General features: G+C 38.6%; 8 protein-coding genes and 1 long non-coding RNA gene across 13 annotated transcripts in view; 7 read left to right on the top strand and 2 right to left on the bottom strand.

Annotated features, from left to right (window-relative positions):
- LOC148367163 (aminopeptidase N-like) overlaps positions 1–18,804 on the bottom strand; it is a 33,536-nt gene extending 14,732 nt beyond the window's left edge. Inside the window, exons 1-4 of the mRNA XM_088333982.1 lie at positions 18,679–18,804; positions 4,061–4,720; positions 1,822–1,964; positions 1,605–1,744 (exon numbers count right to left, since the gene is read on the bottom strand). Coding sequence (XP_088190108.1) covers positions 1,605–1,744; positions 1,822–1,964; positions 4,061–4,659 — 882 coding nt within the window. The 5' untranslated portion in view covers positions 4,660–4,720; positions 18,679–18,804. The remainder of the gene's footprint in view (positions 1–1,604; positions 1,745–1,821; positions 1,965–4,060; positions 4,721–18,678) is intronic.
- Positions 18,805–18,943: 139 nt separating this feature from the next.
- Positions 18,944–28,490, bottom strand: ap3s2 (adaptor related protein complex 3 subunit sigma 2). Of its 2 annotated transcripts, XR_015850277.1 has the most exons (7): positions 28,320–28,490; positions 28,096–28,187; positions 25,498–25,609; positions 25,282–25,353; positions 22,956–23,063; positions 22,550–22,769; positions 18,944–20,161 (listed from the first exon to the last, which is right to left on the bottom strand). XR_015850277.1 is itself a non-coding variant. In XM_088333983.1 (6 exons), the coding sequence occupies exons 1-6, from the start codon at positions 28,386–28,388 to the stop codon at positions 22,644–22,646; spliced, it is 579 nt and encodes a 192-aa protein (XP_088190109.1). In that variant the 5' UTR covers positions 28,389–28,490; the 3' UTR covers positions 21,957–22,643. The 2 variants fall into 2 exon arrangements, 1 of the variants encoding a protein (XP_088190109.1); XM_088333983.1 differs by lacking the exon at positions 18,944–20,161 and having other exon boundaries at positions 21,957–22,769.
- Positions 28,491–39,713: 11,223 nt separating this feature from the next.
- Positions 39,714–95,846, top strand: igf1rb (insulin-like growth factor 1b receptor). 2 transcript variants are annotated; one of them, XM_088333979.1, is made up of 21 exons: positions 39,714–40,653; positions 52,288–52,845; positions 72,630–72,933; positions 74,907–75,043; positions 75,494–75,638; positions 78,302–78,510; positions 78,841–78,967; positions 79,074–79,309; positions 80,697–80,864; positions 81,224–81,431; positions 82,016–82,323; positions 84,528–84,661; positions 84,758–84,917; positions 84,991–85,090; positions 85,297–85,367; positions 85,641–85,870; positions 85,938–86,045; positions 87,446–87,605; positions 87,728–87,857; positions 87,957–88,091; positions 91,646–95,846. In XM_088333979.1, exons 1-21 carry the CDS (start codon positions 40,563–40,565, stop codon positions 92,136–92,138), a joined length of 4,212 nt encoding a protein of 1,403 aa, XP_088190105.1. In that variant the 5' UTR covers positions 39,714–40,562; the 3' UTR covers positions 92,139–95,846. The 2 variants fall into 2 exon arrangements, with proteins under 2 accessions (XP_088190105.1, XP_088190104.1); XM_088333978.1 differs by having other exon boundaries at positions 87,443–87,605.
- Positions 95,847–98,384: 2,538 nt separating this feature from the next.
- lrrc28 (leucine rich repeat containing 28) lies at positions 98,385–112,095 on the top strand. 2 transcript variants are annotated; one of them, XM_088333981.1, is made up of 11 exons: positions 98,385–98,775; positions 100,864–101,101; positions 101,190–101,230; positions 101,386–101,423; positions 101,513–101,650; positions 104,286–104,492; positions 104,562–104,664; positions 105,571–105,758; positions 106,180–106,330; positions 111,077–111,178; positions 111,297–112,095. In XM_088333981.1, the coding sequence occupies exons 2-10, from the start codon at positions 100,934–100,936 to the stop codon at positions 111,144–111,146; spliced, it is 1,104 nt and encodes a 367-aa protein (XP_088190107.1). In that variant the 5' UTR covers positions 98,385–98,775; positions 100,864–100,933; the 3' UTR covers positions 111,147–111,178; positions 111,297–112,095. The 2 variants fall into 2 exon arrangements, with proteins under 2 accessions (XP_088190107.1, XP_088190106.1); XM_088333980.1 differs by having other exon boundaries at positions 98,386–98,775; positions 111,280–112,095.
- A 3,859-nt stretch (positions 112,096–115,954) lies between these two features.
- On the top strand, positions 115,955–116,389 carry LOC148367159 (uncharacterized). Its single transcript, XR_015850193.1, has 2 exons — positions 115,955–116,099; positions 116,170–116,389. It is a non-coding gene; the product is annotated as an uncharacterized LOC148367159 (long non-coding RNA).
- A 2,581-nt stretch (positions 116,390–118,970) lies between these two features.
- On the top strand, positions 118,971–177,883 carry LOC148367158 (synaptosomal-associated protein 25-A-like). 2 transcript variants are annotated; one of them, XM_088333976.1, is made up of 8 exons: positions 118,971–119,096; positions 145,145–145,252; positions 147,476–147,517; positions 155,894–155,942; positions 162,300–162,417; positions 171,567–171,686; positions 172,898–173,042; positions 177,158–177,883. In XM_088333976.1, exons 2-8 carry the CDS (start codon positions 145,181–145,183, stop codon positions 177,224–177,226), a joined length of 615 nt encoding a protein of 204 aa, XP_088190102.1. In that variant the 5' UTR covers positions 118,971–119,096; positions 145,145–145,180; the 3' UTR covers positions 177,227–177,883. The 2 variants fall into 2 exon arrangements, with proteins under 2 accessions (XP_088190102.1, XP_088190103.1); XM_088333977.1 differs by lacking the exon at positions 162,300–162,417 and adding an exon at positions 161,962–162,079.
- A 4,621-nt stretch (positions 177,884–182,504) lies between these two features.
- LOC148367157 (cytochrome c oxidase subunit 5A, mitochondrial-like) lies at positions 182,505–187,031 on the top strand. Its single transcript, XM_088333208.1, has 5 exons — positions 182,505–182,672; positions 184,974–185,090; positions 185,211–185,332; positions 186,719–186,839; positions 186,910–187,031. Exons 1-4 carry the CDS (start codon positions 182,597–182,599, stop codon positions 186,830–186,832), a joined length of 429 nt encoding a protein of 142 aa, XP_088189334.1. The 5' UTR covers positions 182,505–182,596; the 3' UTR covers positions 186,833–186,839; positions 186,910–187,031.
- A 2,086-nt stretch (positions 187,032–189,117) lies between these two features.
- fam219b (family with sequence similarity 219 member B) lies at positions 189,118–208,590 on the top strand. The gene is made up of 6 exons (XM_088333975.1): positions 189,118–189,423; positions 192,049–192,157; positions 199,009–199,102; positions 199,166–199,243; positions 199,327–199,378; positions 201,998–208,590. Exons 1-6 carry the CDS (start codon positions 189,358–189,360, stop codon positions 202,145–202,147), a joined length of 549 nt encoding a protein of 182 aa, XP_088190101.1. The 5' UTR covers positions 189,118–189,357; the 3' UTR covers positions 202,148–208,590.
- Positions 208,591–211,432: 2,842 nt separating this feature from the next.
- Positions 211,433–266,446, top strand: LOC148367155 (AT-rich interactive domain-containing protein 3B-like). Its single transcript, XM_088333343.1, has 4 exons — positions 211,433–211,506; positions 216,089–216,733; positions 264,626–264,700; positions 266,339–266,446. The coding sequence occupies exons 1-4, from the start codon at positions 211,471–211,473 to the stop codon at positions 266,444–266,446; spliced, it is 864 nt and encodes a 287-aa protein (XP_088189469.1). The 5' UTR covers positions 211,433–211,470.
- Positions 266,447–288,358: the final 21,912 nt, after the last annotated feature.

Here is a 288,358-nt window from a genome sequence, read left to right as displayed (position 1 = left end):
TCAACAGGTGATTACCCAACTCAGAAATGTTAAGAACAGCCATAAAGAAGGAATTGAAAAGAGCCAAGAATGGGTAGCTCAGGAGTTAGAGCGCTCGTCTTGGGATCAAGGGATCCCAGTTCGAATCCCGGTCGAAGTGTCCTTGGGTAAGACACTGAACCCCTAATACCCTCAATAGGCAGGTTAGCGTCTTACATGGCTGCAATACAAGGCTGCTATTGGGAAATGTGGAGCACATTGTAAAGCGCTTTGGAAAGTCATTGACTTCAAAAGCGCTATATAAAAGCAGATCATTTCAACAGTAAATGAGGCCCTTGTTGACCTCTGCTATCAACTTCCACTAGGAGGAAGAAGACCACCATATGTGTGGCTTGAGTTTCCAACAAGAAGTGTGCCATTTTGAAGTACCTAAACAAAAAGGCAAAAATGTCTACATTAACAAAAATCTCATCAAAATGAACGTGAAATCGCCCGGAAGGCGTGTAAATCTTTTTTAAAGATGGACTGATAGACAAGTCGGCAAGTTGTAAAGTTTGTAAAGTAAACAAAAGGAAGTCTCCTAGATCAAGAGGATTGATTACGTGGACAAACTCGTGAACAACGGTTGGAATATCTTTTTTATTTATTTTTCAAGGATGTGACTTATAATATTAATTGTCTAAAGTTCCCGAGTTCCCAAAAATATGCCTATTTGTCTCAGGTTTCACACATTATATTCTTGTTAGAAAGTCAGGAGGAGAAGGATGTGAATGAAAAACTTCTCAGAAACCGTTGAGTACTGTATATATCATGATTCGATAATGTGATAATATTATAATGGATTAACAAATAATTGATATAATGATGTAAGATATGATCATTTTTTTATGATTGATTGAAAAAGCATCCAAAGTTATTTTTGGGACGGTTCATCCCTTTTTTTCTTTTAAGTTTTTCGTTCATTATGTGAGGTGAGGTTTGTTGCAACATGACTGAACAGAAACAATGCAAATGGTCTGCATTTATATAGCGCTTTTCAAGTCAATGAAGACCTCCCAAAGCGCTTTACAATGTGCTTCACACTTTTCCCTTTTACACACTAACCAACCAATAGCAGTGTCAGCCATGCAAGCCAACTACCTGCTATCAAGGGCATTAGGGATTCAGTGTCTTGCCCAAGGACACTTCGACAAATAACACGGAGGAGCCGGGAAACGAACCCGTGATCTCTTGATCCCAAGACGAGCGCTGAACCTCCTGAGAGTAGTTTATGTATGTACAAAATCTTTTTTCATTTTTACGAGTCAGGAAAAGAAAACAATTCTTATCGGACTGTTATTGTGATGCAATTCTTATAAAATTACCTTGTAAATAATGCCCATTCTAATGTTTTTTCATGTCTTATTTGTTGGTTTTATTTTTTCAATTACATGTTTATCCTGGAATGCAACATCTAATCTCGTTCTGAATAATGTTCACAATGGTGTTATCTATGCATTAAAAATGTATCTTTATGATTTATTTTAAGTGATCTTAAATAATAGCAATTCAGTTTGACTCAGTATCTTAACATTGACAAAAACGCTGCGTAAATGATTTTGTTTATCGAGTGGATATTTTTGTACCTGCAGGTTATTCTTTTGCTTGGACTCAACAAAAGAGAAGTCGCTAACGATAAAAGCCAGCAGGTAAGTGGACATCTTCGCCGTGGGCTGAAACCTCGTAACCCGGACCGCCATGTCATTCATGACCGCGTCCATAACATCTGCAAGGAGAGTCAAATAATGAAATTCTTGGGAATTGACTGGGAAACGCAGTTATTGTATTTAATAATGTTCAAACCTAATTGTCGAGCATTGGAGAGAGCCACTTTGTCTCGGTCGTGGATGATGGTGACGTTAAAGATGGCTTTCATGGCAGGTTCATCGAAGCATGGGAAGGCTTTTCGGGCATACGTGGCTTGCATTTGAGAGGTGGCTACCACTCTGAAAATATAAATTCAGTCTAGAATTATTTAGACAAATAACTCAGGATGCACAATAACAGATGTTTTCTTCCGATAGGACATCCCATTATAATGAACTGCTTCTCTAGACATCATAAACAGTGTGTAAGTGTGTGTGTATGTTAGACACACCATTCAGTAAAAACATATTCTTATCTTATTGGCATAATATGTGTCTTATCTTAAATATATTTTTCCTATTTTAGCAAATTTATCTAAATGTTCTAGTAAAATTATTTTACTGTAGTAGACGAACTAAGAATATAATCATTGAAATCAGCAGAATTGTGTGCAAAATTTGTACTTTATTTGACATATTATTGTTATTTTTTTCGGCGCAATCTTCAGCTTCATCAAACAAAGTAGTATGTCAAATATGTCACTGTACTACCTCATTAGCAGATAATATATAAAAAGAAAATAATACTTAAAATAAGAAAATATATGTGCTATACTCTAAACTGTTTTGTAACAAAATAAATTATTAAATATACTGTGCTAACTCACGAGCAGATAAGTAGTTTATGTATATATATATATATATATATATATATATATATATACGCAAAAATACTGAATAATGGCATTGTTTTTTGTTGTATTGCAAAGATAAAATTGGGCAATTTCCTGTAGCACATTAGACAAGGTCTCACAACTACTGTGCCTCAGCACACTGGTTGAAAAACACTGTACTAGTCAGTGTTTTTCAACCTTTTTTGAGCCAGGGCACGTTTTTTTACATTGGAAAAATTTCGTGGCACACCACTAACCAAAAATGTTATAAAATGACACTAAACAGTATGTTTAATTACAATATAATTGATAATACCCCCATTTTTTTACAGCACAGACACTTGACAATGATATCATATTTGAAGAAAATGATTCATAAATGTAAAATATTAATTTTTAAAAAGTGACATTGGATAATTTCTCACGGCACACCTGACGATCTCTCACGGCATACTAGTGGCACAGTGGTTTAAAATCACTGTACTAGATAAACACATTCAAAATAATTTAAGGTAAAACAGACTTAAATTTACACTAATAGTCTGTCCCCCTAGCAAAACAGTAGCTGACCATTTGAGACACCTTGTGATTAAGGGCTATACAAACACAAATCTGCCATGACGGATAATTTTGCTCATATTCCCGTTTTACTAGAAATAAGTTAGTAATATACTTAATAGAATTGAAATGATACTTATAATGGGCAAGCTATTACCACAGTGGACTCAAAATTAGTTTGTGGTGCTAAGAAATACACACCAATAATCAAAATATTATTATCATTATTATTATTATTATTATTATGAACCCAAAGAATCATTAACAAAATTAAACAAAATATATTATTTTAATTTAATCAAATTTTTCAAAAGTCATTGTTATGATCAGACAAATTACTGCTGTCCGCTAAACCACTTTGCTCATTATAGGTATTATTTTCTTATTTTACTATGAACGTTGTAAACACTTCTACTAAATCAAGAAAATTATATTTCAATTGGGAAGTAAAAAACACATAATATTAATTACATTTTAAGTGTGTTTTTGAAATGAAATGAAATGATCTGCATTTATATAGCGCTTTTCAAGTCAATGACTTCCCAAAGCGCTTCACATTGTGCTTCACATTTCCCAATAGCGGCCGTGATCTGTGCAGCCATGTAAGGCGCTAACCTGCTTATTGGGGGTAATTGGGGGTTCAATGTCTTACCCAAGGACACTTCGACATGTAACACGGACAAGCCGGGATTCGAACTGGGATCCCTTAATCCTAAAACGATCGCTCTACCTCCTGAGCTACTGCATGACCCACTAGGTCACCACTAGGGTAATATTTTGCTCATTTTAAGTATTATTTTCTTATTTTACTATAAATGTAGAGGAAAAGCTACTAGTGATCACAAGTTAATATTTTGCTCATCTCTCATTGCTCTTAGTAAAATAAGGGTCCAATTATAGTGTACGTACACTTTTTTTTGACCGATAAACATGTTTTTTTGCCATAGGATGTCCAATTTTTACCATGCAAGCTTTCAAATCACAAACAGTATCTGCAAAACGTACTTCTTTATGCCATCTTCCAAATATTCACTCCTGTAGAAACCCTCAAGGTCATCCGCTAATTCTCCCTGGAACTCGGTATGCAAGACATAGGATGCACCCTTGGTGAGGAGGGCGCTGAGCTCCAGGACCATATACTCAGTCTCAGCCACCAGCCAAGATTTCTTAATGGAAGGCGTCCTGGCTCCTGACAGTCCGCTCAGCAAGGCATGATGCCCGTTGAAGGTGGTGAAGTTGAGCTTGTTGGCATGGATGAGGATCAGGTCCGTGGCCTGAAGACAAGCAAAAACCACATCCGAGAGTCCGGTAAAGATGAAAATCCCGTCCTCGTCAGGCTTCAGGCGAGGCCACAGCGTCACATTGTAAGAAATTGGGACCAGCGCAGAAGGAAGTCTGTACTGGTCCCATGGTTCTTTTGAGACTACGAGGGTCGGATCAGGGACGTGGCTGTTGACTTTCGCCTGGTCTCCGGGTCGGTTTCGATTCTTGCGCCTTTCTTTGTCGTATGCGACAGACAGAGCTAGAATGGTCACCAGAGCAGTCACGGCAAACAAGAGTAGGCCAAGTCCCACGTTCTTACTGATGTGGTAGACCTTCCCCATGACCGGGAAGGGGGTCGGTGAATATCAGAGGTCAGCTCAGTTTACGGCTCGATCATAATACCTGTGGGGATAATAAGAAGACTTTTCAATAGTAAGATCTAATAAAAACTGCTCACAAACTCTAAGACATATTTGGAAAAACTAAATGGACGTTTTTAATCTTCAATGGCTGTGAGTTCAAATATATGTTCAATTTTCTCTTGGGAAAATGTTGACTTCTGATGGATCATGTGGTAAAGTATATTGGAAACATTCAAATTACAGCCAGGATCCGACCAACAGGTTGAAAATCCATGACGATGACGTCATGTGCTGCTGAGACGGTATCTAATAACTGAGTGTGGTGGATCGCTCTGCCGGCTGGCAGCCAAACTTGTACGTGTTGCCTGGCGGATATTCAATTTAAAAAATGAACTTTAGCTGGGGAAAAAAATAGCTTCTGAATGGAAAAAAATGAGCATCAGTTGGTTGTGGTCAGAAACATAGGTAGACAAAAGTCAAACAGATCATTAGTAAGAGGTTTTCCATGATGTATTATCTATCTCAGATGCCATATGGAAATTTATACAGGAGCACAATCTTTTTACGTTTAAACAACATGGGTTTAGGTCCGGACATTCTACCATGACTAACTTAATAGCTCATTTGAATAATATTACCAGTATGTTTTTTGTTCACAATATGGCTGGTCATGTTGTTTACTTAGACTTTTGCAAGGCTTTTGATAAAGTGTCTCATAACAAGCTTTTACAAAAACTGAAATGCTATGGTATTAGGGGAAAACTGCTTGAATGGATAACAGCATATTTGTCAAATCGTAAACAATGCGTAAAAAATGATGATGTTCTTTCAGCGTGGTCGGAAGTTTGTAGTGGGGTACCGCAGGGCTCAGTACTAGGACCATTATTATTTCTGTTTTTTGTGAACGACCTACCTGAGGCCATTCAAAGTAGTGACATCTCAATTTTTGCCGATGATGCTAAACTGTCGGCTTTCTTACCAAAAACCCAGGTGACAGGAACAATTGATTCTCTCCAAAATGACATTAAATCAGTTTTTCTTTGGTCCGAAAAGTGGCAACTGCAATTGTCATCTCATTAATGCTTAGGACAGTCGTTTTTACATGGTTCTGTTCCGCTGTATAACATTAATGATCATGATTTGCATGTTGTTACTGAACATAAGGATCTGGGTGTCACTCTTACTTCAAACTTAACGTTTATCACGCATATCGCCCAAATTACCAACAAAGCCAATAACATAGCATCAAACATTTACAGAAACTTTTACAACAAGAACCCAGCATTCTTAGTTCGAATGTTTTGCGTTTATGTTAGACCCGGGTTAGAATATAACAGCGTTGTGTGGAACCCTTACTTACTCAAGGACATTAACCTACCGGAAGGAGTTCAACGACGGTATACGAAGCGGATACCTGGGATGCACAGCTTGTCATATCCGGAAAGACTACAAAGACTGAACTTGGACTTTTTGGAGCTCCGTAGAATTCGATTTGATTTAATTTTTGTGTTCAAAGTACTGCATGGAATGATCGATGTGGCTTTTGATCAATTTTTTGAGTTCTGTCGTGTTGATGGTTTACGTGGTCACAGATATAAGTTACGGGTGCCTAGACCTACAAGCAACTTGCACGGAAACTTTATTTCTTTCAGGATACCAAAAATTTGGAATTTTTTGCCTGACCAGGTTATTAGTGCAAATACGGTGCAAACCTTTTAGCAAACAGATCTGTCAAATTTCCTTAGGGGAGGGGGCGTAAGGTGACCATATTTGGCCATGCTCACTCTCAGCATTAGTTTTTCTTTTTGTGTCATGTTTTGATTAATGTATCCAACAATACCTTCAATAAACATTTCATTTCATTTCATATTACCACAGTTTCGAGAAAAACATTCAGAAACTAAATTGCATGGCGGATTAGTGTTAAGCGCATCCGCGGTACAGTTTTGAAGTCACAGGATCAAATTCAGCTACCAGTGAGGAGCTTGCATGTTCTCCCCATGCTTGCATGGGTTTCCTCCAGGCACTCCGGTTTCCTCCCAGGCTCTAACAACATGCATGTTAGTTAAATTGGCTGGCCCAAATTGTCCCTAGGTGTGAATTGTCTGTCTCTGTGTGCCCTACGACTGGCTGGCAACCAGTTCAGGGTGTCCCCTGCCCATTGCCCGAAGATAGATTGAATGGGCTCCATCACTCCCATGACCCTACTGTGGATAAGCGATGCAGATAATGGATGCATGGATATTATACATGAATGCAAATAGCTACTAGCAGGAGCTGGAAGAGTGTCCTAATGCCTTTTTTTTTGATGTTCTGTCCGCCAAAAAGTTTCAAAGCTATTAAGGTTTCAAAGTAGGGTAGTAGATTCAATAGAATTAAAATAAAGTAAGGGTTTCAAAGGTAGGCTTGGGTCATAAATAATTACAGTTGTAAAATAAAGTGTGACCTCAACCTTTGAAGCAGTTATGGTTTCAACTTGGGTAGGGTCAAAATAAAGCAAGATGGGGGCTTCCACTGTTGATTTTAAGACACAATTACTTGCAGTTGTAACAAAATAAAGATGAAAAAATTCCTGTGTCAAATGTGAGACCTTAAGTTATAGATCAGTTCAGGTTTCAAAGTAGAGTGATGCTTTTAGAGTCATGTCTTAAATTAAGGTAGAGAAGTGTTCTGGTTACATTGTATTACAGTGCTGTAGTTATAAAATACAGGTGAAAAAATATCTATCGCCACAATGTCTGAACCCAAGTAATTAAGATTTTAAACAGGGTTTTATAAGGAAAAAAAGCACAATTTCAAAATTGTCATGGTGTGGTGGCTGGAGCCTCTCTTCTTCAATGGATGGCAGCTTCAACCCATTATCCAATCCCCCTCACATTTACTCTCCCTAGATGTTTTCAAATCGACAATCAGCCTCATCTACTATAAATAGCCTGGGCTTCTACCTCACTTTGCCTAACCGTTTTGATTCCTGAAGACTTTCAATCGTCAAACGACAAGCTTCGCCTCCTACAACCTTCTTGTTCGATTTCGTCCATGCTCAGTTTTACCACTCCAAGACTTGCCACACCAAAATCCTCCTCCGGTTCCCTCTTCGTCCCCTGAACATCCACCATAGCCGTCTTCCTTAAAGGAAGTCCTAAATCTTTTACTCTCTAGTTTCCCTTCGCAAGCCTCACTCTCAAAATCCTCTTTTATGCAGTCCCGATCTTACACCCCCTTCTCACCAGTAAAGTCTTTTGTTGTTGCTGTTTGAATAAACTCCCAACCTAGTGGGGTATGACCACCTCTCTTGTGTCCCGCATGTGGGTCTTTCAGATACCTTGTCACAGAAATAGTGTTTAAAAGGGATTAAGGTTACAATCATGAGTCAAAAAGGATATCAGCGCTTATCATTTCAAAAGAAAATTACTTCAAAAAAATGTCACCTCTACTTTAAAGGAATCATGGTTTTGAATTACTATTTAGGACTGTGTCAAGGTTTGTATGATTTTTTGATGGATGTTTAAGGTTTGAAGGCCCATGCATTCTTATATAAAGAAACAAATCTAAGTTGGTATATATCCCCTCTAGCCATATTTCAGTAGTTCACTATCCAATTACGCAAATGTTGCTCAACATTTGTCACACTGTGCGTATTTCACATCTGCTTGCCCCATAGGTAAGCATAGCGTGTTTACAGATGTTTCCCAGGAAACATCCAGCTTGATGTCATTTTCACCCCAGTGCACCAGTAAGCAGAAAGTAAAAAGCATAGTTCCCATGGGCCGACTGCATGCACGTTAACAAACAAGCTATCGTTGGGAACATATTTGTATTATTCGCTGGCATGCACAAATTTTATGATCTTTTTCAGTCACAAAACAACATATTAACATCATTGCGCTGACGCAGATTTAGGAGTCCACAAGTCAGTTTCCAACGGATGACTCTGCAACATTCGCCACCGCAGACCTGGCGGAAAATCGCTACAAGCTGCCGTGACATAAACCCTAGATCCTCGTGATCTCAGCTAAACCTTCCTGTTTCTATTTATCATCATTAAACATATGTTTTGTTTTGTTTTTTTGCTTGCTTGGATTCAGTGATGAGTGCACAAGCCGACATGTTCATTTACTTTTGTCAAAACTGGGAACTGTTTGAAAGTTGCACATGTTATGTGGGAACAAAAGAGTTTGGATACACTATCTTTTGGTATATGCAGGAAAAACCGCACTAGTTGAATGTATTCAAATAAAAGTATTAATTTCTGTTCTTGAGTGCATTCTTATTCATCTGTTCTTGACTTGAGTAAATTTATGAAATAATGTTTTTACTTTTACTTTACTATATCTGAGAGTACTTATCTGTATCCATTACTGTTGGTTGGTTGGATCCCTTAGCCACGCGGGTCGTAGAGGCACCATTCCTGTGGTGTTTTTTGGGCAAGTACAGCCTAGTGGCACCCATCCCTCTCCAGACCAACATGTGTTCCTCAAATGGGGACCATGTACAATATTTTAATCAAATGTGTTTACATTAAAAAATGTCATGTTGTCTACTTTTTTAAGCTAATGATAAACAATATGATAAAATCTGTATCAATTAATTTAAACTAACTATTTTACATCTACTTGAGAAATTATTTTCAACCTATACTTGTTGCTAAAAATAAAAATCTAACAACAGTTTCTCGAGCATTATAAAAAAAAAGATGGTGCTATGCTGTCTTTCAGCAAAAGAATATTCCTAAAAATTAGCGAAATTATCTGATGTGGTAGATGACGTTTTAATTTTGCATGTTTTAATATCCCAAACTAAAATAAAAATCCTAGAATGTATAATGAATATAAATGTAAAAATAATAGAAATCTACGGGAAATAGAAAAGTCATTTGAATTACTACTATCTATCATAATATAGATACATATAATTACTTAGACGTGTATTTCAAAAAACTACTCCAAATTTGAGATCCAGAAAATATGCTTAATTATTTTCATTAATAATTTTTTTACTAGAATAAAAAAAAATGTTATTTTCTAAGATAGAAAAATAAATTAGTAAATATACAAACCCAAACAGAAAACTAGTTAAAAAAGTGATATGTATGACATGTATCAAATGAGCTAAATAATCTCAATTGTAACATTTCCAAAAAGAATAAGAAAAAAAACACAATTAGAAAAAGTACATGTCAGTGCCGTTAATATACCTTTTTGTTGCATTTTTGAAATAAGAAAAATAATGAATGAGAAAATTTTTCCATCAAATGGACAAGCTTTTGGGAAGTATACTATGCAAAAGATCCTCAATAAAACCCGATCTTTAAGAAAAACTGCCTTAAAGAAAACAATATGCGTAGTGCCTTGAGTTCAATTCATCTTGACATTTATTTTGGCCTTTCTTTTCACAAACACCCCTTTGCAGAGGATATCAAAGACACATACGAGCACTTCGTCATGAAATATTGACTCTACGTCCTCAAAGCTACTTGCAACATCTGGAATCCGTGAAACAAAGCCCCCCAAAAACGTCGTCGAATTAAGATTCATTTAATTTTATTTACATATCTGCCGTTACTGCACTTCCACTTATAATGCCTGTAGTTAAAGTCAAAATGAAACTTGCTAGGTAGAAATATCCCAGTTTATAAAAAAACGTTAATTTTAAAAAAAAAAAATTTAAAGAGTGCAGATGTCTTTCAGGCATGACCTCTTAACTGTCCTTCGCGGGACCACTCATGGTAGGCATACCAACAAAGTTTCATGTTTCATTAGGTGCTCTCCCCAAAAATTTACGACTTCAGTTTAGGAGCATCCTAGGGAAAGGCCACTATAAATGAGTTGCTTCCAATCGAAATGGAAACATAATATCTCGTTGTTTTTCAAGGAACGGGTCATCTGCACATTTTTGTACTTTTACCCTCAAAACACCCTTTGAACAACAAGTATGAGCCATTGAAAAAAAATATTTCAGATTACAAATTAGTCATGCTTTAGTCTCGTAAACTACGCTGGCTGGCCTCCCATCTAACAGCCTGAAATGCTATTATTGATGTAAATTAACTCTTAAAAATATGTAGCATATAAGCACTGTATATACAATCGAAATGGTGACTAAGGAAGCAATTGTTGAATTCATGGCAGAATCAGTCTCTTACTCTGGCCTTAATATCGTCAAACGAATAACTTGTACATGTTGGAGAACCTTGAAGAGACTACAATTTGTACTTAGATGCTCAGTTAAATATGTGGCAAAAAGAAAATGTAAAACTATGAAATGCAAAAGAATGCTTATGTCAAAAATTCACATAAATAAAATAAAAACATCAACATAAGGTTCAAACTAAAAGAAATACATTAATAATTTGTAGTTAAAAGAATATATGCGCAAAGTCCTTAATGTCATCGCCAGAAAGTTTGTTTTTCAACAGCAATATGAAAGCAACTAGTGATGCAATGTCTACAGTACGATGTGAATGTTAACAAGAGGTTTACTCAAAATTTTGTGACAAAGGAGTTTTTCCCCAGTGATTTAGGATCTGGTATCTTTCAAGAGCAGGATGACGCTTATACTAACAACAACGGTAACCAGATGATGAAGCTGCTATATCTGAGTCAGATCAGGCATCTCCTGCTACTGGAAACCAGTAATATCTGTTTCATGTCGGGGAGCACGCCCTATACCCCCAAACATAGTAGCCTGGAGAGGAAAGGGAACGACCAGGCTGTACTTTCCGAGACACAACACAAGGGTGTGGTGCCCTTAGGACCCAGGTGGTTAAGGGATTGCAGAACTGTAAGCTCAAGAGATTACAAAATTCAACTTATTTTGTGAAATTATTTTTTGGATCGGAATACGATCAGAGAAGAAGAGGCATAACACTCTTTTTTTCGTGGTCTTCGTCATCGAGAGTGACCATGTTTCTGATAGTTCAAAACAGGGTCAAATAACAGTTCCAGGTTTTTTGGATTAGTTTACGTAAAAGAGTTTTGCCATCAAACGCACTTCATAACTTTCCTGGCTATGCTATGCTCTTCCCACATATAAAGCACAGTACATTCATCCAATTTCTGAACCACTTGTCAAAAAAGTGACCTGGAGCTCGTCCTAGTTTTGTGGCGAGAGGAGAACCTGAAATGGAACAGCCAATCATAGGCCTTATTGTCAGAAAAATATTTATTTTCTTTTACTCTTCCATGGACAGAACATACTGTACATCTCTTCGAGAAAAAAAACTATAAATCTGACCAAATGAAAACAAGGAAGTAAGATCTAAAAAGCAAACTCCACACAGGAATGGTTAGGCTCTGAAGTAAGGAAGAGAAGGAGATGGTCCATCCATCCATCCATTGTCTTCCGCTTATCCGAGGTCGGGTCGCGGGGGCAGCAGCGTTAAAAGGGAAGCCCAGACGTCCCTATCCCCAGCCACTTCCTCCAGCTCATCCGACGGGACCCCGAGGCGTTCCCAAGCCAGCCGAGAGACATAGTCTCTCCAACGTGTCCTGGGCCGCCCCCGGGGCCTCCTGCCGGTGGGACATGCCCGGAACACCTCCGGAGGGAGGCGTCCAGGAGGCATCCTTATTAGATGCCCGAGCCACCTCAACTGGCTCCTCTCAACGCGGAGGAGCAGTGGCTCTACTCCGAGTCCCTCCCGGATGACTGAGCTTCTCACCCTATCTCTAAGGGAGAACCCAGCCACCCTGCGGAGGAAACTCATTTCGGCCGCTTGTATCCGGGATCGAGTTCTTTCGGTCATGACCCAAAGTTCATGACCATAGGTGAGGGTAGGAACGTAGATGGACTGGTAGATCGAGAGCTTTGCCTTTCGGCTCAGCTCCCTCTTCACCACGACAGACCGGTACAGGGTCCGAATGACGGCAGACGCTGCACCGACCCGTCTGTCGATCTCCCGTTCCATCCTACCCTCACTCGTGAACAAGACCCCAAGATACTTGAACTCCTCCACTTGGGGCAAGACCTCCTCCCCGACACGGAGGGAGCATACCACCCTTTTCCGACTGAGAACCATGGCCTCGGACTTGGAAGTGCTGATCCCCATCCCGGCCGCTTCACACTCGGTTGCGAATCGCTCCAGCGAGAGCTGAAGATCACGGGCTGAGGAAGCCAACAGCACCACGTCATCTGCAAAAAGCAGTGACGCAATACTGAGGCCCCCAAACCGGACTCCATCCCCGCCAAGGCTGCGCCTAGAAATTCTGTCCATAAAAGTTATGAACAGAATCGGTGACAAAGGGCAGCCCTGGCGGAGCCCAACCCTCACCGGGAACGAATCCGACTTATTGCCGGCAATGCGGACCAGACTCTGGCACCGGGCATACAGGGACCGCACAGCCCGGATAAGACTGTGCGGTACCCCATACTCCCGAAGCACCCCCCACAGGGCCTCCCGAGGAACACGGTCGAATGCCTTCTCCAAGTCCACAAAACACATGTAGACCGGACAGGCAAATTCCCATGCACCCTCAAAGACCCTGAAGAGTGTATAGAGCTGGTCCAGTGTTCCACGGCCAGGACGAAAACCACACTGTTCCTCCTGAATCCGAGATTCGACTTCCTGGCGGACCCTCCTCTCCAGTACCCCTGAATAGACCTTACCAGGGAGGCTGAGAAGTGTGATTCCCCTGTAGTTGGAACACACTCTCCGGTCCCCCTTCTTAAAGACGGGAACCACCACCCCAGTCTGCCAGTCCAGAGGCACTGTCCCCGATGTCCACGCGATGTTGCAGAGGCGCGTCAACCATGACACGCCCACAACATCCAGAGCCTTAATGAAGTCTGGGCGGATCTCATCGACCCCCGGGGCCCTGCCACCGAGGAGTTTTTTGACAACCTCGGTGACTTCAACCCCAGTGATACGAGAGCCCAACCCAGAGTCCTCAGGCTCTGCTTCCCCAGAGGAAGACGTGCCGGTGGAATTGAGGAGGTCTTCGAAGTACTCCGCCCACCGATTCACAACGTCCCGGGTCGAGGTCAGCAGCGCCCCATCGGCACTATACACAGTGTCGATGGCACACCGCTTCCTCCCCCTAAGACGTCGGATGGTGGACCAGAATTTCCTCGAAGCCGTTCGGAAGTCGGCTTCCATGGCCTCGCCAAACTCCTCCCATGCCCGAGTTTTTGCCTCGGCAACCGCCAAAGCCGCATTCCGCTTGGCCAGCCGATACCTGCCAGCTGCTTCCAGAGTCCCACAGGCCAGGAAGGCCCGATAAGACTCCTTCTTCAGCTTGACGGCATCCCTCACCGCCGGTGACCACCAACGGGTCTGAGGGTTGCCACCGCGGCAGGCACCGACTACCTTGCGGCCACAGCTCCGATCAGCCGCCTCGACAATGGAGGCGCGGAACATGGTCCACTCGGACTCAATGTCCCCCGCCTCCCTCGGGACATGGGCGAAGTTCTGCCGGAGGTGTGAATTGAAACTTCTTCTGACAGGAGATTCTGCCAGCCGTTCCCAACAGACCCTCACAACACGCTTGGGTCTGCCGGGTCGGGCCGGCATCTTCCCCCACCATCGAAGCCAACTCACCACCAGGTGGTGATCAGTTGACAGCTCCGCCCCTCTCTTCACCCGAGTGTCCAGAACATGCGGCCGCAGGTCCGACGAAACGATGACAAAGTCGATCATCGAACTACGGCCTAGGGTGTCCTGGTGCCAAGTGCACATATGGACACCCTTATGTCTGAAAATGGTGTTCATTATGGACAGACCATGACGAGCACAGAAGTCCAATAACGAAACACCACTCGGGTTCAGGTCAGGGGGGCCGTTCTTCCCAATCACGCCCTTCCAGGTCTCACTGTCATTGCCCACGTGAGCGTTGAAGTCTCCCAGCAGTATGAGGGAGTCCCCAGGGGGCGCGCTCTCAAGCACACCCTCTAAGGACCCCAAGAAGGTTGGGTACTCCGAACTGCTATTTGGTGCATAAGCACAAACAACAGTCAGGACCCGTCCCCCCACCCGAAGGCGGAGGGAGGCTACCCTCTCGTCTACCGGGGTGAACCCCAACGTACAGGTGCCGAGCCGTGGAGCAATTAATATGCCCACACCGGCTCTGCGCCTCTCACCACGGGCAACTCCAGAGTGGAAGAGAGTCCAACCCCTCTCGAGAGGACTGGTACCAGAGCCCAAGCCGTGCGTAGAGGTGAGTCCGACTATATCTAGTCGGAATTTCTCAACCTCACGCACCAACTCGGGCTCCTTCCCTGCCAGAGAGGTAACGTTCCATGTCCCAAAAGCCAGTTTCTGTAGCCGGGGATCGTCGCGCCAAGGACCCCTCCCTTGGCTGCTACCCAGCTCTCTGCGCACCCGACCCCTTTGGCCCCTCCTACAGGTGGTGAGCCCATGGGAAGAGGGTCCCACGTCGTCCCTTCGGGCTGTGCCCGGCCGGCCCCCGTGGGTAATGGTCCGGCCACCAGGCGCTCGCCAGCGGACCCCACCTCCAGGCCTGGCTCCAGAAGGGGGCCCCGGTAACCCGCGTCCGGGCGAGGGAAATCGAGGACCAAAGTTTTCTCTCATCATTAGGGGTCTTCTGATCTGCGTTTTGTCTGGCCACTCACCTAGGACCTGTTTGCCATGGGTGACCCTACCAGGGGCTTAAAGCCCCCGACAACATAGCTCCTAGGATCATTGGGACACACAAACTCCTCCACCACGATAAGGTAGCAGATCAAGGAGGAGAGAAGGAGATGGTAAGAAGTAAAAAAAAAAAAAAAAAGAAGTAAAAAAGAGTAGCTAAAAAGGCGGAATCGGAAATCTTGATATTCAGACCAGGAAATTTGAGAAATATAGATCAAATAAGATTAGAATAAACTATTAATTTTCGGGATGTTACTTAAAATGCTTCTAAGTATATAATATCCTCTGCAGAGGGTTGTTTGTAAACAGTTGCGACAAAATATTCTGGGAACAAAATAGGGTGGACAAATCTGGAGAATGTGGAGAAAAAATACATTAAGAGTTAGAGCAGAGGTTGAAAACAAAAAAAAACATGTTTAAAGCAGTTAAAAATTAAAAGCTTTGTATTTGCCTTATAAGGAAGGAAACACATACTGCATATAATTTTATATATATATATATATATATATATATATATATATATATATATATACAGGACTGTCTCAGAAAATTAGAATATTGTGATAAAGTTATTTATTTTCTGTAATGCAATTAAAAAAACAAAAATGTCATACATTCTGGATTCATTACACATCAACTGAACTATTTCAAGCCTTTTATTATTTTAATATTGCTGAATTTGGCTTACAGCTTAAGAAAACTCAAAAATCCTATCTCAAAATATTAGAATATCATGAAAAAGTATACAAGTAGGCTATTCAACTAATCACCTGAATCATCTAATTAACTCGAAACACCTTGCGAGGGTTTCCTGAGCCTTAAAAACACTCAGCTTGGTTCAGTAAACTAAATTACAAGTATGGGGAAGACTGCTGATCTGACTGCTGTCCAGAGGACCATCATTGATACCCTCCATCAGGAGGGTAAGACACAAAAAGAAATTTCTCAAAGAGCAGGCTGTTCACAGAGTGCAGTTTCAAAGCATATCCACAAAAAGTCTGTTGGAAGGGAAAAATGTGGCCGGAAACGCTGCACAACCAAGAGAGATGACCGCAGCCTTAACAAAATTGTGAAGAAGAGCCGCTTCCAGAATTTGGTGGAGCTTCAAAGACAGTGGGCTGAAGCTGGAGTCCAGGTATCAAAAGCCACAGTTCACAGACGTGTCCGGGAAATGGGCTACAATAGCCGTATTCCCATGGTCAAGCCACTTCTGAACTCAAGACAACGGAAGACGCGTCTGACTTGGGGCTATGGAGAAGAAGCACTGGACAGTTGCAGAGTGGTCCAAAGTCCTCTTTTCAGACGAAAGCAAGTTTTGCATTTCATTTGGAAGTCAAGGCGCCAGAGTCTGGAGAAAGGCTGGAGAGGAGCAAAATCCAAGTTGCTTGAAATCCAGTGTGAAGTTCCCACAGTCAGCAATGGTTTGGGGAGCCATGTCAGCTGCTGGTGTTGGTCCACTGTGTTTCATCAAGTCCAGAGTAAATGCAACTGTGTACCAAGAGATTTTAGAGCACTACATGCTTCCATCTGCTGAAAAGCTCTATGGAGATGAGGATTTCATTTTCCAGCATGATCTGGCACCTGCCCACAGTGCCAAAACCACCAGTAACTGGTGCACTGACCATGGCATCACTGTCCTTGATTGGCCTGCTAATTCCCCTGACCTGAACCCCATCGAGAATTCGTGGGGTATAGTTAAGAAGAAGATGAAAGACACCAGACCTACAAATGCAAATGAGCTGAAGGCCGCTATCGAAGCATCCTGGGCATCAATAACACCTCAGCAATGCCACAGGCTGATTGCCTCCATGCCACGCCGGATTGATGCAGTAATCCGTGCAAAAGGATTCCCAACCAAGTACTGAGTGCATCAATGGACATTTTCAAATGTTTGATTTAGTTTTGCTGTTATAAAATTATTTTTTTACTTGGTCTGAGGAAGTATTGAGTATTCTAATATTTTGAGATAGGATTTTTGAGTTTTTTTCAGCTGTAAGCCAAAATCAGCAATATTCAAATAATAAAAATGTTGAAATAGTTCAGTTGATGTGTAATGAATCCAGAATGTATGACATTTTTGTTTTTTTAATTGCATTACAGAAAATAAAGAACTTTATCACAATATTCTAATTTTCTGAGACAGTCCTGTATATATATGCATATCCATCTATCCATTATCTGCGCAGCTTATGCTCAGTAGGGGCGCGGGGGTTCTAGTTTTTGGAATGTGGGAAAAAATCTACGCAAGCATGGGGAGAACATGAAAACTCCATACAGGAAGGTTCGATTTCATGACCTATGAACTGTGCCGCCGTGCTTATATATAATAATAATAATAATAATTTCCTTTGTATTGTCATTCTTTGTATGTATATATACCTATATTCATGGCACAAAGTTAAGAATATTTGTGTCATGTTTGTCCAATAAAAAAAAACATAAAATGTTCCATTATCAAGCATTGTTTAAAGAGCGCCAGGAAGCCACTAGGGGGTGCTTAAAAGCCGCATGCGGCTCCATAGCCACTTGTTGCTGACCCAGAGTTAGAGGCATTCAAAATACATACCGCAAGAAATTCAAATGTGTCAATTAAATGTCTAATCACTTATAATGAAGGCCAGATACAAATGTAAATTATTATTTTTAATTATTTGTATTGTACTGGGCAGCCAAAGTATTCCCACGATGGAAAAAGTCTAGTTAGAAAATTGAAGTCAAATAATCTTTTTTAAAGTAATTTTTTCTTGTTATATTTTTCAGATAAATTTGCCAATTTGAATTATTTTTTATCACTTAATGATTCATTTTAACAAGCTTTTTTAATAAGACATTTTTACTTAAAGTGAACAAAATTATCAGCCATTTGCAAGATCAGACCGATGCTCATTTTAACTCTTGGATGCACGACCTAATAGTACATACAGTCTTCCATGAGTAGGGTCCAAAATTAGTGAGGAAGAAAATAAAGAGTACTAATGGAATCACAATATAAATATGTTAAACCTGGAATATGACAATAGGACAACTTTATTTTTTTAAATTTTGAAGAATAGCAACCCATGGAGTATTTGAAGACCCCACTTTTGCATCCACTTCTTCATTCCAGGCACTCTCAAAGGCTTTGAGGCAAGATTTTGAAATAAACTCAAAAAAGTAACAGCTATGAGGCAGCTCCAATGAACTGAATTTTATTTGTCACACCGGATTAACTTTTCAGATGTCTGATGCTGCCTAGGGGAAAAATAAATTCCGGTATGTTGTAAAAACGACAAAGCTTTTTTCAAACTTGACCACACAACATTAAAACAATTTCAACATTCTGTTCAAGAAAAATGCAACATTACAGGCAACAAGGCACCCAAGAAAATCAATCACAATATAGATACATATAATATTTTGCAGTAGGTTGTACATACCAGCTATGACAAGTATGTCCACTGCTTGCCCGCATAATCTGGAATGAGCCACGCTTGGTGGGAAAGTCTGTAAGGGTGGAGTTGACGAGAGCTACCGCAGGTTTTCCTAGAAGGATTGAGTCCTCATGTTTGGGGGGAGTAAAAATATTATAGAGGAAAGAGAGAGAGCTCATTGAAAGAATGCGGCTGTAACTTAGTTGTGGTGCCACAGCTTTGAGAGAATTCCTAGAAGGTAGCCCCCTTTCGCAAGAACGACTCCTGGGGGTTTGTGGCTGACAGCAGGTTTTATTCATGTACAGGAAAACATCAATACAATTCCACCATTAAATTCAGTCAAGAAGACACAATCACACTCATTTGCAATACAAACAATGGGGGCGAGAAGCCTAGGAACACTGCACCCCTGACAACAATGTCAGTTTAACTGGGAAAAAAAACATCTATTTTGGTTTAAAGCATTTGGAGAAATTACAGTGGACACTGGAGAGTCTATCAAAATCTATTGAATGTCCCAGGAGATACTTGACTTTAGAAACTGCTAGACATTTGGCAGGGATGTCATTCAAAACCACAACCATGAGAAGACGGGAAGTGTGTCATTTTGTTCAGAAAAATGCCAGACTCCATTTAGCCCTGCAGGAATCAAGACTCTTGGGGTACTTATTTTGAACAAAGCGCAATAAATCTGGAGTTAGTCTACTTTGCTGTGTGACATTTGGTGTGCAAGTCATGAGAAAAGACATCAAAACGAACAAAACCTAAAGTTTGAAAAAAAAAAAAAAAAGAAAACAGATGTGCGTCATTTTGGTTTCAAAAATAGCACACTTTACACGTTTTTATTAGAAATGAAGTCTTGGGACAACTTGTGTCAGTCAATGGGGTAGAGCCTTAGTTCCGCTCTCAAAAACCATTAGGGGTGTGTTACAAACCCCTACAATAATCTTTGTTGGTGTAAAGATTAGACCTGCTAATATAATTACATGGAATTAAGGTGCAACTGGCCAGTGAGCTGAAAAAAGTGAAAAACCCAAAAACAAAAACAAGTGCAAAAATGGAAAATGGCAGGCTTCCTCTGGATTTTATGACATGCCTTTTTAAACCTTTGCAGTCAATCACATCTCAATATAAATGTCTCAGGAATTGGATTGTAGTGTGTCATTTTGTTCAGAAAAATGCCAGACTTTCACTCCTGCAAGAAACAAGACTCTCAAGGGTTCTCATTTGGACCAAAGTTCAGTCAATCTGGAGTTAGTCTAACTTACCATGTGACTTTTGCTGTGCATGTCTGTTATGAGAAAAATCAGAAAAATGTCCAAAACCTCAAGTTTGACAAAGGCTGGAAGTGTGTCATTTCAGTTTGGAAAAATACCAGTCTTTACATGTTCTTATTGAAATCAAACTCTTGGGCAAACCTGCTTTCAGTCAAGGGGCTAAATCTGTGGTCCGCATACTACGGTCCGCCTCCACATTTGGTCCATCTCCCCTGAAAAATCCCAGAAAGCATTTTGACATCCATTTTACCAAAATAAGAACTAATAGTCATGATATAAATTTTGGTTGTTAACAGCTTCGAAACCGGGTCGTTGCAGTGTGAGCGCAAGACTCTTTCCACTGGACTACCAGTGAAATATATGACATACGAAAAGGCATCGGGTTTTCTCTTATTATCACACAATCTTTAGTGATGGTACCATAGTCCAATATTAATACCATTGTGCATTTCACATATTACAATGAAAATAAATTTGTAACTTACAATGCTTATAAAATAATACAATTATTTGTTATTGAAAAATGTTAAAGGCACAACAAAATTAACATTTGTCTGGGTAAAACTAGTGTGATAATGAGAAAAAATCTATTGCCTTTTCGCAAGTCATCTATGGCACTGGTGGTCCAATGCTTTGTCAACCAAGCTGATCTTGGACTTGTTAAGATTGTACATGGCACAACAGAAATTTTATGTGCCATGGAATTTTCTACTTGAACAACTCAAGGAGTGTTATTTGGTTCTTTTTTTATTCCATATATAGTGTAATTATTTATTTCCTGCATTTTTCTGTAATGAATCTAGAGAGGGTTATCTGGTTATTATTTTTTAATTCATATCATTATTATTTATTTTCTGACTTTTGTTCAGTGAAGAATCCAAAACTGTTGTTTGATTGTGGCTTTCAGGAAATAAATACATTTTTACTGTAGCAATCCTAACACTTTCTGTTACAAACCGACCTCGGCCCACCAGAGAGGGGAAAAGTTGCGCTGGCAGGAAAATATTTGAGGAACACTGGGCTAAGGCCGAGTTCCCTTTCCCCAAAACTTTTTGGGGTTTACATTTAACCTCTAAATTCATTCTTGTCGATAAAAGATTAGAGGTAGTGATATAATTCCATTAAGTTATAACTGGCTACTGAGCTGAAAAAAGGTCAAATAAAACTGAAGAAAAACAAGTGCCGCCACGTATATATTAAACCAAAACAGCAGACTTCCTCTGTATTTTATGACCTGACTTTTTAAACTTTTGTTGTCGATCAGATCTTAATAAAAATGTCTGAGGAATTTGACATTGTAACGGCTTTAGGAAAGTATTGTTGAAAAAAATTCTGTGCCAAGCTGGTATGTGCGCATGTAGTTTTTGGAGCGTGGAAGCAGAGAGATAATCGTTTAAAAAAACATCTGTGTGCGAGTTTGTGTATTTAGTCTTTGCACAGCCGCTAAGAACTTTACAAACACTAAAATGGTCCCTTGAAAAAAGAAAATATACTTAGTGGAGTGTGTTTTTTCTTTCTTTACGACTATGGAGGACTCTCTACTTGACCAGTTTTGACGCCAAACTGTATTCAGAAGCAAGGGTGGAGATAGAGGGGGAAACATGTCAGTGAGATTAATACACAGGCAAAGGAGCGAGTGTAATGGATTTTGATGACATGCAGACGTTTTGACGACCGGGTAGAAGAAGGCTCATTCCAGGTTGTACGGGAGCCAAAAGGATCGTGTTACAGTGCGGGGTGGGGGTTTAAGTCAGTTTGGGGAAATCTCAAAATCTAGGCCATAGATTCGTGTTGAGGAAGAAAAATATGCTCTTGAGCAAAGTTGTAAAAATTAAACGTGGATAAATATTCACTTTCACCTGAGGCTTTATAGCAACTGTTTTTCTACTAGATTCTGCATTAATTTGTGGAAAACAACAGCGCAGACCCCTAAAATATTCCAGTGACCCCTCTGGGAGTCTTTGACAAAAAACTTTCACAACATCAGTTTTATCGAACAATATTAAATTGGGTATAATTTTGTTTTTAATTTAATGCACAAAACTCCAGAATACATTGTTGAAACACAAAAGGACGTCTGCTTTTAAGGTTGAATCAGTCAATTAGAATCAAATTCCAGGGTTTAGTTTCTCAAAAAAAAAAAAAAAAAAAATCACTATCGTCATAATAAACACCACTCATATTTATGAGTTCAAGATTTTCCATAACATCCAAGGACGTATTTGAAGCTTCGGTTGCATAGGCAACAGTAGTTATTACACAGCAATGTGCATACACTGGAACGTGTCCACTATGTTTTGTTCGAAGCACTTATTTAGTTTGGATTTTTCTCAATGTACTCCAAAGAAAAAGTCTTGTTAACTGTTGTTGTCTGGTTGTTATAAAATTGTAACTGTCAAAATAGAGAAACATATTTTGCCATTTGAAAAGTCAACAAAACGCTAAAATAGATTAGGTCAGATGTTTAGAATTTCAACTGAAGCAAATTCAGTTCGCCAGCTGTAAATGATCTACCACTGCATCACACATGTTTATCATGTTGTGCAAATTGAACAAGAACATAAAGTCGGAAAATAAACAATAACATCCTAACGACTCACAGCTTCTCCAGAACACACGCAAGCGGCCGGAATGAACATCAGTAAAGATGAGGAGTTTCCAGTTAACACCGCCCGCTCCCCTATTGAGCTCTACTTAGAAAGGGGAGAGGTTGGGCACTTTGATGTTGAGGTCTCCGATGTTGATGTTGCGCGGAATCTCCGGCAGGTTCATATTCTTCACGGCGGAGACGGCACGAGCAGGCGCAGCAGATAGACCACCCTGCATGGAAAAAGACATGTTCACATATATTTTAAGATTTTAGGGGACGTCATTGTCCTTTTTAGTATGATACTTTGCACTCTGACGCTGTATGTATGTGCAATTACCTTTACCCCTCTATCTACTTCTCTCTCTGTTAAGAGTTCTTTAATAAAAACAACTTCAAATATAAGTTGGAAGTCTAACCTCTGACTTTTCCATGCGGTTCTGCAGCTCCACCTGAGCCACGATCTCATTCATGTTTGTCTCCAGCACCATGCCTCCCATTACCACCTCCTGCAGGATGTAGTGGACCTACAATGTACATTAAACACACACAAAAAAGGATTTCATGGTTGATGAAAGTTTAAAAAAAACAACTCAAAATTTGGGCTTTTGTTTACAAAATAACTAAAAACAAAAACCTCAAAAAAAGAAATATTAAAGGAAACATTGTATGTTTGTAAAGGTGACTAAATTTAATGAGGTAAACCAAATGCTTTGTTTCAATTCGTGTTGAATAATATTATACATTACCTATTTGTGTTATTTTAAATTCATTTAATGCAGAAGTGCTTAAACTCAAAGTTCACAACAACTGACTTTTTTTCAAATACTGCACTTGAAAAACAAATATTACACAAAAACTAAAATATTACTAAAACAAATTTTCCTTACAAATGAAAAAAAGAATGTTTTATTCTGAAAGACGCCTCCCACAACACATTACAGACACTGCCCAACTAACAAGCTTGTCTGGTCCGTCCGTCTGTCTATATGTCTATCCATCTATACATTTATACACCGTCTGTCCCTGCATAAGCTTTAATTATAACATTATAACTTTCATCCCAAACCGTGCCTGTGAAGGGTAGCAAAACGTTACTAGCAACACGCTCGCAACACAGCAAACGGGTCTGTTAAAAAAAAACATACCGTACTTGTAGAAACCACGGTAAACCGTCCTCATCTTCCTCCTTATAACTGACGTCATCAAAGTCGTCTTCCCCAGTATGGGAAAGAGACCTTGTCATATAGACGTCGTCCCACGCTCCCTTATTCAAAAACACGCTAGCAACACGCTCGCAAAGTGAAGTTTACGTGCAGTAGCTGTTTCCTTCTTTATCGGACTGCTCCTTTGCTTTTAGCTTGAAAGCTACGTCATGTGCCTTTCTTTTTGCAATTTGCATATCGAGGATATGTCTACGCTAATTTAATCTGTGCACAAGCTAAGAAGTTGCAGTCTTCCTCGGCGCATATATTCCACCGGTCTAAATCTTACCTTTTGTACTCGAGCGTCGCTGGCGGCTGTTAGAAAAATTACATAAATTGGCCGCATCACTCAATAAGCCGCAGGGTTGAAGGTTTGGGAAAAAAGTAGCGGCTTATAGTCCGGAATTTACGGTAAGTACAGGTACATACTGATGGCAGATGGAAAAAAGTGATGTCATATACTTGCAAAGTAGATTTATAATAAACTTAATTTTCATGTGTTGTTGTGTTATATATTCCGATTATGGCTGGGTGTCCGGTAACTTTTTGTTTCAGACACTGCTATCAGTATTTAAACAAGAATACGATGGTAGAAAGTTCCATAAGGAAACAAACAAAATGAAAAAAAGTATATCATAATAAGCCTTTTTTTTTTGCATTGCACTTCCGTTATCAGAACTTGGTATCTGATTTAGGGACTTCAGACGCTGCCCTACTTACGAACTGGATGTTCGTGAGTTGAATTTGTTCGTAAGTTGCTTCAGTGCTATATTGTGAATCGAATGTATGTTTAAGGTTTTTATAAGTATGTTTAAGGCTTGTATAAGTAACCTGTTTTGTTTTGTACTAAAAAATAAACATTTCATAAAATAATATGCTCTATAAAGATAAAGTTTAGTGTAACTTACTTTGGGAAAATGAGCTTCAAGAGGTCCTCCTCTGAGAGTGGCTGAAAAAAGCAATCTAACCATTTTCTCAACCGCATCAAGCTTTCTTATTCCACTGTTGTTTCAAAAGAAACAGCTCGCCCTCTTCTTTACAATTTACATCAACCATATTGAATGGATGCACGAGATATTAGACAAAATGTCAAAGTCAACTTGACTGAGGGTTGTCTGCAAAAAAATAACCTGTGGGAATATTTTCTTTCCCTGAAAAATCCCCATAGCCCATGCAGAGACAATAACAGCTTTAGCATCATCTGGTAAAATATCGATAAAGAGGACTGTTTGAATTGAATTATGTTAACCTCCTTGTGTTAATTTGTCAATTAAAAGTGAATTTACATATTGTAAAGTTTGTCAGTTATTTGCATATTGTAGTTATTAGCATCAAGAGTTATTTTTGGTATTTACAGGCTGTGCTTTAAATCAGCATTCATTAAGGTACCTGCAGGAATTAAACAAACAACAAACACTGAAAATTGCTCAAAAACTCAAATATTTGCTGTTTAATCATGTGTAGATTTTGGCCATGATAATATAAAATGTATAAATTGTACCTTCTTGTTTTTGTGAATGTGTCCTAGTTTCTTGCTTACCTTGTCCATGTGGAATATAAGGTCCAGTTCACATACATTTTCAAAGCATTTATCCAGTGTTTCCACAAAAACCTGCACAAAAAATGTCACACCAAAATTCTCAACCAACACAAAACACAATAATTTAATGTTGTTCAACTAATGGCTAGCATGTTATTGATTAATCACTAAATCCACGGGCATGCCTAAAGAACAGATGAATTTATATAGGCTAACCTGAATGAGGTCCAAAATGCCAAGCTCACTCTCAGATGAATCCACACAGAAGACAAAGTAGAGTGTAGCATAGTGTCGGTAGATAAGCTTGTAGTCAGAGCCACCGATGAGACTGAAAGACCACCAAATAGGGTGTTTTACAACAGAATACTATGCACTTTTAAACTCATACTTTCCAGACATGGCAGTTCTTCATCTGCTTTCATTTCCTTACAGATTTTTTTGTTCTTTTCAGGGATGTTTAACTAAATATCACATCACATAATTAACAAATCTTCTGAAAAGAAAAAAAAAGGATCATGGGTTGAATAACTGGACACTTCTTCCACCAATTATTTCAACTCATTGTCATGTTTTACAATTTATGTCATTATAACAGTTTAGTCATTTTCGAATTGAAGACACAGACTGAATCACAATATATATATAACAGTCCATGATTTTCTTTTCTTCTCATTCTTTTTCTCCTTACTTTCTAAAGGAAGGCTGGGCAATTATTTGGAGTCGTGGGGGACTTTAGGTTAAAAAAATGTGGCCAAGGGCCTGGTCCTGGCCTTTTTTCTTTCATCTATGAATAAATATATTCATTGTCAAATTTGTTTATAAATACATTAGTTACATCAAAATGGTTTTGAAAGACTCACGATTAAAGCTAAATAATATTAAAGGTCCCCGTTTAAATCAATCCATTTCATATTTAGTTTTATAGCATTAATGTATTTGTATTGTTTTGTATTTTAGTAGTTTTTCTGAAAGCCACACCATATACTTTAGGACAGAATTGAACAAAACTGGCAAACCCACTCTGCAGACAAAAGCTAATTCTTCAGCGCATTTTATTTCACTGTGTGACGTTTGATGATTGGATTAAATTTATTAAATAATAATGATGCCAGAGCCTGTGTCCCATATCAATATAAATATACCACTTAAAAAATATTTTCCTCCCAAAGATACTGGAGTTATGGGGCTCATTTTGACTGTCATTTTTGTCTTAAAAAAATGGTTTAATTATCGCAAACGAGGATACCCTCATTCAGTATTTACCTTCGGCGCAGACGGCGGTGGGCGAGAAACGGAAGGGAGTGTGCATAGCTCCCCTCATCCCCATCGCTCAACCAATCAAATTGCTCTGTGTGCTGTGCTGGCATTTTTGAGTCTTTATCGTTTGTTCTGTGGGTTTTCATCACTAAGTGTCTCAACAGTATAAATACCAGGGATCCCACAGCTTAAGGAAAGATCATTTCAAAACTTTTTAATGCCTTTGAAATCAAATTAAAGATCAAGTTGACGAAAACAAAAAAAATGAAAAAAACAAAATAGAAAACATAAATATATCTTGCACTCAATACCTTGTGCCTCATACACATTACCTGGCAGAGCTGTTGGACAGTGGACAGTCACTTCTCAATAAATTTACACTTTTCCGAGTTTCAAAGTAAACGTCTGTGTCCAAAGTTGCTATGTGTAGTGTAGAGAGACCTAAGACATGTGTCCGACTGAAACCAAATCACCGTTTTGATAGTTCTATAATTGTGGTCATGCAATGTGAAATATTAAAAAGACAATTGATAAATGACATTAAATATTTAAACAAACATTTTGATGACTTCCGGAAATTGGATTGAAGACATTTTAATACCAATTAAGGCCCTAATTGTAGAATATTGAATTCAATGATCCGCAGGAACCCTGACATACATTGTTTAGTGAGCTTCCATTTAAAAGATTCCTAAGCGACGTACAGCCAAAACGATGTCTGGTAATGTGACACCTGGACTGTAATTTGGCGAAAAACGGTGCCCTATATATACTGGACAGAGCCATTTGAGTTTATAAACTTGTTTTGGCTAATCGTGTAATCCAAACGGTAAAAATTACCATGACGTCAATTTTGTTTTGAGGCAGATGTACTGATGAAAAGAGCCATATCTTGCTTGCGAGCCATAGGTTCCTGATCGCTGGCTTAAACTATCAGAGGCATACCTGTCAACCTGTACATTTTTGCAGCACAAAGTACATTTATTATGCATTTTAAGACGTGTACGACGTACAAAAAAATCTCTACGGAAAAACGCAAATTTGTCAATTATGGGTACCATCCGGTAAACACCGACTATCACGAAACGGCAAATCAATCAAGTCTAACGAGTTCACCGCGGTAGCCTCTATCTCGGTATCGTTTTGTTTCGTTGCAAACGAAGCGAGCGGTTTGATGCTACTGTGCGCATGCGTCTGCCACCTGGGGATTTCCCATCATGGATCATTCCGAGAAGAAAAAATATGGTGTAAGATTATTTTGTATTTTGTAAGGGAAAATACGACAGTTTGTACGGGGATGGAGCCGTGGAGGTTGACAGGTATGCAGAGGTGCTGTATGGCTCACATTTATAAAATTCACATTTGGCTCAGTAGTGTAATATTTCCATCCTCAATGACAACACACCCATCGCAGGCCATTGCACAAGCATTCTTATGAGGTGTACACAGAAGCACCATAATGTAACCCCTCGCAAAAATAATCCCAGTCCACAGTTTGTTAGCATTGTAGCTGGCTCCATCTGGAGGTTTTATTGTGAAGCCGTATTGAATACTTGCCTTCCCCCTTCCAAGAAGTTACAGACGTTGTCATCCCGCTTGGACACCAAGTGAAATGTCTCCCGAATAATTTGCTGCTGCATGTCCTCTGCCTATTATATGCAAGATTGTTATTTTTACGTGTAGAGAATAATCATCAGTAAATTAAAGACGTGGCATCATTGCCAACAATAAGATTAACAATAAAAATAACAATAAAACAGTATATTTTTAGTAATACTCACAAAATATTGATAGAACCTGATAAGCCGTGGCTTTCCATGGTTGTTAAATATTAAGATAGCTTTAATCATTTTGACTTGTGCGCTAAATGAAGTAGTTTTATACAACAGAAACCGTAAAAGAGTTAGGGATTAGCTCGGGGTATAAACAGGAAGTTTTTTATGGCTACTTCCGGTAGAGTGTCCCCCCTATTTAATTGTCTTCAAGAAACAGAAGACCACAGAAATACAGTCATTTGTTTCCCACGTGTGCGTGTTTGGTCGCAGTGATCGAAAGGGCGGATAAAAAACAAAATAAAATCCTCGACACTTTAATAGTTGTTTGCAGAATGACTGATACATCTACTACAGAACAATGCTGACAAATATTACACATAAACGTCAACCGCAATGTTTGGAGAGATTTTTTTCGTTAGCTGCTTGCTAAATGTAATGATGTATTACTGTTTATATTTTCTATATTGTTTACTTGTTTATAATTCACTAAAAAAATCCACACCTAATTCAGAAGATTAATGACGTAACACGACGTATGCTCTTTCCGGAATTGTTTTGTTTTTGTGATTTGCCAAATGACCAATAGAAGGCGCCCACAACCTACGTTTCAATGCGACTGATTGCTGCTACGGCAAATGGCATTACAGTACTATAATTTGAAATTATAGTGTAGTGTAGTAATTTAGGAAAGATATAAGGGAAAAATGAATCCGCAGATGGTGAAAGGAAGTATGGAAGGAAGGAAGCAGGAGAGGGTGAAGGGAAGGAAGAGAAGGGGCAAGGAAGGACGGAAGAAAGGAAAGGAAGGAAGGAAGCGGGAGAGGGTGAAAGGAAGGAGGACAGGGGTGGAAGAAGGAAGGATGGAAGAGAGCAAGAGAGGGTGAAAGGAAGGAAGAGAGGAATCAGGAGAGGGTGAAAGGAAGTAGGAGAGGGGGAAGGAAGGATGAGAGGGAAGAAGGAAGATAGGAAGGAAAGTGGGAAAAAGGGGTGTTTTGTGGTGGAGGGCCAAAAAAGAAAAACAACTAACAATAATTTATAGTCAGCAAAAAGTTTTTTAGTTTCAGTTGAAGGGACGGGACCAAGATATATCCATCCATTATCTGCACCGCTTATCCTCAGCAGCCGTCTTCGGGCAGTGGGGAGGGGACACCCTGAACTAGTTGACAGCCAGTCGTAAGGCACATGGAGACAGACAACTCACTCGCTCATTCACAATTTGGACCGGTCAATTAACCTGACATGCATGTTTTTGGAATTTGGGAGGAAACCGGAGTGCCCGGAAGAAACCCATGCGGGCACATGTTTATTGGTTTGGCCCTTCTTCACAAAATGTTTCAAAGGACTGCATATTCGCGACCAAAATTTATTTTATGCTCAAAATGAATTAAGCTTTTTTTTTTAAAGATACTAAATACTACTAAATTAAAATAGTATTTATTTTTCACTGCCCAGTGAAATATTGAGTCATTTCAAATTCGAACTTTTATACCAAACAACTTTAAAGTCAAGCAACTGGATCATGAGATGGTGTCATTGTGACTTGTGCAGTCCCTTGAGAAATGGGACTTGTAAAGCAAACAATGGGACCCCCCCAAAATCGTTCTTTTTTTTCTTTTTTTTTTCTTGCTTGTTTTTTTCTTTTTTAGTTTAGGAGATAGAGCGCCCGTCTTGGGATCAAGAGATCGCAGGTTAAATTCCCGGCTGTGTTATATGTCGAAGTGTCCTTTGGCAAGACACTGGATCCCTAGTGCCCCCAATAAGCAGATCGGCGCCTTGCATGGCTGCATGGCCGCTATTGTTGTGTAAGTGTGTGAATAGGTAAGTGTGAAGCACATTGTAAAACGCTTTGGGAGGTCTTCATTGACTTGAAAAGCGCTATAGAAATGCAGACCATTTACCATTTACATGTAGTGCAAGCAAACTCTGCACAGAAAGGCTTGTAGCTGGATTTGAACCCATGACCTTAGAACTGTGCCACGGACGCACTAACCGTATTGGTTTTCAAGGTGACCAGTAGCAGGAGAACCCACCTGATCTGACTCAGATACAGTAACTTCATCATCTGGTCACCGTTGTCGGTACAGTCTTTCAGGGATGAGCTGAACTTCAGCATTGACCAGCTGCAGCTTGTTTTTGGGTGGGTCTCTCTGTTTGTCCCTGTACGAAAAGGTGTGTGGACCTAATAGTTGAGGGTCACTGCTAAGGTCCAACTGGGCCTGTCTCCTCTTACACAAGCACACCTGAGCTTTTAAGCCAGGAAAGTATCTCTGTGAAATCTGAGGCGGCCTCCGCCAAACCACCTGGGTTGTTGTATACCTATCACCTCGACCCCACCAGAAAAATTCCCTTCCTCTCTCTTGATCGCGGTAGAAAACAAACAGACGCTCATTAGCATGTGCGAGCCCTTGGTGGTAAACAGGCTTATTTCCACATGAGTGAAACACGAAAATGGATTCCAGGCTGTACGGTTCGACGTAGGTGGGCCCGCCGGCGGCCTTCATCGGGACTTTTATCGAGGGGGGCTTAACAAATGCAAGTCGACAGGCCTTTCCATTCCACGCAAAACCGGGTCATGTTGGTACAGTGAGCACTTGTTAGAGAACGCCTCACTGTACTTGGACACTTGGGTGGGCCGCCATATATTTTTGTAGCTCCCCTCTCCTATCAGTGGTAATTGTTGCGTTTCTGCCAGAGTTGGGGTAATGTACGGCGTTCAAACAAAGCTTTTGTGAAATGAAGAAAGACGACTGTAATTACAGTGACAATCGCAGCGGTCAGGGGGGACGGGCAGGGGTTTGGGATTTCGCTCTGCATGGTTGTGTTTACTGTCTGCTCAAAGCATCACGTGCTTGCCCTACCCACTGTAAAATGTCTTAACAGCTCCTAAAACCCTGCCTGGGCCTCAGACATCAATGGACTACTTTCAATGACGAATGAATGAAAACAGTCCCGAGCAAAAGATGCTCAGAATCCCCGCTAGGTGGCAGTACATTGATTAAAAATTCCAGATAACTCATAAGGAAGGCAGAAATGCACTTTTACTTAGGTTTTCCGTTGGAACTACCTGGATTTCAAAACATGATGCTAACCACTCTACTGAGACAGCTCTGATCAAGGTAACAAATGATCTCCTACTGGCAATTCTGGCGCTTCATCACTTTTGCTGCTGCTGGATCTTAGTGCTGCTTTTGACACAGTGCACCACAATTTCCTACTAGAACGGTTGGAAAAATGGATTGGTCTCTCAGGAACCGTCCTCTCGTGGTTCAGATCCTACCTCTCAGATAGGACGCACTGTGTTAAATATGGCGAAATGACATCTGAGCCCTTTAATGTTACCTGTGGTGTTCCTCAGGGTTCAGTGCTTGGCCCAATTCTTTTCAGCATTTACATGCTTCCATTAGGTGATATTATTCGCAAGTACAATATCAGCTTCCACTGCTACGCAGACGACACTCAACTGTATCTTCCGTTGGAGGAATCTCCCACACTAAACTGTGGAAATTTGGAGGCCTGCCTCATTGAGATAAAAGAGTGGATGTCACTCAATTTCTTGCGTCTTAACTCTGAAAAGACCAAAATGTTAGTCATTGGTCCATCTAAATGCCGTGACTTATTCTCAAAAACTGCTGTGAACATTGACAAATGTCACATCACACAGAGTGACTCAGTTAAAAATGTAGGTGTCATATTTGACCCTGATCTATCCTTTGAAACGCATGTAGTAAAGAAAATTACTAGAACCGCTTTCTTCCATCTCTGTAACATTGCTAAAATCCGTCCTATACTTTCTCAGTCGGATGCGGAAATCATAATTCACGCGTTTGTTACCTCCCGTCTCGATTACTGTAATGCACTGCTTTCCGGTCTTCCGATGACCAGACTCAAGAGTCTTCAGCTGGTACAAAATGCTGCAGCGAGGCTTTTAACTAGGACAAAAAAGTACGATCACATCACCCCAATTTTGGCTAACCTGCATTGCCTAAGATGCGATTTTAAGGTTCTCCTACTACTATACAAAATCATACATGGACTTTCCCCCTCATATCTTTCAGATCTGATCTCCCCCTATGTCCCGGCCCGAAGACTTCGTTCCGAGAGCGCCGGTCTCCTGGTGATCCCAAGAGCCAAGAAGTGTTCCGCTGGTTCGAGAGCGTTCTCCATCCGGGCACCCGTGTTGTGGAATGCCCTTCCCCCTGAGATCCGATCTGCAACCTCAGTGGAAATGTTTAAATCTAAGCTTAAAACTCACTTCTACTCCATAGCATATGAATAACCTACTCTTCTCGTCGGCTGAAAGATAATCTGTGTAATATAGTGTAATCATCTGTGAAGCCCTTTGAGACTCTTCGTGATTTAGGGCTATACAAATAAAAATGACTTGACTTGACTTGACTATTGTGAATGATCTTACATCACCGTCTGGTAATATTTTATCAAAATATATTACACTTTAAGGACGTGACTTCGGATGTTTTACTTTGCACTGATTTATGACGGCAATAATATTTGTATTTAAATTAACTGTAGGGAAATTGGAACTTATTTAATCGCTGCTGCCATCTCCTGGGTGGGTTCATCATTGCAGCCTCTCTCAGCTCTTTCATGATGCCAGGAAAATAAGAGTATTTCTTAGACGCTCTTTTCATTTTTCATTGGCGTTTGGACTGTACCTGAAACAGGCCTTATCTTTCTTTCATCATTTTTATGCTATATATATATATATAAACCAAGAAGTATTTAATTGCTGTTAAAAGTGTCTATAAAAACTCATATTGTTGGGATATGATATAATGAAATTGTGTGTTTAATTGCTGTTAAAAATGTCGAAAAAATTGTTAAAACGTCATATTGTCAGATATAACTAAATTGTGAATAACGGAACTGTGAATATGCTTAATTGCTGTTAAAATTGTCGAGAAAAATTGTTCAAACCTCACATTGTTTATATATATATATATATATATATATATATATATATATATATATATATATATATATATATATATATATATATATATATATATATATATATATATATATATATATATATATATATATATATATATATATATATAGGGGGCAGCACGGTGGCGCAGTGGTTAGCGCTTGTGCGGCACAGTTCATGTCATGGGAACCTCCTGCGTGGGTTCAAATCCAGCTCCAGACTTCCTGTGCGGAGTTTGTATGTTCTCCCCGTGCTTGCGTGGGTTTCCTCCGGGCACTCCGGTTTCCTCCCACATTCCAAAAACATGCATTTCAGGTGAATTGGCCGGTCCAAATTGTCCCTAGGTGTGAATGAGCGAGTGAGTTGTCTGTCCCCATGTGCCCTGCGATTGGCTGGCAACCAATTCAGGGTGTCCCCTGCCCACTGCCCGATGATTGCTGGGATGGGCTCCAGCACCCCGCGACCCTACTGAGGATAAGCGGTGTAGCTAATGAGATGAGATGAGATATATATATATATATATATATATACACTGTTATTTTATCTCCTTATTCTTATCATGGACAACGTTGAAGGAAATATCATTTCACTGTTTTCATTCATTCATCCACCCATTATCTGCACCAGTTATCTTCAGTAAGGTTGCTGGGGTGATGGAGCAGGGAGAACATGCAAACTCCCCATGGGGAGGCTGCAGTAGCTGGACTTGAATCCCGAACCTCTGCACCAACCACCCAGCTGCTGTGCCTGCATTATTTTCATAGCGGGGTTGTAGGAGGTAACTTGAAATGAAAATGTAACGCTACTCAATAACTGCCCAAAAAAAAACTTTTTTATTTCATTTTTCTTTACTCAATTCGATTTGGTTCAGTTCACAGTCCAGTTCCCTATTCTATTCTATTCTCCATCCATTATCTTCACCGCTTATCCTCAGTAGGGTCGCGGGGGTGCTGGAGCCCATCCCAGCTGTCTTCGGGCAGTGAGCAGGGGACACCCTGAACTGGTTGCCAGCCAGTCGCAGGGCACACAGGGACATACAATTTGCTCGCTTATTCACACCGAGGGACAATTTGAACCGGCCAATTAACCTGACATGCATGTTTTTGCAATGTGGGAGGAAACTGGAGTGCCTGGAGGAAACCCACTCAAGCACAGGGAGAACATGGAAACTCCATACAGGAGGTTCGATCTCATGACCTTAGAACTGTGTCGCACACGCGCTAACCACTGTGTATTCTATTCTATTCTATTCTATTCTATTATTATTAGTTTACTTAAGCCCAACTTCATTCCTCATCGCAAATATAGTGTCGTTTTACAACAGAAATGGATCACTCAAGAATCATGCAGCAAGCTTGTTGTTGACATGTAAATGCACGCGCACGAGGCAACCCTTCCAAGATTCCCACACTGAAAAAAAAATCGTATTTGTTGTTGCGGTTTACGTAACCCGCATTTACGACTTGTAATGCCTCTAATTTGACTGGCGGCTTGCGCGCGCGCACGCGCGTGTGTGTGCGTGTGCAAGGGAGTGAGCTGCAAAAACAAGCCTGCTCCTTCTGGATCGGCGCCCCGGATTTCCATCGTACCGCTCTGTCGAGCGAAGGGTAAAAAGAATATGGCTTACTCGCCTTTTATTTTCTTTGATGACGATCTGCAAGGTGACTTGATTTTTATGATTTACAAGAAATAAAACATTTTTTTTAGTCATTTATATCAAGGATATTTCAAAACATCGATAGGACAAAATATTTAGAGAGGAAAGTTAGACGCAGGCATTCGCGCTGTGATATGTCTTTCTTTAAAATACGATCTTTGTAAACGGTGCTCGTTGGGGATCGGTATTCCGGCTCTTTTTCGAGAACCGTCTCTTTCAGCTCGACTCACAAAGAAGATTCAGCCTTTTCTGCTCCCAAGCGGCTCGTCGCATTTTTCTCGTGGCTTTAATCCAAAGATTTTCAATTATTATGTATGAGTATGTACGAAAGGACTTTCAAAAAGGGAAAACCTGAAGCAAAAAAGAAAAAAGACACAAATCTGAGAGAAAAAAAAGAAAGAAAAAACTAAAAGAAATAAAAAGCAAAGATGCATGTAAAAAAAAGGAAGTAAAAAGGAAAAAAGCGGGGAAGTGATAACAAAATAGAAACAACCCCAATAAAAAAAACAAGTATAAAGGCCAGGGAAAAAAGACACAAGTAAGAAAAAAAGAAAAGATAAAAAGAAAAAAGGAAAAAAGAAGAAGAAAAAAGCAACAAGAAAAAGGAAATAAAAGAATAGAAAAAATAAACAAAGAACAAAATAAAAGTGAAGAGGGAAAAGTGAGAAAAAGAAGAAAAAAAGCAAGAAATTATTTGCTTGGAAGAAAGAAAAGCAGAAAAAACATGAGAAAAAAGGGAAAAAAAAAAAGAAAAAAAAAGTAAAAAGCTAGAAAAAAATGCTCCCTTTAATGGGCATATTACCAATAATAATAGAACATTGTGCACAAAAAACTAATAATTACAAAAAATATACTATTATACTAAGATATATTTGTGGTTTTTTTTTCACTCTACAGTGAACTTTTAATTTGTTTAAACCTTTTTATACAAAGCACTTAAGAACCACTGAAAAACAAATGGCACCTCGAATTAAATTGAAGAAAATATATTGACTTGTCAGTGCAACAACAAAAAAAAGGTATGAAATACAACAACAAACTTTACTTACCCGATTAAATTGTTAAACATTATTCCTGAACACTCATACCGCGTCACAGTGTGGTATGCTGGGAGCATGGAACTGGACAGGAAAACACATACAGAGACTAATCAACACAATCCAGAAAATCATTGGCTGGTCTCTGCCAAGTTTGGTTTGCGGTACCGCAGCACAGCCATCAACATTGCGCATTATAAAAGACTCTTTTCACCCTGCCCCCCACCTCTTTGACCTGTTGCCGTTTGGCAACAGGTCAAAGGGGAAACAGGTTCAGAGACAGTTTCTTTCCCTGGGCCATCATCACCATATACCAGTGTGAAAAACTGTAAAATAGATATCTAGCGTTTTTGTTTCTACTAAATGTTATTGCAATTCATTCATTCATCATTGCAAGCAGAATATAGAATAATGTTGAAAAGTTAGTATACAAGTTACACATCTACGTGTTTATATATTTATGTATTTATTTTTAAAGGGACTATTTTATCATTTATTCATGTATTTTTACGGCGGCGCAGTAGTTAGCGTGTGTGCGGCACAGTTCTGAGGTCATGTGATCGAACCTCCTGTGTGGAGTTTGCATGTTCTCCCCGTGCTTGCGTGGGTTTCCTCCAGGCACTCTGGTTTCCTCCCACATTCCAGAAACATGTATGTCAGATTAATTGGCTGGTCCAAATTGTCCCTAGGCGTGAATGAGCGGGTGAGTTGTCTGTCTCTGTGTGCCCTGCGACTGGCTGGATGGATCATGTATTTTTAATGGAACCATTCTATTAAGTTATGTATTTAAATTTGTATTCATGTAACTTATTTTAGATCATTTTTTTAAGGAATTATTTCATGTTTTTATTCATCTAGTTACTTCCATCCATTATCTGCACCGCTTCTCCTCAATAGGGTCGCAGGGGTGCTGGACCCCATCCCAGCTATCTTCGGGCAGTGGGCAGGGGACACCCTGAACTGGTTGCTAGCGAATCACAGGGCACACAGGGACAGACAATTTGCTCGCTCCTTCACACCTAGGGACAATTTGGACCGGCCAATTAACCTGACATGCATGTTTTTGGAATGTGCGAGGACACCGGAGTGCCCCGAGGAAACCCACACAAGCACGGGGAGAACGTGCAAATCCCACACAGGAGGTTCGATCTCATGACCTCAGGACTGTTCCGCACACGCACTAACCACTGTTCCGCCGTGCTGCCCATCTAGTTACTTATACATTTAAATACATAAATATTCTGAATATTGACACAAAAACGAAACGCCAAGTCCTGTATCAGGAAAAAGAGCCTTGAAGCTTAAAAGATGTCACGAAAGCAAATGATGTAACATCATTGCCACAGAGTTTGTTTTTGAACAAAAATAGGAAAGCCACAAGTGATGCAATGCATGTTGTACGATACGATATTCAAAAGTTTGGAACAAAATCATTTTTCTCCAGGGATTTTAGATCTAGTATCAGTATCGTCCACTGCCTGTCAATGGCAGTCCAGCTCCTCTCTGAAGAGCGGGAAGACACTTAGCACCGAAAAGCAACGACGACCAGATAATGAAGATGCTGTAGCTGATTCAGATCGGGAGGATTCCTCTGATACTGGTAACCGTGGAAACCAGTACTGTTTCATGTCGGGGACCAAACCCCAACTCAAAAACGTCCGGGTGAGGGATGGGCGCCACCAGGTTGTACTTGCCCAAGACACACCACAAAAAGTGATGCCCCGAAAAGCCATGCGGCCTAGGGAGCTGGGGTTTTTTTGCACTACTTTTCATAGCACTATTGTTGTGATGCCCTATTCTTTCATTTCACTATTATTATATTGTGGGCCAGTCTCTAAGCACTACTTTGTAAATATTTTTGCCCATTTATCCTGACAATATTTTCTCTCAATTCATTTTAGTCCTCATTACATGTTTACCCTGGAGTGCCACGTCTAATATTGTTGCATAGCATACAATGTTTCACAATGTTGATATAAATGAAAATACGATTTATATTCTATATTGTAATATAATTTATTTTATTTCACTCTCCAGTGTACTTTTAATTAATTTAAACTTGTTTTGTACTTAGCAACATTAATGTCAAGCAACTCATAATTTCTGAAAACAACATGATGGAGCAAAATGTCAATTAAAGATATTGACTTTTCAGTGCAGTAACAAATACATAGTGAAATACAAGAATGAACTTTACATAAAAAATCTAATAGTGAAACACGTTATCCCTGAAAAAACACAGAGCGTAGTGAAAACAGCACAGTGCATCACTGTCTGCCCTCTCCCCTCCCTGATGGAAATATTCTCCCCTTTGTGCCTCAGTAGAGCCCAAAACATCTTTAAGGACAGGTTACATCCAGATCCTCAGCTCTTAGACCTGCTGCCTTCGAGCAGGCGCTACAGGTGCCTCAGAGCAAAAATTAAGAATGAAAACAGCTTCTTCCAAAGAGCTATTACGACCATAAACTCCCATCTACAGTGTTTACAAAAACAATACACATCTGCCACTAAGAATATGCACATAAATATTATACATCACTGATTGGCACATTTGCCTGACACGGAAAAGGTCCCCCGGTTCGAGAATGGGCAGAAACCCATATTGGCCTTGGAGAGGAATGGGCACCACCAGGCTGTACTTGCCCAAGATAAACTCTAGGAAATGGTGCCCCTACGACTATAGTGGGTAAGGGATCAGACCGACCATATATTATTTCACAATTTTTTTTATCCTTTTGCACATTTTTACCTTTTGAAATAGTTTTACTTGCATTAAAGAGGCAACCTCCAGTTATGTTATACTTGTGGGACAATAAAGGCCATTCATAAATTCATTCATTCAAATTTAAAGTCCACAACACAGAATCCATGGAAAATACATACCTGTCAACCTGTACGGTTTTGCCGTACAAAGTACGTTTATTATGCATTTTAAGACGTGTACGACGTACGAGAAAATCTGTACGAGAAAACGCAAATTTGTCAATTATGGGTATACACCGACTATCACGAAACGGCAAATCAATCAAGTAAATCGAGTTCGCTGCGGAAGCCTCTATCTCGGTATTGTTTTTTTTTCGTTGCAAACGAAGCGAGCGGTTTGATGTAGTGAAAGGAAGTCCGTCTCTTTTTAGAGAACCGTCTTTTTTGGCTCATCTCATCATGAGTATGTTGTATAAAGAATTTAAGCATAAAATAAAAAGTATAAAATGAGAAAATGAAAAAAGACAGGTTTGTGGTTATCCCTTTAATCAGTATATTACCACCAATAATCTAATGCAGAAAATGAATTCATAATTTGAATTAAAAAATGTATTATTCTACTTAATTATATTTGCATGTATTTTTTCCTTCTACAGTGAACGTCCAAGCTACTTAATTTTTGAACTTTTTTTTATGATAAACCTCATTCATGTCGAGCAACTCAGGATCTCACAACAAAATGTTAATTAACAATATAAATGCAGACCATTTACCATTTATGATATAACGAAACACATGTACAATATAACAAGTTAAACTCCATAAACAAACACGTTTAAAAAAATAGTGTAAGATTACCTTGTAAGGGAAAATACGACAGTTTGTAAGGGCATGGAGTCGTGGAGGTTGACAGATATGAAAATATGCATTTTGAGCATTAACAGGAGAAAAAAAAAGCATCAGGAAAGTAACCGGATCCTTATTGGTGAAGAGTCGGCTCATAGCCCCATTACGTTCGCGAATGACACCCCACTAGCGCTTGTGTTTACAGGCAAAAGACTGCAGACCAAAGCGAGGCAACGAGACACTCGGTGTACCTGCGCCGTGTTAATCTCGTCTGGAGACATTTTTTTATTAACCCTTCGGCTAACCACGAAATTCCAATACCAATGCTCGAAGTGGAGCAATTTAAGGACATCCAAACGCACATAAAACTCGAGGCCTGGCGTCGTAGTAGCACGAGAGGATGAATCGCAACCACAACAACAACGCGGTGAGTCCGTGCATAATGAGCGGCTGAAGAAGGAGGAGGGAAGAGAGGGAGACTGCGGTCTGTTAAAAAGAAGCACGCCAACGCTACCCTGCTTTTATTTTCCCTGATAATCTCAACCCCTTCACACTAGAAGACTATTTTTTTCCACTATCAAATATTTCAAGGGATTTTTTTCCCGGATGAAACCGCCTCCACCACCAGCGGGACGTTATGCAGTCGCCTTCCACAACAGCACGACGGGAGCGTGAAGATGCGGCTTACACAGGAATCCCCGTCGCTCCCCGTTTAGCCGTTCCGCCGCCCTTATCTACGCGCTCTGCGCTTTCGTACCCATTATCGTACGGATTTAAACCAGGTTGCGTTGTTTGAACCCAGATTTTTTTTTCTCCTCAACGTGCGAGCGCTGGCTAGCTCGTGCATGCTAGCTCCATTAGCTCCATTAGCCGGCTAACGGCTAAAACGCTCTGGCTGAAGATTTAAAAGGCTTCGTTTGCCCTCCTCACACGTCATCCATAAATAACCCTGACTGTATTTCACACGGACGGACAGAACCCCCTCCCCTCTTTTTTTACTCCCTTACTCGACGGGCGTTTTATTTACAGGTTTTCGGAGGAGGATTTACGTCTCCGGCATGAGGGCTCGAATGGAAAGGAGCCACTTGACCTTGTTTTGGGGTCTGATGCTGACCGTGTCGTCCTCACTCTGGCACGCCGCGACCGAGAGTAAGTTAAAATTCTTATTAATTTGAAATCTTCCTTTTTTTGCTTTACAACACGAGAAGACGTCTCATATTTTAATATAAATATCAAATGGAAGGTTAGAGAACAATGTCGCTCGTTGCGATTTTATCCCAGTCACGTTTTCTGTTTTTAATTTCTAATAGTGATATTATATCATATATAGAATATAGTTGAATTCACCGGTCTTTATTGTCATTGACTTGAAACTTGACGTGGATTGTTTACAAGATGTTTTGCTTGTTTTCCTTTATATCAAATGGATGATCAAAGCCCAAGTTCACCACAAACTTTTCATATCAAATGACCTCCTACAACCCCAGTTTTGATGCAAAACATTTAGAATATACTGTTCTAGAAGTTGAGTGTTTTGTTGTCCTTGATCACAACGTGGTTTAAATTGTTTACAACAAGACGTTTTAAGTCAAGTCATGTTTATTTGTATAGCCCTTATTCACAAAGAGTCTTAAACGGCTGCACAGACCACAAATTATTGCAAACCCCAGACTATTATGACATCATCCCCATGATCTAAAACTTATATGAGGGCAAATAATACACAGATATTGTCAACATAAAATATAGGTTATTCGTATGCTATAGAATAGAAGTGTGTTTTAAGCTTTGATTTAAACATTTCCACTGAGGTTTCAGATAGAATCTCAGGGGGAAGAGTATTCCACATTATCGAGGCCCGAATGGAGAACTCTCTCGCGGATCTCTTCTTGGCTCTTGGGATCACTTGTAGACCAGCGTATCAGAGCGAAGGCTCCGGACCGGAACATATGGGGAAATTAAATCTGAGAGATACGAGGGAGCAAGTCCATGCATGATTTTGTATATTACAGAACCTTATTTTCTTTGTGTTTCATAAGAAATTAATGCCCGAAGCCGAAGTTCACCACAACGTTTTCATTTCAAATTACCGCCTACAACCCCTGTTTGGATGCAAAACAATTCAAATAGAGTAGAGTACAATTTAACATTTTTTTTTGTCGTTGTTAACAACGCAATGTAGATTTGTTAACAACAGGATTAGATGTGGCACACCAGGATAATCATGCAGTAAAATACATAAAAATATTAATAAAATAAGAATATTAGGATAGAGAAACAACATTTTGAAAGGGACAGCGTGTAATAGTAAGTGCCTCCGAGAGGTACAAACTTTTTCACTAAGAAAAAACATTGATTAAAAACGATCATTGATTTGAATACTTGGCAAAAATACATTACCTATTACACCAATGTTATTTTTTATTAGAAAAAAAATCATTAGTTGAGAAATTTGTACGTCTTTTACAATGTGGAATCCCTACTTAGTGGTCCCCGGCATGTTTGTCTGGGATCTTGCTGCTACGCTGTGTTTTGTGACACTGGTTGTGGTTCGCAACAGTGCCATTTACACAATGGGGCCTTAAATACTATATGCAAGGTTGGAGAACTGACCGCTTTTGCGGTTTGATCCCACGTTTTTCAATTTTTAAACGTGGTTTAATTTCACGACTCTTACATGGTTACCTGTGATTTGTGAAGAAATGTTTTGCTTATTTTCTTTTAAAACGAACAAATGATCAATGCTCAAGTTGACTACACATTTTTCATTTTCAGTGACCTGCTCTAACACCTTTTTGGATGCAAAACATTTAGAATAGAATTGAGCAGAATTTCATTGCCTTTATTGTCAATGTAGTGTAGATTTTTTTTTAACAAGGTTATTTTTTCCAGGATAAACATGTAATAAAGACTTAAAGAAGGTAATAATACATTGTAAAGCGCTTTGGGAAGTCATTGACTTGAAAAGCGCTATATAAATGCAGATCATTTCATTTCATAATAAAATCAGAACATTTGGGAAGAGGAAGTATCATACAGTTTCAAGAATCTTATGTGATTAATATGATTTGTGAGGAAAAGTCAGTAATTTTTATTTTCTTTGTCTTTTATTTCAAAATAAGGATCACCGCAAGGTTTTCATTTCATGTTACCTCCTACAACTGCGGTTGCATACAAAACGTTTAGAATAAAACAGAGAGGAATGTAAATATCTTTATTGTCATAGATTACAACGTCATGTAGATTACAACAATTTACAACGAGATTAGACGTGGCACAGCAGGATAGACTAGTAATGAAAGACTTGATGAAAGAAAAGGAATATAAAGAAAGAGAAGAAATATTTGCAAGGTAGTGCTTGTAGATTGTTGGTGCATCAGAAAATAGTGCAGTGGAAAAATAGTGCAATGACGTGTCAAGTCATTCATTTGTAATTTTATATGTGCAGCAACATTGTAAAAAAATAAGAATAAAGAAATTAAATATGAATATACATTTTTCTATCACCTTATCCTGTGGTGTGTCTTGGGCAAGTACAGCCTGGCTGCACCCGTCCCCCTCCATGCGGTTTTTTGGGTAGAGTTTTGCTCCCCCACATAAAACAGAGTTCTGGTTCCTATAGTTACCAGTAGCGGGAGAAGCCTCCTGATCGGATTTAGATTCAGCACCTTTGTCATCTGTTTTTTTTTTTTTGTAAAGCGTCATCCCGCTCTTGAGAGATGAGCCGGACCTCAGCTAAGACGGTCAGCGGTGTGTGACAATACTGATACAAGGTCCTAAATCACTGGGGAAAAACAATGTTGTTCTAAAGTTTTGAGCATCACATAATACAGTATGCATTGCATCACTCGTGGCTTTCATTTTTGGTGAAAAACAAACTGTGGCGATACAATACATCCTTTGCTCCTATGACATATTAAAGCCCCAAGGGCTTTTGTCCGTAAAGGACTCTCCTTTTTGTATATCTATTCAAATTCTTATGTCTTTAAAAGTACAAATATCTAAATATTTAAAATAACAATGTAAAGTTGGGGGGAAAAAACCTAAAGAAGTAATCTAAACAAGTTCAGTGACAGGAATACAAAAAAAAAATAGGTAAATTTTTTGGCTTTTACTGCAGATTAATATCGGCTTCAAGTATCTGTTATCGGACTCCTCCTTATACCAAGTAAACCTGGCTTAGATTTTGTCGTAAAATCACACATTTATTATATGGAAACAAGTTAAAACCTGTCTGGTCAAAAGTCAGGTGTTGAATACATCTTTTAATATGGGGTACATTTAGTACTTAGTGTAAAGAAAGTGTCACTCAGTGGACCACCAGGCTCTTGTTGGGAAGAGCAGGGTCTGCTTTTATGCTCTTTGACATTTTAACAACCGCACTTTGATCTGCATTTTTATGCATGAAAAGTGCTGTATAAACAAAGGTTGTTTCTATAGAAATAGACTTGTGACACCAACGGAAATGATGATAAATCAAGAGATTCTGTGACGACGCATATACATGTGCCGTGCAAGTTTGAAGTTAGCCGACAGGCCAGTGACTCAATGGAGAAAGTCAGTCAGGCTGTGGATAAAAACCACTGTGTTGATTCTGACTCACTGTATGGTAAAGCGGCATCCGCAAAAACGTGAAAGGTATCCATAAGTGCAATACCGCGGAAGGCTGAACCCCTCCTTGAAAAAAGAGTGCTCAGAAATAAGCAGGAAGAAAACCTTGGTCTTGAAACTTGGTGTTGCTATTACGTGCATAGGCATTCCATAACAACACCCAATCACAAACCAAAGCTCATTTTTTAATATTGTTAGAACAAGAATTTTATAAGAAAACAAATACATGACTTCATAAGGCAAGTCAATAAAGTGTATAAAATCACCAATTAAACCAAAGCTCATTTTTAAATATTATTAGAACAAGAATTTTATAAGAAAACAAAAACATAACTTCATAAGGCAATTCAATAAAGTGTATAAAATTACAAATTAAACCGAAGCTCATTTTTTTCATATTATTAGAGCAAGAATTTTATAAGAAAACAAATTCATAACTTCATCAGGCAATTCAATAAAGTGTATAAAATCACCAATTAAGGCAGGATCTAAGCTGCAGGCGAAGTGTGGTTGCCTTTTGTGAAAAAAAAAATGCACCAGTATAAACAAATAATACATCAAGTCACTCAAATATGTTAACATTCTAGTCATCCATCTTTCCATGTACACAACCTTTGTTTTAAACTTTGTTTCGGAGTTAGAGTCTACATAAAGATATTGAGATTTAAGTATTGTAAAATAGCAATTGGTAGACAGGCATTCATGGTTCTTGTCTAAGACACTAGTTATGACCTTTTGCTGTCCAACGTAATTTTCTGCTAAATCATCCACTTATGCCATGATTTCATGCTATACCTTCTGTTGGAGTTACAATATCCTGCTACCAACCCTTTTTATGGTCATAACTTTCTCTATACTCCATTTAAGGTCACTACAGGAACACTAACCATACGCGGATATTTTGGGGATGCTTTCAACCTTTTTTCCAATAGTCCTGTTGTGGATTCCACTTCATGGTATTCACACTATTCCACAACCTTTCTCTATTGTTCTTGTTGCCGTTGCAGCTTCTCGATATGCCACCGTTTTGCCTCTGTAACAGCAAGTCCAATTCTAACCCCCATTATTGCTGTTTTGACATGGTTCAGCCCTAACTTTGACACAAGTTAGGGCTGATTGCCAGACAGTGGAAAGAACCAATCAATTGCAAATGGCTTGTTTTGACACTGAAGGAAAATATGCATGTGTTAGACGTTACCATCTATAATATGAAGCGGGGCCTCATCACGCTCTCCATGGTAGGTTGTGGAGGGGCGGGCTGGCAGGGTTGAAGTTGGGTATGGGGGGGTTTTAAAATAGAACAAGCCAAAGTACATTCACACACAAAACAGACTGAGTTCTGTTGATCGGAAAGAGTGAGCAGCCTGTGAAAGGGTACGTTGCGGCCTTTTGCCACTAGCCTCCGCTGTCACGGGACAAACATGACTCCTCTCCGCTGGTAGCCCCCTATCTTGCATTTTATTCACCTCACCACTGAGTGTAAATCTCTGGTTAAAGCTTCTTTGTGTGGTTATAAAATCTTAAACAGTTCCACTGAAGCATGAACCTTAGGATCAGTGGAATCTCAAACCAATGTGTCATTGTTAAAACATGTATAACTTTAACAGGCACTATTTAACTATTTTAAACTTATCTTTATATTACAATTATGAAGCAGAAAAGTGTTCTTTGGACAGTTATGCAAAATAAACCAAATGGATTACAAACTGCAAAAGGTGTGACTGAAGGTGCATCAAGTCTACGGAATGGTAACATAAACATAAAGGAAACACAAACATACATGAATGATAAGCAACATTTGATCAATTGCTATTATCAGTGATTTCAAACCGTCTCAACACTGATTTGTCGACTGAATGGCCGTCTTTTTAAATTACAGAACTTATTTGCTTTAAATTGATTCATTAACTGCAATGGCTGTATACAATATTTGAAAAACAAATATAAAGCCAGCAGGATGGCTGTCCTGTTTATGTTTACATTTGAACTGTTAAACTAGATTTTTAATTTTCTTGAATTCTTTACATTAATAATACAACATTTAAACAGGGATACAATTTATATTAGTCATTTTATAATAAATATTTTGCAAAAGCTTAATTCCTAACTCGGTCTTCTGAGACATTTAGTTTCAAGAGATTTGTGTTTCATTCATAGCCCTGAATATTTAGCATGGTTCAGGAAGTAGAGCGCTCGCCTTGGGACCGGGAGTTTCAGGTTTGAATCCCGGCTCCTCTGAGCTAAATGTCAATGTGTACTTGGGCAAAACACTGAACCCCGAACGCCCTTTATATGGAGACAGGCGCTTTGCATGGCTGCCTCTTGCCATCGGTGTGTGAGTGTGCATGTGAATGGGTATGTGTGAAGCACATTGTAAAGAACTTTGGGAGGTCTTCAGTGACTTAAAAAGTATTATATAAATGCAGACCATTTACCATTATCTATAATATAAATAAATACCTGAATAAACATCTATCTATAAGACGCTATGAAATGTTATTTCCCTTTTTCTTCTATCAAATTTAGGCATTGTAAGTGACAAACGTTGTTGAATATGTGCAGCCATGATTAAAATATTTATAGAGAACTATAAACCCAATACATAAATTAAATTTACAATGTCTTCATTTAATATCCTTCAATGTCCAAATTATAGTCGGATAAACCAAAAATTTGTTTCCCTCGTTGTGTTTTTTTGCGTTTATTTATCTTTCAGTACGACTTTGTTTTTCTTCATTCTCTTAATATTTGTCTCCGGTACTGTGAATAGAAATGATGGTATTATAAGATAATAGCAAAGGCCATTCATATGTCATATATATATATATATATATATATATATATATATATATATATATATATATATATATATAAAATGATGGTATAGTGGCATCTAATATTTTGCAATTGGGGTCAGGAATATTTTTACGACTGATCAATCATTGCACACACATGGTAATATACTATTGTAAAACCTTGTGTATAACGCACACCCAAACTTTGAAGTCTCCTTCAGGGAAAACACGTATTATATACAGTATGGTAAATATCGGAGTTCAAATGGCCGACTTTAATCCATTGCAAATGGATTAATGATCAATGATAACACGGGTGTGAGTAATGTCACGTAACTCCCAAGATTGGGACTAAAATTAACCAGAAGAATTGTTAGTTAATGCAACATATACATAAGCTCTTGGGACTCGGTCCGAACTGCCTCGAAATTTGGTTTGGACTTAAAATGTCAATCATTAAGCTGGGCCGGGTCGTGCTTCTCCCTCGCTGTTTTTTTCTTTCGTTTTACTCAAGTAATTATTTAGATGACTTCTTTTTACTTCTACTTGAGTAATCGTTTTCCAAAGTAGCAATACTTTACTTGAGTAACACACTTCGCCGCTGATGTTCGGCGCTGAAATGTGCACTTTGGCGCCAAAGTTATATTATTCAGATAATTATCGGTCTACCTCCAAATCACAGAATTTTAAGACATTTTCTTCCTCAGTGTAAATCTTCGGGTTTACTTGCTTGGTTAATTAGTCAGGTTTGGCTAGGTCCGAGCTTATATACCCACGCGCCGGGTCGAGCATGATTTTTTTTCGGCCCGATCTTACCTATAATGCAACACTAGACACAAAAAAGAAAAACACTGTATTTGTATTAAATTTGACCACATTTATCAAATAATTCCTCCAATGCCACAACATCGGGCCCTAGAAGGACTTTAAGGAACTTTTCTCAAGTGGGATTGCAGGATTGGCTTTAAGGTTGTTATCACTAAACAGTCACTGATTTGTCATTCAAGTGCTTCCTTAGTGGATTTCCTCTCGATTGCCTGTTGACAATTCGGCTGGAAAAAAGGTTATCTGGAGTAAATATGAAGCCTGACCAGATAAGCATGTGTACTCAGCTGGAAGGGACCAGAGAGCTGCTATCAGGCTGAAATATCTGCCTTCTGCCAAAAACCCTTCAGTGTTTTCACCCTCATCTAACGCGTCTGGAAGCAGTTCCCATGAAAGATCGACAGCGGTGTTACGTAGCTTACCACTGTTTGACGGAAAGGAGTTTCTGCAAACCCGTTTTGTCATTAATATCAGTATTTTATTTCTCCAAACTTAACAGATTAAACCCTGTTTAAAGCCACCTAAAAGTAACATGTAGTGATGATACCCTTAACAGTATGCAACTGTCTTTTATCTCAATAAAGGGTGAGATTACAGGTGCTTCACTTTACTTTGTTTGCAGATTCGTATTATTTCTGTCATAATGAATTGCAAAGAAAGACAGTATCTAAGATGTAGACAATTTTTTGAAACCATATGTAGTGCAGGTAGAGCTTAAAGTAGGGGCAATGTTCTGGCAGTTCAATGATCCCTAAGCTCAAAAACATTTATACTGGTTCCATGAATAAAAATCAAGAGTATTTCTTTTTCATCAGAAGACCGTAGACCACCACAAAAGGAGATGCGATTGGAAGAAAGGATAATTTGATTATAAAAGCGATTGACTGATGACTGAGCCCTAAAATTTTAAAAATTGGTGCCAGTTAATCAACACAGCCATAAAACCACTTTAACTCTTCAAAAAGTACATAAACATTTTAGCTTAAGCAAGTTTAAGGCCTAATCGCACAATTTAAAGATTTGAAGCCTTTGATATCACTGATGGCAACCAATTATATATATATATATATATATATATATATATATATATATATATATATATATATATATGCCTTACTTAGCATGCATTATGATGATATGACTCCCAGATCGTGTTTCCTCTTTTTGGTTTGTTAGAAAATCTGCAAAGTCAACTGTTGTTATGGTCCTTCCTGACTTCAACTAACATTTTCTAGTTTAATTTAAATTTAATTGTGAGCAGTTCTTCTGAAGGATGGACAACAGAGAAATAAATGGCCCATTTCTTTGCCACATGTACGTGTTTCAACACGTATACGAGCTGTTAATAATGTGCACTGACAAGTAGATTATAGACAAAGACATAGCGGCCATACCAACATCACTCATGTACACATAGAAGTATACACACACAAGCATATATATATATATATATATATATATATATATATATATATATATATATATATATTATGGTATACAATACCACAATTAGAAAACCCAAACCGTGAACAACTTTCTGTTAAAGTGGAAATGAAAGCTCTTCACCTTGGTTGCCTGTGTGAAACCAGTTGGTCCCAATTAAAGAGCAAACGCAAACAAAGAGCATACACATTAAACACATTTTGAGCAGGGCACTCTGCCCCACTGTGAGTCACCAGGCCTGGCGTCGGTTAGCTTCTTTTTTAAAATTGAAGTTACTTTGCTCCTTAGGGTTTGAAACAGGTCAGTTAGTCTGTGTGGTGTTGCGACAAACAGTGCTTTTGTGCGTCAACAGCGGTAGAATCTTCTGAATGGGAAGAGACTCCCAGAAACTGCATGGAAGTTAATAGATTACAGTTGTATAAGAAATGCTGTTTCATTTTATCATTGTGGAAACATTGTGTAAAATGGCAACATACATGGTGGGATACGAGCTTGGATAGTGCATTCTTGTTTTAAGAATCTATTTTGGTTTAGATGTCTGGTTAATATTTTGCGTGAATGGTAAATGGTCTGCATTTATATAGCCCTTTTTAAGTCAAAGACCTCCCAAAGCGCTTTACAATGTGCTTTACACTTAACCATTCACTAACACACTCACACACCAATAGCGGCCATGCAAGGCACCGACCTACTTTTGAGCAGATTTTGTTAAACTTATTTCTTGAGGGGAAAAAGCAAGAAATTCACATGTCATGATTTGATGTAGGCAAGACTCTGTTGTTAATGACAGATCATTTCGACATCCATTTATGGGATATTTTGTAAATTGTGACTATCATTAACATTTGGTCGGGCTGTTAATGATTATCTAACTGCCCATGGAGTTTTTCCACTATGAAAATTTGCAAGTCCATATTGAGGAGGATGGCAGCACTTATGTTCAATGTGTCCTTTTTAAAAGTAAACATGAAGATGACTCAAGTGGGAACGTTTTGTGTCTTTTTGGACACTCCAGCATTTCAAAAGTACAAAATAATTTTCTTTTTTGATCTGGGTTCATCTTGCAATATGTGTCATATTCTCCCTCAACCGTAGCTCTTTTATATTTTCTTGTTTGTGCGCTTCAGGAAGAAAAAGTTTGATTTTATCACCATGTTTACTCTTATATTATATTATGAAGAGGAATTCGCAGAAGCAGAGTGCCTATATGACTACCCGCCCTTATGTTATGAATGCAAAATTCACTTTGTAGACGCCGTATTTTCGTAGACCTTAGTTCCTTTTACCAATACATGCTGGTGTGAGTTAAAAAGCTCCATTCATTATCACATGCATCAAGGAAAATCCTAAAGGCATCAGTTTTGTTTTCTTTTTTTAAAAGAGCCCCCCTTTCTGTCCCGATAAAATCATGATTCAAAAGAGGGTAAAAAACAAATGTCTGCTCTTGTGATGTTTGAATTAAGTCCCTAATTTGTCTTTGTCCCTGTACACATGCCTTTTGCTACTATTCCAATTATAAGGGTAAAGCGGAAGCAATGCCATTACACTAATACAAGTTTCCACATTCAACTTGTGACATTAAATAAAGGACGACTTTAGGGCTGCAACTAACGATTGTTTTAATAATCAATTCATCGGTCGATTGATTTCTTTTTGATTAATTGACGAACTGATTATTTACACATTTTTAATATTCTCTTTATTCAAATATTGAGGTTTTGGACGATTAGAAAAATAGCGCATAAAACAAGGGAATACTCTATGCTCTATACAGCCCTTTGAGACTTTTTGTGAATAAGGGTTATACAAATAAATAGGACTGGACTTTAAAAGATTCTGTGTTTGTCAAAATATCTTAAAGGGACAGTGTGTAATATTTTGCCTCCTAGCTGTATAAAAAACTTTCAGTAAAAAATTACCAAACATTTTTCAGCGCCATTTTTGTCCGGCGTCCTGCTGCTACACTCCACCATGTATCACTGGCTCTTGCTCTTATCAGACAACACAGTGCCATCAAGTGGTCAAATATTACACATTGGGGCTTGAACAATAAAGAGAACTGCGCACAAATGTATACTTTACACTTGCAACTATGTGCGATACTTTTTTTACAAAGTGCAAAAAAAATAAAGGCAACAGCAGGGGGGATGCGAATACTTGATCTATACATTCTGATACATCCATCCATCATGACCTATACATTTCTAGATCTATACATTCCCGTTGCGTAAATTACCTTTGCAAAATTCTGATTCTGTTTTTGTTTTTGCTTTTGGTTCTCTAGCTGGTTTGATCTTTTAATGTGGTGCCTTGTTGACATCTCAACAAGCCAGCTCAGTAAATCAACAGAACAGCGCGATTGTTGCTGGACGCTAACGGGAAACAATAAGCCCAAGGCAGCGCCGCGCATTTCATGCCGGCGCTCCAATTGAACCTGACCGTAGTATTTATTTTGTCACGCCTAGCAAACATGTTCTGTCAACAAGTCCACGGGCCGAGTGTACTGTCAATATTTGGGAAATGTATTGGCTAAGACTAGCATTTTAAATACAACTTCGGTTCAGGAATTTACTTCATTGTTTTTATTGGGTTACATTAAGTCATTTATACTGGATTGACAAAGAGAAGCTTGGGAAGTGTTTACCAATCCAATAAAACCAAGCTTAATGGAAGAAAGTATTTACTTGAAACCTTAAAAACATGTTATTGAAGAAACAATGAGGGATTTTCCATTGTTTAAACTGTCCTACCACTTGCTCACTTCTGAGAAAATGCACTTCAAAAAAAGTCCTGTTTTTCTGGGTCACCCTTTACTTTGAGGAATATAAATGAATTGACGACAGACAGCATGTAATATTAAACCTATCTGGAATGTGTGTTATTTGGAATAGTTGGTTTGCTTAATTGTTTTAATAGTTTATTTCCTATTTCTGCATATGTTGGTTTACATTTAGGTCAAGAAGGCCTTTAACTAACGAGTATCAAAAAAAACTGCGTTTTGAAAGTGTCCATAACTTGCGTCTGAAAGGGAACTTTATTTGAATTCAAACCATCAATTAATAGTTTTATTTGGATTTTTTATTTCTGATTTAAATTTCTCCCACTGCAGTTTGCGGCCCAAGCATCGACATCGGCAATGACATCAGCGAATTCCGGCGTCTGGAGAACTGCACAGTAGTGGAGGGCTACTTGCAGATACTTCTTATTGGCGACAAGAACAACAACCAAGAGGACTTCCGCTCACTCAGTTTCCCTAAGCTGACGGTGATCACAGACTACCTGTTGTTGTTTCGGGTTTCCGGCCTGGACAGCTTGAGCACACTGTTTCCCAACCTGGCCGTGATCCGCGGCCGCAACCTCTTTTACAACTACGCTCTGGTCATTTTCGAGATGACCAGCTTGAAGGACATCGGCCTGTATAACTTGCGAAATATCACCCGAGGCGCCATCCGAATTGAGAAGAACCCAGAGCTGTGCTACCTGGAATCGGTGGATTGGTCGCTCATCATGGATGCTGAATTCAACAATTTTATTGCTGGAAACAAGAAGTCAGAAGAGTGCAGTGACGTGTGCCCGGGCATAATGGAGAATAACCCACAGTGCCGCAAGACCATGTTTAACAATAACTACAACTACCGTTGCTGGAACTCCAACTACTGCCAAAAAGGTAAGACAAAAAAAAAAGAATATCTGTCATCTTTTTTTAAAAATCGCATTGCGTCATTGTTCTCAGCTGATTAACACAATCAGCACAAAAAACAAAAAAATGCAATCATTGTTTTGACTAGAGTTAGGCAAAAATCATTGTGTTTATTATTTTAAAAATCGTTGGTTTGCTTAATCCTAAAATTGAAAAAAATTCAAGTTTATTTTTTTAAACTTATTGCCCAGCATTACCAGTTGATTTCAATAAAGCATTGCTGTATTTTGCAAGTAAGTAATTCAATTGAGATACAGTATTTAAATACTACAGTATCTATTCCGTGTATGACGCAAAATTACAAAGTTTGGGTGCACATTATTTGTGAGGACTTGCGTTAGTATGTTACCGTACTGTGTTTTCCCATCGAATTTTGTGAGACCCTGGTGAGTGGACAGTCTAGGGGTGCCCGTGGGCGTGCCCTGGAGGCGGGTGCGGGATATGAACAGAAGCGTGCCCACTTTTATTTGGTAATTTAGTGAATTACAGTTTTAAATATCAGTACTGTACCTTTGTGATTGCTGCTAGGACCAGATGCCGGTTCGGTTTTTGATGGTTTACAGGAGGTTATGTCATACCTGTCAACCACACCCAATTTCTCCCCTTATTACTGATTGTAATTCCCTTGTAAGGGATAATAAACCTTTCAAACACTAGGCGGCACTTGTTTATTCACAGCAAGACAGACTATGTAGAACAAAACTTTTTTTTTTCCCAGATACAAAGACTCTTTTACAGCATACACGATTTGAAATGATCCAAGAACGTATAAAATATGGGGAAAACATAGATGTTGACAGGTATGTTATTATAACGCGCAACTTATTAGTGATGGGGATCACGGTTCTCTCAGCTCAGCTCCCAAACGACTCTTCAGATTTTTGTTGTTGCTTTAACCGATACACTACCAATAATAATGTAACAATATTTATTATATGATTGAATTAATAATTATTATGTACTAAATTATGCTAGTCTTTAGTGTTTTCACTGTACAGTGAACTTAACTATTTCTAACTTACACAGTGTTCATTTTACCTCTGAAAAGTGATGGGTCCCGGGGACTCGCATGCTCAAAAATCTATGGGTCCCAACAGAGATCTATGGGTCCCCAAAATTTAGTGTAATCGGGGTTGAAATTGTAAATCAGCGACAAATATATAATATAAATCCATATTTTCATTCAGTTTTAATCATCACAGTTAATTGGTAATACAAAGCAGTTATCACTTCTGATTTTGCAGTTCATATATTCTTTGTGGTTTGCTGTCCTGCCACAGTTGTAATGCCTTCTCAAGGTCCAATCCATTATCATCCTCCTCATAGTGTCACCAGGAATCTAATTTAGTCCATTTTGGCAGAAAAAATCCTTTTCTTGCTAGGAGTATTCTTTTGTTTATTTTCTTTCGTCGAATCGTTCACTTCAACACACGTGTTTTCCTGCCTTCGCGATCTTCCGAAGAATTTCTACGCAGTTTTTTCAAGCCGGAATTATTGCCGTTGTTATCACTTTCTGCATTATGTTTCGACTTATTACTGACACTGAAAAAATTACCAATTTTGTGTTGATTTTCACCTTCCCTCGACAACAAGCACCACAACAATGACATCATCTCGAAGCAACGAGATCTCGTTTGCCGAGATCGGCGTGCAGACAAAAACTCGAACCGCGAGACCAAAACAACAATAGCGAACCTGCCTGACAAAAAGTTTGGAGTGCGGTAAATCTTTGTTTAAAAAAAAAAAGGAATCAGGTAATAATGACAATTTTGTGTCAAAAGGGTTGCGTCCCGGGGACGCAAGGTAATTTGAGACTATGCGTCCCCAGCAAAAATGATGCGTCTAGGACGCAGGGATGTGGGCAAACGAGAACACTGCTTATACTAATCAACTTTAAAGTCGGACAACACAGAATCCCTGAAAAACAGTTTACACAACAAAATAAAAATATGAACTCTTCAGTGTTATAAAAAGACTTCAATGCTAGAACTTTTAACTATTTACAATTAAACTTCTAACCAATGTAAACTGAAATAATACACAAACTCTGAATAGCATACAAAATTATTTATAAAATAGTGAAGAACAAAAACATAATTAGTCTTTACTAAGCATTTGGCATCTGGGATCACAAAGTGCCTGAGCTCTGAGCGACTGATTCCAATTCTTCTTTCAGTGATAGCCAATGCACAAGGTTTTGGAGCCATTGATATAATTAAAATGAGTCCAAAAAGGGTTTTGACTATTTTGACTCATTTTTTAAAATTTTCTTTCCTTTTTGTCCTTCGTATTGCAATTTATTTTGCACCGTTCCTGGGCTCAAGTGCTGCTGCTGTACAATGATTGATGATTTGAAAAATACAACTGACCACAATCACAAAACATTGGATGCAATGGAAATAGAATCTGTGTCACAGCTGTGAGAGCACCAAATCCTGACCACTAGACCACCAGTGATATAGACGACAAATGAAAACAAATTAGTTTCTGTTCCATTGTCACACTATTTTTTTCGCAGTACCAGAGACGAACTTTAGAAAATGGATAAAACAGAAAGTTGTCCTAAAAGATTTAAATAAATGCAAAAAAGAACGATAAGGGAATCAACTCTTGGGTGTAGCTGATGATTAATCGGGCTTTAAAGGACTTCAAGGAAAGGTAGATTGTAGATTGTTTCCCATTATTTTGATTGGCCTCTCACCTTTCCATGTTTGTCCATTATTGGTGTCACCTTCACATGATCATCCTGTGTTCCATTCTTATGACTCTGGCATTCGCATTGACTCACATTGGTATTAATTAACACTAATGTCTACGCACTCACAGGTGTTTTAAATGTTACCGTAGTGACCAATACCCTGCTTGCGAACTCAGATTGTTGATGTATCGGTCACGTGACAATGCAGGAGCCGCAGAGCATGCTCGGGTTTGCACACAGTGGGATGCAAATGTGTCACACACGAGGTCTGGCATTAAATGGGTGATTTAAGCTAAACAACTCTGGAGGACTATTTTGTGTTTGGATTTTTGTTTTCCACATAGGGATTATTTTTCTCTCTTTCCAATAGGAATTGTGACTTGGATATCAGAATTTGAATTGGAAGAAAAACCTGCTTGTGTTACAAACAAACTCATTTTTTTAATAATGTAATTATTTTATTAAATGTGTGAGCTTCATGCCATAACAATATATCACACGTTTTACCAGTCAAATATAGTAATTGTGCATTTGTTTAAAAATTACATATTTGGATGAGAATCTTCCTAATGAAACATTTGTTCAAACAAAATCAATACATTGTAAGATGTGGGTCAATGCAAAAAAAATGAGTTATACCAACTTTTGTTTTTCCTGTTGTTCATGATTGGACAACTTAATTAAAACGGCCTTGTCGCGCTATTGTTGTGTTAACCGACTTCTGGCACACCTGGAATTATCATTTAGGTGGTGAAAAAGTCAGTTAATTTACAAATGAGCATCAGATAAATTAACATATTACAACTTCTGTAGAATTAAAATAATTTGAAGATTATGATCGTTGATACAATCCTAACTCATCGACTAACCTTGACTGTTATCCACATTGTCTTCTAGTTGGTCGTTTTAACAGGAATGCGCCTGATAAATGCATGTTTTTGCTAATAAATTCCGCACAGAATTGTCTTTCATGGAAGTATTGACCGTTCCTCTCATTTTGGACACTAAAAAATCCATTATTAAAGAAAATCATCGAGATACTGTGGACTCTTTTCTTTTTTAATTGCAGGAGTCATGTTTCAAAAAGAACCAGTGAAATGCAAAATCCATGAAGAAGTAACCTTTATTTTTACAATGATTATACTATTGACCATGTGACGTCACGTTGCTTTCTCTGGCAGAATAAGAGCTATGACGGATGGGAAGACGCACGGCAGTTGAATAGCGCGTGTGAGTTCAATAGGAAGTTGGGTTGAAACGAATACCGATAACCTCGACAGAAGAAAGAAAAAAAAAGTGCTTGAAATTGGCCATTTAAAAAGATGTACGGACCCTGAATAAATAGAAGTAGAATAGAATGGCGTTATTGGCATTACACAGAGTGTCAATGAAATTCAGAGCTGCCCCACATAGTGCACATATACACATAGAATTTAAAGACACAGAGGATTTAAAAATAACATTGAATTTAAAAAGTAACTTAGATTTTAAAAGTAGTGCAATCACCAAAATGATGTATATTTGTGTGTGTATAATATATATATATATATATATATAATTAGATCTAAAGTCACACATCACAAGACAGAACACAATATAAAAACCCAGTAGGCAGCAACTGAGATAGCAGCGATCAATGATACATATTCATTATTCAATGATTATTAGTTTTATTGTGCAAATACTGATTACATCATATGAATAATAGCAATGCATTGTTTGCGGAAGTATTCATGGATCCTAACGCCCTAACGTATCTACCAATTTGAAATTTATTGTTATCGTCATGGTGCTTTTTTTTTTTTTTTAAGAAATGATGTCTTATTCCCACCCGGATTTGGACTACAGTGGTGCAGATATTTCCAGGGTTTACATTGAAAATAATGGATTGTTGATGCTTGGGCTAACTTGTCTGCCAGGACTGTTGCTTGAGCCTTTCGGAAATGACTCTGAAAGTGACTCTAAGAGTGAAGACAGTGAACCTTTTAATAAGATTTAGCAAAGCTGGTACAAGGATTTTGACATTTTTGTTTGACATGGATTACTGGTTAAAAAAAATGTGAGCACAAAACTCTGTTTTGCATCAGCTCTTTCTTTCAAATTTTGTTGTATCTGTGTATTTCACTTTGTAACTGATACCTAAATAAATCGCAACAAAACCGCGGGTGTTATTTTGTCATCAATACTTAGATAAATCACAACGAAACTTTCTGTTGTATTTTAAATACGCACATGTTAATGCTTGTCTCTATTGTTGTAACATCTCTGCAACAGAGCACACCTGCGACCTATCAATTGGTGCTTCCGGTGTAGTGTTAAATACAGAAATAAATTACTTATGGAGACTGCGCCTTTTAACACAGCGCGTCCTGTGGTCATGAAACTGTTGTAATCTGTGATATTAACACATTTTCCCTGGTATATAACTTCACATGTTATTTTCAAACTAAACAGCAAAGGGCGCCGAGGCCTGTGTTATTAATTTCAACCATGCCACGTTTTCGCCCTTACCAAACGGGACACGAACGTTAATAATACGACCCCCCCATTTCAACCCTTAATGCCGAGCGCCAATCAGGGAGGCAATGGTATCAAGTCTTCGGTATGACTCGACCGAGGCTCGTAACTGTGACTCCGCCCCCAGTCTCGTTTAGTACTCATGGATGCTAATGGCGGAGTCTATCTAGCAATTTTAAAGTTTTTGTGCTACCAGAGCCTGTTCCCCCTCAAATGTTATTAAATCCAAAACCTCGCTTTTCCTTCCGTTGACTGTATTTTTGTTGCCATGGTTGTGGATTGCTTCGCTTCTTCCTGCCTCGATAAACCCAGAATAATGAGGTCGGTCACTTATCGACGACGTACAGGTTGCATTAATGCGTCTCGCCTGTTCACACAGTAGTCGTATTCCAAAAGATCAGATATGTACCGGATTTAGGACCATATATGAAAGTGGCCTGGGTCCAGTGTGATTAAAAACGGATATGTGCCGTTCAGAAGGACTGTAACAGATCGGATACGGGTCACGGTTTTGCAAAAAAATCGATTTTCTTGCAGTGTGAACCTAGCCGTAGTGACACCATGAAAGGTGAACTGGGCTGTAGCGAGGGTTCAATGTACCGTATATGATTGTCAGGCATTTTGGTATCCTTCGCCAGGAAAGTGTTTATCTGGACAAAAACACTCCTTTTGTTAGTGTCTAACTAGTCAGACGTCAACTTCTAGACAACTGACATCTTTCTCTGTGGTCTTTCATCAAAAGCCGAATGTACATTCACAGATGAGTTACTGGCAGCCGCTAGGGCATTTTTGCTTGCTTGCAGTCGACTGCGAAGTGGGCTATACATAGGGGGAAGTGGAGCAGTAGCCTGTGAAGACACTGTCTGCTGGGCTCCAGAGGGAGTCTGTTAGCATGGCAAATGGGCCAGCACTAAAGAAGAAGACAAACGAGGCAAAAAAACAACTTTAATTTGGTGCTTACCGGTGGGCTGTGAAGTCTGTGGTTGTTTGGTGGCTGGCTACCTCTGTGCTATGTCTAATTGGACACTATGAAATCCTCCATATTTTTCAAACTTTATCAGCCGGGGGATCAATTGAACTGTGTGACGATGATTAGGGTGATTATCTGTTCAAATTGTTTTGTTTAAGGCAGTGCATGTCATTCTGTATGTACGCCTGTTTGAGGACTGTTTGTTTATTTGTCAATTTGCTTTTTCCTCTCTTACTCAACTTGCCTGTTTTTTTAACATGCTTTTTGGGACTTGGTCTGTGGTGAGTTGTTTCTCAAAGAGTTTCCCACTAGTTAAATACCAATTTTTCCTTTTTTAGTAGGTTTACTTTTGTTTGATCCAATACTACATTGTCGGTCCTAAGTTATCTCTTTCTATGTAAATGTATAGAATTATGTTAGTTGTCAATACTTGGATTAATAATATTTTTCATATGATTGTCTACATTTGATTTACAAGTATCATGTTTGCGGTTAGTTTACCCAGTGGTTCATGATCAAATTTGTCAGTGCATTGGAATTTATACACATTTTGACAAGCTTTTGGGTAGTTCGTACACTATTGTTTTACCAGCTTACTTTTTATTAGTCTAATTGCACATTTGTTTATTTGATACTCTCGTCAGTGTTAGTTCATTACTCATGTTTGTTTATTAGCCTATTTGCATATTTGTTTGTCAGATTTTCTGTTTTTTTTTAATAAATTCCAATATTTATTTGGATTCTTTAATGCAATTAGAATAAACAGAAATTTTATACACTCTGGATTCATGTCAAATCCACTGAAATGTTTTATTTTGATATTGCCATATATGGCTTTCAGCCTACAATTATGTTTTTTTTCATTATATTCTTATATTTTGGAATGGGATTTTTAAGTTTTTCCCATAATCAGCAATATTAAAACCAAAAGAGTTGCAATATTTCTATTGATTTGTAATACATTCCGAATGTGTTGTTTTTTAAATTGCATTACGGAAAATAAAGAACTTAGGCACAATAAACCTAATTTCGGAGGCGGTCCTGCAGCCCAACAATTGATTGTATTTCATGTATTTTTTTTAACACTAATTTTGAAATGTTTTTTAGAAATATAAATGCAGAGATTATTTTCATTTTTAGAATTACTTGGTAAATATGTTTACAGGATGAAAAGCTATGATAGCTCTGACTTGAAAAGTCGTAAAAAATAAATGGTACTATTTATATAGACCGCCAGAGGGTATAAACTAGAATGCTGTCATGCAGAAGGGGAGCTGACGTGATATTTTATCACTCTGTTTACTTTCCTCACTCAATGCACTGTGCTGCAGCCTGTTGCCCGTCGCCCTGCCGCCTTTGTCCTTACTTCATGACTGCGGCTGGCTCAGCTGAATTCCAGCAGTTTGTTGCACAGTAGGCAACTGGGTTAAAAAAAACAGGACTTGAATCAGCCATTTGTGAAAAAATATTTTAAAGGATGGGTGTTTAATATCTGTACTATGTATGGAGTAAGCATTGATTCTCATAGTAATGTGTCCCTATCTGATGGTCTCTTAGGACACCCATTTGTTGCCCAATTTTTTTAATCTAAGCTCTTTTGTCCAATTTTTACCTCTGTCATTTCTAGAGTAAGTTACCCATTCATCATGTGCATAAAAAGCAAAAGTGTTGTTTTCTTTGCTTTTGACTCATTCATAAAAGTATGTCAATTATAAGATGTAAACGGTCCATGCTCTTTGGGAAAAGTTTTTCCTCTTTCTGTTTTGTGGTGAGGGCAACATTCTTTTCTGTTTACGTCCCCTATTTGTCTCGGTGTCTTTTCTCATGTTACAGATGTTTCGGGCAGGTTCCCATCTCACGACTTGCGTCCCATGTCTGTGCATGCGGGGCAAACACCTCCCAAAAAGTAGGAGAGGTGTTTTTTTCCGGTGCTTTGTATCACAGGAGGAGATGAAAGCACATCATTAAAGTACAAAGGAAGTCCTCTGGGATTTACGGGAACGGGATTTTTTTGCCCCTCCTTTATTTTCAAACTCGGCCCACGGGGAATACACATAAAAACAGATCGGCTTGTTGCTCAGCCTGCGATTAGCTTCATTTATCACAGTTTGAATGTCAGCGTTGCTCTTTTTGTACTTGTTGTTTTGCACTGTCCTTATTTGTTATTTGTAATACTAGTAGGGCTGTAATACTATGCTGAGAAATACCTGTTGAGTGTGTACCTTGGTTTTAAGGTCATGGCTTGGTTTGCATTGTATGTGGTAATAGAATAATGTGGCTCTGTAAAGACATCCGTCCTGGTAACAAATTCAGAGTGGGTTTACACATGCCGTAAAAAATGGTGTGTTGGGAATTCCCTCCACTCTCCACAAAACTTCTTAATTCCAACAAAGGTTATATAGATATATAATGAAGGTTAAAGTTACTGCAAATATTAAAAGAGGGTGGTGAATATTCACTGTGATTGACAGACGTAAGGGTACTTCAATCTGTTCTCAGACATTTATGGGGCCTTGCATTATAAACGGCTCGCCATAAATGCAGGCACTTGGCAAAAGATGGACATCCGTTCATTCTCGTCATTGTCTAGTGTTTCCTTGATCGATCATAAAAGAGACGTGAGGGAGGACTGCAGTTCTTTAGATGTTGTCCAAGGTTCCTTAGTGACCTACTGGATGACTCATAGACACTGAGAAGGGTTACCCCTGTTTACTGTGGCTTTTGGACTTTTATACAGTGTCAATTTACCCCTCATCTGTTGCTGAATTTCTATTGAATATGGGATTTTCTTAAAGGTTTTTAAGGGTTGTGTCTTGAATGAAATCATGCTCAAATTGAGAATTCTGTGATTTATCAGTTCTGAAAGTGTTCAGGTTTGGCTGTTGTCAGTAAAAAAAAATGTGAGATGACCACTGAGCCACACTGCCTTAAACGTTTTTAGGTAATAAATGTGGAATTTTCTTTAATCTTTACTATGAGTATACAGTTTATCTGTGCCTAAAAACATAACCATCATTAAAAACTATTTTCTCTCTCAAATGAAAGGAAAATTCATCCATCCATCCATTATCTGCACCGCTTATCTTCATAGCCTAATATTTCTTTAAAATAGTGGAATCCCTACATAGAAGCCACCTCTATGCTTGTTTGGCATCTTGTTGCATTTTGCACTGGTTTTCGATCGTGGTGGACAATACAGTGCCATCGAGTGGTCAAATATTTCCCCCTACGACTTTAAGGCACCATTTTACTTTGCAGCTTTTTTTCAGTTTTTAGTTTTTAATTAACGGTGCATAAAATAAAAATCACAACATGTCTTTTATTCACTGCTTTGGTCTGTGGTGTACTGTAAAAATTGTAAAAATGCTTGTCATTATTTTCCACAGTAAAAGCATTATTTGTTTTATTAGCACAAAAAGCAAGCATTTAGTAGGGGGTGGCAGTGTCTGGCGGCATTGGCAAGGTTTTATATGGTTTTAGAATTCTTTGTCATTCATTACAACATAATGTGCATTATTCAGAATCCGATTTGACGTGACATTGCAGAATACAAATTTAATAAAACACTTTTTTACAAGGCCGTGCTTGAGAACCGGCCGAGGTTGAAAGTCTTGAAATATTCGTGGAGGTGGGACAGACTTGGTCGTCATTGGGGCAGTAGAGTTTGGTAAATGCCTTTAGTTTGAGTTGACTTTTATTCGGATTGTCTTTCTTTTATTTTAAAGTAAGTTGTGTGATTAAACAGTACGTGGTAGGAGCATGAGTTGAGTAAAATAGGGACAAGATCAGTTTGAGCTTGAATGTCTGCTTGCTGTTTTTTCTTCACCTATTTAATTTAAATGCCCGTTGTAAAAAGCACCATAAAGAGATATTTAATGTCTAGCGTTGCGCGTTTGCATCACCGTTTTAGGCAAATTGTTGTATCACCACAAAAAATGACTACTGCTTTTGAATGATACGGCTGTTTTTAATTTTCTTTTGTTTTTTAGTTTCGATCTGCAATTTGTTCGTTAATATTTTGCATTACCAGCTACACTCTGAGGTTGTCTTGCAATTCTAGAGTGAATGCTTTTGGAACTTTGCAACAACAACAGGCGACGTAGTGGCACGTGACGCGGTTTTTGAGTTAAGGGTGCCAAACTGGCTCAATGAAAGTATGGCTGAATCCACTTCTTGTTGACTTAATGAGTTATTCCAAACCAATGTGGTGGTTGAGTAGCGGGCATTGGACGGGGTACTCATTAAAACTGCTGCTGTAAACGCTGGGTACATAGTATATTGTGATTGATTTAATCCACTCGTTGTCGTCACTACAGCAAAATGCCATTTTTATGGTTTCTTCTTTTTCCATAGTTGTTTTAAAATTAAATCCGTCTGTATTGTCATAGTATTTTAAGTCCAAATCCCCACGACCTGTTCACAGAGGCTGATTGGGATGGTAATGACAGGGTCGGTTCTGTAGAGCGGAGACATTCATGGCTACTTTAATTGAACAGTCACACCCATCTGTGAAATGCCAGAAAGAGAACATTACTGGTTTGCTTGTGGCGACCGGGGCACTGTAATTATGCGGCCTTTGATTGGAATCCACGAAACACCGTCTGATTGTGATGAGCTCTGACTTGCTTAGCTATCTTGTCAGATGTCCGATATGTTTTAATTTGCTAACAGGATGCAAACCTCCTGTTTGATATCAAAACAAAAATGTAGCTTCAATTCCATGTAATTTTAACTGTTGGCTCCATTTGAAGTGCACATAAATTGTTTTTGGATTGAAGCGCAATATCAGAATAAGACTGTGTCTGTTTGTGTATTAGAGCCAACAAGATTGACTGGATGGGCTCCAAGCAGGCCTTGAAGTCTAGTCGCGATAAGTCGCACATGAGCATGACTTTTAAGGTTGCCAGAGAGGTCTGCTGTGGCTTTACTGGAATCTTATATGCCAGCTCAGCTGTCCTTCCCATTAAATTCCAAAGATTTTTTCAGTCTGCTCTAGCATGTCAACACTAAAAAGTGCAAGTGTGTCTACGTTTGTGAATTTAATCACAAAAGTCAAATGCATTCTCTGCATTAACATCAATTCCAGTAAGCTTCGGTCGTTGTGTACAATGTAACTAAAATCAGAAAAGGATTTTCAAATCATTTTTAGTTGAGGACTTTTAAAAAAGAGCAGGGCAGGGATAAGTTGGATTTTTTTTCCTCACTCATCTTACACGCCATAGTCCGTATTTAGAGAATCTGGAGGAATCTACACAAAAGTGGAAACCCAACATTGATTGCCTTTGATTTTCATTGCCTCAGATTTATTTAAACCAAGGTTTTGCAGAGGTTGCGTTCCAACTAGTGGTTTTCTTTTTGTTAAAGGAGTAGTGGACCAAATCAAAGTTCTTCGGGGTGGGGGGTCACTTGTCCAGTCCACATTTGTTTTGCAGGCTTGGAGAAAGTGTTTGACTGTCAGCCTATTAATACACTGAATACTGAATACAAGATACATTTGGTGGACGTCTGACCAGTCTGAAAGTTTGGTCCAGATTGCTGCCAAAAGTCAGATTATTTTTGCATGAAAGTTTGACTTTTTTGTCATTAAACGGTGCATTTACGTTTAGGTTTTCTGCTAAAACGAAACAACATTTTAAAAAATTTGATTAAGAATAATTTACACGTGTACATGTTTCTATTAAAAAGTGATTCATTTTTCATTATTTCAGTTTTTTCCTGTGTTTATTTCAGGGTTCCTATGTGTGTTTGAAATTCTTAAAAATGCTGAAATTTTAAGGTCAGGAAAATGCTTGAATTTTAGGTAAAATGCTTGAAATTGTTGCCCATGCCATGTTTCTTGGGAGTCTGACTGGAAAACCACGCATTAAATGAAAAAAAAAAGTGCGTAAAAATGTCGCCAACACTCCTGCTCTGGTGGCTTCAAGCCGTAGTTTGACATGACCCAAACACGGCTCCACGGATTTTTATTGTTATTTTTTATTATAAATTATCAATAATAATAAAAAAAAAACGCACTAAATTATTTCGTAACTAGTAATTTCATGTTTTGAAGGGAATTCCTGCAAAACAGATAAATTATACATTAAAATATTCACACATCTACAAAAAAATTTTGTAAAATACAGTACAAAACAAGTTAAACTTTTTACACACTGAATAGATTGAAAGTTGAACAACAACACAAAATCCCTGTAATCAAAACAATACAATATAAATAAAAAATATTAACTTCTCAGTGCTATAAAGAAATGTTAAAATTCCAAAAAACTAACTATTTATAATTCTTTTTTTTTTTTTTTTTGTAAGCGAGTGTGACGTTGCCAAGCTGCACGTGCATTGTTAAAGCAAAATAGCAGAATTCATGTCAGCTTATACCAGCCAATTGACACAAAAATATTGTGGATCATATATAGGATCAGCTCAAAATATCAAAAAGTATGTGTTAGCAGCAAGTTAGCGCCTTTTTTTTTTTTTTAGCCACTGTAGTCGACCAAAAACCCGTTCCTTTTATCACTGCTGGATTTCTTCCTTTGGAAGTACTGGAAAAATTGTCCTTGAGAGTACTTAAAATGTGCTTGAATTTGGCCATGAGAAGGGTCTACAAACCCTGTTATTTATTTTCGTTTGCAAATTTTTACATTGTATGTGTTATTATCCTACCCAGGGTAAACCAAGTATTCCACAAAATATCACTGCTTGTTTTGACTTAAGACACATGACAAATAACGGCTCAAAATGTGAAATGTTTTTTTATGCTTTGGTGAAAAAATTGAAGTTAATGGATGATTCATAATTGCCTGGACATAATTTGACTGCATGTCCAAATGTTTTTAAAGTGTTCAGTTTGTTCACTACAGAGTAGCATTTCTACTTTCGATACAGTGGTGTAATGCATACAGGTACAGTTGTATGAAGACGTTTGGGCTCATGTATTGTAATGCCTTAGACCGTTATCTTCAGCCTGTCACACTTGAATATCAGAGTGTCCGTCTCCATCATAAAACTACAAGGTCTATCGGAATGGCACGAATACTCCTTGAAAAACTCACACACCCTCTTTTTCATTGTCTGCCCTTTGTCAGCACAGCTGAGAACAACAACACTTTTTGTCATGTCTCTTCCAGGGCAGTCAGTTAGGGGATGCCAGGAATGTCTTTTGTCTCTTGGTTATCCAGTGGTGTCAGCTGATCTGACAAATGTGTTTTCCAAACAAGTTCCGCAAGGTGAACGTCTGGCTCTGTTTGGACGAGCAGAGCAGAATAGCTTCCCTTTGCTTTGGCTAAAAGGAATTACAAGGAAAAATTGATCCCTCGAGCAGTATGGCATCAGCAAAGAATGTCAAGGAAATACTAGGGAATGTCAGAGAATTTAGTGTGTCTAAGGGTTTTTGATAAAGAATGTTTTATCCGTCAGGCAACGCGTCTTTAAATGTCCTTCAAGAGGAACCATCCTCCAATCAATGCCATCCAGCAATCATTTAGTCAAATTCCATCATGAAATGGAATTTTGAGTCCTGGAGCACTTCACATCTGTTTCTCTTTTGACCGTAATTATCTGGAAGAAGCCATAGACAACAGGATCCCCTGTGGAAGACTACAGAAATGGAAGCATGAAGGGGAAATCCAACTGTGGTCACATTTTGATTTTCTCAACAACAATAAACAAACTTTAATAGTTGTGTGATATAATTCCCAATGCAGGTGCTTGGTTTGCAAACTCAAACACTTACCATACTTTTAAGTCAAAACGTTTGGGTGAAAAACGCATATGTTTATGCGATGCAGCCCATTTGGGCAAATTTCTGCACTCAGTATCTTGTTTTGATCATCTCTAATGAATAAGATTGTCCTAATGAGCCACATTCTGGAGCACCGCTCCCACACAGAACGCCAGCGTGACGTCAAGATGTTTTTGTTGACTCAGTCTGACGTGGACAGATTTGTACATTACCATGCCAATGAATACGTTTACACACAGCCTCTGACTAAATACCTGACATACATGCTGTTTGCAAATATTACGATTTTAAGGGCAGAGTGGAGGTGACCCCGTTACGCAAATATTCCAATTTCTGCTTGTATTGTTCCTCGCTCCAAATGTGTGTTCCAATACTGCATTCCGTCTGTTTACAAGATCTGCTCTTACGTGGCTTTCCAGAAGCCTGGACTTTCACTATATATGAATGGATAGAACTATGGCATCCACTATATGAAGATGGATAGACCTTTGGCATTTCTGTTTTGGGGGGAGCAAATAAAATCTGCCAATACACATGAGGATTTTTATTACGGCTGAGTGCTTTGCAGCAAAAAGTCCAGAATGCTTTGCAGCAAAAATAACTCATGGAAAAACTATGCTTGCACACTAGAAAACGCATTACTCGAAAGTTTATACATGCATAAGTCATCTGTTAATGAAAGAACTACACAAACCAATTCAATTGAAATATTCAGTCGGACTAAGACCTTAATTGGATTTCAGTGCTTGTTTACATGACTTTGAATAATTGGAACACAGGGATAGTTAAATTTCTATCAGACTATTGCCTCTATGTTAATGTAGTCAATGATTCTTAGTTAACCTTATGAAAGGCCAATGTTCAATGCACAAGTCAGTGTCATTCCATACATCTTGAGATTTTACCTGCAGAGGTGTTAACTCCATTGAATAGTGGGGAGAACAAAGACCAAGTAACCTAATGAGGCTTACTCAAATCCCAAATCTTGAAAGGTCTTCCAAGGACATCGCCACCCACCCCCCTTGCTTCCCTGTGCGTTCCAGTAATCAAGCAAATTTGGGGAAAATAAACGGGACCAGCAGAGTCTCCATAAACACTGCAATAGGTCGGTGATGGACAGAAAACACAATGTCCCTACATAATACTGTTTCCAGTCCCACACAAAGCCGGCACTGTTTGCCCCAGATAGTTTTTCAGTGTTAAAGGCAGCTCAGTGTTTTGCGCCAGCGGCAGCGTGTCTGCTAACTGCAGAGGCCAATGAGAAACATAAGGATGGGCATCTCCGTTTGAAGTGAATTTGGAGCTCACGACACGACCGATTGACAGCATGACATCTGGATGTTTGCCGGAGCTGGTCACATCAATGAGACGGTGGTGCCAAAGTGCTCTGAGCAATAAAGATGACAGAAACGATGCAGCACCCTTCAAGTGAAATGTGTGTTTGTTTTTGCCTTGCCTGTAGTCATCAAACATTAAGATACAGAGATAAAAAAAGCATTACTGCGGAGAGGATTAACAGATGCTGTTCAAGTTTTCAATAAAGTATTTACTCGAGACCAATTTGCCCAAGACAATGGAGCGTATTGGTGGAAGTGTTACTAATGAGACATGACAACGGAACGGGCCCATTTATTTTGAATGAGACCATTCTCCAGAGAGTTCAAAGTCGGGAAGGTTTTCCCAAATTGTCTTGACAACCATCACACCTAATTAGGGATTGAATTACAGCCATGTCACTGTTTTGGATGTCTACCGACAGAGCTAAAGGTTGGCTTAACATGTCAGGCTCAGTGACTTTAAACTTGATCAGTACTGGGATTTTAGTTAGAATTTAGTTTGCTTTTTAAGGGATCATCATGACTTGGGCAACAAATAAATATTATACTGCATCATCATTATCATGTTATTTAATTTAGACTAAGAATTCACGGATAAATAATTTAGATTTAGCTAACCACATTTTTCCCTCTATGAACTATTGCTGTTAATTCAAGTTGATTGCTCCTAAACTGGGGTTTGGCAGTTAATTCATTAATTTGTCATTTTAAACATCTTAAATTTGGAAAATAAAAGGAATTAGGGAAGGTATTTAAGAGTTTTATTTTAAATACTTAAAATGTGTGCTGATTATTAAAGTTACTAAGAAGGTAAGAGGGATTAGAGCAAATTAGTCACTAAATACATTTAGATATTTTTTTGTGTGGGTTAGGGTCAAATACCCTATTATGCACTAACACCAAATAACTAACTATTTACATGCTCAAATGTTTAACAAATAAAAGTTCTGTGTAAATTTTTTTAACAAACTACTGCGCTATCAAATAATAAGCGTGGAGACTGTTTAGCCAATCAGAATGCAGAACACAATGCACAAGCCGAGTAGTGAAACAGTGAAAAGTAAACCACGTTTTAGTTGCTATAAACTACGTTGTAATCCATGACAAATACAATTAGAGTTAAAAAGTCATGTATTTATTCTTCATCAATTAAACATGTATCTTGTGAGGATTATTGTTTAAAATTGATAGAAATCTTAACCGTCCAGAATGACTGATAAAATCGGCATTTTATGTTTTTGTCCTGCCACACTATATTTAACAGAATAACTCCAGTTAGAACTTATACTAAAGACATGTATAGCAAACTTTGAGTAAGGTAAAATGAGTTATATAGGTTCAGATGCATTTTTCCCATTTACAATACATTTTGAATTGAGCATCACAAACTGTAGATGAAAAGCCTTTTTAAGCAGGCTTGAGCTTTTATGGCTCTTCCTTGAGGAACATTCATGGTAACTGTTAATTTCAATGAGAGATCACACATTAGGCTTAAGAACCTATGTGGGCCATTTTGCTCTCAGCATTTGTCACACGGCAGTGCAGTAAATGGAAAGCACCAACACCGTCTCCCTTTCTTGTTTGTCTAGTTTTAATCAGTGCAGGCTTGCTAGGCATCAGACAGTACAGCACCCTCAGATGGGAACCAACCATTGACAAATTAGGAAGACGAGGACCACCGTCAAAGAGGACCAGGAGTCTGCTTGTTTTCCCCTTACATTTGGGGTGTGTGACAATAGCTTAATTTGGATGCAACAGACCAGAAAAATTCCTTGGCGTAACTCTCAGAGATTTGGGAATACTTTTTTGATTCACGCTTCCCCTAAATGAATGATGATTAGAGCATGAGTTGTTTAGTCTGTGCATAGGGAAACTGTTAGTTATAAGTTATACATTGCACTCCAAAACATATTTTTCTCAGTCTTTCAAGTCTTGTGTTATGTTGTGTTCTCCACAAATCTTTTTTACTATCATAATAAATGACAATAGAAAAAAATTGTTGTCACATGAAAATGAAACATATTATCTTCGTAATGTGCTTGTTTTGTTATCCAAACCGTCCCTCAAAAATGTATTAGTTATTTAAAGAGCGATGTTTGCTAAATCTGTGAGTATTTGACCTTTTTTATGTGATAAAAAGTGTGTGTGTATAATATATATAAAAAATATAGACCGTGGTACCTCTACTTATGAATCTCTCTACATATACAAGTTCAGGTTACAAAGTACCTGTACACAACAGTACGAGCTACTATTAGCCGCTCCCATAGTTTCCCGAACATAAACAAACTGGCCATCGCTTTAAATCTGCCTGGCAACCAGTGCGCATGCGAGCTTTCAGCATGCTCTTCTTTAATATTTCCTTAATTCTTCGTTTTTTTTTTACGTTGTGTGTCTCTCGTTTTATGTTTATTGTAAATCAAACATACTGTACTTTTGCGTCTATACTTAACAAAGTTTTTAGGTTACTAAGCTACCCCCAGAATGAATCAAATTCGTAGTAGGGGTACCACTGTTTTGTTTTTGTTGTTTTTTTTTTCCCCAAATGACTTTACAAAACTTCCAAGTTCCGAATAGACTGAAAAAAAAATTCTCTCTTCAAAATAAGACTCCTTGTGGTTTAAGGAATATACAAATAAACTTGACTTCACTTCACTTAGCACTCAACATATACTTCATAGCTTGGGTCTCAAACTTGCGTCCCAGGGGCCAATTGTGGCCTGCATAATGATAGCTTGAGGCCCCTGCCTTAATATGTAAGTTTAAAAGGAAAGTTTGTATTATTTTAAAAAATCATTAAAAGTATATATTTAAAAATGAGTTAAAATACATGACCTATGATAAAAAATACTCGTAGGCCATAGAAATGTACACTTATCTAACATGACATTAGCCTCACCCAATGGAGGCTGACATAATTTTCCGTCATCTTGCTGCTATGGCTACCCAAAAAAAATCGACCTCATCAAAGTCTGGCTAAAAATGGGAATAAAAATGGTGCAGATTGGTCACTTTGACTTTGCTTAGCTTGTATTATTCGCCGTGCTTTTTAGCACTTTGTTTTAGGTTGCACCACACAATACAGAAACATTTAGTGGTCGAGTAACACAAGTAAATCCAGCCCACGCAAATTATTGATAGATTTATTTATTTTTTAATATTATTTTATAATTTTGACGAGCATCTTTAAAGACATTTGAGAACAGGAACATATTTTATCAAAGGTTTTCTTGTGGATTAACTTACTTGACTACAATGTATAGTAAATTTAATCAAATTAATCCGTTGGAAGACAATGACATTTTGACCATTTTCCAAATATTTTGCATCTGGAGAAGTTCTCATCCAAACCTGTCCACTCTTCCTACTGGCAGACCCACCCACAGTGTTTTTGGTGCAAACAATTTTTATTCGTGCCTGCTTATCTTCATTTCCCATCCCTCGCTTCTTCCTGTGGCGCAGCAGCCCTGCAACACGTTGACACAAAAGCTGGTATCCATTATGTCTCCAACCTTCGTATTATACCCCAGTTGTTTATTGCAATTTTTTTTATTTCTTTTTTAACTTACCGTAAGGTCGCAGGGTTGCTGAAGGAGCCGTACAGGGGGTGCAGGGGGTAGAGGAAGAACACAGTGTGCCAGAGGGAGTAGCTCAACCACAAAAACAGCATGCCGAACGGCTGATGGGACCACACAGTTTGGGATGTTATGATTGGTCGACCAGTGAAGGTCACCTCAAGGTCACTGAATGATGTGTTCTCGTCAAATTGAACGGACAGCAGGTCCGCCGGTGTTTTTCTGTAGGCATGAAATTATTTTCTTGAGTATTTTTGTTTGTGTGTTGAGGTATGCCATTTTTGACCTGTTGACATCTGAACTTATTTCATTTCTTTTGTCCAGCCCACTAAGGTTTTCTGATTTCTGTTAATCTAAGGTTAATGAGTCTTTTCCTTTCCATGTACAGTAATTCCTTTTTTCGCGGGGGCTGCATTCCAAAATCAGTGAGATCTTATTAACATTTGGAAAATTCACAAAATGATGTTCTCCTCAGAATATTTCTCAATGATTTATGAAACATCTCATTTGTCATATCAGTCAGCAAAATTCAAACAATACATCACTTCCTATGACTTCAGCATGTGAGCTATTTAAAATCCCCCTACTTAATTACACACACCCTCAAACACATGGTTTTACATAAACAACTGACATTTTCAACATTACAAACATAACAACAGTTTATTGTACCTTCATACTGTCGTACTCATGTGTTTGTCATTGTCAACCTTATTGTCAAATACGCTAATTGTACAACAAACAGCTTCTCAACCTGCATGTGAACGTGCAATAAATAAGACACAAATAACAACTAGAAAAATAGCAGTAAGCATATAGAAATGCATAATTATATAAGGTTTTGAATAATAAATGTGCAGAGTACAAGTCATATTTATTAATTTGTTCTTGTTTCTCTTCCGTTTTCCAAAAAAAGAGTGCCCGGAGAAGTGCGGGCGGCGAGCATGCACACCGAGCGGCGAATGCTGCCACGGGCAGTGCCTAGGCAGCTGCAGCATGCCGGGCAGCGACACCACCTGCGCTGCCTGCGTGCACTACTACCACCAGGGCCGCTGCGTTGCCGACTGCCCGCCCGGCACGTACAAGTTCGAGGGTTGGCGCTGCGTCAGTGCCGAACTCTGCTCTGGGGTTCACCTGCCAGACTACGACAGTTTTGTCATTCATGAGGGCGAGTGCATGTCGGAGTGCCCTTTTGGGTATACACGCACCTCTCCGAACAGGTGAGTTTGACACTTTGTACATAGCTTCACCCTGGACTATGGCTGGGTAATATGGGCCAAAATTAACTCATTCAAAGCCAAACATTTCTTTCAAACGGAAGTGCGGGTCCCAGACAATTTTTGCCATTTTGGCTCATCTTTGAAGGCCTACAGAAAACGTATTTTTCTGTAGCTATATAAAAGCATAGGACATATCAAAACAAGGCTGAACCCTCGTCTTTCATTAGAAAGAAAATTTTTCGTAGCTTTTATTAAACAATGGTAAACAATTTTTTTCATAAAAATATTCGTTTCTAAGTAAACTTTTAAGAAAGACTGCTTTTTGTGGAAAGGATGCCTTCCAAGCAGAACTTTCACTTTGGTGCTTTTTTGTGCATTTGTCATACCTCCAATATCCAAACAATGCTTTCTATAAACACAAAGATTGGCTTCTCTATAAACGATGCGTAAATTTTGCAAAAACTTTGTTTCCGGTGACGTGATCACACGATTCTGGTCACTCTCAATCGCTGCATAGAGGAAGCAAAGCAACACGATGAAGTGGGGGCTCCTAGATTTGTGGACACGGGTCTGATCAAAGCCACTCCTTGCATCTAGTGGTGATTTATCATACCCAAATAAATCCCATAGGCTTGATACTTCAACAGGGCCAAAGCGATTCTGGTCGATCACAATTTCATTCAATCAAGCAACATTTATTTGTGTAGCACATTTCAGACACCGAAATGCAACAAAAGTGCTAATCATTTTTTACCTTTATATTCCATCCAACATTTGATTTGAAAAACCTGTGATAATTATTCAGACAAGAATAATTCGCAAAACTTTCAAGGAACATTGTGTATTTTTATTGCCCCTTAGTGGTAAAAAAAAACCTCAATTCATTAAAGCAATAAATGTAATAATTTGAATAATAAGCAAACAAACATTAACAATCATATGAATATGCTTTTAAGTTAAATTTGTTTCTTTTATATAACACGAGGCCCACATAGAAGGAGTTGACATCATGCTCCTAAGGGTACCCTAAAAGTCAAGTCAAGTTTGTTGTCCTTGATCACAACGTGGTTTAAATGATTTACAAAAAGACGTTTTAAGTCAAGTCATGTTTATTTGTATAGTCCTTAATCACAAAGAGTCTCAAGGGGCTGCACAGATCAAAGACTATAAATAAATGAGTAAGTATTTCCTAATTGTATTATTATCTTGTTATTAGACCGAAACAGTTTAAGAATTGTGTTTCTCATAACAGTGCTAAATCTAATCAAGAAACTTACAAGAATCATAACCCAATAACCAATAACCCAATCATAACTGAAAAAAAAACCAAACCCTGTAAAAGGTTGGGGGGGGAAATGAAATGAAATGAAAAATGGTGCAGTTCTGTCACTTTGAGTCTCAATAGTTTATCTTCCTTCATTCCCGGTTGCCCGAGAAAATACAGCAACGTCTAGTTGTCAAATAGTGCCCCTTTAACTCTCATAGCTCGTGCTAAAAACAGTTCATGCCTAAAGGATAACATTCAATGGTTATTATCCATTGTTTAAAAAGTTCCACCAGTAATTAGTATTTTCAGATAAACTCTCAGATTCATACTCTTGATTTTCCTATTTAGCAGAATTTAAAAGGCTAACTTTTGATATGGCGAATTTTTGAATTATTTGACCCTTCCTTGACGGTCGCTAATAGGTTTGAATAAGCTGTGGGCTACACTACTTACAACCCATGGTTTTAGTGTGAAAACATATACATTAGCATGTCAAACTGTGACAATGAGTAAGTATTTCCTAGTTGTATTATTTTGCAAGGGATCCCCACTTCTTTTAGACTTAAACTCATACACTGCCATTGACAAGTATTGACGTCATTTGACATGAACTCTCTGCAATTGTCTGCAATGGGACTGAATGAATGAGTGTCAAACATATGCCTGATCTATAAGCAGAATTGTCTGTCTTTTTCTCTCTCTCCAGCATGTCCTGCACTGCCTGCGATGGCTTGTGTGATAAAGTGTGTGAGGAGAAGGTGATTGACTCTATGGATGCAGCACAGTCCTTGAAAGGCTGTACGGTTATCAAAGGCAACCTTCACATCAACATTCGAAGAGGCCGTGAGTACAACAAGTGAATGTTGGATTTTTAGGATTTAAGGACATGTAGTGAATACATGTAGCATTGGCATGTGCTAAGATCAGTTGAAGACGTTCAGGTAAATACACACAGAACTGACCCCAGATTTTTAGGGAGAAGCGATAGCATGCAGTGCCGACAACAAGTGTTTCTTCTCAGAATGGTGTGTTAGGTCGCAACATAAAATAAAATGTGATCCTTCAAGGGAGGGGGGGCGAGTTCTCATCCAGTTGGGTTCGTGGTAGTCCAAACAATTTTTACTATCCCCAGTGACGTAACAGAGTCCAGCCCAGGACCTTGGAAAATCTGAGAGCTGTGTAATATCCTGAGCTTTAAAAGTTATAACCATAAATAAAAAATATACTGCATAAGTAAATATTACATGCAATGTATTATATGTGTTTTCCCCTTTTCTGATTACGTCTCAATAGACAACATGGTGGCGGAGCTGGAGAGTTTTACGGGTTCGATCCAAAGGGTGACGGGCTACGTGCGTATTCGGCACTCGCATACGCTCAGTTCGTTAGCGTTTCTGCGCAGCCTGAGATACATCGATGGCGAGGAACTTCTAGACGAGTAAGAACACACTTGATTTTTTTCATATTCAAATTTTGTGCAGAGCTTTTTACTTTGCTAAGATCACAGAAATTATGCAGGGCCTTTTGGAAGCTCTACAAAAGTACCTAAATTAATACAATTTCATTTAAACTTGCAAGGCAATTAAGAATATATAATTGTCTTATTTAAACTCAAAATAAATGTTTTGCTTTCACACTACTTTTTTCAAAAAGTTACCTAAAATGGCTTTGCACACATGGAACACTTTATTGTTCAATAGAGAGAAAAGTTCAGCGGTTTACTGTAACAAAGGTGAGATTTTTCTTGTTATTAGACCTAAACAGTTTAAGAATTGAGTTTCTCATAACAGTGCTAAATCTAATCAACAAACTTACAAGAATCATAACTCTCAAGAAAAACACTTGATTCATCGCCTCTCTTTTCTCCTTGAGTTCACAAGAATCTCGCCGTCTCAAGGCTCCACATTGTAGTCTTTCCTGTACCCAGCATTATCATAAAAAAAGCTCCCCTTGCCCTTTTCTCTGGATCTTATTTTCCCTTTGGCGCTCGATGATTAATTCGGATTGGAATGTGTCTGGTAATAAGCAAGAGCTCTGTGAAGCTGCCACATGACTTTATTCTTTAGCATCCAAAACACATCCTTAAAAGGTTCCCAAAGTGTGGCTTTGTAGTGTCAGGGAAAGACTTCTCTCTGAGAAATTCAAATATTGATGTTAAATCCGTGACGTGCATGAGGTAATTTAGTCCCTTTTACTTATAAAGACTGCAGAATTTATTTTCACCAAGTATGTTTTTCTCATTTTCTTATTATGACTGGACTTTTTTTTCCCTAAATACTAATGAGCACCTGTGCACAGCCTAGAAAAAAGTCAATGTAAAACATTTACTGATAATTAAATTTAATGTATTTCAATGTTGTTTTTTATTTTCAATTAATTTACGCGCTTTTTAAAAATATATATTTTCTCTGGGTTTGTTGAACCATGGACATCCAAATTATTTTGATTGGCCAAGTCGATAAATTAAGTAACGTAAATACCAAAGATGCCTGGATACAAGTTGCCAAGATACAAGTTGCTAAATATGACTACGCAAAAAGTCTTGGACATTAAAGAATCAAGGTACCCTTCCAAAAATTATTTATTTTATTACCATAAAACTTTTTTCCCAAGCTTTCAACCATGCGGCTTATGCAACGATGTGGCTTGCTATGTATTTTTTCTAATAGCCGTCAGGGGCGTCCGAGCAGTAAAGGTAAGAGTGAGACAGGTGGAATATATGTGTTGAGGAAGACACAAGTTTATTGTAACTTAGTTTTTCCCTGCACAAAGCGCTAACATGAACAAACCCTTATCATGAAAAAGGTGACAATTGAAAGGGGAGTGCTAACTACCATATTTGTAATTCATTTACAAGTCTGTTTATTTGTGGCAAAAAGAATGGATTGCAAGAGGCAACATCCAACAAAGCAAAAATGTTCCAGGTGGATTTCTATTCATCTGTTGGCATTATTGTGTGTTTTGGAGTCAATATTTTACACGGTTGCATTTCATGGATTGTCCTTTAAGTAACAAAGCCATTTTCATGGACATTAAAGTTGAAGACGGCCCAGGGGGCGTGATGGTAAGTCATGCCAGGCTTTATGGTTTTCACGTATTTAGTTTTAGATTGATCCCGATCTTTCTCTGATGAGTATATTTTAAAATTCTATCATATCTTGAATCTTGAGTTTAAGCATTCCAATGATATGTGCCAGGATGTATTTCAGTGACTGGTGACATCCTACACACACCTATTTGTTTATCAAAAGTCTGGCGGCCCACCGGCGGGCCGTCAAATATAAAGTGGTTAAGGTACCGTAAATTATTAAAACTCTTTCTGTGTACCGTCTTTCTTTGTAAATATCTCGCGTTTCAATGCGGGCACATGCATTTTATAGTCAGTTGCGGCTTATGTGTACAGACACTGCCCTACTTACAAACGAGCGGATGATCGTTCGTAAGTTGAATTTGTTCGTAAGTTGCTTCAGTGCTATGTTTTGAATGTTTAAGGTATGTATAACTATGTTTAAGGCTTCTATAATTAACCTGTCTTGTTTTGTCCTAAAAAATAAAAATAATATGCTCTATAAAGATAAAGTTAAGTTTAACTTACTTTTGGAAGATGAGCTTCAAGAGCTAGGCAACTTCCTCCTCTGTGGTAGAAAGTGGCCAAAAAAAAGCAAGCCAACCATTTTCTCAACAGCATCAAGCTTTCTTATTCCACTTTCATTTCAAAAGAAATGGCTTGCCTCTTCTTTACACTTTACACCAAGCATATTGAATTGATGCACAAGATATTAAACAATAAAAACGTCAAAGTTCCTAGCGCGCTAGAGATGCAGTAAACAGTAGTATGTTAACACACAAACTACGAAGAGGAAGCGGATTTATTCTTAGAGGTTGCTGGGTGACTTTTCACTGCCCAACATGCCAGTAGCGGCGAAAAGAAGCACTACAGTACTGTCCTGTACTTGTTTTTTTTCTTTAAAAATGTACTGGGTGGCTTATAATCAGATGCGCCCTATAGTCTGAATTTTACGGTACAATGAACTGGAAGTAAATACAAATTGACATAAAATGGAATTCAATAATAAATATATTCTTATTTGTTCCTTACAGCATGTACGCTTTCTCGGCATTTGACAACCAGCAGCTTCAGTTCTTGTGGGACTGGAAGCAGCACAACCTTACCATCGGGAACGGGAAGCTTTTCTTCCGCGCCAACCCCAAGCTCTGTTTGTCGGAAATCCAAAAGATGTGGAAGCAGACGGGCGTTGCAGGGCGCTTTGACGAAAGTGACTTCCGAAACAACGGCGACCGAGCAAGCTGTACGTGTCAGAAGAGTCTATATATTTCCTTCAGTTCTTGGGGCGGTTGTAGTTTAGTTTGTCGTTTTGAGTAATTTTGGTATTTAAAGATTGTTTTGCATGGTTTGCATGTATTTTTTTTAGTCTTGAAATTATTTTCTATTCATTGTTTTGTAATTCCCTTGTAAAATTTCAATAATTTTGACATTTTCTGACGGACTTTTTTCTCTTAAGGAAGTTGAGTACGTCTAAACTGAGCCGCAGATGGCACGGTGCCATGGAAAAAAACAAAAACTAAAGACCCTTGAGTAACTGCTTTTTGATGCAAGCTCTTCTATTTTACCCCCTCAGGCGAAAGCACTATTCTGCAGTTCAAATCCAACACCACCAGCAGCACCAGGATTAAGCTGACCTGGCAGCGCTACCGCCCCCGAGACTACAGAGACCTCATCAGCTTCATCGTTTACTACAAAGAGGCGTATGTTTCTGTTCGCAGTACCCCCCTTCTCTTAATCACAGATGTGATTCCTTCGGCACATCACTCAGTAAGTGCACTAATTATCGACAAAAAACTCTTGCTGCAGGCCCTATCAGAACATCACTGAGTTCGAGGGGCAGGATGGCTGTGGATCGAATAGCTGGAATATGGTGGATGTGGAGCTGCACCAGGACAAAGACACAGATCCTGGCGTGCTGCTGTCCAGCCTGAAGCCATGGACTCAGTACGCCGTTTTTGTCAAGGCCATCACGCTCATGGTCGATGACAAACAGGTGCCCAGTGCCAAGAGCAAGGTGGTCTACATCCGAACCAGTCCTTCAGGTAAACCTACTCTAAAGGGAAGCAGTATACAATTGCCTCTAATAATACTGAAGATGTAGTAAGCCTAAATATAGTTTGCCAAATAATGTTGAGCACCTGAATGTTGAGGTACTTGGCATAAATGGCTTTTGAAATAGTTGTGAGCGCCTGAAAATGTATACTCCGGAAAAAAACAGTCTTCCAGATAGTTTTGAGCACTTGAAAATAGAGGTGTTAACATAAAATGCACATCTAAATACAGAGAAGGTGATACCATGAACAAAATAAATACATGTTTATTTAATCGTTTTTTTATATGCTTTTGAAATACTTTTTGCTTTGAAACAATGGATTGGGGGCACCAAAATGTCAAAATTAAAAACAAACAACCAAATGAATAAAAGAATGAATAAAGGTAAAAATATTATCACGTCTACATCAAATCACGTTTATTTATTTGTATCGCCCTTAATCAATCAATTGAAAATGGAATACCAAATATAATCTTTATGAAAATAAAACAACAAAATACGCAAATATTTGAATGAATAAATTGAATTGAAAACAAAATTTAAATGTTTTTAAAGTAAAAAATATATATTCAAAACTGTCTTGTTTTTAATTTGATTTGTATACATTTTAAAAAATATATTTTCTTCTTTTTTATATACATGTTATTTATTTACAATTATATTACGATTTCGATTTTTGGTCCTCCATAAGCAGATAATGTGTCGTGATCATGTACTTAATAAAAAGAAAAGCTTGATCAGGACAATCTTGACTAAAGAAATTGGCATCCATCGGGCGTCAATCACTAGTCTTGATATACAGTATTTATACATGAATGCTGAAAAACCATGTAAAGGTATGAGGGTAAATGATGCAAAATAATGTTTTGTTACCAGAGTATTCTCCAAGCGTTAAGGATCTGGCACTGATATTAAGTGTGTGTTTTAATAATTATAATTAATAATTTAATAATAATAATTAATAATAATTAATTTTGAGTCGAAGAAAAAAAAATTTCACACAGCCAGCTGTTTTTGGAGAACCAAACTGTGTATGATGAAGTGCATTCTTCAACAGAAGATGGGGATTTGCCTCATGTGCAGTCCCTTCTTAAGGTTTTTTCATTTGCCCTCATGTAGGTTTTAGATCAGGGGGATGGTGTAATTATAGTCTGTGGTTTGCAATAATCTGTGGTCTGTGCAACCCTTTGAGACTCTTAGTGATTAAGGGTGTCACAAATGAACATGATTTAACAGAATGTGTGCGCGTGTGTGTGTGTGTGTGTTAAAAGAATATATCTAATGCAATTTTCCACTTTGAGGTGCTGTAATAGCAAACCTGAAAGAAACAAAAAGGTTCGTGGAATGGAACTGTGATGCTAGTTTTGTGTCCGCAGCACCTTCCATGCCTCAGGACGTGCGTGCCTACTCCAACTCCTCCACCCAGCTGGTAGTGCGCTGGCTGCCTCCAGTGTCCCCTAACGGCAATCAAACCTACTACTTGGTGCGCTGGCAGCAGCAAGCTGAAGACAGAGAACTATACCAGCACAACTACTGCTCCAAAGGTAAATACCTATTTGTATACTTATTTTTATGACTTATCTAACAATTCTATAAACCAATTCAGGTATACAGGGCTGTAAAAATGATGTTGCCTTCTTTTCTAATGCATACTTGTTCTTAGTTTTCTTGCTTACTTGTTTTAAATCCTCAATCATTTCTCATATCAGTAAAGTCATTATAGATTCTTGTAAATAAGGGCTCTACAAAAAAGAGTTTAACTAGAGACTCCTACAGTTTAAAATGGCTCAAGTATTTCTTCAATAGCAATCATGTGTCATATGTTATTTTTAGCCTGTAACTTGTACTGCTAAAAATGAAACAGGCGCACACTTTTACCTTGCTAACTTCCTTCCCTCTATAGAGTTGAAAATCCCTGTAAGGATGGCAGCTATCGGGGTAGGGGACCCAGAGGACGATGCCAAGCCCACAAAATCAGACCCAGACGGCCCAGATAAGGGTCCCTGCTGCCCTTGCCCCAAATCGGTTGAGGACCTGGAGGCAGAGGCGGCGGATGCCTCATACAGAAAAGTATTTGAGAACTTCCTGCACAACTCAATCTTCACACCCAGGTGAGTGTTTAAACAATGTACTCCAATTACAGATCACATCTGTGACCTTGAAAGAGGATGTATGTATGTTATTTTCTTGGTCAAAGTTGACTGCAACCGAAAAAAAACTGGTGCCGTTTCGCTGACTCTTTTTACAAAAAAGCTCACTAGTTTCCCTCCCCCCCAGAGGTTCAAATGCTTTGAAAACAACTATGACTCACTGGAACACACGCACACACTCACTCACACTGAAAGAGCAGTGTGAGACCGACGCAGACTTGTGACGTTTATATTACAAACAAGAAACTTGCCTTTTTGATCAAGTTTTTAAAAACGTTTAAACCCACGCACCCCATTTGGCATAACAACAAAGATGTTGCCCCTCCTCCTTCACCCACACGCTATAAACAAACTTATAAAAACCATGATAAATCTAGCAAACAACATCAAAGTGTCACAAATCAAATAAATGTGCTATTAGGGATGAACTAGCACCCCCTTGTGACAAATTCGAGTGGTGCGGTTTGGACTGAGAACACCCTGACATTTTAGTCTTAGATTTATAGGACATCTGAAGACAGACTTATGATATATGATTTTTGCAGGCCTCCCGATCGTCGCCGTCGGGACGTATTCAACATTGCCAACGCCACTTACTCTCGACGCCAGCACAGGCCACATTCCAATGCTACCACCATCCCCCCACTGCACACTGCCGCCAACGGTAGCGGCGCAGACCCGGATCTAACGGAACGAGAGTTTGACTTTGTTGAACAAGCGGTGACGGAGCGTGAGCTGCAGATCTTCGGTTTACAGCCGTTCACTGTGTACCGCATCGACGTCCACGCCTGCAATCGAGAGGTGCAGCGTTGCAGCGCTGCAGAGTTTGTTTTCTCCAGAACTAAACCAGCAGGTTAGTGGAAAATAATTAGGTGTCTTTTGTCTGATTAGGTTGTAGGAAAATTGATGCTTTTGTAGAGCTTCATTAACTAAGTGCCATTCATCTGTACATGAGGTTAAAAACAAAAGTTGAATGAATTAATGAAACTTATTTCGAACATGACAAAACAAAAACAACAAATCAAAAAAAATACAATCTTGTCGTACATGTCGAAAGGGAGTAAGAAGAAGCATATGCTTATTAAATCTTATCCCTTTGACTTCATTAATCATTTTGTCCCACTGTTAGCTCTTCTGTGTATTTACAAACAACAAACACCTCTCGAATATACATATTTACATTGACTCTGCGGTCACGCAGTCCCTTCATTAACATCATCACCATCACTACTTCCATCACTGTTTTTATACTAACAGATTAATTCAGTTTTACCCATCTATTAACTCTATAATGCTAGCAATCACTTAATATCATTCAGTCACCAATAATGACAATAATAACGGTTGATGGCAGTTATAATATTTGTAATTATTATTATTATTATTGTAATATCAGTGTCTGAAATAACGTCTGCCCGGACGTCCGGGGCGTGCATCTTTTACGTCGGGCGTACAACTTATAAAACGACAACTTTTTAAGAAAAAGAAAAAAAAAAGATTTTTTCAAATCAAATGTTTGCTTTATTCTGATTTTGAAATCTTTGGAAATTTTGGAATGTCGGTTCGTTTAGCGTTTGCATACTCTGAAGCCGATGAAGACTGCATCAAATAACTTCGTGCTTTCGGGCTTTCCCGAGTGTTATAAGGTCGCGCATTTGCATATCATTTTCCAAAGTGGACGCTTAGAGAACACAAGAAAAATTAATAAGTGGTTAGGAATCAAGCCAAAACTTCAGCCCCAGAAGAAATATTCAAAAGAAGCAAAATTTATGACACTACAAAATGTAAACGTACATTAAAAGCATAGTGGAAAGAGGAGTTCACGTGACCTACTGCAGACGACGCAACGCAAACATTGCATGAATGAAGATGAGTAAATACAGGTACATACCGATGGCAGATGGAAAACAGCGATGCCATACGCATGCAATGAATGTTATAAGTAGATTTATAATAAATTTAAAATGTTTTTCTGTTATATATTTTGATTATCAATCCTTTTTACTTTGCAACAATGGGTTTTTCTCGATTAGTCGTCTTTTTGTGTTTCAAGTTGTGAAAAATAGGGCAGGCAACTTTTCAGAGTTGTCCGCCCTGGTGTCCTGTAACTTTTTGTCACGAGTTTCAGACACTCGTAATATTAATATAAAGTTAAAATGTGGTTAAATGCTTAAATATGTTTATTTTTTTCTTTTTCTTTTCTTTAATTTATTAGTATTTCATTAGTAATTATTCAATTTTAACAGATCATATAATTTTACACCGGACCATCTACTTCACCAATCCCACTTCTTATTAGTCCTATAAGGTCAGCCACTTTCCCCTTCTGCTAGGATGACTAATTTGAGTTGATTGCTGTGTTTGTCGAGTTTTCACAGTATACTAAAATTAAGTAGGTAAAAGCGGCGTACGCGTGCAATTAAAAAAAGTCAGATTTTTTTATTTGATTAAAATTTGTGATCAGCTGTAAAAATTGGTGAAGCAATATTAATCAAATGTAAAAAAATCAATTAAGAACATAAATAGAATATACTTTTTCATGTAAAAAAAATAAATAAATATATATATATATATGTATATATGTGTATATTTGTTTTGGGTTTTTATCCGTTTTTAATTTTTTGCTTTTTGTCAATTAATTCAAATTTTGATTAATTAGTTAGTTAATTAATTAACCCCAGAAAAGAGTGATTGAGTCGTTATCAACAGAATAACATTGGTAATTTGAATAATTTTTAAAAATATATATTAGTTCAATTAATTTTAATGTTTCTATTTTAACAATAATATAAGTAAAATACGATTAGATTAATATAATCTTTATAACGTTTTTAATATTTTAGGTTTGCTAATATGCAATTTGCCTATTTTGTGATAGGACACTCAAAATTATTATATTACGTTGAACCCTATTAATGTGGAAAATTTGGCTATGAAAGATGTGTCTCTTGATTCGTGTAAATCATCTATGTCCAATGGTAAGGACAGTGCCAAATCTGACTCACTCCTGGCCCAATAAATCCAAGTTCCGAGTATCCGTGCTCCTTTGCATTGCAGAAAAGGCAGATGACATTCCCGGCCCAGTATCTTGGGAAGGCCAAGAGGAGTCTGTGTTTCTCCGCTGGCCGGAGCCAAATCACCCAAACGGCCTCATCCTTATGTATGAGATCAAGTTCAAACTGGGCACAGAGGTACAATTAGAAAAAACAACAGTGTCTTCAAATAATTGTCCGCACTTATGCATGTACCTGATGGTCCCGTGGATGTCTTTCCGTTTTCTTTGTCAGACTGAGAAACATGAGTGTGTTTCGGGTCAGCTGTATCGGACACAGCGCGGCATCCGTCTGACCAACCTAAGTCCTGGCAACTACTCTGTGAGGGTCCGAGCGACTTCGTTGGCTGGGAATGGATCCTGGACAGCTCCTATCAATCTCTATGTAGCTGAACGTAAGGCACATATATTATCACGCGCTTTAATACACAGCATAATCTGAAATGTTTAATCTGATTGACCCATCAGGATATGAAAACTATCTCTACGCCATCATATTAGCACCAATCTTAATCATCTTGCTTATCTGCCTCTTGGCCGGAGCGCTCTTCGCATTGAACAGGAAAAGGTAGGTTGCTGGGATGACCTTGTCATTTTTATTTAAATTGAGGATATTTGAGAGTAAATACTCCCTCAAAAAGGTAGAAAATGTAATGATGAGAACTATAGGAATGGATATTACATTTTACCTAGATATTAAAATCATGTTTTACAATATTCTTTTTGAATAATGATACAGGATTTTTTACGATTTACTTTTATTTTCGCTTTTAGGAACAGTGATCGACTTGGGAACGGAGTCTTGTACGCCTCGGTCAACCCTGAATACTTCAGTGCAGCTGAAAGTAAGGATTATTGATGCAGATACAGTTTAACAGATTGGTGGTGTAACAAATGATAACTGATAATTCTTGCGATCGAATTGGCATCTGGATGTCATCATCGGAAATTGAGATAGTCACATGAATTCTTGAAGGGGGAAAATTCAGGGACCCATGGTCAAACTTAATTTCAACTCCTAAGACCGGGCATCAACAAGCTTAGACATAAATGTAAATCAAACAAGAAGCTTGGGTGTTAGGAGCTTAATGCAATTGCAAATGCAATCCCTCTCTCAGTGTATGTACCAGACGAGTGGGAGGTGGCACGTGAGAAGATCTCCCTAAGTCGCGAGCTGGGCCAGGGCTCGTTCGGCATGGTGTATGAGGGCACCGCGAAGGGCGTGGTCAAGGACGAACCTGAGACGCAAGTGGCCATCAAAACGGTCAACGAATCGGCCAGCATGAGGGAGCGTATTGAGTTCCTCAACGAGGCCTCCGTTATGAAAGAGTTCAACTGTCATCATGTGGTATGCATGCACTCAAATAGAGCCACAAATTATTCTGAATGCATTTTTCATAGTATTTTTGTGGTAGGTGCGTCTCTTGGGTGTGGTGTCTCAAGGCCAGCCCACACTGGTTATCATGGAGCTGATGACACGAGGAGACCTTAAGAGCTACTTGCGCTCCCTACGGCCAAAAGAGGTAATAAGATAAATTAAGCAGAAGTAATTGATGGTAATAAAAAAAAACAGTGTTCCTGAAAACTGGTTGTCAATACAAAGAATGTTGGTTGCTGATGAACAGGGTTCAATCAGGTGCTTGAAATCTGGGAAAATGCTCGAGATTTAATATTGTGTTTTTAAGGTCAGGTAAATGCTTGGATCTTGGGTGAAATGCCTGAAAAAGGTTGCAATTCTTGCAATGTTTCCTGCAGTCTGACTCGACAGACCATTTATTAACCAAAGAAAAATAATAAATTTGGCTCAAAATTGACGCCAACACCGCAGCTGCAATTGCTGTAATCGTAGTGTGAAGCGTCACTGCCCCCAACGGGTGCATAGGAACAGGTGCATTAGACCGAGACACAGGGCGGGTGCCGTTTTAACGAAGGATTTCTCGAAAAACGCAAATTACAAACCATGGTCAAAATGTGGAACAAATCAGGCACAGCATGCCTCTAAAAAAACGAAACAACTATTCACAATGGGAGAGCCAGCAATTTTCAGTCATATCAAAGGTAACTCACGGAGATGAATAGCTTAACCACAATTTTTTTTTTTTGCTGACGGTTTGCTACATGCTACACCTAAACAGGGCACTAATAAATGTGCATTAGTGTGAGGATTATGTTTCAAAAATTAACATTTATTAAGGGCCATGTAAAAAAATTAAGGTACCATTTACAAGTGGTAAATTGTAATCGGACTGTTCCCGCAGATCCTTGAAAAGTCTTAAAAGGCATTGACTAAATTATTCTGAGAATAGAGCCATTAATTGGCATCTAAATGTATAATTGTTGAATGTCTTAAGAATGTGAACCCATAAGATTTGTATTTCTTAGAACTATTTTTTTTTTTATATTTTTCTTTTTCTTCTTTAGTAATTAAACAATTTACTTTGGTTATTACTATCTATAATGTAATTTTTAAAAAAAGAAAAAACTTAACACAATTTGATTAATTAAAAAAAACAACTAAAATATTGCTAGCCTTTATTAATATTGCTGATTGTATCTTCCTTGCTTGATATTGTAGCATCTTGAGATGGGATATTTGAGTGTTCTCTATAATCAACAATATCAAAATAATAAAAGGATTGTAATATTCCAAGTTGATTTTTAATGAATCCAGAATTTATAACCGTTGCTTATCTGCCTCTTGGCCTGTTTTTTAAATTGCATTAGAGAAAATAAAGTACTTCATCAAAATTATCGAAGTTTCTGAGATAGCCCTCTATATCCCAGAAAGTTGCTGGAAGTGAGACATTATTTGAAATTTCGTATAATTCTGTCAAAGGTTTTGAGTCAAAAAATTTGGAAACTGCAATGTTGTACTCTACTGTTTGTAGTTTTTGCAAAACATCCATATTCTTTCCTGCAGCAGCAGTGGTCTAGTCTTTCCCTGCCGCCCCTTAAGAAAATGCTTCAGATGGCTGGCCAGATCGCAGATGGCATGGCATACCTCAACGCTAGCAAGTTTGTGCACCGTGACCTGGCAGCCCGCAACTGCATGGTTGCCGAGGACTTCACCGTCAAGATAGGAGGTGGGATGGGGATGGGACTCGGTTTCTTAGAAATGTTGAAGTTTTAGTGTATATCAAAATATATTAAATGAATATATTTTCTGTCTTATAAGATAATTGATTAACGTGTTGTTTTTACACAGACTTCGGAATGACGCGAGACATCTACGAGACAGACTACTACCGTAAAGGCGGGAAGGGCTTGCTTCCCGTGCGATGGATGTCACCCGAGTCTTTGAAGGACGGCGTCTTTACCACCAATTCCGACGTCTGGTGAGTGTCCAAACACAAGACTTGGTGACAAAGATGTGTTGTTTTCTTTGACATTCATGCAGTGTCCCACCTAATCTCTCAAAATCTGTCTCTGTTTAGGTCATTCGGAGTTGTCTTGTGGGAGATCGCCACGCTAGCTGAGCAGCCCTACCAGGGCCTCTCTAATGAGCAGGTCTTGCGCTTTGTCATGGAAGGAGGCCTGTTGGAAAAGCCGCAGAACTGTCCTGACATGCTGTAAGTCACAACTAAATGGCTCTTCATCATTTCTGAGTAATTAAGATTAATTGACTTAAAGATGAAGTGCACAGCTATTAAAAATGCTGCTTCCAGATCCAGTATGCTAGCCCTGTCGTTAAAAAAAAAGAGTCTTGTGCTGGACAGCAAGTGACATATAGTACCTATCTCAGTCTCAATGCCAGGACTAAATCTTATTGTGTGTTTGTTCAGCAGTCAATACAAGAAAAGTAATTCCAAAGTAGGTTGTTGTATATATATGAGGGTTGGACTTAGGGAGGAAAGTGCAGTTATTTTAATACATTTAATTTTTTTTTAATTCAATGGCTTCTAAAACCTAACATTACCGTATATACTTGCATTTAAGTCAAATTTATAACTATAAGATACAATACAAGCAGAGCCACTCCAGTCACGTTTTTATCCTTTCGCTCATGATTACCTTTTCAATTTGTTTTACTTGCACTGAAAAAAAGCCCTCAAATGTTCTACTTGTATAACAACAATAAAGTCCATTCGCTCAGGTCAGCAAATTGCACTCACTAAGGTGTTACTCCTACCCTTATATTATAGCCTCCATCTTATGTCCATAATAGCCCATGACCTTTCCGTGTCCTCATGCTTCCCCCTCTTCTTCCTGTTCAGTCAATTGCAGCTGCCTTGATTGTTTTTGAGAGGGACTGCATCTCATTTTATTGTGATTTTGTGTGTCCGATTGCCTTTCTTTGACGATAATAATGGGTTGAAAGAAAGTTAGTAATAAGGGGAAGAAATGGTAGAAACATTGAGAACAAGGATCAAGTTAAAGGAAAATATTTTGAAATACGAAAATGTTGTACGAGTGTGCCATCAAAGTTCTATTTACAGGTACCATAAATGGTTTAAAAATAGTTGTATCTTAACAACTGTTGTTTAGGTACACGTTTTATCAATATTTTGTACTGTAGTTCTTTTGGTTTGCTGCTGTTTTAGGGGGTCGACTTGAAATGCAATGGACTTTTATTTGCTATTATACGAAGTGATTTAAAGTAACATTGTGGAAGAATTGAAATACAATTTATATACATAATCACACGTATCAGCCTCCATGGCAAGTCTATTTTGGGGTACTGGAGGGTCCGTCAGGAATCTCGGATCCAAGAGAAGCAGTGTTTTTTGTCTGGGCCGTGGACCAGCTCTACACACTTTCCAGGGGCCTTGAGGGTTCATGGGAGTCTGGTCTGCATGTGTTTTGTGGACTTGGAGAATGCATTCGACAGTGTCCCTCGGGGAGCCCTGTGGGAAGTGCTCCAGGAGTATGGGTATCGTCTTTTCAGGGCTGTGTGGTCCCTGTATGCCCGGTGCCAGAGGTTGGTCCGCATTATCAACAGTAATTCGGATCCGTATCAAGTGGGAGTTGGACTCTCTTCATATATTTTATAGACAGAATTGGCAAGGAAAGGTTCTGGTTTGGAAGCCTCGGCATTGCATCTCTGATTTTTGCAGATGATGTAGTGCTGTTGGCTTCCTCAAGTGGTGATCTTCACATCTCCCTAGAGCCTGACCCTGTACTGGTCCGTCATAGTGAAGAATGAGCTGAGCCTAAAGGCAAAGCTCCTAATTTACCGGTCGTTTTAGGTTCCTACCCTCACCTATGGTCATCAACTGTGGGTCATGACCAAAAGAACATTATCTCGGATACAAGCGGCTGAAATGAGTTTCCTCCGCTGCTTAGAGATGAGGTGAGGAGCTCGGTCATCAAGGAGGGACTCAGTGTAGAGACGCCACTCCTCTCCATTGGGAGGAGCAAGTTGTGGTGGCTTGGGCATCTGATAATGATGCTTCCTAGGCGCCTCCCTCGGAAGGTGTTCCGGACATGGCCAACCGACAGGAGGGCCCCGGTGACAACCCAGCAAACGCTGAAGAGATTACGTCTCTAGGCTGGCCTGGGAACACCTCGGCATCCCATCGGATGGGATAGGGAGTTCTGGGCTTCCATTTTGAGACTGCTGCCCCCTGCGACATGACCTGGGATAAGCGGAAGAAAATGGATGAATAGAATTTATATATTCTCCGAGCCAATAATACGTAAAAAAAAAAAACATGCAAATTTATCATTATTTATCATCAAAGTTAAAGCAAATTACCTATTTTGAAATCCTTCTTAGTAGTTAATTTAGTTACTCTGAAGCAATAAACCAAAAATTACTTAACAGCTTCACACTTAAGACTGATGAATATTTAGTGTAATCAACAACAACAACTGACTGTGAAATATGTTATTTTTTTAAAATTAAGTTTACCAAATTGTTACCTATGAGTGTTCATTCCTGAGATAATCAGTCTTCTGTTTTGGAGGACGATTAAAATTGACGAGTAATTGTTGTTGAAACTAATGGTTTCAGGATTTGGGGAATTTTTTGAAATCCAACATTTTTTTTTTAACTATGAATCCATTACTTGCGCTCCTAGTTAGGATAAGCGGCGTAAAAAATGGATTAACAAGAACTGTACCTCATAAACGTTTTTTAAGATAAATAACATCTGTACTGTCAAAATATAATACATATTATAGTGATATTTTTTTGGACTTAGATGTAGAAATGATTTCAGGACACTTTTTTTTTTTTTTACTTCAGATGATATTTTGTTGCCATCATGTGGACGTTATGGAAAACTGCTTTTACCTTCCTTTAACCCCTGCACACGCTTCCTTTTATTCTCTGGGATTGACTAGCAAATGCGGCGGCAACTGCTACTCTTGTCTAGAAACATATGGCTCACATTTTACATAACACAGCTCTTGCTTGCGTTTTCTTTTGGTCCAAAAGTATGTTCCCTCATTAATTCACAGAATGGAATATGAACTCTTCGTTTTTATTAAGTAGCTTAAGATAAAACCAACATGATAACATCAAACAGAATTTCGGCAGCATGTCGTAAAATGTGTCGTTTCCACAAACTAGCCATGGCGCACATTTTCAATGCGACTATACAATTTATTGGAGTTAACTATAATAAAATTTAAATCACACCACTTGTGCATGTCTTTCTAATTGCAATGTGACACTGCGGTAGAAAAAAACGTGACCTGGGCAAATAAGGATGGAGGGGAAAATGCCGTCTGGTGTGCGGGGCATGACGTTGTTGGCGTTATAAAGCTAAAGGCATTAACGCCAAATTCCCCATGCGGTTGGCATCAGGTGTGTGCTGGTATTTAGCGTGTTGAGTAGTCCAACTTTTTTGGCAATAGAAAGCATCTTCCTTCGCCTTTTGGGCTCGGTTGCATTGTATCAACAGCATTTTGTTGACATGATAGCTTTTAGTGCAACCTGACATTGAAAAAGATTAGCGCATATGCAATTTAGGGTCATCAAGGTTTTTTACATATGTGTACAACAACAATGTTAATTTACGCACAGGCAGATAAATGCAGTAAAGGAATGGGGCGACTGTTTAGTCAATCAGAATGCAGAACACAATGCATGTACGAAACTGCGAAAAGTAAACTACGATACAGCGAGGGATGACTTTATATCAGTCAGGCCTAAATTGATTTGATTGTGTGTATGCAGGTTTGAGCTGATGCGCATGTGCTGGCAGTACAACCCCAAGATGCGTCCGTCTTTCGTGGAGATCATAAGCAGCGTGAAGGACGAGCTGGAGCCGTCCTTCTGCGAGGTTAGTTTCTTCTACAGCGCTGACAACAAACCCCCAGACGCTCAAAGCGGACCGCCACCCCAACAACACCTGGACGACATGGACGACATCCCTTTGGACACGCCGCTACAGACGCCGCCCTCGCCCGGCTCTCAACCCCAACCCGGGCCCTCGCTGAACCCCGGATCCCCTACCCATCCCTCCACGGACAAAGAGCCCGTCGGGCACCAAGCGGCTAACGGATTGACGTCATCGACATCGGCGTCCTCTGCGGGAGCCCCACCCAATGGGACCGGTTCACTGGCCGCCATGCAGGCCACCCTGGACGAACTTCCGCCATACGCCCACATGAACGGGGGCCGCAAAAACCAGCGTGCCATGCCCCTTCCTCAGTCATCTGCCTGCTGATTGGATGGAACAGTCTCAAAATTATTCTGCTGTAATGCCGCCTATTGTTTTTTGTTTTTCCCCCCAGATGCGACACTGCCCCTTTTGCTGCCGAGAAAACACCAATGAGGGAGTTGCTTTTTTCTTTTTAAAACGGTTCTTCTTTTGAAGATTAAAACAAGAAAACGTGCTTTATTTGAGGATTTCAGTCCATTTTACTGGGGGAAGAAACTCTTTATAAGTGAAATCCTCCATGTTGTTGCCTTTGTGCTGGTTGGTATGGTAAAAACATGAGGAGGCACACAAAAAAACAAGTTTGAAAAAAACATTTTGATATACTTGTCTCTCTATTTTGATGATTCATTTTGTACTGACATCAAAACCTGAGCCACAATTATCGCATACTTTTGCAAATCGGCATTGAAATACTAGTGCAAAACCTTCATAACACGGCCATGACTTTTCATTGAAACTTCTAATGAAGATGCCGTGAAAATTATGCCAATCGGTACAAATAAATATATATCGAAAACCAGCTTTTGGCTGCAATATAAGTCATAGAACCTGAAGAGTAAAACATTTGGGTATGTGACTAAGAAAAGTTAATGTGACCGTCATAGTGTGCAATAAAAAGGGGCTTCCCAAAATCACTCCTTTGGTTTCCATTCTAACACTCCATTTTGAGTCAGCAGCTAAATTTAAGCTTAAAGTGTTGCCACATGCCCTGAAAATCTCCTCGGGTCATCCTTGTTCCTGAAAATGTATTTGTTCACACATAACAATGCACAATAATAAAAACTTGAGATACAAATATTATAATGAATAATTCAAAACTATTGTAAATTGGCATTAAAATCTCAATAATGACTTTTAATCTGTATTTTTCAGAAGCATCCGAACCAAACGATGGCCATAGTGTTTTTTGGTACGCCAAAGAATGAAAACTGCATAAAAACCTACTCAAATTGGACATAGTAATTAAATTGCCCGTCAAAAAACGTATGTCATGGTCGTGTGATTCCATTTTTTTTCCTGGTTGTACAACAAGAACAAAAATGTCGGGAAAACAGATAAATACTGATTCAATTTTGTCTGAGCCAGTATCCGAATGCGGAATTGTCGCATCTAAATTGGCATCCAAACACTAAGTTATGGTGGTGTTATTGAGTCAGATTTTTATGGATTTCAATAGCATTTAACGCCTGGTTATTTTATGGTGTGTTTTTTTTTTCCACTCTTGTGCGTCGCGTGACTTTTTCTACCTTTTTCTATGGTCCCCATGTTCATCTTGTACAGAGAAAAGACAAGCTGCTATTCCTTATTTTCTCTTGTGGTTGTAATATAGATGATCTATATAAATATCTATGACTTTATGAGTATATGAGATCTTCAGGTTGAATTTAAGAGCGTTTTCACTGCATTTTGCCATGTTTGTGGGGGTCGGGTGGGGGGTTTATATATTGTTTCTTTATATATAACTGAGCTGGTTTCAAAGAAGATCTCAGAATTATTATATTTTCTCCCATGAGTCCCAAGTAAATCTCAGGTTTGTTCTGCCACTTTTGGCGTTAATTATTACTATTGTTAGCAGTGTAGCTTAAGATAAACAGGTCGCTTAAATTGTGATCTAAAGTTTAGTTATGTAAAAACAAAAATGCATTTCTGTTTAATGGCCTTCAATTCTCGCCACCAAATTACGGTGTCAGTTCACAAACATGTTGCCAATTTTTCCCGTTTTCCAATTTGTTTATAGAGTAAAATTAACCTGTCTTCAACAAAAGTCCTTAACAATCGCATTCGAAAAAAAAAAATTCTGCTTAAATTCCGCCTTGTGTATTGTTATATCCACCAAGCTATAATTGACTGGTGTGCTAGTTCAAAAATCAAAAAAGCATAAAATTACAGTACATTAGTTTCTGTTTTTGTCCAAGCTTAAATATTTTTAAAGACAGCTCACTAAATGGGGAAAGACAGACAACAAATTTGATTTAAAGGACTACGGTAATGATGACATAATAGAAGCAAATAGACAATTTCATATAATTGCATGTCAGCTGATATTGAATTCACGCTTAGATTAAAAAGTTAAGTCTTCAATCACTACAATTCACTATAAATAGATATATCTACAAAATGCTCTGCCTATGACACTAAATATGATTGTTTTCCCTGAGTAGAAAGCTGAATTAATTTATTTATACAATTTATTGATGGAATATCGACCAGCCCAGTCATTTATTTGTGTTGGGTGTTGTTTTTTTATTCTTTTGGGGGGAGTTTGTAAATCACTGTACAGAAATAGCTGGAGACTTTTTTTCTATTTGTTTTGATACATTTACGAGAGTTTTTGCTACTTTTGGGAAAGGGGTACGTTTTTCTCTTTTTCTATTTCATTCAACCATCCATCTACCTCACTGTTTTTTTTATTCTTAATATGATAAGGAGGAGCTTTACTTTTGTTTGTATTTACAAACCACAAGCCTAACTGCAGCACAGAAACATGGGGATTTTTTTTGTATTTATTATAAGATTTTTGCTAACCATATACATAATCAACCAATGAGAACAGGGGAATTGGAATGACTGTAAACTGTAAAAGGAGTGTAAAAACATCCAAGTGGCATTAAAAGCCCAAAATAAATATGATATTGTGTGCATAAGTTAAAATATTTAAAGAAAAAATGTATGGGAAGATTTAAAACGCATTGAATTACCAGAAATATAATTGGATTGCTGACCACAATTGTGTACATTTATCGATAAATAGTTTAATATTTTATATTTATTTTGGTAAAAATCACAGCAATATTCTGCCTTTTCCATGTTTTTTGTATTATTGCTTTTCCCAAATTTATTATTGTTTGACATATTTACCCAGAAATTTGCCACAAAAATAATCTTTTCATTGTCCAAAATATATAACATGTTTTCGCATATTTTATAATGAACGACTTTTCACGTGAATTACACAAACTGATCTTGTTTTTCTCCCTCCTTTCAACGTGGCCTATATACTTTTTGACATATCAACAAAAGGTGGAAAGAAGAATGCTATTTATTGTGAAAATGTAATAATGCAATACCACACATCGATTTTCCTTTCCTGCCCATGTTTCTTTCGCTGGTCGCCAAAACACTACAGCACTCCCATCATCTTCCGCTTCTTCCTCGCACATAGTGGAGGCACATTCATACCAGACTACACTTTTGAAGCCAGTTTTTATTTGTCTTATGTGTGTATTTCAGGCAGATATTTAGTTTGCTCTAGGGAAGTTTTAGGAGAAGGATTTCCGGTGGAACGGTTCGGTTACGTGTTCAAAGGTAAAAATAAATTGCAGCCAAAAAAAAAAGCTTTCAATGGCGGCAAGGTACGGATAGTTCTTTGGCTTTAAGTGCAGAAGCAACCGAAATAAGGGATCAGGACGTTTTGTTAATTCATTTACCACTGGATGGCCTCAAACTTCGTTTTGTCATTTTTGTGTATTCACAGTTTTGTACATTTTGTTCAATCATAAACGAAAGGTAGAAAGGTGTTTTTGTTTTGGATGTTTTTTTTCTCCAGTTTTTGTTTTGTACATGAGGTTTTTTTTCTTTTTTTTTCAAATATAAGCCAACATGTGGAAAATGATTGGCTGTAGGAAAATGAGAATGTTTCAATGTTTCTCTAATTCTTGGTTTTGTTTGTTTTTTTACATAAGATTTAAGATAAATAAAAATGTATGCAAGTCATGACTGCCTGTCTTCTTTCACATAAAACACCTGAGTAGCCTGGGGACCAATTCTATGAATGGATAACCAGTAATGGGTCACTGTTTTTCAAGGAAAAATTTATTCTAGATTGGATGAGAAATTGACGTGATCAGGATTCGTCTTAAAAGCATCCTACTCTTTACCGATCTAAATTTTAATTTTTCTTAAAATTACATCCTGGTAATAAGATTTTATGTTTTTATTATAGAAATTCATACCAAAGTGGTAACCCTACATGCTAATTCGTAACAAAACATTAGCTCTCAGCATTACTACTACAAGAGTAAAGACATTTATTATGTAGTAAACTTTTATGTAAAAAAAGGGCCTTTTGTGTTTAAGTATACTGTATCATCAGCAGCTGGAAGATACAGTTATATTATCTATATTGAATTTGTATTTTTTTAACTGGTTGCACCTAATGTTAAAACAAATGTTGAAAATCACAGTTATGATAAAGATGGCTCGCTCATTTGTTTATGTTGCAATTCAAATAAAAGCTAAAATCAGAACATTTAATCGGTCACATAAAATTGTATTTGACCTTTATTTAGTCACTTGTTTAAAAAGGGTTAGTTTGAACAATTTTATTGACACTTATAACAGAAAATGAACAACGTGAGGATTGAACAATTTTTCTCGACACTTTTAACAGCAATTAAACATATTCACAAATTCATTATATCATTTTCTAACAAAATGAGGTTTTATCGACACTTTTAACAGCAATTAAATACATTCAAAATTTCGTTATATCATATTCTAACAATATGAGGTTTGAACAATTTTTATCGACACTTTTAACAGCAGTTAACCAATGTGTAAAGGGCAATACTATTGTGCAGTGGCACAGTTCTGTCTTCTCAAGTGGGATTTCTTCCCACCCATTTTTAACAGCAATTAAAGTCAAGTCAAGTCATTTTTATTTGTATAGCCCTTAATCACAAAGAGTTTCAAAGGGCTTCGCAGGTTATTACACATGAGAAGTATAGGTTATTCATATGCTATAGAGAAGAAGTGAGTTTTAAGCTTAGATTTAAACATTTCCACTGAGGTTGCAGATCGGATCTCAGGGGGAAGAGCATTCCACAACACCGATGCCCGGATGGAGAACGCTCTCGAACCAGCAGAACACTTCACAATTTCATTATATCATATTCTAACAATATGAGGTTTTATCGACACTTTTAACAGCAATTAAATACATTCACAATTTCTATATATCATATTCTAACAATATGAGGTTTGAACAATTTTTATCGACACTTTTTAACAGCAGTCAACCAATGTATAAAGGACAATACTATTGTGCAGGGGCACAGTTCTGTCTTCTCAAGTGGGATTTCTTCCCACCCATTTTAACAGCAATTAAACACATTCACAATTTCAGTATATCATATTCTAACAATATGAGGTTTTATCCACACTTTTAAGAGCAGTTAACCAATGTGTAAAGGGAAATACTATTTTGCAGGGCCACAGCTCTGTCCTCTCAAGTGGGATTTCTTCCCACCGTCCCAAGCAGCATCCAGTCCTCTGCCCAGGATGCTCAGATGGGTCCTCTCCCTTCTTGCTTCTACTTTCCACAACCACCCGAATAACCAGGCCGTTGCTGCCGGGAACCCCACAGTGGACCTCCGGTTCCCTCCTCCGGGTGGGTGCAGACGACTCTTCTTTATGCCTGCGTTCTAGGCTTGCCGCTCGCAGATTGTATGGTATCTGCAGCCATTCGGAGCACAGCCATGGGGGGGATCTGCCTGCACCTCCTTACCAGGTCTACCATTTTAAAAAATATAATGAAAATCCATTACTCAATGAGAGCCTATCCACAGGCATTTGAGGTAGTGTTTTTTTTTTTGTTTGAACAATTTTATTGACACTTTTAACAGCAATTAAACACATTTCATTATATCATATCCTAACAATATAAGGTTTGAACAATTTTTATCGTCAGGTTTTTTGGTTTGAACAAATTTATTGACACTAATAACAGAAAACAATCATGACAATCTCAACAGCAATTAAGCACATTCACAATATTATATTTCAATATGACGTTTAACAGCAAACACAATGTGAGGTTTGAACAACCCTTCTCGAAACTCTTAATAGCAATCAAGCATATTCACAATTTCATTATATAACATCTTTGTTAGTGTCAATAGATCCGTTTCTCTTTCCCAACTTTTTTTGGTTTGAACAAATTTATTGACACTAATAACAGAAAACAATCATGACAATCTCAACAGCAATTAAGCACATTCACAATATTATATTCCAATATGACGTTTTTAACAGCAAACACAATGTGATGTTTGAACAACCCTTCTCGAAAATCTTATTAGCAATCAAGCATATTCACAATTTCATTATATAACATATTTGTTAGTGTCAATAGATCCGTCCAGGCCAAAGTCGATTGTCCTCGGTCTGAACAAATCCACCGACACCAACAGCAGCAAAACAAACAATTTTTATCGTCAGGTCTTTAGGAAAAAGACGACGTTTTAAAAAGTGCATATCTTAAATAATACACTTTTTGTTAGTAATTTATTTAAATATACATGACATTTTAATGCTTAATGACGTTTAAAAGACATTGAAGAGCCGACGTGACGTCACCCAAAACGTATTATTATCATTGTAGAATGTTTTGAATTATTTTGTGAGGCGAGTTGTTTGTGAGTAGTGGTGACACTTAAAGAAAAATAAATAAACTAATGTAGCTTATTGAATTGAGTTTGAAAAAAATAATAAAACATAGCTAGTGTTAGTGACGTCACGTTGTTTACCAGTCGAGTGAACTGTGCTGATATAGCCTAGCTTAAATTTGAATGTTTTGATGCATATCTATATTTTTACGACTTTGACGTCAGTCTTGTAAAGATGTAACTCCGTTGCACTTCAGGTAAGCAATTTGTCCTTTTTTCTGTTGTTGCTCCTTCTTTTATTTGCGTGGAAAAGAGGACATAGACCTGTATAAGCTAATTTAGCTTAGCTTGACCATGCTCACGTCATACAGAACAGTCTACTCATAAACACATAGAAGACTGTCGTTTTAGTGATGTTCTAAATGTTCACACATAGTGTTTTACTTCAAGTCAATAACAGTAAAATCATTTATATATGTTTCCTTTTTTGTCAGACACATGTACAATATAACATGTTAAACTACATGAATAAACACGTTTGGAAAAAAAAAAAAAAAAAAATTCTATAAATAAGAGTTTTAATGTTTAAATCTGAGACAAAATACTGCGCAGTTAAACATTTCGTTAATGTATTTGGATACATACTTTGGTAAATGATCTGCATTCACACGTATCTTTACAAGTCACTGAGGACCTCCCAAAGCGCTTCACAATGTGCTCCACACTTACCCATTCAAACACACTCTAACACCGATAGCGGCGACCGCTTTCAATGGCTCCTACCTGCTTATCAGGCGCATTAGGGGTTCAGTGTCTTTCCCAGGGAGACTTCGACATTTAAATTGAAGGAGCCGGGAATCGTCCATCCATTACCTGCACCACTTATCCTTGGCAGGGTGCACATACCAGCTATCTTCGGGCTGAGTGGTTTGTGCGTCCATGGCGCAGTTCTGAGGTCATGGGATCAAATTCAGTTTCCAGCCTTACTGTGCGGAGTTTGCATGTTCTCCACGTGCTTGCGTTGGTTTCCTCCAGGCACATTCCAAAAATGTGCATGCCAGATTAGTTGGCCAGTCCAAATTGTCCCTTGGTGTGAATGAGCGAGTGAATCGTCTTGTACCAGCTCAGTAGCCTAGATGGTAGTGTGCCCGCTTTGAGACTGGGAGGTCGCTGGTTCGCGCCTCGACCGAGACATACCTAATTGGTATAATGGCGGCGCCCTCTGGCTGCGGCTGCACCGACTCGCTACAACGGTTCAGGTGTATCGACATTTCGTTCTATGTACATTGTTACAAAGAATGACAATACAAAGGAAATTATTATTATTATTATTATTATTGTGCGCCCTGCGACTGGCTGGCAACCAGTTCTGGGTGCCCTGTGCCCACTGCCCAAGGATAGCTGGGATGGGCTCCAGCACCCTCGCGACCAAAATTAAGCGGTGCAGATGATGGATGGAGCCGGGAATCGAACTTGCAACTTCTCAGGAGCATTAAGAATTTTCATAATACCAAAGAGACAAAAGTAAAATAATCCGCATTTATCAAGTTAACGGTGACTGTAAAGTGTAAACGTATTTGTGAAAAATTGTAAACTTTTAGAACAAGGCAGAGTGAAAAAAAAAAAAAAAAAATACGTGTCTATTATGCAGGACCTTCTAGAACATTTGAATCATTTAATGAAGTTATTTATTTCCTGCAAAAACGTCATATATTCTGGATTCATTACAAATCAACTGAAATATTGCGAGTCTTTCAAAGTTTAGCTATTGAGGCGAAAACTCAAATATTCAACCTCCAACTATCAGAATATCATAAAAGAAGTATACGGGTAGGCTGTAAGCCCTAATCAGCAATATTTAAATAATCAAAGGTTTGCAATATTTCAATTTATTTGTAATTAATCCAGAATTTATGACGAATTTGTTTTTGTAATTGTATCACAAAAAAAAAACAACTTTAGAACAATGTTTAAATTTTCGGCGACAGTCCTGTATGCTTTTGGTTAGGTTGTATTTAAAATATTAAGATGTGCTTGAATGTGAAATATAGCCATTGTAAATGTTTCTGGTAATCTAAACAAGTAAAACAGTTAAAAATGTTTTTAAATAGACTTTCACATCTTTGCATTTTGCGTTTACATTGCTAGTAATGGTACAACATTTCTCATTTTGCCTCTGTGTTCTGTCATGAACTCTCGTTTTCTTCATCAAGGTTCTTTCTTTTGTTCCGCCTTTGTTCTACTCACATGGTTGTATAGTATGCTTTGTACTCACCAACACATTTTCTTTGCAGTAAAACAACAAACAAAACAAGCTTGTGTTTTTTTTTCCTACTTCCGGAAAGTTGATCACGGCTAAACACAGGACAAAAGAAGTGAAACCAACTGTGACAGACAAAAACACACTCTTCAAAGATGGCCAATGAACTCCATGAGACCATCTTCATGGCAAAGCAGGAGCGACACAAGAATCTCTTCCTCAACTACAGGAATCTCTACAAATTCCCTATAGAACTTCTCAAGGATGAAGGCCTGAAGTTCTTAGAGAGGCTTTACATGAAGAGGAATTTGCTTACCACACTGGTATAGTTAATTTCAAAGTTGAATTGCTGAACAAAAAAAACAGTTTTCACTCACGTCATAATTATCCAATTTATTTTTATGCTTTCAGCCTGACGATCTTGCACAGAAGCTACCAAATCTAATAGAGCTGTGAGTATTCTTATTTTCAATGCCTATGTCTACCAAACTATGCATTTTTTTCTTTTAGCTCATTTTTATCCCAACAAAAAAAGGGGCTCATTTTCAAGCAACAAAATGAAAACTCAAATCGCTCATTTTGAGAGTGTTTCTATGTGGTTCTTTAGGTATTTACACGCCAACAATATTATGATTATTCCCGAAAGTGAGTTCTCTCGTTTTACAACAATTAAAACTAAGCCCAAAAATAGTTTACACAAACAAAATTGAGCTCATTTCTGGCTATTTATCCAGCAATTGGAAACTTGGAACGACTTCAATCCCTGGACCTGAGCAGTAACGCCTTGCAGCTTCTTTGCCCCGAGGTCGGACGACTCCGATCTCTGAGACATCTGCAGCTGTCTAACAACCAGCTGAAAAGCCTGCCGCCAGGTAAAACCCTGCCCCTTTTGTCATACCTTTCATATTCTCGATTATTATCTTCTCCAGGTTTGGTCACATTCTCATTTAATCATTTAGCTTGTGCTGAGGTAATAAGATTTGCTAGGTTTCATTTTAAACTGCAAAATGTTGTCAGGCCAGGAGAGGGAAGCATTATTACATTTAACAAACTCACTTCTTGACATTGAACGCGTGTGAGTAAAAAGTAAAAATATATCCAATCCATGTTTGCACCTAAAAATCGTCATAATATTGGAATATGTCAAATAATTACAGTGTTTGGTCAAGATTGTACGGGTTTCCTGGTTATTGTTTAATATTTTATTGAATCAGCACATTATCCATTTGGTTGTTACTTGTATAAACACCTTATGTTTAATGTAATGATTTTATTATTATTAATACACTTTATGTTTTATGTGATGATAAAAACGTGATTAAATGATAAAATTGATATTGTAGCGAGCAGAGACGGGAGTCGTAGGCGGGGTGTCAAACAAAGGTGCCAACGAAAGCTGCTTTAATGACATTTAAACTTGCAATAACAAAACAAAACAAGAGAGCGGCTCGAGCCGGCCGAATTAAGAGTCCCCCTAGGAACTCGCTAACTAAACAATGGTTCCGTGGGTGAATTATGTAAAACCCACTACACAAGCCCCCCCAGAATTCACCCATAGTCAAAGTCTCTGTGCCTGGTTGGGACGCTGACCCGGCCACTGCGGGTACAAGGAGCTGGAACAGCGGGGGGGGTGAGAGCTTGTGGACTCAGTTGGAGAGCCCACAGGTGCTGGGGGCGGAGGGTCAGAGTGGGTACCCACGGGGCCGGAGGGTCGTGTCGCAGGAGGACGGCCGCGCCGTGGGGCTTGGGCCAGTTCCAATGGCTTGGACATATCCATGTGGGCAGGCTTAACCCTGTCCACGGAGACAGTCTCTGGCCTACCACCAATGTCCACGACCATGGTCTTGTCACCATGCTGCAGGACCTTAAACGGTTCATCATAAGGAGGGCGCAATGGTCCGCGGTGGGCATCGTGGCGAATGAAAACAAAACCAGCCGAGCGCAGGTTGGAGGGAACCCGTGAAACTGGCCTGCCGTGTCGCGATGTGGGGATAGGCACAAACGCTCCTGCAGTGCCCTGCAAGATGGACTTCTCCCTGGATGCAGCCCAGGGTGTTGTTGGATCTGGGATGAAATCACCTGGCACCCGCAGCACTTGACCGTAAACCAACTCAGCTGAAGAGCACTGAAGGTCCTCTTTGGGAGCGGTCCTCAGTCCCAGCATGACCCAGGGTAGCTTATCGACCCAGTCCCCATCGGTCAGGCTGGCGCGCAGGGCCGCTTTCATCGAGCGGTAGAACCGCTCGCACAACCCGTTAGCCTGGGGGTGGTAGGCAGTGGTGCGGTGAAGTTTGACTCCCAGGCTCTCGGCAACCGTGTTCCACACCTCGGAGGTGAACTGTGCGCCCCTGTCAGATGAGAGATCTGCAGGGGGTCCAAAACGGGCGACCCATGTGCCGATGAACGCCCGGGCCACATCGACAGCTGAGGTGGAAGTCAGCGGAACTGCTTCAGGCCAACGGGTCGTCCTGTCCACCATCGTCAGGAGGTAAGTGAAACCATGTGAAGGGGGCAGTGGGCCCACCAGGTCAATGTTAACGTGGTCAAACTTCCGTTCGGGGATGGCGAATGGTACCAATGGAGCCTTGATGTGACGGTGCACTTCGGCGCGTTGACATGCCACGCATGAGTCGACCCAGTCCCGGACGTCCTTTCTCATCCCTTTCCACACAAACTTCTGGGCCACTAGCTTAATGGATGCTTTCCTGCCAGGATGAGCCAGGCCGTGTATTGCCTCACTCAACTGGTCATCTTAAACTATCTACCTACCTACCTACCCACCTACCTACCGTATTCAGGCATAAAAATCTCTCACATTTAGGAGAAATTCACCATTTTGAAGTCAAACAGTGTGACCTACCTAAATAGCATAGATCAGAGAAGAAAATGTTTTCTTCGTGGGGTGGAGGGTATTGTGACATTTTCCAGAGTGAATCAGGCATTTGAGGTGATGAATTTTGTATGGGCAGGAGTAATGTATTCATTCATGTGTGCAACACCCATTAGATTTTATCACACTATTTTTATTCACAGTACCAGAGGCAAATGTTGAAGAATTGAGTAAACAGAAAGTTGTCTTGAAATAAATAAATAAACAGAAAAAAACATAATAAGGAAGCCACTCTTTGGTGTATCAGATGATGAAATGGACTTTGAAGGATATTAAATAAATTAATTCTATTTTTTTTGTTGGTATAGTGTTCATAGTTATTAATGATTTATTTGAATCACGGCCGCGTGTATTTACCGACATTTGTCACTTTGAATGCTTACTTTGAGCTGAGAAAAGTCAAAAAAGTAAACACAAATAAAGATGGCATTTCCTACACACCCCTTTTCATCCTTTTAAGCCCTGACCCATTTTCATCCTGAATATTGAAGGGGTGCTTGTTATAGCTCAAGAGTAAAGCAACACCTTAATTGTGTTTTCAGTGAGTAATTGGTATTTTGAAGAGGCCAAAAGCTCCCAAAGGTTTAATCAGCCGGATTCATCTTCTTTGTAAACAGAAATCGGCAACCTGCAGTTCTTGGAAACTCTGGACGTGTCTATGAACCAGCTGACGACGCTCCCGGATCGGCTGCATCGCTGTTCGTCCCTGAAGCATTTGAGCGCTGACTATAACCTGCTGTGCCAAGTGCCACGCCACCTCTGCGAGCTGGCTCGCCTCACCCAGCTTTCCATGGCCGCCAACTATCTCACCTTCTTGCCGCTAGGTCAGTCGACTTCCTTTGTATTTTCTTTTCTTTGGCATAACAATTCTGTGTTGCTGTTTTTCCTTCTAGATCTGGGAGGATCACGGGAGCTGCAGTTTGTGTTTGTGGACAACAATTTGGACCTGAAAGGCCTTCCATCCTATTTGTACAACAAGGTCATTGGATGCAGCGGGTAACATTTGCTTTATTCATTGAAGCTTTGCTAATCTTGTCCTAGAACTTTTATCATACATTGATTTCATCGGTGCATGGTTAGTCTCTTTTGGGCTCCTTTCTTCACATGGTTGACCTGTGACATGTTTTTTGATCACAACCTATGTGTGTTTCTATCTTTCTTCCGGCACTAGTTCTGGAACTTTTCTAACACCTTGGTTAGGCCCCTTTCCTCAACTGATTGATTTCTGTCTTACCTTGTTTTTTGATCAAAATCTTTGTGTTTGTTGTCATTTTTCTGCCTCTAGTCCTGGAACATTTCTCACTCTGCTTTACTCGATCAGTGCAGTTGAGCTTCCCTTAGGTCTATTTTCTCACACGGTTGATCTTTGACTTACCAGGTTTTTATTATATTGTTTGTGTGTTTGTTGTATGACAGTTTGCATGTTTGTGGCTTTTTATTTGGCCTCAGCTCAAAAACAACATCAACCAATGATTAACAAAAGGAAACAACAAAACATTTGCACACAATCAGCTGTAAAATACAACAATAAAATACATAGCTGTGTTCTCAAGGGGCTGGAGATTTTAAGTGCCTACCTCTATTTTATTTTTTCTTGCAGGAAAGTTCTACTCAAAATACAAAAAAAACAAGAAAAAGGAAAACAAAAACAAAACCCTATTTAGCAAAATGAGAAGGGGGAAAAAAGAAATTTCTGGCCTGCTATGATACCGCTAGTAACTCCTACAACATGCTTAAGAAACTCTTAATATATTCCTTTTCCTTAGCATCTACGGTCTGATGGAGAGAATGTGTTTTGTTTTATTGGATGTTTTTATAGAGCATATTGAGTTGCATTTAATTGTGTGGAAAGTGCTATAAAATTAAATTACGTGATGTACTCTGCACATTGGGTATCCACAGGTGCGGGGTGTCTCCGCAGGGCAACGAGACAGGCCAGGAAGGGCAAGAGGATGCACTGAGCAAAGTTCTCTTGGGATTGACGGATGAAGTCAAAAAGGTGGCCTCGGAGGCCGATGTTGTCCCCCTGGAAGAGCTCGCCATGAGAACATTGCACAATTTTTACCACTTACAACGACGCCATCCTGCAGGTGATGTCGATTTATGTATTTTTCCCCATAGCAAACGGCCCAGGGTGTGATTTTTGCTCATTGCTGCTTAGAAAGATTCATTAAAATGTAATATGGTAATTTTGTAGTTAGAACAGTCTTTATTGTCATTGATAACAACACAGTGAACATTGTTTGCAAAAAGATTAGTTATGGCACTCCAGAATAAACAAACGAATCACGTAATAAATACTAGAAAGAGAAAAATGAGATAAAAGTAAAAATATTTACAAGGTAGTGCTTGGAGACTGGCCTGATTTATAAATGTAATTTCTTTCGTAATAATAGTGCAATGAAAATTTGTGCAATAACATTCAGCAAACCTGTTTTTCAATACATTCTGTGAATTATGAAATAAAGTGTGCCAATGGATCATCATTTGAACAGTGGGTTGTATCTGCAGATGTGAACTTTCCTCTGCTGCCAAAGAGTCTCCTGGATCTGTTCCAGTTTCCTCTTGGTCACTGTCACCGCTGCACTCAAGCCATGTTCACCATCGTCTACCCCAAACTCTTCCCTCTGCGACACACTGCCCTGGCAGGCGTGCACCGCAGGTTTGACACCACCGTTTTTCAATCACGGGATGGCATGAAAACTCAAAACAAAAACAAAAGAGACCTGTAACTCGCTGTTTGATGGAAATGAAATGTAAAGTGTTACCTCTTCATACGAGCTTATGCCCATTTCGGCTCTTATTCGGATCATACGGAACAGGAGTCTCCAATCCTTTTCATGCTGAGTGCCACTTTTTGTCATAAATTAGGGCAAAGGGCACCCAGTTTGACATGCATTTATGAAATAACTTATCTTGTTCTTATTATATTTTTACCATGTCGATTTTTGGAAGTAGGGTTAAACAGATTAAGTCAAGTTCTAAAAAAACACTTATACAAGAAAATCACAGTTACCCAGCACTGGTGAGCTAACACACCTAAGCTGTGCTTAGGTGCCCCCTTGGTAGCCTCAGGCACCACGTTGAAGACCCCTGGTCTAAGTCTACTACAATGTTGTTGTAAATGGCTAATATTTTTGTGTTATTCTGCATACGTAGTCTTTCTTCCATCAATCCATCCATCCATTATCTTCCGCTTATCCGAGGTCGGGTCGGGGGGCAGCACCCTTAAAAGGGAAGCCCAGACGTCCCTAACCCCAGCCACCTCCTCCAGCTCAGCCGTTCCCAAGCCAGCCGAGAGACATAGTCTCTTCAGCGTGTCCTGGGTCGCCCCCGGGGCCTCCTGCCGGTGGGACATGCCAGGAACACCTCCCGAGGGAGGCGTCCAGGAGGCATCCTTATCAGATGCCCGAGCCACCTCAACTGGCTCCTCTCAATGCGGAGGAGCAGTGGCTTTACACAGAGTCCCTCCCGGATGACTGAGCTTCTCACCTTATCTCTAAGGGAGAACCCAGACACCCTGCGGAGGAAACTCATTTCCGCCACTTGTATCGTGTTCTTTCGGTCATGACCCAAAGTTCATGACCATAGGTGAGGGTAGGAACGTAGATTGACCGGTAGATCGAGAACTTTGCCTTTTGGCTCAGCTCCCTCTTCACCAAGACGGACCGGTACAGGGTCCGAATGACGGCAGACGCTGCACCGGCCCGTCTGTCAATCTCCTGTTCCATCCTACCCTCACTCGTGAACAAGACCCCAAGATACTTGAACTCCTCCACTTGGCGCAAGATCTCTTCCCCAACCCGGAGGGAGCATTGCGACCCTTTTCCGACTGAGTACCATGTTCTCGGACTTGGAGGTGCTGATCCTCATCCCGTCCGCTTCACACTCGGCTGCGAATCACTCCAGCGAGAGCTGAAGGTCATGGCCTGAGGAAGCCAACAGCACCACCTCATCTGCAGAAAGCAGTGACGCAATGCTGAGGCCCCCAAACCGGACTCCATCCCCGCCAAGGCTGCGCCTAGAAATTCTGTCCATAAAAGTTATGAACAGAATCAGTGACAAAGGGCAGCCCTGGCAGAGCCCAACCCTCACCGGGAACGAATCCGACTTACTGCCGGCAATGCGGACCAGACTCTGGCACCGGGCATACAGGGACCGCACAGCCCGGATAAGACTGTGCGGTACCCCATACTCCCGAAGCACCTCCCACAGGGCCTCCAGAGGAACACGGTCGAAACCCTTCTTCAAGTCCACAAAACACATGTAGACCGGACAGGCAAACTCCCATGCACCCTCAAAGACCCTGCAGAGTGTATAGAGCTGGTCCAGTGTTCCACGGCCAGGACAAAAACCACACTGTTCCTCCTGAATCCGAGATTCGACTTCCTGGCGGACCCTCCTCTCCAGTACCCCTGAATAGACCTTACCAGGGAGGCTGAGAAGTGGGATTCCCCTGTAGTTGGAACACACTCTCCGGTCCCCCTTCTTAAGGACGGGAACCACCACCCCAGTCTGCCAGTCCCGAGGCACTGTCCCCGATGTCCACGCGATGTTGCAGAGGCGTGTCAACCATGACACGCCCACAACATCCAGAGCCCTAATAAACTCTGGGCGGATCTCATCGACCCCCGGGGCCCTGCCGCCGAGGAGTTTTTTGACCACCTCGGTGACTTCAACCCCAGTGATACTAGAGCCCAACCCAGAGTCCTCAAGCTCTGCTTCCCCAGAGGAAGACGTGTCGGTGGGATTGAGGAGGTCTTTGAAGTACTCAGTCCACCGATTCACAACGTCCCTGGTCGAGGTCAGCAGCGCCCCATCGGCACTATACACAGTGTCGATGGCACACCGCTTCCCCCCCTAAGACGTCGGATGGTGGACCAGAATTTCCTCGAAGCCGTTCGGAAGTCGGCTTCCATGGCCTCGCCAAACTCTTCCCAGGAGTAAATAGGTGCCGTGTTGTGTTTGTAAGGTGTATTATCGCCTTATAAGGAGGATTTGCAATCATTAATTAGATGAGCAATTGGCAGAAGTTGACAGGTATAAGATCAAGAGACTGTTAATGATGCGTAAGTACTTACTGTACTCTTACAATTGAAGTTACTGCACCATGAAAATCTCTCACGTTTTGGAGAAATTCGCCCTTTTGAAGAGAATGGTTTGATCCAACGATTAAATGTTCTGAGGGCGGTATGGGGAGTCATTGTACCCTATAATTTTTCACTCGCGAGACAGGAGTGCCGGATGTATCCCTGTGGATAATCTTAGCCTAGTTGTTACCCTGTTCAGTAGCAAGCTAGCTGTAGAGATTAAATCCCAATACCTAAATGTCACCTGATTTCAACTGTCTTGAGGCTAAATTCAGCCTTGATAATAAACGTATTGATATCTTTTGGGGTTATACAATTTAGCAGAACATATCTCCTCCCCACCCTTCTCACCTTTCTAACCGCCGACCCATTTTCCTGCCAGATTTACTGTAACTTAAAATGAGCGTACACCAGAGGTAATATCTGAGGCCCGAGTCGAGCCCAAACCGAAGTTTGGGTTGGATCGGGCATAAAATGTTAATCATTAGTTCGGATCCAGGCTGGGACAGTCTTCTCTCTCGTTGCCTATTTTTTTTAATAATCCACGCTCGTGGGTAATTTAGAGAAAATAAGTCAGGGGAAAAAAAACTCCACACAAACCCAAAAAATAGTCCTCACAAATAAAATGTGAAAATTTGGGTTTTCTCCGAACTTGGTCCATCAAATCAATTGAATTTGTCAGGCTCGGGCTCAGGACCCAGTTGTGTGACGTTCTTACACAAGCCTTTATTTTACGGGAAATGGGGAGTCATGCTCGTTCGGCAGCCGGTCTGGCGTGGAAAGACAGGAAGCCGGAGACCGACGAGATCGATTCCAATTGAGTTGATACCGGACAGATGGGGTCGATACAGGACGGGACAAGATTGATTTCTTGTATATATCATGTTTATGGTTTATACTGGCTGAATACATAAATACAATACAAGATAAGGGATCAGGATATCGAAAAATAAACAGGAGAAACTAGACGGGAACAAAACCTAGAGAAAATAACAAACAGGACAACAACAAACGGAAACAAAACTGGAACCCGAAATCAAGCCGGACAAAAATAAACACGAACAATACCGGACTGGACATACCAACAGGAAAACAGAACTGAGTCAGAACCCATGTCTTGTGGGGCAGAAGTTCGTTTGACGGGCTAACAAAGAGAGCAAGAGAGCGCTGAGCTTAATATAGACAGGAAGCCAATCTCTCAACAAGCAGAAGCTGGCGCCACACGGGCGGGGCCAATTGGGCACCCTGGCAACCGTGACAGGTTCGGCCTTTAATACCCACAGGCAGGGCAGGGTCGGGTCGGGCTGGATTTTTTTTTTTAGGGCCTGATCTTACCTCTTACACAACATTTTTACAGCACGATTTTTCAAATATATTTTTGCAGACAAGCTGATACTGGCAGTGAGCAGTCACGAGCGGCCTCTAGCGGTAGCCTCTGGGACTGCTCGTGAATTGGATTTTCCTCCGTATAGCGAGTTAGATTTTTGTTAAAAAGAAGTCGTGTATCAAAATTGTTTTGTGTAGAAGTGCTCGTAAGAGGTACCACAGTTTACACAGTTTTATACTGTCAAAAGATAAATTTATAAATTTTGAGTTTAAGCAGCCTAAATTCTTTACTTCTGGAGCTGTAACTTTGACTGCACTGATTTTATAAGAATATATTTTATTTCCTCTAGCTTGTATTTTTACGTCACAAAAAATGGAATCAAGACGTACTGTTCGAACTTCCCAATGCAATACTCTATAAATTATTTAAGTGTTTTAAAATGATGGCACTTTATTAATTTTTTTTAATTTCAATGTATTTTCATTTCAAATTACGAAATGTTGGTTCCGTCTTAGGGATTGGTTGTAACCTATTTTTAAAAAGAGAGTGGGAAGAAAACACGTGTTTTTCTTTTTCAGACACACCCGTTTTTGTTATTTTCATTTTTTGTTCGATTTACTTTTGTGACCCAACTTTTTGGTGTCTTTTTTCTTTACCCACTTTGTTTACCGCCACATTTGATTTTATTCATAAAATACAAGATCTACATGTCACTAATATTCAGAATATTGATGTTCCACAGTTTCATTTTAAAATGTTTAATCTAACCTTGAATGTTCATTAACGGATTAAAACTTAATCCACATTCCACCTCTAGAAGCAATGCAAATAGAATACTCCCAAATCTAAAATGTTATCCTCATACACCCTTCACCAAGTCATTTTTACAGTTCTTTTTTTTTCTAATTTTGGATTGATGAGGAGCTTTACTGTAATTAGTTTAACATATATAATGTTTTGTTTTCTCTTTTGCTTTTGTCTTCCATATCAGGAGCACGGTCAGTTTTGTGGCGTACTGCTGCTCCAGCCACTGCCTTCGGACTTTTAACCTACAAGGCTGAACTTCAAATTTGAAGATGTCATGAAAACTCTAGTGACTATTTGCCACCTCATAAAAATGTTTTTTTAATGACTTAAAAAATGGACATGTAAAGTAAGCACTTTAAAACCTTTTTTTTTCTCTCCTGCTCACAGAATCTGTTTTTCTACAGGCAGGCATGTGTCAACAAACGCAAGATGGCGTCTCGACACATTTTTCATGCAAGACTTGAGCCTGTTTCCCCCGTGCCAGTAAACATCGACTGAACTTTAAATATGCTCTAAATTTAGCCATCCTTGATTAGTTGTTTTTCATGACCAGGATTTTTTTAAGGAAGACCTTTGTCCTTTAATGTGTTCCTGTGATTTTTACAACTTCTTACCTCTACACTGCATTCTCATCTGACATCTATGTTCTGTTCAAACACTAGATACGATCATTCTGTTTTTCAAGACCGTGTGCTTTTTTTGCAACAGGTGTAGAAATGTAACTGTTCTTATGAGGGCAAAAAGGATTCTTCTACTTGAAAAATGGATAGTAAGAACATTTAAGCCGTTTGTTCTAAATTTCATATATTTTAAATCTCGTTTGATAACCAGTCTTTATCCATCTTTTCTCTCAACATTGGTCAATGATTAAACCATGACAAGCAAAACGGATGTTCCACTAATTTTCCGGTTTATTTTCTAGGTGAAAATTATGTGTTCCAGCACGAACTTGAAAGGCCTTTAAAGATGTGTAATAATCGGCCGGAGAGATTGGTTGGTGTCTTTTTCCACCCATCTTTTTTGTTTTGTTGTTTGCTTCCTAAATAAAGGAAGGCTGCACAAATGTAATTATTTCGTACATTTAATCAATTTTTCAATATTGGGCTTTCATGATATGGCCTTAAAAAACTGAAGTTATTTTTATTTTTTTTAGTATTTTTCTCAACATAAATGTGACCTCTGATTAAAACTTGAAGAAAATGAGTGGCCTTTTTCTTGACTTTTATGGAATGATCTTTAGTTACCCTACCTTACCCTATGTTAGTTGTTGAAACATATCACCCTGGACTTTCTTCAGCATTGATTTTTTTTAGAAATGATAAATGATGGTAACTTGACTTAATAATTTCCCTTTTATTTCCTAATTAACTACAATGCCCCTGCATGTGAACAACGAGAAACTCCCTGGCTTATGCATTTTGTTGTGAATGAGGAAGGATGAAAACGAAGGTAGATCACTATCAAGCAGCAACGGTAAGAAAAACTGTAAACACGATGACGACTGACATATGAACCGATTATATTTATTGCAAAGGTCCTTAAGCGATTTTCAACTGATTTTCATTCACTAGAGTACATCTTATCAATTTTTCTCTATATTTTGTGTCAGCACTAGGACTAAACACTAATTGGGTTGTCTTTTGGGGAGTAGGTCAAGAATCTAGTATGGATTAAAACCAGCTAAAATACATTAATTAGCACCCATATACGGCATATGGTTAATATATAAAATCTTAGCAGCAAAAATAGAGCACACTGTCTTGCCTCATTAATGGCGTGTTCCACCCTCCCTAAATGGCCTATGAGTGTGCTGTTGCTGGCACACAGCAATATCCTTGCTGCCTGCCGGTGATTTACAGTCATGGTCTAAGTAGCTCGCTTGAATGTGGAACAATTCTTCACTTCTATGTCCCATTATCAACATGCTATTGATGTCATCCCTCTTTTATATAACTTCTTTTTATACTGGGAACTGATTGACTTCAGAAAAAATGCATACTGAGTGTAGGGGTGTCATTTTGACTTGCCAAACAATCAGTTGGATTCAAAATCCCATTTTCTCTGTAGCTGTGGATAATCATTCAAATGAAATGCAGCCAATTTGTGGTTATATACTGGGAAAATCTGGACAAAATATATGTAGCTGAGAAGACTATTTTCCTTAACACCTATCCGTCTGGTTTCCCCCCTGTATAAACACTATATATATGTATATATATATATGTATATATATATATATGTATATATCTCATCTCATCAGCTGTACCGCTTATCCTTATTAGGGTCGCGGGGGGGCTGGAGCCCATCCCAGCCATCTCCGGGCAGTGGGCAGGGGATATATATATATATATGTATATATGTATATATATATATATACATATATATATATATATATATATATATATATATATATATATATATATATACATAGTGAATATCTATGTATATAGATATTTCTTCAAAGGGATACAGATGTGTCCCTGCAACACCTTAGAGCAAGGGAAACAAACTCACTGCTTTAATGTAAATGTTGAAGGTACAGTGCGTATTATTTTCCCACAGGATATTTTCCTGCATTCTGTCATGCCTCCGAAAATGAGTGCTAATAGCACAACGAAATAAGACAAAATACGGACACTCAAAGTAACCATAAAGCACCTTATTACTTTTCAAAAGACGAGAAATAAGCAAATAAAAGAAAAAATAAATAAAGACTATAAAAGGAAATAGGAAAAAAAAGAAGGCAAAAAGTAAAACTCAAGCAAAAAGTGAGAAAATGCGTTTTGTTAATTTTTGTCTTTTTAATTCCTTTTTCTCTCTTCCCTTTTTCTTTCTTTTTATCCATTTTGCATTCTTTTCTTGAAATATTCTTTCTCATCACGTTGTCCCTCTTGCCTCTGTTTTGTATTTCTTTCGTATATTTTATTCCTTTAAAAAAATGTTTAGCTTTATTTGCCTTTTTGCTGACTTTCAGTCTGTAGTTTGTAGTCTTCCTTGGACTAAATTTTAGTTGCACTCGTCAAGTTAAGTCATATTTATTGCACTTTACAGTGACATCTAGTGGACAAATATAAAACACTGTCCCTTTAAGACCAGCAGATAATTGGCCCAACGTTACTCGGGTCCTATCTTCAGCGGCTAAAAACTCAATTGAGTTTGAGACCCCTGCCTTAGAGGCATGGTTTCTCTAAAACATTGTTTCTTAAATGGTGAGTTGGGACCCCAAAGTGGGCCGCAGACCCATTTTCAGTGGGTCCCGGTCTTTGCCTTGGCAAAATAATACTAAAAAGAAGAAAAAATACTTACCTCTTAACGGTAGATCTTGGTAATGCCCTGCTCGTTCTCATATTGTTCAGTCAATCTGATCCCTAAGATCCCTGAGCCATTACTGTTAGACAAGTTTAATTGCGGGTGTTTTAGTTCAAGCCAACAAGCTCAGAATCCCCCATAGCCACTTGGTCCATTTCTTTAAAGGGATCAAGGAGCATCACTTCTCAAAAACGTCTTCCATTTAATGCCATTGACGTTTCTAAATGTCAAGAATGTTTTAAATTGTCCTCAGAGTGTCTAACCAGGGTGATACCCCTAGCCCCTTCTGTTCAAACAGTTTACAGGGGTTTTGGGTTAAACGCCCCAAAAACCCTTCAGAATCACCCTTAACCACATTCTTTTGAATTGTCCTCTAATAAGAGAGACCTCGTCCCTTCCTTTGGCTTCACACATTGAAGGAGAAAAATGTCTACTATAAGTTGCAGTTTGTGCGCATTGAAAACTAAAATTATGGGTAATGTTCTAAAAATAGCTCAGACGACATGGTACAATGTCTTGCTTGAACATTTATATATCTAAGCTTAGTTTGATGCATATTTCTTTGTAATTACATTTTGCCAGAAGCAAAATCGGCTTCAATAGGGATAAAATGCTGTTTTATGCATTTTAATATTGCAGAAAAAAATGTATTATGTATTTGATATTATTACTTTCCACGCACTCCCTCCCTTTTTAATTTAGTGTATGTCAGATCACAAGCATTACATAAATGACATCCAGTCTATATTACACATGTGCCCGCAGTGCAGTTTTTTGAGTGTGAGTGAGTCAATGCCCATGACAGGAGGCCGTGCACGTGCGTGTGCTCGTGTGTGCTAATGCACCATGTTACGGCCAAGTAATTCCCTGCCTGTGGGTCATGCAGGCTGGCTGGCTGGGTGGGGGCCACGATGCTCGGCCTGCCGGAGATAACGTGCCTCCAAATGTCACGTCATGGCACAATAACCAAGATTTAAGAGGCCGATGTCAGTTTTTAGTTGGCTTTCTGTGGTGTTAAAAGGTATTTTCAGACATTTTTTTTCAATTAAGCCCAGAAAGAGTAGTGTTCCTTCCCATAATTACGCAAATATGTTATCAGATGCCCGAGCCACCTCAACTGGCTCCTCTCAATGCGGAGGAGCAGTACCCCTGAATAGACCTTACCAGGGAGGCTGAGAAGTGGGATTCCCCTGTAGTCGGAAATGAGCCGTAAGCCAGAACGGGAGAGTAGACACGCTGGAGGACCCGAGAAATTTAGTTTCAAAGTTGACTCATCTGGCTTGTTTCCTCTGTGATGGAAGGAACCCAGCACTTTCAAAATGACGAATCCAATTTACACAAATGTGAGGCACCTCCAAAGGATAATGGAGAGAGAGGAAAACAATCTGAGGTGAGCAGCCCCGTATTTTAGCAATGCAGTTAAGTTCTCCAGGTAGGAATACAAGTAATGTACAAGTGATGTTGCTGCGTTTGAGGTGACAACCAGCATACCATGTTTTTATAACTCAATACCAGGGAGAGCAAAACAAAAAATGGGATTCCTTCCCCCCATCTTTTTCAAATTGTGAACATTTTTGGAAAAGCGCCAGGGAGCCACTCAGAAGCGCTAAAAAGAAGCACGCAGATCCCGAGCCGCTTTTTGCCGACCCCCAGCCTTGGCAGTCTCCACAAACTCCAAAATTCTACCTTGAAACGCTCGTAACCTCTTTGACGAATTACCACGTAACCCTAAATGTTGACTTGCATGCATGTCAGTGTTCTTCACGACCTCGCAGCTCAGGAAGTCAAAGACGAGACAGGCTGTTTTCAAAATGCATTATCTCGGAAAATATTTGGAATATACGGATGAAATATAAATGGATCTTTTGCAGAAACCACGTACTATTTCCTCACAATTGGCATGTTTAAGAATTTGGCAATGCCTTTAAGAATTCAGTATTTGTGACGTGCATTTTGTGTACCGTGCAGGAATGCTGTCGTGTTTGTCCCAGAAAAGACGCGGGCGACGGCGAAGACGAGATGAGCAGTCAGATGTGTGAAGTGAAGTGTCGAATGTTCGCAAAGTGACAGGCGATGGGAGTGAGATTGACAGCTCATTTTTCGCCTCCACTCCAACATGGTACCGTTGGACCACGTGACTTGATCATGCCGGTTCGCATGAATAAATTGTTTGACTATTATGGTTAAATGTTTTTTTTTCCTTTTGTCGAGAACTGTTCCTGTTAACTTTTACTTTTTGAGCTTTAGACCAATTTTCCCATGCTATGCGTTTTGGCTTCTGCTTTTCTCCCCCTAAAAACATTGACTGATTTTGAAAAAAATACTGCTTTCTCATTTTCGAACAACATTCAAAAAGTTCTCTACTCGAGACTGGTATTTTAGTTTACGGCTGCTTTATCTTGAAGCGGGACTAAATAATAAACTTAACAAAACACAACGCGTGTTTTGTGTCTTGATAACTCTGAGCAAAGGCTTCTTGGACCATGGGAAACCTGAGTCAGTTTTTGGAGCAAAACTTTTTATGAAGAACTGCTTTGGTCAAACCGGGAAAACTGTCTCTTGGTTGTGTATGCTACATGTGTAAAACTTTCCTTTGATTCCCCTGGTTGTCACATGAGCTTAATTACAATATCTATCTCTATATCCCGAAGCAATATCCTCCTGGTGGGTGATGGCTAGAGTCAAGAACACACTTGCATTCACCAAACATTCATTCCCCTTTACTCTTCCCAACCTGACACCAAACAATAAGCACACAGCACAACTATGGGTGAGTTGCAGTGCCATGCAACCCTTCATCAACAGAGAGGCCCAAAAGCAGACACTGGTTTACCCCCTCTGCATCATATGTGTCAATATCAGTCATTATTAATTATCCCTTGCCACTCACATCTATAGCTACTAGACACGCTTGCCTCCTTTGCATTAACCGACCTATAAAATTAAAAATAAATCTACGTTCGCATATAATACCCTCTTCAAATTTATTTTTAAATTCCATCCATTATCTGCACCGCTTATTCTCAGTAGGGTCGCGGGGGTGGTGGAGTCCATCCCAGCTATCGTCGAGCAGTGGGCAGGGGACACACTGAACTGGTTGCCAGCCAGTTGCAGGGCACACAGGGACAGACAATTCGCTCGCTCATTCACACCTAAGGACAATTTGAACTGGACAATTAATCTGACATGCATGTTTTTGGAATCTGCGAGGAAACCGGAGTGCCTGGAGGAAATCCACGCAAGCACGGGAAGAACATATAAACTCCACACAGGAGGTCCGATCTCATGACCTCAGAACTGTGCCGCACACGCGCTAACCACTGCGCTGCCGTGCTCCCCTCTTTTTAAATTAATTTTAATTATTTTCTAAAATCTCATTCCTGTAGTTCTTGATGCATAATCTTAAAACATACTCTCCTTTTTAAATAATTTTCTTATCTTCCTTACTACATTGCTCTGTGTTTTTGATTACCCACTCATTCAGTTTTTTTGCTTCATCTTTCTATTTCAGAATTTTTTGTTTTGTTTTGCATTTTATTCAGACTCCCTTTACCTATCTTCTTTTTGTTCCTAACATAATGCATGTCCCAATTGGTCACCTTAATTTAAAACTTCTACTTTCCTCCCTCTTAAGCCTCCTGCTTTGAGTTATATTGCTTTCAGTTTTATCGATTGCTTCAGACTAAATTACTTTCTTTGGTAAATATTTACCTTTCCCTCAAGTGTGCTTTTTACTTTCCATTCATCTGCTTCAAACTTCAGATGCAATATAAATATCAAAGTACATAAAACAAAATCTTCAACAATTCTGTGTTTTATTATCTTATTTTACAGCTACAAAGTCTGACTTGCTCAGACCATTTCTCCCCCAAAGCCATCACTGCCCTGAACAAGAAAAAACTGTGGAGAAAAAATATCTTGCATAGGGATAGAAACATTTATATTCATTCATATGTTTTTATTATGTTTGCAGAATATTGCTGCCAATGTCATTACTCTATCATCAAATTATTTTCTGATGTACATACAACTTAGGCAGGTCTACAAGCACCACCTTGTAAATATTGTCTACATTCTTTTCTTTTATTTCATGTTCATCTAGGAGTGCCACGTCGAATCTCGCTGTAAACAAAGTAGAATGTGTTGTTTAATCAATGACAGTAAGGACCATTATTTTTCTATATTGATTGAAATAGATAAAATTGAATTGTTTTTGTAATTCTCTTAAAGATAACGTTTATTTTCAATTTATCTGATCAAAATGTAAGGCTCTATAAAAATATTGAAGTACATAAATGCAAATCTGCTCAGATAATGCTTTATTTTATAATTAGTGGGAGTGGTTTTGTACGGTTGTCAGGTTATCACAGCCCCATGGTTTGAAATAGCATTTACCTAATTTTGTGTCTCTCATAATTTTAGTTTAAATTAATGTTATTATTAGTACAATCGTAAACATAATACATCGGCCTGGTTCGTGATTTTTACGTCGGAGGGCGCGGCCATTTTTATCACCGAAACTCGTGTGTTCGAGCAGGAAGTGGGTTTAGAAAATCGTCAAAATAAGAGCAATAAGGTAATGCTCGGGTTTTCACTTACACCGTACCGCGTGTTAAGTTGCCGATCACTATCTTAATTTTATTTTATAACAGATGTTATTTTAAGTAACAATCGAATTAATAAAATACTAAGTACAATAAAGAACGAGATGACACTAAAAATGTAGACGGAAGATTATAATGACAGTCTTTGGTTTTGTTTTGGAGAATCTCAAACCGGTAGTGCCCAATCGCCACTCGAGGGTGGCGCGCGCTCCCGTATTCACGTGCACGCGGAAATCCCTGAGCAAAATCGTGGCACGCTGAGAAAAAGACGCGAGGAGGAAATCTGCTCAGGTTTGTCTCTTTTTTTCCAATTTTTTTCTCTTTTGATTCAATTTTTCTTCATCCCTTACGCTACTTCCTGTCCGTTGTCATATTTCACGTTTAAACAAGACAACTTGTAATCATTTCCGAGTGAATGGTGTCTTGTTACCCTTGACTTATCATAAATACAATACAATTACCAATAATATCGATGATATTTTTGTATACGTAGTATCATTTGCCGTGTTTGGTTGTTGCCCGTGTTCGGGATTTCAGAACCGAGGACAGCTCCGTGTTCGCTTGTCAGCCTATTCGAGAGGATTAGGGATGGAGCATAAGCCAAATATTGTGAATAGTAAACACTTTCCTCTCCTAAAATGTTTACAACGTCCTGTATTTGTAAGTTTAGGGCAAATCACAACAGACTAGCATACGGTATAGTTAAAAATATTCCAAACTAACTAAATGGTAAATGGTCTGCATGTATATAGCGCGCAAGTCCCTGAAGACTTCCCAAAGTGCTTTACAATTTATTTTACGCTTACCCATTCACACACACACTCACACCCTGATAACCAGAGGCAGTCATACAAAGCACCTCCCTGCCTATCGTGGGAATCAGGGGTTCAGTGTCTTACACAAGGACACTTCAACATTTAACATGGAGGAGCTGGGAGTCGTACCTGAGACCTCTCGATCCCGAGACGAGTGCTCTACCTCTTGAGCTACTAAGCTTTAATGTGACCTGTAACCTTTCTCATTTAAAAAGAAAAGCATGATAAGCAATAATTTAGTTGCTTAAATAATCACAACTAATTGTAATTTAGGAATGATCTGGTTTTAAAGCATATTAATAGTAACCCTAATTACTAACTAGTATACCTAAACACAACTCAAAAGTGTCCAAGCAACCCTGCATTATTAGCCGGCTGCATATCAAAAAAGTGAAGCCTCGTTTATCGCAGGGGTTACGTCCCAAAAAGAACCTGTGATGGATGAAATCTGTGAAATAGAAACCATTGTTTGTTTTTTTACAATCATTATGCAAAACTCTACATTAAAATCAAAGGAGAAAAACTTTTTACAGGCCCAAACATTTGTTTACCAAATAAAAATACGATTTATTGTACCTGTAAACTTATTTGTATCAGTTTTTATAATAATAGTAATAATAATAATAATAATATATATTATTTAGTAATGTCTTTCAGGACACACAAGGTCGCTGTACACAGACTATAAAACAATTATATCAATAAAAATAATGTACAGTAAGAGGGGTTGGGGCAAAGTGAAACCGTTTATGATGGATAGACAAGTCTAAAAAGTTGAATTTTTAGTTTAAATTGGAAGATAAATACTCTCTTAGGGACTGTTTAACTTAAGCCAATCAAAATGCAAAATACATTACATGATATAAATCTGTGAAGCAGGGACCCTGAATAGTGAACCACGTCATAGCAAGTGACTACTGTATTGGTGTATTAAAATGTTTCTAGCAAGGTAGAAAAACAAGTATATGAAGTGTGACTTCTGCACCATGAAGATAAAAAAACATTAAAGCAGAAATTGAGATGGGCCAATCGATGGTGTCGTGAACCATTTTGCGAAAGGGAGGGAGAGAGCCCATAGACTTGCCAGATTGATTTTCAGAGAGAGGGTGTATGGCAAGAATGAGATAGTTGAGTGTGAGATACAAACTGAGTGTTATTGACAGAAGGGTTATGATTTTGAACTGGCTACCTGTATATGAAACTACTATTTTTTTTTTTTACGTTTTCATGCAGAGAATGGGACTGGGATCAGAAGTTGGATTTTTTTGAGCAATCTGTTTGAAACGTTTACCTGCCTAAAGACAAAAAAACCATGTGTACATAGCGTTTGTGAGTATTTCGATTACAAGGGAGAGGCAAGAGCATTGTCGTTATACAAATAGACATTGTTTCCACATTTTGCTTTTACATTAAAAAAGGATGAATTCATTCAGGACCCTCACTAAATTCAACAAAGTACCATGCTTGTTTCCTCCATTGTTCACAAGATGTGCTTGTACATGGCTTGCCAAAACTTTAGACTTACAGTATATATGAATGGAAAAAAACTTTTTGCTGGAGGAGCAGAAAATAAAACGGAAATGTCCTGTAGATATCACAATCAAAGAACATAAGTGTTTTTGCAAGTAAAGTGGAGTTCACGTGTTTAATTTGTCTCTGTACTACTAGTTTCACAACGAATTGTGTCTCAAAACATTGAGAACGAAGAAAAGTGCACGTGCGCACAAGCAATTAGGTTACTTGAGTTTGTATGCAAGAGTAATAGGAAAATGAACTGACTCAGACCCTAATTGGATTTCTATGCGCGTTCACATGGTTGTACATAATTGGAATACTGACAATAGTCGTTTTTTAATCGGATTATTGCCCCCTTGTAAAAGTGACTATGCATGAGTTTTGTTTTTGTATTCAGTTTAAAAAAGAGAGAAAGTCACCGAGCTTAATACGCAACATTTCAGCAACTCGGAATGTAAAAAACATTAATTACAGGAGGTTCCAAATGAGGACTCAGTTTTGCGTTTGTCAGGACCAGAACAGAAACGGGACCCAATTGCATAACGTTTACCACAAGTTTTATTGAAAGACAGAGGAAGGGCTGCGCCCATGATCTCGCACTCGGATTGTGATCCGAACACGAAAGTGGATCTTCCGTAGCGAGCGGTGTCGGTGTCAGGGACGGAAAAACTGGTCGTAGCTGGGACTGGGAGAGCAAAGTGTGGTCGGGGTCGGAAATGAGCCGTAAGCCAGAACGGGAGAGTAGACGTAGTCGGGATCAAAAATGGGTCGTAAGCCGGGACGAGAGAGCAGACGTGGTCGGGATCAAGACAGGTCCTAGCCGGAGACAAACGGGACAGGCGGGAGTCAGGGTCGAAAAAGGCTTGCCTTGTATAAACAGAGGTTCGCAGACGGACTGACAACAGGGGATTGACAGGACTGGGTTTAAATAGGGACAGGGAGCCAATCAGAGCCCGCAGCGGTTGGCGCCAAATGAGCGGGCACAGGTGATTCACATCGGTAATCATGACACTGTTGTGGTAATTAACGTTAAATATTGTTATCTAGGCATGTATTACACTCAAAATGACATTGAAAACCGTTTGGCAGCCTGCTATTAAAATTAATAAAGTTAACCGAGATTTATTAGGCTTACTGTACTGTCTGAATAAGATGGAAAATTGTTCTCACATAGATAAGCAGTTTATTTTGATGTTTCAGTTGGCATATTATTACCATTTTTTCATCTTCATTATTTTACTTCCCTAAGATAAATGTTAAATTTACTTCAAATAAAGTATATAAACAGTATTCTTTCTGTATATCATGAATGAGATGGGCTATTGTCTTCTCATAAATAAGCCAATATTTTAACATTCCCTTTTTTACTTGACCAAAATGAAACCAAAACTATTTTTAAAATTTATGTTTGCGTATCATTGGTGATATTTACCTTAAAAGCGGGGTCTGTAACTTCTGCTTGCTGACGCCATCTTCTTGCTCAGACTGCTTGTATGGCGAATACACGAACATGCTTGAGTAAGCGCTTCCTTTTTCATCTTTGGATTGACATTTAGACTTGAAATGGTCTTTTTCCTACTTTTACCATTTTCATCCTAGAAAAAAAAAACCTCGAGCACGCGTGTGAAATGGTTCCCCCATCCCTCTGCCTCCCTTCTTCCCGCCTAATGCCCTCTGTGGTCGGAACACTGAAGATAAAAGTAAGATAAAAGCAGAGAGGCGCGATGAGAATTTTTTTTGTACAGACTCTTTGAACTTAATTGGGCATTGTTAACACACACATAATAGAGGAAATATTTAATTTCAACTTTTTTAAGGACATCACAAACTACGCACCCCCCTTTAACTAACATTTCACAATGTTTTATCTTGACATCCACAAAACCCTGAGACAGAAAGAGGGGTGTGTATACTTTCTCTTCCCACTGTATATTATTTTATACCATCAGCAAAAATCCAATAGCTGAGAGGGCAATATTTTTATGCAGATCAGTGTGTGTCTGCATGTAGGCAAGTGCGCGCGCGCACACGCATGTGTGTGCATGAATTCATTGGTGCAGGATCATTTGTTGTCCTTTACAGTAGTCAAACAATTAATCAAACTGTTAATAATTGTGCAATTTTCCTAGTTAAACTGCACTGAGGCATTATATTCGCTTCCAATAAATATATGATTTGTGCTGCATCAATATGTTGTTTGTGATCATGTCAATGGCATGTATTTTGCAAGTGTGTATATTTTTATTAATGTGTTTTGCAAAAAGGATCCATAATTAGTCATTTTTAGCGGGTGTTGGAAATGAGGCCCACTTTTCTCTGTATGGGGCCACTGTCATGATTTCTCATTGCACTCACCTGTGCCCACTCGTTTGGGGCCAGCTGCTGCTAGTTGCCTGATTGATTCCCCTTCTATTTATACCCAGTACCCCAGTCACTCCTTGTCAGTCCATCAGCGAACCTCTGCATACGCAAGGCAAGCACTTTAACCCTGGTTCCCGTCAGTCCCATTTTCATCCGTATACCACTCGTCTGTTCCCGATTCCCGTTTGTCTCCGGCCATTGACCCGTTTTGTCCGTTTGACCACGCTCTGATGTCCTGCTAAGGCTAACGACCCGTTTTTGACCACCGATTACGCTCTGATCCCCCGCTCCGGCTGACGACCCATTTTTGACCACTGACCACGCTCTAATCCCCCGCTCCGGCTATCGACCCGTTTTGCCCATTTGACCATCTCCCGCCTCAGGAAATCCACTTCCGCATTCCAAACGCGCTCCGATCCCGTAAGCGGCTTGCTTGCTCGTCCAGCGAGCACCGGGTCGCTTGCGTTTGTTTCCTCAATATCCCAATAAACTTTTGAGTGGAAGGTTACGCGTTTGGGTCTACCATTTGTTCTGGCTCTGACAGCCTCAGAACCACATGATTTATTCTCATGGCGATAATAATGGAATGGTCAGTCTAAGAAACATCTTCTTATAGCACTTGTTGTAATTTGTTGGTGGACACATGCATGGAAGCAGGAAATGAGGCTAATGTGCTCAAAAAAGATGTTGAACAACAAAACCCAGCTCTAAAGTAACAAACCATGAAAATGTCCAAACAAGAAATCAGTCAATTCAAGTCAATTGCAATGACCCGATCGCATATGCTGTCGGAGCAGTCGATATAAAGTGTAGGGATTGGATGCAGGTGTGTGCAGTTCGACCACTCCTCCCTGGTTGGAGCCCTCTTGGGAGAGGTGCCATGCCAAATCCTTATAGTAATTATAGTAAATGCTAAAATGAATTCATCAACAAGTAAATAATCCCCTCAGGAAACTTTTGAGTTTTTGGTGGATATTTTTCATGGTAAATATTTTTTAAGTTAAAGTTTTAATCGGTCAAAAAATAGAGTTTGAGCTAACATAAGTTGGATCAAAATCATCCATCACAGAATTGAGTCAAAAACTCCCGACTATCAAATTAATGAACAACCCTGGAGTAATCGTTTGTGTTATTGGAAAAACGCAAAATCCTCAGAATGTCCTCAAAAACTCCTCAACAGCAGTAAATACATGCCCAAATTGCTTAAATAATTTGAAGAATTCATAATTGTTTTATTTCAATTAAAAATTCATTTTAACAGGAAAAAAGATTTAAGAAATATCCAAGTGTCCCATTTGTTTGTTTGTTTATTTATTTATTCATTCTTTTTTTTTTCTTTTTGTCATGATCACTTATTACACTCACCTGTGCCCGCTCGATTGACGCAATCTGCTGCTGGTTACCTGATTGGTTCCCTTCTTACTTAAGATCAGTCCTTCACTCGTCTGTTGTCAGTCCGTCAATGAACCTCTGTTTTCACGAGGCAAACATTTTTGACTCTGACTCCCATCAGTCCCGTTTTGTCACCCGTTTTCAACTCGTCCGTTCCTGATTTCCCCGTTTGTCTCCTGCTACGACCCGTCTTTTGACCCCGACCACGTTTTGGTCACTCGTCCTGTCTAACGACTCGTTTTTTTTACCCCGACTACGTTCCGATCTCCTGGCTAAGGACCTATTTTTTTCCGTCTAACTACACTACGGTCTCTAGCTCCGGAGATCCACTTCCGCATTCAGAACACGGATCACTGGCGCTGCCTTTCTTCTATATTTCAATAAACTTGTGAGTAACGTTACGCATCTGGGTCCTCCTTCTGCTCTGGCTGTGACATAAATATGATTTTATTCATTCAAATTTGTAGATTATTTGAGTATATAATCACATTTTGAGAGCCCTCGAATAAACACAGATAAGAAGTAAATTGTACTCAGACCATCTCTTTATCTCACGACATGTCAACACATAAAACCGACAACTAAAAGTGACAAAATGAGGCTGCAACGACTTCATGCGCTCGTAAGGTTTTGAGTCTGTAAACAAATAAGTGTTCTATAAATAGAATGAGTCCATGAAACAAAGTGAAATGGAAAAGGACCGCGTATGGACCAAGGGAAAGTGCTCTGTGACTTATATAAGAGTACAGTACGTGTGTGTTTGTGTGTATGTGTGTAATCCAGCGGGTTTTATCCTCAATGAATGGGACAGTGGAGCTTTACGGTGATTATCCCCCGCAGGCAGGCAGAAAGGAAGGCAGAAAGGCAGAAAGGAAGGCAGAAAGGCAAGCATCCCACTGCTGATTGCTTTGAATCTTCCGCTGTCTCTCCCTTGTCCCACATTTCCAAACATTCCCTCATTTCCGACTTAAGACGTCAAAGCATTAATGTTTGTTTCTTCTCGAAATCGAAGCGGAAAATGGATTGTGGGACCTATATGTCCGCTTTAATCCATTCCACCAAGAAATGACATTATTAAGTCTTGAATGTTTTCTTTAACTGAATTTGCCATACCTGTCAACCTCAGCCGATTGCTGCCCTTATTAATGATTGCGATTCCGTTTATTAAGCAAATATAAACTCTACAAAACACAATATTTACATACTCGTTCATTTCACTATTTTGACATTAAAAAGCGGTAGATTTATGGCGCGCTTTATTTTTACAAGACTAAATACAAGCAAGACTTTGTGCGTGAATAAACAGCTCCAAAGATCACATTAGATTTCCATTTTGTTAAAAGTTTTAAACAAGCACATACTATTTTCTGTCAGAACCAGAACAAATAGTAGACCTAAACGCGTAACGTTTACTCAAAGGTTTATTGGGATTTTAAGGAAAACAAACGCCAGTGGTCCGTTGCTCGCTGGACGAGGGAAGCAATCCGCTCACGGGATCGGAGCGTGATCGGAATGCGGAAGTGATTGGCTGGAATGGAAGATCAGGGGCATAAACCGATAGCCGGAACGGGAAGCAAAATGGGTCGATAGCCGGAGACAAACGGGAAATCAGAAACAGACGAGTAGGAAATGGAGGAACACTGGAGCGACGGGAGCCAGAGTCAAAGTGCTTGCCTTGCGTATGCAGAGGTTTGCTGACGGACTGACAAAGAGTGAATGGAAGCATTGAGTTTAAATAGGAGGGGAACAAATGAGGCAACGAACAGCAGCTGGCACCACACGAGCAGGCACAGGTGAGGGAAATGGGTAATCATGACATGTTCAACTGTTGTTTACCTAATAATGGTAAAAGTTAGGAACACACTTTGTTTCCAATGAAAAGGGTTCAGGGTTGAAGCTTTCTTCTTATATGTAATATGCCTATTTAGCTACAGAATTACATTTTCTGTACACTTTTAAAAAAATGTTGAAATGATGATGATTGGCTGGCACCGGCCCATCCCGTTTGAGAGAAACATCTGGCATTGGATGAGTAATAGAGAAAATATTTAACTTAACTTTTTTAAGGACACCTCAAAGGACGTACCCCACCTTCAAAATAATGGTCGCCCTTTCAGGCTCTTTAATAAGCCACTTTATAAAGAATGTGTCTATAAAGTGTTAATTTAAACAAATCTTCTGTTTTAGAATACAAATTGAAATTAAAATATGTGTTTTGTTTTCGTTTACCAAATTTGTCGTAAACAGATTAATACATTTTACCAATCTATCCTGATATTTTTATTTAGCTTATTTTTAACTTCAAGTCTTTATACCATGTTTATCCTGGGGTGCTACGTCAGATTTTATTGTAGACAATGTTCTCTAATTGTAATTAATAACAATAAAAAAACAATTCTGTTCTAACCGTCTGTCGCAGTCCTATAAACGAGCTCCTTTTCCCCCGTTTGCGTGAGAAAATAAATGAACATCTGTCTTTATCAGAACCTAAACATGGCCCTTCCGCTCCAAAGGTCAGACGCCAGTTTCATATAAATGATACAGTCAAACTCCGCCCCCCACCGACCTCCCTTCCGTTTCCATTATGTAACAGGAAGAAACATCAACTACTCAAGCTGCGCTGTCATCTTTCCCTACAGTCTTGATATATAAAACAAAATGTTCATATCCTGTGATGACGTTATTCCCCACAAATAGAGCCCAAAGTCGTATTTTTAGGTTCGCCGCTGCGACAGCAGATTTCTCCCTGTGGGGGTCTCCTTCCCGCTTCATCCGCCATCTTGAAACAACGTCCATTTTAAGACCAGGGAGCGTCTGCCTCACGGTTAGGTCCTGGATTTAATCTGGTTTCCTGCATGTGAAAAATAGAAAGCGATATAATACTTTGATGCTCTCTGAACTGAAGTTTAGTAATGTGTTTAGATCAAGTGTGTATGATTTAGGTCATGGGTGTCAAACTCATTTTAGCTAGGGGGGCCCACATGGCAGAAAAAACATTATCATTTGGGTTGGACTGCCAAAGGATTGACGTGTGCCTTAGTTGGAGGGCTGTGGGTCTTTTCGGAGACTTACAATTACTTTAGGATTTAGGGATTTTAGGTTTGATTATAAAACGTTAATTGTTTTTTCCCCTCAATATTATTTTTCCTTCCCTAAGATTTTAATCTCTTCCAGTGTTTATCAACTCTGTGAAAAAAGTAAAACAACAATTTAATTCATTTCCACTACAGTTCATTTAACTCTCGGAAACTCATGCAGACTGGAAAGTGACAAAAATAGCATACAAAAACGAATGAAAATTCATCTATTTTCTGCGGGGCTTATCTTCACTAGTGTCCCTTGGGGTATCCTAACTATCCTCAGGCAGTGGGCAGGGAACACCCTGAACTGGTTGCCAGCCAATCACAGGGCACACAGAGACCGACAACTCACTCGCTCATTCACACCTAGGAACAATTTAGACCGGCCAATTAACCTGACATGCCTGTTTGTGGAATGTGAAAGGAAACCACATTCCCTATAGGAAACCCACGTAGGCAAAGGGAGAACATCCAAACTCTGCATGGGGAAGCAGTGGTAGCTGAAATTGAACCCTGGACCTCCAAAGCGTTAACTACCCAGCAGCCGTGCCGCCCAAATGAAAATCAAATGCTTCATTTATTGATTTAAAAATCTGCTTTTTATTTTACTTTTTCTTAATGAAAATGTTTACCTGAATACTGGAACTTAACTGTTGGAATTCATATACTGTATATTATAGAAAGTAGCTAAAGCTTCTTTAAACTTCTACAAAGACACCCAGGTGCTTTTATTTGAAGAAAAACAACATTGGATTGGGGTTGAAAATCCTATTTCAGTTAAGTTTCATTTTTCATTTTTGTCAATCCACATCCCTTTTCTATAAAAACAGTGGTCAGCCATTTTTGATGCTTGTTTAGGGATTACTTTGTTCAACATATTGTAAGCACCGCCTGTGACTGCACAAGTCGAGTCGGTATTTACACTCATGCCAAACTCGCATAAGCAGCCTTTTCTAAAAGATTGTAATGCCGAACGTTACGCACAAAATCTTGAACTTCTTCTAGCAAAGTGGTGAAAATTAGAGGTAATTCCAACCAAAAATTGTCAAAATTATTGGCCTTCAAAATGGGATCACACCCTGGAAGACCCGGTAAAGTTTCAGAGGGGGGTTTGTTATGACTGGCACCTGGCTTTGGCGACATCCACTTGACACATCTAAAGTTTTCAGTAATTGTTTCCTGCAATATAACGATCTTTATCTCTTGTGCTTCTTGCGGGATTGTCTTGCAGGTCACATAAAATGCTGTGGTGGGCAAGATTTGCCCCATGAGCCATGATTTTGACATGAGTGACTTAAGCAGAGGTGAATTTAGAGAAGTATTTAGTATATTCAACTGCTGTAAATGCGTGTGTCTCAAACTTGAGGCATAAAGCAGCTAAGTAGAAGTTTGAAAGTAGATAGGGTTTATTTATTTATATTTTATATTTTTTTGCCTGTGCTCCAGGCTGCCATCATGCTCTGTGGCCCGCTTTTATCCTGGCACACGCGTGTGCTTCCTGTTTATAGGTCAGCATGCAGCGCCGGCACGTGTTCTTTATCTTGCATTTGCGCCACACTGCATTTTTCCTCAGTGCTTTTTATGGGCGCAAGTCAAATCCCCAAGACAATGCTTTTGAAGAAGATATTGTCGCTGCAGTTCTATCTCCATTTTTTTCATTGTATATTTTTTTGCTTGAATGGTATATTTCCAACAATGGGAAAATGAAAACTGCCATGAAGATACTGCATGCACTTAACATTTACAAATCAGGTAAAACATTAAATTATAAATTTTAAGGTACTATCTTGTTAAATAATCCAGAAATATCACAAATTCAAGTCAAGCCAAGTCAAGTCATGTTTATTTGTATAGCCCTTAATCAAAAGAAAATCAAAACATACATTATCCATACATACATTTATAACATTAATTAACATTGAATAAAATCATAAAGCTTAATTATAATTAAAAACAATAACAAAACACAACACAAAAACTGAACATGGTTTTAGAAAATAATATTAGACACAAAACATGGAAATACAGAAGCACGATCAATTTTTTTACTTTAAACATTTTAAAAGCATTCTGAAGAAACATAACTAGAAAAAATACTTGAGAAAATGTCAAAAATGGACGATCAAAAAAGAAGTTATATAAATATTAAAACATCAACAAATGAGAACAAAACACAACTAAAACATAAAAAATGTGAACCTAATTGTAATATTTTTTTGCAATGCATTTTTTGCAGCAAGGATAATATAAAATCCTCTCCTTAAGAAAAAAAATATATATACAGTCCTGTCAGTCCCCTGTTGTCAGTCCGTCTGCAAACCTCAGTGAACACTAGGCAAGCCTTTTTCGACCCTGACTCCCACCTGTCCCGTTTTTTGCTCTCGTCTCTCTCCGGCTTCGACCCGTTTTGATCCTGACCGCGTCTGCTCTCCCGTCCCGGCTTACGACCCATTTTTGATCCCGACTACATCTACTCTCCCGTCCTGGCTTATGACTCGCTCCTGACCCCGACCACGCCTTGCTCTCCCAGTCCCGGCTACCGACACGTTTTTTCTGTCCCTGACACCGCCATCGCTCACTATGAAAAATCCACTTCCGCGTTCGGAGCACCATCCGGATACAAGAGCGAATTGCTTCCCACGTCCAGCGAACACCGGATCGTGGGCGCAGCCCTTTTTCCTTTCTCCAATAAAACTTGGGAGAAACGTGACGCAATTGGGTCCTGTTTCTGTTCTGGTCCTGACACAAATGAAAATGAATAAGAAATTTATTAAAAACAATATCAAAGTAAAACAAACATGCCAAACATTTAAAAGTAATTATTAAAACAAAGTAATTTAACCTCGCTTTAATAATACAAATATGTTACAAAATAAAAACTTAAACAAAAAAAGAACCCCAAATCAAATACATTAAAAATGTTAATATCCTATAATCAATTACAATTGATAAAAAATTACATGAATAAGAAATGGTACTAAATTTAAAGCAATAACATAAAACAAAAAAAACTTCCCGAAATGAGTGCACAAAACTGTGAAAACATTTATTGCGACTTACTCTTTTATTTTTTTTGTGCTTCTAAATGTCATGGCTCAAAAGTGTGAAAATACATTATATACTTTGCAACTTTTTTTTTGTTAATGCTAAATATCATTCCAATTCTTCCCATTACACTATTGTTCCGACGCACTATTCTGTTTTTTCACGAACAAATCACTCTTATTATGACCTGGGCCAGTCATGAAAGTACTATGTTGACAATATTTATTTTCTGCCTCTTATGTTTTTTTCCTCTTTAAAGTCTTTATTACATGTTTACCCTGGAGTGCCATGTCCAATCTCGCCGCATACATTGTTTCACAACCTTGACATTTTAAAGGACAATTCAATTCAAGAAACAAATCGATGTTTTTTTTTTTCTAATTGCTAGATTTCCTTCTTGGCAACATGCATTTTTGTTCTGCCTCTTCAACAAAGTCTTTTATCACATTCAATAATTAATGCGTGCCCTTTTCACTGATTCAGGATGATGATGATGTTTTAGTGGCATCACACATAATGGTCACGCCCTTTTAATCCGTATGGCGCAGTGAAGTGTTTCACATGGATAGCTTCACTATAAATGCTGCACACATGTATGAAATTTAAATATTCAAAAATCTATTGCGCAAGACTGCGGTTACAGTTTTATGGCTACCTGATGGGAGGAGTGGTGTGATTGCGTAATCTTATGACATGAAAAATGATTTAACTAAGCATGACTGAGATGTTTTAAATTTTTAATTTGGCTTTTATAGATCACTTGTGCAAGTAGAGGGTTATTTCCTTCAGGTGTAGTTTTTAGACTCTTTTTTTCACTGTAAGGATAGTTTGATATTTGACTAGAAGTTGAGTGGTTAACGCGAAAACCCACGGTGCGGAGGTCCAGGGTTCAATTCCAGCTACCTCTACCTTCGCGTGCAGAGTTTGTATGTTCTCCCCGTGCCTGCGTGTTTTTTTCCTCCGTTACTAAAGGTTAATGGGCCAGTCCAAATGGTCTCTATGTGTGAAAGAGCGAGTGGTTGTTTGTCTCTGTGTGCCCTGCGACTGGCTCGCAACCAGTTCAGGGTGTCCCCTGCCCACTGCCTGAAGATGGCTAGGATGGGCTCCATCACTCCCACAACCCTACTGAGGATTTGCGGCACAGAAAATGGATAGATGGATACACAGTAGATACCTGGGATACGATATTAATCTGTTCCGAGGTGGGAATTGTAAAGTGAGTGGGTGTCTAGAGCTGTGTTTCTCAACTAGTGGGTCACAGGCCTTTGTCATGGCAAAAAGTTGTGAAGAAAACCAAAATAACCGAACCAATTACACTTTTTACTGGTGGTGACACTGCCCTTCGAATGCAAGTTGACACCCGCCATTTCACACCACAAAAAAAATAGTAGTTTGTCCACTCAGATATTGTTATCTGTTTATTGCGGTTAATTGGGACCAGAACCCCCTGTGATGTGCGAAAATACACAGGGAGCCCCTTCAAACACAATTTTTTAACATCAGCTGTGCCAGAGCCCGCTCTCATCAATAGCTGCCTGGAGATATTGGATCATGGTTGCACAGGAGCTGTTCATTTAGGGCAGAAAGAATGAAAAAACAGAGCCGCCACGCATGACACAAATTTGATCTTTCCGCTCCCGCTCACAGCAAAAAACGATTTGGAATAATTGATCACGACTGCACAGGTGCTTTAGGTGGAAAGAACTGATAAAAAGAGACGCCTCTCATGATACAAAGTTGCCCTTTCAGCTCCTACTTTCAGCAACAGTTGATTGGAGATAACGGATCGCAACCCCAACCATGCATTTTGTTTTTGGACGGTCAAGAACGATATGCCTCTCAACAAAATTTCCTTGTGCTGTCCCCGTTAGCAATAATATGGGATTGAAGATAATGGATTGTGGTCGCACAAGTGCAGTTCATTTTAGGCAGCAATACAGTAATGTCACAAAAAGAGCCGCCAAGCTTGGCAAAAGTACGCTCTGCCTGCCATGATTACTGATTCGGGGCACCTGCGCCTGCCCCGGTGGCGCCAACAGCCCTGGACGCGGATTGGCTCCTTGCCAGTTTTTAAACCCCCCGGCTCCTCGTTACCGGCTTCCGATCGTTGTGAACCTTCAGCTCCCGCGAAGGCAAGCCTTCTGAACCTAAATCCCTGCTTTTGACTCCCGTACCTTTCCCGGCTTCGACCTGTTTCCCTTTGATCACGTCTCTGCTCCTGCGCCCCAGTAACCCGACCTAATTTTCCCTCTTCGACACCGCTATCGCCCGCCAGAGAAGTGTCACTTCCGCGTCCCGAGCAACCTGCTCCCCACAATCCACGATCACTGGATCGTGGGTGCCAGCTTACGTCTCTTTTTCAAATAAAACTAAGAAACTAACGCAATTGGGTTCCCGTCTCCGTTCCTGGTTCCTGACACTGCCGGTCCTGCTTGCAGCAAAATGCAATTGGGAAGAATAGATTGCAGCCGCACAAGTGCAGTTCACATTTAAGTGGATAGAACCGCAAAAAAAGTCCCCCATTTTGAATTTGCTGGTCTTTATCTTTTTCTTTTCTTTAAACATGAATATATTCCAAAATACCTTTCATCCAATACATTTGAGAAGTGGAAATGTTTTCTTGATTTTGATTGCAGCTTGTCATTAGGTATAATGGTGGGTCAGACCAGTTGAATCTAGAGCAGGGGTTGGAAACGTTTTTGACCCAAAGAGCCATAAAAGCAAACATTTTTTGATAGAGAAAGCCACACCATATATTTTAAAACAAAATTGAACAAAACCAGCAAACCTGCTCTCCAGACAAAAGTTAGTTCTTCAGCATATTTTATTTCACTGTGCGATGTTTGATGATTCGATTAAAATCAATGAAATGATAAAGCCAGAGCCCGTGTCCCGTATCAATATAAAAGACCACTTAAAATTGGTCTCCCTTCCGCAGTTATTTTGGAAAGCTGAGGCTCATTTCGTCATTTATGTCCTTAATATTTTTTTCAAAACAAGGTACAAGCAAAGTTCTTATTTAGAAATGTCACTGGGTGAGGAGTAGGAGTGCGCTCGCCCTGTGTATAGCTTGCCCATTCCTATCGCTCGCCCAATCAAATTGCTCTGGGTGCTTTTCCAGAGCTTCTGGCTGTTTAAAGTTTGTTATGTTGCTTTTCATCATAAAGTGTCACAACAATGAACATGGACTGTTTAATAAGCTTCCATATAAAGAATTAATTAGTGATTTACACTCAAAATGGGGTCCGTTGGTGTGACAACTTGACTGTAAACTGTAGTTAAAATTGTCTCCTATATACTGTAGACAATGGACTAAAACCTTGGTGCAGTCATTGGTGTCGTGACTCCGCATGAGAGACGATCGACACCGGTGGAAACAATATATTATATAATTGTGCAAGGAATATTTTATCTTTGAGCCATATGTACTCATAAATATAGTCATTTATGGATCGTGAGCCATAGGTTCCCGACACCAAGTCTTGCACGGTATAGCAATGTTATCCCCAATTGCATGACTTCATCAAGAGTCGCTTCAAACTAATGAATTCATCTAATTTTAAGCTGGAAACTCAATGTGTCCCCAAGCACCAAAACTAACTGAACAAAACACAATCATCAAGGAGGTGCAGCAAGGCTGCCATTAGGCCATTTTACCGCCGATATTAATTGCTAGATCATATCGGAGCCGTTGCACTTCTCGCTTGTTTTTCTTCTTCTGTTTATAGCACTCCTGTAACAAGCTCCCAACATATAAGCTATTGACGTTTTTCGAAAAGTGATTGATAAAACAATTAAGAAAACTTTTTAGTGAGAGAATATATCTTTCTAATAACAAGAAAAATGCATTACTTGTGGTGTTATAATTGTTTGTTGGATACATTATGAGTTTTTGATGCTAATGTTATGAACTAGTGACAGACCCATATGCTGGGAAGCGGGTAATGAGGGTGGCAAGCTCAAATTAGATCTTTAATAACACAACATAGGTGTAATACTAAACAAAAAAATAAAAAAAGAGACACAAACCAGCTGTGACTGTAACAATAACAATGTCTTCACAGCCTATGGTGTTGGAACAGTCAATATAAAGGCTCGGAATCATGAAAGTCAAGTGTGGGGAGATTGAATCTAGGTGTATGCATTTTCCATTACTCCCCCCATGTTGGCTCACTCTCGGGGAAGATTGTGTGCTATATCAAGAGAGCAAATGGTCAAAATGTGTGTAATATTCTAACCATCTGTCAATTTGGAAAAAAATTGCAGAACTCGCACCATTTTCATTTCAATCGTTGTATCTTTAACCACCATATTTTTTTCAATAAACGCTGTAGAAAACTTGATTTGAATGAATTGTTAGAATGGTCCTAGTTTGGCCCATAACACTTTTTCTCCATTTTTTGAAAAATTCCCCCCCTCCAAAATAATTTGGGAAATGTTTTTTTTTTCACATGAAAGCAATGGTACGTTAATAGTAACATATTGAGAAATCCATTTAGCTAAAAAAACTCTCAAATAAACTATTGAGGAAAGAGTTGGATAATAAACCTCTAAAATTTAATTTCTGAGATGCAAATGTGGGGGAGATGATTTTTTTTCCGCATGTCAGCAAGGGTATGCAATATCAGTGGGTATTTTTAAAAGTAAAATCCAATTGCTGGCATCAAAACGTTTACCCTCCAAAATGGCCATTAAACACCAAAAACTCAAAGTAATAATTCAGTTTTTATACTTGATTTAATTTCTCACTTTCATTATTATACGTTTTTAAGGGGGGGGGGGAATTGATAAATAAGTTACAATTGTACATATGGGACAGTTTTGGGAGAATTTTAATCTAGCATGTAGTTTTTTTGTCTTCTAATTCAGAGATCACCAACCTTTTCAAAAATGAGGAAAGGAAAAGTAATATTAGTTTGTTATGCATTTCTAAAATAATAACTTGTGTTATTGCTATGTTGTTAATAGGTTATTATTATGTTATTACCAGGTTAGAATTGAAATAGGCTCCATCTGCATTATATAAGGGCACTGTGTGATTCACATATCGGTTCAGGCTTTAAGGATCCTTTCACCGCCTGGGTCATCAGGCACCACTGCAGACGCAACTCTGGACAGCTTTCTCCACTGCTGATGGTTCTTGGCCTGAGTTTGGGTTGTGGCAAGGTTGGCACTTGTCAATTCCTTGATGTTGTCAGCCCTTTTCTTTTTCTGTCTTCATCTCCTCCTGCCCCCTTGGACTGTGACTCAGAGAATTATCTTGGCCAGTCCTGATGATTTTCTGACGTGACCATACCACTGCCTATTTCGTTTGCACACAGTTGACGACAGTTCTTCGTAGTGTCCAATGTGCCCTCTAAAGGTGTTGCCCAATGTTTCATTTAACAGGATGTGTAGCTGGTGCTGAGGAATTTCCTATAGCATTGTATCTCCTCATTTTTCTCAAAACTTGGGAAGACCTGATCATGTATTTATGGACACATGTCAATGATTTCCTGTTGGAAAAGAAATGCCCTAGAAATTTTTAATAACCCATCACTGGTGGGCTTTTTTCAGAACCTGTCAGCAGGCAACTCAGTTGTTCCTAACCCATGGCTACCATGTTGGTGGCTCCTGCTCTCGGGGAACACTATTGAATTGTTCTGCATTAAACTACAGATCCTTCTAAAATAAATCAGCATATTTCTACAAAGTTAATTATTTTCTGTATTTTACCAATAAACATTAGACTCTCATACATTTTAGATTCATTACACACAACTGAACACTAGTTCAGCCTTTTATTGCTTTAATATTGATGATTTTGGCAAAAAAAATATTGAGGAAAAAACAAAAATCCCTATCCCAAATAACTAGCATATTTCATCCGACGAATAAAAAAGTTTTTTTTTTCTTTTTAAAGGTCAACCTTCAAATAATTATGTGCAGTCATGCACTCAATACTTGGTCGGGTATGTTTTTGCAGAAGTACGGCATGGCAGGCAATCAGGCTGTGGCACTGCTGAGGTCTTATGGAGGCCCAGGATGCTTCGACAGCGGCGTTATGCTCATTCACAGTGTTTGGTCTGGTGTCTCTCAACTTCCTCTTCATATTATCCCACAGATTCTCTATGGGGTTCATGTCAGGAGAGTGTGCAGGTCAATTGAGCACAGTAACACCATGGTCAGTAAACCATTTCAGGGGTTTTGGCACTGTAAGCAGCTTCATCTATATAAAGTTTTCAGCAGATGGAAGCATGAAGTGCTCCTAAATTTTCTGATAGCAAGCTGCATTGACCTTGCCCTTGATAAAACCCGGTGCACCAACAGCAGTAGCTGACAAGGCGCCCCAGACCATCCCGGACTGTGGGTACTTGACACTGGACATCAGGCATTTTGGCCTTTCCATATCCCCAGTCTTCCTCCTGACTCTGGACTTTGATTTATGATGGACATGCAAAATTTGCTTTTATCCGTAAAATAAATAATATTAAAACAATAAAATACCTGAAATATTTCAGTTAATGTGCAATAAAACTAAAATACATAAGTCTAATGTTTATCAGTACATTACAGAAAATAAAGACCTTTGTCACAATATGCTAATTTTTTTTAGAAGGAACTGTATGTTTTAGCATACTGTGGATAACTAGCCATAGAGGCTAATACATTTTAGTAATTGTGTGACACCGTCTGTCATAACAAACTAGAGCATCTATTATGGTTTTTGGAACCGTTCTGTCATGTTGTTTTTTCGTCAATTCAGAATCAGTCTAAAACCTAAGTGCTGACTTCTGCGTACAAAAGACAAAGGAAGGAAACACAGTTGGAGGAGAGAGTGTAGCGCAGAAGCAAATCCTCTTTTCCTCGCTCCGACTTTAATCCTTTGAGCCTGACGCTCGCTGTCCGGCAAAGCGGCTGATTGGGCGAGAGTAGGTAACGCCAGAATGGGATGTCGGGCCTTGATGTGATGTCCACATCGATGAAGAAGATCAGGTGACTGACCTTTGGCAATAAGCTAGCTTGTTTATGATATTCTGCAGCAAAACAGACTCCCATTGTTTCTAAAGTCTTTCGCGAGACATTGGTGTGCTGCAGGAGATGGTTTGATATCTGTGTTAGGATCTGGTGTCGCACCCATTTTCCTAGAAGCAGTAGTGTGAAATGAGCCAGAAAAATGAGGTGCAGGTGCGGACACCGTTTAAAGAGATTACAAAAGACCATTTGTTTTTCAATTAGGCACAGAACATGTAGTGTTCCTCCCCACAATCATGCAGATATGCTTCAAAATATTCCATGCACTGTGGATCTCGAGAATATAATTCTCAAAGATGACAGTTTGACTTCATATCTACTGTGAAGTCACCGGATGACAATTCAGACTCAAAACAATTGCGGGTCACGTTTAACAACAGATGGCGATTGTCTTAATCAGCAAAGGCATAGCCCTTATTTTTGCGTGGACCAATTGGAAATTTGCTTACCATGTCACTGGAGGATATATGCTGGTTTTGTCCGAGTTGCGTGCTTTGATCATCAAAAGCTGAGTGGTGTAGAGTGTGTTTCTTTTTTTTGCCTTCAACTTTCGTGTTTTTCGCCACGTGTCTTGAAATTAAAATAATATTGTCCGCAGTTAGTATGCGGGCTCCTGAAGGCTTCCAGTTTTGAATGGTCCAGGTAGGCTAGCTGGCTTGCCTGTCATGCTTATTGGTTTTTCTCCCTTTTGGGTGTGTGTTTGTTGCTATGGTAGCTTTTTGTTGTTGGCTCACAGTTTTTCTGGCTGCTTACTGCATGTTTTCGGTCAGCCAGCCTCCCGTTTTTTCTCGCCGATGGGTCCCCAGTCCAGGGTTGGGTAGGGTTACTTTAACTGGATTACTTTCAATTACTTTAAGATTACTCCAATACCAAATATGTTAATAAAAGACAAAAGAAACTAAATATGAATAAAATTACTAAATTTTGTGCAGGCTTGAGGAGTAACGGAATACATGGAACGGCAAAAATTATGTTGGCAAGCTGTTTGGATTTATTTTCATTTTGTTTCTGTTGCATTTTATGTTAGTTTTGCCGGAGATCCAAGAGATCAAAGCCAGGAGAGAAAGCTTACCATGTGTTGTGACTCATAATTTTATTCACATTTAGTTTCTTTTGTCTTTTATTAGCATATTTGGTATTGGAGTAATCCAAAAGTAATTGAAAGTAATACAGTTAAAGTAAATCTACCCAACCCTGCCCCAGTCTTACTCTATAGCAGGGGTGGCTAACCTGGTCCTGGATGTTTTGGAGGTTTCTCTGCTCCAACACAGGTGACGCCAGTTTTCAGCTTGTTAGCAGGCTTTGTGAGAGCTTGATAACGTTTCAGGTGATTGGAATCACCTGTATTGGAGCAGAGAAACTTCCAAAACATGCAGGACATGCGGCTCTCCAGGACCGGGTTAGCCACCCCTGTTCTATAGCAACAGGCTGGCCTGCCGTGATCGTTTGGTATATTTACGGCTGGGTTCGTGTTTGTTGCCATTGTATTTTTTTGTTGATGTTGGCTCCGGCTTATCCTGGTTGCCCACGGCATGCTTTTGGTTGGACAGCCTCCTTTTTTTCTGCCAATCGGTCTGGGTAAGTCTTCTTTTAGAGACTGGCTAGCCGGCTGTGTCCCAGGCACTTTAGCCACTGTTAGTTCTCTGTGTGTCATTTTTACCAGGTCATCCTATTTTGTCTGCTTATCATTTGTTATACCATATTTGCACCCACCTGCGACACGCCTAGGCATTATCCACAAAAACTACCAAAACTTTGCTTAAAACACAAAACGTTTTTGATTAAATAACACGTAAACCAATATGATGACTGGCTTGCTATTGTGCTAGTGTTCTTAGCATGACGTCACAGCTCAGGAAGTCAAAGAGAATAATAATAATAATAATAATAATTTCCTTGTATTGTCATTCTGTGTAACAATGTACACAGAACGAAATGTCGATTGCACCTGACCCGTTGTAGCGAGCCGATGCAGCCGCAGCCAACAGAGGGCGCCGCCGACCACTTTTTAAGTCTTAGGAATGACTCGGCCGGGGCGCGAACCCGAACCTCCCAGTCTCAAAGCGGGCGCCTTACCATCTAGGCAGACTGTCTACAAGATGGATCATCTTGGAAGCTAATTGGAATATACCAATGACACCTATATAGATGTTATGCAAAGACATGTCCTTTTTTCTCACATTTTGTATGTTTTATAATTTGGGTATCCCTTTTGTCACAAACCAGGACAGGAAACAGGAATGAGAACCCAATCGCGTAACGTACTCACAATTTATTGAGGAGAGGAGGAATGAGCGCAACTCGATCCAGGGATCGATGGTCACGGAAGTAGATTGAAATCAGAACGAAGGAATGGTCAAAATCAAACAGATCGGGCCCAAATTAAAACAGGATCAAAACACAGGCAAATTAACAGGACTTGGCATATCACAAAGAGTCTAGCAGGAGTTTCGCAGACGCTCTGACACCAGGCGACTCACAAGACAGCGTTAAGTAGTCAGGCAGCAATCTGTCAACGCATTTCAGCTGGTGTCAATGGGTGGAGCCAATCGGGCGCCGTGGCAGCCGTGACAGAACCTGGCGCCACACGGCGCGGACCAATTGGGCGCAATGGCAATTGTGACACCTTTAAGCACAGGTGTGCTCAGTTCTGCCACTCCTATCAGTTTGGTGCCCTCTCGAGGGAGATGGCGTTCAAATTTCTGTCCATTTGATTAGGTCTGCAAGAGATCATCTGATTAATATTAATATTCTTCCTCAACAGTGGATGGCATTTTGTTTTCTAATGTCTTTTACAAAAATCTGCTCTGATGGTATAGTTGGGAAAAAAAAAAGGTTGACTCGTGCCTTTTAAAGTTGACGTTTACACTGCTCAAAAAGTGTAAGGTCTTTTGAGACTCTTGTGATTAACAGCTATACAAATAAACACATCCAAACCTGCGAGTCATTTTTAGCTTCTGCAAAGTCGACTGCCCTCAAATTTGAAAAAGAATGAAGGTAGTCTCTTGGAACTATTTGGAGCTGGCTGCATTACATCTAATAAAGGGATAAAAGGCCATAGTGCGTTTTTTAAAGAAAGAATCCCAAATTAAAAAAAAAAATTGTCCACAACCCTAATGAGGATAGCAAAATGAATGAGTGAATAATTTCTAATGAATGTAATGGTTATCCTGAAACGGGGTTTATCTCATGTGCGGCCCCTTCCCAAGGCTTCTTAATTTTCCTAATGCTGAGGTTTTATGGTTTTTCTTTGCCTTCATGTAGGTTTCACATCAGGGGACGGTGTCATGGTAGTCCGTGCAGCCCTCTGAAACTCTTTGTGATTAGGGGTTATACAAATAAACATGACTTCATTTGAGCCGCTTCAATTTGGAAGGAATATGCTGCATTACAGTCCATGTGTGTAAATGTGCCAAAAATTGCTCCAGTGAGGCAAAATATTTAAAAAAAACAACAACAACAAAAAACGCATTTACAATGAAAGGAGCCACTATGATAGGTAAGGAATTGGCTGCATTTCTGTTAACAAAGGTGTGAAAATGACATGACTTACTCAAGAGAAGCGAGACACTAAAAAAAGAATAGTAATTTGAAATGAAGAGAGCCGCTTCGATTGGTTAGGGGTCGGCTGCATTCCACTCAACAAGAGTGGTAAGTGCCACAATTTACTCCGGTAAACCAAAAAAGATAAATAAAGAGAACTAATTTGCAATGAAGGGAGCCGTTTCGATTGATCAGGAATTGGCTGCATTCCATCCAATATACAGTAGGTGTTAAATGCCACCATTTACTCCAGTGAAGCAAAATACTAAAATCAAGAAATTCATTTAATTAAGGGAGCAGCTTTGATTGGTTAGGCGTAGCTGCATTAGAACATGGTTGTCAAAATGGCATGATGTGCTCGAGTGAAAAAAATACTAAAATAAAAACTCATTTGCAAAGTGAGGCTGTGCTTTTTGTTGAATGAAGTGCGAGGCCCAAAGTTTCGAATATTAATTTTGAAAAATATCATTTATGCGGCTGCAATTGGCTGGCAACCAGTTCAGGGTGTCCCCTGCCCACTGCCCGATGATTGCTGGGATGGGCTCCAGCACCCCCGCGACCCTACTGAGGATAAGCGGTGCAGCTAATGAGATGAGATGAGATCATTTATGCGGTTTAATGTGGTAAAGTCATTGTAAATTAACAAAATTAAATCTATGAATCATAAGAAAGAACTTTTAATACCATAATTACATTTTTTAAATGCAGTTTTACTTTGATTAACACTGTCGCCAATTTCCATTTATAAATGTCATAGGGAGACGAGTAGGCGCCCCGGGGGGAAATTAAAAGAAGACGCCTCTGTCAGACAGGAAGCAGTACCCCCGCACTAAGATAAGAACATGATCAATTATAAACGGATGGAAAAATGCCCTGCGAGGAACCGAAAAGACACTTACCATTCCCCTAATCATGGACATCAAATCACTTGTATATATTTGGCATCGCTTGCCTTGCTGCAAATGTAAAATATGAACATAAATATTTTAGAGTGTAAAAAAGTGGGTGATGAAATATTAAATAGAAGATGAGCGCAGGATGGAGATACATCAGAGGAAGCTGCAAGTTTAAGCGATCTGAGACTCCAATATTACATGACGAGAAATTAGCAACATAAAGAAGCCTATTTTGTAGGGGGGATTATATTCATGATTATGTCAGATTAGGTTTCCAAAATTGTGCCGGCTTCCTTGATCAGCACTATAAATCATGTTTTGGTATCCTAGCGTACAATTCCTGAGCAGAAAATGTCACTTGTATGTGCTGAAAACTGTGTTAAACAGCTATTGTTGCACCAAGCTGGGGATGAATTGATTTTGATCTTTAAATTGGATGCATCAGGATGAATGGTTTGAGTAAGTGGGTTCTGTTCTTTAGTACTCTGGGTGTTAGAAGCACACACGAGCTTCACTTATCAATAATGCTTTGACAAGAATAATAAAATAACATTTTAAAAAAGGAAAGCAAATAAAGAATAAAACTAATTCTGCCTGTGTTTGTTTTGTTCATTTTAAGTATTATTGTTCTTATTTGACAATATGTGTACAGCTTTTCTCATATTTATTGAAATCACTTTTAGTATTCAATTTCTCATTTAACCATAATATAACATTTCTAGTAGAATATCAAGCAATATTTTGTATATAATTGTCAAGACCAAAACGGAAACAGGACCCAATTGCGTAACGTTTATCACAAGTTTTATCGAAAGAAAGAGGAAGGGTTGCTCCCACGATCCGGTGTTCGCTGGACGCGGGAAGCAAGTTGCTCTCGCATTAGGATTGTGATCCGAGTACGGAAGTGGGTCTTCCGTAGCGAGCGATGGCAGTGTCAGGGACGGAAAAAACAGGTCGGTAGCTGGGACAGGGAGAGCAAAAACGTGGTCAAGGTTGGAACCAAGTCGTGAGCCAGAACGGGAGAGTAGACGTAGTCGGGATCAAAATGGGTCGTAAGCCGGGACGGGAGAGCAGACGTGGTTGGGATCAAAACAGATCGTAGCCGGACACAAACGGGAGCAAAAACGGGACAGGCGGGAGTCGGGGTCAAAAAGGCTTGCCTTGTAAAAACAGATGTTCGCAGACGGACTGACAACCGGGGAGAAACAGGACTGGGATTAAATAGGGACTTGGAGCCAATCAGAGCCCACAGCGAAAAGAGACAATAATGATAGTATTATTTTATCTTGTTTACATATTTTTCTAGCTGGCAGATAATTTTGAAAATTATACTTCTTATTTGACCTATATAGTATTTGATAAAGTAACTTTAATATTATTTTTCTAATTTTATTGTATTTGAACTTTTCGAGTAAAATTTAGGGGAAAATATATTTGTGTAATATATCAGTTTCTCATTTTCTTTGTAAACTTACTTTGGAAATGTTGTTTAATAAAAGTACCCAAAACTACACCCCTAAAATAATACTAATTAAAACGATATTAAATTAGAAAAGGAAAATTTTTTTGAATTGTATTATATCGTGGTTGTCCTGTGAAAAATACTTCTCTATTTTTGGTAATTTTTCTTTACAGTTTTACATTATAAACATTCCATAAATTTCACATTGTTAACATTTGATAAATGCCGAATAATTAAAAAAAATGTAAAGACAAAGATATGTTTTTCACATTATCTTTAATTTATTTTTTATTTAGATTTAAAAAAAAGACTAAATCGACCAACATTTCCGAGTGCTGCACATAATTTTAGCTTAAGTTAGATTTCATTAAGTTGTTGTCAAGAACCGGAACAAGATCAGGACCCAAATGCGTGATGTTTCTCACACAAGCCTTTTATTTTACTGGAAATGGAGTCATTCATGTTAGGCAGCAGTCTGGCGTGGAATGATAGGAAGCCAGAGGCCGACGAGATCGATACCAATTGCCCGAGCAGATATCGGACGGATGGGGTCGATACCGGACAGGACGGGACAGACAGGATTGATATCAAAACAGGATATCGAAATTATGCAGGACAAACTAGACGGGAACGAAACAGGAAACCGATATTAAACAGGACAAAATAAACGGGAACAATACCGGACAGGAAATACCAACAGGAAATAGGACCGTGTCAAAACCCACGTCTTGCGGAGCAGAGTTTTGTTGATGGACTTACAAAAGGTGATTGAGAGCACTGAGCTTAAATAGAAGTAAAGCCAATTTGTCAACGAGCCGCAGCTGGCGCCACACGGGCGGGGCCAATTGGGCGCCATGGCAACCATGACAGTTGTATTATGTATTAACCCTTAAGTTGTATTTTTTTTATTTTAAAAATAAATTATTATTTCAAACTGGTGGAACAATGATTTATTTTAAATACATTTAAAAAGATGTGATGACGAAAATGTTGGGAAAATGATTATTTTCCCAGCAAAGCAATACAATTTTACTCAGAAAGTTGATTGTTTTACTTGCTAAATCTATGTAGTGAACACAGTAAGGATGTGACGTCACCTGTGATCAATTTTAAACCTTTCACCTTTAAAAATCTTTGCTATCATTAAAATGTTAGCTTGCATTTTCTTTGGCAGCGACTGCAACTTGTGACCTTTTGTCTCGTATTTTTTTCCCAGTTTCGTGGTCGTCGAGTTCAAGGTTCAACACCCACCATGGCTGACGAAGCGGACATGCGCAATGAACTGGCCGACCTGCAGACTCGCGCCGACCAGATAGCAGATGAGGTAAAACGTTAATGTCGACACCCTTCGGTCCTCTTTGCCAGCTGAAAGGAGCTGGGAATAGCAGAGCGGCTCAAATGAACTTATTAAATATTAACAGCACATCATACTGAACCAGAGGAACTTAGGGAGCGTTATTGGATGGATGTGGTGATAGAAAGAGTGCAAGGATGGATTAGTGGGAAGAGGATAGGAAGAATACCTTGATTTAGGATGATCGCAAAATGGATTGAGAAATGGTTGCAGACATTAATTGTTGAACAGATGGATCAGTATATTAGTCTGTTGAAGAAGGAAGTACTGTGCCTAGAAAAAGTATTGTTCCCCTAACAACTTTATATCATATTGCCACATTTCAGGCTTCAAACTTCTAACTAGAAAATATTTTGAGACGAAATCACGAAGTAGAACCAAATTATGTCAACGTTTAATATTATACTTACAGAAAAAAGGAAAAGTTGTCACGAACCGAAGGAGGACCCAGATTCGTAACATTACTCACAAGTTAATAGAAATACAGAGGAAAGGCAGCGCCAGCGATTTAGTGCTCGCTGGACGCGGGACGCAAGCCGCTCACGGGATCGGAACGTGTTCCAAATGCGGAAGTGGATCTTCCGGAGCGGGAGTTCGTAGCATAGTTAGACGGAAAATCAGGTCATTAGCCGGGGCTAGAGAACAGAACGTGGTCGGGGTCAAAAAAAGCGTCGTTAGCCGGGATGGGAGATCAAAACGTGGTCGGGGTCAAAAAACGGGTCGTAGCAGGAGACAAACGGGTAAATCAGGAACGGACAAGTGGACGGGAGTCAGAGTCAAAAATGCTTGCCTTGTAAATACAGAATTTCGCTGAGGGACTGACAACAGGCGAGTGAAAGGACTGAGCTGAAATAGGATGGGGAAACAATCAGGTAACCCGCAGCAGCTGGCACCAAACGAGCGGGCACAGAAGAGTTCAATGAGTAATCATTACAAAAGTAGGTGCTGCAAAAAAATTGTCCCTCTCTTCTCTCTGGTCAGCCAACCTATTTCAGAACTTTCCTGATCACTTCTGAATGATCCGATGCCGACCTAAATGACTAACAATGACAAACAAATGCATCTGTTTGTCATTAAGTCTCACTTTCAATGCACCTGTTCTTTTATGGGCTCAGAAGTTTATGAAATCCAAAGAATGCATCAGGCATGTCCGGGATAAAGTTGTGGAAAAGTTCAAAGCAGGAATGGGATACAAAACAAGTTTGCAACATTTAAACATCTCCTGCGGCACTCTGCAAGCAATAATATCAAAATGGTGTGAGCATAAAACCACTGAGAATGTTACGTTTTAGAGGTGGATAGACCCACTTGGGGTGAAGAAAAAACTGGAGGCAGGGGTGCGCTAAAAGAGAGATTGCATTTAATAATGAAAAAGGTGGTACAAAGTACAAACAAACATGGGTTCACAAAACAAGGAAATGTCCAAGCCAAAAACAAAGACCAAAACCGGGAATGGAAAATGTATAGAGCAAAGTAACAGAGAAACCAGAAACATAAACCTGGCGTGGTTTTGGAAGTCAAAAGGAAAAAAAATGTCCGGACGACCTGTGATGTTCAAAATGTCCTCATAAAGGGTTCAGAATGATTGGGCACAGGTAGGTGGGTATTGAACATATCTGTATCCAGTTCAAACCTCAGTTTGGGCCTTCTGGTGGTAGGAGGCGTATCAGACCCGAAAAGTCTTGGGGCTGTGGTTGCAGCAAAAAGATGTTGCACAAAGTATTACCTCAAAATATTTTTTGCAACACCTACTTTTATTTTATTTTGTATTTTTTAGCACAATATAAAAAGTTGAATATGTTTAAATAAGTTTAAAGCCTGAAATATGGCAATATGTCAAAATGTTCTTGGGGGGCCAATACTTTTGCAAGGCACTGTTCAAATGATGACTTCAACGATGGAAGGATGAACGTCAGAAAGACTTATCTGTAAACTCAATGTGAACAATATAATGGGTGGAACAAACCAATGGATATATTTAGGGATGCTGGAAAGTTGATGACAAATGCATGGATTGACGCAGTGCAAGATGATAGAACGGATGGATGGATGGATGGATGGACCAAAGGTAGGCTGTTGGATGAATAGATAAATGGATGGACAAAAGGATGGAAGTGGCAAGCATAATAATAATCATGTCACAATAAGCCTATTGATGTGTCGTATGTTAATTTTGCTGTTGTTGTGTTCCAGTCTCTGGAGAGTACTCGTCGCATGCTGGCTCTGGTGGAGGAGGTGAGTTCACTGCCCGTTGTTCATCTCATCACCACACTGCCCCAAATCAACACTTCAGAAACAGTCATTTTCAGGCTGTGTCGCAAATGGAATCAAACACTCCCCTATGAGTTTCCAGTTTTAGACCAAATGACTTTTGTTGTTGTCATCTTTTGTCAGGTGTCTAAAAATAGTCCCGGTGTGCATAATGCCCTCCTTTAATAAGGCAAGAGCAGCTGGCCTTACACGAGCTCATCATGCTACATTTGCATAAATCGGGCTGGCAGCAGCTCAGCGGCTGCGGGCAATCTGCTGCAGGACTGAAGGGACGCGTGTTCGAGACCCGATAAACGCTCAGCCTCAATGAGCACACAACTTGCTTGGGCAAGGCGTGTCTTTGAGCAATAGAATGGGCACCGTTGCACAACCGTGGTTTCTTCAGCGAACAAAATAAGTATGGTGGTAGATGTGTTTGAATCAATTATCGAGCCTGTACTGCTAAATTAGCTAGTTTCCATATATGACAACACGTATGATCGATGAGCAAAACAGCACTCAGTACTGAATTTGTTACTTAGTTGGATTATTAGTTATTATCTTGTCAGTTTGTTTTTCATGCTAGTTAATTAATTGGTCAGGTATGTTAGGTAGTTACTCAAATGGCTAGGTAGCTTGCCAGTTACATAGTCCGTGTTCTTGTATTCATCTTGTCTACAAGCTAAAATATGTCTTTTTTTAGACATAACGCTTTGTTTTTCCCAAGTTATTCGTTAGTTAGTTAGTTAGTTTACTTTTTGTTAGTTGGTTTGGTTAGTGGGTTTGTTTGAGTAGAATGTTATGATTGTATTTTGTCGGACCACTAGTCAGCTGTTTGGTGAATAAGTACTGAATTTCTGGTTGAGGAATATGTAGTTTACATCTTAGTCACTACTTGGTAGGTGTCTCGATTATTTACAAAGTCTGATTAATTTCTTGTTAGTGGGGCCAATAGTTTCTCCACTAGTGGGTCAGTTGTTTGGTTCTTTGGTTGCTTTGTTGACTGCCTGTTTGGCTAGCTCGACGCGGTAGTAGATTGATCAATAATATCCCAAGTCAGTTAATTTGTTAGCTAGTTACTCTGTTTTTATTTAGTTGAACAACCAGTTAGTTAGTTGGTTAGTTTATTAGTTGCAGTGCAGTAAAAAAGTATTTGCCCCTTTTCTGATTTATGTGTTTTTTGCATAAGTATCACTCACAAAGGTTTCAGATCATAAAACCAATTTTAATATCACACAGAGACAACCCAGGGAAATACAAAATGCAGTTTTGAAATGGTGATTCCATTTATTTAGTCATAAAAAAATAATAAAACCTATCTGGACTTGTGTGAAAAAGTAATTGCCTACTGAACCTAATTGCGAGTTGGGCAACCTTTGGTAGCGATAAAATGAATCAAACATTTATAATGATTAGTAATGAGTCTTTCAAAACACCGTAATTCCTGCCCACTCTTCTTTGCAAAATGGTTTCAAATCGGACTAATTGTATGGTTTTCTAGCATGAACTACCTTGGACTTTGCCTTGGACACTTTAGAACCTTCATCTTATTTTTTTCTGGAGCCATTCAGAAGTTGACTTGCTAGTGTGTTTTGGATCACTGTCCTGCTGCATGATCCATGAGAGGTTGAGGGGAGAAACTGATGGCCTGACGTTTAGGATCTTCTGGTAAACACCAGAATTCATTATTACGCTGATCGCAGTAAGTTGTCCTGGTACTAAGGCAGCAAAGCAACCCAATTAGTTAGTTACTGTATTTTCCGCACTATAAGGCGCACCGGGTTATAGGGCGCACCCCCAAAAAATAGTTTTTGGTACTATATTTTCCATACATAAGGCGCACCGGAGTATAAGGTGCTACAATGGGAACGTCGACAAAACAGTCAGATAGTTTAGTCAAACTTATTACCCCCTTAACATTTCGAAAGCTGGCAAAGAAGCAAACACGTGTCTCAGACATGTACGGTAACAGTGTCTGTACGATGTCACCAATCACTCAAATGCATCGTTCCAAATATCATTTCTTAGTTTCCATTTTATTTTTTGCTGGCAACTGTGTGGACAGCAAAGTAATAATTTTATCGTGCAGGGAAACAGGGTTCTTTACTGTGTATATGACGATAAACACTTTGAATTGAATTTAGTTTAAAAATACACTCATCACAGAAACGTCAAGATTGTTCTAAAACAAGATACCGGGAAAATATAAAGCCGCATAGCTCACCTAAGTTCTCTTGCAGCCATCACGTTCAATAATGATACGTAACCATGGTCTTCTTACAACCGTGAGTGTGGTAAATCAAGGAGAGTAAAATATTTACAAATACAGAATAGTAAAAAATGTTTTCTCTATGCCGTAGTGCAACCCAACGTGTGATTCACATTCATCTTTTTCGGCCAATTGCAGGCTTTGTTTTGCCCCTTTAGCCTATGCGAGCCTGTACATGATATATAGGATCCGCCCCCTTTACCTCTGAATAACTTTAGCCAATAGTGACTGATTCAAATGATGATTGACACATTGGTTAGGAAATGAAACTCCGGTATATATATCCCAGCATACACCGCGGACTACTTCGCCTTCGGGGAAAAATCTAGTCGGCGGCTGCTTGCCTTAGTTGCAAGACTTTGCGACTTAATATTGATCCATATATAAGGCGCACTGTATTATAAGGCGCATGGTCAGCTTTTGAAAAAAATAAAGGCTTTTAGGTACGCCTTATAGTCCGGAAAATACGGTAGTTAGAGTGTTGGTTGGTTGCTTGGTAGTAGTTTTATCAGTTTGTTTGTCAGTCAGTCAGTCATTAATTTCAACAAGCACTAAAAGACAGGTCTTTTGTAAATATTTTAATACTTGTTCATCATAATTAGAGATTCGAAACACCGTCACATTTTTGTGAAGTCTTAATTGGGGGCTAAATCTTTATCATGGGGTCTTCTTGAACTGGGGTCACATCCACTTAATGGAGCCTTGGTTTAGCTTGTTCTCCATGAGTTTCTATGCAACTTTGTCATGATTCAACTCCAGACACAACAAGACAGCAAAGCGTGCGTTAGTTTTTCCTTATCCAGTCCCGCGGTCGCACGTGCCTGAGCTCGCCCCATGTGGCCTTAGGGCCGAGGGTGAAGATTAGACTAATTGAATCAGCAAGCGACAGGCAGGCCCAGCAGGAAGCACACTCCATGATAAACACGAGCTCTTTTAAAATGCATAAGAAATCAATCGTCACCATCAGCCACCACGTCCTACTCTAAAGTTGTTAAAACGATAAAATTCATGACATCATTTAATAGTCAGGGTCATTACAGTGGTTCACGCCGTTGCCACGGTGGCTGGAGTCAGCGTCCTTGTCTCGTGCTGATGTGACCAACCTCTAATTCTTCTAGCAGATGACCTTTAATGCACAAGATGGCGGAGCACTAAGAGAGTATTTATTATCGCAGCGAGACCGAACAAAGTCTTGCTGGGTGTTCAGCTCCAATGAGAGAAAACACAAATGACTCCAGCTACAAACGAATGGCAACGATTTGGAGTTGTGGGCCAAATTAGGTTAAAATTTGGGCCAGGGGTCAATCCTGGAGACCTGTCTAATGTTTCATTTATGAATAAATATGCATGCCGACATCCTCATGTTAAATTTCTTTAATTTTCTTAACTGATTAGTTTTATTAAAATTGTTTTTAAATGCTCACAAATAATGCAAAATAATACATTAGGTCCCTGATTTAACCACTAAATTTGATATTTAGTTACTGCAGTTTTTTTTAAGTATTTTGAAGTATTTCTGCAGACGGATCTTTCTAGTATTTCTGTAGTATTTTGGTACAATTACTGCAGTTTGATTTTTTTTTTTTTGGGGGGGGGGGGATTATAGTAATTCCATAGTTATATTTTTTAGTATTTCTGTAGTATTTCAATTATTGTTGTATAATTTTAGTATTTTTGTACTATTGTAATTATATCCTTCTAGTAATTCGGTCGTTATATTTCTTTAGTAGTATTTTTGTAGTATATCTGTCTTTATATTCCTTTAATGATTTAGTATTATAGATTTAATGTAGTGGAATTATAGTAACATTTCTGTGGAAGTATTTTTGAAGTTTTTACAGAGTAGTATTCTTGCAGTATTTCTGTAGTATTTCCATTGTAGCAGTTTTGTAATATTACTGTAGTTGTATTTATGCAGTATTTCTGTCGTAATATTCCTGTAGTGTTATTTCTGTATCAAAGTATTTTTGTAATATAGTCTTTAGTATTTTTAAGCACTGGAATTAATATTGAGTTTTGTAGTATTTTGTTAGAAGTATTTTGCGGTAGAACACAAAGGAAGAATTGGGAAAAAGTTGGAACCAGAATAAACAAGTGTTTTTTTATTGATAGTATTTTTCTTACTACCATATCTACTTTCATTATATTAGGAACATTTTCTTTTGGCGGCTGGGATAAAAAAGCCTGACATGTTGCCTGCAGGCCATAGTTGGCCTACCCCTGATATAGATTCTGAGCTACATTTTGGTACTAATTATAAATATTCTGCACGAAATCTGAACTTTCTATCAAGCACTACGACTATTGTCTGCCAGACAGGAAGTGCCAAAGCTTGTTTGGCCGCCTAAAATTCCCAACAGCCAAGCAAGCCCTAATTCTTCCTAATCACCCCACAGGATGTTTTTGATTCGGTGCAAGCAAAGTATCGGTGACACCAACATCCGAGTGATCCAAATATCGGTAACACCACAGAGTGTCTTGTGGTCTCATCAAGAAGATCAGCTCAGTTTGTAGAAGAGCTGATGCGTGAAGCCAAAATATCTGTTGGAGGAACTCACAAGAGCTGGAAAATGTGTTGTCAAGCTTAGTGTGTGTTTAATCAAGTGTTTCTTTGTATTTGTTTGTGTGTTTTAAATTAGACATGGCTGTTGCTTTGCCAACTAATCTCTAGTACATGTTCGGTAAACACAACACACGAGAAAAATATACTTTTTGAGGGTCATTCTTGGACAGACAACCTGCCCCCCAGCCAGCCCCTCCACCCCCGAAAAATCTCGTCCTATTGCCAAAAAATGTTCGATTTTCAAATTTCGAGAAATGTGGACTTGTTTTTCCTTTATGATACGAAAATTAAAACCTAAAATGAGCAAAAATGCTTTATTTGGTTGATTGTTTTGTTGATTTCAAATATTTTTTATTGTAATCCGGGTAGAATTATTTTTTTTAAATGAGCAAAATGATCTACCATTTGCTAAAACAAATAATATTGTGTATTTTAATATTCTTTTTTTCTTTACCTAATAAAATTTGAAAATAATTATCAAAATAAGCCTCATTATTTTAATTATTGGCAAATAGACAAATAAGCCATATTATTTTGAATAAAATTAAATAAAATAATGTTGCTTAATTTAAGGATATGTTTTCCTTCTTTAATAAATTGTAAAAATAGTCCATGAAATAAGAAACATTATTGAAAATAAAATTGGTTAAAATGATATAATCTATTTTAAGATTGTATTATTTTTCTCTAAAAACAATATTTTAACATTATTCAATTAAAGTTATATAAAAAATTTTAACCTATATGATATTATATTTTCCTTCTCAAATAAAAATAAAAAACAATCCTTAAAATGAGCAACATTAACAATATAATTAATATAATTAATTTAAGATAGTTTCCTTCTCTAATTATTTGATATAACAAATGGTAGATTGTTTCTTATTTCCACCTGGATTAAGGTTTTTTTTAATTTAAAGTATCAAAATATATTCTTAAAAATAAGACAAACTTTAACAAAAATTAGCACAGTTTTCTAAGAATATATTTTTCCATCGTGAAACTTGTGCAATATCTGGTTTATACTGGAATAGTCAAGTCAAGTCATTTTTATTTGTATAGCCCTTAATCACAAAGAGTCTCAAAGGGCTGCACAGACCACAGATTATTGCAAACCATCCCCTGATCTAAAACCTACAGGAATACAGAAAGGTTTGTAAAGAAAAAGATTCATTGGAAGTTTGGCCCAGAGAAGATGGATGCTTTAGTGAGTTTTGTCCCTCAATTAAAAAAATTGAATTTGATCCTGCTGATTTATTTGCTCAAACTTTGAGAAGATAAATTCTAAAAATCCAAAATTCCAGCCCATTAGGTTAAGGTTAGGGCTAGGTCTATGGCGAGGGTTAAGGCTAGGGCTCAGACTGGAGCTAAAGTTAGGGTAGGGCTAGGGATTAGGTCTAGGGTTAGGAGTTTATCTTTAGGATTTAAGTTTAGTATTTGACTACAATATGTAATCCAAAAGATTCGTAACAGTGATCTTTAGTGTAATACATTCTATCTAGAATGTTGTATCCAGAAGATTCAGATTCTAGAGAGTTTACTCAATATAGTACATTCATATTTTTCCCAAAGATTTAATCCTGAATGCTTTTGCCACAATGGGTTTGTTCAAAAGCCATTGAAATCAAGTCTATTCCAAAAGGTTTCCTTACTCAAGAACGTCACTCACTCTCAGGCTCATTGCGTAATATCCAGTTCAGATCATTTGATTTAGAGAATTTACCAGCGCAGACAATATTACCATTAGCTTGTTTTCTGTGTCACCATCTTTCAACACAGCCAAAGCTCATCGGCAAGCTCTGCCAAGACCGACAACAATCTTGTTTATTATATCTGCAATGTTGGGGCAGGGAGACATGGTAAAAAGGGCATGAGTATGGCTCTCAAGACCCCTGATCTGGATGGTTCCATTAACACTTTCGTTCAAAGAATTTAGCCTCAGACAATGAATCCTGAAAAAAACTAGGTGCCTGATTCTGAAGAATCGTTCTAGGGTTAGGGACAGGGGTTCATCAAAGTGATGCACAAGGTAGCTCGCAAAGAACACGTGGGTTGCCGTGAACCGGGTCAGAAAGTAGCTCAACAGTGATGGATCATTTTGCTTTTCTTGGATATTTGATTTCTAACTGGCTCGGAAATCATTAACACGATCAGTGTCTCTAAAAATATGATCAATTTATCCAAAATTGTTTGTAAAATTAGCTAATTATTTATAAATAGATAAACATCTCTCAGTGCTCTTATACAAAGCAAATGTTTTAGTGGGTGACAGAGCCTATTTCTAAACCTAGATCTAATAATTTAAACCTTGTACAAACATATCAATAGCATAGTAACAACATAAAGTGATGTTAAAAAGTATCTGTACCTTTTGGAAATGCTCATCCTTCTGCATAAATCAATATCAAATGGCATCTCATCTTTTTCTGAATAACACAGATGAAAATACAGTGTCCTCTCTAGCAAGACCACTCAAACATTTATTAGTTTTCATATTGTAATGAGTTGAGCGTGCATACAATGACAGATAGGGAGAAGGTCGGATACGTAACGGAACCCTCTGTCTACGAAGACTTGAAGAGCTATTGAAATAAATTCATACCCCAAAAATAAGGTTAGGTGTGTACCCAATCACTAAAGAGCGTTGTCTGATATTCACCATGGCTCGCTCGAAAGAGCTATCTGTAGACCTGTGATCAAGAATTGTGGATTTGCATGAAGCTGGGAATGGATACAAAACCATCCCTAAAAGTCTGGATGTTCATCGACAGTCAGATAAGTTGTCTACAAATGGAGAGAATATGGCACTTTTGCTTTTTAGAATCTTAGAGGTTCCCAAAAGACTTACAGTATCTCTATGCACACATAAGCTCTATATCACAATGACCAAGAATAATGTTCATGGGATGACTCCATGTTGCTCGTTTAATATTCTTAAAAAAGGCAGAGATTTTAGCAAAATATGTTGTTGACTGATGAAACCAAAGTTTAATTGTTTTTGGTAGGACCCCTGAATGTCATGTGTGGAGGAAAAATTGACCTCTCAAATCAACCATAATGCACCCTGGACCATGCTTCATGGTCTGGAGCTGTTTGCTCCCTCGGAGCCTGAAAAATTGTAATCATTAATGAAAAAATGAATTAAAAAGGTTCAGATACTTTTTCATCGCACTGTAGCAACAAGTTATTATTTTAGAAATGCAAAAAAACTCCTAGTGCTCAGTTCCAAAAAAGTAGCTCTCCGCTTCAAAAATGTTGGTGATGCCTGGTTTAATGTAATCTACTGCCTCATTCAGGAAAATGTATAATCCCTTACAAACAGTTGAGAAGGTTGAATCCTGAGGATTCAGTCTGAAACAGTCAATCTTGTTTTTGGAAACACATTCAAAGTGAATCCATTCATTGTTTTAATCATCTGGAGCTGTCTACCTGAGACTGTTTTCTGTTTTCAACTTTCCTGAGTGTTTCTTCTGCCTTTTTCTTCTTATCTATTTCCTCCCTGTTTTCTTTTCACCTTCTTCTGCAATAGAGTAAAGATGCCGGGATCAGGACTCTGGTGATGTTGGATGAGCAGGGAGGTGAGTTACCATTGGACAACTCCGCAACTACATTTTTATATTAACTTTCTGCCCTGCCTTTCTACTGTTGCTGTGGCAACCTCCTTCTAAGCTGCTTCCCCCCATTTTAAATAGTGCAGAGCCAGAGCAAATTTGTATAGTTCTAGAAGCTATTGTTTTTGTTTATTAGAATTAAGAAGGATTTTAACACCAACTAATAATGTCATGTTTGAGTTAGTACGTTTTTTTTGTCAATCGTAATGTTGACAATTTTACTTTTTGTATATTATTTCCTACTAAATGCTGCTAACGCTAACAAGGAACAATGAGTATTAAGGCGACTTTTGAGAAATTTTTCAACTAAACATACACTTTGTTAGCTGTCATGGAATAACATGTATTATGGCTGCTTTTGGGAACATTTTCTATAAACATCACAATGATCTTTTAATCACTTATTAATGTACTTATTTAATTTATTAATCTACTAATTTAATTTTAAGCTTTGTTTTTGAACCAATGATAAAAAACACAACTTCTCACAACTTTTTCTTGCTTGATGATTCTAGAACAGGGGTGGGTAAACTATGGTCTGCATGCCAAATTTGGCTCACTTGGCTTTTAATTCAGGCCCACTGGACAAAAGGTTTTGTAAAAAAATAATGAAGAATAAATATTTTTATCACCAATGTACCTTTTTGCCCCCTACTCATAAAAAAGACATTTTTTGATTAAACATTGCGTACATTACGATTATGTAATTGTTATTTTTAGTATCATTTTATTTATTCTAACTACATACCAAAGCCATATCCCCCTCGTGGTTTGTGGCTTGAGTCAAGAATACACTCACATTCACCAAACATTCATTCCCCTTCACTCTTCCCAACCTGACAACGAACAACAAGGGGTGAGTTGCTGTGCCATGCAACATCAGCAGAGAGGCCCGACAGCATACCCTGGTTTACCCCTTCCGCATCATATTTGTTCTTAATGACTCATGCTTAACTATCCTTTGCCTTTCACATATATCCCTAGCCTAACCCTTTCATCGATTGAATTAACTGACCTCACATCAAGAGCATGTTTCACCCCATCCATCCAACAATATTTGGGCCTTTCCCTCATTTTATTTCAAACCACTTCTGCAATACATACCCTTTAGTCAAGTGGCCTTCATCCATTTTTTCAATTTGTCCAAAACATCTACAAACATTTTCATGAACCCTCTCAGTAAGCTCTCTCATTACACCTAGTTTTCTCCTGACTTCCTCATTTCTTAACATATCCATTCGTGTCACTCTACACATACTACGTGAACATCTCATTTCAAAGACAGTCAACCTTTTACACTCATTTACTCTCGAATCCCACGCCTCTGAGCCATACATCACCTTTGGTACCACCACATCTTTATACAATCCTCGCTTTGCATCAATTCGCAGATCTCTACATTTGAACAATCTGTTCATCAAACCATTGACTTTTAACCTTCACCCACGATTTTCTTCATATCCTCCTCCAAACCACCATGTTGCCACATACAAACCCAAATACTTAAAACCATCCATCCCCTGCAATTTTACACCTTTCAGACAAGGTATTAGATCGAGACTCCATATCAGCAGGTTAAGAAAAAAAACAACATTATTTTTTTCCCCTCCTGACCTGGCCGCTGTGCTGAATTTTTTTAACCCAACGTGGCAGGCGATGCAAAAGGTTTGCCCTCCCGTGTTCTAAACTGTAGAGCATAGATTTCGAAGCCATCTTACATCCCTTTAAAAAAACTGTAATCATGCATAAGTCAGTGAATGCAGTGGAGGTAGAGTAGCCTTAGCCGTTAATGGCTTCCTGCATTTTAGCATTATGAGAAGGGGATGTTAAGTACCTTGCCAATGGACCCAGGCCTCCTGCACTTGACTTTGACATCATCGACACACACGCTCACAAGCAGAAGCTTCATATTCTTAAAGGGACCGTGACGCTTGTGAATTCAAGGACAAGACTGTATTGTAAAAGGAATAATCCATCCACCTATCGGCAATTTTAATGTGTATTGATTTATTTAACAATGATTACAACACATAATTTGCACTTCATAATTACTTTGGTGCTATCTGCTTGCACCTCAATGCCAAAGAACTACGTTGAGGTGAGTTGAAAAGCTTTGTTTGGACAAAAGTACTGCTTGGCAACCTTTACATAACATCTACAGTGGTGGGGATTTTTTTCTGGTTAAGGTAGGACTCGGTCGCACACTGAAACTCATCTCCTGTCTTGAAATAGAAGTCGTCTCAGAAAATTCAACAACCCATCACAAAAAAGCCAACAAAACTCTGTAGAAGAGTCACGCATATCTGTATAATAAAAATAATTTGTGGAAAACACAAATACATTGAATCCATGTTAGCACCTTTTGTACGTCATCATCAATTTCATTTTTTGCATGATTTATTTTGTTTGTAACCCCAAATGTCATTTATAGAAACTAAACGTAAACAAAAACTGGTTTAAACTGAAAAATGTGACTTTTCATTAGAAAGATGGTGCATCAAATCTGATTCAATTCAAACTTTCTTGTTTAAAATATATTGACATGCACTGTATTTAGTCAATTGTCCACAAGTAGTCATGCCTTCTAAAAATACCTATGTTAAAAATGGAACCAATACTTAGGTCAAATTGACCAATTTTTCTGGGTTGTTTTATACAAACTGACCCAATTTTAGGGTTATTCAGCAGGGTTCTACCGGGGTCTTAAAAGCTTGAAAAGGTCTTAAATTTATTAACCGCAAATTAAGGCCTTGAAAATGTCTTACATTTAATTTACAAGACTTAAATATAATTATCAAATGTTTTCATTAACAGAAAGAGTTAAAAACCTCATAATAAGTAAACTAACAAAAGTATGGAACGGTGAGTACACATTTCCTTCCCCGCCGTCCCGGCCTGGTGCTGTTGGGCGCTGTGGTCTCACTCGGCACCCGCCTCCCGCGTTTGTATGCCAGAAAAGGTGCAGGATTGGTCTTATATATCATTGGAAGTGGTCTTGCAAACGTCTTAAAAGGTCTTTGATTTTAATGAAAAACTCCTTAGGGAACCTTTTTCAATAATGCATATCTTCTAATTTTCAAAAATGTAAAGATTATTTGGGTTTTTCTGAACAAAATGACCCAACTTGTGTATTATAAAATGAACCATTTTAAACAAATATACAATTTATTGGGGAAGAATTCTCTTGTACGCAAAAAAAAACCCAAAACATTTTAAAAGCACACATTTTGTGGGGGTTATTTCTACGAAACAACACAGGACGCTGGGTTGAATCAACCAGGCATTGCATTTGTCCATCTGTGACACAAAGTTGAATTCTTTTTGTTTTTACAGATTTGAAGTTACACTCTAACAAGACTTGGGTCATAAATGGGACCAACCCAATGCTAATGTGTATTTGACCCCTTTTCCAGGGTTGTTCTACACCAAATGACACAATTGCTTGGGTTATTCTTAACAAAAAAGAGGCAGACTGTTTCGCAAAACATAAACTGTCACAAAACGGAACGGGACTGTCTTGAAACGGGTCGGTAAGCAGGAAGTAGGAACTCATTTGCGTAGACGATCTGTCACTTTAATTGAGAAAGAAAAGTTGTCCAACACGCAAACGGACCAAAAACAAAACAAAGCAGGCTCAAATGCAGGCAAAACCACAGACTAGGCATTCAACGGATTAAACAGAACTTGCAGGAATCTCTCGGAATGTTACACCGAAGTGCAACAAAGTCCAACAAGCACAACAAGAATAAACGGGTATCAAACGGGCATGAACAGGTTTTCAACAGGGGTAAACAATGATCTGGCAAACGGCAGTTGCAAAAGGCGCGTTTAAGTACCCATAGGAGTAATCAGGAAAATACAGGTCAGCCGGTGTCAAGGGGCGGGGCCAGCTGGGCACCATGACAGTGCAGGACATGACATAAACGAATTTGGGGTGTTTTATTTTAAACAAAAATAAAATTATTTTTTTCAGATTTATCTTGCAGTATAGCACTCTAAATATAGGTACATTTAAAATAACCCATTTTGGTCAAAAATGGACTAAACCAATCCTTAGGCTTATTCGACCCATTTTTTTGTGTGTTTTTTTTGCAGAAACAACCCCTGCAAAAAAAACTTGTTTACATTTTTTGTACAAGCCTTTTTTTAAAATGGTTTATTTATTATCAAAGAGTTTTGGTCATTTTGTTTGGACCAACAGGAAAAGAAATTTGGTTGATTTGTGTAAAGCTAACAAGAAAAATTGCCAAAGTATTGGGTTTGATCCTGTTTTTGGTCCAAGTGTTTTTGTTTTTATTATCCATGTTATTTTCAGACAGAGCAATAAATTGACCCAAACTGTATCAGTACTATGGCCTTGCAGTCTAGTATGAATCAAATCCTAATCCTTCTGGATCCAACCGATTAAGATCATTCATCTTCCCAATCCATCAGTCCTAGACCCCAAGTACCAAAAACTCTCCTTAATTGGCTAAACCAGGTTAGTCCTTTTGGTACATTATCCGAAACAGGATACAACCAAAAAGTGTAACTGGTCTGCTTGACTAAATAATCTCCCCCAAAAAATGAAATAACTCCCACAAAAATTGAACAATGTTTTGGGGTTTTTTTTGTATAAGAGAATAAGTATTCATTTTTTATTAAAAGGTCTGGGTGACTTGGATTGGATCAACCCTCCAAAATTGGGTCATTTTGTCTAAACCAACCCCCACCCCCCAGAAAATTGGTTCAAATTTACCCAAATATTCAGTCTGCCTAGTTTAGGAACCAGGTGTTTTTTTTACCATCCATGGTATGTTCGGATAAAAGGATCACAAACATGGCCTTGCAGTCTTACTGTGTTGAACAAAGTATACTGAGTTGAACTGAATCAAACCGTTCTTCCCAATCGAACAGTCCTTGACACCGAGTATCAAAAACTTTACTGTTTTTTTACAACATTGGGGAGCAATAGTAATAAGTAGTCATCAAACAACAATAATGGGGGTTTAACTTGGTAATATAAACTAGCTTATCCCTTTGATGCAAATCAAAAAGTGTAACTTGCATGTTACAACAAAATGACCCCCCCAAAATAAGATATTGAGACGTTCCTTTCTCTTTAATAGTGTCTTCTACAGAGGACAACGCGTCTTTTCCTCTAATGGACATTCTTGCTCCAGCTATTAAAGATTTGACCTTGAATCCATCTTAATAGCTTCTCTCCCAATCGATCGTTTGAGTAGCGGCAGCATCTAAATGTGCTTGCGATACAGAGATTGATGTCATTTGATAGAATTTCTGCTCTCTTCTCACTTCCTGTCCATGATCTGCGATGGGAGTATCATATTTAGGAAATCAGACCAGGGAATCCAGTTCCGATAAAAAATTGTGTTTGAGCCCACAAATGAGTCTGAACACAAACATTAGAAAAGAAGTGTTAAAGGTGGGGTGCGTCATTTGAGGAGTCCTTTAAAAGTCAAATATTTTCTCCATAAAGTATGTTTTAACAATTCCCAACTGATTTCAAAGAACTCCTTTGCTTTATTTCCTACTGCGCCTATTTTCTTTTATCTTACCTTTAGCGGAGCCGTTCGAGGCGGAACACATTAGGTTTGAGGAATTGGGGTTGGAAGGAGTGCTGGATAGTACTGTCATGCTCATTCCCACAGGTTTTGTTTTTATTTCTATCGGTCGCTATAGCGTGAAAGTAAGAAACGGCCTGCTTCAAGAATAGTCCAAACGTCAACTCAAACTCCAAGAAAGATGAAAAAAGAAGAGAACGTCCAAGAAATGCACGTACTTTCACACGCAACGTGAATGAGGCCGCAATGATGACACAAGCCAGTTGATGGCGGCAGAGAGTAACAAGTTCCAAAATCCATACAGCTCTTTTACAGTAGAACGTAGCAGCCCAGGAGCGTGCGCTTGGCCCCGCCTCCCGCTTGGCTCCGCCCCTACGGTAGCGACGCAAATGACGATGCTCTCATGCCTTTGTCCTCACCAGAGCAACTCGATCGCGTGGAGGAGGGCATGAACAAGGTCAACGCAGACCTGAAGGAGGCTGAGAAAGATTTAAAAGATATAGGCCAGTGCTGTGGGCTGATATGCCCGTGTATTAAAAAGTAGGTACACACTGGTCGGGAGCTAAGCGCTCTCTTGCCTGTCCAGTTCTGGTGGCGTCGATAGTGATGGTCGTGATAGTGATGTCTGATGTCTCTCTTGTCACAGTCTTCTTCTTTTTCTTGTCTCTTCTCCTTTGTCATCCCTCCCCTGACCTCCGACCTCCCTCCTCCTCTTTCTTTTTCTCTTTTGCTGGAAAAATGTCAATGTGTTGGTAATCAGAGCAACTGGAACGCATCGAGGAGGGGATGGACCAGATCAATAAGGACATGAAGGATGCAGAAAAGAATTTGAACAATCTAGGACAGTTCTGTGGTCTGTGTTCATGTCCGTGTAACAAGTAGGTGGTGCGGTTTCTGCCGCCTGTTTTGGGTCTGTAGAGCATGATGACGATGATGATGATGATGATATTGATGATGCAGCGCATGCATGGATGTATCACTTGGGAAAATTCTGCCACTTTTCAGTCCGTGCAAGCCCAAATTTATGGAGCAAGAACCTGCAAGTACAAAGAAGTAACGTGAAGTTTTATTTTATACTGGGGCAACTCAATATTAGCATTTGATTTTTACTGTGTACCAAAAAGGGGTCAACAAAGTTGCGAGTTCTGTCTGAAAATAGTTAAAAAGTTATTGATTGTGATATTGAAATATTTAGAAATCGTCATATCGTTTCTCGGACTCTCCTGTTCCGGTTGTACCTATTCAGCGCAACAGCTGGTCGCATTAGCAAATGGCGTCATTCTAGGACTGTCACTTTAGCAATTAATGCAATTTAATTTAAGAGTTAATGCTAGCATGGCACTGTGTCCACTGCCCGAAGATAGTTGGGATGGGCTCCAGCCAGTGTTCCCCCAAAGCTGCGCGCGTGCGCAATTGCGCACTGCTCGCACATTCTCAGCGCGCAAGAAAATCTAGCCAGCGCACAAAAATCTCTTCAGGTTGATTTTGCTTCTTTAATCCCAACATGACCAATATTATGTAAAATTATGCACAAAATGACTTAAAGGAATGGGGGAATAGAACAAAAAAAGAAAAAAATACCAAAATGAAAAAGTAGTGAAAAGCTAAGAAAAATAAGAATGAAAAATTTAGAAAAAAGCCAGAAAAAAAGAAAAAAAAGAAATGTAGGAAAAAAGTAAATAGAGAACAAAAAGAAAAAAGTAACCGCTCGGAAAAAGTAAACACAATGAGAATTTTTCTAAAGGAATTAAAAAAAAAAGTAGAAAAAAAACACGGAAAAAAGAGGAAAAAGTTTGTATTGCATTCAAATCATTTCCAATTATATCAAGTGAATCTTGTTGCCAACATTGTACTTCCACTAAAAAAATGTGATTAAGTACAGTTCTGTATCTTACAACCGACTAAATAAGCCCCCAAAAATGTTAATATTATGCGACAAAATATGTCAGGAAATGAAAATAAATGGATATCTTGTGAAAGAATTGCAAGAGCAAACGACGGTTATAGGCCGCACAACCTTTGCAATAGTACATGAGTCAATTCATTCAAAAGAGAAAAACAATTTTGCATTGCCGGAAACTCAGCAAAATGTAACTTGATGTCAAGTTTTGGACATGTTTGATGATTAATTATCTTGCCACACTTGGGATTACGGTTGCTCACTGTTGTTTCAAGCGTTGCTCACCGACTTTGTGTGAACACTCAGACCCGTGGAAAATTAGAGGGAACATTGGCTCCAGCACCCCGGTGACCCTACTGAAGATAAGCAGTGTAGGTAATGGATGGATGGATGCTAGCATGGCACCCTTTAGACGCCAATGCTAGAGTTCCAGCCGTTGCTAATGCCAGCGTCGTGGCCACTACCCGCTGGCCTACATTTCGAACGCAGTCCCGTGCATTAAAATCATGCCAAAGTCACAGTCAGTCTTAACATTAGCAAGGTTAGCTACACTTGTCAAGATAACTCAATGTTGCAATTAAAAGAAATACTTTTAGTTTGTAAAAAACAATCCGTGGATCTCAATCTTTCTACCCTTCGCAAATTAAAGTTAGTTACAGGTGGGGTGCATCGTTTGAAGTGTCCTAAACAATTCAAATTTAAGGTGTTTATTGTCTATTAAAGAACCATGATTCTCTGCACAATGAAATTCTTACTTTGCTGTCCACACAGTTGTAATAAAACTAAGAAACTATATACATGTATACATAAAAGAATATTATTGTATTAAAAAGATAAAAATATAAGATTAACTCAAGATAAGTTAGGGCAATAAGACAATAGGATGAAATAAGATAAAACACAGTTTAAAGTGAGATTACAATATTTTCACTATTAAGTATGTGCTAACAATGCCTGACTGAGTTTAAAGAGCCTTAATAATTTATTTCCACTGCGCCTATCTGCTTTTTTCTTACCTTCATTACATATTTTTGGGACCTGCAACACATTTGGAAGCAGGAAAGGGGGTAAGGGATGTGTGTGGAGAGTGATTTCATTCTGGTGCTTGCGGTTTTCTGTTAGTGTAATATGAAAATAGTGAAAGTGAAAAAGGACTGTTTCAAGTTCAGTCCTAACACCAACCCAAACCCCAAAGAAGATGAAAAGAAGAGTTTATTCAAGCGCGTCTTTAAAATGAACGTACTCCCATGCACCAGTCAAGCAGTTTGACAGAGTTTGCAATTATAATTTAAGCCAGAAGATGTCGTGAGCAAGCAGAACAAATTCCGGACACCACTTTTAATAGATCTAGTGCACACTATGCTACAATATTATGTAGACTAGCTTACTCTAAAATCAAAGTTATTTAAATGTCGGAATTTGAGAATCTATTGGTTTTTTAAAAAAATGAAAAAAAACAGCATTGTATTGTTATTTTCCTCTGTTCTTTAGTTATTTTAGGGTTATATACTTAAAAGCAATATGACTGCATCAAAATTACAAATTGAATTGCTCCAAAAGGTCATTGTATTGTACGGCTTTTTAAAAATACATATTTATATAATTGTATACAGTGTGATACCTCGATATTTGATGCTAATCGATTTAGGGTCGGTGTACATTTTTTTTTGACTACCAAAACATTTTTCCCCATATGAAATTACGGTATTTATTTTTATGCCTTCCTACACAAACCAAAATATCCAAAATATTATAGAGTGTTAACCTAAACAATCATACATACCAAAAATATTTATAGTGTACTTAAACAAGGATTATTATTTTAATTTTAGATAATAAAGATAAAACATGAGATAAAGTATAAACGATTTCAAAGCATTTACTGTACTTTTGAGTAGCTTTTCTATGGCATGACACTCGTATATCATTCTCGTAATTTAGAATAATTTCTTTCTTCAACTCGATGGTTGTACTCACTCTTTCCCTTGTCACTAAAATTCTGGGGACTCATATCAAATTTTCTTTTTAAATCTTTGGGTCGTGTCACAACCAGAATGGAATCAGGACCCAATAGCGTAACGTTTACCACGGGTTTTATTGAAAGAAAGAGGAAGGGCTGTGCACATGATCCGTTGCTCGCTGGATGCAGGAAGTAAATCGCTCTCGCAATCGGATTGTAATCCGAATACGAAAGAGGATCTTCCGTAGCGGGCGATGGCGGTGTCAGGGATGGAAAAACAGGTCGATAGCCGGGACAGGAGAGCAAAAACGTGGTCGGGGTCGGAAACGGGTTGTAAGCCGGGATGGGAGAGCAGACATAGTTGGGATCAACAAATGAGTCGTAGCCGGAGACAAACGGGGAGATCAGGAACCGGGCAGGTGGAAAAAAACAGGTGCAAAAACGGGACAGGCGGGAGTCAGGGTAAAAAAAGCTTGCCTTGTATCAACAGAGGTTCGCAGACGGACTGACAACTGGAGAGTGACTGGGTTTAAATAGGGACAGGGAGCCAATCAGATAGCCCGCAGTAGCTGGCGCCAAATGAGCAGGCACAGGTGATCCAAATTGGTAATCATGTCAGGTCGAATACCAATCACCAGTTGGTTCGAATATAAAATTGTACGGAGTATAACTGTACAGTAATGCAAAAAGAAACATCGTGTACTAAAATCACTATTCTTGGTCGTGGGTTTATGAGTGTCCTTCTGGAGTTTTTGGCCTAAGATCCATTTTGCAGGTTTACAAAAAAAAAAGCATTCTTGCTCAATTCCACCCAAAAGCTTCGGCTCTTATGAAATATTAAGCAGCCTAAAACACTGTGAAACGGAGGTCGGGCTGAAAACATGGCAAAATGTTTCCTTACACTAACCTCGTGTGAAAGCTTGCGTGCATGCATAAATAACACCAACCGCCACAGTGGATTTGATTTTTCTTTTTTTTTTAATTTCGTATTTCTCTCCAGCCTTTGGTGGCTGTTTGCCCTAACACAAGCCCTTCATTGCTCATTGGATGAGAGGTTCTTTTTCCTGCAGGTAGTGGCTTCAGCAGAGGGGGCACGGATTGCGCATCCCTCCGTCCACATATGTCATCGTTTTATCATGCAGGATTTTTGTGCATGATGCTTTTCGGTCCGTATACTCTCCAACAGACAAACTGTGACCAATGTTGCGTCATGTCTGAGCACTCACACCAAACATGAGTGACCATGATGATTTATTTTGATTTTGGAATCAAAGGTGACACATAAGATTTTTTAATACCTTAATAGCAACATTAATTGTAACAAAAGCCGGAATTGTACAATCATGCATTTATTAAATTAGCTATTTTTCTGTATGGGACATTAGTAGAGAGGAGGGGATTCCCAACCCCTTCGCTCAACCCAACTGATGTGTTGCAACATCTCATCCGTAGTCGTTAGGTGACCAAAAAGGTGAATGTGTCCTTGTGATATATATATATATATATATATATATATATATATATATATATATATATATATATATATATATATAAACAAACAAAACTTATCATCCCCCAAAAAACATTTAAAAATAACAAAATGCTTTATTCTGCTGGCATATATATCAATATTTACAGTACATAAAATAATCTGGCCATGATTATTAAATTATTTTATGTTATTGGATCATGTTCATTTTTGTTATGTTTTATTTTATTACCATATGTATTAGAACGATCTGTTTATTAGTTAATAAATAATAAAATTATTGTAAGACATGTATTATTTATTTGCATTTTATTAATCCATGTGATATTTTATTTTATTTATAATTTATTTTGCTTATTTATTTAAATAATCTGCTAATTTGGAATAATTTAGTCATTAAAGTATTTTAGCAAATGTAATTATTTCAATCCATGCTGTTTTTATTATTTCCCTAAATAATCTGGTAATTTCAATCGGATACATTATTGAATTACTTTAAGATATTTTATTCTATTGATTAATGTTATATTTTGTTGGATTATTTAATAATCCGCCCATTTAAAATAGTTATATACAATTATTATTTTTGTGGGATTGTTTTTTTTAAATTATGTTATATTTTTATTTGACTATTTTTGGAAATGTAATTCAAATATTTAAATTTTAAAATAATTTTTATTTAATTTTATTCCATATCATACATATTAATTTTGTTTTATTTTTAAATATTTTGCTAATTTCAGGTATTTAACTTATTTCTTTTTTCCTTTTTTAATTTAATGTTATAATTTAATTTGATTATTTTGGGGGAATAATAATACATATTAAATGTATAATATTTTAGGATATTTTTGAATTAACGGTATATCTATACATAGTTTTAAAAAATAGTTTGTTCTTTTCAAATGTTTAAATTATTTTAATTTTATCTTCTATTTTTTTCTTTTAAAGTAGATGTAATATTAAATAATTTAATTATTTAAATTCATGTTTTATTGTATTTTTATTATTTCTTTAAACAATCTGCTAGTTTCAAAGAATGAATTTATGTACTTATTTTTGCAATATATAATTTTGGAATCCATGTTTTATTTTACTTGTATTTCATGTGCTGATTTTAAATAGTCAAAATATTTGGGTTAGTTTTTTTATTTTTTATATTATTGTTTAAAATAACAAAATGCTATAATATATATATATATATATATATATATATATATATATATATATATATATATATATATATATATTTGGTTTGAACAATTTTATTGACACTATTAACAGCAAATAAACAATGTGAGGTTTAAACAATTTTTCTCGATAATTTTAGCAGCAATTAAGCATATTCACAATTTCGTTATATCTGACAATATGACATTTCAACAATTTTTTCAACATTTTCCACAGCAATTAATGGTTTGAACAAATTCATTGACACTAATAACAGAAAACAATCTTGTCAATCCCAACAGCAATCAAGCACATTCACAATATTATATTTCAATATGACGTTTAACAGCAAACACAATGTGAGGCTTGAACAACCCCTCTCTAAAATCTTAATAGCAATCAAGCGTATTCACAATTTCGTTGTATAACATCTTTGTTAGTGTCAATAGATTCGTCCAGGCCAAAGTCGATATATATATATATATATATATATATATATATATATATATATATATATATATATATATATATATATATATATATATATATATATAAGAACGTGCAGGACTTGGTATGTTGTAGCTGGGGCAAGGCACACGTGGTCTCTTATGTAAAGCTGCTCTTATGTTACGTCATGGGCCTGTTTGCAGCATCATTGGTTAAAAACGTCACAACAATACTTCTGCGCGGAGCATCTCGTGAGCGCTTGCTTCAAAAATACTCTCTACTCCAAAAGGAAAAATACAAGAAAATGCAAGTGAAAAATATAGACAATATTTTAAAGTAAAAAGTAGCAAATATTGCAACTAGGGAGTGATTACTAGTTTGTTTCAATTTCTTGTGATTATCATTTTATCGGTGGGTGGCTGTATCCCTTATCCACCAAAGTTATTGGGGCACCATTCCTTTGGTTTGTCTTGGGCAAGTACAGCCTGGTAGCGCCCATCCCTCTCCAGGTCTACAAATGTTTCCACCCGGACACGATTTCATTATTTTAGTTATATTTTAGATGCTTTGAGAAGTTAAAGCTAATAAAAGGCAAATATGGTTGCAATTAGAGGAAGATCTTAAGCCTGAGCCCGACCCAAGCCTGACCCAAAATTCAGGTTGCCATCGCCTCCCAAAAAGAATAGGGTTTTCTTTATTCTCAGTTGCTCATATCAAATGAATTGATCAAGCTCGGGCAGCATGGCGGAGCAGTGGTTAGCGCGTGTGCGGCACAGTTCTGAGGTCATGAGATCGAACTTCCTGTGTGGAGTTTGCATGTTCTCCCCATGCTTGCGTGGGTTTCTTCCGGGCACTCCGGTTTCCTCCGACATTCCAAAAACATGCGTGTTAGGTCAATTGGCCAGTCCAAATTGTTCCGAGATGTGAATGAGCAAGCGAATTGTCTGTCCCTGTGTGCCCTGCGACTGGCTGGCAACCCTGCCCACTGCCCGAGGATAACTGGGATGAGCTCCAGCACCCCTGCGACCCTACTGAGGATAAGCGGTGCAGATAATGGATGGATGGATGGATGGTCGAGCTCGGGCTAGATTTTTTTTTAGCCCCGATCTTACTTCTAGTTACAATACAGTGACATCGGCTTGTCCAATAATACACACTGTCTCTTTAAGTGACGATGAGACAGAGTATCATGCTTTGAACGGGGCAAAATTTCGCCACCTGGTGGATACATAATAATAATTGCCTAATTTCAAACGTCAAGACAAAGATTAGTTTAAATGTGGGATGAAATAAATTTGAATCGGCTTTGAACATTTTTCATGACCTCACCAGGTGCTCCACAGTATTGTACATTTGTGTGAGACTGTGTGAAAGTGTATATGAGCATCCAGATGAAATGAAGGGCCTGCTGTCAATCACCACCCACACTGTTTTTATGATTATGATTATTTCCCACGCTGAAATCTAACCATGTGGCTTTCTTTTTATAGACACGATCATTATTTTGTTTCCCTTATGCCTCCCTTCTTTGTGTGCATCATTTGTGTGTTTTGTGTTTGCCCTCTTCTTTGTGTATTGTTGTTATTATTATTGATGTTTTTGTGGCCCGGATGCCAATTGATCTCGGATCAATTATTGCAAGGATTTGATTTTTAATGCATGTGCGCCGCATCTATTGGGCCGAATGTGTGCATGAATGCTTTATTTTTATTTTTATTTGTTTATGTATTTTCCAAGCATGTATGTTAGTTATGGAAATTCTGGATCTTTTTAGAGAAACGGCTCTTTCAGCTCGGCTCACTAAAAAGAGTCGGCAATTTCAGCTCCCAAGCTGCTTTTTGTTCCTTGAATCCATATATTACTAGTATTTTGAAACATTATGCACAAAATTACTTTGAAAAAAGGAAAAAAAAATAGATAAAAATAAAGAATAGGCAAGAAAGAAGAAAAGAAAAAACATTAGACAAATAAGTAAAAAGCTTGGAACAACAAAAAGAACAAGCAAAAAAGTAAAGAAAAATACAAAAGAGAAGGAAAAGCAAGGAAAATGAAGTAAATTTCTATAAAAAATTAAGAAAAAAGCAAAAAATAGCAAGAAAAAAATTAAATTAAAAGCTAGGGGGAAAAAAACAAATGAAGTTAAAAGCAAGAAAAAAAGAAATAAAAAGCTAAGGAGAAATAAAAAATAAGAAAAAAAGAGGAAAATAATAAAACGCAAGAAAAAGGAAGAAAGACCTTGGAAAATAAACAACAAATAAAAGAAAATTAGCAAGAAAATGGTTTATTTTAACTTGTATGTTACCAAAAAATAATGTAAAATTAGGCACAAAATGAAAAAAACATTTTAAGCAAAACAACTACTCTACTAAATTATAATAGCAAATTTTCTTACACACTACAGTGAACATTTAAATCATTTAAACTAACTTTTTTTTTACAAAGAGACTTTAAATTCTAGCAACTCGGAATCTCTGAAAACACACGATACAAGAAAAGGTTAATCATAGATATTGGTTATTTAGTGCAAGAAAAAATAAACTATGAAATTCAAGAATATAATCTACAGTTAAGTCAAGTCAAGTCAAGTCATTTTTATTTGTATAGCCCTAAATCACGAAGAGTCTCAAAGGGCTTCACAGATTGTTACACTATATTACACAAACTATTTTCAACCAGTTAAAAGATATATATTCATGAAACACATTATCCCTAAGAAACACAGAAAATACAAGTTCAAATATATAGCTAACAAAAAAAATGTTTTATAAAACACCAACCAATGCTAACTTTTTGTATACTCGACACATTTTTATTTGTAGTTTATTTTATTTAAAGTCACTGACCTAGAATCCTTTAAGGAAAAAAAGGATATTGACAAATCACAAAAGAGAAAAAAGCGTCTCAAGGGGAACCGGCGCCAGATTGGCGGGGAGCCGGTTCCCGGCGTTTGCTTGGTTTATTTTCATTTGCGAACAACACACCGCAAATGCATGCTAAATCACAAAAATACACGCGCATGCTTATTGTGAAAAGTCATGTTGCTTTCGTGTGCGTGGCGCAGGATTAAGGGCGGAGGACAGGCTTGGGGAGCCAACCAGGACGGCGTTGTCAATAGCCAGCCCGGCGCTCGGGTGGTGGACGAGCGCGAACAGATGGCCATCAGCGGTGGCTTCATTCGCAGGTAACTTTGGCAGGGGTGTGTGGCTCTTATCTTCTGAAAAATCCATCTTTGTATTTTAGAGCGATCCCTAGTGGAGTGAAAATACAACATAAATCTGCTCTGGGGTAGGGATGGCAAGGGTAAATTGTCTTATAGCGAGGGATAGAAAACTTGTAATACCTACCAAACACCCAGAATCCCAGATAAAAACTACACAATACAGTAGTACTGTATACAGGAGGTAAATGATAAATGTTCTGCATATACATAGCGCTTTTCAAGTCACTGAAGACCTCCAAAAGTGCTTTACAATGTGCTTCACACTTACCAGAGCTCTATCTCACACACCCACACACACACACACACACACAAACACACACACACACACACACACACACACACACACGGCCTGAAATTTGGGTCGGGTTCCGGTCCAGGCCCGTGTGCCTATGGTTAAATTACATCACAAATAAATATCCATGTAAAATAAACATTCAAATCTATTTACCTTGACATGACTTGAGCTGATACAGTGGAGTTGCAGGTGGATGCAGCTGTAATAAAACCGATTTTAAACATTCCACTGGTTCTGCCTTCAAAAGATTTACTCGCTATAATTGCCTCATTGTTTTTAATAATTGGCCCAATTGTCAATTTTATAGCCATATAAAACTTAGTGAAGGTAGCGATTTGTGTGCTCTCATAATATTTGTTGATATCCGCAAGCTTTGTTTCCAGTGCTATCATGTTTTTCGTTCTATTAAGCATCACTTCAAGCCTGGGGACCTGTAAAATATAAATACAGTACAAAAAACAGTATTGTATCGCCACTTGCAAAGTCTTGACGAAGCGCACAACTGAATGAAGAGAGAAAAGGGCATTGTGGGTGGTAGTTCAGCCAATAGCATATCAGCATTTTCAATAATGCTGTGTCGCAAACCAATAGAAGAGTAGCATTTTAGGTGACATGGACCAATAGCGGACAGGCATCTTCGTAGAGGTAAGAACGGGCCTAAGAAATCCTGCCCGACCCAACCCGCGGGTATTGAAGCCCGGCCCAACCTAAACCCAAACTCAAATTTTCATATTGTGAGGACTCAGGAGGAGGAGTGATTGGACATTCAGCTACAAGCTATAGCTTGCTGCGAGCTATCTAATTTTTTTTCGTACATTCATACTTTCAGAACTGAACTTGTTAGCGTGTTTGCATGTGCTTGCGTTTGTGTGTTCAGGGTAACGGATGACGCCCGCGAGAACGAGATGGACGAAAACTTGGAGCAGGTTGGGGGCATCATCGGTAATCTGCGTCACATGGCCCTTGACATGGGCCAGGAGATCGATACCCAGAACCGCCAGATTGACCGTATCATGGAGAAGGTGATGCAGATATGCACCATCAAGTTACACATATTTCACGTTTTTATAAACTAAATATGCATGAGAGGGACGAAATTCCTAAACATCAACCCCAAATCTAATAACTCTCCCCCAAAATCAAATATACAGGTTGTGTGTGTCACTGGACATGTCCTTAGAAAGTTTAAAATGAAACATTTTCTCTATTAAAGCCTCAGTGTGTAATATTTGACCACTAGATGACATTGTATTGTCTGAGGCAAACAACAACCAGTGCCAGACCACAACGTAGCAGCCAGTTGCCAGACAAATATGGCGGCGACCATTAGTAGGGATTCCACTATGTAGAAGAAATACACATTTCTAAAGTTATGAGTTTATTTAAATAAAAAATAACATTGTTGTGATACTTTAGGTACTTTTGCCTAGTTTTAAAGATGATGTCCATAACATCAAAATACTCTACTTGGTGATGGCATCTTCTGGCTGAAATCATCATTGACTTGTTGCGCGTGCAAGTATGTGAAATTCTTAGACGTGCTCGTATAAACCCCTTCATTTTCATATTTTGAAGGGCTTAGGTTGGCATTTGGATAGTATTTAAAACAGTCCTTTTCTTACTTTTACCATTTTCATCCTAGTATAAAAGAAAACCGCGACTACATGTGTACTATCACTCGGCCTAAAGTGCAACTGTGTACATTTTCACGAGAATCAGTTCTGTCAGAACTCGCACAGACTGAGGACCCAGACGTGTAACGTGTTCACACAAGCTTTATTTTACGGAAATGGGGAAGTCGTGCCATGAACACAAACGCCAGTGATTCGTCGATCGCTGGTTGGCAGAAGTGAGACAGAGAAGTCAGGCGCGGGAAAACAAGAAGTCAGAGGCAGATGAGATCGAAACCGGACAGGACAGAAGGGATCGATACTGGATACAACAGCAAGATACCGGACAGGACAAGACAGACGGGATTGATACCGGATACAGGAGCAAGATACCGGACAGGACTGGACAGACGGGATTGATCCCAATTACAACAGCAAGATACCGGACAGTACGGGACAGACAGGATCGATACCAGATAATGGTTACACGAGCAAGATACCGGACAAGACTGGACAGACGGGATCGATACCAGATACTGGAGCAAGATACCAGACAGGATGGGACGGACGGGATCTATACCGGATACTGGATACTAGAGCAAGATACCGGACAGGACGGGACAGACGGGATCGATACCAGATACTGGAGCAAGATACCAGAAAGGACAGGGAAGACTGGATTGATACCGAATACTGGATACTGGAGCAAGATACCGGACAGGACGGGACTGACGGGATCGATACTGGATACTCAAGCAAGATAATGGATAGGACGGGACAGAAGGGATCAATACCGGATACAGGATACTAGAGCAAGATACCGGACAGAACGGGACAGACGGGATCGATACCAGATACTGGAGCAAGATACCAGAAAGGACAGGGAAGACGGGATTAATACCGAATACTGGATACTGGAGCAAGATACCGGACAGGACGGGACTGACGGGATCGATACTGGATACTCAAGCAAGATAATGGATAGGACGGGACAGAAGGGATCAATACCGGATACTGGATACTAGAGCAAGATTCCGGACAGGACGGGACAGACGGGATCGATCATGGGGCAAGATACCGGACAGGATGGGACAGACGGGATCGATACCGGATACTGGATACAAAAGCAGGATACCGGACAAAGTCAAAATACACGTCTTGCAAGAGCAGAGGTTCGTTGACGGACTGACAAGGAGTGATTGAGAGAACTGAATTTAAATAGGAGGGAAGCCAATCAGGCAACAAGCGGGCCCAAGTTAGGGCAATGGCCAACCGTGACAGGTTCAGCTAATTCGGAGCCCAAAAACCACATACAAACACACACACGCACTAACTTTGAGATTTATAAATTATTTTTGCTAAACTTTTTAAGGACATCTTAAACTACAAACCCTATCTTTTAAATCAATATTTTTTTTTACTCAATGAAAGTTTTTTGTACTCCTAGGAGGAACTAAATATTACATACACATTGTCCCATTAAGTATCTGTCAACCATGCCCAACTGAACTCAAAGAACCTTTTTTTTTTTACCGCGCTTGTCTGCTTTTATCTTACTTCTACCCTCGGTATTCCGGCCACAAAGCACATTCAATGGAGTAAAGGAGGCAGGGGGGAGAGTGGTTTCACGCATGTGGTCACAGTTTTTCTTGATTTTAAGATAACACTGGTGAAGGTAAGAAAATGACTGTTGCAAATAAAGTTGAAAAGCCAACCCCAACCCCCAAAAACGTAAGAAAGGAAGAGTTTATGCGAGCGATTCTAATAATTTCACATACATAAACGAGCAACCAAAGGAGCTTGACAGAGGCTGCAATGATAATTTCAGCCAGAAGAAGGCGCCAGCAAGTAGAATATTATGAACTTACGGACACCACATTCAATAATGTTCTTTGCACTGACTTGCCTCTCTTTAGACATGACATAATCACAACACTGTTGTGTCCAGGCTCTTTTCAGTTTTCTTTTTTCTTTTCTGGATTCATTACAAATTAACTGAATATTGTTAATGATGGCTTACAGCCTATTAGTATACTTTTTTATTGATATTCTAATATTTTGAAATGGGTCATTTGAGTTTTCAACAATACGCAATTTTAAAACCATAAAAACTGACAATATCTCAGATGATTTAACTCCAAGTCAAGTCAAGTCATATTTATTTGTTTGGGCCTTTATCACAAAAAGTCTAAAAGGGCTGCACGGAGCACAATAACAACAAAAACTAGTAAAATATAACATCAGTTATATTAAATATTTTTGTGAGAATGGGAATATTTTAAGCTAAATATGGAAAAAATAAATATGTAATTTGGTTTAGATATAATCCAAATGGCAAATGTGATTATCTCATCTCATCTCATTAGCTGCACCGCTTATCCTCAGTAGGGTCGCGGGGGTGCTGGAGCCCATCCCAGCAATCATCGGGCAGTGGGCAGGGGACACCCTGAACTGGTTGCCAGCCAATTGCAGGGCACACAGGGACAGACAACTCGCTCGCTCATCCACACCTAGGAACAATATGGACCGGCCAATCCACCTGAAATGCATGTCTTTGGAATGTGGGAGGAAACCGGAGTGCCCGGAGGAAACCTACCCAAGCACGGGGAGAACATACAAACTCCGCACAGTAAGTCCGGTAGCTGGATTTGAACCCACACAGGAGGTTCCCAAGACCTTAGAACTGTGCCGCACATGCGCTAACCACTGTGCCGCCGTGCTGCCCCAAATGTGATTATATCAATGATAATAATATTGTAATGTAAAGTTCATACTCAAGTAAAAAAAAAAAACTTTAAGAGAGCTAGCTAACAGAGCCAGACCAAAACTAGATGGCGAGCTTGAAAGGAGGCCTAATTTTAGCTTGATGACTTTAAAAAAAAGATAAAATATTAGCTTGATTGCTTGCAAAACAAAATGTAAAAAGATAGGTATCTAGCTTTCTAAATAGCAAAAAATGTAGGATGATAGCTACCCACCAAGGTAAAAAGATAGCTAGCTAAAAAATCTGCACATTTTTTGCTCATTCGCTTTATAAATCCCATAAATTAGAATTTAGAATCTAGGATATTTTTGTTTTTTTAATTGCGTTAGAGGGCGGCACGGCAGAAGAGTGGTTAGCGCCTCTGTGGCACAGTTCCGAGGTCATGGGTTCGAATCTAGCTACCAGTCTTCCTGTGCTGGATTTGCATGTTCTCCCCATGATTGCGTAGGTTTCCTCCAGGCACTCCGGGCACTCAGGTTTCTTCCCACATTCCAAAGACATGCATGTCAGGTTAATTGGATGGTCCAAATTGTCCCTTGGTGTGAATGAGCGAGTGAGTTGTCTGTCTCTGTGTGCCCTGTGACTGGCTGGCAACCAGTTCAGGGTGTCCCCTGCCCACCGCCCAAAGATAGCTGGGGATGGGCTCCAGCACCCCCTAGTGAGGATACGCTGACTTTTTAACAATATTCTTGTTTTCTGCACAATCCTGTGTACATATACACATAGGCTGATGTTTGGCTCTTGTTTCTTCCACCCCTGACAGGCTGACTCCAACAAGACCCGAATCGACGAGGCTAACCAGCGTGCAACAAAGATGTTGGGCAGTGGCTAAGCTTCATCACTCTGTATATCGAAAACACACACACACACACATGCACACAGCAACACAGAGAACCACGTGAACCCCTCCCCTATATCGCCTCTGCAAAACAGTGCTTCTATTGTGATACATGTAGACCTTTGCACATATCAGCACTTCATGTTAACGTTATGTGTTGGTTTCCCGCCCCTCACTCTTCCCGTTTTTTATGTAATATACTGTAATCAAAAGACGATCACTTCGACTGTTATCTGGATTTAGTGACTGCATAAAAAAGATGAAAACGATGATTCCAGTCGCTTCAAAGCTGATGCCAGAGATTGTATATAAACGCGTTTGTCCTCAGGGAGAAAAATCCGACCAAGTTTCCAACAGTGCAACCTGGCCTTCTTATAGATCATAAAAGAGGAGAGGGAGAGGGGGGGAGTCTATTCACCGTTTAGCTTTTCAGCACGTTCAGCTCTTCTTCAGCTTCACCATTAATAATTCATTCTTCTGTACCAAAATATCCCGACGTGCTATATATGTACAGAGGAGCGGCCCATATCTGTATCGGTTCCCTCGGCCCTGTCTGCTACAACGTGCCACTCTTCTGTTTTGTTTCATCCTTCCAGACTGTGAGCGATCACTGGGAAAAAAGCCAATAAAAACCCACAGAACTGTCGAAAATTGACTCCTCCTCTTTTGTCTTTCAGGGACACCTCTGAGGTCACACCGACCTGATTAAAAAATGAATCCACGGTCGGATTAAGTAAGACTTTGATGACGTTTACTTCAAGAAATTACATTTGACACTCCGGTCGGGAGGTCAAGGAGCTTACTTATCTTAGTCACTTGATTTAAAGTTTATTTTAAGCATAACACATTAGAATGATGAATTGTAAAAGTAAATGTGCTGCAGAGAATGATACATTTCGGGGAGGCTTGTTGTCCTGGCAGTGTCACTTCGGACTTTGGGGCAAGTTTTTCAGTGGGTGTTTTTTTTGCATAGTTTGTTAGCAGCATTAGCATGTTTCTGGTTCATTATCAAGGAGTCCAGTTTGCATCCAAGCTAAAAGGGTTAACTATGTCAGAAAAACTCGAAATGCCATTCAATTATATCTGGTTTTTTTGCATAGTTTGTTAGCAGCATCATCATGTTTCTGATTCATCATCAAAGACTCGAGTTGACAGCATTTGTGTGTTTCTGGTTCATCACTAAGGAATACAGTTGGAATCTAAGCTAAAAAGGGTTAACTATGGCAGAAAAACTCAAAATCCCATTAAATTGTATAAGTTTTTTTTGCATAGTTTGTTGGCAGCATTAGCATGTTTCTGGTTCATTATCAAGGAGTCCAGTTTGCATCCAAGCTAAAAGGGTTAACTATGGCAGAAAAACACAAAATGCCATTAAATTATACACATTTTGCATAGTTTGTCAGCAACATTAGTATGTTTACAATCAAGTAGTCCAGTTATCATCCAAACTAAATAAGGTTTATTCCGGCACAAAAGTGCGCAGATAGGTAGATAGGACACAGGACATGGTTGTTATCGAAAAGTTCACAATAATTGTTCACATAAAACTGCACAGATAAGCAGAAAGGACACCGTCATCCTCAAGAAGCTTGCTCACACAGACACACACAGAATCCAAATTGATAAACAAAGACAACTGGACATTGCCATCCATAACCAATAACACGTCATGTGGTTAAAACCCCATCAGGTCCTTTTTTAATAGGTTACTTGCATGCAAGGCTCTTCATTTTAAAAGGGATAATGTTACTTCACAGATTACTGAAACCAAAAGTTTAGCACATTACTCTGAAAGTAATTATCCATCCATTCATTTTCTGCATCACATATCCTCACTAGGATCACGTGGGTACTGGAGCCCATCCCAGCTTTCTTTGAGCAGTGGGCAGGGGGCACCCTGAATTGGTTGCCAGCCAGAGACTAATTATCTAATTACAAATTACCGTATATATTCTCATAGTAGTTGACCCCCCTTAGGTTTTTCCTATACATGGGCAAGATTGTTTTTCAGTTTTGTGTGCTTATTTAGGATGGTGATGGCTCTGGGGAATAAACTTGTATCTGAGCTGCCTAGTCTTTGTTTTTAGGGACATGTAATCTTTAAAATTGTTGCCCACTCTCCTGCGGTAGTGTGAAACAGCAATGTGCTCCAGACTGGGCAGAGAGATGCGCAGGATTTTCTGGGCTGTGCTGCTGACTCTGTTTCAGGTTTCCCTATCTGCTGCCGTGCATCCAGCATACCATTCCGTGATGCCGTTTCCTTTCCAGTTTGGTTCTGTAGAAGGACAGCAGCAGCTTCTGTACCAGGTTGTTTTTCCTGAGCTCTCTGTTTTGGTGCACTGAGTTTGCAGGGTTGGGATTAGAGACGCTAATCTGCTCTACATCGGCTTTATGACTCCTACTACATCCGTGTTTACTAATAAATAAATACAAACAGCATGGCTGGTTTACACCTGAGATGCGTTAAGTTTTGCTCAATAACGTGTCACTCCCAACATAATCACCAACACTACTGTTTTATATGTTTGACAACTGCTTTTCTCTGCCTAAAAACGTCTACCATTTTTTTTAAAATACTGTTTTTCTTCAATATTTCAAATTTAAACAACAACAACAAAATCCTAATTTGACACTCGTATTTTAGATAGATAGATAGATAGATAGATAGATAGATAGATAGATAGATAGATAGATAGATAGATAGATAGATAGATAGATAGATAGATAGATAGATAGATAGATAGATAGATAGATAGATAGATAGATAGATAGATAGATAGATAGATAGATAGATAGATAGATAGATAGATAGATAGATAGATAGATAGATAGATAGATAGATAGATAGATAGATAGATAGATAGATAGATAGATACTTAATTCATCCCCGAAGGGAAATTCACATTTCCAGCAGCATCCCTTCGCTGAGAACAATAATAAAACAAAAAGAAAACAATATACAAATACCCAGTGTGACGTGCAAATGCCCACTGTAGCGTGTTATATAGAATAACTAAATAGTGCTACACAGAATACATATTGCAATAAGATTCGGTAATATGCAATGTAGGTGGTGTGGTTCACTGTGGGCTTTTACTCTGCCGGGTAGAGTTAAAGAGCCATGAGGAAGAAAAGATCTCTTTTAGTATACAGATGCTTTAACTTGAAGCGAGACTAAGTCTTTGAGCATGAATGAACCACTCCGATTACATTAGATATCTGTTTTTGGTAAGGGTTTGGCACTTTGGTTTTAAACAAGCCCATATGGCTTTTCTAATATTTTAGCGACATATTGTATTTCACAAGTGGAAATAGAGTGCGTGATAACATCTACCGCTTCTTAATGTCTAAAGGTTGGCATGCTTAAGAACAGAACAGAATAGAATGGAATAGAATGGAATAGAATGGAATAGAATGGAATAGAATGGAATAGAATAGAATAGAATAAAATGGGACTTTATTGTCCTTGATGGCGTTAGTAGACATTGTTTTCAATGCTAGAGCTCTTGTTGGTGATAGAAAGGAGTGGAGAGGTGTTGTGAAAGGATAGTGGGATTGCGGATGCGTTCTTAAGGATGGGCTGGGCACCCGTTTGATGCGGCAGGGGTAAACCAGTGAAAGCTGTCGGGCCCTGCTGTTGAACAAAAGAGTGTGTTGTGTCACCCTGACCCGAGTGACATGGCCGCTTTCTGGTGTCCCATTTCATCTGGAGGGACGAAAGCATGACTAACTTAGGTGCCGAGGTGCCTAACTTTTTTGGGTGTTTGGGCAATTGGGTTGGCCGTGGTCCAAACATTTTTGTGGGTGGTTTTTTTTTTGCTTTTTTTTCACTTTTATTTTCTTTGTTATTATATGTGTTTGTATTGCTGTCGGTCACCCCTCTTGAGGGATATGACCAAGGTAGATAGATATATAGAAATAGTTTTCAATGTGATTAGACATAGTCAAGTCACATTTATTTGATTTGCCCTCAATCACAAAAATGTCTCAAAGGACTGCACAGGATTACAATGACACCATCGCCTGATCTTAAACCAACATGGGCAAGGAAAAACTCAGCGTGAGGAAAAAAGAAACCTTGAGAAGGGGCCTCACAAGTGGTAATCCCCCTTCCAGAATGACCAGGATGGAATAGATTTAGCATTGGGTGCACAAACATCATTTGAGGAGAACACTAGGTAACATGTTGAAATTACTCCGGAAAGTGCATGACAGCAACGACATAACACTCCAGGATAAACATGTAATGGAGAGTTAAAAGATAAAAATAAGACAAAAACGATTGTGTTTTGCGTGTAAAAAAATAGGGTGCGCGGTGACATCTATTGCTTTTTAATATCAAAAGGTTGGCATGTATGGGAACAGAACAGACCAGAATATAATATAGTATAATAGTCTTGATTGTTGTTAATTACAGTATTAGCACACATTGTTAACAACGTAATTAGAGAGGAATCCAGGACAAACATTTAATAAAATAGTTAAAAGATAAAAGAACATTAGGATACATAGGTAAATTTACAAAGTAGTGGTTGTAGCCTGGCCAAAATTTTATGTTCACGGTTTACGGATCCCTTAACCACCACTTGCTCTGGTGTGTCTTGGGCAAGTACAGCCTGGTGGCACCCATTTTTGTCCAGTCTGTTTTTTTTGGTATTCGTCCGCTCCCCCACATTAAACAGATAATCCTGAATACCAGTGTCAGGAGAAGCCTCCTTGTCTGTCTTGAATACAGCACCTTCATCATTTGGTCGCCGTTGATTTACAGTGTCGGGCAGCGGCGTGTGACAATACTGATACTGGGGAAAAACGTTTTATTTCGAAATAATGACAATGACACTGTACAACGTGTTGCATCACTTGTGGCTTTCATATTGTTTTAAAACAACACACTTAGTTGCAATGCCTTTATGTCTTTTGCTTTTGTGTTAAATTAAAGGCCCTTTGTCCCGTAAATTACTTTGCATTTCGTATATTTTTGTATCTACGTTTAAATTGTATGTACAGATACATATAAATAGTGCAATCACATTAGCAGCAACATCATCTTTAAACAAGAATAAATTGATTAAATATGAATGCACATTCTTCTATACAAACGGGTGGTCTTTCAAAATGCATTTTTAAAAGGCATATAGTGCAGTATTACTTTTTTAAGAATGTATTTCAATTAATTTCCACATGAAGATGGCTCCCTAGTGGTAGAATATTTTCAACGCGATTCATTCGACCAGCAGTAAGACCAAGTTCGGCTATTTCCGTCGATCACGTGATACTTCTTCGTGTTCTTCCGGCGAACAGAGTCCTTTCGCGTCACCAATACCGCCACACTCACATTTAGCAGTTAGCATCCGCCTCTTTACTATGTTCTGTGCCGTCCTCCGGCTCTCGGCCACAGGCGCCCGGACCTTGGTGACCCATTCCCGGCCCGGTTACACAGGTAGGAGGGTCTCCTTCGCATCATTTAAATTAAAAATTAAAACAATTAATTGCCTGTGTGGGGGTGACTAGCTCGTCTTCTAGCAAGTGGACCTGAACGCTAGCAAAGGGTCACATTGAAATATATTTTATAATTAATGAAATTCATAGAGAATAATAAATGTTATTCTTAATAAGTTTTGAAAACTTAATTAGGGAGAAAACTTGCTTACATTAACCGTTTAATTTAAGTGTCACGACCTTGTGTTGACCCGACTTCAACCTGGTTGAAGATAGTCATGAGCCGCAGTCAGAAACCTAATACGAAAAATGAATAAAAATATATCTATTTTGATATTTTGGCTTGTCATTATCTTTAAAATTTAGATTTCGATGTGGTTTATTTTATTAACTTCTATCGGAGTTTTGACATAGAGCCTATGCTAAGATTTGGTAGCTATGGAAGCCCGCTAGGAGCAAAATGAATAAAAACGACATTTGAAATTGAATTTATTTAATGGTACTGCAATGATAAGACTTTATGGGATAAACAAGCTTGAACTTAAAATATGAAATCATTCCCTGTGACTTTTCTTTTATTATTACATTCTAGTGAATACTATATACGTACATAAAATGGAATGAAATAGTCTTTTTTTCTATTGATAATACCATCGTGAGCATTGTTTGCAACAAGATTAGACCTGGCACTCCGGATAATTAGCACGCTATAAAAACCGAAAAGAGGAAAACAAGATAAAAGAATATCTAAGAATATCAGGGTAAATAGGCAAGGACTGGCTTAGGTTGTGAGTGCAATTTCTTACGTAATAATGGTGCAAAGAAAAGTAGTGCAATAACATGTAACAGCAAACGTTTTTTTTTTTCAATACTGTACATGCATACTGTATAGTTTATAACCTGATGAATACAACTATTTTACTACTGCCTCATTCATCTATAAATAATCTTGCGCAATATCATGACTATGTAGAGAATAAAATAGTTATATTTTATTAATATTTGCTAAAGCACGTGAATAGTTATATTTTATTCTCTCACAATTTTGCTGCAAATGTCATAGCACTATTTCTTGTACATACAATTTAGCCAACCACTGAATATTAGAGTAAACATTACTTATATATGCTAATATTCCTTTTTATCTTCAAGTCGTTTTTTACATCTACCTAAGAGTGGCCCTGCGACTGGCTGGCAACCAGTTCAGGTTGTTGCCCACTGCCTGAAGTTAGCTGGGATGGGCTCCAACACCCCCGCGACCCAACTGAGGATAAGCGGTACAGATAATAGATGAATGGATGGATACCTAAGAGTGCCACATCTAATCTCATTGTAAACAATGTATACTACGTTGTAATCACTGACAATTAAGAATGAAAATTATATTCTACCTCATAATAGTGACGCCAACCAACTAGATATATTTCACATTTGCCTGTTATTTAGCTTTCTTTTTTCAAAGTTGTTTTTTTTTTTTTTCAATGAATTGGGGCACTTTTGGGCTTCCATATATAGCAGGCTACTGTTGTTTGCATGATTACAGTTTTTATCCTGGTAAATGTATTTGTATGTGACCATATTATCTAATTTAAGTTAACATTGTGGCAGTTTCTATTGTTTCAAGTCTACTACTTTTACTAATAAATATGCTTGTAAACTGAATAGAATTAATAAACAAAAGCACTATATTAACCAGATTACCAGCAATTTAATATTGACTTCCCTTAACATTAAAAATGAACAAAATAGTATTTAGTAAGTACTACTTATGTTTAATACATATTCCTATGATTAAATATCTTTATAGATAAATATACATTTAAAGTCAAAATGAGGTTTTATTAACTTTTGGTGTAACGATTCTTCATTTTCCTCATGTTGAGGTAGCTAGGGTAATAATAGTCTCTGGTTTGCAATAATCTGTGGTCTGTGGAGCCCTTTGAGACTATTTGTGAGTAAGGGCTATACAAATAAACATGACTTGACTTAACAAAACGATTGTAGCACACTGCACAGCCCATCCCCTTTTTTCTGTAAATGTTTGAAAAAATATAGCAAATGTAATATATGTCGCTAAACACATAGTTAGCGACCAATAGATTGCTGTGCCTGCTAGCTGCTAAAATTGTGAAAGGTGTTGCTTGACTGCTATGTGTTGCGGTGACAGAAACAGATTTTTTAAAAATGAGCATCTGCTGAAAAAAATTGCATCTGCTGACCATCAATTTAAAATCAAAACTAATAAATACAAGCATCAATGTTTTCTCATTCTAAAAAAACTCCGGCATGCTATATTTTCCAGCTCCTTTAGCTTCCAGATGTTACTCACACGCCAAAGCAGAGACGGACGAGGAGTTTGATGCCCGCTGGGTCACCTACTTCAACAAGCCCGACATTGATGCTTGGGAGCTCAAGAAAGGTTGTTATTGTTATTGGATGTAGGAACAAAAAAGTTTTCTTTAATACAGTTCATGTGGCAAGTTTGAAGTTCGACCAAATACCCACCAAGTGTCCAAAATATGTATTTCTTTTCCTGAAGGCATGAACACCTTGATCGGTTATGACCTGGTACCTGAGCCCAAGATCCTGGATTCAGCTCTCAGGGCCTGCCGGAGACTCAATGACCTGGCTAGTGCCATTCGCATCCTAGAGGCTGCCAAAGTACGTTTTCAACTTTTCATTTTGTGTTTTGAAATTAAACTTGTCGTGTCAGAACTATAGATACTGGTGATGCATATTCACTGAAATTCCATTGAGATTTGACCCCACACTTCACTAATAAAATACCAAAATTATCTTTATTTATAGTGATGAGCAATATAACAAACACCCGAAAACTATAAAGCTGGCATAACTCACCAAAAAATTCACTTCGTATTCCAGTCATGAAACAATCTTCACAAACATGGTCTCGTTACATTCATGACATTCCAGTGAATCCAACCGTGTAAAATATTTATCCTAAAACATATGATAATGCCAACAGATAATATTAATCCGCCTAAAAGCGTTCCTGCAACGTTTGACGATATTTGTTGTATTTAGTTTGTTCACTCCATAATTCCCTTTCAAAAGTAAATAGAGGTTTCTTTCTGGGATAACAGCCATACAGACCAATTTGATGAAGTGTGCAGCATATGGTCTGAGTACTTACAGACTGACCCCTACCTCTTCAATCCCTGCAGAAATGATCACTGCACTCCTGTGCCTACATTGGCTTGCAAAACTATTTGGCCCCCTTGAACTTTGTGACCTTTTTCTACGTTTCAGACTTCAAACATAGAGATATAAAACTGTATTTTCTTGTGAAGCATCAACAATAAGTAGGACACAATCATGAATTGGAACACACTTTTTTGGATATTTTAAACTTTTTTAACGAATAAAAAACGAAAAAGTGCTTGTGCTGGGGGAATACACCGCTATTTAATCTTTAGACAGACTACCTTTCATTGTGTCTAAGCAATGTTTCTTCGATGTTGTTCTACCTAAAATGATAATGAAATGCCTGCAAAAATGTGAGCAATGTACTCACTTTTGTGACATACTGTATTTTCGTTAACATAGCCACTACGTGCTTCAGCAAATATTATTGCTTTGGTGGCTAGCTTTTCCGTAGCGGCTAGCATCACTTTAGTAGTTAATGCTAAATACTTAAGCATCTAATGCCAGGTTTACATTGTGGACACGGCTGTTAATTGCTAATGCTAATGTCTTTGCGTCAATGCTTAATGTTGAACCATTCATATTCTGATTTTAAAAATATTGCACAAAGACATGGCCAGAAAGTAGAGTAATTCCCTAAAATGTCACCATTATAGTAAAACTTCCTATGAAAATGACCTGAAATGTGCTAGTGTTACCCCCCACTTTTTTATGTAGATTGTAATTTTGATCTGAAAATAATCATAACATGCTTCTGCCATCCTTACTCTGATGTAATTTTTTCTAAACAAATCACTGCTATTATTTGTACAGTGTAATTAAGCGTTTTATTCTGCAAATTTATAGGAACAAAACATTTGGATGTTTGATTTTGTTTTTCAGGACAAAGCTGGCCCTCATAAAGACATCTATCCATACTTGATCCAGGAGCTGAAACCCACTCTGGCGGAACTTGGCATCTCAACGCCAGAGGAGCTCGGCATTGACAAAATTTGACCTTCTGGTAATTCAATTCTAGTTCTTGTCGAATTTATAAACGGAGCATTGGTCAATATTCATTTGATTTTTTTCAGGTGCTTGGAGAGATTCACTTTCCTCAATGTTCCGGTCAAAAATGTGTATACTGTTGATTAGTCCTTATACTTGTCCTATCTTGTAAAAAAATTGTGGACCGATTAAACAAATGCTGTATAAACTGACTGGATTTTTTGGGGGGAAAAAAGAACAGGTCATTTTAATTACCGAAAAATTCTGACTATAAGTCGTGACTTTTCCCCTAAGTTTTCAACCCTGCGGTTAATGCAATGATGCGGCTAATTTTTGCATTTTTTCTAGTGGCCGCCAGGGGCAGCAAAAGTAAGAGTCAGACATTTGGAATACGTACATGTGTTGAGGAAGATGCAAGTTTTTTGTAAGTTTGCGCTCTGTGCATGAATAAAACTAGCATGAACAGACCCTCATCCATGGAAAAGGTGTCAATCGAAAGGGGAGGGCTAACTACCATATTAATAATATTTTTACAAATCTGTTAATTGGTAAACAGAAATAATGTGGCAAAATGGACGGATTACAAGAAGCAATGTCCAACAAAGCAGAAATGTTTAAGAATGTTCGCATTGACATGGGTTTTGTACTTTAAACGGTTGGATTCTATAGATTGTCCTTGATGTAACAAAGCCATTTTCTCGGACATTCAAAGAGGTTGAAGATGCCAGGGAACGGAATGGTGAGTTACGCCGGCGTAATTGTTTTCAGATATCCTGTTTCAGGCTGATGATCGAGTCAAGTCGCATTTTTTTGTATAGCCCTTAATCACGTTATCACATAATCCGAATTTTATAGTAATTTCTCTTCTCCACTGTTATTTTTTTTTTTTTAGCCTATATTTTAACGTGTATAGCACATTCACAATTATATGTCAGTTAAAATTTTATCATCACTTTTAAAAAAATCTCGCTAAAACTAATTGCATATAATTTGAATTTGTGTATTTTTATTATTTGCTTCAAAGACATTGCTACATATATTTACAACCTGAAACATAAAATTAGATTGAAAACAATAACATTCAATGTTAATGTTAGTCAGGTTCGATCCTATTTAGGAATGGGCTCTGATCTGACTAACTGTTATGTATTACAATTGCGCCATCTGCTGCTGACACTACCTAATTACTGTACTGATTGAGTGGTGGATAGTTTGCAGCAAGATGTTTGAAAGAAAAAATTTACATGTTGTTAGGCTGCCACGCACTGCGGTGTCAGACTAAATGGTCTGCATTTATATAGCGCTTATCAAGTCAATGACCTCCCAAAGCGCTTTACAATGTGCTTCACACTTACCCATTTACACACACACACCAATAGCGGCCATGCAAGGCGCCGACCTGCTTATTGGGGGCATTAGGGGTTCAGTGTTTTGCCAAAGGACACTTCGACATATAACACGGAGAAGCCAGGAATCAAACCTACGATCTCTTAATCCCAAAGATCATCCGCTGGATTGATGGGCATCTGGTGACGTGGGCCCAAATCAGTTGTTATACATATGTTACGAAGTTAATAATCAGTAAAACAAAAAATACATTATCATTTGATAGACATGGCTATAAGATTATAAGAGATAGAGAAAAACTTTGACACGATATTGATTTATGAAAATCAAACAATGGTGTACCGTTTGTATAATGGCGTTATCTGCTGCATTGACAGTACCCACTTACGAAGAGTGATGGTAGATTGCTGTGTCAGCAGGTTGCCAAAATTGTCATACATTTCGGATTTCTACGCGCTGCAGTGCCATGCATTAAATTAAACGAGAACCCCCTGGAAAGTATGAGCATTTGGTGGTCGCAATTTCGGGTGGACGAAAGACTAGTAGGTCGTAAGTTGGATGCCACCTGTACAAACAAAAGATTTAAATAATTTAAAAAAAAACACACACTTTGTTATTTAGAGTGAATAAACTCCAACAAACGCAAATGTGTCTACCCTTTTTAAAAACGCTGTTTTTTCCACTTGGTTTCCTATCGTGGCCAAGCAACACTAGTTAAATATTTTATTTAATGTTTATCCTAGATTTCCACGTATGATCTTGTTTCGCTGAAAGTTATCTACGTTTTTATTAAACGACAATAAAGAAAAAAACTTTTTCTCAACGGTTAGTGTTATCATTTCAAATAGTTATTTTAATTGCCTTAACTGGAGTCACGAGGTGTTTCATGACAAATCACAACAATAACAATAATGATAATTACGTATTCTACTACTAGTGATAATAATATTTGATGTTGTCCCGATTGATAAATAAATAAATTAAAGTGCAGTAAAGCGAATTTCAAACTAACCCCTGTATTTTCAACTTTATTTTGAAACCTAAACCAGAAGTGATCCCAAATGTAAACCCTAGCATTAGCACACTAGCCTGACCGTGTGTTTCCTCTCCCGGTTGGGGGCTGCCAACGAAAAGCGCCCGGTCATGGGCGTTCTGGGACGGTATACGTTGTGACAACCGTCGCTGTGATGATGAACGATATCTCTGAGGAGCCCGAAAAGGACAACTTGCTCGAAGCGCCACCAACTTCGACGGTAAACCTTAAGTGGCTAACGGAAGCTAGTCAGGCTATGGGGAAAAAAACCTCGCTAGTAAACATGGAGAGCTAGCATACTTATTTTTTTGTTGACTATATAAAACAACTGAATAGATTGTAATGCACTTTGATCGCGCCCCGCCCCCCATAATAATAATATCATTGTATACTTATTTTGAGAGAAGTTCGATAAATTTATCACCTGAATCACATCTTGAGTTGTCATTATTGCTTTCTAACAAAATCCATTAATAATTACATTTCTTTCACTTTTCATAAAATGACCGATAAATACGTTTTAAATACTCCCCAATATCATATTTTTCCTTATATATATATATATATATATATATATATATAAAAGCTCATCTCATTAACTGCACCGCTTATCCTCAGTAGGGTCGCGGGGGTGCTGGAGCCCATCCCAGCAATCATCGGGCAGTGGGCAGGGGACACCCAGAACTGGTTGCCAGCCAATCGCAGGGCACACAGGGACAGACAACTCTCTTGCTCATTCACATCTAAGGACAATTTGGACCAGCCAATCCACCTGAAATGTATGTCTTTGGAATGTGGGAGGAAACCGGAGTGCCCGGAGGAAACCCACGCAAGCACGGTGAGAACATACAAACTCTGCACAGGAAGTCCGGTTGCTAGATTTGAACCCACACAGGAGGTTCCCAAGACCTTGGAACTGTGCCGCACACACGCTGATCACTGCGCCGCCGTGCTGCCCATACACATGTATATATATATATATATATATATATATATATATATATATATATACATATATGTTTTTGGAACATGGAAAGAAACCGGAGGGCCCGGAGGAAACCCACGCAAGCACAGGGAGAACATGCAAACTCCACACAGGAGGTTCGATCTCATGACCTCAGAACTCTGCCGCACATGCGCTAACCACTGCGTCGCCGTGCTGCCCATATATATAGCAGTGTCATATCAGGTTACCATTCTCTAAAGGGACTGTGTTTAATATTTAGTTCCCCCTGTACAAAAACTTTTATTCAGTAAAAACAAAACATTGATTATAACTGGTGAAAATACATGAACTATCATTCCAATGGTAATCCCTTAAAAATAATCATAGGTCAAGAAAATTGTATTCCTGTCACACAGTGGAATCCTCCTCTTAGGTCGCTCGCATGATTTGCCAGCATTGTGCCGCCACACTGTACTCTGTGGTCATGGCCCTCGCGCTCACCAGACAACTCGGTACCTACTACTGGTCAAATATTACACATTGGGGCTTTAATTACAAAATCCTGATTATAGAGACTTCTGAGTGTCACGGGACTTTAGGTGGACACCATATTGGTTTCAAGTGAAAATAGAAGACAATGCAACTTAAAATCAAGCTGCGAATATTAAAAGGTTTGACGGGGTGAGGAAGAGAAATTGTATGAATAAAACAACAATTTTTCATCTTATTCCAGAGTTTTACCTGCAATTTCATACCCGAAATTCGCACACTACCTAATAAAGCGACCAAACTTGTATTTAATCCTATAAAAGCCTCAAAGCATACAACCAGTTTGTCAGTGGCTGAGTGAGAAGAAGTAAAATCAAATGAGATCAACGTTCATCATTTAGTTCTTTGACAAATAAATAGTTTAAGATGTCTCCGTAAAGCTCTTTAAACAGCCACAGCAAAAGACAGTGTTGTAGACAATCAAAATATAGTTTGCAGAAGAATAAAAAATTACATAGACAAAATGAAAACACTTTAAAAGTATTTAAAAAATATGATGATATTAAAATAAGATACTCACTTGCTAGTCTAAATCCAAGGAATACGAATGGATTTTAAGACTAGTTTTAAAGATGGACACTGAGGGGGCCTGTCTGATGTGAAAGGGAAAATTGTTTCAAATTTTGTGAGAAGCAACAGAAAAGGCTCTATTCCCTCTCACTTTTGCTTACTACCTTAGATGGAAGAAGCTTGACTTCACTCCTTCATTTACTTGATGATCTAATTTAAATACGTTGAGAAAAAAAGACTTGTCTTCACGATGTCACCAGTCACTGAAACACGTCATGCCACGCATTATTGGAAACTCAAGATATGATTCCCATTTCAAACTGTATTCATGAGTGGAATACTACAGCACGTTTTTGGTGAGTTACGCCGGCTTTATAGTTTTGAGGTATCTTATTTCAGACTGATCGTGATGTTTCTGTGATGAGTATATTTTGAAATGGTCATTATATCTTGAATCCCGAGAGGTTATTGTGGCATGAAATATTTCAGTGACTGGTGTCACAGTGGGGCTTTAGAAAATATTATACTGGTGCAATCTTGATACCCAGCTTTGGTACTAACCCATCCCTATTTATCGGGGTGATACCAACATTAAAAGTACATATAAATATATTTATACACAACAAGTACCTTAACACCTACTGTGTAAACAGCACTCCTCTCCAACAAATTACTTATTGGTATATTGGTGAGTGCATACTTGTGGTGATGCCCAAAGATCGACTATTAACTTGTCAACCTGCATCTGAACTGTCACCCAATTCAGGACAAATACTGCAAAAACGTTCAATAAAAATGTGCATTATATATGAATGACTTCTGCACATTTTGGAACCCAAGGGGCCCAGTAGTGGCGCAAGACCCAAAATCCTCGATGGGGGCATCAGGCCGACGGAGAAGAGGGGACCTTACATCATGTCCAGAATGCCAGCCATTCACCTCAAACTTCGTGAGTACTGAAAATGAGATTTGACATAAAATTATAACATTTAGAAATAAAATCGTAGAAGCAAGCATATTTATATAGCTCTAATTGAGCTGCTACTTTTTTGCCACTTTTGAAACACTGCTGCTTTAAATATGATGCAGCTTTTTTTCATATTATTCACATGATACATAACAGGAGTAAAACAGGAGGTTTAACAGTACTCAATTCAATGATATTTTAACGTTTTCACCCACAAATCAAGTCCTCAATTACATCCGGAATCAACAGCAGTGGAAGTTATCCATCAAAAACGCAAAATTTCTTTTTCTGTATTAGTCTTGTCAATGTCAGGTCACTGAAGTTTCATTTAATCCTCCAGGAATGATAACAAGCAAATGCAATTTGATCCAGTACAGTGGTCACCAATGACAACACAAAAAGAAGACTTCCTGGTCTGTGTTACAATCGGGCACTATTTCCACAGTATGGTTGCCCTGCTGTTGTTGTAAGGCTCACATTTGACGTGGCGCACCCTCATTCGCAGGTTTTTTTGTTTTGTCTTGTTTTTTTGGTTAAAACGACACGGCTGTGTGATTATAACATTGCAAAAGACAGAAACAGAATATAGGAATTCTAACCACTGCGCTGCCGTGCTTATAAAGGAATTATTTCAACAAAATAATAAACAGGCTCTTATACGTACATAGACATGTTAAAGGGTTCATACGGGTGCTTGAGATTTGTGAATATGCTTTCATTTTAATGTTGTGTTTTCAAAGTCAGGAGAGGCTTGAATTTTGGTTGAGGTGCTTGAATTGCCATGTTTCCTGGCAGTCAGACTCGATAGACCACTCATCAAATAAAAAACGGACAAATCTGTTCAATTCTCGGCTCCTCTGAGATAATATCTTTGGGCAAGACACTGAACCCCTAATGCCCGCGCAAAGGAGGTAATAGTGTTGAATGGCTGACGCCGCTATAATTGTGTGTGTGTGTGAATAGTTAAGTGTGACGCACATTGTACAGCGCTTTGGGAGGTGTTCAGTAAATTGGCAAGCGCTATATAAATGCAGTACATTTACCATTTTCGCTGCAGGCTGTACATGCCCAAGACACACCACCAGAAATGGTGCTTAGTGGTTAAAGAAAAACCCATCCGCCATCTGAAAACGACGCCAAGTGCACGATATGGCGTTGTCATGTGAAGGGGCACTGCCCTCTACAGGTCGCATCCAAGAGGACGGGTGCATCGGACTAGTCATGGAAATTCCGACTCTTTTTGAGAACCAGCTCTTTCGGCTGAGCTCACTGAGAGGAGCTCCTCAGATTTTTTTTTTTTTTTTTTGAGTGATATATTCTCAATAATTGTAAAGTATTATGCACCAAATTAATTAGTAATTCATTTGAAAAGATGCATTATTTTCTGTATTAAAGTACCAATCTACAGTGAACCTTTAGTCAAGTCAAGTCATTTTTATTTGTATAGCCCTAAATCACGAAGAGTCTCAAAGGGCTTCACAGATTATTACACTATATTACACAGACTATTTTTCAGCCGACGAGAAGAGTAGGTTATTCATATGCTATGGAGTAGAAGTGAGTTTTAAGCTTAGATTTAAACATTTCCACTGAGGTTGCAGATCGGATCTCAGGGGGAAGAGCATTCCACAGCACCGGTGCCCGGATGGAGAACGCTCTCGAACCAGCAGAACACTTCTTTGCTCTTGGGATCACCAGAAGACCGGCACTCTCAGATCGTAGGCTTCGGACCGGGACATAGGGGCAAATCAGATCTGAAAGATAAGAAGGAGCAAGTCCATGTATGATTTTGTATAATACTAAGAGAACTTTGAAATCACATCTAAGGCTAACTGGGAGCCAATGCAGGTTAGCCAAAATCGGTGTTATGTGATCGTACTTTTTTGTCCTAGTTAAAAGCCTCGCTGCGGCATTTTGTACCAGCTGAAGAGACTTGATTCTAGACTTCGGGAGACCAGAGAGTAGTGCATTACAGTAATCGAGACGGGAGGTAACAAACGCATGAATTATAATTTCCGCATCCGACTGAGACAGTATTGAACGGATTTTAGCAATGTTACGAAGATGGAAGAAAGCGGTTCTAGTAATTTTATTTATATGCATTTCAAAGGATAGATCAGGGTCAAATATGAACCTAAATTTTTAACTGAGTCACTCTATGTGATGTGACATTTGTCAATGTTCACAGCAGTTTTTGAGAATAAGTCACGGCATTTAGATGGACCAATGACTAACATTTGGGTCTTTTCAGAGTTAAGACGCAAGAAATTGAGTGACATCCACTCTTTTATCTCAATGAGGCAGGCCTCCAAATTTCCACAGTTTAGTGTGGGAGATTCCTCCATCGGAAGATATAGTTGAGTGTCGTCTGCGTAGCAGTGGAAGCTGATATTGTACTTGCGAATAATATCACCTAATGGAAGCATGTAAATGCTGAAAAGAAGGGGGCCAAGCACTGAACCCTGCGGAACACCACAGGTAACATTAAAGGGCTCAGATGTCATTTCACCATATTTAACACGGTGCGTCCTATCTGAGAGGTAGGATCTGAACCACGAGAGGACGGTTCCTGAGAGACCAATCCATTTTTCCAACCGTTCTAGTAGGAAATTGTGGTGCACTGTGTCAAAAGCAGCACTAAGATCCAGCAGCAGCAAAAGTGATGAAGCGCCAGAATCCATTGCCAGTAGGAGATCATTTGTTACCTTGATCAGAGCTGTCTCAGTAGAGTGGTTAGCCCTGGATCCTGATTGCATGGATTCAAAAAGGTTATTCTCGGATATAAAATCATTCAGCTGCTGTGCCACTACTTTTTCAAGTACTTTAGAAAGGAAAGGTAGGTTTGACACAGGTCTATAATTACTTAAGATTTCTGGATCAAGGTTGGGTTGTTTCAGTGTGGGTTTAATAACGGCGGACTTAAAAGCTGCTGGAACTACACCTGAGGAGAGTGATATGTTTATAATATTTAGAACTGAAGGTCCAAGGACGCCAAAAAGACTTTTAATAAGTAAACCTGGGAGCGGGTCGAACTGGCAAGTTGTCGGTTTGGCCGCATTCACCACCTGTTTGAGATCATCAAGTGACAGTTCAGTAAAACAGGACAATTTCCCTGGACAGCCACCCTGTCGTGCATCTGTAGATTTCAGCCCTTTAATATGTGTGGTATTAATAATGTCTTTAGCAATTTCTTCCTGTGTGCATTGAATCTTCTTAGTAAAGAAGACCATTAAGTCATGAGCAGAGTGCGTCGAACTATCTGCGATAGTCTGTTGCCTTGTAAGCGATGCTACACTGTCAAAAAAGACTATGGGATTGTTCTTTTGAAACGCAATCACCTTCGAAAGGTAGGCCGATTTTGCAGAGGCAAGGGCCGCTTTATACTTTAACAAGCTGTCACACCAGGTTTGATGGAAAACCTCAAGCTTGGTAGCGCGCCATTTTCTTTCCAATATCCTGCATTCTTGTTTAAGGGTTCTAGTTTCATCAGTAAACCAAGGCGTGCGTCTTTTAGGACGTGATTTTAGCTTTATGGGTGCCATTGAATCCAGGACACTAGTCACGGTAGTATTGAACTCATTCATGAGTGAGTCAATCGAGCCATTGTATGAAGGAAAGGACGCAACTGCTCCAGGAAGGAGTTCAAAGAGCTCAGAAACTGTGCCAGTGCTTATATTGCGTCCGCTAAATCCTTCAGCTTTTTTAACACTACATTTAGCTAGCATCTCAAATGTAACTAAATAATGATCCGAGATAACGGTAGTACACGGTAACACCATAATGTTTGAGGTTAAAACTCCTCGAGTCAGAATCAAGTCTAGCGTGTTTCCATCTTTATGGGTTGGCAAATCAACCAGTTGATTAAAACCAAATGCATCAATTAGAGACCTAAACGCAATAGTAAGTGAACTGAGTGGGGAGTTCATATGAATGTTAAAGTCCCCCATAATTATAATTTTGTCTGCATAGGTTACTAGTTCAGACAAAAGTTCAGCAAATTCGTCTAAGAAAGTTGTGTATGGCCCAGGTGCGCGATAGATAGTTATTTCATAAATTGACAATAGAGAGGACCGCATCACAAGAGCCTCAAACGCCTTGTAATTATTAAAGGTACGAGGATTCAATTTGAGCGATTTTTCAGAAATGAGCGCGACACCGCCACCCTTTTTCAACGTGCGTGCTACATGGCTACTCGCGTAGTCAGGGGGTGAAGCATAATTTAGCGCTAAATACTCATCCGGGCATTACCAAGTTTCACAAAGACCTATACAGTTAAGTTTATAATCATGAATAATGTTATCAACAAGTAAAGCTTTAGGAGCAAGCGATCTAATATTTAAAAGACCAAATTTTAGCTTTGCTGAATCATTTGACTTAGCTAAAGTCTTTGTAGTCTTTGTAGAGATCGTCAAAAGATGTTGCCGTTGGGGCCGTTCGTGAGCGTTGTGTGTAAAGCGTCGGTTGTCCGGCGAGGAATGAATGGTGGAATTAGTCACATCCTCGCGTCCTTCTTGCTCCTTAGACTTCGCACGCTTCACACATCTACCCGCACGGAAACCACGCTTCTGTTTTCTGTCTTAACTGCGCCGTTGTCGTCGTTTATTAGGGGGAATAGTTGTCCACAAGGATGCCGGATCTCTTAGAAGTTCGCTCGGTATATCATAGGCGGTGTAAAAAGTGCCAGAAAAGTCGAAATTTAGACGCCCACCCAACCGAATAAGTTCGTCCCTACTGTAAGTATTTTTGGCCACACATGTGTCCAAAAATGAAAGCAAAAAAGACAAGAGAACGGCAATAAATAAATAGAAGATAAGCTGGAGAGCAACTAGCCGCAGCATCCATGCGCGCCGCCATGTTGAATCCATCCCTACTTAATTCAAACGTTCAAGTTGTTTCTACCAAGTAACTTTAAAGTCAAGCAAAAGAGAATCCCTAAAAAACACAACAAAATATACAGTAAAAACATATTTACCTTTCAGTGCAACAACAAATAAAGTAAGCAATTGAATACTAAAAAGCACTTTTATCTTTTTTAAAGGTTAACGGATCCCCTGCCTTCAGATTTTTGTTTGAAATCCAAACTCCATAGCAACATCGTTTTGTCTTTTGATTTTGTGACATACTAAAAGCGCTTTGTTTGTGTCAAGGCGTTTGCGTTTCATCTTTTTTTAGCCATAACCCCAATGTCAAATCATTTGTGTTTATTTTGATTAATTTCAAGGTGAAATGCGAGATCCTTGAAAAACACATAAAATATAAATTAAAATATTTATGGATCGACAAAAATGTAAACTACAACGCAATTGTAGCTTTTTGCACTCTCAACATAATTTAAGCCAAACCACAACACAGAATCCATGAAAATGCAAAACAATACAGTGAACAATAAAAATATCAATTCTTCGGGGTCTAAACAGAGGAGTGAGAAGGGGTCGGTAGGGAGACGGCAGCCTGAAGTCAGAAGTGTGAATGTTTGACGATTCGTACACAACACGTTAGGGCTGCACGACTAACCGAAATCGAATCGACATTGCGATGTGACATAGTTCGGTTGTGAAACCGTAAACCACTGCGGATTTTTCAAGGTTTTGTAGTGAGTGATGGAGTTTTGGCCAACCACAATTGTTACTGTTCGAGTTTTAAAAGCGCCGACCAATCTGAGGCAACTATTAATAATAGCACAAGCCAATAAACGCGGTGTGGCAAGCACCACACTATGCCACACCCACCGTGTGACCTCATTGAGTGTCATGGCGGACTCCGTAAACATAGTCCCCGAGTCAACAAACGAGAAGAAAACGAAGCTTGCACCGATGAAGGTCGGTTCATCACTTGTTTTGGTTTTGACGAAGCGGACGTGGAACAGAAGAAAACGCCTTCTGAGGAATTTGCTTTCGCGTAGTCGCTAGGTCCAGAGGAAACACAAGTCATTTGCACCAGCACCTTAAAAATATTCACATATTGAAATACACGGCACGTCAAAATGGATTACAAATAAAAGAGGAAGTAGGTGCATCTACAAATGGACTGAGAGGTAAACAAACCTCCATCAAAGCAGCATTTGCGACGCTGTACGAAAAAAGTTCGCAAAGGCACAAAGAAATAACCAATGCTGTGACTCTAGCTAAAAATGTCTAATAGTGTCCAACCCCAAAACTGCATTATCGATTTGAGGTAACACCTTTCATTTATGCAAGTTAATAAGTGAAATCTTATGATAAGGAATTCACTGGGCATCCAAGGGGGCGCCAGCCTGCAAAAGTTTCGGAACCATTGCTGTATACAAATCGAAAACATATTAGCCCAAATCAGGACAAATACTACAAAGCTTTATATATGGATGACCTCTGCCTTGGAACCCAAGGAGCCCAGTAGTGGCGCACGACCACAAAATGCTCATTGGAAGCATCAGGCCGACTTCAACTGCTGTCTGATTCTTGTTGCAAAGAATGTTTTGTGATTTTAATCAGTGGCATTTAAAGACTGTTTAGTCATTGGACTATCATATGCCCTAATTGTTTAAAAGGTCCTACATCCATGCATGGATAAACAAGGTAGTTCTGACTGTAGTCTCAATTCCATGTGCCTTTATAATCCGGTGCGCCATATGTAAGAAAAATATATGACAAAAGGCTATTTTTTGCGGAGGTCTGCCTTTATAATTCGGTGTGTCTTGCCGTCATTTTCAATGCTTTTCAAACCTGTGGCTTAAAATCCTCTACTAAGACATACTGAAGTTTCTTTCTTAAATTTTTGCATGCGGCTTTTAATCAGGTGCACTCTGTAGACCGGAATTTACGTTACCTACTTGCTAACCACTAATAATATGATAGAAAAACACAGGGAGCAAGCCAGGAAAGCTCTGAAGAAGAAGGCTCTTTCATCTGGTCCTCCAGTCACGCATCAGCCGAGACAAGGAACCAAAAGGTAACAAAAGAGGCTTAGCTTCAAGGCTAGCAAAGAATCTCATTTTCATTTCAAATTTTATAGAAAAGTCAAATTCAACAAGGGCTATGCTGCTTTGAGTCAACATGCAGAGGAAACTTTGATTGCACTGGACTCGGACAGGTAAAGAAAACACAAATATTTATCTTTATTTGAATACTGATTTAGGAACAATGCAATGACTAAAGTGTTTGTACGTGTTGTAGTGACGAAGAGATTGATTTTGAGCAGTGCTCCTCAGGCTACTCCTCGGCCGAGGTGAGTCACTCCAACAACCGTACATACTTCCCACTCATAATTTCCTTTTTTCCTAAGGGCGGTTGGAAATACAACTGTTTTTTTTCTGTCTATTGTTTTGTTGTTTTTCATATTAAATTCCAACTGCCATGGATACCGGGTTCTGACACACTTTTTTATTTTGTAGAACTTCTAAAATAAAATAAAACTATGGAAGAGTCTTGATTAAGAGAGTGAGAGGAAGAACGGATGAGGTGGTGATGGAGGAGCAGAGTGGTTTCAGGAAAGGAAGAGAATGTGTGGATCAGGTGTTTGCAGTACAACAGGTGTATGAAAAATATTTTGCAAAAAGTAAGGAATTTTGTTTGGCTTTCATGGACTTGGAAAAGGTGGATGACTGAGTTGATAGAGAGGCGTTGTGGCAGGTTATTGTACCGTATGGAGTGGGTGGAAAGTTGTTGGAAGCATTGAAGAGTTTTTATGTGAACAGCAGAGCATGTGTGAGAGTAGGGAGTGAGACAAGTGAGTGGTTCCCTGGTTTGACTGGTGTGAGACAGGAGTGTGTGATGTCACCATGGCTTTTTAATGTGTACATGGATGGTGTGGTGAGAGAGGTGAATGCAAGAGTATTTGGCAGAGGTGCAGAGATGATCGATAACAGTGGAACAGTGTGGCAGGTTAGGCAGTTGTTGTTTGCAGATGACACAGCCCTTGTGGCTGATTGTGAGGAACAATTGAGAAGGTTGGTAATGGAGTTTTTAAGCGTGTTTGATAGGCGTAAGTTATGTGTGAATGTTAGGAAGAGTAAGGTGATGAAGGGTTCACATCATGCAGTGGGCATGGCGTTAGAAATAAGGTTGCATGGACAGGTGCTGGAAGAAGTTGAAAGCTTTACGTACTTGGATTGTGATGTGGCTGCAGTTGGTGGAATGGAGTGCGATGTATTGCACATAGTGAATCATGGAAGCAAGGTTTTGGGTGCTCTGAGGAAAGTAATGAGCAACAAGAGTATAAGTATGGATGTTAAGAGGGGACTGTATGAGAGTCTGATTGTGCCGACTTTGTTGTATGGTGCAGAGACTTGGAGCCTGAACGCAGATTTGAAAAGGAAATTAAATGTTTTTGAGATGAAGTGTCTGATCAGTATGTTATCAGTGACTAGATTGGATGGATTGAGAAATGAAATTGTGAGAGACAGAACTGGAGTAGTAGTGTAACTGAGCAAGCGTGTGGATAAGAGTGTACTCGGTTGGTTTGTACACATGGAGAGGATGGATGCGGAGCGAATGTTGAAGAAGATCTATGGAGCAGAAGTAAATGGAAGGAGACCAAGAGGAAGGCCGCGATTGACGTGGATGGATGGTGTTATGGGTGCACTGCAGGAAAGAGGTCTAAATATAGTGGCAGCTAGAGCTCTTGTTGGTGATAGGAATGAGTTGATAGGTGTTGTGAAAGGATAGTGGGATGTTTGGACACGTTCTAAGGGATGGGCAGGACACCTGTATGATGCGGCAGGGGTAAACCAGCGAAAGCTGTCGGGCCCTGCTGTTAAACTAAAGAGTGTGTTTTGTCACCCTGACCTGAGTGGCATGGCCGCTTTCTTGTGTCCCGTTTCATCTGGAGGGACGAAAGCATGACCAACTTGTGTGCCGATGTGCTTAACTTGTTTGGATGTTTGGGCATTTGGGTTGGCCGTGGTCCAAGAATCTTTGTGTGTGTTTTTGCTTCTTTTTCCCTTTTTTAATTTTTTTTGTTTTTGTATGTGTTTGTCTTGCTGTCGGTCACCCCTCTCGAGGCATATGACCAGGGTAGATAGATAGATAGATAGATAGATAGATAGATAGAACTTCTAAAATAATTATGATAATGATTAATTGGGAAAAAGGAATAAAAACAACAAAAAACATGTAGTGAATTGGGGTTGATTTTTTTGGTTTACACAGTGGATTTGGTCTTATTGTAATTATTGTTATTGTTATTCAGATTAAGGTTATTATTGGGCCATGCCGGGAGACTATAGTCAGAAATTAAACCAGTGTTTTTCCGAAACGTTCTACCCTCTTGGGGTGTCCTACCGTAGGCTGACTTGACAGCAACTATTTTGTTTACTTGATAACCAACTAAAACCAGCAATATTAAAACTCAGAATAATTGCAAACAGAACTTTTACTGATGATGTAAAATGAGGATTGGCATTCATACATTCACTGCGTGGTACTGTAGTTAACAAACACCATGCTAGAATGCTACCACATTAAAACAGGCCAGGCTTAAAAATGACGTCAGAAAACACTGAAAGAGTCAAATTGCACCCTATAAAAACGAAAATCGTAAGTACTCACCGATTTCACAGACACAAATTGCTATCAGTGTTGTGTGCATGTACACAGGGCATCGGGAAGATGTCTTGAGAGGTAGGAAGTGATTTCAGAACACCGGTCTTTGTTACAGAAAAGGTTGCTGACTATTGCTATACATGACTGTGGTTGTTGTCCTTCCATAGTTTTACTTAATCTTACATTTTACAGAACTGACCAATTCTAGCATTAACAGCTCAAAACACAAATTTCGTTTTGCCTACCTCCAACCTCTAAAATTGAAAAACGGCACTGTGAAACAATCTTACTGTGCACCTTCCAGATTCATCCAGACTTGAGCAGACAGCTGCTCCAAGACGGTTACCGGCTGGACGAGATCCCCGACGACGAAGACTTGGACCTGATCCCGCCTAAAGCCATGGGTTCCTCTTTCTGCTGCTGCTTTGAGACTCCGTCCTGTTGCACGCAGTGAAAGACTCCCGCTCCGTGGACACCAACGCAGGTTTGTCGCAGTTGTCGGAATTTGGCGTTCACTGCCTTCTTCCGTTTCCTGCTTTGGAGCCTAAAGCTCGGTGTCTTCGGAGTCCCGACCCTGCACAGATGGACAGAAAAAAAAAGAAATAACAAGCCTTATCCACTGTGACTCCAAAGCTCAACCTATTTTTCTATTTTGTTTTGTATATGTCTAACGTTGCTAGCACTTCAAATAAGAATGACTGGTGTGTCGTCTTCATGTTTTATCTGCAATTGTAAGATTACTCAACTGCTGTTACATAAATAGGTCACCTGTTTCTGTACAGGACTGTCTCAGAGAATTTGAGTATTGGGATAATAAATTTCCCTAATGCACATTTACTTTTAAATAACTGAAGCTCATACATTCTGTATTCATTGCAAATACAGCTAAACGATTGCAAACCTTTTGTTATTTTAATATTGCTTTTTATAGCTTCCAGCTTATTATTGCTTACTGGTAGTATACGTTTTCATGCTAATATGTTTTCGCCAAAAATATTAACCAATAATATTACATTAACAGAAGGATTGCAATATTCCAGTTGATTTCTGATGAATCCAGAATGTAGGACCTTTTTTTAAATTGCATTACAGAAAATAAAAAGAGGTTTATCATGGTATTCTAATATCTGAGACAGTCCTGTATTTATCAGCTTAGTTTATTCAAATGTCATATCAAGTCGAGATTATACAGTATGTTTGACACTCGTATTCTTTTCAGTTAAGCAATTAAGTCAAAACCTTAGCAAATATTCGATGGTGTCACCATGTCAGGAAATTATCCCTAAAAATTATTCAACAATCTTGAATAAGATACAAAGTCAAAGGTTTTTCTTTTTTTAATATATAGCGTTATATATTTGGGATTGCTTAAACGTGATCGTTTCGAAGATGCAAGGTTTCTGCCCAATGCCAGAATGCGCCAGGAAGTACTGTACTGTTAACGTAAAACACATTCGGTTTTTAAAGGAGTATAAGGGCCACACTGGGAACAAAATTAGAATTACTTAAAAAAAAGTAATACCTACCATGTCTCGTCATTTGTGTGCTGTGTGTGCTTTGTTACAATATCAATACAGTATTCCCTGCATTTCTTTCGGTTAATCTGCCCCATTGCCACCCGTATTGGGTGAATTCCCACGAAGAAGAAACGATAAGATATATTTAAACTATAGCGTATATAACTTAAAAGTACGACATGTAACACAATAAATCTGTCATCCGGACATTTAGATGCTATAAAGCACAGTGGAATTGTTCAACAGTGACGAATGATACACACAAACTCTGGCGAGCTAGCTAAAAAAGCCTTTTGTTTATCAATTGATACCTTCAGGATATTTCCATTTTATTTTCTGCCTTACTTCACACATGCCACAGTTGTATACGTTAGGGTGGTCCTTAATGGGGGTCGAATTTTTTTTTTTTTTTTAAATATTGGGCTCTGACCCCCCGCATATGTTCTTATACCGATAAAAACACACTGTGTGCAATTTTGAACAATTTGGATAATATTTAGAGGTAGCTCAACGACTTTGAAATTTCCCAAAATGGTAAAATTTTGGCAATTTTCGAGAAAAAACGGAAATCTTAACCCTATGTGTACGGCGTTTTAGAACATCCAATTTCAGTCCATTGCTTATAATTGTAACACAAGAAAAGTTACAAGTAACTTTGTACACTAGGTCTGATATAATGTGCGAAAAATCCTTATTTTTCATACCAAAATTTCAGAGGCCTTGAGCGACCTCTAAATATCCTTTGATTTTGATGAAACTTTGCCTAATTACGTTTTGTATATATTGGAACATATTCAAGGGGTCAGAGCATGAAATTTTAAAAGTCAAAAAATAAGGACCACCCTAGTATACGTCATATGTAGTGTAAGTCCATGCTCCTGGCAAGCAAGCCATGTAAACATTACTTGGATTTTAGTGAGTGTCATAGATGAAATCATCTTTATTTTATGTCAAAGGTAAAATGCGGAAACAGCGTCTTTTTGTGCAATGACATACGTATTTATCCATGGAACCGAGTAATTGAGAAAATCCAACCGTAAAATAGCGAGGCATTGGTACTGTTTGTATAACACATTTGTTAACCAAAGGAGTATTAGGGCGACATTGGAAAAGGGAGGAAATTACAATAACTCAAAAAGTAGGATTGTTGTTACAATTTAAGATTTTGGGATTTAGACTTTTTGTTTCACGTTACAACTCTTTACAAAATTACTGAACTAAGGTAGCTATGCTAGTGATGCAACTAACGTTGCATAATTGTTCCCATAACATTCAGACGTAGTTGCTCAAATGGGACAACTTTGTTCTTGGAACATTCCAACCTCACTTTATGATAGCATTACAAGTGCATCGTTATTCTCAATGTTCTAATAATGTCACAGCTGTCACTTTATTGCCGTAATGTTCTTGTAACTTTAGTACATTATTTTTTCATCCCTATTATGGTTTTACATAGTTATGAATTCATTGTCACAAGATTACAACATGATTCCTCATCTTACTTAGTGATATTACCAACGTTTTGTTTTTTTAATGTGTTCTCCTGGAAAATAAGGATTTTATCTTTAAATATTGGGAGTCTATTCTCGCAACGTTCCGACTCTTGCTTAACATTCCAATTTTATTTTGGACCGTGTTGTTGTTGTTTTTACAAATATGGTATATCATCTTTATCATCGTTACATTAGGAATTAAATGTTTCAACACTATGACAGTTCTCTTAATGCTTAAAACTGAATTCATGTAATACCACAATTGCATTTGCCCAACATTATAATCTCAAACACATGTAAGAGAACTAAAATTCTGTAAACATTTAAAACTATTTGTGTAGCACTGCGGCTCTATTTAGTTAAAGCACAATCGCCTAAGATGCAAAATCTCCCTGGTTTGAAACCAGACATTTGTTGGCCTGGAGAGGGTTGGGTGCCACCAGGCTGTACGTGTCCAAGTCACACCACAGGAAATGGTGCCCCTACCATCCTAGTTGTTAAGGGATGATAATGATAATGGTCTCCATTTATATAGCGCTTTTCAAGTCAATGAAGACCTCCCAAAGTGCTTTACAATGTGCTTCACACTTAACCATTCACATAAAATAGAATAGAATACATACCGATAGCAGCGTAGGCCAGGCAAGGCAACTAACTTACCTGCTTTTTGGGGGCATTAGGGATTCAGTGTCATTTATTGAATACTCTATTATACATTGAACCCAACAAAGTCAATTTACAGGCTCAAGCATTTATTTAGAAAATACAAGTATTGTACTTGTTTATTCGTTTTTTACAAAAAACAAAAAACTACTGTCAATTTGTAATTTTAGAAATAATCTTTTGACTTCAGGACACCACGTTTTTACTTTACATGATACTTTGTCGCAAGCATATGGACATTAAGGAAAACTGCATTTTATTTCAATATGCAGGGGCTTGCAACTCAAAATATTGAAAAAGTATATTAGATCCCCCCCAAAAATGTATTGAGCTGCAAAAAATTCAAACCTTATATAAGCCTGATGAGGAAAGAAAAACACGTAACTTATCTATATTCATTGGAAAACGTTAGGAATGTGTCCAGTTTGTGTCCTAGAGAATCTATACAAATACAAACTCATTTTACAAATCTGCTCCGATAACATAACATCTCAATTCCTAAAATATTATTTCTTGTAGATTTTCTTTTTCTTTTGCAATGGACCACATTTTTTGTCAGACTAAAATTTATTTGGTCAGTTAGCATTGTTTCAATACTATTCAAAACCTTTTTTCTTTGCATTGTTTTTACTATGTTTTCCAGACGATAAATTGCTATAGTGTAGGATTTTTTTGTAACGCCCAAAAATTAGGTGAAATATATAATTTCAGTTGCACTGCAGTATAAGATGTGGTTAAGTTATTTTTTTCAAATTTTAGTTTTCAACACAGAAAATGACAATGTTAATATTTTGTCAATGTAAAAGACTACATTATTTAGTAGTAGAGGAAGACTGTGCTAGTTTTCGGCCAAAAATATGCTTGTTTTTTGAGTGCAGGAAGAAATTCAACATTTGATCCATTAAATTGGTGCGGAGGTTCAGGGTTCAAGTCCAGCTACAGCAGCCTCCCTGTATCGAGTTTGCATGTTCTCCCTCTGCCCGGCACCCCCACATTCCAAAAACATGCATGTCAGGTTAATTGGCCGAGTCCAAATTGTCCCTAGGTGTGAATGAGCGAGTGAATTCTATTTCTCTGTGTGCCCTGCGACTGGCTGGCAACCAGTTGAGGGTTTCCCCTGCCCACTGCCCGAAGATAGCTGAAATGGGCTCCAGCACCTCAGAGACCCTACTGAGGATAAGCGGTTTCATTTGTCAGTCCCTTAAAAGTATCATTAGAATTATTCCGACAAAATCGGTCATTTTTCTTTTCTGTTTGGCCCTAAAACACCTTTGTCTTAATTGTTTGCTGAAATGCTAACACTCATGAACAATAAATGAAATACCAAATGCCAGGGTGGGCACTGGAATGTAGCGCTAAAGGTTATATTTGAACATAAATGAATAAAGTATAAATGTTTTCAGTTTGGAATATAATATATATATATATATAATTAGTGTAGGGCAGTAAACCAAAGGGCTTTCTGGTTGATTGAGAAGCAATGATACGTCAGGAGCATTTATTGCATTGGCGTTAGAGTAGTAAAGTTATTTATTTTGTATTTATAACTTTGAATATGGGAGCATCAGGTTTAAGTCACATATTTTTGCACCCCACAACATGTTACAAAACTATGTTTGCTCAAGTTGGAAATGTTTATTGTGTTTGCATGGCAGAAAGGACGAGCGCTTTGCTTTTTATGTACTGGCATTTGCGGCATAGAAATTGTTTTCTTGATATTTAGTGGCTTTAGCGCACACATTTATTTTACTTGAGTTGCGGTGTTCTCAAGAAAACAAAGTACTCAGACAATAATTGTGGGAAATGGCATTGGAAACCACCATAAAATGGTTTTCTGATATCTAATCGTTTTTTGTTGAGGATAAGCACTCTCGGATAGGGTCATTATAGGAGGCGGGACAAAAGGTGGTACACAAGTTTTATTGCATTTACTTGTCAGTAGAACTCAGTTTTACTTGAGTTTTTTTATTAAGTTATCTCGCAAAAAAATTGGAGATATTAGTAATTGATGTGATGTTTACATTTCAGGGTCACCAACCCTTTTGGAGTTGAGAGTTACTTTTTTGTCACTGATTAGCAAGAAGGGCTACCGGTTTATAAACAACTTACCAAATGTTATTACTATGTTGTTACCATTGTATAATTATTAGAAGTACCGTATTTATTCGTGTATAAGGCCCCCCAGCCTAATTATTTTATAAATTATTTATAACATTTTGTTTTACTTTTCCTCATCTCAAACTAAGCATTATAAGTGACAATATTTGAATATGTGTGACCATGATTAAAATAATTTATTGACCTTATAAACTCTGAACACAATACCAACATAAAATTTACAATATACTGTATTCTTTAATATTCTTCTATGTACTATTCATCATTAGATACGCCAGAGACTTGTTCCCCTTGTGCTTTTTTTGAGTTTATATCTTTCAGGAAGACTGTTTACTCCATTCTCTAACATTTGCCTCTGGTACCGTGAATAGAAATAGAATGATGAAATCAAATCAAATTCCTTTTTTATGTTATCTATATCAAAAGTGATCTAGTGCTTATGCGCTCTTATCTCTGCGACCCGGGTTTGATTCTAGTTGCTTCTAATATTATGCAATCCAATCATTGCACAAATACGGTAATGGATGACGTAAATTATTGTGTTTAACGCACACCCAAACCTGTTTTTTTCAATGCACGTTATACACGAAAAAATAAGTAGATTTCAGTCAATCGCGAAAATTCCGCCTTGTATAGGGGCACCAAATAATTTAGACTAATGCTAGAGGGTAATTATAAAAAATGAAATAATTGTTCATGTATTTAAAGACACTGATTATGTCAATGGTTTCTTTTACCAGTTAGTAATCAAACTTCCTAGAAAATCACAGTGACCCATCACTGGTGAGGCATTTTCAGAACCTGTTCACGGGCTATTCAGCTCTAAATAGGGCCGTCCCTGGTGCCCCTCCGTTGGTGACCCCTGGTATACATCGAAAGCATGGACGGATATAAATGGGAGTTTTTTGGCAGGATTTGTATTTGAAAAAATACTTAGTACCTGTACCTCCTTTTGTCTTGCCTTGGTTTAAAATCACTGGTTGTAGCAAAAGTCGACTTACGCTATGCAACTGCACTACATTCGACATTTTATAATTTTTGTCTCTGTTTCTATTTTAACTGCTCTGTTTTATTTGTCAACATGATTAAATAAAAGATCCATTCTGGCTTGTGTGATTGCTTTTCTTCCCTCCAGGGTGCAGTAAAGAGCCACGATGCGCTGCACTGCCTTCTGAGATAATGATGCATTCATGATTTATAGAATAGAATGGAAATACAGTACTGTATCTGACCGGGTAGAAAAATATGTTGGCCTGGAGAGGGATGGGTGCCACCAGTCTGTAATTGCCCATGACGCACTCCAGGAAATGGTGCCCCTAGTCTACGACTCTAGTGGTTAAGGGATCCAACCAACCATCTTCATTGTCATTGATGACATTGTGCTGTACATTACCTACAACGAGATTAGACGTGGCACTCCAGAACAAACGTGTAATTAAAGATTCAAAAGAAAAAACATAAGATGGAAATTAGTGCGAACAGATATCAGGGTTCCAGTCACGGATCCGTTAAATGCCAGAGACGTGGAGGCACCACTTCCTGTTGTGTGTCTTGGGCAGGTACATCCTGGCTGCGCTCATTTCTCTTCGGGCCGTATTTAGTGAGGGGTAGGGACATATATTACTAGTTTCCCTGGGTACCAGCAGCTGGAAAAGCCTCCTGGTCTGACTCCGATACAGCACCTTCATCATCTATTCCCCGTTGTTTTTGGGTGAAAAGTGTCATCACTCTTTTCAGTAATGAGCCGGACCTTAGCATTGTGTTGCGTGTGACAATACTGATACTCGATAAAATCACAGGGGAAAACGACTTTGTTCTGAAATTTTGAGTATCACAACAAACAATACGCTTTGGGTTACTTGTTCCTTTCATATTTTTAATGAAAAATAAACTTGACGTTACATCCTCAATGTTTGGACATTTTAAAAGCTCAAAGGCTTTTTGTCTGGCAATGGACTTTATGTTTCGTATAATTTTGTATCTATATTCAAATATTATATATATTAAAATGAATACATACCTTCATTATTAAAAATGAAATCGTCCCTTCAAAAATGAAAGAAATCATTTAGAATGAATTACATAAACCAAGCAGAATCTGAACCGCCCCTGTATTTTTAGTACATTGACCACACTACTAATGTTTTGAGTTTATTTGGGGTGGGATTTTATTTCAATTTTGGGTGGGTAATAAGTGAAAACCAAACCCTTACCCTAAATACTATGAGTTTAAGACAATGCCATTAATACATAAGTAAAATGGTTCCGTTAAAATACACAATTCAATCAAATGCAAGCAATTGTCTGGTAAAAAGGGCCTTTGATTTAGTCGTATTGAGAAAATATTTGGGTAATATTTGCCGAAAAACGTCATTTTTAGAGTTTGTGCTTCAAAATAAAGAATTGTGACGAGCATAATAATTGCTTGTCTCATATTACGTACAATATTGACTAATAATCATTTATACACTATTGATTAGCAGAACTTTCACTGTGGAATAATTCATATTTTCTTGTACCTTCTTTTAATTAATATTTAAATTTAAAATCGCGGGTGGAAAAGGTTGGACGATATGACGATATGAATTCCACCGATTGTCGTTTTTTCACTCACCGGTAAGATTCATGAGCAAATTTAGGCAAAGTGAACGATGCTTTGAGACTGATTTTTCAGAGTTATTAGAAAGAAAGGCTAGGGTTGACTTAATTTACTCTAGTTTGATATAGGCAATTCATTTTTATCCTGTCGCCACTGGAAGAAAAGTGGCGACAGCAAATACAGTTATAAATTCAAACTGTGTGCATGATTCAAATTGGGTCAAAAGTGAAATAGACGCAAACATTTGTGGAATAAATTCTTTTAAAAACCCTTTTTATTGCGTGTATCGTGCGTGCATTACTGCTTCCTCTGCTTCCGCCCTGTATGTGCGGGCTAGTGATGGGTCGATCGTGAACAAAACGACTCAAATGCTTTAATTTCTTTCCTACTGCCTTCCCTTTTGAGCCCACCCACTCTTTTTCCTTCGCATCTCTCTCTCTCTCTCTCTCTCTCTCTCTCTCTCTCTCTCTCTCTCTCTCTCTCTCTCTCTCTCTCTCTCTCTCTCTCTGTCGCTCTCTTTCTAGCTTTCTTTCTTCTTGTTCTCTCTTTCTCCCTTTAACCCCGTCTTTCCTTTTCCCCGACCCCTCTACCTCATTTTCTCATTCTCTTTATCTCTTTCTTTTTCTATTTTTTGTCTCTTGTTATTTTGTTCTCCCCCTCTCTCATTGTTTTTCTCTCTTTTCCATGTCTTCTATATCTTTCTCCTTTTTCTCTACTCTCCACTCTCTCTTTTTCCCTCACTTTCTCTTTTTCTTCCATATTTCTTATTCTCTTTCTCTATTTTTCTGCTCTCTTTCTCTCTTTCTTTTTCATTGCCTGTTATACGGTCAATAAGTCTCTCTCTCTTTTCCCTTTTCGTATCTCTCTCCCTCTCTCTATCTCTCACTCTTTCTCTATTTTTCTGTTTATCAATTTTTTCTCTCCCTTTTGCTCTTTTTCAATCTTTTGTTATATCATTCTATCCCCTTTCTCCCCCTCTCATTCTCTCTCTCTTTTCCCCCTCCCTCTCTCTTTCTCTCGAAGGCGCTTGTGACTGCTTTATATAAGTCAAGTCATCTACCTGTTGTTTGCTTAGTACACAATTTTAGCGTTTAACTTCGGTATAAGTTTATTGTATATTGAAACAATAAAGTAGCATGATGCAATTTCAAAAGTAATCAATTAGATCCACGCTGTTTATTATTATTGTTGATAAATAATTCAAAAGAATTGAATTCCCATTTGGGAGCTGAAAGAGCCGACTTTTTAGTAGTGAGCCGAGCCGAAAAAGCCTATTCTCTAAAATGAGCCGGAATTGCCATTACTCATGCGCGCACTCGTGGGCTGTCGTGCGCGTGTGTTTACAAGTGAGTTTGAACGAGTGCCAGCAGCGAGGCAATCGGGAGGCATGGTGGACAACTCCGGCACTAGTAAGGCGCAAATGGTGAGTACAGCTGCTCTCTTTGGCTCCTTTACACATTCTTTCACTCTTTTACAAATAAGCTGAAAATATAAGAAATTAAATAGCCATTTGGCTTCTTTCCTAACAATGTGCTGAATTAGCGCGCGCGAAGCCGGTGTGGAATAATAGCGAAAAGTCCGAGGGGAAAAAAAACGCCTCAAAGATTATTACTTCGACTTTTTTAATTGTAATTTTTATGATGTGTAATTTTTTAAAACTTGTTTACTTATTTAAAATATGGTCAAGTTAATTGACATAGGTGTAATGGCGAAACATTTATTTGTGACAGTTTGGTTTTTGATTTTTAGACAGGGGTCGTTTTACGTCATTTTGGGTTGAATCGGGTAAAAACGGGTCGTTTTGTTCCAAATATGCTTCAGTTTTTTTAAAAAGAGGAATTTAATTGAAATCAATTTTGACGCTAAAATATGAAGTATTTTTGATTTTACTCTCGGATATTTCGTGTGAACGTCCTTCATTCTAAAATGGACGTTTAACCAGTCTCGGATTGCTAGTTTAGGAATGCAAATTGAGTTTTGGGATTTGTTATGTTTTGATGAAATGTCGAAGGCATTTCTTCCCCAAACATAAATACATTTAACAAAACGAGGATTTAGGTGACTGCTTACTATTTACGAACAACTTTTTTTTTTCTAAATACGTGTCTATTAGTAAACAAACAAGGTCAGTCTAGCAAAAGAGTTAAAATGTTGTTTTTTGTATTCGTGTAATATATCGAAGTCATTTTTCTTCCAAAACGTAAACACAATGAAGCATGTTGTGACTGTATACTATTTACCAACCACTTTTCCCCAAATATCTTCTAACAACAGATGTCTATTGACATACTAACAAGGTCAGTCCAACACTGGGGAGCACAAATATTGAAATGTTTATTTTTTTTCTTTTGTGAAATATCGCCGTCATTTTCTGCCAAAATGTAAATAAAATACACGTAATGAAATGTAGTGATTCTAAACTATTTACTAACAACTTTTTTTCCAAATAAGTTAATACAACAAATGAGTGTTACTGTACTTTTATTTTGTAGCATTACTCTCGTTGTATTCTTGTGTTTTTTTTAGAGTATGTTTGCACTTTTATTTTGAAATATTTTTACGGTAATATTCATCTCATTTTTGTATCATATCTGTAGTATTTTGTAGTATTACTGTAGAAGGAGATTTTAAAGCGCTTTGGGAGATCTTTAGTAACTTGTAAATGTAAATGTTATGCATTTCTATAGCGTTTTTCAAGTCAATGAAAACCTCCCAAAGTGCTTTACAATGTGCTTCACACTCTTCCCTTTTACATACTAACTAACCGATAGCAACTACCTGCTATCGGGGGCATTAGGGATTCAGTGTCTTGCCCAAGGACACTTTGACATATAACTCGAAGGAGCCGGGAATCGAACCTGCGACCTCTTGTTGGAAAAACATTCCACAAATCTGAACTCGCACACATTGATCTCTGACTCTTTTTGATGTGTGGGAGTAAAATAAAATGGTGAATGGTCTGCATTTACTCAGCGGTTTTCAGGTCAATGAAGACTTCCCAAAGCGCTTTACAATGTGCTTCACACTTTCCCAAAGTGCTTTACAATGTAGTTCACACTTACCCATTCACAAAATGACAGTTTTTAATCAAAATGGCAACACCATATTATAAATTTTACTCAGTCATTAGTCTAATTGGCTGGAGGTAATGATAATGGGTTTAAAAATAATGTAGTGTAAATGTTATTTGGGAATTCTGTACTGTGAAATGAACAATATGTATGGGTAGCGTGATCTTTCGCTGCATATGTCTCATTTTTTAAAAGTCTTCTGTGTTTCACCATAAACGATAAGAAGCGCTATATAAATGCAGACCATTTTAATGTCTATTGATTAATTAAAGGGGATCAGACCAACACGATAGATCAAAAGAGGTTAAATGTTCTTTTTTTGTTTTTTGTTTTTTTTCCCCCTCATACTTGGTAGGAGATATCAATGTCATTTTCTCCCAAAATGTATGAAAATACATATTATGACTATATACTATTTACAAGTGACTTTTCCCCCAAAAAGTGTTAGCAACAGATATCAATTGACATACAAACAAGGTCAGTCAAACACGGTGGGGGCAAAAAAAAGTTTCTTAAATGTGATATATTGACATAATTTTCTCTGAAAACGTAATCAAACAAAGTTATAATTTTTGTGACCGTATACTATTTACTATTGTTTTCACAATCGGTCACCATATAGTTTTTACAAATGACTCTTCCCATAATAAGTTATCATAACCAATGTATATTTACATACAAACAATGTCAGTCAAACATGAGGGTCATAAAAAGTTATTTATTTATTTTTCAATTTAATGTCAGTGTAATTTTCTCTGAAAACGTGAACAAAACAATCAACATGAAAAAAAATTGTGACGCTATTATTTACTATTTACTAATTACTTTTTTCCTAAACCAGTTGAAACAAGATATTTATACTGACATACAAACAAGGTCAGTGAAACATGGGCGAGCAAATAAGTTATTTATTTCTAAATTAAACATTAACATCATTTTTCTGAAAATGTAAACAAAATGAAAAATGTTGTGACTGTGTACTATTTACTAATGACTTTTTCCAGAATCAGTTATAACAACAGATGCCTTTTGACAGTCAAACAAGGTCAGTTAATTATGGAGCAGCAAAAAAAGCCTGTTTTATTATATTATTGTTGTTGTTGTCATTTATTCTGAATATACTTTACAAGTGCTACAAGTCTTCCTTCCTTTTATATAATCATAAATATATATTGATTATATTTCTGAAGACGCCTTGGGATCTTAATCAAATATATTATCAGGGTAATGATATCGAGTGATCACAAATAGCACTTTTGTAATCTGTTAGATCCATTATGTACGTCTCATTACAAACCTCCATCCATCAAGCTTATTTATTATATTGTTTTCTTATTGGTTTATCAGTCCCCACTATTAAAATCATTTATATAATTTTACACGAGTTCATTTTCGTTTGTACATGTGAACAACAATAAAATGCTACTATTTACTTGTACTGTTTGTTTGCACAACTCTGAATGAGCTCTTCATTTTTGCCTCCTGGGCACATTTTGGATTACATGAAACTTACACAACAATGATTAAGTGGATCCTGCATGTGATTTGCATTCAAACAGGTTAGGAATGCAGTTCTGGCTTTCAGGGAGGTGGTCCTAAATTTGTCTTTTGATTTGGACTGTTTTTTTCCCCCCAACTTTTATGATTATTTGACAGTCTCTGGAAGGCCTTATAGCAGGGGTTGGGAACCTTTTTTGACTCCAAGAGCCATGAAAGCAAAATATTTAGATTTTAATGTTTTTGAGAGCTACGCCATATATTTTGAGGCAAAATTCAAACAAATCAACAAACCCGCTGCCCAGATAAAAGCTAATTTTTCATTACATTTTATTTCACTGTGTAATGTTTGATAAGAATCTATTAAATAACAATCATGCAAGAGCATGGGTTCCATAATCAACTAATATACCACTTAAAATAGGTCTTTCTCCTGCAGTTTATTATGATCGCTGTGGCTCAATTTGTCAAAAATAATGGTTTCAAAACGAGGTGCCAGCAGAGTTCTATAGTAAAAACGTCATGAAATACTGCAAACCCGAAGGATACGGATGTATTTAGGGGAGTTTCTTTATGTGCAGAGATCCACCCAACACTACCGCTCACCCAATCCAATTGCTCTGGGTTCTTGGGCGCCAGTTTGTTCTTCGGGTTTTCATCATAAAGTGTCTCAACAGTGAACATAGAATGATGAATGAGCTTCTGAGCAAATAATTCCTTAGAGACATACAGCCAAAACAAGGTCTGTTGAATTGTCATTGATATCAACATTGTGAAACACAGTATGCAACGAGATTAGGCATAGCACTCCAGGGTAAACATGTAATAAAAACGTTAAAGGGAAAAAAAGATAAAATAATGTCAGGATAAATAGGTGAAAAAAACATTTAAATCGGAAGGCTTGGAGACTGGCCCAAGTTATAACAATAGTGCAATGTTTATGAGTGAAAAAGAAAAGTGCATTGTAACAATAGCGCAATGAAAAGAGGTGCAATAACAATGAGCAACAAAACAAATCCGCGCAAAAGTCGTAAGGTATATACTTTCACAGTTTCAAGCAATAACATTTAGTATAAACAAAAAAAAAAGGAAAATAAACATTAAAAGTTGCAAGCTATGTTTTCAGTCTGTTGGTTTAACACCATGAGTGTAAATTGTCATTGAAACTTTGCCCCAAATAATTTGGACCCAACCATTGGTTTTCTGGGTTTAGTTCAGCATCGCATACTCTAAAACTGGAAAGTCACAGAAATTATGACTATGGCTCTTATTCCATCTTTGAGCAGGATATAGTCATGAAAGTGCCATATCTAGCTTGTGAGCCATACGTTCCCGACCCCTGCCTTATGGATTTGTGTCCTGCATGAGCAGTGTCCTTGAAATGTTTCTTGCCATTGTTATTGACATGGTATATGATGGTATGGTAACTGCCCACAGCCCAGCATGTCTCAGGAGCCTGGTGTAGCCTTTCCTCAGAACACCTCCACAGGAGGAATGAAGCTGGAGGCGGTGATGGAGCAACTTCAGCGGCAACAGCAAGCCCGCTTGGAGATGGAGCGCAAGGAGAGGAAGCTGCGCGAGGCCCACATCATGTACGCCCAGCAGGTGGCCGCCCAGCAGGCAATTCTAGCGGCGGCCCGGGCGTCCGGGGCCAATTTCATGGGCAAAGGCCTGGCTGGTACGGCGCCGCCGCACCCACCGCCTCCTCGTGTGACTAATCAGAGCAGCGTGGACTCTGAGAAGGAGGACGACGAGGACCGAGGCCGCGACTCGGCCGAGGAGGACGACGACAACGAGATGATGGACGGAGACGAGCGCAGCGATGAGGACATGGAAAGCAGCGGTGGTGCCGGTGGCCTCGAGTTTCTCCGCAAGCAAACGCTGGCGCTGCAGCAGAGCGCTGCACGCATGCCGCCCGCCCGACCTTACGGCAGTTTTGCTGCGTCCGTTCCGCAGAGGGCGCCGTCCCCACCCATTCGGGTTAAGCAAGAACCTGACGAGGAACTTTCACCAGCGGGCGCGCATTCGGCTACATCCCCCAATGGCCAGGCTGACTGGAGCTTTGATGACCATTTCAGACAGGTCAGTTTTCTGCCTTTATGCTTTAGACCAGGGGTCACCTACCTTTATGAAGCTTAGAGCTACTTTATGTTGCTCATTAGTGCAAAAGGCTACCCATTTGATCTAATTTTCAAAAACAACATCTTGTAACTTCCATTTTGTTACATTGTCATTAGAATAAGCTCATTCAACCACTAAAACAATAAACGAGATACAAATTAAAATTTCCAGAAAATCACAATGACCCATCCCCGGTGAGCTTTTTCCAGAACTAGTCCATTATCTACTCAGGTGTTCTTATGGCGCCTGTGGGCACTACGTTCGAGATCCCTAGTTTGGATATGCAATAGCACATACATGTCCAGGTGGTACATGGAAAAGGAGTTTGGGTGTCTATATTTTTGTTCTTAGGTTGGGTGCAATTCTTGTTTTGAATGCTGGTGTTTGTTAGTTCTAGAAAGCCGAGAATGGACAAAAAAGGTGATTCCTTTAATTTACTGCTTCATTGACGAACATTGATTATTGCAAAACATTTCCTCTGTGGAAAAATACCAGTGGCATCCTTTAAGATGTTATAAACATTACCTTAATTTCATCACATATGTCATTGTCAACTTAAAGAAACATTAATTCATGCAACCTCCCACATTCAAAATGATGCACAAATACGGTTTTGCTGGGTTTAGTAAAGACTCCTTCGGTGTAAACATGTGTGTCATTGCTTGTTTATTTGCAGGTTTCTTGTTCAAAGGACATGAAAACTATCTTTTTTTTTTCAGATGGTAACTTTGAGGTTTTTAATGCTCATCTACGCCCAAAATATTCCAAACAGGGTGATAAATGGACCAAACTGCTACTTTTGACTTTTTGTTGTAACTTTTTGGATGTTTTTGTACAAATTCAATATTTTTGGCATGTGTGCCAGGATCTTTGGTGTTTTTAAACAAAATCTCCCTGTTATTTCAAGTCGATTTGTGTAAAACAACCCATAAACCTCAAAACTGCCCATAAAACTGGGTCAATTTAACCCAAGCAGGGATGTGTTCCAATTTGAGTTACTTTTGACCATTTTGACTGTTTTAAGAATGTTAATTTGAAAACTATGTGGTGTAGGCCGTTTTTGCGATAGCTCACTTTTCAGCGTCAGTGTTTATTTTATTGCCACAGTCGGTGAAAGCTACATTCTTGAACTGTGAAACAGACATTGTGTAAGGTGTAAAAATTGTTAAGAGATGCATTTTTTTAGTGTTTGTGTCTGAAGTGAAGGGATGGAACTGTTAATGTAAAGCTCTTCTGGTCCAGATGGTCTGTGGACTGCCTCTGAGACCGTCTGACAGGGTAGATCGGGTCAGCTGTAAACCAAGCTGAGCACCTTCGCCCCCCACCTCTCTCCCCTTCTTACGTCCTGGACTCATACTGGTCTTAAATCGATAAAGAATTGTCACACCATCATCTTGGTCAGCTGCTGGTTCAAAAAGGTCTTATACTGGGCGTTTCAGGTGATAGAACTGAAAATGTCCACAGTGGGTGTTTAGTTTAAGATCTCAGTTCAACCCCCTACTGTTAGACACAGGCTAATCTCAAAAGCTTTGTGTATCCCTTTCTCTGGGAACACCCTGGGAGGCACACAAACGTACAAAATTAAGATGTCAAGATATCTTCCACCCCGAGGAATGTTGCAGACCAAACAATTTTTTTTCCTGTTCCGGTTCTGCAAGTCGTGTTGTAGAAGATGAAATGAATGACAGTGTGACTGATACGGCCTTGCTTTTGACGTCTGGGGGATTTTCTTTTTAATACATTAAAAAGTGATTGTGGTTGGCTGCAGGCACTCATTTTTTGAGACGAATGGTACTTTAGTGTCCTTTTTGCTTTTGCTTTTTGTACTTTAGTGTCCTTTTGACCACTTCTTATTCTGGTTAACATTGTTTTTGTTTTTTTTTGCAACAGGTGATTACTTTTTTTTTTTTGAGGTAGTCAGCCCAGATTTCTTTTTGTTTTAGACAAAAATTAAATTTGTGTAGCCTCACTTGTAAAACATAGCTAACTCAAAATACTGATAAGTAAGAAAATATAAACATTATGTCTATTTTACACTTTGCACTATGGTATTTTCCTATGATTGTTCATGTTGACAAGCCTTACAATGTGTTGCTGTTTCCATTCTTGTTCTTCTTTAAATCTATTGAAGTAAAAAACAAATCTATATTTCTTTCAACATTCTTTCAAAACTGGTTGAACTAGTTTTAATTTCACGTTGGCTGTGTTTAAGTAACCTAAAACTGAAAATTGTGACATGGCTCCTGTTTTAACACTGCCCAAATGAGTTCAAAGAACCTCAACTTTTTATTTATGATTATCCTTTAGCTCGTATCTTTTGGTTAGCTTCAGAGCATTATGGGTCAAACACTACGCATTTTTGGGGGAGGTGAATGTTAGTGTGCAGAAACCTTACACATATGCTGCAGTTTCGGATAAGACCAGAGAAGGCAGCTGAGTGAGGAAGAGAAACCTTCACAATACACCTTTAAATAAAAGTTACTGTGGAGCGGGCATTTTTTCAGCTGATATTTCTTGATATTATAACATTGTTGATGTTGGGATTAATCTTTTGGGGTTAAAATTTGGTCACCCATGTTTTTGAGAAATGTATGAAATGTTGGTCTCATCTCATGTGAAAATGCACATTTATAGTCTTTTTAGGTTTCAACACTGGTGATTTTTGCTGATACTTTAGGAAATCATTAACATGTTTGCACATTAACTGCTACATATCTGCTCACCAAATCGGAAATAATGTACATTTTTGACAATGACTAACAATAATGACAATGACTAGTAATGATATTTTATGTTTAATAATACCTGTATTTGGATATAAAAACTGTATCCTATATATATATATATATATATATATATATATATATATATATATATATATATATATATATATATATATGTTACAGCCCTAAAACTTTTTTTTTCAATGTTCTGCTTTGGTTAAAATTACATCACATGCCTTTTGATTTAGGCGATGTCTCAATAACGTGGTGCTTGCAGACACCCTTTAGCGTCCAGGAAGACCCCTCAAATGCTCAAATAAGCAGTCCTGCATTCACTCCCCCCCAACTTTTGAAACATTTTTACTACACACAATAGGTCTCAAACACTGTTTTTGTGACGTCAGCTACCCTTGTGCTTGCAGACATTTCCAACATGTGTGTGAAGCCTTGACCCACAATTGGCTTTTGTGGCAAAAAAAAATCTGCTTAAGTGAGCGCTGGCAATGGGCCAAGCATGCATGCACATGAGCGCTCTACAAGTGAGTGTGTGCGCGTGATGAAGCGCGTTTCCAGTTTGGCTCACGTCCTGCTCGTCAAAGTGAGCAAGCGGCGAGGCAGTGGGTGGCTTTCCAGGTCAACGTGTGGATTTGGGGTGGGAATGTTGGACGTCCCACACACAGTAGCCGCTTTCTGAGTACTCCGGCAGCCTCCTACCTTCCACCGGCCGCCTCCTCAACTGAGTTTTCGGCCGTGTGCCAAGTGCACTTTCCCTTTAAGATAAACATTGCCTCAGCACACAGTTACAGAACATCGGAATGTTCAGTTGGAAGGCGGCCGATCTCTGACGGCGTAGTGCGGTAGTAGGACACGGCGAGTTAAGGAGGAGGTATCCTCGCTTGTATCACGTGTCTGGATTTTATTACACACTATATTTAACAGCAAATGTCTCCCAAGCGGTGCTTCCCCCCTTGGCCCCATATTCCAGATTTAGCATTCAGAGCGATGACGCAGGAGATGGAATGCGGTGGCAACAGCTGTAGTAGTTGTATTTGTGCCTCTGCCAAGAAGGTTTTGTTTTCATTTTGGCTTGTTACATACAAACTACTATAGACATTTACTCAATGTTTTTTTAATTGCAATTTATTTGTTATTTTTGAATGTCTGTTTACATAGTAAATAAACTACCAGAGATTTAAAGATTACCCTTTTTAAAAATCTTCGATGGTACAAGTACTTTTCATTTGAGCATGTTGTACCTCAATAAATGTTGACACCACAATATTTTCTATTCAAAACAAGCAAAGGTTTCCCTGTAACGCTGATAAGCTAATCGTTTTGATAGACTCTAAAATAAGGAGAAAAGACGTAACTGAACTTTGAGTTTGCAAGGAGAAGGGAAGACCGTAGAAAACTCAAGATGTAAAAATCCAAACTTTTCCAAAAGTCCTCCTCCGAGAACTCTCTCTTTATTAAACTCTTTCAGGTTACAAAAGGTAGATCAACAACAAAGGATGTCAAAGTATGTGAAAAAACCCGGCAGAGATTTAAATGACGTCTGTACATATTTTCTCAAACAAATGGATGCAATTGAAAATGCACACGTACTGGTATATGGATTTCCTGATGTATTAAAAAAAATGGGCCATGCAGCTGGATGTTACTTGATGACTTTTCTTTCTTGAAAATGTATGAATAAATACGCAAATGTTTATTGTTCAGTCGGATATTCTAAATGATAATTGCTATATTTAGTGTCACTGCGGTCATAAAATGCCAAGTGTCAATCTTCCATTTAAGTGTGCTGACAGAAAATGAGTTAAAAAAGATCTCTGAAAAATGATTTGACTTATTTCATCGGATGTTGCTAAATATGATCGATTCATTGTCATTTGATTATTTATTCTTGTCTTTGATTTCTTTTTTTAAATTTATTTTCTGTCGCAATAACTTTCACCTCTTGCCATGAAAGGTCGCAAAGTATTATTAGGAGCTGTATGTTTGATCTTTTGGGATAAAATAAATGTCTTTGCAGAAATTAAGCTTAGCTTTTCAAAATTAACTGCGGTATGGAAGTTCTAGTCCGTGATGGTTACTCTTCACGAGTCGCATTATTCAGTAAGCTGACCTGGCTTTTGTCAAAGATCAGAGCAAAGTAAAGTTCTAGCTATTGGCCATATCAGTGGCCCGATGTCTTTTATTAGTCGGGCCGTGCAAGCCCGCGGGGGTTGGAGGGGGATGGACTAGAATTGGTCTGGCTTTTTCTTTTTTCTTTTTTTTGTTTCCTCTCTTTTATCTGTGCTGTCATTATGTCAGCTCTGCACTATTTAATGGTGGCTCATCTCTTCAGGCAGTTTCAGGTTGCACTGCTGAAGGGGGAGGAGGACAAGTTTTTTTTTCTTTTTTTTTTTTCTTGGATGTCATTGTCTTTGAGAGGCAGGAGAGAGTGAGAAGAGTCAGGCAGATGCTGCAAATTGCAAATACACCCCCACCACCTTTCCAGACCCCCTTTAATAATGGCAAGAGCTCATTTATTATGTTCTAAAAGCAGTGACAAAAGAGTAGACACCAGGATAAAAGCTCGAAAAGACAATGAAGCGCATTTGTCGTTTGTAAAGTGGTCCCGCCTACTTCACATCTAGCCGCTGCGCTCTCTGCAACTGCGACGTTGATAAGTGATTGAGGGCCAGGAAAGTAGATGTGAAAACTGTACAGCTCTTAGACAATATAATTCAATTAAACAAGGGGTTGCTGACCATAACATTACATTTATTCTAGAAGCTCTGCGGGAATCAAAGTGATTAGCTAAAAGAAAGTATTTTAAGTTGGGTTGGGCAAATAATCAAATTTATTAAATAATTTGTCATTTTGAAATTTTTTTCAAAAATGTGCTAAATTGTGAAATCATGATATTAGGATTTAGAGTTTCATTTGAATAACTCAAGCTTGTGCTGCTTATTAAACAGTAATAAGTAGTTAATAGTTAGCGATGGGTAGTTGTTTTTTTACACAACTCCTACCAAAAAACAGTGCTATGGAGCACAAAAGAGAATACAAACTACAGAGACTCAAAGTGACCAAAATGCACCATTTTACTTCTCATATTTTTGCCCAGCTTTTCGCGGATCATGGTACCTCTCGTAGCAAAATGGCGGACAAATATCTCAGCTGCCCCTACTTCAGGATCATGTTATGTCAAATAAATGCTAATTTCTCGACTTACAAGTATTTTTTTAAGATCCATGCGGATAGATGGTTCTTGTATTTTTGAATGTTATTTAAATCATTTGTGTTTTTTCTAATAAATTGAATTTTTTAACACTTAGGAGCTAAATAATACACACTGTCAGTTTTATGAATAAAGTAGGGGAAAAAAAGAACAACTGTTTTATTCTTTTCATACTTTCCTCTCTTTTGCTGCTTAAGGATTCTAGAAGTAAGCTGCCAGCATGACTATTTTATGGGGCAGATGGTGAGGGTAGGACATAGAGAGGTCGCTGCTGTTTTTTGTTTCCGAAATAGCAGGGTAAATAATTGGCAAACAGGAGAGCGCACAATGGCGTCGCGTGGAGGGGGCGGGCAGGAGGCCGGCCTCAGCACTTTGGCTCGGGCCATGCTGCAACATGGGCTGCGTGACCCCTGTAATCCCTGCAGGCCCCAACCACCACCGTCCCGACACCCCATCCACGCACACATCCACACGCGTCTGCTAATCCCTGTGTGATTAATGCAGTATTAATCAGGCCTGCACCACAGAGATTGACTGTGTATTGATGATGGTGATGCGCTACAGGTGTCAGGCTCATGTCTAAGAGAACATGGGAATAAGGGATGTCACAATGCTCACAACATTGTCGTTAAGTGTCAAGTCTAGTCACATTTATTTGTAGAGCCCTTAATCACAAAAGGCTTAAAGGACTGCACAGAGCTCAATTTGAACTTCCCCTGATCTGAAACCAGCATGTGAGCAAGGAAAAACTACAAAAACCTCAGCACGAGGAAAAAAAAACATTAAGAAGGGGCCACACAATAAGCAATTTTCCTTCCAGGATGACCAGGCTGCAAAAGTTGTTACATTGGGTAACAATAACTCCAAGACAGCGACAACACAGCTTCCAATCTTCACCAGCAGATGATGAGTGCAGTAATATGGCAGAAGTAGTAAATCATGTTGAAATGTAAAAAAAAACTGTTTTTTTTCCTAATAATTAGTACATGGCCTGGCCAATAAAAAAAAATAATATAAAAAAGAATAATAATGCCAAAATAAATAATAACGTGCAATAAAAGTCCATAATTTAAATTGTAATTTCATAACCTGGACACTAGATAAAATAGGGGCGTACATAAAATGAAAATGCTTGTTCCAGACCAACATTCAGGTGACTAATAAGGTGACGAGGACCAGACAATCATTTCACAGGAATAGCAGCACACAGAATGAAAGGTTAAGGACTACAACACAGTCAAATGAGCAATTAAGAATTGAAAGACACCCAGCAGACTCACTTAAAGCATGCTGAAAGAGACTTAGACAGGAGAGGCCCCTCATCTTCAGTTGTTTGGAAATATTTTGGTTACTTAAGAGTCGGATTTAAAAAAAAAAGCAATGTGCACTGCAAACAATGACGACAACAAGATCAGTAACACGACAAACTTACTCCAACATTTAAAACAGTCTTGCCTGCTGCAATACGCTGGAGGAAAAGCATTTCAGTGCCAAACGTGTGCTAATCGACGTTCAAAAAGCACCGGGCCAGTGAGCAACAATTAGCACTATTGTACCTGCTTATACAGTGGGACCTCGCTACTTCGCGGGTCTAAAAAATAATAATCATAATCATTTGAAGGGGCGTCGCTACTTCGCGGATTTTCACTTTTCGCAGGTGGTTTTGGTCCCCATTAACCGAGGGATTACTGTATCCGCAACCACAAGTGGGAAAACCATGACCCGTCACAGCAGCATCAAAGCTTGATACTGTGGACATACTGATTTTTCTGGCCAATAACCTTTATCCTAAACTGAAACACACTTTCAAACCTAGTTGGGCTTTTCTTTCTACACACACCAGGAGTAGGTGCTCAAATACAAATGCAAGGTAACAAAAAAAAAAAAAAAAAAATACAAATCAACTGACTGAATTGAAATAATTAATGTGTTTGCAGCCTTAATTTCCTAAGACTTGCAAAATTTGTTTCATTACCTATACACAAAATTTAACAAAATAAAGTGAATCATTTGAGATCAGAATTGGAGCACAGCAATGTTTTTCAAAATCCCTCAAATGATGAAAAAGTTGTCTATAATTTTTTTACTGTCTGTGTTCCGCAACAGTTTATATCTCATCACTCTTTTGCTAAAGACACTTCTGCTATTTTCAATGTTGATATCGATTTTTTTCGGGCAAAAACACATTATCCTGTGCGGTCAAGTTTTGCTATAATCTCCTGACATCTTTTTGGGTCACAAACTTCTATTAGCAGGCATTCGTCTGACTACTGCATGAAGTAGTGCATGTTTGGAATTTTTTGTCTTCTATCTTAATGTGCCTTTGCAAATATGGGATGAAACGTAAAGTAAATAAGACAAAATATTTCTAAATATTTTTTGGGGAAAAATCCCCAATCTAATTTTTTACAATTTAAATTTGGTTTCATTGAGAAAGCCACATGAACCCTTACAATATATTACAAAAATAAAAGTAATGGTAAGTAAAATAAAAACTTGAGGAACTTGTGTGTTGAGACAGTTTTCAAATCCTGCTCCCAAACATAAAGAGTTACAATTATTAAATAGGGCTGGAATTAAAGCGGGGCAAATACATATTGAGTCAACCACCAATTGTGCAAGTTCTCCTACTTGAAAATAATACAGAGGCCTGTAATTGTCAACCTGACCTACTGAAGCCCTTACACGTCCAGGCCCGTCGTTGGTTCGCTAGAGTGTATTTGGATGATTCAGAAGAGAACTGGGAGACTGTGTTATGGTCAGATGAAACCAAAATAAGACTTTTTGGTTAAAAACTGTTCTTGTATTTGAAGAAGAAATAGTACTGAAGTGCATCCGAAGAACGCTATACCCACTGCGAAGCATGGTGGTGGAAACATCAGTCTCTGGAGCTGTTTTTCTGCAAAGGGACGACTGATCTGTGTAAAGCATAGAATGAATAAGGCTGTGTATCAAGAGAGTTTGAGTGATAAACTTTCATCAGCAACGGCATTGAAGATGAGACGTCGCTTGGTCTTTCGGCATGACAATGATCCCAAACACACTGCCAAGGCAATGAAGGAGTGACTTCGTAAGAAGTGTTTCAGGGTCCCTTAGTGGCCTAGCCAGTCTCCGGATCACAACCACAGAGAAAATCTGTGGAGGGAGTTAGAGGTCTCTGTTGCCCAACGACAGCCCTAAAACATTACTGCTATAGAGGAAATATGCATGGAGAAATGGGCCTAAATACCAGCAACAGTGTGTGAAGAGTTGCAGAAAACATTTGGCCTCTGTTTCTGCCAATAAAGTCTACATAACATTCTATTGAAAATAACTTTTGGGCCCCCCTATCTTAAGCCAGTGGGCAGAGGACACCCTGAACTGGTTGCCAGCGAGTCACAGGGCACACAGAGACAGACAACTCACTCGCTCATCCACACCTAGGGACAATTTGGACCAACCAATTAACCTGAAATGCATGTTTTTGGAATGTGGGACGAAACCGGAGTGCCCGGAAGAAACTTACGCAAGCACGGGGAGAACATGCAAACTCCGCACAGGAAGGTTTGATCCCATGACCTCAGAACTGTGCCGCACACGCGACAGCAACATAGAGTAGTCAAATATTACACAGTGTCCTTTTAAGTTTATTTATTGCTTGTTTATTTTCCTATGGCTCTGATATTTGTCACTTCACTTTTTGTCATTATCTGTCAAGTAAATATTGGTCCAATGTTCTTCACACTTTTATTCGCCCCCAAAAAATTAAAGGATTGAAAATCGTTTGGTTTAGGCTTAGAAATGTGGATTCATGTGCATGATTTTTCCGTAGACTCATCAATTGACCCTTTCGCCACCGTCCGCTGCCTCCCGTCTCCTCAGTCCCATTCCTGGGGCCCCCGCCAGCCAGGGCTGTTGCATAATTTAGCTGTCGCCCCAGCAACACATCAGCCAGGAAGTGAGGGCAGTCGCCACAGCTGCAGCACAGAAGGAAAAATCGATAAAGATTGTGTGTTTTGAGCTTTCTGGAGTGAGGAATGTTAGGCGTCCACCAATTCCCACCCCCAGCCTCCATCCCGACGTTCATGCTTCATTTATGATGAACTCAGAGGTCTTTGTGTCGAACAGATGGAGCCGAGGTTTTATTTTGACGGCGGAATGTGCCATGGAACCATCCTGACGCATCTATCCGAGCTGCCTAGCATGTGACAAACACGTTTTGCCCGTGTTGAAATATCTGACTTCATTCCTGACCTAGTATTCTGGCCCCTGAGTATGACATTTAACATTTCAAATGTGTTGATTTTCATGATCAAGTTAATAAACTGGCTGCGGCTCAACCTACAAAAAAAGTCCCGCGACACATAGAATAGGACATCATGCATGTGATATCCTCTATATTATTTACTTCTTTATCATTTACTGTATACACATGTGATTTGAGTTCAGCAAAGAAGTTTTGCCTAACTGTGTTTAAGACAAGTACCCAAAAAAAACAAAATGTATATTTTCTGTATGCTTTTATTACCCCCAAATGTCCAGAATGTAACCTTTTTTTAAGAGTATTTGGCATTGATAATGAATTTATTATTTTAATTATTTTGAAATTACGTTTTCGTAAGTGAATTATGATTTTTTTTGCATATACTGTATTTATAAATTATTATTTTCATCATATATTTAAGGTCAGGAAAGAGGTCTAAATCTAGTAGAAGCTAGAGATCTTGTTGGTGATAGAAATTAGTGGAGAGGTGTTGTGAAAGGATAGTGGGATTGTGGACGCGTTCTTAAGGATGGGCTGGGCACCCGTATGATGCGGCAGGGGTAAACCAGTGAAAGCTGTCGGGCCCTGCTGTTGGACAGAAGAATGTGTTGTGTTACCCTGACCCGAGTGTCATGGCCGCTTTCTTGTGTCTTGTTTCATCTGGAGGGACGAAAGCATGACAAACTTGGGTGCTGAGGTGCTTAACTTGTTGGGGTGTTTGGGCATTTGGGTTGGCCATGGTCCACAAAAGTTTGTGTGTGTTTTTTGCTGCTTTTTCCCTTTTTATTTTCTTTTTGTGTATGTGTTTGTCTCGCTGTCGGTCACCCCTCTCGAGGGATATGACCAGGGTAGATAGATGGATAGAATTAAACATCAAATGGTAAGACTAGTGTAAATGTCTTACAAAATCTTCAAAAACTCAAATACGGAAAAACTATAGTCCTATGGTTCTTTCTAACATGGTCTTTACTTGGACTTTTTTTTTTTAATTCCATATAATGTTTTTTTTAATTCTATCTACAGTGGAACCTCGGTTCTCGACCATAATCCGTTCCAGAACCCTGTTCGAAAACCGATTTGGTCGATCACTGAAAATCGTTTTTCCCCATTAAAAGTAATGTAAAATCGTTACAACACCCTGAACGTTTACCATGAAAGTAAACATGAAGCTAACCCAGGCTAATCGTACGTTCGCGTTAGCGTAATCTTCTGTACGAAAGATTATGCTAACATGAACGTGTAAAAATAAAAAAATCAGGTCGTTTACACGTCATTTAGCACCCGGGTCTCCACAACAACTGGTGAGCGGTTCATTGGAAGCGGGGCTCCGTTCCAACACCCTCAATGTTGGGCTCTGTTCCAACACCCTGAATGTTTAACGTAAACTTAAAGCTAACCCAGGCTAATCGTATGTTCGCGTTATCGTAATCTTCCGTACAAAAGATTACGCTTAACATGAACGTGTAAAAATAAAAAAATCAGGTCGTTTATACGTCCTTTAGCACCCGGGTCTCCACAACAAGTGGTGAGCGGTTAAAGGATAAAGAAAAGATTTATGAATAGGATTTCTTACCTTTGTGGTGGTCTGCAGAAGCAATGCTCTATTCCCTCGAAAGAAGGGAAACTCGCACATCTTCTTCATATTTTGCTATTATTTCTTTCTTAAATGCAATAGTTATACGCACTACTCTTCTTTTTTCACCTGTAGCAACTTTGCTGCTTGCACTGACCTTCTTCCGAGGCATAATTAGGGGTTAAAACACTCCATTCACCGATATTAAAAATGAAAGCAAAAAGGAGTGCGCGCTCACGTGGCAACAGTCCTTCACGAGGGGTGGGGGCAATCTACACCCGTACGCTGCTCAGCATCGCCCTGAGCGAACCGGTGTTCGAACTCCAATTTTTTTGAACAAAAAGCGAAGCAAGAATTTCTCAAAATCTTTGGTCGAGAACCGATTTGTTGGAACTGAGAGGCGTTCGAAAACCAAGGTTCCACTGTATCTATCTATCTATCTACCTTGGTCATATCCCTCAAGAGGGGTGACCGACAGCAAGACAAACACATACAATAACAAAGAAAATAAAAGGGAAAAAATGGCAAAAAGAACACACACAAAAAGTTTTGGGCCATGGCCAACTCAAATGCCCAAACACCTAAACAAGTTAGGCACCTCAGCACATAAGTTGGTCATGCTTTCGTCCCTCCGGATGAAACGGGACACAAGAAAGTGGCCATGTCACTGTACATGAATGTAAAACAAAAGTACTATATATAAATGATATGAAATATTACAATATTAATGTTCATAAATTATTGACAAAATGTTTCTTTAACTGTTTACAAAAATCCGGAAGTATGTTATTTTACAAGTACAGAGCCAACAACAAGTGTGGGGTTGACAAGAAGACATTTTTTTCATAACAAATACAGTGAATTAAAAACGTTACAACTACAAATCCATCTGTACTCATCCAATATGCAGCTAGAACTGTGGTGACATGAAGTAAAACAAAAAGGAACGATGGTAAGAAAGGAAACACAAAGTCACTCACCTCAGTTACTGTCCCAAGATAAAGAAATTTGAAATTCTACATTTATTGATTTTAAAACATGCATAATGGCCCAGCGTTGCCAGGATTGGCGTTGCCAGGTATTCTTCTTTGGGTGAGGTTGTTCGGGCCGTGGCCTGTTAAAAAAATCGCCAGGGAGCCACAGGGAGTGAACAAAAAGCTGCATTGCTGCATGCAGCTCCAGGGCCAAAAAGCAGCTATTTATTGATTTTGTTGGTATTAATAGGAGGTGGCTTGACGCGAAACCTAGCTAAAAACACTCCCAGAGACCTAAAGTCCAACTGTGTTAATGTTCCCGAAAATCTTTTTGGCCAATTTGGTGCCTTTAAGCCTCATACGAACTCACACGCATGCACATCGGGATTCATTAATACGTTTAAGTTTAAATTTGATTTTGATTTCTCTAGGTAACTCACTGCCACCTACTTGAATTTAAAATGGAGGATTATTGTGCAAAGCTGTCAAGTGGCACTAAATTTACAAGGAATCTTTGGGTATATTTACACGCAGGCAATAATCGGATTGGAAACTAAATATTAGATTTTAGGAGATCGAGTTGTTTATTTGCCAAGTGACAAACACATAATATACATGGTATTTGCAGGTGGAAGTAAAGTAATTTTGGCGGTATACGTTGTTTCAGGATTTAACTTTTGATCTTGAATAAAGGATGATTTTGTTTATGTAGCTCAACAAATTCAACAAACTATCGTGCCAGTTTTCTCCAAGCTTCAAAAGTGAGCTCCATTGCTGCGTCTCATGTTTACAAAATATGCTCATAGGTGGCTACCCAAAAGCAAATACTTTTTATATAGATGGGTACAACTGTGGCCTTTTTTCCTGTGGTGGCAAAAAATACAATTAAAAGGTCCTACAGAAATCAATACACAAGATGCTTTTTGCAAGTAAACAATAATTTGCATGTAATATTTATCATATAGCACTCCGTTACTATAAGTCCCACAGTGCTTTGCGGCATGAAAATATTCCAGATGTGGTTACCTACATGTGTGCACAAGCAATCTGATTACTCAAATGCGTATACATGCACGAGTAATTGGGAAACGAAACGACCTTAGCCAGGGGGTGGCAACCCAAAATGTTGAAAGAGCCATATTGGACCCAAGAGCCGCAAAAAATTAAAAGCTTTATGTAAGCCCTATAAGAAGGGCAACACACATGTATGTACATATATGTATATATGTATGTATGTATTTAAAATGTGTGTGTATAAGTCACTGGCAAAATATTTCTGAGAAGAAAAAAAGTGCCCCGCTTTTTTTAACATGCGCTTGTCCATGCCCCACACAAATAGTAGAGGATATTAATTCATTTTAATCGTAAAGACCGGGGAGAAAAAGAGCACATGTCATTTGCCCTCATTGCCTGGGGATAATGGATTACGGCCAAAATGGGAGATTTCATTCTAGGTGGGCCAGAGTGGTACGCTTTAGAAGCCCCAACCATAAAAAAAGTTATCTGCCACCTGCCACTTTTTGGTGGACACAGCAGCAGAAAAGAGGTTTGACAAAAATGCTACACTATTTTTTGTGTATATCGAGTCTGTTAAAAATGGCTGAAGCGACTGAAGTTAGGCTTTTTGGATTTCATTGAAAATGCAGCTAATTGAGCATCGAAGGAAATATTATCACTTCAAAACAAAAACTGGATATATTTTACAATGTCTGATTTAAGCTGCTGTTCATTCAATACATTTGAAAAGTGGATTTTTTTCTTGGTTTGGGTCGCAGCTTGTAATTAAGGTGAGATTGCTGGTCCTGAAGTGAGACCAGTTGAGAACCACAGCTTTTCATAATATGAATACTTGTTTCCAATTTGATTATTGCCTGAATGTAAACATACCCTATGGACTGTCCGTAGTCGTCGCTGGCACCTATTAGGTTAAGTGTTATTTAACTTTCGCAATATACGCCAAGTGTTTGACCGAAGGCCATACAAATGTGACTTGACTTGTTTTTCTTGAAAATCCATTTCATCTTTTTTAATGGTTAAAGTTGTGTTTAACACACAAGTTGCCTCATTGCGCCCAGAGGACAAAATGGCAACTGAACTGGCGTGACTCATTGACTCCATTACGGCGGCTCTGGTTTCACGCTGATTTATTCTTGTCAGCCCGCGGGAGCGGCTCGGGAGTTTAATGCTGCTGTTTGTGCTCGTCAGCCGCCATATTGTGTCATTGCCCAACTTTTTTTTATCCCGCTCCATTTGCGCTCAAAAGTCACAGAGTGGAAAGTTCACTGTAGATTTCACATTCATCTCTAAACTCAGATAACCAGCGCTCACTTTATTTACTTTGTCTGGGTTCAGTTTCCCCTCCTGCACGATTCCCTCACCCACTTCCTCTGAATGGAGGCGCCTCAACTCGCAATTCTCTTTTTTATTGACCTTTCCCCCCCCCCCCCTTCTTGATGAATGTGTCTTTGTGCCTAATGTTGCCTGACCGTAATGGCTGCATGTTGAATTTCTATAAGGACGGAAATGCAGAGCCGCGCCAATTAGTGACATGTAATTCTATTTTGTTTTCCAGTTTCCAGTAGAGACAGGCTATATTTGAACATTAAACTCAATTGAATGTGATCACTGCGTTTAATAACGACATAAGTGGTAAAAATGATTTGGTCTAGCAATATGTATCCGCCTGCAATGGAGTATGATAATCCATAAGTGATGTTGGCCTTCCTTACTTGCGAAGATGTTGTTATCTATGCTCTGAAGAGGCAAATAAAAAGATCGTATGAAAGGAAGTTTGGGAACCAAACAATGCATCTAAATCTGGAATCTTATAATTATGGATTGTTTGTCTTTAACCCCTTGAATTTTTTTTTTATTTGTGTTCATAATCCTTTCTGGTTGGTGTTTTTACTATCTTTGTTTAGGGCAGCATTTTATAAAGCGCCATAACAGACCAAAAAACATGTCAAAGCCTCATAAAAACTTAAAATAAATTCCGATTCATAATAAAAGGCATTCATTATTTTAAATATTTTTGCTAAAGAAAACCATCACACAGAAACATTATATATTTCGCTGCCCCATCTTTTTTAATTTTCAAACTTTTCTGAAAAATCTCTTGGAAGCCATTAGGGCAGCACTAAACAGGTATCTAACCCCCTTTTTTGGGGAATATGTTTGGTATCGATTTTTTTCTAGTTTCAGTTTTATTTCTTATGTAGCACAACTTTTAGTTGACAGGTCGGAATAGGTATTGTTGATTAAAAACATAAAAAGGGTAACCATATATCACTAGCATTATCTTGTAGGGGTTACATCAGCGAGGCTACACCATTGTTATTTTTCCTTTTTTTAATCCCTGATCATTTTACTCTTTATCATCCTCGTTATCCTTGTATCATTATATCTAGGAATGCTATTTTACCTTGCTTTTTTCCCATTTGTTATTATCATTTATTATTAACCGGGTAACTAAGATAACATCTGAATTACGACCACGACTCGCAAATGGTCATTTTTTTCCACAAGATGCTCATTTTTTCAATTCAATGTCTTGCACCGCAATTCGTAACACCCTTGTAATGTTTTCAGCCTGCCAGGACCATCAGTCTGCCACTACACTCAGTACTGTAAATAGATACCATCTCGGCAGCAAAGGACGCCATTTTATTGGATTTACAACCAGTTGGTCCAAACCGATCCTGTCTACAAATTTAGGCTAAGTAATACATTTAAATTCAAGTGCTATTTAGTCCAGGACTTGGACAAGTGTTGCGCAATAACATTGCTTTTAAAGTGGCACTACAGGTAAAGATTTAAACTAAATCAACACAACTTACGATAACCCTTGTCAGTCAAGCTGTATGTTCACCTTTTTTTTTGTAAAAAGTAACGTGAACCAACACATATTTATTGCAATAAAGTTTTAGTATACTTTGTTCAGACAAGTATAACTGACTTTAAATCAGCATTAACGCTCTTTTAGCATGCAAAAAATGGCTACCGATACTTAACTGTGTATTGGCTTGAATGTCACGATTCTCACTTTGTAAAAACGTATGTTTAACAATCAGCACTAGGATTGGCAACTTTAAATCAAATCTTAATTTCCTACTTTGAGTTACAAGATTCAGAAAATTTCAAAACTGTCTATTTGTAGAATGATTAATTCATTCGTTAACCTGACTGTTCATCCTCCCGGGGATCGCGGGGTATTTTTTTAGAATTTATTCGATAAATTGATTACCTTTGACTCCAACCCACCTTGTCAAATGGCAAAAGTTAATTTGCTAGAATCCCACAAAACTTTAAAGTTTACATTTTTGGATGACTGGATTTGTATTTGAGTCGTGTAAAATTTTAGTAATCTGACCTAAAAATATAATGGTTGTATTTTATTTACACCAAAGTTTTGGGGAAAATGTGGAATTTGGCTGATCAATGGAAGAAGGCAAAGATAATTCCAGTACTCACTTCTTTGGAAAACTTGCAAACCAGGACAATTGCTCAAGCTTCTAGAAATGTTTAATTTTGGCCATGTACAGAAGTTTTACAGTTCTATGTCACATCATGATTTCCAATATAGATGTGGATTGCTTACCCAAGAAAATGTCTTGGTAACCATTTAAGTGACTTTTTCAGATTTATCTAATCGAGCGTGCCGAGACTAATCACACAGTACGCTCACAAACCTCACTTTGTGCTGACCTGCTCTTAACACCTACATGTGGAAGACCACCCCACCTCCCCCGTCCAGAAATAGAGGTATTGAATTTAGTAGGCAGATGAAGGGGGGAGGAGCAGGGTTAGCGGTCTGGCTCCACACACCACACTGCTCCACCCAGAGGAAACATTCCAGACGGAATTAAAGAGTTAACTCTTCAAACAGTGAACATTCCCACAGGGGGCTCCTGACAAGAGACGAGCGAATGGGGGCGGGGGGATGGGGGGGGTGTATAGGAGGATCCGGACTGTAGGGTGTTTGCCGGCCCGTGTTATAGTTGGCTCCTGATTGGTGATCTTTCAATTCATTTCAACCCCCATTGTCAGTGTCACGGGGGCAGTAAAAGAAAGAAGCCAAAGGGCCTGGTTGGGAGGAGCTGATGAGAGGGCCTGCTGGTGCAGGCAGAAACACTTTTTTTGTCGGTGTCCAAGCTCCCATAAGACACATCTGCTTCTTGGAGATTGTCCATGCTGGCTACTTGCTACAGACTCTGTTGTCAATGGACTATGGATAGATCAAAGTCTGTGAATGTGTGATGTAGCCAGGAAAGAAATGGAAAATAATTTCACAAAAATAACACTCACTCATATTTTATGAATCAAACCTCAGTTTATGATTTTCTGTTGTAGTAAAGAATTGTGCACTTCCAATTTGTGGTATCACTGTGAGAAATTCGAAAGTTTATTTTCAAGTCATTTTTTCTTCAAAAAAATTTGCTAAGATACATTTAGACATCATTTTCATTTTTAGTATTTTGTATTAAGTCAAGTCATGTTCATTTGTACAGCCCTAATCACAAGGAGTATCAAAGGGCTGCACAGACCACAGATTATTGCAAACTACAGACTATTATGACACCAATCCCTTGATCTAAAAACCTAAATTAGGGCAAGGAAAAACTCAAAAACCTCAACATGAGGAAAAGGGACCACACATTAGCGGGCGGCAGTGGCTCAGGAGGTAGAGCGCTCGTCTTGGGATCAAGAGATTGCAATCCCGGCTCCTCTGTGTTACTTGTTGAAGTGTCCTTGGGTAAGACACTGAACCCCTAATGCCCCCTTACATGGCTGCACGGCCGCTATTGGGAAATGTGAAGCACACTGTAAAGCGCTTTAGGAAGTCTTGACTTGAAAAGCGCTATATTAATGCAGATCATTTCATGAGGTCAGCAATGGATGTTGCAATAACAAATAATACAGAGAAATTGTCAACAGGAAATCTAGGTCATTCATAAACCAGATGATAGAAGTGTGTTTTAAGCCGAGATTTAAACGGTTCCACTGAGGTTGCAAATCGGATCTCAGAGGCCAGAGCATTCCACAGCACCAGGGCCCGAATAGAGAGCGCTTTCGAACCTGCCGATCTCTTCTTGGCTCTTGGGATCACGAGTAGACTAGGATTTTCAGAGTGAAGGCTCCGGACCGGAACATAGAGGGTAATTAAATCTGAAAGAAATGAGGGAGAAAGTGAATGCATGATTTTGTATACTACCAACAGAACCGTAAAGTCACATCTTAAGCTAACAGGGAGCCAATGCAGGTTAGCTAAAATCAGGGTAATATGATCAAACTTTCTTGTCTTAGTTAAAAGCCTCGCTGCAGCATTTTGTACCAGCTGCAGGTTCTTGATTTTGGACTTGAGGAGACCGGAGAGTTGTATATTACGATAATCAAGACGGGAGGTAACAAACACATATAATCTCGCCTCGCACTCTGATAGCATAGGGGGAATTTTAGTAATATTGCGAAGATGGAACAAAGCTGTTCTCGTAATATTCTTAACGTGTGTTTGGAAGGAGACATTGGGGTCAAATTTTTGACTGAGTCACTCAGAGTGATATTACATTTGTCAATATTCCGAGCAGTTTTTAAGAACAAGTCAGGGCATTTAGATGGACCAATAATTAACGTTTCGTTCTTTTCAGAGTTGAGGCGCAAGAAGTTGTGTGACATCCATCATTTTTATCTCAATGAGGCAGACTTCAAATTTGAGTTTAGTTGGGCATATTCCTTTAGCGGAAGATATAGTTTAGTGTCATATTAATAATTTATAATTGTTTTTAATAATTCTTTGTATAATATAATATTTTTTGTACAGTATATTATATTATAGCGTATATATCTTTGTCCCTTGCATCGACCTGTTCAAGGACAAATCAATCTACCCTAATGATACTTGATGGGCATTAATCAATCCATCCATCCATCTTCTGCACTGCTTATCCTCAATAGGGTCGCAAGGGTGCTGAAGCCCATCCCAGCTATCTTTGGGCACTTGAATGTTGGAGGAAACCGGAGTGCCCGTAGGAAACCCACGCAAGCACGGGGAGAACATACAAACTCCACACAGGAAGGTTCGATCTCATGACCTCAGAACTGTGCCGCACACGCGCTAACCACTGCGCCGCCGTGCTGCCCGATGGGCATTAATACATTTTAATATTAAGTTTCCACCAATGAGGTATTATTAGTATTTTTAATAAATGTGACTTTTTTTTAACTAAAAAAATGCTCATAACAGCATAAGCATCCCCTTCTCATTTTCATCAAATCTTAAATTACTGATTTGCTGGACTTAAATTTTATTTGAGTCGAGGCACCTATTAATCTCAAAGTACACCCACAAAGTGTGTAGTGGCATGAACCTTACCTTTACAAGTGAGCTTTGTTTGACCTTCCCTTTTAAACGCTGGAGACTACAAATGAAAATGGCCTTCTAGCTACTACTGGATTTTTAAAGCATGTTTTACTGCGTGTTTTGTGAAACGATGCTGTTCCTTTTCAAGTAAACTCAACTCACTCTATCATGCTTTCTATTATTGATTGTCAACAATTACATAATCCCCGGGTGATGTATTTGTCTGATTTCTTGAATTTTGGTGGCATGTGATCATTTTGAATAAACTGTTTTCTCACCAATATCTTATTGATCTGAGAGGGTAACTCACTGTTGTTTTCTGCTGAAATAACAGAATTTTATTTTCTTATTTAAGAGCATTATCATATGCTATGTTTGCTAATATATGTTAATACAATGGTTTAATAATTTTGTGAAATGTTTGATGGTAAAAGTTGATTTATGTGTTGCGGGGTTTGCGGTGCATATGATTTAAACCGCTACCATCTCCCTTCTCATTTGAATTTGGTGTCTCGTCTTTTACTGAAATAACTGAATTTACAATTTTATTTAAGATGGCAAACATGTTATATATGTTAACATATGTTAATAAGAATAGTTGGATGTGTTTCATGTTATCAAAGGTGATGTCTGCAATTTGAAAATGTTCTACTTGCAGACGCCATTTCTGGCTTGAATTCTCATTGCAGCTTCTGTCAAACTGCTTGTGTGGCACGTGCAAATCCTTTTTTTTTTTTACTTTTTGAGTGTTTAGGTTGGCTAATATATTCTACTTTCAATTTATTAAGGAAACCTCTAACAACGCACCCCACCCTTTGAAAAAAATGTTATCGGCAAAAATCGAGATTGGCAGGTCCGACTTAAAGAGATCCGGATCTGTTATCGGCCGCAAAATTGTAATCGGTGGATCCCCATTATAAACGATTGTAACACTTTTCTCACAATTTCAAATCTGATCTTAACCCAAAAACTTCAAGCCTTCATGCTAACATAGTCTGTGTCACATGAAAACGAAAAACCTCACATTATGTTAAAAACTAAAACGGGACATGTCCACTTGTTGTCACATTTGTTCCTCCCCCTATCTAAATCGACCTCCTGAGGATTAACTTCCTCACCTCCTAATGGAAACCGAGCTACTGATGCTTGCTGTAATTTGATCAGTCGCCCGCCAGCAAAAACCACGAGCAAACCCTTTCCTCAGCACCCCCCACATCCCAACGTCGTTTCCCCTGCAGCACGGTGGCATCTTATTGGTCCCTCCAAGTCCCTCCCACTTAGCGTATCTCAACACCTGCTCTTTAATGAAGGCAAACAGAACCAAGCATGTAGCGCGATGAAACAAATACGATTGCGCCTCGGCAGCTGCAGGCCAATAGTGCCTCAAGGTCATATCAGTATGTGTTGAAAGTCTGCCTGACTTCATATTGCTATGCGCTATATCATGTACATGTGCTTTATAGGCTATCCCTGTAGCCAGGCTGACCCTTGGCCAAATAAAGTATTTCTCTTTTTATATATTAACGCAAATAGCAAAATGCTTTGAAAATGTGTCACACAAGTTATCCTGCACAATAATGCGCTATTTTATTTTGAAAAATGGCCGTGTGCACCCCTAAAAATAGTTTTTGTGCTATGTTTTTATATTGTATATAGGGTGCAGTGGACTATAATTACGATTTAAGTAATGGCTAGGGTTACACAATAAATAAAAATGGGCCATATTTGCCGATTGATTGATCAGTTGAAATATATAGCTTATCACAAATGCATATATTTGCATAACATTGGATGCAATGGGAATTGATCCCAGATAGCAGGTGGTGTGTGCCGTGTCTTACCCACTGGAAGACTAGGTATACAGACAAAAAATTAAGTCGTTAGCTCCTATCATCACACTATATTTAGTCACAGCTGTGTTTTTATTGGGCTGAAAATAAGCATCGTAATTGACAAACGTTGAATATATGTGGCCATGATTAAAATGCTGTATTTACAACGTAAACTATGAACACATTACCAATATAAACTTTACAATGTATTTTCTTAACGTTCTTCAAAGTCCGAATAATAAGCCGATACACCAAAATGTGTTTCTTTTTATCTCTCAGGACAACTATCTGTTTTTTCTCCATTCTCTAACATTTGCCACAGGTACCGTGAGTAAAAACAGTGTGATAATGAGATACATTCTAATGCCGTGTCATCTATATTACTGATCGTCTAGTGGTTAAGATTCTGCACTCTCATTGCCGCGACTTTGTTTGATTTTCTTTGCATCCAATGTTTTCTGTGTATGACATAATCCAAGCTTGGACTTATATTATAGGTACTAAAAATGTGTTTTGTATCAAATAAATACGGTACTTAATATATTATAATTATGTTATTACTACTTTGTCATCATTAAAAGTAGGTTTCAAGTCAACCACTAAAAAACATGCCAGTTGGAATTTCCTAGTATGTCACAATGACTTGTCACTGGTGAGCTATTTTTAGAACTGTTCTGTGGGCTACTCCAGTGTTCTCGCGGGCACCAGGTTAGTGACTCCCAAACCTGCCCATTTGGCTACGGCTCCCCCCCCTAAAATCGCCTAACACCTTTTAAAAAAGTACTGCTTTTTGAAATTTAAACATCAACAAAAATTCTTGACTCAGGACTAATAAAGTCTATAACTTATTTGTTTTAAAATGAGGCTGTGTATTTGTGCATGAATACGATGGCGTAACATTTCTCCACAGGTAAAAGTTTGCCACTTTCTTTGTTTTTTTTTGGTTTTTTTAAATTCTGGAGACAGATTGTATTTCATACATACATATAAAGGATATGATAAAATCGCTTTTTGATGTAAAAAGGTTTGCATGTATGGATTTTGATCTAAGACATTGAGTGCTAAGTGGATATATTTTAACTAACTACTTTTATAGTTCAACTAAAACAAACTAATGATTTATGTTGAAATAACTCATCCATCAAAACCAACAATACACCCAAATGAAAATGCTAGTTACATATTTAGCTTCAGGTGGTTATAGAGCATCTTGTTAATAATTTTTTTTGTTATGCCGGGGCATTGGCTGAGCTCCAGCCTGACACTAGGTGCTAACTGGGCCACCGTGTCAAGGCCCTTGGGTAAACACAGCAGCAGCAGCTGACTGTACTCTGGCTCGTATCCACGGCAGTTTTTTTTTTTTGCCTTGCGCTCATTACAGCTGCTAGCCAAAATCCAATGTTTATAGTAGAGCATGGCCAGGTTTACTCGCCAAGCCTTGCACTGCTAGGCGTAATCGCACACTTGTCGGAAGGTTGGCTCCCGAACGTGCTGGCCGCGGCCCAGGAAATGTCACATTACGCTAAGAGCGATGTAGCCAAGGATCGGCTTCCAACACTCACACTCCAACCTCTGGGCTGCTATTTGAAGCGCCACGCTCCCGCCGGATTGCAATTATCTCAAGAAACAACAAAAATAATAAGCAGTCAAAGCCTCAGGCTACTTTGATTTTTTTTTTTTTTTTTTTTTTTTTTTTTTTTTTTTTTTTTTTTTAACAGCTTGGTTTGGTACAAGAAAATGTTTGATTAACCTCTACATTGTTTATTCTTTTAATTGGATACGAGCCATTTTTAGAAATACAACCTTAGGGTGGTGCAATTGTACTTAAATATTCATCAGTAAAGTATATATCTATCTATCTATCTATCTATTAAAATAGTAATAATTGAGTGATGATAGAATAAAATTGTCTTTATGGTCATTAAAACCAACGTGAAACATTGGATGCAACAAGATTAGACACGCCACTCCAGGGTAAACAAGTAATTAAGACTTGAGATAAAAATTAAGATAAAAGATTGTCAGAATAAATAGGACAAATATTTACAACAAATAATAATACTGCATTGAAAGAATAGTGCATTGTAACAATAGTGTAATAAAAAGTAGTGCAATAACATTAACAGCATCAAATGTTCCCCAAAAAGTCGCAAGATAAATATTTCCACAGTTTTGCACACCTATTTAGGGTGGTGGTGGCTCTGGGAAAGAAACTCTCAATACTTGTTTTATATGTAATTCAAAAATCAAAAACACATCAAGTATTGTTTAATTTTGTATTTAAAATGTTTACTTTTTACAAATAACATTGTTACAAATATTAGAGTTGTTGTCTTACTAAATTTATATAATTGCTATTCATGATCGCTGCTCTGTTGTTTGCGGTTATTTTTTTAGGAGACAACATTCTCTAAGAACAACTTTGAACCTAAAAAAAGTCACTTTTAAATGCTTTTAGGAATGTTTCAGAAAATTCTGAAAGGAAAAAGAAAACATTGGAAGAGGTAAAGACAACCTTGACTATTTTTAGACGAAATTTACCAAACCAATTTTGTAACTGTATTTTGGGAAATTAAGGGACAGTGTGTGATATTTAGTGCTTCTTAGTGGTACAAAAAATCTTTTCATCCGGTAAAAAACAAACATTGATTTGAATGCTCAACAAAAATGAACTATCATACCAATGTAAATTTTAATTAAAAAATCATTGGTTGAGGACTTTGTTTTTCTTCTATACTTTGTATTTTGTGCTGAGGTCCACGCCATGTTTTTATGGTATCCTGCCGTCACGCTTTGCCGTGTATCACTGGCCCTCGCTTGTACCAGACAACACAGTGCCATCTAGTGGTCAAATCACACACGTTGGGGCTTTAATACGTGTAAAATGGACCAGACCAAAGTTCAGTCCAAAGTCCGAAAGACGTCTGGTGCTTTTGCTTTTGTTGGCACATCCATCCATTTTCTGGGCCCGTTATCCACACTAGGGTCGTGAGGGTGCTGGAGCCCAGCCCAGGTATCTTGTGAGCAGGGTATACCCTGAACTCGTTTCTAGCCAGTCGCAGGGCACACAGAGACAGACAACTCACTTGCTCATTCACACGTAGGGACAATTTAGACCCGGCAATAAACCTGACATGTATGTTTTTTGGAATGTGTGAGGAAACCCTCTCAGGCAAGCGAATAAAATGAAAACTCCGCACAGGAAGGTTGTGTTAGCTAGAATTGAACCCTACACCTCAACACCGTGGGGCCGCATGCTAACCACCAAGCCGCAATAGTCCCAGCTTAATGTTTAATAGATGTCAAATCAATAATAATTAAGCAATAGCCAGAGGTAGTTATTTTTCTTTTTGGGTCTTGTTGCATGCTTTGGTCTACATTTGTGCTGTGTGATACACACTTTGATGATTCCCTTCCCTTTTATATTCTTTTTATTACATGTTCATCCTGGAATGTAATGCCTTATCCTGTTGCAAACAATGTATACTCTGTAGTTATCAATCACAATAAAGACTATTTTTCTCTATTCTTTTTAAACTATCAGTCGATATATGCACAGCATATACCATTTACGTAGTATAGCGCATTATTTTCAGACAAAGTAAAATATTTTTACTTTAGCTCCTGATTATTACATGTTCGCACAATTTTAACTTAACCAACGTTGGTAAATCAGAGTTAATCAACCCTTGTCTTATTTTATAGCAACAAGCCTGCAGGTTTCCCAAGTTTCCTTCCTGGAACACCCCTGATTTTAATGATCGCGATTGTTTTTATCGGCGATCTGCACAGCTTGCTGATGAGCTAATCGCTCGAATCAGGTGTCTTGATTGAGGGATAGATTTAAAACCTATAGGACTATGGCTCTTAAGAAGCAGGATTACAGTATTAGAATGCAAGAAGCACAGCAGCTACAATGAATAAAAGTTAAGGGAAAGACTTGACATGACTAAATGGCCTATTGTTTGATTCATATGTTGAATAGCTTTGTGGGGTATGGTGGCTGCAGTCAATCATTTCAGAAACCCAGTTGGTAAATGATTAAATAGTGCATCTAAAAAATTAAATTATTAACAACACATAGGACATGAAATGTGGATTACTGCAAGAGTGTTGTCAAAGCATTAAATGGTTCTCCTTTCTTCTGCTCAGTCAATGTGGTAGCAGGTGCCAAGCGTAACTCTATTTGCGCGGGATTTGCCTATTTAAGATCCTGAATCTTGTTACCTGACCAACATGATCATATTAATGTGTAACGCGGTTAGGCTAATTTTAGTGGCAGATTTGGACCGGCCCTGCCCCCGCCAAGCCAGGTCTTGATTAGCCAAAGCCATCTGCTCTGACAAAGACTTCTCAGGTTCTGCTGCCCCGAATTAATGTGATTAGAAAACCTGAGAGGACAGTTTCCACATGTGACCGCGCCGTTTTAGATAATTAATTTTAGAACCGACGGGGGAGTCCATGCTAAAGAGTTTTCTCCCCCTCACTACCTCTGTAGCATATGCTAGAATCTATTTTCGCCCACAAATGTATTGAGAAACATAAACTTATTTTCCTCAATGATTCAAAACAATTGTACTTATTTTCTTTAATGATTAAAAATAATTGTAACCATGTTTTAGTTTCTGACGTTTCTAATCATACTCCCCGTTGCAAAAATGCACTTAAGGACGTCAATTTTTATAAATAAGCTAATTAGCTTAGTTATAATTTGTTGAAGCCTAACGAACGTGCAGCATTTGAGTCGATTCATTGACTCGCGAATAAAGTTATGTTTTTTGAAGGGAGAAGTAATTTCCGACAAAGCTTTTGCCAGTTTCAGTTGAATCAAATCTTCACCTTTGGGTCAGCGATACCCAATTGACATAGATAATTTTTTGATTGTCTTACAGTAGGTGTTTTGTTACATTTTTACTTCCAATACTGTAGCCTTGAGGTATGATCTATATTGAGCAGACATACGTATTTGATGGAATAATGTTTTATTTAATCAATTTTTACCAAAGGATTAAAATAGACTTGTCTGATACTACAATTTAAATAAGAATAGTTAGCTACTGTACAAATGAGAACATACATTTTAATACACACATTAAAATTTAAGCATAATGATACACTGCACTTGTATAGAGAAAATAGAATTATACCTAATAAAGTCAATAAAACAAACCATACTTTTTGAAGTGCTCATTATTCAAACTTGCAATGAAATGAAATGATCTGCATTTATATAGCGCTTTTCAAGTCAATGACTTCCCAAAGTGCTTTACAATGTGCTCCACATTTCCCAATAGCAGCCTAATATTGCAGCCATGTAAGCTTTTTGGGGGTATTAGGGGTTCAGTGTCTTACCCAAGGACACTTAGACATGTAACACGGACGAGCCGGGATTCGAACTGGGATCCCTTGATCTCAAGACGAGCGCTCTACCTCCTGAGCTACTACTAAGCTAGGGTCACACTACAGGAAGATTTGATTTTTACCTGATCTGTTACGGTTCATCTGAACAACACATGCTCGATTTTATTTTTTATTTTTTTACATCAGAACTAGGCCACTTTCATATGTGGTCCTAAATCTGATTCATTACTGATCTTTTGGAATGCGACTGCTGTGTGAACGATTGAGACACATTCATGCGACCTGCACATCATTGAAAAGCGACAGACGTCACTATTCTGTGTTCAACGAGGTGGGAGGAAGTGGAAAAATCAACAACCATGGCGGACGAAAACATGGGGAGAATGAAATTCAATCTGCAGTATCAAAATCCTGGTTCTCTTCCTAATCTTCTTCTTAAAAACAAAGTTGTACATGTGCTGCCTCCGGTGGTAACAATCACTTTAAAATTGGTAGATTTGCGCCGCCCTTAACATGAGTACTTCCAAAACACTGAGCGCATTACGCGTGATGTCATGAGTCCTCTTCTGCGCATGCGGGTCACTTGTGGCGTTCACACAGGAGATCACATAAGTTGAAAATGTAAACAATCTCACAAAAACATCAACCAAAAATCCGAATTGAGCATTAAGCTGTGCAGTGTGAATCTAGCCGAATAGTCCCATCGCTGTAGTTTCTAAATAGCTGGAACAGAGTCTGGAATGCACTGGGTGTATTTGTGTTCTATTCTTGGAGGTGCTGAATGTTGAACAAAATAATCCAACAGTGTTTAATAAATGTATTAATGCTTTGGTTTATAGCCTAGCAAGCAAACACCAATTTAGGAAACTCCTTTTTTTCCATATGACCTCTTGCATTTGTAAACTCTGTTTATCATTAAAGTCAATATCTTTTTGTGGCAACATAATTGTATTTGAATTCCCAGTTTATTTTTTTAAAAACAAATGGGCTCCTACTAGCCCCAGTCCCTAATGGACCTTTTGTTTCTAATTTTTCTTCAGTGGACAAACTGATGTGTGCCAAGCCCTTGTTGTCATTGTTCGTGAGGTCTGCCACACCGAGATCAATTAGTTTTTCCAATCATGAATGACAAAACAATAGAACAGTACTTACTATAAAAAGTAGTGGATTTGTGTTAAGAACCCACTGTCTACCTCTCTCAACTTCATTTTTAAGAACCCCCCATACCTTATGTATATTGTAACAATACTACGGATGTTGTTCATTATGTTTTCAAACATACAATTGTCCAAATCATCGGCAGTTTAATATGCTATCCCATGAAGCGAATAAGATGTCTTCATGGTGGCAAAAATCCTACTTTGTATACATGTGCTTTGTGTTTGGTTCTACTTTCAAGGTCCCCGCTGTTTTTTGACCGCTCCGGTGTTCAATAGAGACATTTGTCGGCCCCTGGAGATGAGCTCCAGATGCGTGACGGGCCCGCACTGTCGCAGATTGGAGGTTCCCTAGGGGGCACTGGCCTGTCAGCGCTGGAATGTCCCCGCACACTTAACGCTGGCCAAAGGGAAACGGATACTTCTAGAAGAAATCGCTGCCATTTATCGATTAGCTGGCCGTGTGGAAGCTGTGAATTCCGCTTAGGGTCAGAACATTTGATAGTGCGGATAAGTCACAACACTGACTTGGTTGATTTTGACCCGCCTTCTCACTGTCACATTTTCGAGACCAGAGCTGTAGGCTGTCAATTTTGGCGTTTTCATTACCCTCAGTTTTTAACGTATGAACTACATACTTTGCATAGGAACAAACTATGTTTTCATCTTAAAATTAGTCAAAGCAGTGTTAGTGGACTCAACCAATCTTCAAGTAAAAAGTATTTACAGTAGTAGTTGTTGTTGTTCATGGCTGCTGTCTTGTCCATGTTTAGTTGTCTGTGACCACCTTTTACATTTTCCCTCTTGTTCTCTGCTTTGTTGGTAAACCTCAAACTATTTGTTTTCCTGATTCGGGAGGCAAATCACTCTTCAATCGAAACACCAACAAGTCAAAATTCTTTTGATGGAAATTTTTCAGTTCACTATGCCATTATTCCGTTCTGAGGTAAGGTTAGCAAAGTTAAATAGCCTTTTAACGGAGGATAAAAACCCATGGTAATATGTAGGTAATGTGATCTGAAACCCCCAATCCACAGATAAAAACATTAAAATAACAAAATAGTGTAAAGCAAGCGTTACTCATGTGTAATCTATGTGCATATGACTAAATACCATTAATTCTAAGTAGATATGCATGTTAAAGAACAATAAAATTGTATCTACCTTAGGTGTTGGTGTTTAATATTTGACCACTAGATGGCACTGTATTTTCTAATGCGAACAAAAAACTGTGTCTTAGAGCACAGCGTAGCAGCAAGATTGCCCAACAAATATGACTTCGACCATATACAGTTTTCATACAGTTTCAGTTTTATACAATTTAATTCGTTCTAGAAGTAGATTTGTAAACAGAAACATTTGTAAGTAGAGGTGCCTTTTCAATGTAAATTGGCTAATCTGTTCCAAGAAATGCAAGAGAATTTCTTCTTGTTAATAAAATATAAAAAAAACATCAGAACATGAAACAAATACATGTTGAAATTACAATTCCACACAGAAAACTTAAAACGAGAGGCGCACACTGTTCAAAAATCAAAGAATAACAGAAATGATAAAAATATTCTCTACTGGTCCTCAGCAGTGTGTTTTGCATCCCGTTTCTTGTCTGCTTTTGCAAGGTTTTGACAATCCCTCGGACATGCGCGAGGCAGACTTCATCGTAATGACCAATAGCCCGACCAGTCAAAACTTTTTTGGGGTGATGAAGTTTCACGTTCCAGTTCCCTTCATCCACAAAATTAACAAACTCTTCATCTCATCGTTTGCAGGCGTTTTTTTTTTCTTCGAAATGACCGCAAGGTCTTTTGTAAGGAGTCGTACATTTGAGCACTTCCTTCTGTTTAATAATCGTGGCGATCGTAGATCGTATTACGGCCATATATTTTGGCGACATCACAAATACGCATTCCATTTTCATACCGTTCAATTATTTCCTGCTTTCTTGCAATGTCTAAAAAAACTCTTCCGTTTCTTTTCTCCTTGCTGCTCACTTATCCGAATGTCGCTCTTGGGGTCCACTGTTAATGTTTCGTATCGCTAGCATATAGAAGAGTACAGTACTGTTTATAGAGCGTGAATGGAATCGGAAGTGGACACAAAGAGTACGTGGGCACAAAGAATAAGCGTTAGACACGAGCATGCCGGCCCTCCCGCATACGAATCGGGTTGCTAGGTACAGTACTGCGAATTGATGAAAAGCAGCACGCACGGTATTGGTCTGTTTATCCGTATCCTGACAAAAATTCGTACTTGGAAGTAATTTTTTTACGCTCAGTTTGCTCGTAACTTGAATAATTCATATGTAGAGACATTCGTTCGTAGAGGTATGACTGTTTCAGGATTCTACTACGTAAAAGTATCAATATATGATTTCTTTAAAAAATTAACATTGGTATGATCGTGTATGTATTTCTGCTTCATATTCAACGAATGTTTTTTTTTAACTGACGTTATTGTACCACTAGGAGGCACTAAATATTAGACACTGTCCCTTTAAGATGATCAAGTGGAGTAGCAGGTGGATGCAGAGGACAGGAGAAGACTAAGGCGGCTGAGTAGAAATGACACTGAATTTAAGACTACCACTTGCAAAAATGATCGTACCCTCAGACAATTTTCTTTCTTAAATTGTCTCCTTATTTTAAATACCATTTGTGATCATTGATCGGTTACGGTAATGCAACTTATCGAGGGTAGCGATTTGTTTACCTTTTTCATATTTCTTGATAATCACAAGATTTGTTTCTATGGTTCATTCTGCTTTTCCCCTTAGTATCACTGCAAGTCTTTAAACCAGAGCGAATAGGCTACAAAAAATACTGTTATGTATCGCTGACTTACAAAGTTTTTATAAACCACTGTACAAATTGTATGTACTTTTTGAAAATCTGGAATGGCAACACAGCTAGTTAATAGTTTTGTTGGGTATAATCAAAAACCCAATCTTGGAAAAGCCATCTACCTTGGAGGAACTTTAGTTTGACAAATAAAATGCAACAAAAAGCCAATATGTTCTTATTACTGAAATAAAAGCAGCTATTTGAGACAAGTAGGGCTAATGCCATTGAACGACTTATGATTTGTTTTGAATTTACAGATCCTAAAATTAGACTTTGTATGTTAATTGTGAATCTATCACAGTCATCTGCCTAATGAAATGGATATTATCATGTCTGTGACGAATTTGTATAGCGATTAGCTCAGGAGTCAAGTGGATACTCCCTCTTAAAGAAGAACTAAGATATGATCTGTATTTTTAGCCAGAGCTTTTAGCTCACAAGACTCTAGAAATAGCCGCTCCGGCTTGAATGTCACAGCCGTTGTTTTTATTATGATCCCAAAATATTTTTGTTCAAGACCTTGACTAGCACTCACAGATCTGTCTGTGGCCATTCCATGTTTCAAAAGCTGTAGGAGAACGCAATTAATAGGTTAAAATCAAATTGCGTGTGTGCGGGGCACCAGTAGGGACTGGAAAATCTGGCCTTCGTAGTCTTATTTTTTTTCCTTGCGCAACACTGTGAGAAAAGGGTCAACTTAATGCGGTGGCACAGATGTGATTCACTAAAAATGTTTGCTCTGCTCGTGAAAGCCTCTTTGAACCAACGAGTGTGAACTTCTGGCCACAGCAGCCTATAAACGTTGCATTTGTTTTAAGCAGCGAAAGAGGTCTGTCGATTGTAATGGGCGGGGGGCAGAGGGGTCGATGGGGCCTCCGCCGTCTGTGGAATGTGGTGTCTTGGTGAAAGGACGGCGTCTTGAAAAAATGCACTCAGTTTGTTTGGCAAACCAGACTTGCGAGTCGCTTGCAGAGTTGTTTACTCAGGAACAGAACATGCAAATGTATCTTTTCCTGTTTTTTTTCTGCATTGTAGGTGAAGGCTTCCATTACAATATAGAGGTTTTTTTTATACCAGTCTGGGCACATGGTTCAGTGTTCAATCTTGTGGCGCATACACCACACCCTGCTAGGCCGCAAGTATTTTCCAATAGGAGTAACGAAAAAAAGTGATTTATCCGCATGTTTTAGCAGTATTGTGTAACCCCCTGCCCCTTCTACCCGGGTTAATAAAAACCAGCTTTCAGCTCTGTTTATGTTCAAACCAGAAATATACACTTCATTTACAATGTGGTCCTGAGAAATAAGCCCTTTCTAGTTCAATCATCTCAATTTTAAAACGGACAAATAACAGTTCAAAGCCATTTTTACTCTACAATTAAAATCTTACAGACATGACGTTCCTCTGATTAGTATGTATGTTACTTTACAATTCTGAACCAGGATATTCAGGTTTTGGTTTGGGTCCTTAAGCCGAATCTAGATTGGGTTCTGCAGAAGATTACAATCCTGAATCAGAATCACCTTGGTAATTTAATTACTCCCCAAGAATTTCAATTAAAAGTTCAAAACTGCTACCCACAAAAAACTCCACACTCTGCCTATGCACACTACTACACTCAATTACATATCTAGGTCCTACTTTGCAGAAATTCACTTAATACAGATGGTTATAGAACAGATTAACAGTGAAAATTGACAAAATCTGTATTCCATCCTTCCATCCATTTGGAATATTTTTAGTTCCGTGTTGTGTAAATCCTTAAGATGGTGGTGTTGGAGTTTAATGTTATGGCCTCTGAATTCATTCTATTCTTTACCTTTGCCCCCCCCACCCCCCAATTTCTCTTTGTTGAGCTTTGTAATTGGAGTGATTAATGGAGGTTAGAGGTGGTCTCGCCCAGAGGCTTGTTTTTCAGCAGTCTGCTTCAGAAGTGCCGCCCAAATCACAGTCCAGGCAGGTAAAAACATGCCCAGCCTCTGGACGTTTAGACCGCCTTGTCCCGCCACTTTGTCTCTAAAAAGCCAGGAATCACTTTTTATTTTCTTCTCTTTTCCATCAACAAACAGGATTGGATCGTGGGTATTCTGGGTGTTATTCCCCAGGGCGGTGTTTTTGTGCTCCGAGATTTTCGACAAGAGAATGAGCGGTAAGGATGTAGCCATATGTTCCAGAGTGGTGATGGGATTTATACTTCCCTCACACCAGCACATGGATTCACAATTATCCTGAGCCTTTTGTTTGCCGCTCACCATGACATCCTTCACAGTTGTTAGGACGGCAGGCACTCTACTCCCCTCCCGCCCCTCGAGAGGCTCTATAAATGATTTGCGGTGCCCCGCCGAGGGATCAAGGCCCCAATTATTTGATTTGGATTAGAGATCATTGCTCTACAATGCTCATTTGTACAGTCATGCTGAGAAGAGGCACGTTTCGCTTTCTTACGGCTGGCTCACATATGCTACTTTTACTGACTGAATGCATCTTATTTGCCTGGCTTTGGATTTGGTGTTGGCAATAATTTTACGATGCAGTATGTGACTCACAGGTATCCACACACACAGCTTTCAAAGTGACATGGTTCCTGATATTTTATTGTCTTTGTGACAAAAGTCCTGTACAGTACACTCAAATAACATACTATTTAGGTTGGATTGTACTAGTTGCTCTTCTATTAATAGTCTGCATTGAGCCTAGTAAAGGAATGTGTGAGCACTGTGTAGTAAATAGAAGCAGTATTGCAAATAGAAACCTTTATCGATTTGTGGGTACCACTTATGACTGCACAGGTATGATACCAGCCTTTATTCAGGTATCAGTACTTGTGGTAGTGGCCAATACCAGGATCTGCTACTCTAGGGGATATTTAACAGTAACCTCAAAGAACAAGAACATTTAATTGTCATTAATTGCAGTATTAAGGAAAAATAGCATTTTGTGAATGAAAAGTATTTCTTTAAAAATATAAACCATTTTGCTGAGGGAATTTTGTGCTAATGTTTTTATAGTCAACTAATCTTTATGGGTAGTATTGGACATCCCTTTGAAATCACAGAATCAATTCATGTATTCTATTGTCACACGGCTCGTAATTATTAAAGGAGGCATGCATTTTTTTAGCACAGCAACAAACCAAACAAGATAGGGCTTTTTTGACATAGCTCCTAAAGTCAGACAACTGGATCCCTTCTCTTCTGTTCTAGTACTTGTTCTACACCTCAAGTGTTTTTTTTTTTGCTATATTCATATTTTCATTAATGAGTTGAGTATCTGTATGGGTTTGAAAGAAATATGGTATCAAACATTATTTTAATATCTCAGAATCAATGCATGTGTTCTATTGTCAAGTGGCTCATAATATAATCATGTGTACAGGGCTTCTGGCACTATTTCCAAAGACAGATTACTGGATTCCCTCTTTTCTGTTGTGGTCCTTGTTCTACCTTACAATTTTTTGTTTGCTTATTTGGATATATCCCACCAACTGAGAAAACGACTCAGTATTTCAAGTATATTTTTGATATGATTACAGCAGGTGGCGATTTGTCTTCCTTCCCTCGGCTAGGTTTGCGCCATCTGCCAGCCACTGTTTTGAAATGAAATGATCTGCATTTATATAGCACTTTTCAAGTCAATGACTTTCTAAAGCACTTAACAATGTGCTCCACATTTCCCAATAGCGGCCTTGCAGCCATGTAAGGCGCTAACCTGCTTATTGGGGATATTAGGGGTTCAGTGTCTTACCCAAGGAAACTTCAACTTATAACATGGATGAGCCGGGATTCGTACTGGGATCCCTTGATCCCAAGACGAGCGCTCTACCTCCTGAGCTACTGCCGCCCGTTTTAGCTCTAGGTCAGAAGTTGGCAAACTGGTCCTCGAGGCCCGCATGTCCTGCATGTTTTTAGAGTTTTCTCTTCTTCAACTAAATTGATTTTCAATCACCAGGATCATTAACAAGCTTCTGTCCGCTTGCAGACACGCTTATAACTTGTACCATCTTACATGGAGAAGAGAAATTTCTCAAAACGTGCAGGACATGGGGCCCTCCAGGACCAGGTTGTCCACCTTTTCTTTAAGTTGTGCTACATGAAAAAAAATAAAGGTAGTCTAAAAATAGCCTTCAATACAACCGATTACACAAAATTACTGGTAATACTTTGCCCTTCATCCCAGTACATATTGGTTTTCACAACAAATGGTCAAAAACATATTTACTCTGTGTCAGCTTATTGCTGTAATTCCAGCTCATCTCATCATCACGTTGTTTCACCTTGACAAATTGCTGACTTGTGTGCCTAGGCACCAAGCCAAATATGCTACGTGGCACTTGGCATGGATTACAAACAGCAAAGTGTATGGATTAAACCTCAAAAATTTTAGACAATCTTAATTGTTGCAAGCACCTTTTAAGAAACTAAACCGACATGTCCCTTTATACTAAAAAATATTTTAATATTGGTAATAATAATACTTTTGTTATAATGCTTTGAACATTTATAATGCGTTATGTGACGGGAAAAACATTATTCAACCGCTCAAGAGAAAGCTGCCAAATATATATATTTTTTGTGTAACGTACTACCCCAAAAAATCGGTTCATTTTATACAAAACATCCTCGGTCATCCTGAAAGGGGGATTACCACTTGTGAGGTCCCTTCTCAAGGTTTCTCTTTTTCCTCACTTTGAGGTTTTGAGTTGTTCCTTGCCCGCATGTTGGTTTAAGATCAGGTAATTGTGTCATTGTAATCCTGTGCAGTCCTTTGAGACATTTTTGTGATTAAGGGCTATATAAATAAATGTGACTTGACTTGACTGGCTTACACATTCAAACTTTCTTGCAGTAAGAAACATACGTTGCCCCAGTCGTCCCGGGGCAGACTGAGCTTCTGTATCGTCGTTTTAAGTCCTATTGCTCACCACGCCTCACCGTTTCTGGCAGCTATCCAGATCACTGCGCCAGAAGCTTGATTGTTGTGACTGTAATTACTGAGGCGGCACCTGCACCAACTATTTACCCCATATTTGTGCTCTTTTGACCAAAATATGTTCAAGAAGCAGAATTGTCTTACCCTCGCTTAAATATTTACAATTTGTCACTATTTGCAAAGGTAGATTCAATTTTGACACGGGGTACTCGTCAGTAATCATTACTTTGCTATCCAAACACTTCTTTCACTTGGACATAAATTGGTTTCACAGAAGAAATAATCATTCTTTTTTCTTAAGATTTCTCTATTAAAACTATGTAAGTAATATTGTTTTTATGAACCTAGGCTGGATGATTTTCTTTGTGAAGCCAGCTCTGCTGAAAAAACATTCTTGTTAATTTCATAATGCAGGTCTAGGTACCTCCCACTCTGGACAATTGTTTGAAATATGGTTATACTGTATACCCCAAGGTTCTGTGCAAACAACATCTTTATTTGATAGAAAAGCGACAGTTGAAAAAATCTTTCTCAGGTTGTGGAAAAGGTGACTTTTGATAGGCTAGATGTGGTCCACGTTGAATGAGTTAAACTCGTCAAATACGACTCTCTAAAATAATTTTGGTCAAATATGGAACCAACCCACTACTTGGATCAATTTGACACATTTTCAGGTACATTTGACACAAAACTACCTGATTGTTTGGGTTATTTTAAAGAAAATGACCCAGGATGTTTTGTATAAAATGAACCGATTACACAAAAAATATATATATTTGGCAGCTTTCTCTTGTACAAAAATAAAATAAAACAAGCAATTTCTGGGGGTGGTTGTGTTCAATGAAATGTCCACAATTTGCAATTACAATTTCTTTAAAAATATTTTTTTATTTTTGAAGGTGATTTAAATGTTTTAAAACAAAACATAATTTTAAAAAAATACCCAATATTTATATGACAAAATAAATCAAAATCAACAAACCTGAGAAAAACTGAAAGAAAATAAGGGTTGTCGGGAAAAAGGCAGGACTTGTCTTGGTCCCATCCCCTTGATAGTCTGAACAGTTTTCACAATAGTATATTTAGGATGTATATTGGACAGGGTGAACTTGTCAAATACAATTTTCTGACTAAAGTTGAACCATATTGGCTAGATGTACTCTACCTAGTTCTTGATGTCTATTTTCGGACTGAACCACGTTCAAAACTGACCAGATTAGATTTACATCCATTCCAAAATTTAACATCTAGGGCTAGGGGTGCCAATTCCAAATTATTATCTACGTATATTTCAATGGACATTTTTGGGGGACAAAAACATCCCGGCATCGGTTTACTAGAGTATGAAAAAGAAAGATCCCCAAACTTTAAAAGTAAGTCATATCCTGCTTATCCCATCTCTTTTTTACACAGCGATATCCAACTGTGGGCACAAATTTCCCGCACGATTACGAGCTTGCTCAATAAACGGCGCTGCCGTCACACCACTGTGTCGGAATGTCTGTGTAAAATCGCACGCTGGGCTGACATTGTTAAATCTGCTCAGGCAAGATGGTGGAGGGCATAATCTGCTCAAGAAGTCCCATTGTAGCGAATGAGTGTCATGATATAGGCTAGCACACGGTTGTCATCCTGCCCTTGTGCCCGTTTCCCATACGCGGCGTAAGACTGAGAATGATGAGTATTGACACGCGCTGTGAAATTGCGTCCGGCGGGGGCAGGACCTCCCTGTGTTTGTGCATCCCAGGTTATTGATTTCATACTCTCCCAACCTCCAGGTCAATGGGTATGGCCCAGGGGACCCTACAGTATGTGGCTTTGTGACGAAGGCTCAGCGTGAGATTACCACAGGTTAGGTGGATGAGCTTATTGGCTAACTTGGTGCCTATTAGTTGCAGACCTGGGGTTTTTCGATGATGACGGGTAGGCCTGCACGATTTTGAAAAAACAAAAAAAACAAATGGGATTTTTCAGACCAGTGTTGCAAATTCGATTCAATTTTAAAGAAAAGAGCATTTTTGTGCTATTTTTGTGAGTATTTAATCATACAGAGCAATGTTTTCCATATAATTTTGTAAAACCCCGGTGGTGGACAGCCTAGAGCAGTGGTCTCTAGCATGCAGCCTGGGGGCCACTTGCTGCCCGCAGGGTGATCGTTTGACGTCCCCACCGTAATATGAAAGTTTAAAGGGACAGTTGTAATAATTAGCACCTTAATCCTTGATTAAAAAGAACAATATTAATTTTAAAAACAATCCAAAATACACAAACTATTGTATAAATGTGCATTTTTTTAAAAAAATACTCTTTGCTTGAGAAATTTGAATGAATTCGATCTTATTTTGTGTAGGAAGTTAAAAGATACGGCGGCATGGCGGCTGAATGGCAAGGTTCTGTGGTCATGTGTCCGAATCCAGCTACTGTACGGAATTTGCATGTTCTCTCCGTGCGTGGGTTTCCTCCGAGCACTCCGGTTTCCTCCAGCATTCCAAAAACATGCATGTCAGGTTAAATGGCCGGTTCAAATTGTCCCTAGTTGTGAATGAGCGAGTGAGTTGTCTGTCTCTGTGTGCCCAGCGACTGTCCGGCAACCAGTTCAGGGTGTCCCCTGCCCACTGCCTGAAGATATCTGGGATGGGCACCAGCACCCCCGCGGCCCTACTGAGGATAAGCAGTGCAGATAACGGATGAATGAAAGTTAAAAAATACACAACGACTTCAATACATTTTCTGGACTTGAGTAGATTTAGCTTTTTACCTTTATCTTTAGTTCTCCATATACATTCTTTATCCAGCACTTTGAGTTGCATAAAAGTGGCAGAAAGTCTAATACAAATATATTTTTTAAATTTTATTTGACATTATGATTTTTCTTCAAATAAAATCATAATCATAATTAAATCACAATACTTTTCAAGCCTTTTTGCTTGTTTACACATTTTTTGTCTGTTTTACTGTCTTGTTTTTTTCTGTTTGTAATTGAGAAATATGCTTGAGGCCTGCAACAAAAATTACAATGTAGCTCGAAAGAGTAATTACCGCTAATATTTTGAATTCCATCCAATTCAATAACCTTGTATGGTTGCTGCCATGTTGGTAAAAAAAACGCAACTACGTTTTTGTCATGTTTTACTCTTTGCCTTGTTGAATTTTTTTCATGGTACATTAGGCTGTTTGTCCCAAACAGCCACCTCCCCCAACCCAAAATGGTTTATCTTATTTAAAACAACTTACAAAATTAGATAATTGTATTGAAAAGCCCCAAATTGGGTCACACGCCTTCAATAAAGGTAAAAAAAAAAGTTAAAAAAAAAGAGGAATATCGTTTTCTCCCACATGACGGCAACAATTGTCTTCTAATTACAGGACATCAAAAACAACAGAACTGGTTTATTTACATGTTGTCTTTAAATCAGTGCATTTGGGAAAACTTAGGTCACACGTATGGGCACGCCTTGTAAGCAGTGCTAGCTGCTAAAGCTTGCAGACTGACTGCTACTCCAGCCATTAATACTAGTTGTTACGCTAACAGCGTCAGTCGTTAATGCTAATGGGTAAAGCTAATTTATTCGGGTAATGCAGATAGTGGTCGCATCAGTGAAAATATGTGCTCTTAGCCTTTCACATTAGCCAATACAATTGAAGTCCCCCACAATCTAATTTTGCCAAACCCTAGTCAGAAGCCTTGCCTGCCAGTAAACATCCGACATTAATGCACTAGATGCATTTTTTTCTGCTTAACATTACTTTAGTTTCAGATCTGCTACTAAAATGTCGACTTCTCCCATTCTTCTGTAAGGATGCGAATCACGTGAAGCTTTTACTGAGGTGGTGCCTCTTCATCTAATAACAGCTGCACTATCAAATTGGAGAAGTGCTGTCAACATCCTGAGCAATCAATGCCAACCCCCCATTCCCTGAGCACCAGCAGCAGCCATTAACCCTTCCTGTTCCTGCAGCCTGCCTGCTCCTTTACTAAAATGGTTCATCCAGACTTCAGACTATCTTTTGTGTAACCACAGCGTCAGAATTGCCTTCCGGCTTGGTATCAGCCCTTTGAGTCATCGGGATTTGCAAAAAGTAAATTGTGCGATGTGCAGAGAATGTTTACTCAGGCCGCATTAACGCCCAAATTAACACCCCGTGTTTGAGTCTCAACGGATAGTTAAACCGGTTTTACATGCCCTACCAATCATTTAAATTGTATGCAGTCAGTATAAGCCACAAGGGAACTTTGGACCCTTTATTTCCTCCTTTCTCTCTCCCATCTCCCCATTCTATAAATGTAGAGGCCAGCTACAGCTCACTTCCTGTGCATGTAAATTCTGATCCCTAATGTTGAAGGGAGCCGGTCAGTCACGTTTGTCCGTAATATGATTAGCCCAACAAACCCACTAATTGCATAAGATGGAAACAATGGCTGCTGGTATTTTTTTCTGTGCTACATTTCTAGTCCCTGTAACAAGCGTGATACTGTGGTACCTCTTGTTATGAACTTAATTCCTTCTAGGACTGCTCGTAGCTCCAATTGCTTGTGTAACCAGCAAATTTTCCCAATATGGAATGATTCAAAATTATGTGTCTGCTCTCGTCCTCCTCAAAGCATCAGAGTGAACAGCTATAAAAGATCTTCATGATCAGTAAAACACATTTGAATATTAATTAAACATAAAAAATAAATTTATAAGCTAAATAGAATATTATTAAAATAAAATCTGAGATTACTATGACCGGGGTTGTGGGTGGGCATCATCCAAGGAGATTGCATACCTGTCAATTGATACTCTTTCCCCGTATTGCTTACGTTTTTTGATCATTTCACATTTTGTACACCATATAACAATTTTCATATGGGAAAATAATAAGCTAAATAATACATATCTTGTCTTGCCCATTTCGGCTCTCATCCAAATCGTCTCTGTCACATGTAGCAGAAGACAAGATCATCATAGACTGTCGGCATGTGGGTATTCTACATAGTCTGTCTATCAATCCGTCCAGTTTCTGCACCACTGATCCTCAGTAGGGTCACGGGGGTGCTTAAGCCCATCCCAGCTATCTTCAGGCAGCCCTGAACTGGTTGCCAGACAGTTGCAGGGCACACAGAGACAGACAACTCACTCGCTCATTCACACCTAGGGACAATTTGGACCGGCCAATCAACCTCACATGTCTGTCATTGGAATGTGGGAGGAAACCGGAGTGCCTGAGGAAAACCCATGCAGGCACAGGGAGAACATGCAAACTTAGCACGGGAAGGCTGCGGTAGCTGGAATTGAACCCTACACGACTACACCAAGGGGCTGCGGGCTAACTACCCAGCCTCCGTGCCGCCAACATAGTCAGTCTAGGTGTGTGTAAATAGGTGCAACGTTGTGTTATTGAGGATTATTAGTGTTCAATAAGGAGGATTTGCAATCATTAATAAGAGGAGCAATTGGTGGGGGCTATCAGGTATGAGACTGAAAGATTGTTGATGATACGTAAGCACAATTTAAGTTACTGTAACTTTAAATGAACATACACACAAAAACATTTTCATTACAATTGTTTATTCTTTAACCTGTGATAGTTTTCTTGCACGAACTGGACGAGCTGATGCTGGCAGTAAGCAGTCATGAGCAATGAGGGTGTCTAGTGGTAGCCCTTGGGATTGCTATTGAACTGGATTTTCCTTGGAATATTGAGCTAGAGTTTTGTTAAAAAAAAAAAAAAAAAAAAACGTATACTGAAATTATTGTGTTCAGAGGTGCTCGTATAAAGAGGTATTACTGTATTTCACAACCCAATAACGTTCAGATGGTCCGCCAGCGCAAATATGGTGTGGTTACATTTACGAAAGTCCGTACATACCAACCGTGTAAAATGTTTATTCTTAAACGCACGATAATGCCGACTGATTTAAAAAGAAAAAAAAGAATCCGCCTAAAAGCATTCCTGCAGTGTGTGACGATTTTGGTTATATGCGAGACTCTTCAGGTTGTTTTAAGACTTACGCTAGCCTTTGACGTTTTGATTGACACCGCTCTTGGCCAATTGCAACCTTTTTTTTTTTTTTTTTTTTTTTTTTTTTTTTTTTTTTTTTTTTTTACGGTGACAACCTATGAGAGCCTGTGTTGAAATAAAACGTCATGACCAATTCGGCTTCATAAATCTATAGCCAATAGTGACCGATTTATATGTGGATTGACATATTGACTTCCCAACATAACTATGTACTCATTTACAGTGTGTCTTTAAATCATAGCCTGAGAAAAACGTGCGCAAAGCCAATCGTGATTCATTTTTACACACTTATAACGCGCAAGTGTGCACAATTAGGGATTCACTTCCAGAACAAGAAATCAAACATTTACTACTCTTTCACAATTTCCAAAAATTGGCCAAAATAAAATACACGAATGCAAAGTTCTATGGCCTGTGTACTGATCGTCTCCAAATGGCCACTATCCATATTCTTCATCAGACGGTTCAAGAACAGAATTCCATTTACCTTAGGTACTTCTTGGATTGGGATTTTTGGCGAATTTTACAGGAACAGTAAGGGGATTAAGGCATGTTTTCAGAAAACTTGGACCAAACTAATATTCCAGAACTTTTCCCCGAGATCCAAATTTAAATGTTTTCATGCTGGCGTTTTTTTAGTCTGAGATTTTAGTGTGTCCTTATTAAGATTTGAGTAATTTGAGCACATGGTGTCAGGGTGGCTGATCATGATGAGTGAAATCTTCAGTGGTCACCTAAACTGACTACAAAGGTGATGTGAAGCATTAACATTCTTGTTTTGGACCGGAGTCTCCCATCAAGATCCAACATGTCTTTACCATTTAAGGGGACTGACCTTTTCAAAGCCAACCCACCCAGGAGAAAATGGTTGCAAGGATGTTAAAAAGACGTCAAGGTTCCTTCCTAAAAGTCTCTGTTACTAGGTTGAAAATTGAAAGTTCAAAAAACTTTGTTAAAAAGACTAAGCTTGGACCACATTGGACGAGGTCATCCCGACAACAACCCAATTTTAAACATTTTTTGAATTATTCAGTCTGTAACAGACCAGACTAGATGTAGCCCAAAAACGAATGTCCAAATGATATCTGGTGCCAGTTGGGAACTTCTTTTCCAATACAAATTTTTATTCTATCCAACTAATGTTGTTACTCTAAGTAAAATTTTATGAGGTAAATATTAAACTATTCAAGTCTTAACTATGAAGTTAAGTGATTTTGTGAGGTTTATAAATCGTTGGATTTTCATAGGATTAATGGGGTCCGACTGTTGACTGGTGTTTTTTCACTGTTTTGTCCAGTTTGGACTTTTTTTGCCATATTGGCTTGTATGGCAATTCAGGGCTAACAGTTCGGCATTTGATGTGGCGAATAAGGAGACGCGAAGATGCAAAGTTTGAGGAGTTGTCATCTTGACTTTAGGTGGCGAACCTAAGTATTTGTAAAGGTTCTTTTGGTGCTAAGGGTTTTGCACAATATTTCGCAAATACAGTTACCATTACTCGTTTATTGTCCTCTTGGCAAAATCCAATATATGATCATCTCGTCCTAATGCATTATTTTTTTCAAGCTAACCTCCCGTTGATGGCAGTGCGATGGACTTTGTCTCGAGTTAAAGGCAGGACCCGCACAGCCTTTGGGCCGGCTGATATTTTCTGTGTCAACATGTTTGTATTAACTCCTAACATAACCAAACTTGTTAACTGAACAGACAGTTACTCTGATGTTATATTTTCATTTTGTCGCCTTCCAAAGTCCAAACTAAGCCAGTCAGCGATTGTTAGCCATTGTCAATTCTGCTCCTACTGATTTATTTCAATAAAGCGGTGGTGTCAAAACACTGATCCTCGGATTAGGTACCATACCCAACCATGGAACGGTCACTGGCAAATAATAAAGTTTAAGGGCCTTATATAATTGCTGGGCTGTAAATACCAAAGATACATTTTGCATAGACCATATAAGTAATATTATCATTCTTATTATTTGCTTTGTTAGCTATTTTTGATATGAAATCTTTGAACTGGGTTTTTGGAGTTGGTTGGATTTTGAATATTGTTTGTAATGTTTATTACCCTTTTGTGGATCATGTTAATTGCATGGTTACTTATTCTTAATTCAATATCTGCAAACTGGGTCTTTTGGGTTGTTTTTGGATTTTGAACGTTGTTTGTGATGTTGACTATCCAGTTTTGTGGATCCTGATTATTATGTGTACTTATAAGGAATCTGGGTTGTGCGGCAGATGACTGTTTAGCATGTCTGCCTCACGGTTCAGAAATCCAGGGTTTGATTTTTGTTAACAGCCTCTCTTTACAGAGTTTGCATTTACCCCTGTGAATCTGTGGTTTTTCTCTGGACATTCCAATTTCCTTCCACATTCCAAAACATGCATGGCAGGTCATATTGGGACTCCAAAAATTGTTCTTAGTTATGGATGTGTGTGTAAGTCGTTGTATGTCTATGTTTGTCATGTGATTGGCTGGCAATCAGTCCAGTGTGACCCTTGCTCACTGCTCGATGTCTGCTGGGATAGATTCCACAACCCCTGGGACCCAAGTGAGGGTAAAATAAATGAATGAATAAATATATCAATCTTGTGGTTGTCTTTTTATCGATCCCTTACACCATAAACAAATAAAGCATGTCTAATTCGCCCGCGAGATCTGTTAGGGTCAGCTCCAACGATGCATTTCTCCTTAGACTTTGATTGGAGAGGTTTATGAGCTTCGCCACATATCTATACAATGATATAGGGAAGTTGTTGAAATGTCTTTTGGCAGTTCTGAAGTTTTTTTAGGGTGCAGTTCATCATGTTTAAAGGCCCAAAGAGTCTGTATGTATTCGCCCTGAAGGGTTGGAGGTCAGCGGCAGGGCAAAAATAGTTGAAATTGGTATCAGTTAATTTATGGGGAAAACGGTCAGAATATAAAAGCTGGTGGGGTCACAATGACAATAAAGAGCAAACAATATCAGTTTTGTTATTGAAGTTAAAAAGTTTTCCCCTGTTTCTCGCGTTTTTTAAGTCAGATTACTTTGTTAAACTTTGGGCAGTTGAATATCCTGACGACCGCTAAAGTATTCAAGATTATACATAGCTATCCAGCAAGCGGATTTATTACTTGTTATTGTCGTTTATAACGGCTAAAGGTTAACAGAAGTGTGGACAAATGCTGTACAAAGGTCTGTATGTTCTTCCTAATGTACTAAAGTGTGTTTATACCTTAACATGATAATACTATGGCACGTTTCAGTGGCATGATACAGATTAGAGAACCTGATTGGGGAAAGCTGGGGTTTGAGTTCATGAAAATTGGGGACATTTTGCATCTTGCGACTTAATACAAATATTCCAAAGACGAGTTGAATTAAAAAAAAAAAAGTGACTTTCTGTAATCTAAATCTTTCTTAAAATTGCCTGGCATGTTTTTTGCCTTTTCTAACACAAACCAAAAAAATTAACAAAGTCTTTCAACACCATTTAAAAAAAAAAAAAAGAAAGCCAGGAAAAAAATGCCATCAACTTGGCTCGAACCCTAAACCATTGTTGACGAATGCGATCTGCAATCAAATGTTTTTGGTGTGGTTATCATATTATAATAAGTACATACTATTTAGCATCAGTTAAACATTTGTAAATATTGATTTCATTATTCATGATCCATGTCCTTGATGATTGATAATTAGTATGCTGTTGGTAAACACAGGTTTGGGGTTAAGTTTAGTCTTAGGGTGTTTTCTCGTAAGAAAATGTTTAAAAAGGCCATTATTAAATATTTATCAGCATACTGGTGATACTAATGATTATTCATCACCCCCCAATTGCTTTATGAAATCAGTATTACTGCTTAGCTAATGCAAAAAATGTTTATTTAAAAAATGTTTTCCAACTTTTGTCTGCAGGCTTCTTTTTAGTGTCTTCTGAGTATGTTCAAACAGGTTTTGATCAGATCTCAGTAAAGGCCACTACATAATAATCCAATGTTTGTTTGATCAATTACTGAGTTTTTTACTGGTGTATAGTGCTCATTTCTAACCCAAAATATCATCTCATCTCATCAGCCGTACCGCTTATCCTCATTGGGGTCGCGGGGGGGGCTGGAGCCCATCCCAGCCATCTCCGGGCAGTGGGCAGGGGACACCCTGAACTGGTTGCCAGCCAATCGCAGGGCACACGAGGACAGACAACTCACTCGCTCATTCACACCTAGGGACAATTTGGACCGGCCAATTCACCTGAAATGCATGTTTTTGGAACGTGGGAGGAAACCGGAGTGCCCGGAGGAAACCCACGCAAGCACGGGGAGAACATACAAACTCCGCACAGGAAGTCTGGAGCTGGATTTGAACCCACGACAGGTTCCCATGACATGAACTGTGCCGCACAAGCGCTAACCACTGCGCCGCCGTGCTGCCCCCCAAAATATCAATCAATCAATAAAGGGAGTTGCAATAAGGTTGATTTATTATAAAAGAAACAAATAAACTGAGTAGCAAAAATTATACGTTAACTTGCGTAGATGTTATAATTTGCAGTCCCACCTGTGAAAAAAAACATGACAAGTTGTCATTTCCACCGTTAACAAATGACTACAAATGTACATGTTTCTGTTATGAGTACAATCTCGATAATAAAATTACTTGACTGTAACAACTACACATTTCGTTCCGAGAGAATCATGTTCCTTTTTCATTAATGGCTATAATAAAGAAAGGGAAGACATTTATATTATTTTCAAAAAGGAATTGACTAAATCAACTGCTGGCCAAGGGTCAGTGCTATCAGTTAATTGTCGAACCCTGACCAGGCAAGCTCAATCCGATTTCTCGATCAATTGTATTACGACGATTATCTCTTTGCCTTCTGATTTTTACAAATTGATGTAGCTCAAACCTTTACAAGCATTTGTGTGACTATCACCACATACATAACCTTCTGGCCTTTCCGACCTATGAGCTCCTGTTTGAACCGAGACCCCTGAAATGGAGCTGTTGACCCCACCCCACCTTTATCGCGCACCCTGCCTCTTACCTTGCTCCAAAAGGACCTTGTTGTTATTCCTGATGCTTTTATAGGTTTTGTCTTTAAGGAGACATTCCTGCTCGCCACATACCATGCACCCGGCCCTCTCTGTCCATGTTTTCCTTCCTTCCCGTCTTGTGGGGCCCTTCCAACCCAGCCTTCCCCCCTCAATTACAAACACAACCACTATTGCTACACATCTGTATGTGTTGATGAAAGCTGTTGAGCAGCCTGCCCTCTCCTGACAGCCTCACGATACACCATGAACTTGGGAGTTAGATTGAAGGGGGATGAGGGTGGATTTGGTATCCAGCTGGGTCGGAAGAATAGGTCGGGAGGGCAAGGCGCACATACAGATGGTTCGGGTCAAATGGAGATGTTTGATGATAAAGGAAGAAGTAGTTTCTGGTGGAATGGGGCTTCACAGGAGCCAAGGGGGGTGGTCGCGCTCTCAACCAGCAGAAAAGTGCATTTCCAGATTGTTGAGAATGTAGCAACTCCATCTCATGAAGTAACACATGTTTTTAAACTGTTTCTAGCCTATCTGCCCCTCATTTCTGAGGTTACATGTTTGACTTTCTGCTCACCTGTCTTTTTTATCTATTTATCTTAGAATGGAAGCGCAACCTGGGCGGATGAAGGCGACAGTAGCCGAGGAAGGGGAGAAGCCTCCAGAGATTTTGCTAAGGTGCGACCATTTTTGTAAAAAAAGAAAAAAAGCCCTAATTAAAGGTGAATTTAACTTGAAATGACTTCTGAGAAGTACTCTATTTTTGCATAACTAGCACTTGTGTGTAATGCACACCCCTAATTTTTCATAAAAGATTGGCTCTCAGCTCAAACTAAGCATTGTAAGTGACAAATGTTGTTAAACATGTGCAGCATGATTAAAATTATTTATTGACAATGTAATCAATGAAAACAATACCAACATAAAATTAACAATATATTTATCAAATGTCCTTTTAAGTCTAATTCATCATCAGATACACCAAAGAGTCGTTCACCTTGTTGTGATTATTTTGCATTTTTTTTTATCTTTCGAGACAACTTTCTGTTCTCTCTAATATTCGTCTCTGGTACCGTGAATAAAAATAGTGTGATAGTGAGCTAAAATCGAATATCTTTTCATATGTCATCCATATCACGAGTGGTTTAAAAGAGTTGAGATCTGGCGCTCTCATCGTTGCGAGAAGGGTTTGATTCCTGTTGCATCCAATGTTTTGCAATTGTGGTCATCGATCAATTGTAGTTGATGATTAATCATTGCACAAATACAGTAAAGCCTTGTGAAGAACGCACACTTAAAGTTTGAGGTTTTTTTTTTTTGGGTTAAAAAATGCGTGTTATGCATGAATGAATACGTTAATCAAAATTGTTATATCACCTCTTCTGTAAAAGTAAGTGCAACCCATTTATCTAGGTCAATGTTTTTCAACCACTGTGCTTGTCTGGTGCGCCGCAGGAAATTGTCTTATTTAAATTTACGCCATATTTTCTTCATTTTACTAGAAAAACAACTTCAAATACTATATTTAAAAAAAAAGGTGTCCCAGTGGTTGATATTTTAGCTAATTTTAAGTCTAGTTTTCCTCATCTTACTAGAATAAAAAGAAGTTTAAAATCTAGTAAAACTAAAACAGTTCAAATGACACAAATTAAGTAAAATATATATTTTTAAAAAGAGCTGGGACAAGTTCCAGCACCCCCCGATCCTAGTAAGGAAAAGCGGCCCATAAAATGGATGGATGGATATAAAAAGCAAAAGTATTTACTCATACTGAGCCACAAATTAAGTATTCCGTGCAAGACACTTTGAAAATAACACTGTTTTCAACTAAGTCTACATTGAAGGGGCAATGTGTAATATTTAGTGCCTCCTAGTGGTACAAAAGTTTTACATAATAAAAAATCATTGATTAGAATACTATGCAAAAATACATGAATTGTCATACCAATGTTAATTTTTATTTAAAAAAAAACATAAATATTTAAAATAGTGGAATTCATACCTAGTAGTTGCTGCCATGTTTGTTTGGCATCTATCTGCAGGGATTATTTGCCAGTGGTTTTAGTTTGCACTTGCCAACGGTCCCCTCTAGAATTCAAATATTACACACTCTGCTTCAAAGACTGTTTCAAGGTCAAAAAAATTAAACTGGAGCTGAGAATTAATTTGTAAACATTTTCTTTAGGCGATTTTCTTTTCACTATAAAATGCACGGTCTGGTTTAGGCACTGCTTAAATAAGTAAAGCAAACAGAGAAACTCATGAGATGCATTGTAATATTATACTGAATGTGACAAAAGTAATGCCTTTTTTTAGTTGTACGAGCTGGACAATGACCCCAAACGGAAGGAGTTCTTGGATGATCTCTTCACCTTCATGCAGAAAAGAGGTACCTTTAATTTCTTCGGATCAAAATGTCTCTGATTTCAACTGGTTGATTTTCACGGGGCTGCCTCCATTCTATCCAGTGAACCCTCTCAGACTGGTCAGTTTGTTAAAGTCCTCGTTTGTGGGCTAGAAGAATTCAGCTGAGAGGGTGGGCCGGAATCTGTCTGGGTCCTGTTAGCGTCTCTGTTTAGTGGCAGACGGCGGGAGTTGTTGTCTGGTGACCCCTTTACTCTTTCCGATCTATCACTCTGACACCGACATCGCCTGACAGCAGATAACTGACTGGATGCGCCGTGCCAACTTGTGCTAATCACCGATACAATAAAAGAATAACCTGCGACATTTGTTTAAATAGTAGCAGTGCACACAGGTTTGTGCTACCTGTTGCATACAATTTAGTAGACACCAGGGACATTATATAAATCCATTCTGGGTCGGAATAAGGGAAATGCAAACATATGGTAATCAACTCTAATGCCCCAGTACTCCGGATAAAAAAAAAAAAAAACCAATAAGATAACAAAATAATCTTTAGGAAGTACTGCTTATGTGTACAATCCATGCATATGATTAAATAACAATATGGATAAATATATGTTTCAAGGGAAAAAAAAAACTATTATTTACTTTTGGTGTGACGTGACTTGATATTGTACAGTGGAGTTAGTGGGTGATTGCAGAAGGGTGGAGGGGGCTTGGAATTAAAACTGATTTTTAACCTTCCACTTGCAAGAAAGAAGGGGCAAAAAAAATTGCAAATTGTATATTTTCAGTTTTGCGCGCTTGTTTATAGTTGCGATGGCCTTGTGGAACACACGGTCTCTGAGCCTGTTTTTCCTTGTTTTAAGGGACATAAAGAAAGGCAGTGTGGGAAGTAGTTCAGCCAGTAGTGTATCAGCATTTTCTTGATGGCGTGACGCCAACCTTTAGCACACCATTCTCTTGAATGACGTCGACCAATAGCAGACTGGAATTTGCATCTCAGAAAACTCGCACTGTGATACGCACAAACACTAAAACGATTGAATATTATATGTTTATGGGCGTGCAAAATAATTTGTTGTTGATGTCATCTAGTGGGGTAAAAAGGGGCCTAAAAAACATCTTATTCCTCACTGTAAAGTGAAAATACTGTGAGACACCGTCATCGTATGCGGGACTTCCACTGCACTCGAAATAGTAACTTTGAACAAAAAATAAAGCTCATCACACCTACAGGGGCAGCCCACAAAGCACTGGGTGTCTTTTGGGTATTTTTTCATTTTTATTATCTTATTCCTTCCAAAAGTTGATCTCTAAAATTGAGTTGTGTTTACTTTCATCTAACATGGTCTTTAGTTAAAAAAAAGTCATTTTAATGTTGTCCTGGCCAATGTTGTTCAACTAATGCTATTAAATATTGACCTCTGAGAAGAAACATTTTTAATATATCACTATCAACTCTACAAACGGTGTCACGTGGCCATTTTTTGAATCTACAGTGAGTGACAAACTCTTTTTTTTTTTTCCATTGTACTACAGTGGGACCTCGCTACTTCGCGGTTCGACGTTCGCAGATTCAGAGCTTCGCCGTCTGTAATGGTAGAAGAAAAAAAAAATTTTTTTTAAGGGGAGTCGCCACTTTTTGCGGGAATCCCCCTCGACCGACGACCCTAGCACGGCGCGCCGTTCTCGTTTCCCAGTGTTGTGCCCAAATCCGACTCCCGTACAGAATCCCCACCCCCCCCCCCCCCCCCCTTCGCGTGAACGCGCATCCTGCTGCGCTTCCGACAAAAGCGATCGTATTCTATATAATATGCTTATTGAAACCATAAAGTGAGCTAATTAAAATAATTGGGCGATAGTAGTATATATAATGCGTTTATTTATAAAAAAAAAAGCCATTTGGTTTGATAGCATAATCTTGAAACAAAAAGTCACCAACGTCACGTCTCCCGCTCGGGCCGCGATGGCTCTACATGGCGCTACACGGCCCTCGATGGGGGGGAAAGGGGTAGAGGGGACCTGTGGGGGTTAGGGGGCGGTGAAGCGGAAGCCGCGTGGACCCAGCAGTGTGCAGCCGTGGGCTACCAGTACACTCAGTACGGCCAGAGTAAGTCGAGAGCCTTCCTGGCTTAGCATGGTGCTCGTGGCGCACGTTGAAGCTCGTGTTTGTTGACGGGATCTCAAAGACTATTATGCATTACGGCGGTGAAGCGGAAGCCGCACCAAAACCGTGCGCCGGTGTTGTGCCCAAATCCGACTCCTGTACAAAATCCTCCCCCCCCTCGCGTGAATGCGCATTCTGCTGCGCATACGACAGGCCATCGCGGTGTCGTGCGTATCGCGCCCGAAAGTACCCGCGCCGCGGGTTAGGGGCTCGCACGCGAATAATAAGGATAAGCGGTGTAGATAATGAAATGAGATGAGATTTTTTTTTTTTTTTTTTTTTGAAGGGGCGTCGCTACTTCGCAGATTTTCACTTTTTGCGGGTGGTTTTGGCCCCCATTAAACGGGTCTAAAAAATAATAATAATTAAAAAAAAAGAAAAATTCTTTTTTTTTTTTTTGAAGGGGCGTTGCTACTTCACAGATTTTCAGTTTTTGCGGGTGGTTTTGGTCCCCATTAACTGGGTCTAAAAACTAATAATTCTTTTTAAAAAAAAAGTTTTTTTTTTTTTTTGAAGGTGCGCCGCTACTTCGCTGATTTTCACTTATCGTGGGTGGTTTTGGTCCCAATTAACCGCGATAACCGAGGTCTTACTGTATTTGCTTACAAAATGGCACGTTAGAACCAATATACTTTTTGCACGAATGAATAAATGGATGAGGAATCCACATGTAATAACATTTTGTATCGCATATTCCCTTACTTTTAAATCTATTTTGCTTGAACTCGATTCCAAAATTAGTTGACTACTTACAACTGCAATGTCAGTGAAATTCGTCAACTAGCATCAGCACATCCAGTATAGTTTCTGGCGGATGTTTTTAATGTAAAGCCAAGAAAGTGATGACCTGTTTCAGTACATCACCACATATTCTTACGTCATACATGTGTATGCCAGACGTTCCATCATAAAATGGGATTATGAAAATCAATTACATTTGATAATAAAGACAAAGACATCTAATTACCTTAGCCAGCTTGGCTTAAATTCCCTGGCAACAAAGACGAGGAGGGGTCAGTGACATTAACTCTGACCAACAGAGTGCTCATCTATAATGGACAAAGGGAAAAAGAATATGGAAGTTTTTCTTTCCTTCTCTGAGTGTATTGACTGTTATATTGCTCGTAATTATTAGCAGTGGAAGAGCAGCATTAAACAGCCGGGGCGGGATAAGAGCGAATATCGGCAGCTAATTGACTTTAATGCAGCCAGTGTATCATTTCAACTGCGAGAGGCACTCAGCTGACCTCTGCTGCGGCTTCGTAATCACAGGGAGACAAATTGTGCGGCGACTTGGTGAACCGGGAGGTGGGGGATTCTCCTTTTGGTGTTTTTTACACATGTCAGAATAAACCAGAAGAAGCGCAACTGCTCTCTCATTACACCATGTCACCACTCCTCTCATTTCTACTTCAAAGATGCGGGGTTGAGATTATTACGCTATTTGCTCGGGGTACGGACGAAAGAGCACTTGAGCAGCTCTTTGGTTCACTGTTGCCTAAACTTGGGTGTTTTCAGTCATTTGCAGTGAACTATATTGCGAGGTCTAAAATGTGCTATGCATATTGAACTCCACGAATAATGTACGGTGCGCAGTATTGACCATCAGTAAAATCTTGATTTGTATTTGTCTGTCTTGATGATTTCGATTTTTGGTCGATTTTTAAAACAAAATAACTTGACCCTAACGACATTTTTAAAATATTATTGATTAGAGAATCAATGTGCCGCAAAATTTTGGGATGACAACAAATCATTTTGAATTATTTTAATGCCAATCCAACACTCATAACATGTGCAAAAACAGCTACGGTATTTAAAACATGTGTTTATAACTTCCTATAATATACCCACCATTATTGAGTATTGTTCAATAACCATGACTAGCTTTAGATAAATTAATTAATTACATTAAACTTTCAAAATCGTACTCTCAATTTCATGATTTATCAATTTGTTGATTTTCTAAAGGATATATTGTTTGAAATAATTGGGTTTAATAATTAGTGATACAAGAAGTTGTGTTAAAACAAAGTAGAACATACAGTATATAATACACATGTACAAATATATTTATATTTACTTTATGTATTTCTGCAATGATTGATCAGTCAATAAATGTCGCTACCATGATCTCAGAACATTGCATGCAATGGGTATCGAGAGCTTTGGATTCTCACCACTAGACCACCAATGATACAGATGTCACAATAAAAGGTAATATATTTGATCTCATTATCACACTATTTTTACCCACGGTGCCAGAAATGATTATTAGAGAATGGAAAAAACGGAAAATTATCCTAAAAGATATACATAAACGCAAAAAAAGCATGACGAGAGAAATGCGGCTTTGGTCTATCTGATGATAAATATGTCTTTGCATTTTTTTTACATCTTTCATTTGAATGACTTTCTGTTTCCTCCATTCTCCAAATGCTGTTTCTGGCACCATGAGTATAAATAGTGTGACATAATGCCTTTTTGTTTGTTGCCTGTATCACTGGCGTTCTTGTGGCTAGGTTTCGGCACTCTTGGTTAGTGATGTTCTTTGATCGCTCAATCCCTGCACAATACAATGGTATGCCGTAAAACCTTGTGCAGTATAGTATTACACATACTGTACGCATTTCCAAATTTATACACATATAAGGTGCGCTTTCAGATTTCTGTCCAATTTGGGGTTTTTAGGTGTGCCTTATAGTCCGGAAAATACCGTATTTATATATAGCAGTTATTTCCTCAGCTTGAATAACAAAAAGCCTTGAATGGCGTCCATGCATACGTTAGTCAAGCAAAGGAATCTGTTGATGGTTTGTGGACAAATGGCAGTGAGATTTTTCCCACCTCATTCATCGAGGAGGCCTCCAGGCTGCAAGAGGAAAGCAGCAGCGGAAGGAAAACTTGCGAGGGATTCCCATTTCCTGCCCCATGCCCTAAAAACTGCCGCGTAGGTGTGTGCGTCTGTTTGTGTGCTAATGGTTGAGGAATTTCAGCAGCTGCCTAAATCCTGGCCGGCTATCTTTCCATAGAAGGCATGTTACAATTCCTGTCTCTTGTTGTGTTAGCAAGTCTTTTATTCTCTTGCACTCTTTGCACAATGAAAATAACTGATGTTGTTTATTTATGCTGTTGGGTCCCCCGTAGTGGTTTTCAACAGTTGTGACCTTGTGACCTAGATATCCCATTGCAGTCAAGTCCTAATTTAGTGTTAGAACTGAGAAGAATTTCCCAAACGTATGTAATTATTGATAGTGCCTTTTGTTGGTTCTCTTATTCAATCTTATCGGTTGTACCAATGAAATCATACAGATTTGGTCAATTTATAATCTTCAAGCTTGGTATGCAGTGTGTGTAATTAATTTGAGTATTTTCTTTCTCACACTCTTATTTATTTATGTATTTATTTTTAATCTAAATATTTCTCCCGAGCTTTATTGAATGTTGCAATTTTTCTTTTTGCAAAGATGTTACTATGCTAGCTAAAGTTTTAGTGGTTGCCAACTCTTTTGCGCGCTCCCAGGAAATTAAATTATTATTATTTGCTTCCTGCATAATTTCTATTTGGGAACCTTATGTGTTTTCTCAGGCTATAATATGGATTATTCCAAAATAAACACTTTCCGCCTATTATAATCAGTTATGGGGAACAAAGGGTGACTTAAAAATCTTTGATACTTATATGGAATATAACCTCCAAAAACAAGTACCCAATTTTATTGGATTGCATCTGAAACCTCTAATATTTTTGGTCATTTAAAGGAAGTCCATAACTCTTTTAGAAATTAATGTTTAAGTTAATTTTACTCTTCATAACACTAAAATGCAAAACAATTCATCACATCAACCCTTTCCTCCAAAACAAAACGGCAAAGACTAAAAATTGCAATGTAATGTTAACCTAATGGAATTGTAATTGGGCAATTTCAATCTAATATGTGCCCTATTAAAATTAAAAAGGGAAAACAACATGTATAAATCTTTCCATAATAGTATCTGATCAATATTGGTAGTGGCAATACTTTGGGTTGCAATATCGGTATAGCATTGGAAGTGATAGCATTGCTAGAATTAGCTTTCCACTCCCTGTAAGCGTATGTGCGATGGCGTTTCCCAGAAACGTTTTTTCGTATTCTGATGTCGTAACTTCAAATGTCCATCCGTCCTATTCTTGAGCATCGTCCATTATCTTTAGGCGTAGCCGCTAATGCCCACGGAATCACCATTAAACATGCTGCCTGGCTCATGAAGTAGGAACATTTTACATGTATGACATGCCTTCATCAGGTCCATTACACCTTTTTACTGGAAATTGACTTGTTTGTTTGGTCTGAAGAGGCATCATGGTCTGGTTGTCGAGGATTGTTGTTGCCGTATCGCCTGGAAGAAAATAAAAGGGTGATGCAGCCAACTGCCTGTTAGCGCTGTCCACTTGAGATGATTAATGAGTGTCAGGCCGGCACAGCAAGAGCTCCTCTCGCTCAGCGCTGTAATAAGATAGACATGGGTGGTGGAGGTAATGAATGATCAATATGCCTTCTGTTATTCTTCAAATCGAAATTGTCCTCTCCATTGAGCAAGAGAACGCATTTTGGGATATCTATTTTTGGAACTCTAAGCTTATATAGGTGTTTAACAATGTGTTTTTCCCCCGGAGTTTGTAGGCCCCTGGTGTTGTAAAATGTAATTGCAAGAAATCCATTTAAAGCAAAAAAAATAAAAAATCTTAAAATTATCCATTTAAATGTATGGTGTGTCTTCCTCTAGACAAGGTTGAGTAAAAAGGCATTTGTAAATAGAATAGCTGCTTTAAACTAGAGCACGGAACACCAAATCTTTTGAAGCTGAGACCTACTTTTTGTTTCTGATTAGCGCAAAGGGCTACCAGTGTATGTTTTTTTTTCTTTAAAAAGTTATTACTATGTTGTTACTATGGTTTTTATACGTTATTAACTGGTTGTAATTCTTGGAAGTAGGGTTAAACTAGGCTCAGTCAACCACTAAAATAGTATGCCAATCACTTGTGAACTGTTTATAGAACCAGGTCTACTCAGGTGAGGGCTACCTGGTACTATGTTGGTGACCCTAGAATTAGCACAAGTCTTTTTTTAATGAAGATAATTAGTTAAAAGCATAAACGCCAATTGACAACAAATACGTTCTCCTTATGCCCTCCTTACTTTTAAAAAGAGTGTCTGTATTTTTATTAATTAGACTTTGTTCTATTCTAAGTTTATTTTTATTTGATTTAAATCTAAAATATCTATGTTAAAGTTTGAACATAAATAGACAATAGTTTCTCCTATTGTCTTTTTATGCTATTTAATGTATAACATTTTTTAAACCAATGAAATTAAGCTTATCAATTATCTTATTTTGTTTTTACTTATGACACAATCTCATGTAGCTGAAGTTTATTGTGCAAAATGCATGACTGACGTTTTAAGTTTGCATAGGGAAAATATGCAAATGATGTGAATATACCATATACCAATTATACTCACAACTGCCACCTCTTGTCTAAACTTTAACTGCAACCACTTTGTAATTAAAATCGTTAAGACTGTTATATCTGGATTTAGTTCGTGAAAAACTATCCTAAAGATTTTTGTAAAATCTTTCAATTCCTACAAAATACGACAAACAAAAAACACCTCAACTTAAACGTGAAAATTACAAAAAATAACTCAAAGCCACGACCAAAATCAGCTCTAATAAAAATTCTACCACTGTTGTAACCCTGGGGGGTACGTAACATCAAGAATGAAAGGTTCTGCTTTCACAAGTATGGGTTAGGGTGGGAGCGTCATGAATGCTTGAGACATCCTAGTGTTACACTCTTAATCGGCCCTGCAGTCGCAGCTTAGCAGGGACCACATGGTGAGTTATCTGTGCTTAAGAGTTATTCTGGTTGGAGATACTTTCGTACTGTCGCATGAAGTCATCTTACAAGGTGCAAAGAGTGGTAGAAGTAGGGTGTAGCAGTGAAAGCTGTTCCGCCGAGATATGATGTTTGTTCATAGGGTGGAGCTTACAGGCCTGTGTAGGATGTAAGGTGATTTAAAAACCCACAATTGTTTCAAGGTAATGCTATCAAATAAAATGGCTCTTTTTTCGAATATGTTGTTTTTACCTGACTTTCTAAGTTCTGTAGAACCAGCGATACAACATTATTCAGTTATCAAGCGGGGATTGTAAAGTGAAATTGCTGAATAGCTCATGTGTTCCCAACCCCCTCATAAGTAAGATAAAAACATTAGAATAACTAAATAGTATGTAGTAAGTACTACTTATGTGTGATTTACATGTCTTTGATTTATTCCATTATAAACAAATATACATGCAAATTGTTTTAATAATGGTCTCGATCATCAATTTGCCATGTGACTTAGCTAGGGTAGCGATTTGTGTGCCATCTTCGTATTTTCATAATTAAAGCATTTATTTGCGTATAAAACACTTTTAACCAATAAAGAAATCACAGTTTGGGTGTGCGTTGTACATGAGTTTTTACTGTAGTATATTACTGTATTTTTGCAATGATTGATCAGTCCAACAATATCGCTGACCATGATCTCAAAACATTGGATGCAACAGGACGCCACATCCTAGCCAATGGTGGTATAGATGACATATAAAAAGACATTAGATTTTTCTTCGTCATCACAACATTTTTACTTACGGTACCAGACGCTAATGTTAGAGAATGGAAACAACAGAAGGTCGTTCTGAAAGAAACAAATAAACACAAAAGAAGAAAACGGGACAAGGGTAACAACTATTTTGGTGTATCTTATGATGAATCCGACTTTGTGTTAATTTATATCTTTCAGGACAACTTTGTGATTTCTCCATTCTCTTAACATTCGTGTTTGGCGCCACGAGTAAAAATAGTGTGGCAATTAGATAAAATCTAATGCTTGATGATGAATTAGACTTTGAAGGAAATTCATCACATTGCATTGTAAATTGTATGTTCGTATTGTGTTCATATTTTACATTGTCAATACATTATTTTAATCATGGCCGCACATATTCAACATTTGTGAGTTATAATGCTTAGTTTAAAAGAGAAAAAGTTCAAAAAAATGTATACCAGTCTTAATCAAAAATGAGGGTTCCACGTTATATGCAAGTGTGCGTAATACACAAATATTTATGTGGTTTTTGCTTCTCCCTTTAGCATCTGAGCAGGTTTTGGGACTATAGTTAATAAATAAAAATAAAAGTGGAAAAAAAGTATTTTATAGCATTTTCTCAGTCTTTTCAAAGCACATGACATTCTGAACTGAATAAAGAAATGGAAAGACATTGTTGGGGAAGTTCACCTAATAGCATAATGGCATTCGCATGATGCTGTGACGCAAACCAGTTGCAGAACAATTTTTATATACAATCAACCAAGAGCAAACACGCATTTTAGAGATGTAATTTTACATATGCCTGACTTTTTTTGTTTTTTTGTTTTTGTTCCTTTGTTTTTTGTTGTTTTGTTTTGTTTTTTGTAGTTTGAATCTTACAATTTTTGGGGTAGACGGACTAATTTGTTGTTGATATCTTTTAGTGAGGAAGAAGCTGTAAAGAGGTGCTGACAAATAATCCTATTATCTTAAACTAATTTTAATAATTAATTTTATTCTGTGTGTTTGGCACATGACCGGCTCACTTTTAATGGGGTTTTCAGAATTAAAACCGAAATAAAGCTGTTCCCATGTCTACTTTGGCCTTTCTATTGTGGGAAGTGGCGGCCTCCCAGCAGGACATTAGAGGAAGTTGCCTAACTGTAACCCTGAGACCATGAGCTCTGTCCACACCAATTACGCCATGAATGGGCTCTGGGGGATCAGTGTATGCATTATATTACTGCTACCCCCCACGCCTCCCGGCCTGGATGTACACTACCCCCTTGGTAACAGGCGTCTCTCTGGGCGCAAACACCACACCACAATAGGAAGGGTCTGGAATTATTTAGCTTTCTACTGTTTGAAAAGCAGCCATAGTTCACACAAAAGAGGTCTGATCATAGGACGTTACCTGGAAAGGCCCAAAAAATAAATTTCGAGTCAGTAGGACCAGTTGTGTGACATATATGTATATTGTATATAAGTATAGTGAAAAAATGGGTTTTTACGGTGGAGGATATAGCAAAAATACCCAGAAACCTATCTTCTTAATAAACCCACATTCACATAGTTTTTAAAAAGGAGTAACTTTCACAATTATAACAATATTTCTTTCAATTTTAACTAAAATATCAAAAATAGACTAAGTATGCTTTTTGTAACTGTTTTAATTTAAATGCTGTATTTGTTTTTATATCAATGTGTACAAACATTAGAAATTAGCCATGGAACGAAACGTAAATGCCGCAAGATCAAATGAACCAAACACATTTTCCTTAATTATCAGCGAACACCATGGTATTATTTTGAGATAGCCGATTAAGCCTATAATGTATATGTAACTGAGCGATGCTGGCCGCTATTACTAACTTCGCTAGCCATTAGTGCTAGTTTTTAGCATTAGCCTCAATGGAAACATGAGGTAATTCCTAAAAATGGGCACAATCAAATATCAAATACAGTGGAACCTTGGTTCTCGACCATATTCCGTTCCATTTCTTTGTACGAAAACCGATTGGTACGATCACCGAAGTCGTTTTTTCCTATTAAAAGTAATGTAAAATTGTTTTCATCCGTTCCAACACCCTAAATGTTTACCACGAAAGTAAACATGAAGCTAACCCAGGCTAATCATACGTTCGCGTTAGCGTAATCTTCCGTACGAAAGGTTACGCTAACATGAAGGTGTAAAAATAAAAAAATCAGGCCGTTTACACGTCATTTAGCACCCGGGTCTCCACAACAAGTGGTGAGCGGTTAAAGGATAAAGATAAGAATTATGAGTAGGATTTCTTACCTTGGCGGTTGTCTGCAGAAGCCATGCTGTATTCCTGAAAGAAGGGAAACTCGCACACCTTCTTCATATTTTGCTATTATTTCTTTCTTAAATGCAATAGTTGTACGCACTACTCCTCTTTTTTCACCTGTAGCAACTTTGCTGCTTGCACCAACCTTCTTCCGAGGCATAATTACGAGTTAAAACACTCCCTTCACCGCTTTTGAAAAACAAAAGCAGAGAAGGAGTGCGCGTTGCCGTGACAACAGTTCTTCACGAGGGGTGGGGGCAATCTACACTCGTACGCCGCTCAGCATCGCCCCTAGCGTACCGGCGTTCGAATTCCGATTTTTTTGAACGAAAAGCGAAGCAAGAATTTCTCGAAATTTTGGGTCGAGAACCGAATTGTTCGAACTGAGAGGCGTTCGAAAACCGAGGTTCCACTGTACCACCTTACGCTGGAGTGCCACGTCTTATCTTGTTGAAAACAATCTCATGTTATCAATGACAATAACTACAATAGAATTGCAATAGTCATGTGTTCCAGAGTATATCATTTAGGAATGATGCCTTCTCTGATAAGGTTGCAATAATTAACCCGGAAAGCTGGCTATCGTCTAAGGCTGCTATGCATTTGGCGCGAAATGATGCCACATGCAAAAACTAGTTTTAAGAAAATCTTAAAAAACGATTGTGTGTGAGTGGGAAGTGAGTGATGTTTGACTTCACAACACATCGTCTTTTCTAAATACCCTCATGAATGCTATCATACTGCCCAAAACGAGTCAATATCAGCTCCCCATTCCTCGACGTGTTTTTCTAATCATGATGATTGGGAAACAAATCCAATCTTTGACAAGGTGCATAAAACACTCTGACTATATATTTCAAGACGGGAGGGTCGCATCGGGTGCTAAACTTCACACCTTACTGTCGATTTTTCAGATTACCCGGCCACAAAAGTGTCATCTGTTATAGCCGTTTGGTGCTACTGCCAAAGAGTTTCATTGGGAACTTTGTGCACCCCATTGCTAGGTTAACTTTTACACCGAAGGAGTTCAATTGGCAAAGGGCGTCGTCTCTTTAATGGCATTGAGTTGGGTATTGTGAACACATTTAGACGTTTCAGAGGACGAAATTAATTTGGAGTTTGTGAGTGCCCTTTACCATCGTGTGAATCACCTTTCGTTCTGCTTAATGTGATGAGCAAATGACATTTTCCGTTCCCTTGTCTTTTCTTCCATCTTGACCCCCCTTTTCTCCCTCCTCTGTTTATTGCACTACAGTTACAACCACTGAAACTTGATAACGCCATGGGGGATAGGGGGCGGCTGGAGGGCATTGGCCTGCTTGGTCAGGCCTGTGGGGGGAGTCGTCAGGGTGTGGGGGATGGGTTTGGATTAAGGGGGGGCTCTCCTGTCCTACACAACATGATTAATGATCTCCAAACACGTAGGGGCTAACCTTTTTTCCATAGGCCAGCCGCTTGACGGACAGCAGACAAGGGCCCGATCGTCGTATGTCGGGTGGCGTGAAAAGGTGACGGCGGACAAGGGCGCTATCGAGACGGGCTGCCAAAGTGACAAAAGGGGAGGTCACTGGAGACGCACTCAGCCAGTCAGTCTGTCAGTCAGACAGTTAGTCAGCTGACCAAACACGAAGATAATCACATGTCCATCTCGGAGGAGTGTTACAGGAAAAGGGCGTATGCTGTACCGCTTTTTAAATCATGTCACAAAACAAGACGCCCCGTTTGGATCAAAGATTGGTCGTTTTGCGGCTTCTCGTGTGTTGATGCGTTTGAGGAAATAGTTAGTCTTTTTGGTTAACTCCACCCTTTCAGGCGTACAAATTACAAGCCAGTTGTAAGGGAGGGAATGCAACCAAGTGGGGGAGGGGAAGCGGTTGTAATGTGTTGTCTTTGTTCAAACCCAACGGAAATGGTGCTTTTTGTAGTGTTTGTTTTTATATTCTTAGCCATGCTAGATAAAAATCTTCTTGCCAACCAAGGCTACTCTTTGTGCCGCTTCCTCTCCTGATCCCAGGCCCCTCCGTCCCCTCCCCTTGTTTTTCCTCTTTTGCCATTTGTTCCACTGCCCTGCGTTGTCCATCTTTAATTACGACCATACTGTAAAGGGATTTAAATCTCTAAGCTGCCCAGCCGGGAGGAGATTCTTAATCACCCGGCCCGTAACTAACATTGCACAGAAGAAGTAAAGGCCGTCGACCGAAAGACAATGTCAGCGGCAAGGTCATCAGTTTGACTGAAAAATAGGAGCTGTTGCTTTGTTTTGTCTACACAGCCATTTGTGGCGAAAAAAAACACATTGTCGACTGGAATTGACATAACAATGCCTAATGGTCCATCTCTACAATGTCAAAACCAAAAACCATATTCCAGAAATGGGCGCGCCCCCCTGAGGTTGGAATTTGATACATAGGCTAAGTTCTTACTGCATGCATATAGAACTCATACTGGGATTTTTCCCACAGTGCGACCTCTATCTTACTTTTTTTGCACAAGGTCGCTAAGATCTGACTTGTATGTTATCAAAAGTCAATTCTTAAAATGTTTGCAATCCTCATCAATCAAAATGTGTGGCTGTCTCCATACATGGCTGTTCAATATATTTTTTGACATGTGGCGTGTTAGAGTATTTATGGACAGTTCAATTGGAGAGCACATTGATTATATTGGTTTGACTTGTGATTCCAACTAAGTTTTAAATAGGATGACTCAGTTTGCAGGACCCTAATGCAATCAAGTCTTCTTTTTTTTTCAACATAAGTTTGAAATGAATCTAAACATATTTGAAATATTTTACCATACAATATATATATATATATATATATATATATATATGTTAACTGAAATATTATTTGAAGACGATTGCGGCAGGTTTACCCTAAACTATAAGTCTAATAATGTTTGGACTTGACTTCCCTTTTAAGAAAAACATAATCTGAATAAGCGGTGCAGCTGATGAGATGATGAGATGAGATAATCTGAATTAACTTAATGGGACTTTTTATCCATTTTAAAATACCACTAACCCGTCTGCGAAAATCACAGCACATCTTTCCATCTTTAATTGCAGATGAGTATTGTAGAATGCTAGTGCGTGTCTCACTTCTTGTTGATAATAGTCTCCACCCAAAAAAGTATTATATTTTAAGAAAAGGCATCACCTTTGTGTTGAAAGTTAAAATTGATTGTTTTAACTCCCAGTAATTATCATGAAATGCTTAACCCTTGATGCATGCAATTTTTTGTGACACATTGCATGTCAGTGTTCATTTTCATTTCTGAATGTTTTTCACTTCCAACCACTCAAAAGGTTCAGTGGCATCAGACTTACCCATATTTATATTTTTTTCTTGTTTTTATTCTTTTTTTCCCCTTTTTTGTGATAGTAATTTCCCCAAAAACGTCACCAGTGAGTGGTTTGCAGGCAAAATACATATCTGGGCTTTGGCGCCACCACCTGGTGTAGTGGTGTGATCACTCAACAAAATGATTTACTTCACATAAAGTACAATTCGAGGCACTGAAGAGAAAAATACCAAAACCCAGGCAAATATATTGAAATACACCTAGTTTATGACATATCAAATATTATAAATAACATTAGATGCCCATACCTCCGAATAATGTGCATAGTATGTTTTGTGTAAAGTATGTGGTTGGCTCTGAAAGGCAATTATATATAAACCACAGCACAATGCCATTTTGAACATTTACATGTTTTCACAACCCTTGGTAAATTTGAGTTCCCAAGTGTTTAGTTTTTAATGTTCTTCCATTGATTGAAAATACAAAAAAAAAGTACTTTATATGTAGTTGCATGCCAAAAGGGTTAACATCCCAGGATACGTGTCCTTAAATAACGTCCAGATTAAATATTGGGGGTAATAATGAACTTTGGACCTTTAAACCCGTATGGACATTTTTTAAATTGTTGTGTTTGTTCGAAAGGGACCAGCTAAGAAAACAATTATTAACTTCTGACATGTTACCTGTTATAAATACTTTGGAAACATGACTACGAGTAGCGCTCAATGTTGTAAACTCCAAACAAATAACTGAAAATGGTTTTAGACGTGCTTAACTTGGTTTGCTTCAGAATAGAATCATAGTAGAGTCACGCCGGACAGTATTTTTGCTTACAGTTCCTCCGTGTTGCGATGAGAGCGTGAACCGGCCAGGATTCGCACTCGTGCCATCTCCGCATAGCCGCCCACCCCCGCCGCACTTGCTCCTCCATCTGTGTCCTGTGTGTGCTCTTAAAGCCAAGCTTCCTGGCCTCCACACCACTGTGATGGATGGCACCAAACACTTTACGGCCCCCAAAGGAGCCCTACGCCAGTACAATAGCCCTGAGCTCACTTCCACTAGCGTTGCACGCGTTCACAGCAACAGGGCAACGCCAGTGAGCCCTGAGTGCAAAGGGGCCTAATGGAAAACAAGACGCTTGACTCGCAGGAATGGACTTTAGGTGTGTTGACGCTTGCTGTGATTTGTTGTGTGTGGGTACGCCAGTAGATGGATCCAATTAACAGGTTATGTCCGGCAAGTTAAACTGTCTTTCATCAAAAAAAGTTGATAACAGAAAGGTTATGGGTAGCAAAATGTTGACAATCATTGACAATAGTGTTTTCAGTGGCATTATAAATAAGGTTTTTGAACAACATATACTACCGTTTAAAAGTTTGAGGTCACTCAGAAAATTTTGTGTTTTCCATTAAAAAGTGACACTTTTATTTATCAAATGATTTGTCCAATGTCTATGTTTTTTTGCCCATATGAATCTCTTCCTATGGCCAGTCTCAGATATGGCTTCTTTGCTACTCTGCCTGGAAGGCCAGCATCTTAGAGTCGCCTCTCCACTATAGTTGGCACTGGTGTGGTGCAGGTGCTATTTAACCAAGCTGCTAGTTGAGGGTGTCTATCTCAAACTAGAGACTCTAATGTACTTGTCATCTTGCCACTTCTCTTTCTACTTTGGTTTACAGCCTGTTTGTGCTTTTTTCTTAAGGGAGTAGTACACATTGTTGTAGATCTTCAGTTCCTTGGCAATTTTTCAGATTAAATAGCCTTCATTTCTTATTCAAGTCAAGTCAAATTTATTTTTATAGCCCTCAATCACAAAAATGTCTCAAAGGACTGCACAGGATTACAATGACACAATTACCTGATCTTAAACCAACATGCGGGCAAGGAACAACTCAAAACCTCAGCGTGAGGAAAAAGAGAAACCTTGAGAAGGGACCTCACAAGTAGTATCCCTCTTTCAGGATGACCAGGGTGAATTACATTTAGCATTACAGTACACAAACATAGTGATAACAAGAATAGACTATAGTTTTACATGGAAGTTCTCTTTTTCTGGACATTTTGAAACATTGATAAACAAAGTTGTGTCTTTGCAATGTCACCTTTTAAATGTAAACAAACTCATCAGGTTATTTATCATACTTCCCTTAGCCTCTGATCTTTTGATTAACACCACTTTTGCCTAATTGTGAGCTTTTGCATGCGGCCCTTAGCCCGTGACAACCTATTAGGGCCTGTTTTGAAAGAAAAAAAATACCTCATGACCAACTTGTCTTCAGAAATCTTTAGCCATGAGTGACCTATTCAAATGTGGATTGACACATTGGTTAGCCAATGAATTTCCAACGTAATATACACATTCATATCAGACCTGAAGGTAATCGAGCGCAAAGCCAATTGGGAATAATTTTTTGACCGTAATTACGCGCAAATGTACATACTCATGGATTCACTTGTTGAAAGAAAAGTCAAACATTTACAACTCTTTTACAGTGTCTAAAAATTTGCCAAAGTGAAATACATGAATGCAAAGTTTTAAGGGCTCTGAACTGGTCTCCAAATGGCCACTTTTGGAAACACCTAGACCCGGTTGCGAATGGCACTTTTTAAATAAAACAAAACAAAACATACTTTTTTAAAAAGATATTTGTCCGTTCCCGATCTATCGCCATATTCTCTTTCATTTTTTTGTCAATTATCTCCCATGTTCCCACGTTTGTTGTATTCACTGCATGCGCTCTGTGTGTGTGTGTGTGTGTGTGTGTGTGTGTGTGTGTGTGTGTGTGTGTGTGTGTGTATGTGTGTGTGTGTGTGTGTGTGTGTGTGTGTGTGTGTGTGTGTGTGTGTGTGTGCGTATGTTATAGAGAGGGAGAAAGTTGTGCTTTGGGAGACAGCACTGATAGGCTGTTGCCTGGGTGACATGGTATTATGGGCTGTCATCTTTATGACAGCGATGCGCTGATTGGCTGAGAGAGCGTGGACTCTGCTAGCTCGACTGGACCGACGAACACGAGTCGTACCCGGCACTTTACATTCTATCTGTATACGCGCTACAAGTGGAAGATCTCATACTACTAAAATGGCGTGCTTGACGATGACTAAAAGACGAAAAGTGGACAATAAAAACACCGTCATCATGAGGAATGGACAGACAAATGTGCTTCAATTTTGCCACCTGCAAGTACAAAACCAATGTGCTTAATATGTTTAAAGACCATTGCTGTAACAAGATGTGAAAATGTAACGCGTCATTATGTTAAAGAGCACAGCTCTTTTGAAAAGAAGTTTCCTCTGAATTCAGACCTGAGAAAGCTAGAAATTGACAGGTTAAAGCAGTCATATCAACAATCCAGCAAGGTTATTGTTGAATCTATGACACAACAACAAATTGCAATGGAGTGCTCACTCAGTGTTGTGGGTATTGGCCAAACATTAGACGGCTTTCTCTGATATAAGAGTGTATTATGACTAAAGTGATGGCAGCAATGTTCGAAGAAAAAAAAAGGAGAAAATGACAACAAAAATTAGGCATCCCACTCTTGGATTCATCAACCACAAGAAACACTGAAGTACTGGCTGATGATATGACAAAACAGCTTTGGACAAAAGAGAACCAACTTTACCTCTGTTGACTTTGCTTTGCACTGGACAGTCATAACAAATGGACGCATGCTTGTTTGAAAAAAACAATTGTGGTCCTTTAAGATTTTTATTTGAGGACCCCTAGCCTAGACCTACAATTAGAAAAATGTATGAAATACAATGTTTTATTTTATGGATTGTCTTTAAATTTGACATGGTACTAGGTAAGGCTATTGTCTCACCTGTTTTCCAGCTAAGATGCCCATGCCACACTCTTTTGCAGGCATTTGATTGCATTAGAAATTCAGGTGAGAATAAAACCCTTCTTTTTCTTTGTGTTCCAACTCAGATTACTCAATTTGAGTAGAACTTGCAGTGATTTTTTTTCAGTTTGGGACAAACGCCAGAGTGTTGCCTTTCAAAAGAGACCAAAACTGTCCATATCCTTTCGACAGTTCAAGAACCGCATTGAATTGACTTTGCGTACGGCTTGGATTTTAAATTTACATGAACGGTTAGGGGTTAATGAAATGAAATGATCTGCATTTTTAGAGCGCTTTTCAAGTGAATGTCTTCCCAAAGCGCTTTACAATGTGCTCCACATTTCCCAATAGCGGCCCTGCAGCCATGTAAGGCGGTAACCTGCTTATTAGGGGTATTAGGGGTTCAGTGTCTTACCAAAGGACACTTCGACATGTAACACGGACGTGCCGGGATTCGAACTGGGATCCCTTGATCAAGACAAGCGCTCTACCTGCTGAGCCACTGCCGCCCCCCAAACTTAATCACAAATGTGATGCTCAAGATAATCGACTAGCTCAAAGGAAGGTCAGTTTTATTGCTTCTCTAACCAGCTAAACCGTTCTGAGCTGTGCTAAAATCATTGCACACAAGATTTCTAATCATCCCTTAGTCTTTTAACACAATTAGCAAACACAATGTACTATTACAACACTGAAGTGCTAGTTGCTGAAAATGGGCCTCTATACCGATGCAGATAATGCATTAAAAAAGGAATTTGCAGCTAAAATAGTCATTTACCACATTGTCAATGTAAAGGGTGTATTTCTTATTACGTTCATGTTATCTTCATTGAAAAAAGTAATATTCTAAGCGACCCCAAACTTTTGAAAGATAGTGTTCGTATGATAACCTTTAAATGGGCTTGATGAGGAACTAAAATAGGGGTTCTCATTTAACTGAATTAATTTATAATTATTTTAATGTTTAATGTTCCTTTAATATCATTAAATCGCAGGTTGGAATAGAAGTGTTTTAATTAGATTTAAGCAATAGTTAAGTACTAGTTAATTGAGGCTTAAAGTTAGTCATACTGTTTTTTTTTGGATAAACTGTAATTTTTATTGTTCTATCAAAACTGATAAAACATTTTTTTCTTGTCTGAATATTTTACAAATGGTTCATTATTTTTTTCAAGAGAGTTTATTTTGATTACATCTAGATTAAAAAAAAAAAATAAAATAAATACTAATTGTCCAGTCATAGTATAAGCCTACGTTTGTCCCTACAATCCTCTAAAACACGTGGGTTAAAAATATCCCCAAATTGGATCCAAATAATCCAAGGTTGGGTTAAAAATGGACGAGACCAGTACTTGATTGATTTGATCCTTTGCCCTGTGTTGTTTTGGGAGAAAAAATAAAAAGGAAACACCCAAATTGTGTAATTTCATTCTGTACAAAATCATTTGGAGTATTTTTGTTTAGAAAAACACAAACCGCCAAACTTTGTAGATTTTGTATCCGGGTCACTTTGTTTAGAATAACCCACACAATTAGGTGGTTATATGTAAAACGACCCAGAATATTGAGTCAAATTGACCCAATTATTGATTTGTTCCTATTTTTGATAGGAATGTGTGAGTGAAAGGACCACATCTTTCGAAATGTTGGGCTTTAGTGGTGTGCACTTTATGCTAGTGTTTAGCCCTTGCTGTTTTATGTCAATATGTAAATCTGGTCTGCGAGGGTATTTATTTTTTTTTTTTTCGTTTAATTTTCAAGAATCCTCCAAATGATCATGAGCCTTTCACTACAAATTTAAGTTAGTCTTCGATACATGATTGTGAAACCAACGGACCAGCCCAATTGTCTAATCTGGCACTTTCTTTCTAAAACACAGGGGGTGGGGGAGTATTATTTTTTATTTATTTATTGTAGGTTAACTGTTTTAATAATTAAACTATTGTATGTAACTTTTACCCGCTTTTTAATGACATAAATGAAAAATAAATACATAAATCTATTAATCAAATTTAAGGAGATATTGCATATACGAATACATCAAATGTTAAAATCATAAATCCTGATCATTTCACATGTTTGAATCTTTTGTTTTTATTCAATACTTAAAACAGTGAAGGTGCATAAACAAACAACTTTGGGAAATATCATAGATTAAACAATTATACACAATGAGTTTTTTAATGGTCATAAAATTGCAATCCCATTCGTCGGTAATGAGAGAAAAATTGCTGGGACAGCCCAGATGATAATTGCTTAAGAAAATTGATGCATGGAATGAGGAAAATAAATGCAATTTCATTTAAACTCTGAGTGAATTCACATGTGGCGGTAATGTAAAGACCTTTTGCGTATCGGCATCGGTTACTTCCTGCTAGGACAAATAAACGACCAGCTGTCACGCCTTGCGAAAGCCAAAAGCAATTACCATTGATGTCAGTTAGAATTTGGATAAGTAACCACCCACCACAGCCCCTCACTCTATACCTTCCTCCTCTTTTAAAACAGCGCCTATCGCTTTTTCAGCTCTCGTATCGATCCCTGCAAAGAAAGCTCGTCAGGTGATGGCTTTATCCATCAATCTAGGTGTCTGTTGACTCAAGCGGGTAATTTTTTTCGAAGGGCCAATCCGGCAGGTCTGACAAGTGGATGCCGCAGTTATCGCCTGCTAATTATAAACAGGACCGTCTCAATAAATTGCAAAGTGGTTGACAAGTTAATTTATTCTAGTGGTTCAATTTTAGAAAGTGGGATTTCATTAACTTCAAGTTAGGATGTTTACCCATTTACGAAAACAATACGGGTAATGCAGTCTTGAGTTTCGTGCGATACGATATTTCACTTACTGAACATTAGGAAAACTAGTTTTTGTCAAGTGTTTTGTTCCCAGATCTTAGCCAGTCTTAAATCAAATGGTTAATGTTCCATTATACTGTATATCAGGAAATTGTTTTTTAAGGATAGAATAGCATTGTCTTTGTTGTACTTGATTACAACGCAGTGTGAATTGTTAACAGATCGATTTAATGTGGCACCCTATGATAAACTTAATAAGACTTAAAAAAACAAAGATTTGAGTATACATAGGCAATATTTAGAAGGTGGTGCTTTTGAACTGGCTGAAGTTGTAAGTTCATCAGAAAATAGTGTTGGCTTATTTTAGTTAGTCTTGATTTAAATTCCTAATCTATGCGGTCAATTCTGTTTTGTGTGTGAAATAATAGCAACAAAAAAAGGTAGCTACATTAATTTTTCTTCTTTCCAGCATATCTCCTCATAATATTTTGTAGATTAATCTGATAAACTGAAAAAAATATATATCCTTGTATTTTAAAACAAAACATTTGTTCCAGTATCCACTGTAAAGCACCTACATTAATAGTACTTTAGTTACTAGTTTGAATTTCAGAAAATAGTTAAAAATGCTTGTCTTTTTAAAATAGTACAGCAAATCGTCGAAGTCTGGCTAACGCCATAGAATATGTATAATATTCATATATTCATTCTAAAAGTTATTAATGCTTTGTTTTTATAAAAAAAAAAAGCAAAAATTTCTAAAACATTTCAGAAATTGATTTTGGGTGGAGAAGAAAAATAATATTTTTGTAATCAAATTGTTGGAACTTTAAAGTCATAGTTTACATCAGCAAAGTGTTTGAATTCGATTCTACCGAAAGATAGATGGTCCTCGATCATTCAAAAGAAAAAGAAAAACAATTATT

Source organism: Urocampus carinirostris, chromosome 4 (genome assembly GCF_059441175.1).
Source record: "Urocampus carinirostris isolate Australia breed hairy pipefish chromosome 4, RoL_Ucar_1.0, whole genome shotgun sequence".
Classification (NCBI taxonomy): Eukaryota; Metazoa; Chordata; class Actinopteri; order Syngnathiformes; family Syngnathidae; genus Urocampus; species Urocampus carinirostris.
This window is presented reverse-complemented; position numbering and strand designations above follow the sequence as displayed.

Bases quoted from the DNA above. Each gene is read 5' to 3' on its own strand.
- igf1rb (XM_088333978.1), top strand. From the start codon at position 40,563: ATGAGGGCTCGAATGGAAAGGAGCCACTTGACCTTGTTTTGGGGTCTG. The intron at 72,934-74,906 runs GTGAGTTTGACA...CTCTCTCTCCAG, and splicing joins ACACGCACCTCTCCGAACAG to CATGTCCTGCACTGCCTGCG. The intron at 86,046-87,442 runs GTAATAAGATAA...TCTTTCCTGCAG, and splicing joins GCTCCCTACGGCCAAAAGAG to CAGCAGTGGTCTAGTCTTTC.
- LOC148367157 (XM_088333208.1), top strand. From the start codon at position 182,597: ATGTTCTGTGCCGTCCTCCGGCTCTCGGCCACAGGCGCCCGGACCTTG. The intron at 182,673-184,973 runs GTAGGAGGGTCT...TATATTTTCCAG, and splicing joins TTCCCGGCCCGGTTACACAG to CTCCTTTAGCTTCCAGATGT. The intron at 185,091-185,210 runs GTTGTTATTGTT...CTTTTCCTGAAG, and splicing joins TGCTTGGGAGCTCAAGAAAG to GCATGAACACCTTGATCGGT.
- LOC148367158 (XM_088333976.1), top strand. From the start codon at position 145,181: ATGGCTGACGAAGCGGACATGCGCAATGAACTGGCCGACCTGCAGACT. The intron at 145,253-147,475 runs GTAAAACGTTAA...GTTGTGTTCCAG, and splicing joins CCGACCAGATAGCAGATGAG to TCTCTGGAGAGTACTCGTCG. The intron at 147,518-155,893 runs GTGAGTTCACTG...CTTCTGCAATAG, and splicing joins TGCTGGCTCTGGTGGAGGAG to AGTAAAGATGCCGGGATCAG.
- lrrc28 (XM_088333981.1), top strand. From the start codon at position 100,934: ATGGCCAATGAACTCCATGAGACCATCTTCATGGCAAAGCAGGAGCGA. The intron at 101,231-101,385 runs GTGAGTATTCTT...GTGGTTCTTTAG, and splicing joins CTACCAAATCTAATAGAGCT to GTATTTACACGCCAACAATA. The intron at 105,759-106,179 runs GTGATGTCGATT...TTGTATCTGCAG, and splicing joins ACAACGACGCCATCCTGCAG to ATGTGAACTTTCCTCTGCTG.
- fam219b (XM_088333975.1), top strand. From the start codon at position 189,358: ATGATGAACGATATCTCTGAGGAGCCCGAAAAGGACAACTTGCTCGAA. The intron at 189,424-192,048 runs GTAAACCTTAAG...TTGGAACCCAAG, and splicing joins AAGCGCCACCAACTTCGACG to GGGCCCAGTAGTGGCGCAAG. The intron at 192,158-199,008 runs GTGAGTACTGAA...ATAATATGATAG, and splicing joins AGCCATTCACCTCAAACTTC to AAAAACACAGGGAGCAAGCC.
- LOC148367155 (XM_088333343.1), top strand. From the start codon at position 211,471: ATGGTGGACAACTCCGGCACTAGTAAGGCGCAAATG. The intron at 211,507-216,088 runs GTGAGTACAGCT...AACTGCCCACAG, and splicing joins GCACTAGTAAGGCGCAAATG to CCCAGCATGTCTCAGGAGCC. The intron at 264,701-266,338 runs GTGCGACCATTT...GCCTTTTTTTAG, and splicing joins CCTCCAGAGATTTTGCTAAG to TTGTACGAGCTGGACAATGA.
- ap3s2 (XM_088333983.1), bottom strand. From the start codon at position 28,388: ATGATTAAAGCTATCTTAATATTTAACAACCATGGAAAGCCACGGCTT. The intron at 23,064-25,281 runs GTAAGCAAGAAA...TGTACATTGTAG, and splicing joins TTATATTCCACATGGACAAG to GTCCACTACATCCTGCAGGA. The intron at 22,770-22,955 runs GTTAGACTTCCA...TTTTCCATGCAG, and splicing joins ACCGCATGGAAAAGTCAGAG to GGTGGTCTATCTGCTGCGCC.